General features: G+C 43.5%; 2 protein-coding genes and 1 long non-coding RNA gene across 5 annotated transcripts; all 3 read left to right on the forward strand.

Annotated features, from left to right (window-relative positions):
- The first annotated feature begins 5,316 nt into the window (after nucleotides 1-5,316).
- Nucleotides 5,317-191,713, forward strand: XPR1 (xenotropic and polytropic retrovirus receptor 1). 3 transcript variants are annotated; one of them, XM_040984348.1, is made up of 15 exons: nucleotides 5,317-5,586; nucleotides 45,063-45,114; nucleotides 105,638-105,739; nucleotides 119,053-119,276; nucleotides 122,094-122,243; nucleotides 122,515-122,598; nucleotides 126,158-126,239; nucleotides 137,525-137,715; nucleotides 137,907-138,086; nucleotides 146,209-146,380; nucleotides 147,393-147,587; nucleotides 177,789-177,955; nucleotides 181,658-181,797; nucleotides 183,089-183,310; nucleotides 185,947-191,713. In XM_040984348.1, exons 1-15 carry the CDS (start codon nucleotides 5,518-5,520, stop codon nucleotides 186,005-186,007), a joined length of 2,091 nt encoding a protein of 696 aa, XP_040840282.1. In that variant the 5' UTR covers nucleotides 5,317-5,517; the 3' UTR covers nucleotides 186,008-191,713. The 3 variants fall into 3 exon arrangements, with proteins under 3 accessions (XP_040840282.1, XP_040840284.1, XP_040840283.1); XM_040984349.1 differs by lacking the exon at nucleotides 5,317-5,586 and adding an exon at nucleotides 12,809-14,144; XM_040984350.1 differs by lacking the exon at nucleotides 147,393-147,587 and having other exon boundaries at nucleotides 5,333-5,586.
- On the forward strand, nucleotides 62,449-65,294 carry LOC121159325. Its single transcript, XR_005884340.1, has 2 exons — nucleotides 62,449-64,175; nucleotides 64,536-65,294. It is a non-coding gene; the product is annotated as an uncharacterized LOC121159325 (long non-coding RNA).
- A 70,065-nt stretch (nucleotides 191,714-261,778) lies between the features above and the next one.
- Nucleotides 261,779-264,431, forward strand: LOC121159238 (60S ribosomal protein L9-like). Its single transcript, XM_040984209.1, is given in 3 exon segments — nucleotides 261,779-261,855; nucleotides 263,880-264,058; nucleotides 264,061-264,431. Coding segments are annotated over 3 exon segments (627 nt in total).
- Nucleotides 264,432-288,358: the final 23,927 nt, after the last annotated feature.

Here is a 288,358-nt window from a genome sequence, read left to right on the forward strand (position 1 = left end):
CTTTACTCCAGCGACACCCTAGCTGATCCAGCTGCAGTGAGAGTCGGAGCTTACGATCTGGTCACTGTGCGGGCCAGTTCCTCACCTCTCAGCGTGATCACCGGTCTTGTTTTCTCAAAAACAGTTTTACTTTATATTTATCACCTATAATTCTAAGTTTTAGAACGGTTACTTTGTGGTAAGTATAACTGTTCTAAAAGTTAGAATTATGTGCGATAGATATAAAGCATTCTAACTCAGCACGTCGGAATCTCTAGATAGATCGCTGACTATGTTATTAAATTCTCACCCCTGTCGTCCTGCAGTGTGTGTGCAGAATAAATACAATCTTAGGATGCACAGCAACAAAATGCTGTCCGTTGCTTAGCCTTCTGCAGTCTTTGCTGTTACTGAAGCCTGTGACTCTGCACTTACTAAATGCAGGGCCTCAACATTCCCGTGGCATTTCACTTTGTGGATCAGCACAACCTTTCGCATTTTATTTATTCATCTACTTAGTCCTGCGCCTTTGACACTCCTCTCTCCTAACTGTCTCGCTGTCCACTCTGGCTACTTCTCAGCCTCCTTGCTCCATGCATCCTCATCAGCTCATGTCACGATGCTCAATTGTCCCCCTCTTCCACTGCACTCCACTCTCTACTAGGAGCCGATTCCAAGTTAATCGCCACTTCAAGGCTTTTGTGTTTCTGATCTGTTTTTAATGTTTATTTATTTGAAAGGCAGAGTTACACAGAGAGAGGAAGAGACACAGAGAAACATATTTTCTGCCTGCTGGTTCACTCCCCAAATGGTTGTAATGGCTGGTGCTGGGCCAGGCCCAAGCCGGGAGCCTGGAGCTTCTTCCAGGTCCCTCATGTGGACACATGGGCGTGAAGACTTGGGCCATTTTCCACTACTTTCTCAGGTATATTAGCAGAGAGCTCGATTGGGTGTGGAGCAGTCAGAACACGAAGCATTGTCCATATGGCAGGCTGGCACTGCAGGTGCCAGAGCCTTCTCTTTCCAGAGCTCCAAAGCTGTACACCCAGCTGGAGTACTGCATGTCCCACAGATTCCCACAGACTTAGCACACCCCATCCTGCCCCCAAACATAGATATTTTAAAAGATTTATTTATTTATTGGAAAGTCAGATATACAGAGAGGAGGAGATACAGAGAGGAAGATCTTCCGTCCAATGATTCACTCCCCAAGTGAGCTCAATGGCTGATGCCATGCCGATCTGAAGCCAGGATCCAGGAACCTCCTCCGGGTATCCCACATGGGTGCAGGTTCCCAAAGCTTTGGGCCGTCTTCGACTGCTTTCCCAGGCCACAAGCAGGGAGCTGGATGGGAAGTGGTGCAGCCGGGACATGAACCAGCACCCATATGGGATCCCGGGGTGTTCAAGGTGAGGACTTCAGCCGCTAGGCCACGCCGCAGGGCCCCAAACATATTTTTTTTTTTATTTCTATTCCTCAGCTCAGCTCCTGACAGCACGCTCTGTCCTGGCACTAGAGTTATAGTCAGCTGTCATAGTCTTTGCTGTTCATTACTGTGTCTGACTTGGGTTGTTGCGTCAATAGCCAACATACCATGCTGCTCTAGAGCAAGGGCTTGGAGCAGGTGTGTCTGAGTTCAACCCCAGGGATGCAGCTACTAGATGAATAATTTTAAGCAAGACACTTAGTCTCTCTGAGATGATTCATTCCTATCTAGAACAAACAAGGATAATGATCTCTCAGGGTTCTTACAAGGATTACCTAAATTTGTATTTATAAAGCAGATGGAAAGTGGATGGCACGTGCTAAGGCTACACAGGTGCCTGTTAACAAGTTGGTCTTGGGTTTGTTCCGATCATGTTCCATCCTTTAAACAGCTGACAGAGGTTACTGAGTGCATGGAGTGGACAGTCATTGACTTAAGTGCTTTCTATGCAGAATGTCATTTAAATTTTAATAACCTGTGAGGGAATTATTCCACACCCCATCTGAGAAATGAAGAACTGATGGTATTTTGTCTGAGGTTGCACAGTTTGTACATGCCAGCGTAGGGATTTTAATTCAGGTCTATTTTTGCAGCTAGGGTTGCCAACCAGGATGCTCAAGCTATGCACTGCTTTCTCAAGCTGTTAGTCACTTACAGCCTCAGCTTCTTTGGAGACCCCACACCGCCCAAGCTGTGTGATCCTCCATCCTCTTGCTCCAACTGAAGGTTGCTTTCTGAAGCATCCCTCCACAGGGCCTACCCTTTCCCTCTGCTTTTATCTCCACCTTTGCTCTCTTTCTTCCTTTCCTTTGTTCCTTTAGCATTTACTGAATGCCAGGCGTGGAGTGAAATTGGAGAAAACAATTTGTCCTCAAGGAGCTCCTGGGCTGTTGCATGCTATTGACATTGAGGAAAGTGCAGGAGGCTAATGTGGGAGCCAGGGTGGGTAGAGCAGGGGAGGGAGTAGACAGAATTTCTGCGTGAAAGGGACATTTAGCTGCCTTGGAAGGCTTTTCCAGCTGGACAATTTCTTGTCATTCTATAACAGTCTTGACTTGTTTTTTTGGCATTTGAGATCCTTGGTGTGTCACTTTCCCTGCCACATTGCTGTCTAAGACTGGATTTGAAAATCACCTTCTCTGTGACACCAGCCTTCACCAACTTCCCTGTCTGTTGGATGTTTCCTTGTACGTATGGCAATTATGATAGGTGTCCCATTGTGGCCTGGATGTGGGTCTATGTTCATCTTCCTTCCTTCTGTTTTTCTTTCTTCCTTTCTTTCTTCTTTCCTTCCTTCCTTTCTTCCTTTCTTTCCTCTCTCCTTCCCTCCCTCCCTCCCTCGCTTCCTTTTTTTTTTTTTTAGGTTTTTATTTTATTGACTTAAAAAGCAGGATAATACAGTGCCTGACAGGTACCGACACCAAGAGATTTTCCATCCATTGCTTCCCTGCCCCAAGTGGCTGCACTGGCCAGGGACGGGCCAGGCTGACGCCAAGACTTCATCTGGGTCCCCTGCGTGGGTGTCAGGGCCGACGCCTTTGGGCCGTTTCCTGTTGCTGCTCTCAGGTGTGCTAGCAGGGAACTGAATCGAAAGTGGAACTGCCAGGACTTGAAGTCATGCTCTGATAAGCAGCAGTTTAACTCAGTGTGTCACAGCGCGGCCCCATCCATGTACTCATGCATATCTACACGTCTATACAGGTATTTTATCAGGCTGTGATTTTCTACAAGAAAAATGACATGATTTTGGAATTACCCTTTTCTAAAGAGGCATGACTAGAGTATTAGTACCCTTAAAAAGGGTTTTTTTTTTTTCCGATAGATCACTTTCTTATCCACAAAGAAAACCTAAAGCAGGGGGCCTTCAAATTCAGGGTAAAATGATTCAGATTGCCTTTCCTGTCACCCAATAGAATGCTCGGCACGGAGTGGACGTTCTGTCAGCAACATCTCTGAAACAACGCCAGGAAAGCGAATTTATCATTAAACCTACTTCTGTGGATAAGTGGAAGTTTTCATGTCTGTTTGGGCGATAGGATTAGCAATCACAGGTGAGGAAAAGTCAGGAAGTTTTGGTTTTAGAGGTGTTCCTGAAGATTTCCTTTCCTGGGTTGGAACGTGGTTTCAGGATCTCGGTCACAGTCAGGCGCTGCCTGCCGGGTCTCCAAGGGTCTGTGTCAGGAGCCTAACCCTGTGGACCAGGTCTGCCTCGCACCCCAGGCGCCTGGTTATTGCCGAGTCAGGTTCCGCCTTTCTGGGCACGCCACGTAGGCATTTCCCCTCTGCGGTCGTGCCTCCTTCCTGGTGGCACAGCTCTTCTCTGCCGCCTGCGACTTGCCCCGTGCCTCGCACTGTTTGCCTCCCGTGGAGGGAATCTTGATGATGGGCAGAGGGCGATGGGGCCGAGGCGGAAGGATTCCTCTTCCTTGTCCTTTCTGGATTTGATGACCCCTTTCACTACAGCTTGAGGCTTTGCAACAACAAAAGCCAGAAACACATAGAGCCTCCGCCCGCATCCTATCATGCCTCATGCCTGTTCTGACGTTTGCAGACCTTCTCTGGACATGAATCAAGGGGGAAAGACGGGAGGAAATTAAAAAAAAGCCAACAGCAGAGATTGGAATCACAGAAAAGTGTTCCCGGCAAAGTAATTGCGTTGTCAGTCTCTGCGTCTCCTGGACACTGCGAATTAAAGAACAAAGGGCATAGAAGGGCAGCGAGCGATCAATCAGTCCCAGTTATTATTATTATTGTTGTTGTTGTTGTTGTTATCATCCAGGCCTCACCCAACCAGGGCAGCAGCTAGGTTTTGAAACCCAATCACAGCCTCCCGATGAAGCCTTCTCACACTTAACGCAGTGCTGAGCTGTGTAAGGGATCTTCATGCTCGCCCGGGCCAGTTAAGCTCAGATGCTGGGCCTGGGCTCGATGCTGCACCTCCAGGAACTCCTCCTGCTCCCTCAACCCTCCCCTCTTGCCCCGAGACGCGCAGCCACGAGGCCAATCGCTCCTGGCTTGGGTCTGGGTGTTTGTACTGGTCTGTTTGCTCTGACAGCAAACTATTACACTGAAATTCAGAAGCAGCAGCTTGTTTTTGGCACCAGCATTTTAAAATCAAACAAACATTTATTAAGCACCTACTCTTAGAGCCTGCAAATATTGTTCCTTCAACTACGTTTGGTTGGGCTGGCAAGGTGGTCTGGTGGTTAAGACCGGGATCCTATTTGGATGCCCATACTCTCCCAGCTGCTCCACTTGCCATCCAGCTCCCTGCTTGTGGCCTGGGAAAGCAGTAGAGGACGGCCCAAAGCCTTGGGACCCTGCACCCGTGTGGGAGACCCAGAAGAAGCTCCTGGCTTTGGATAGGCTCGCTCCAGCCATTGCAGCCGTTTGGGGAACCAGAGGACGGAAGATTTTTTTTTTTTTAAATTTCTTCTTCTCTCTGTAAATCTGACTTTTCCATAAAAAGAAATAAATCTTTAATTGCATTTGGCGCAGTATTGATCTATTTCTGCTATTCAATTTGGATGAATGCTGATCCACCAAAAAGACCTTATGAAAAATAAATACAAAAACGGAATAATATTTGCAGAGTCCTTTGCAAATATCAACGTCTTGCGTGGGACCAATGTTGCTACAGTATTAATATTAATTGCAATAACAACACTGCTGCTTCGCAGGGGGGCGGCAGGCAGCAGCTGCAGGCCGGCACGAGCCAGACGGAAGCCGTCAGGGGAGGCGCCTTCCGCACGTCCGGCCCAGAAGGGGCGGGGTCACGCGGGAGCCCCTCAGGCCCCGCCCCCGCCGCCGGCGCGGCGTAGGCGGTTACCATGGCGATGACGTCCAGCGGGCGGGGCGGGGCGGGGCTATGGAGAGGAGGAGGAAGATGGCGGGAGGGCGGCTCTGAGAAGACCTCGGCGGCGGCGGAGGAGGAGAGAAGCGCAGCGCCGCGCCGGGGCCCATGTGGGGAGGAGTCGGAGTCGCTGTTGCCGCCGCCGCCGCCGCCGCCTGTAGCCGCCGGACCCGAGCGGGAGTGAGGGGGCCACGGCAGGATGAAGTTCGCCGAGCACCTCTCCGCGCACATCACTCCCGAGTGGAGGAAGCAGTACATCCAGTATGAGGTACCGGCGGCGGCGGCGGCTGCTGCGGCGGCCGGGGGTGTGGGAGGGCTCCGCGGGGCCGCCGTGGCCGCCGCTCGGCACCTCCGCCGGTCCTGCGGCCGGACTTTGCCCCGCGGCCGGCCACTGCGGCATCCCCGGCGCGGCCGGCCCCCTCCGGGCCCCGCCGGGCTCCCCTCCCCCGCCGCCGGGGTAACGGATATGCAGGCGGCGGGCGGGGAGGAAGGGCACAGCCCGGGCGAGCCGCAGGTGCCGGGCAGCCCGGGGTCGCGGCGGCTCCCCCCGGCCGCCTGGCTGCTGCTCCCCCCTGCACCCTGCGCTCCCCGGGAGAAGCCCACCCCCCGCCGCCCGGTGACTTCTTTCACCCCACAGAGCCCGTGTTGACAAAAGGCTTTGTAACCGAGTTGAAACTCGATTTCCATTCCCATGATCTATGCAGTGGGTATAGTTTTGCCGATGTGTTGTCATCGAGTATTCTGTTGTGCTGACACGGTGATTTGTGTTTTTTTTTTTTTTAGTTGATTGCATCAAGTATCCGGAGGAACCCTGTCTTTGCTTTTGGCTCCGATGTTATTGTGGGATGGAGGGAAGAGGATTATTGAAATGTCCAGGTTTTCTGCTAAGTTTTTGTTGGCTAGGGTGAACGGTACTCTATTGTAAAATCTACCCCTAACGCCGCTCTCACTCCCCCCACCCCCCACTTCTCTAATTGCTCCTGGAAGGTATTTAATAGATAGTGATAAGGAATGTTACAGCGCTACAGGGGAAAGTAACGATAATGAACCCATTTGTGTGGCCGCAAGGCGGGGTTCCGATCGCCTTCAGGCACTGCCTAGGTTATTCTCAGTGACTGGCAATTCAGCCAAGAAAAATGTGTGTGTGTGTGTGTGTAATCTCCAGGAATTCACGGCGATGTAGAGTGCGGGAACAAAGAGCATAAACTCAGTGTGAATGACACTATTGCAGTTCTCTGATTCTTAGGTAAGTTCAGTGATGCTTAGGTGGTAACCATTAGTTTATTAAAGCATGCAGCCACTACGGTATTGGAAAAGACGGGGAAAGGGCCCGCATAGGTGGGCAGGTTGAACAGAATCTTGAAGAAGGTCAAGTAAGTCCACTTGCAAGGTGCACTGTTTGGTTATTGCCAGCAGCAAAGGCCTCGCATGCTTAGTATTTTCTTGTCACTTAATTTGCTTAGCTTGTTTTGTGGCCACATTTTGTCAGAATGAAATAGGGGACGAAGGTCTGGGCCTGTGGAGTTGTAGATTTATTGTTTCTAATACCATTTGGTCAGTTTGAAAGCCTTGGCTGGAGTCCAGAGGCTGGATTTTGTTGAAAGGAGGGAACTGGTCGATCATTTGTCTCCCCGTGATTTTCAGCACCACTGCCAGTTCTTCACGGAAGCCCAGGCCTGGAGCGTGCTGGAGCACAACTTCCACTTGTTAGGGAGCGTGCGGTGCCGATGCGGGGCCTCGGCTCTGGCCCAAGGTGCGCCGCGGTGCGTTCTGAGTGTTTCAACACTTAACCGTTTCGGAGAATCGTGTCTGCTTACAGTGCCCGTGGCTGGAAGGGGCTGCGTGAGCGTCAGTTTGCAGTGCAGTTTCCTCTTGATTCGTAGGGTCAGAGCAGGCACAGTGGCTCTGGGGTTCCTTGTCCACACAGTCTGTAGGTATTCCACCCCTAACATGGGCACCCTAGGTAGGACAGACAGGAAATGCCTCAGCATATTAAACTCCTCTTTCTTGTGCCAGTTAATGATCTTACTTTAATTTTTTCGTATAGTTGATTCCATAGAGTCCCACTGTGTGACTTCCAGTCGTGGATAGATCCATTGATGGCAAGGCTTAATTAGATAAGAGATGCTTTTCTTTGTGAAGCAGAGCCATCAAAGGCGTTTCGGTAGGGTTGTAGTCTTTGTGCTATATGTGACATTGCTAAAGAGTTAGTGCCATTTCCTTAAGAGTAAATAAAGGGGTGTGGATAAGAGTTTTTAGAGTTCAAGAATTTTAGCTGTTTGAAAATTCTGGGGAAAACGGACAGTTAGTTAGCCTTTGCCGGAGACAAGGAACTTGTCACAAGGCAAGAAAATGTAGCTTCTTGGCGACGAAGAGGATGCGTGTGGAAGCACTGCTGGTGGAACAGATACTTGGATGGGTTTTGCAGGCACTGGTGGTGAAATTTCAGCGTGTTACCCTCCAGTTCTCATCTGCAGAGCTTTCTGGAGCTGTGAAACAATCCCAGCTGTTAGCTAATTGGTTTTTATGTCATTTTTGCTGTAGTAATGCCTATCCGAATTAAGTAGAGCATTATTTAGAAGCTGATAATTCCGATTCACATCTCTGATTACATATAATACTGAATTGTGTAGTATTTGTACATGGCACAGTCAGGAGTCCCTGTGCATGTCAGCCGGGAGCTGAGGAGACGAGGTTTTCGCCTTTCAGAATGAAGGACCAGGGCCTTTCGAGGTTTGTTCTAGTTCATGGTTTTTAACCTTTAGCACTGGCGTTTCTTGGACTGTTCAAGCTGTTACTGAGAGGAGCCCAGTGCATCCTGCAAACTGTTGGAGTTGATCATGTTAGCGTGTGGAGTTCACAGACTCAGTCTCCAGCAGTGACATCATGAAGCGCGAGAGCATAAAGGGACAGCAAAAGGAGAAATGGTAGGAAGAAACCAGGCTAGTCCGTGTGCAGTCACACGTGCACAGTCAACAAAGACCTGAGCAGAGATGAGGGCCTCTCTGTTCCCAGGAACCTGTTTGGTTATAAATCTTGGCCTGTGTTGTGGAAGGTCCTTTTCTGTAGTGGAGACCAACAGGTGTCTGATGGATGTCCTTTCCCCCCAGAGTTCTGGGGCTGCTCAGAGTCCTGGGTGCATGCCTCAGCACAGCTTCTTAAGGATGCTTGTAAAGGAATTTAGAATCAGTGTCTGTACATCTTGGAGCTCTAGACTTGATTCATCAAAACTTAGACCGGTTTCAGACTAGCATAATCATGTTAATATTTTACAAGGTGTTAACAGAAGCAGCGAAAGGTTATTTTTGCAGGCTGTTGACCGTTCATTCCCTCATGTCCTCGACTTGTTTGGTGTCTTAGGAACCGGGAATGATTTTTCAAAAGTGTATATTGTGGTTTTATGAGGTACTAAAATAATGACAGGATTTTTAAAGCTGAGAGGGATTGAAATGTTTTCTATCTCCTTTTTTCTTTTTTTTTTTTTTTTTTTGCCAATGCAGGGAAACTAGGGTCCTGAGAGGTAAAGCTACCTGTTTAGGAATATAGTCACATGCAGCTGGTCCCTTGGTCACTGGAATACAGACATTTACAGCTAGTCCCTTGGTCACTGGAATCTATGCTTATACAGTTGGTCTCCTGGTGTAAGCATTGGGAGTCAGGTCACACCAGCTGTGTGTGACCCTGATGGAATCACTTCCTCTTTCCAGCGTGTGAGGTTCTTCATCTGTAATGTTTAAGAACTTGAACGTGATGATTTATAAACTTACAGTACTATGTTATGTGAGGACCTAGCCAACTCAGTTTTTGGAGCATTTTAATGTTTGAATTATGTTTGATATATGAAGAGAACAGAACTTAGGGGAACTGTTTTAGAAAAGATCTTTTTATATTAACATCCTTTTCTAAACATTTTGGTCAGATTCTGGTCTGTGAATAGAAAGTTAACCCAGCAAAACTCCCGTTTAGATGAAATAAAAAGTGAAATCATGAGTTATTTTTTAGTTGCAGGATTTGAGAAAAGAGAGATTCTTCCTTAGCCACACTTCCTTTTTCTTCCCCAAGTGCAGGGAAGCATTGCTGTGCTGTTGCCATGCCTTTCTTCATGGACCTCTCCCGTGAGGACGGACTGCAGGCTCTGGTTTCCCAAATGTATCACCTTCATTAGTAGGGAACCTACCTTGCTGGAACTTGTTTGAAATTTCCAGTTTGGCCACCCGATGGGGCCAAACCACACTTTTTCTTTCAATTACTTGTGCAAATGAACGTTCTGTACAGTCTATTTAAGATATCCCTTATAAATGATTGTGTCAGTAAGATGTTTGACATTTGCCAATGTTTCTTATAAATGAATGAGCCCTTAACTGATCTTCATTATCTTTGTAAAGTGTTTGAGGGTGAATATCCTGTAAGCTTATACTATCCCTGAAGGTTGATTTTGGATCAGCTTTTGGGCGAAGTCCCAGATCATAAGAACCCAGGAATCTGATGTGACCTGGGTTGACCACAGCAGATCAGGCCTGCCTTCCCTTGTGCTTTTAATCCAGAAAGCACTTGAGGGGCTGACGGGAGTGTTCTCCCTGTGGGCTGCATGTTTGAGTAGTCTCCAAATCCAGTTGGAACAATAGAAGATCATATTAAAACTTAATTTTTTACCATGTCTAAGAAAATGAGGAAATAAAGTTTTACCACTATTTACTGAATAGATCGGTGAGGTGCTCTGACTGAGGAGGTCATGCCGTTCTGGGGAATAGATCGCTACTCTGGCTTGTTCGCACTCAGCAGAGAGTGCTAGTCTGGTTATGCTTCTGTAGTGCAGAGGATTTATAAGTATTATCTAGTTTTAATTAAACTAGCCTTATAAAATTTGTATACCTTGAACAACACTTGTACACACACAGTCTGTAGTAACTAACAATACCCACAATGCACAGGGAAGATAAAGGAAATGGCAGAGCTGCCAGTTCTGCTTCAAGCACCACCTTTTGGTCAACAAATTACAGGTTAAAACAGTAACACTTTAATAGCCCGGGCAACAAGTTTGCCAAATTCATAGTTACCAGATAGCTCTTTGAAATATAGTTCTACATCCACCGTCAATCACAATGAATTTTATCCTTGGTATGAATCTTATCGTTATAAGATCTGTTTTTCAGATCTCTCTCTCTCTCTCTTTTTTTTTTAAATTTATATATTTTAATTGGAGAGGCAAATTAAGAAACAGAAGGAGAGACAGAAAGATCTTCCATCTGTTGATTCACTCCCCATGTGCTACAACAGTCGGAGCTAAAATGATCTGAAGCCAGGAGCCAGGAGATTTTTCTGGGTCTCCCATGTGAGTGCAGGGTTCTCGACTGCTTTCCCAGGCCACAAGCAGGGAGCTGGATGGGAAGTGGAGCTGCCGGGACATGAAGTGGCACCCATATGGGATCCTGGCATTTGGAGTGAAGGATTAGCCAGTTGTGCTATCGTGCTGGGCCCTCATATCTTTAAAAAGCTGGTGGGAGGGGGATGACAAGTTCACCAGCTTTGTGTGCTTTATTTTCCTGTTTTTAAAAAGATTTATTTATTTTTATTACAAAGTCAGATATACAGAGAGGGGGAAAGACAGAGAGGAAGATCTTCCGTCCAATGATTCACTCCCCAAGTGAGCACAACGGCCAGTGCTGTACTTATCCAGAGCCAGGAGCCAGGAACTTCCTCCAGGAGCCAGGAGCCAGGAACCTCCTCTAGGTCTCCCACACAGGTGCAGGGTCTCAAAGCATTGGGCCGTCCTCGACTGCCTTCTCAGGCCACAAGCAGGGAGCTGGATGGGAGGGAAGTGGAGCTGCTGGGATTAGAACCAGCGCCCATATGGGATCCTGGCTTGTTCAAGGCGAGGACTTTAGCCACTAGGCCACGCTGCCGGGCCCCGATTTTTCTGGTTTTGCATTTCAAATAGCATCATTCTCCTAAAAGTGGTGTAGAAGGGGAAAATTGCTGATTTAGAACTTGGAACATTGGTATAAATTGAGCATGTGGGAGTTTGGTGTGGAGGGTAAATTATCAGTTGGGACACCCACATCCCATAGCATAGTACCTAGGGTTCAATCCTTGCTCTGCCTCCATTCCAGCTTCCTGCTACTGTGTCCTAGGAGGCAGCCAGTGATGGCTTGGAGTGTTTAAAACAGGTCGGTATCAGAGAGAGACTTGACATCACATATTATGTGGTTTTTTTTCTTTTTTTTTTTTTTTTTAAGATTTGCTTTATTTTTCTGCCAGGCACAGTAACCTAGTGGCTTAAAGTCCTCACCTTGCACATACCAGGATCCAGTGTGGGCGCCATTCTAATCCCGGCAGGCCTACTTCCCATGCAGCTCCCTGCTTGTGGCCTGGGAAGGCAGTTGAGGACGGCCCAAAGCCTTGGCACCCTGTACCTGCGTGGGAGACCTGGAGGAGGCTACTGGTGTCTGGCTTTGGACCGGAGCAGCTCCACCCGTTGTGGCCACTTGGGGAATTAATCAATGGATGGAAGATCTTCCTCTCTGTCCTCCTCTCTGTATATCTGAATTTCCAATACAAGAAAGACAATTACAGAGAGGAGGAGAGACGGAATCAGCTGTTGGAATCGCTAAATGGCTGTGACTGCTGGAGCTGAGTCAGTCTGAAGCTGTGAGCCAGGAGCCAGAAACCTCTTCCAGGTCTCCCCCACGAGTGCAGGGGCCCAGAGTTGGGCTGTCCTCTGCTCTCGGCTAGGTCATAAGCAGGGAGCTCAATGGGAGATGGAGCAGCCAGGACACAAACCCACAAATTGGGATGATGAACCTATAGGTGGAGGCTGCTTGCTATACCACTCCCTGCACTCCCCGTTTTATGTAGGTTTATTATTATTATTATTATTTAATGTAGCTTCATAAGAACTCCCTTGAAAAAATAAGAGTGAAAGAAGCAACTGCAGTAGGGTATTACGAGAATAGATTTAACCTCGTGTTTTCCCTGAAGGATTTTGGTCCCTCTGTACCTTACTTTGAGTTGCTTTCTTTGGACTTCTTTCAGGATATTTGAAGGTAGCCTGTCAAAAGACTTTCTAGTCCTGTCAAAGCCCAGAGCAAGATAAAGGAGTCCCTAGTTCTGTTCCAGGCTGATAGGACTGTGCAGACAAGTCGGCTTCCTTGGATTTCATGGGATTCTTAATTCCACAGTCCTTCATTTGAATTCAGTTACCAGAAATATGGTTAGCTTGCTTTTGGTAAAAGAATTAACATTCGTTGAACAGACAGGAACTAGGTGTCAGCTGCTCTCCGTGTGTTACCTCATTTAATCTTAACAACGATTTTGGAAGGAAAAAGCGTTTGTGGAAAATGTACCCTGTCGTTTAGTTCATTTCCTGTAAACTTTTACGTTGGTTAATATATTTTCATTTTATTTGAAAGGCAGACACACACGTGCATGCATGCGGGCGTGCACACACACACACACACACACGCGCGCGCGCGCGCGCGCGCGCGCACACACACACACACACACACACAGAGGGATGTTTCCATCTGCTTGTTCAATCCCCAAATGCTTGCAGTAGCCAGGTGAGGTGAGCCTGGAGCCCATGGGTCTCCCTGTGAGTGGCAAGGGGGCACCCGAATACCTGAACTTGCTGGTCCCTAGTGCCTGCTCCTAGCTGGAGGAACCAGGAAGGCTGGAGCGGAAGCGGAGCAGCCAGGACTAGAAGTGGCAGGGTTCTTTGATAATGGGATGCAGGGGCCTCTCCATGAGCTTTTCGAACTACCCACATTATGATTTACTGCCAGCATGGTCCTAATGAAGACACTTGGAGAGATTGATCAGTTTGGTGAAGGATGTCCATCTAGAAATAGAGACAACATTTGAAACCAAATTTATCAGAATGTGGAACTCTTGCTTCTGCACAGGAATTGTAAATGACCACAGTGTTGGTAGTTCGTGCTTTGGCACCGTGGCAAGCACGTTAAAATATTTCTCTTTATTGTAGCAAGCTATTTAGGAAGGTTGCTAGCTCTGTTTAAAGATGGGGGAGATTGAATCTTGGAGCCCACAACTGGTTATGTTAAAACTGCTGACTATGGAAATTTGTAAAAACCCATGCTCTGAATTCTCACATCATACTCCTCTATGAAAGATGACTAAATATAGCCATTTAGACATGCATACATTTGGTCTGACCTGTCTTGAGCTCCATGGCTGCGTCCTACCACATGGTGTAGTAATTGCTGATCTATTTTTAGTTTTGGGTCTCTGTCTGCATAGTTTTGAGGTAGAGTAGTGTGCTCTCTGATAATTTCTTTTCCTTCAAGGTTATCAGTACAAATATAACTGGGCTGGCAGCTGGTGAGTAAAGAACCTTATGAAGATAGGCCATAGACCAAGGCAAGGAGATACGGTTAAAGAGCACCATGAGGGTTAATCAGATGATGCTCTGCCACAGTTGTGGCATTTGGCTTCTAGGTCATATGTCACGGAATGTTAAGCCTGCAAAGAGCTTCGCAGATTATTTAGCCCAATTTCCTTTTGTGACTTTATGTGGGAATGTGGTTGAAGAGGTTAAGTGATCAAGATCACGTGACTTGGGTAGTGATTGGTTTGATTGCCCTTTATTTTGTATCATGAGCTGTTATGTTAATAACGCCTACGAAAGACACACCGTGAAGCCAGGTTGCTCTGCCAGTGTGAACCAGCCTGCCGGCTCAGTGGCTTCAGCTAAACCACTCAGCAGAGTCTGTGTCTCAGGCTCCTCAGGTGCAAGTGGGGCTGATAGTAGGACGGTATTGGAAGGAGAACTGTAAGGATTAAATGAGTGACCTGACCCCTTGAAGTACCGTAAGTACTGTGTCATTGGCTGAAATGATGTAACAAGGGAACAGTTGGTTAACTCTATCTTTGTGGGGACACTGAAAAACTCCCCCCTTGGGGTGTGCTTGGTTCTGCTCTCCATCCTCGTTGGTCTTTGTCACCTGTGGCATTTGTTTTAGGAAGTTACTCTTAAGCTTGAGAGGCTAGGAAGAAAACCAGGTGTGAACAATGGTTAGACCACGATTGCTAGTCCTTCCTGGTTGCGTGTGTCTTGCGTTCATTTCAACTGCAGATGGTGTCTGTGTTTCCCTTCTTTTTTTAAATTGAGTTGAAATTTTCATGTGTTTTCTTTCTTGAGAATTATGTATTTATTTAAGAAAAAGGGGGAGAGCGCGGTGGGGGGGGGAGAGAGAAGAGGGAGGTGAGAATGAGAGAAGGGCATGTGCGTGAGTGAGGCCTGCTTCCATGCACTGATGCAGCCCCCAATGCCTGCAGTGCTTCTTGACTGGGAACTGGATCCGTCTCCCCGGAGCCAGCCCCTGTTGCCCTGAGCCCTCCCCGTTACTCCCCAGGATTCACATCAGCCGGCAGCCAGAGTCTAGAGCACAGCCAGTCAGCAAACTCTCTCAGATATGGGATGTGGGCTGCTTAATTGGAATTCTCAAATGTGTTTTCATTAGTGTGAGTGGCCAAAGTGATTTTTTAGTGAGTGTCTAATTTAGTTTTTCTCAGTTTTCTAGTGAAAATTTAATTTTCAATCCTGGAATGACTTTCAGAGTTAAGTCGTTTGTTCTACAGATGGACAAATGGAGAGCAGCGGCCGCGATATGAATGTGGTCAGTCTTACAGCTAGCTGATGGCGGAGTCCAGGGTAGGAGTGCTGCCCTGCTGTGCGTTGGGGTACCCTGCTGAAGCTTACTCGCTGGTGTGTAAGCATTCTCTGGCACAGAGGGTTAAGCTGCCACGTGTGAGCTGGCATCCCAAATCAGAGTGCTGTGTGCGTCTCGGCCTCTCTGCTTCTGATTCCCTTCCCTGCACTTGGGAAGGCAGCAGAAGATGGCCCAGGCACTTGGGCCTCTTTTATTTGGGAGACTTGGATGGAGTTCCTGGATTCTGGCTTTGACCTCTAAATCTTAAGACAAACAAACAAACATAAAAACATTGCTTTTAAATTTTATGATTTTTTGAAGTACTTACTTGAAAAACAAAGTGACAAGGAGAGCCAGGAAGAAGGCCCTTCCATCAACTACTTCATTCTGCAGATGGCTACAAGTCAGGTTTTGTTCAGACTGAAGCCAAGAGCCGGTTCTAATCCCGGCAGCCCTGCTTCCCTTCCAGCTCCCTGCCTGTGGCCTGGGAAAGCAGTCGAGGACGGCCCAAAGCTGTGGGAACCTGCACCCGCGTGGGAGACCCAGAAGAGGCTCCTGGCTTCGGATTGGCATAGTATCGGCCATTGCGCTCACTTGGGGAGTGCATCATCGGACGGAAGATCTTCCTCTCTGTCTCTCCTCTCTGTATATCCGCCTTTCCAATAAAAAATAATAAAAATAAATCTAAAAAAAAAAAAAACTGAAGCCAAGAGCCAGGAGCTTCATCTGGGTCTCCGCAGAGGGCCAGAAGCTGGATTGGAAGCTGAACATCTGGCTCATGCCAGCACGCTGTGGTGAAACGGTGGCTCTGCAGCTGGGCTCAGTCTGTGGCTTCTCAGCAGTCAGGCCCAAGAAATACTGTAAATGTAAATGTTGCTAATAATTGCTCAGATACGCTGCAGTAGTAATCGGAAGTCAGTCTGTTACATCACATGGATCACTTAATATGGTTCTCATGTATTCTAGGTAAAGACTGGTTTAGAATGGGGTTTTAGCCTAAGAGTTAAGATGCGTAGGTGTTACATTGGGGTACATGGGTTCAGTTTCCAGTCCTGGCTTCGAACTCTAACTTTCCACCAAAATGTACCCTGGGAGACCCTAACGCTGACCCAAGCTGCCATCCGTGTGCAAGACCTGGCTTGAGTTTCTGACAGTGAGATTTAGCTTTTAACTTTGTTATTCCAGTTTCTATACACATTTGTTTTCAGTATAGTTTTTGGGAACTTGCGAAATTTCCATACTGCAGTTATGCTGCGGGAAGAATAGATTTGAGAGAATTTGGGTAGTTAGAGTTGTCAAGGCTTTTGCTGCGAGGACTAATACAAATGTGGTAGTAGAATTTGAATGGAAGTTGCATTTAAGGTCAGCCTGTTGCCAGGGAACACCATTGGCTGCCCAGCAGCCTCATAGAATGTCTTTACCTTGATGGATAAACTGTGGTCCAGGTTCTGCCGAGAATTTTCAGTCAGGTCTTTTCACCTGATGTTGGATTGATGGGGCTTGGTCAGTAACACATAATTGATTGATATAAAGAAGTTCCGATGGGAGAGATGCCTGAACACCTAGGCATTAAATTAGAAATTTACAATGGGAAGTGTACCTAGTGTCTGCATTCTAAAATAAGGTTTTTTTGTTGTTGTTGCATAACTAAGCCCTGAGGGAGGATAAAACACCACTAGAAAATGACTAATTAAACATGTATTAGAAAGGGAGAGTCAGCAGGCAGTGTCTTCGGGTGCTTGGCTGGGCCGAGTCCGTGGGTGGAGGGGTCTTCTGTGAGTGCTGCCTCGTTGTCATTGTGAGACTTCCTTCCCTGTGCTCTTGGTGCCGACCATCTCCACCCCCTTTGATTACCACCACCACCATTTTTCCCCCCAAAGGATTTATTTATTTTTATGAAAAACAGAGTTGTAAAGAGAGTGGGGAGAAATAGAGAGGTCTCATTTCTGGTAACTTCTCAAATGACTGGAGCCGGGCTGGTCTGAAGCCAGCAGCCAGCAGCCAGTAGCCAGCAGCCAGCAGCCAGCAGCCAGCAGCCAGCAGCCAGCGTTGGCTTCTGGGTCTGCCGTGTAGGTACGGGACCTGAAGCACTTGGGCCGTCCTCTGCAGCTTTCTCAGACATTAGCAGAGGGATGAATGGAAAGTGGAGCGGCTGGAACTCCAAACCAGGAGCCATATGGGATGCTGCTGCCATAGGCCATGGCTTTACCTGCTACACTGCAGAACCATCTGCTGTTTACCTTTTAAAAGGTATTCTTGAAGCTAATGTAAATAGTAGCCATAGTGGTTAATGACTACTTAACTTTCCATGTGTCTTCTAGTCTACTGTATGTCAATTTTATTTTAGTTGGATTCCTGCAGGCTAGTTTGAATCCGGTTTTATTACTGACTAGATGTAAAGTTCCCCTGAACCTTCAGTTCTATCCATAAAGCGGTGGAATGATTTACTAAATAATGATGATGTTGAGGGAATATTTATACAAAACAACTGGCGTGTGAGTTGTTGGCGCGGACAGTAGATTATTATTATTACACAATATGTAATTATTATATGTCACATTATCATTAAATCAGGCCAGGTGTCTGGCTGGTGCAGGTTTGGTCACTGGCAATTCTTCCTAGTTGTGTTTGGAGGAGAGCAACATTGGTGGTTGGAATCTGGGTGGGAGCACTGGCTGACACAGCTGTCTGTGGGACACGCAGGGCTCGGTACCCGTGTTTGCCAGGATGTGCCACTAGTCAGATGTGGCTGTGAAGTACTGGAAATGTGGTTAATGAGGCTGAGGGATCAAATGGTTAGTTCTAGTCAATTGAATTTTAGTTAAAGTTCTAATTTTGTGACAACCTGTGGATCCTGTGAAACTTACTGTTACGCCAAGCAGTATAGATGGCCCCCACTGAGTTTCTTTTCGCTGCTGTATGCATGTATGTTGTATGTGTAAGCACGTGTGCATGATTGTTTTGGACCTCTCCTGGAATCTGTTGCAGCAGAGGCCAACATTCTGGGCCCGTCTGCTGTTCGCTGGCAGTGCTTGCTTAGCTTCCTGTGGTCAGGGTCTCTTCGGCGGGGTAGAGTTCATTGTTCACTATGTCAGCGTGACTCGGGCCTCTTGTAAAAATACAGATGTCCACTAAATATTGGCTTAAAGCAGAATCTATGGCATTTGAATCCTGCAGTCTGATTATTTGAAATTGTGTTCTGTAAACTGTTGAGATGGTTCTGATTCCTAGGACGATCATTTTTGGTCATGTAATTTATGGCAGTGAGATTGATAGTTTAACTCCTTCTTATGCCAGGTTTTATGTATGTGTTTTCGCAGGTAGCATCTTGGTATTTTGTTTGTTTTTCCTTTTTCGAGAATTCTATTTATGTTGCTCATCCACTGGATTTCTGAAAATTGCATTGTATTTCTCACAGTTTCTTAGTTGTCATTGCAGTGATGTTTTGGGAGGTTAAAAAAAAACATGGATTGTCGATCTCTTATAGTTTATTAGAGTATTTAATCCCCGTTTGATTAATTAGGTACCTCTTGATCCCTTTGTTAGTACTGCCGTTTGAATGACAACCTAAAAATATTTGAGAATTGTTGATATTTTCCAGAATTTATGTGACCCATGTTTTAGTTCAGCTTTCAATAGTGATTCATTGTGAATGAATATCAGATACCCCCAAACAGTCTGAGTTAGCAATATTTAGTAGAAATGAATGGCAATATTTAGTAGAAATGAGAAGTGGAAGTGTTTCTTAAAATTTTTAAAGGTTTATTTTATTTTTATTTGAAAGGCAGAATTACACAGAGAGAAGGAAAGAGAAAAAGACAAATCTTCTGTGGATCCTGTGAAACTTACTGTTACGCCAAGCTGGTTTATTCCCCAAATGGCAACAATGGCTGAAGCTAAACCAATCTGAAGCCAGGAGCCAGGAGCTCTTCTTCCAGGTCTACCCTGTGAGTGCTGGGGCCAAAGGGCATGAGCCGTCTTCTGCTTTCCTAGGACATAAGCAGTGAGCTGGATCAGACTGGGGTGTGAGGGGGGCGGGCGTGGTAGCCTGCTGGCTAAGGCTCTCACCTTGCATCTGCTGGGATCCCATATGGGCACCAATTCATGTCCCAGCTGCCCCAATTCCCATCCAGTTCCCTGCTTGTGGCTTGGGAAAGCAGTTGAGGTTGGCCCAAAGCCTTGGGATTCTGCACACACATGGGAGACCCAGAAGTACCTCCTGGCTCCTGGCTTTGGATCGGCTCAGCTCTGGCTGTTGCAACTACTTGGGGAGTGAATCAGAAGATGGAAGACATTCCTCTCTGTCTGTCCTCCTCTCTGTATATCTGACTTTTCAATAAAAAATAAATCTTAAAAAAGTGGGGCAGCCAGGCTAGAACTGGCACTCAAGTGGGATGCTAGTGTCCCAGGCTGAGGCTTAGTCTACTCTTCCAAGGTGCCGACCCCTAAGTTTTTAATTTTTTAAAAATTTTATTTTTGGTGATATTTACATAGTTGAGAAGGATGCATACCCCTTGTAGACTACAGATTAGGGTGGGAAGAGGGTGAGAAATTGGGCAAAGTGGATGAGACCATTGTTTCCAATTTCAGTTTTCTTCTTCCTGTATCTGGGAAAAGGAGGAAGAGAAGGGGAGAAGCTGCACCCAGCATCCCAACCACTTCAGTACCCGGGGATGTGGGACAGCCATCGACGTCATCCCAGGATCCCTGATGTGGAGCATGCTCTGAGGGTTCTGCTCAAGTGGTTCCAACAGTTCTGAAATGCTGTCAGTTTCACCGATCCATGGATGAGCAAATCCTTCCAGGATCCGTTGGTTGACATGGTCTAACTCAGAGTCTTCATTGGCCCTGATACTTGTTGTTAATGCTTGGCTGGAAGATTTGTCCAGTTTTTTCTGCCCTCCATCCTCTGCTATGCTACTAGATGTCCTCTGCTGGCCCTAATTACATTGTGTGATGCAATTAATTACTGACTTCCATAGGTGCGAAGAGCTACAGTGTAAGTGTTCTGCTTCCGTGTGTTCCACCTGCAAGCATTTTTAATGCTAGGGTGAATCACACAGATGTCATAGTGTAACTGGTTATGTTTTTAATTCTTAATGGTATGTGAAATAATGGTGTCTCTTAAAGTGCTGTGTTAATTTTGATGAGGCATAATAGTTTGCTAATACACAAATTTTCACATTTTGAAATTTAATAATATATTTCTAGGCAGTATTGTTTAGCCTGCACATAATTCCTAGTTCATTAGGTTTTTGGGATATTTAAATTAGGATTATATAGGGCCTGAAGCCTTGTATGTAGACATAAAGGAACTAGCCTGGCAGAACATTTCCCCACTTTTTATTTCCTTTCTGATAAACTTGTGAGTTTTGACAAAGAGCAGGAGTGGAACTTTTCGTTATGTTATTACGTGTTATGTTTGAGCAAATCCAGCAAGCTTAACCAACCTGAGCAGACCTCATTTTTGTTAAGAAAAGTTGGAAGGCAAGGACATGGAGAACTTTCTTGGGGCCTAGTAAGTGAAGGAAGCTGAAGTTTGTGTAGAAATTAATATCTGGGAGAAACATTGAGGAAATCTGAACTATTGACAATTGGGGAAATGAGAAAGGACTTTGGATATTTCATGAAGTTGGAAGTGCTATGAAATAATCCATTAAAAAATAATAACAGCTGATTTTGGGCATTTTGGTTTTGTGATACCAAGTTTGTGCTGTTTCTAAGCGTGTTTTGAATTTGCACTTGTTAGATGCTAGGGCTCGTAAACTTGAAGTGGCGGTTGTCTGCTCTCAGAGCATTTACAGCTGTCGCCGGAGTGTCGGAGTGAGCCGTGTAGGTTTGATTAGTGGGAGAGAGCATTTTGGCAGATTTATCTTACCACGAGAGGAGGCTGCTTGGACAAGCAATATCCTGAGTTAGCGGTTTGTCAGGTTTGCTGTTCAGGAGACTAGACTGACTTTTCAAGGACATTTTGTGTAAGGTCAGTCCCAGCGTTGGTGGCTCTGATATATGGAATTGTAATCTTATTGCTAAATAAATTGCATAATTGAAATTATTGCAGTTTTCCTTTCTGTAGTTTAAAAAGTCCTTATAGGCACAAAATGTTGCTTATGATCTGATAACATGCAAATTCTGTGACGTAAAGATACTTTTCCAATCTAGCTTGATGTATATTATCTTGTTGCGGTGTGGTACCTTATCTCTCAGTGCCTGAAACAAATAAACATTTATTATCTCACGCTGCATCTGTGTAGCAGGAGTTTGGGAACAGCCTAACTGGGTGGTTCTGGGTCAGGCTGTGGGTGACACTACTCTCAAGATGCTCTCTGTCATCTCAGCAGTTTGGGACTTGAAGTTCCACTTCTTGAACGGTTCTTTCAAATGGGTCCCAAATTTGTGCTACCCTTTTTCAAGAGGTAGTCTTTCTTCATTAATTTGTCCTGTTTAGCTAGTGAACTTCTTTTGTTCTACACACACACACACACACACACACACGTATTTTGCCCCTACCTAGCTCTGAATGAGAGCTGCAGGAGAGCAAAGATGAAAACCACGCTCTTGTTAGGACGCAGCCCCATCTCCGAAACCATTTCCTTGGAAGTCAGAGGAAAGCAAGGGTCCTTAGCTCTAATCGCCTCTTCTTGGTCATCATCTTTGGTAGCTAAGCAACTTTTGATTGTTTGAAAATATTTCTTCCTTCTTGAAATGTTTCCTTTTCCTCCCAAGGGCCCTCTCCTCAGCCTTATAAATCATAGTAAAAGGCGCAGAATAGAAAATACATCAGCTTAACTGCTTATATTCGTTTTATTTGAAAGGCAGGGAGAAGAGAGAGAAAGTGAGAGAATGAGAATATCCCATCTACTGGCTCACTCCCTCACGCTCACAGCAGCCAGGGCTATGCCAGAATGAAGCGGGGGGCCGGAAGCTCTGCTGGGCCTCCATGTAGATGGTAGGGGGCCAGAAGCTCCGCTGGGCCTCCACGTAGATCGTAGGACCCCGAGTTCTGCAGCTGTTCCTTGTGGCCCTCGCAGGAAGCTGGCCTGGAAGTGGAGACATGCCCGAGCCCCAGGTGTGTGTGACGTGGCTGTGGATGCTGCCAGCAGTGTCTCCAACTGCTGCGAGCAACGCCGCTGCAGCGGAGTGATGCTCCGGGGGCAATTATACACGTTTCCTGTGTGATGCAACTGCGATCACAGTTCATCTTTGTAATTCTTTGTAATCTTACAAAGCCGAAATTCTCTGCCTGTTCAACAACTCCCAGTTTCTTCAGTTCTTGAAAGCCACTGTTTCACTTTCTGTTTTTATGATTTTGACTGCAGTAAGGACTTCAGAGAGTAGAATCATATAGACTTTGCCTTTTTTGGTGACTCTTTATTTCACTTGGCAGAATAACTTCGAAGTTCATTTCTGTTGTAGCGTAATGCAGAACTTCCTCTTTTAGGTTGCATGGTATTCTGCTCTACGGCTGTTCCACAGTGGTATCCTTTCATGTCTTAGTAGATGCTTCGTTGCATCCTTGTTTTAACTGTGTGAATAATGCTGTGATAAATGTGAGTGTGCGTGTATTTATTTTAGTCTGCAAAACAAGGTTGTAGCTGGGTAAGATGTTCCAGTGATCATTTCCCCCAAAGAGACACCAGTTTGGGTAGCTATTCATGTGCCAAGTCCTCCTAGCAAGAGACAGTTCCTGCATCCTGCACAGGGGAGTGAGGGGAAGTTATGTCCAGCCTTGAACTGGAAACCTAGTACTAGGCCTGCCGTGGTGAAATCCAGCGCCAGGCTGTCCCCATGGCCCCTGTCCTCAGACTGGAACTTGGAGATTGAGCCTCTTGCCCTCAGCCAGGGGACCTTGAGATTGGCCCTGCCTTTCCTCCCTGGCCTCTGGCAGATGGTGAAGATGAAGATTCTGCTTGATAAGGAGTAAGGACGTGAGCACAGGGATCTGTCTTGGGCTCTGTACTGTGCCTCTTGGAGCAAGTGATGTCCCAGAAAATGTCTGTAGCTCCCTGTCCCAAGTCCATTGCCACAGAAGGGGCTCTGCATGAGGTAAGAATACAAGCCCCAGCGGACTGGACTTGTGTTTCTGCCCTTACATCACTGCCAGCTTTGGCCAGGCCTGGTGTACAGCTTAGAGTACTACATGGACCTGGAGTATTGGTGAGAGCTTGGTGTCTCTCAGTCTAGGAGGCAAAGCCACTGAGTCTTCCCGCTTCTCTTCCATCCTGGGCAGAGAGCACAGAGTAAGATCCTGGCCACAGAGTAGGGCAGGAAGGCAGGCACAGAACATTGCATTGAAACACAATAGTGGAGTGAGACCCAGCACCTAAGAGAGCCCAAAGACATTTCCCCCCAGGCTAGTACCAGTAGACAGTACTTGTAGACTTATACAAGATATCTGTCCTTAAGGAATTAGACTCATGTTTTGGACTGTATCACTCCACTGCAGGTAGGCCTGGCCCTTACCTCAAAGACTGTGTAGGTTCTTGGGCCTGTGAGTTGGAGGAGCGACCCGGTTCCTGTTGGTCTCAGCAGTATCCTACTCCCATCCCTGGGTGGATAGTGGTAACAAGACACCAGTGGCAGGGGTGAATGTTCCTTCTTTGTTCCCTCCCTCCTTTCCTTCTTTCTTTCCTTCCTCCCTCTCAAGATTTATTGGAAAGGCAGATTTACAGAGAGAAGGAGACACAGAAAGATCTTTTATCTGCTGGTTCACTCTCTAAATGTTTGCAGTGGCCAGAGCTGAGTGGATCTGAAACCAGCAGCCAGGAGCTTCTTCCAGGTCTTCAACGTGGGTGCAGAGTTCTGAGGCTTTGGCCCATCCTCTGCTGCTATCCCAGGCCACAAGCAGATGAGAAATGGAGTATGAATGGGCACCCATACAGGATTCCAGCGGGTGCAAGGGGAAGATTTAGCTGCAGAGCCATTGCGCTGGACCCAGGGATGAGGGTTTGACCTGTGTGGGACTTTTTCATCTCCCATTGAAGTGCCTCGGTTTGAGTCCCAGTTCTGTCTCTGACTCCATTATCCTGCTAATATGTATTTTTTACAGATTAGTTGATGGATGTCTCACATAGCTGGCTCACTATCACCTGTGCTAGGAACCGGACTTGAGTTTGTGGCTGTTTGGTCTGACCCAGCCTGGGATGTGACAATCATTTGTGAAGTGTACCAGTGGATGGGAAATGTGCTGCCTTTCTTTTTACCTCTCAAGTGAATAAAAGTTGGGAAAAAACAACCAAACAACACAAAAACTAAAGCCAGAATTCCTACTATCTTCTGTGGAATAGGGCAGAGAAATGAATGTGTCTTCGAAGTTGGAAGCAGGTTGGTGAGACCTAACACTCGGTGGATCCTAGCAGTCCCTGTCCCGAGGATGGAGCCACAGAAAATCTGTGGTCCCTTCTTAGTGCCTGGTGGGGATCTGTAGCCTCGTGTGGTCCGACTGACCATCCTGGCAGTGTCACATGTGGCTGTGACCTCAGCATGCAGGTTTACCTCAGCCGCAGGTAGCCCTCAACAGTGTGGTCTGCAGTGCTGTCCTTGTGATGTGTTGCTGCCCCTGGGTTGTAAGCTTAAGGTGTGATCTAGCAATTTGGTGTTTGTGGTCTCAGTGCTGCCCACACTGTTCCTCTGTCAAATTCAGCCAGCTCCACTGGAGAGAATAATTGTGCACTTGGAGGCAGAGAAAGGAGGTTGGCATACGATACTGTGTAGGAACCTCGGGATGAAGCCTCCATCCTGAAGCTCAGCACTGAGCAGGACCTCATGATGCTGATCACAGGAGGGTGTCTGGGTCTGTCCCAGCCTCAGGCAGGGCATGCTCAGGGGTGCATCACTCTTCTGTACACCCCCAGTTAATTCAGAAAACAGAGCAGTTGTGGATTTAGCACAAATCTCGGTTTGGGTGTGTCTTGAGTGCTGAAACACTGACAAAACACCAATAGCAGACTTATGTCAAGCTCGGACTTAGGACATTGTCTAGTGCTGAAATAGAAATGTCCACAGTTCAGAGCGAATAAACAGACTACTTAGGATTTCTAGAATGGTAGTCATGTAGCCAGGTAGTGAAAACTAGTTTAAACATCTAATCCTTTAATGCATAGTAATGTCATGTATCAATAAGTGTCAAGAAGTTTCAGGGAGGGGCACCATTGTGGCACCGTGGATTAACTTATCACTTACGATGTTGGCATCCGATTGTTGGGTGCTAGAACCTCCACTTGTGATCCAGCTTCCTGCTGGTGCACGTAAGAAGGCAGCAGAGCATAACTCAAGTGCTGGGCCCTTGATACCCATGTGGGAAGCTGGGATGGATTTCCTTTGTTCTGTCTTCAGCTGGACCCAGCCCTGACAGTTGTGGCTGACTGGGGAGTCAACTGGTGGTTGCTGGAAGATTTCTCTATCAGTCTTCCAAATGAATGAATGAATGAATGAATGAAACTTTAAAGAAAGTTGTGACAGGGAAATGTGACTTGATTTCACAAACAGAATTAAGGTTCCAAGATCTGACCATTTAAGAGCTGATATGGAAACTCTTAAGTGGAGAATTCAAAATAGCTCTATCAGGGAAACTCAGTGAACTTTAAAAACAAAAACAAAACCCCACAGACATGATTCAGTGTTTGCATCATTTAAGCTTAATGGGAATAATTTTGAAAAGTTAAGGAGAAATCCCCGAGCTGAGAGATCCACTAAATGAATTAAAAGCATGAAAGCAGGCATCAGCAACAAAATAAACAGGAGAATTTGTCTGGGTATTTGAAAATACACAGTCAGAGGGGCATAAAGAAGAATGAGGAGGAACGAAGCTTACCATACCGTGGGGCAACATTAAAAGAGCAAGTATTTGAGTATTGGGGTTTTAGAGCAGCTTGAGGGTTCCACAGGGCTGGAAGGTTTATACCAAGAGATAACAATAGAAGATTTACCCAACCTAGAGGAAGTGGTGACTCTGTAGATAAAGAGAGTGGAAAGGTTACCAGTCTGGTTCAACTCAACCTGGTCTCCCCAAGACACGTCATAGCTAAGTTCTCCAGGGCATTGAGAGAATTGGACGTAAGCATATTCTTCTGTACCTAGCGGCAGATTTCTTAGTAGAAACATTTATGCCAAGAGAGAAAGAGAAAACCTTCCAACTAGAAATATTGTGCCCAGCAAAGCTATCCTGTAGATTTAAAGACGTATAAAGACATTTCCAGACAGACATAAGCTAAGAGAGTTTATCCTCATCAGGCCTCTCCTATAAAGATTGCTAAGGGAATTTCTTCAGATTAAAAGAGACACTTCTGGGCCCGGTGGTGTGGCCTAGCTGCTAACGTCCTTGCCTTGAATGTGTTGGGATCCCATATGGGCGCCAGTTTTAATCCCAGCAGCTCCACTTCCCATCCAGCTCCCTGCTTGTGGCCTGGGAAAGCAGTAGAGGACGGCCCAAAGCCTTGGGATCCTGCACCTGTGTGGGAGACCCAGAAAGAAGTTCCTGGCTTCTGGCTTCGACTCGGCATAGCATTGGCCTGCGCTCACTTGGGGAGTGAATGATCAGATGAAAGATCTTCCTCTCTGTCTCTCCTCCTCTCTGTATATCTGACTTTCCAATAAATAAATAAATAAATAAATAAATAAATAAATAAATCTTAAAAAAAAAGAGAGACACTACTGAGCAGGAAGAAGGTATTCTGAAGTGTAAAACTCATAGGTAGGAGTAATTATATAACTAAAGTTAGTATGCTCTAATTCTGTACAGAAATGGTCCATGAGTCATATATTCAGTGTATAGGCTAAAAACAAAACGATTGAAAAAAATAGGGTGACCGTTGTCCTATCGGGGAAGACGTTGGTTAGGGTGCCCACACCCCGTATTGGAGTACCTGGACTTGATAGCTGCTGAAATGTGGACCCTGGGAAGCTGTAGGTGATGGATCCCTGTCACTCACGTGGGAAACCTGGGTTGAGTTCCTGGCTGCTGGGTTACATGCCCACCTGCTGCTCCTGCCCGCTGGCATCGCTGCCCTTGGAGGGTGAACCAGTGGCGGCAGCTCTGTGTCTTTCTCGCTGCTTTTCAAAGTATTATAGCCACATCACATATGTTAGAAGATAGACAACTTAGAAGGCTGCTAAGTGAGACATCAAAATTGAAAACGTAGGGTGGGGTGTAGTGCAGGTATGGAGATTTCTTATTGTTATTTTAAGTGGGTTTGGTTGCTTCTCCTGTTTTATCATCTGTTGTTATTTTAAAATGGGTTATTGTTACCAAAAGATATTTTGTGAAGTTCCTGATAATCACAAAGCATCGTTTCTAACAAATCATCAGAAATAAAGACAATAACACTGTTAGAGAAAAATCTGTCAGCCACGAAGGAAGACTTAAGAGGGGATGCATTTGTTTGTGTGTGTTGGGCTGGGGATCTTGATGGATTTTTGGAGTTTTCTGTGTGTTTTGGATATGAATCCTTCATCAGGTCTGTGATTTGCAAAGTTTTTGTTCAGTGAGTTGCCATTTTATTGTTATGTGTCTTTTACTGCAGTTGTTTTAACATTTTCATGACGTCCAATTACTTTTTTTTTTTTTCCATTTTTTTCCCCCTCTGCTTTTGGTATCTTACCCATGGTATACATACCAAATCCACTTTTATGAAGCTTTTATCCTATGGAATTTTTTTCTAAAAACAGTTTGTTTTACATCTTGTAGGTCTGTCATTCCCCATCCCTGCTCTTCTTTCTTTTTTTCCTTCCCTTCTTTTTAAAACAAATGTTTGTTTGAAAGGCGGAGTTACAGACAGAGGGCTCTCTGTTGCCCACCTGTTGGTTCATTCCCCAAGTGACTGCATTGTCCAGGATAGGAGCCAGAAACTTCTGGGTCTCCCATGTGGCCGTCAGGGGCCCAGGTACTTTGACCATCTTCTGCTGCTTTTCCAGGAGGCTTTGCAGGGGGCAGGATTTGAACTGGGGTAGCCTGGACACAAATTGATACCTTTATAGGATGCCAGTACCACAGATAATAGCTTAATTTGTGTACCATAACACTGGCCCCTGTCGGTAACATCTAACAGTGCTAAGTTTTGTAGCACATGAATGTGGAATGTTTTCCTGCTGATTCAATACTGGCCCCTGTGGGTGACATCTTAACAGTATTAAATTTTCTAGTGTGTTAATGTGGAATATTTTCCCATTAATTTAAGATTAATTTAATTTGTTTTAACATTGTTTTGTAGTTTTCACTGTACAAGTCTTTGATGTCTGGTTTGTTCCTAAGTGATTTTTTGTTAAGTGGAATTTTATTTTTGTTTTCAGATTATTATTCACATTGTTCTTTCAATTTGTTTCTTTTTCAGATTGCTCATTCGTATTATTATTATTATTATTATTATTTTATGATACAGTTCCATAGGCTCTGGGATTTCGCTTTTTCGCTTCCCCAAATCTCTTCCCCACACAAACTGATTTCCCCTATATTATTATAGTAGTACAATTCTTCATAAACAGTTATAAATCCATCTTTGTGGACATGGACAATGGCAGAGATTCTAGCATCCTATTATCAAGATATGCTTAACAGTTTCATTGGGAGTCTGTCTTTGATCTAGAAGTAGAGATGCACACTGCATTGTATCATATCTGGATGGGAGAGTCTCCATTACACAGTTACTGTACATCTCCTTAAATGAAAAGCCACATTACAAAATCAACAACAGGAAGAAAAATAGAAATTTACAACACAATGAAGTTAAATAGTATGTTACTGAATGAGTAGTGTATCGCTGAAGAAATGAGAAAGAAAATCAAAAACCTTCTTGAAGAAAATGATGCTATTCTATGACCTAAGAGTCAATGAAGAATTTAATATGGGAAAAACTCCTTTGAAGAAATGAAAAAAAAAAAAACCGAAACCAAAAACATAAAAATCTATAAGCAATAGTTTCCACTGATCTTTGTTGGTGAGATGTGTCTCCAGTAGGCAACAGATAGGTTAGCCAACTAATCTATGACATTTGGTTGATGGGTTTAAGCCATTTACAATCAGGGTTAATATGAATGGTGGTAATTGGTCCTGTCATTTCAGTGATGGGTTGTTCATTGTTTGATTTAATCTTCTGTTATTTTACTGGGAAGTTCTTCACATTTGTCTTTGGTTTTGGTAGTTGTTATTTTCTCTTTACAGAGAGCAAACATTTTTAAGTATCATTTGTAGGGCAGGTCAGGAAGAGGCCTTTGAGTTTTTCTTTACTGTGGAAGAGTTTTATTTCATTTTCAAAGACAAAGGAATACTTTGCTGGGTATGTTATTCTGTGGTGACAATTTTTGGTTTTAGAATCTGGTGTATGTCATATCATTCTCTTCTGGCCTTTAGAGTTTCCTGTGAGAGGTCAGCTGTGAATCAGATTGGCATTTTTCTGTATGTCAATTGATTTTTTTCATGTGCACATTTAAAGATCTTTTCCTTATGTTCAACTGAAGAGAGCTTGATGATCATGTGTCATGGGGAAGATCGCTTTTGGTCAACCCTGGTGGGAATTCTGTACCCCTCCTGTATTTTGTTTCCCGATTCTTTCTCCAGGTTAGGGAAGTTTTTCTGTATTATTTCATTGAATGTAGCTTTTTTAAAACTCAGCTTTTCTTTTTGCAGCACTGAACTCTCATAACTCTTGTATTCGGCCTTTTAATAGTGGCCCTTAATTCTTGGATACTTTGTTTGATTCAGTTTCTCTTCCAGCTTTTTTATTGTTTCCCATTGTGGCAAGAAACATCTTCCAATTCTGAGAAAATTTCTTCTGCCTCATTCATTCTGCTGTGAAGACTTTCCACTGCATTTTTAATTTGCTCCATTGTGCCCTTCATTTCTAATAATTTTGTTTCATTGCTGTTATTTCCTGTGTGACATAATCCTAGAACTGCTGTATGTGTTTCTCATTGTTGATAAAAAGCTTTATAATAAGTGTTTTGAATTCTGTATCCACCATTTTCTTGATGTATTCCTTAGGTAACTCTGAGGTTGGCAAAGGCTTTTGCTCCTTTGCAGGGGAGTCTTCAGTAATATTCATTTTGACTTTGTCTTTTCTTTTGCTCTTGATCATTGTGCTTCTGATGAGCTGAGTCTTCTCCTTGGGGCAGGTTTCTAAGCTGTGTCACCCACAGGTCTACGGTTTGATTTTACTTATTGTGGTTGGTATCTAGTTCTTAGCAGTCACTTGTCCCACTCCCTCCAGCAAGTGTCAGGCTTGGATTCTTGTTCTAAGTTCCCCCCACAGTCTCCTGGCTCACCACTCTCCAAGTCATGTGATCCCATGTTGAGTTTGTACCATTGTCTGAACAACCCTCCTCTCATTTCCAGTTCCAGCAGTTCCAGCAGTTCCCAGGATTAGGGAGACACCAGGAGTCCTAACTAGGTTATTGGTGGTGCTGCTCTTGCCAGAGTCTGCTGGCTGTTAGGTCTGGGGGTTACTTGGACCTGTTTTGACCCATGGAATGTGAAAGTTGGTGTTATTTGACATGTGGGAGCAGTGCAATGCACTGAGCTGGTGAGAGTTCACTACCGGTTCAGTGCATGCACAGCTCCTTGTTGTCCCTCTGGTTTCCAAAGCCTTTGCCACACTGTACAAAATGGGCCTGATGTGCCAGTTGTGGAGTTCCTGGATCTGCTGGCTATTGGGTCTGGAGGTACCTGGACCTATTTTGAGTGGAACCTGTAGGATGCCATGTCGGTGCAATGTGCACTGAGCCAGAAATGGGTTTGCTGCCAGCTTAGTGTATACACAGTCCCGTCCCAAAGCCTTTGCCTCCCTACACAAAATGGCATCTGATTCGGCTCTGATATGGGTCTGTTCTGTGAAATCCACCCTATGCTTGCACCGACTGTTTGTCTCTGTCTCTGCTCCTGGTCAAATCAAACAGATCAGCAGCTCAGGCAGTTCTTTGTCTGGGTTCACCTCCTGAGCTCGTGTTGAACTCCCCTTCCCAGCTGGCTGCTCCTGGAGCTCTGGCTGCCAGTGGAGCTCAATTTGCTGCTTGCTAACTGCCACTGTGGTATCTGGGCACTGCAACACCACACTGCTGTGTCTGCTGCTTTTCTATGTTTGTTAGTCTCCAGGTGTCCCTCTGCTGTCAGTCTGTCTTCTTCCTGGAATGTGCCCTCCCTGTTTTACCCTGGCTGATGATCTAATGATTTGCATCTATTTAAATGTGTCCTTACCCTGTTCCGCCATTTTGATTTTCCTAAATTTATTTCTGTTACTTGTTTCTAACTTTATATTAGTATAATTAGTGAAGATGATTTATTTGAAATGTAGCTTTTAAAATCTGTGGAGAGATCATTTTTAACTTATTAGATGATCTGGCCTGGGAACTATTCCACGTGCACTCAATTATATGCAGTTGTCAGTGGATGGAGTGTTCTGCATGTATCTATTAGCTCTGTGTTTGCTTATTGCATTCTTCATAGTTCTCTGTACATTGGGAGGGGGTGGGCGAGTGAATTGAATTCACTACCTATTATAGAGGTATTTCTCCCTTTAATTTTGTTAGTTTTTGCTGCATGTATTTTGACATGCTGTTTTTAGGTGTAAGTGAGGATTGTCATTTTTTGCATTCGACCTTTATAGATGTGTAAAAATATATATGTATGTGTACATAATATATTTAATGTGCATTATATGCACAATGCATGTACACATGTTGACAACATATAATATATGTAATATGTATGTGATTTCATATATACAAATTATGTATGTCACACATATATATAATATTGTCTGTCTCTTAGAAGCCGTTTTACTCTAAAATCTATTTTGTTATAATTTATGTGAAGCATTTTCCACATTCTTTTCTCTTTAATCTGCTGATCTCACACGAATCTCTTATAGACAACATATAGTTGGATCCTTTTCGTTTTTTTAAAATTTCTCTCTTTTGGGACAGAAGCACACAGAGAGGTACTTCCCTTGCTGATTCACTGCCCAGATGCCTTAAATAGCCACTACTGTGCTGGGCTGGAGTTAGAAGCCTGGCGCTCCTCCCAGGTCTCCCAGGTGGGTAGCAGGGAACCAGGTACCTGAGCCATTAGGAGATTAGATTGGAGGTAGTGGAGCTGGAACTCAGACCAGCACTCTGCCATGGGATGTGGGCATCCCAAGTGGTGTCTTAGCTGCTTTGCTAAATGCCCACCCTGATTATGAGTTTTATTTGTTGTGTTAGTCTCTGGTTTTTGAGTGGAGAATTTAAGCCATACACAGTAAATGTAATTAATGGAAGGAGAAATTTCTGTCATTTTGCTGGTTGCTTTTTATTTCTTTTATAACTTTGTTGCTTATTTCCCCCTTTATTGTTATTTGAGTTTTATTATAGCACAATGGTTAGATTTCTTGTTTATGTCTGCATGTAATTCTGTTCTGTAGCGGTTTTCTTTTTGGTTACCATGGGGATTATATTTAGCATCCTAACGTTTCATTCTAATTAGAATTTGTACAAACTTAACTTACATATAAAACTGCTTATTTAAAGCTTTATCCTCAGCCCCTTTAGTTGTTGATGTTACAGAATTGTTTTTATACTTTGTGTGCCCAAAACTAAGAATAATTCTTTTAAATGTATGATTACATGGAAAAAAAGTGGAGTTAGAGTAATGTTAGCTTTTATAATTGTCCGTGTGTTTATCCCTGATGTCTATTTTTTTCACATAGTGTTGAATTATTGTCTAGTGTCCTTTGGCTCCTAGTAGGATTCCCTTAGTAATTTCTTGCATTACAGGTCTAATGACACCAAACTTATATAGTTGTTTACTTGGAAATGGTTTAATTTCTCCCTCAGTTAAAAACTATTTTGTTAGGAGTGTGTGTGTCTGTGCACACATGTGTGTGTCTGTGTGCTTGGATTTCTGTTTTCTGGTTCATTCCCCAAATGCCTGCAAGGACCCTGAGTTGGATGTTGAGACATAGGATTGCAATCCAGGTCTTCTGTGTGTGTTGCAGGAGCACAGTCATTTGAAGCATTGCTCAGGTCTCTGAGGCTTCGCACTAAAGGAAGTTGGAGTCAGGAGCATTGCTGAACATTGAATCCAGGCACCCTAGCTGGGGTCTTAGCTGCTGGGCCAGTGTCCTAAATTTTGAGGGACCTTTTTCTTGGGGCACAGAATTTTAGTGTGTATCAGATGTATTTTCCTTTTAGCCCTTTGATTACATTGTCTCACTGGCTGCTGGCTTCCAAAGCTGCTGATGATTAGATGTCTGCTGTTAATCTTGTTGAGGGTCCCTTGTATATGAGTTGTTTCCTTCTGGCTGCTTTCAAAATCCTCTCTTTACTTACAAATGTTTGATTATAATGAATGTTGTTGTGCGTACTTTTGAGTTAATTTTATATGGAGCTTTTTGAACTTCTTGAATGTTTATCTCTAGCAGATATTCTTTTTTTTTAAAATCTCTTTCGCTTTCTCTCTCATGAAACTCCTGCCAAGTATGTGTTGATTTTCTTGAAAGTGTTCCCTAAGTCCCATTAATTGCAGTTCAGATCACTGATACTGTGTACAAAGTACACCAGGAATGTGTGCATAGCTGCCTGCCGAGTGTGAGGAGTGGGTAGCAGCTTCTGTGCTGTTAGCTGAAATAAAATAGACTAACTGCAATTTACTGATCAAGCATTCCCTTGAAATTTGAAAGCCTTCAGAATTCTAAAATATATGTGGTAGATTCCTGGGTTTTCTACTCTGCCATCTTTTCCGAATCTCCTTTTGCTCTAATTTCTGTGACACTGTAACTACCTAAGTTTTTCTTACTGTCTTTTCTTCTGCTTTATATTGCAAAAGGTTTTATCCTTGCCCCACTTCTTACTTTCTGAGAAGTTTAGTTCCCTTCAAGCACAGCAGTTTCAAATCTCCTTTATACAGATGATCCTGACTTTTAATTGCTTGTTCTGACCTGCCTTCCAAAAATGCGTTTCTCTGATTTTAATGTCTGCTGACCGTCTTTGCCATCCTATGGAAATCTGAAGTGATTTGTCAGTCTAAACTCTTCCCCTCCCCAAGTCTTTTTTTAAAAATGTTTTTCTAGCCTAGTTATTAATAACATTACTAATAATCTTTTACCTGTTGTCATAGACCAGGTGACCTTATAAACAATATAAAGTTTCATCGTCTGGAACTTGGGAAGTCTAAGACCAAAGTGCCCGTTGAAATAAGCTGAAACGCCCAAGACACCTGTGATGAAAATCTTGGAAAATTAGAGACCAGCATTGTGGCACAGTAGGTTATGCTGGACATGGATATTCCGATTCTGGCTTAGCTTCCTGTTAAAGTACCTGGGAAGGCAGTGGGTGAAGGCCAGTGTAGTGGTGGCTGCCACCCACATAGAGATCAGATGGAACTTGTGGCTGCTGGCTTTGGCCTAGCCCAACCCTGGCTGTTGTGGGCATTTGAAGAGTGAACCAGTGAATGGAAGATTTTTTTTTTAGAGTATATCCATTTATTTATCCAACAGATATTTATTAAGTGTTCTCTACATACATGACAGTGTTATGTAATCTGGGTTCTTTGCAGAGTGCAGAAAACAGATCATTTGGGACAGCATTCTCACTCAGCTTTTATTCTGATTAGGGGAAGACCTTTTCCTTGTCTCTGTCACTCTCTCAAGTAAATCAGTCATGAAAATTCTTGGAGATCATTAATCTCCTTAACTTATGGTTTAGTTGTTATTCTAATCTATTATTCTCTTTCCCATATCTCATGGTTTTCTTAACTTAGGCCTTTTTTATACTTTGATCAGTCTTTCATTTTATTATTATTATTATTTTTAAAAGATTTATTTATTTTTATTACAAAGTCAGATATACAGAGTGGACGAGAGCTAGAGAGGAAAATCTTCCGTCTGATGATTCACTCCCCAAGTGAGTGCAATGGCTGGTGCTGCGCCGATTCGAAGCCAGGATCCAGGAACTTCCTTCCAGGTCTCCCACACAGGTGCAGGGTCCCAAAGGCTTTGGGCTGTCCTCAACTGCTTTCCCAGGCCATAAGCAGGGAGCTGGATGGGAAGTGGAGCTGCCGGGATTAGAACCGGCGCCCATAACGATCCCAGTGTGTTCAAGGTGAGGACCTTAGCCACTAGGCCATGGTGCCGGGCCCTCATTTTATTATTAAACATATTCTTATTTATTAGCCATTTTTCAAAAAGATACATGTATTTGATAGGCAGAGGGCAGAGAGAGATCTTCCACCTGCTGGTTTACTTCCCAAATAACTGTAATGCCCTGGGTTAGGCCAATTGAAGCCAGGAGCCTGGAACTCCATCCAGGTCTCCTGTGTAGGGCTCAGGTCCACAAGTACTTAGGCTGTCTTGTGCTGCTTTCCCAGGCACATTAGCAGGAAGATGGGTAGGAGGTGGAGAAGCCAGAACTTGAATCGGTGCTCATATGAGATGCCTGAATTGCAGGTGGTGGTTTAGGTCTCTGTACCACTGTGCTAGCACCTATGTATCAGTCTTTCCATTTTGATTTGTCTTTGCTTCTTTAGAGCCTGTTGTAATACAGAGTAGAAATCCAAATGTCTGAGTGGATGTAGCTTAGCGATGTCTTAAATGATTATATTAATAACTATTTTTGGTGTGCCTTCTTTGTATAAGTATAAACAGGTAGATAAAACCCTGCCCTTATAATAAATAATTAAAATAATGAGGTAGAAATGCTAAATGCTGTTAGTGGTTTCAAATGAGTGTAACAAGGTTTCAAACCAGGGAGCAGTGACTTCAAGCTTGGAAGAATCCCAAGAAAGCATAATCCTTTAAATTGAAAACTTTTAAGTTAGGTTTGAAAGATAGCGTATGGTAGGACATTCCAGTTGGAGACAGCTGGTATAAACAAAGGAAAGATGGAGGAGTGTAGAGGTTTTATTTTATTTATTTTATTTTTTTAAAATAATTTTTCATTATATTTTGACAATCTATACATAGTTAATTGGGGTAAAAAGGTTCAAGGACTATAGGAAAGTGGGTAAGACTATTGTTTCCATATTGTTTTCTTCATGTTTAAAGGGGGGTATTAAGGGAGAAGGCCCACCCAATCCCAGCCACCCCAGGTCCCGGTTGTAGGTTCTTGCTCAAGTGGTTTTGATAGTTCACCAGTTATGAATCGCTGCCAATCTTGCCACTCCAAGCACTATGAGGTCTTTGAAGAATCCGAGTGTAGAGGTTTTAAAAAATGAACCACAAGTAGAAGTTGCTGGAGAGGTCAGGTTGTGCGAATGAAAGATGTTTTCTCCAGTTTGAAAGGTAAGCCTAGAAAGGTACAGTGGGTCATTCTGTGTCTTAGCAGCTGGCACAGGAGCGTGGACCTCATTTTGTGGCCATGGGGAAATCTTCATGTTTTTTAGCAGGAGAATCAGACTAAAGCTTGAGAAGACCGATTTGGGAGTTGTTTGGTGGTAAATACGTTGAGTTTGTTGAAGTAATTGATAGAAAAGAATCGGGGCGCGTGAACATAAAAAAAGTTACAGTAGTGGACTAGCCGGAGCTCGTTCTGTAAATGCATCGTGGAAAGAAGGGAAATATGCTAATGTGAATTCCACTCGTATACCATTCTGCTTTTGCTCATAAAGTAAGAGAAAGGTGTTTAAAACTGTGCTCAGCACCCGGTAGATGTCTCTCCATTTTACTTGAGCAAGTAAGGGGATAACGTGCTGGGAAACCTTTCTACAAAGTGGACTTTGAGGAGAAAGTGAAATAAAGTAGCTGAGTTTGTGTTACCAGACTTGTAATGAAGGATGTACATTAAAATGCACATATGTAAATAGCAACAGCCTTGTCAGCAGATGTTAGACTATGTTGCACATACTATAAAAATGATTATAGCATGACATATTCCGAATTTTTGCCTCTTATTTCATAAATTATTCATATTTTATTCATTTAATATGCATTGAAACTCAATAAAAATTTGGTGTAGCAAATTCTGTGTTTTGAATTGCCTTTGCATGAATACTTCTGAAGTCTGAAAATTTTGAGTGATATGTAATGCTCTTAATGTAAAAAAAAGTTAGATTATGTATGTTCAGGGTGCATTAATTTTAAATTGTATTAGATTATAAGAATTTGTGTAAGACTTTTCATTGGCTTTACAGATTGCTTTTGTTATTAAAAAAAACAAATGTAGGTTGGTTTATTTCTATAGTAGGGATATAAATGAAGATTACTTAGGCTATTGATTATTTATACCAGTTATCTAAGAATGCTGGATGGTCTCTCTTGAGGTTTATTATCTGACTGATAGAAATGTTCTGCATATTTTAGTATCAGGAATGCATTACTGATTTCTAGATGACGAGAGTTAGAAGCCATATCTGATATGGCTGACTTGCACATATTTATAGACTTCCTGGTGTTTCTGGTGAAATGAACTGCAAAGGGAATGCAGAGCAGAAGCGGAAGTTAAAGTGTTGAGAGTAGTTCTCAGGCATTTAAAGTTCTATTTTTACAAATATGTGTAGGGACTGACACTGTGGCATGATAGGTTAAGCCTCTAGATGCGGCATCCACATTCCACAGTCAAATCCCAGCTGTTCCGCTTTGATCTGGCTCCCTGCTGATGTGCCTGGGAAAGCAGGGGAAGATGGTCCAGCTTCTTGGGCCCCTACACCCATATGGGAGATGTGGAAGAAGCTTCTGTCTCCTCCTGGCTTTGGATGGACCCAGCTCTGGCTGTAGCAGCCAATTTGGGGCTTGAACCAGGGCATCAGAGGTCTCTCTGTCTGTTCTCTTTCTGTAACTATGCCTTTCAAATAAAAAACAATTTTTGAAAAATCTAAACTGTATTAAAGATTCCATTTGGAAGAGTTGTTTAGATGAAAATTTAATGCAACTTTTATCCACTTATAAACATTGTTAGTAGTGATTATGACTAAATATTTATGAGCTAATATTTTTGGCCAGTTCCCTTCAGATGCCTGCTTTTTGTCTAGTAATGCAATGCATTGCATTATACTACTTGAAATGTTGAAGTGAAGGGGAGCAGCGTGGGTTAGATGCTGTATGGATGATGATGGTAACATTTATAGTGTTTTAGGCCTCAGGTAATGAGTAGCTGTTTTGCAGTAGGAGTTTTTCTAGCTTTTGACACCTTTAAATGGCCTGTAAAACCTGTCTGTGATTTGGCAGCGAGTTTAGAGATGAACATCGTAAGAGATTTTGACATTCTCCTTGAGAATTCATGTTAAATGTGAACTGTAAGTTGTTTGTTATTGAAGAGAGACACAGTCACACACACACACATGCAGGGAGAACTGAGAGAGTTCTCTTTCCCTGGCTTGTTCCCCATGCAGTGGGTGGAACTGGGCGAGGCTAGAGGCAGGAGCCAGGAACCCAACCTAGGTATTCCCTGTGAGTGGCAGAGTCGGCCTCTTGGGCAGTCAGGGTGCGTGTTAGATGGAGCAGAGCCGGCTTTGAAGCCACACATCCCGACTTCTTCCCCACTAGGCCACATGTGTGCCCCTAAATAATCTTTTTAGGTTGGCTGATTTAGTGTAATTGAGAGAACTTGTAGGGGCCTGGCCCTGTAGCCTAGTGGCTCATGTCCTTGCCTTGAATGCTCTGGGATCCCATATGGGTGCCAGTTTGTGTCCCGGCAGCTCTGCTTCCCATCCAGCTCCCTGCTTGTGGCCTGGGAAAGCAGTCGAGGACAGCCCAAATCTTGGGACCCTGCACCCACATGGGAGACCCGGAAGAGGCTCCTGGCTTCGAATTGGTGCAGCTTCGGCTGTTGTGGCCACTTGGAGAGTGAATCAGTGGATGAAAGATCTTCTCTGTCTCTCTTCTTTTCTATAAATCGGATTTTCCAGCAAAAATAAATCTTTTTTTTTCTTTTAAGAGAAAACTTGTAAAGTACACTCAAACCATCTTTATGTACTTGTGTTTCCTTAGGATCCTGTAGGTTTCCAATAAGAATTAACAAAATACTGTGTGTTTTCTTTACCGGTCAGCTATAAAGCAGGAGCGTGTTCTGTGTCTCTGAGGCGGGCATGTTAGAGGCTGGTACTTGGTACTGTCAGGAGGTTGCAGTGCTTGATTGGTGCTGGCTCGGTTACGGCGGCTCCCGAGGAAGCTGCAGTAACCTGTGTGGAGCAAGAAGACAGGCCTGAGTGGTGCATGCTGGGTGGGGTCTGGTAGGGGGCCACGTGTGGCCGCAGCCCGTTTGAGGATGTAAGGGTTTTGCTAGTTCATGTGCTGTTAGTGAGTATTTTTGAGCATCTTCTCTGTTCCATGGAGCGTTCTAAGTCTGTAAGTGGATGGTCATGATCAAAATGAACAATTTCTGTTTTAAGTGTTTTTGTGCTTACAGTAGACCTTTGAGTTGTGTGTGATCACAGCTCCTCCGTTATAGAAGAGGATGCTGAAGTATAGATGTTCTTCTGTAAGTTACAGAGTTAGTAAAGTTACAGTTGGTTTTCGTGTATGTTTTGCATGCCATACCTCCTGGCTGCCGTGCTGTGTTGGGGTACAGTTGGGGTACAGACAGTACGTGGAGGTTTGTGTAAGAGCTAGCAACACAGAGTAAGATAGGCACGTGAGATTCAAAAGTACACAGTGCTGTCAGTTCTGTATTTGTGTTACAAGTCACTTTTTGTTTCAGCAAAAGAGCATTTTTCCCGTTATGTTAGGCCATTATGTCCCATTGTCCTAGTTGTAGGATATCTTTAGAAACTTAAATTGATCAGGAAATATATCGTTTATAGTAACTTTGAAAATAAGTATTATGTTGAAATATTCACAGAGTTTAAATTTGGGACGTAATGTGTTAATGTAGTTCATTGAATAACACTAATTTTTGTGGTTATGTTGTATTTAATTAGTACTGTTAATGAGTTGTTTGAAGTATTATCTTTATTCTCATGTGTTTATATTTCTGTAATATCTCAAAAATAATCTGACATTCAGATATTACGGTAAAGTTACCAACATGGGGATTGTTTTTAACTCTTTGGAAAGGAAAGAAAGATTTTGCAGTACACATAAATACATTATTACACAAATTCAGAATTTTCTATGATGCATTGTGTTTATTTCTAGTAAAGTACCACAAATTAAAAAAATTGTGTGTATTGTTTTGTTATTGAGGTGTAGCACTCTGAAACCAAGGAAGTGTTTTTGTTAACTTGAAAATGTAGACATCATCTTGTAGGGTTTTCTTTTCTTTGTTTTCAATTGTTTTTTGTTGGGAGCTGTTTCGTTAATACCCTGTGTATGGAAGTTTTTACTTTATTTTATTTAAGATTTAGTTATTTATTTAGAAGGCAGAGTTCCAGATAGAGGGAGACAAAGAGAGGAAGGTACATCTTGCCTCCACTGGTTCACTCCCGGAATGACTGCAGTGGCTGGAGATGGCCTGGTTTAAGGCCGGGAGCCAGGGGCTTTATCTGGGTCCCCATGTTGGTTCAGGGGTCCAAGCACTTTCCAAGGCAGGTATGCAAGGAGCTGGATCAGAAGTAGCCAAGACCCAAAGTACATTGTATGGGCTGCCAGCACCTTTGTTTGCTGTGCGCAGCACTGGCATCATTGGATGTTGTAAAGACTATTCATACTGAATCTTTGGAGGGTGGCAATAAAAAGGGGAAAAAAAAGTAAGGAGCTGGAGGAGTTGCTCATGATTTCGCCAGATTTGTCTTAATTTAAACGAAATTGTGATTTTATCAGAATGAAGACTATCATCACTTTTCTCTATCCATCTTTTTAAAACTTAATTTGCTGAGCTTTCCTTTTGCAAATTTATTTTTATTGGTGTGCATTGTTAATCATCTTTAATTTCCTCCAGAAAAGAAACACCCTTGAATTCAAGAATGATTTGGCGAGCTCCTGTAGTTACAGGTAGCTTTGCTTCCCATTGGCGGTTTGCTTGGATCCTGATGGTCTTTAGCTTTGGTTCACGTTCCCGTTCTACCCTGAAGCAGACGGGCTTGTCTGGACAGTCATGTGTTGATGGTCCTTGGTCCCAGAGTGGGATTGTTCCTGTAACAGGGGAGCAGGGTGCCAGTGTTGTAGGTTTAGAGTAAAGAGTTCTCTGAGAGACAGACGGGAAGGGATGCGGACGGAGAGCCTAGGCTGGGTGTGGCACAGAGCTCCCGACATTGGAGGCGCTCAGAGCCTTGCTGCTGGAGCCTTCCCGTGGCCGTCCCATTAACCAGGCCAAAGTGGTCAGAGCATCTTCATTGATGGTTAGAGGCCATCTTCCCTTCCCACAGGCCTGGAGTGGGAGTTAACGTTACCTGGCATTTGCTTTTGGTGACCAGGCCCCTTCCTGAGGTTGTGTAGATTCCTTTTCCTCTCTTTCTCTATTGAGTCATCTCACTAACATAAAAATAGATTCCTGAAGTTTTATGAGATCTGTTGCCAGGAATTCAGTCTAAAGACTGAATGTTTAGTTTTTGTTAAATTTCAAATCTTTTACTGCATTACTCCAAATTTTACATATATAAATATTAAAGTGGAGAACATATATGTATTTTACAGATTTACTTTTATTTGGGAGATAGATTTACAGAGAGAGAAGGAAAGACAGATTTTTCCGTCTATGGTTCATTCCCCATGTGGTTTCGGTGGCTGGGTCTGGGCCCATCCCAAGCCAGGAGACAGGAGCCTCTTCTGGGTCTGTGGTGTGGGGGCAGGGGGCCAGGGAGTTTCGGTATTTTTTGCTGCTTTCCCAAGGATGTTCGTAGGGAGCTGGATAGAAAGTGGAATAGCCAGGACTTGAACCCAGGACTTGATGCTGGCATTACAGGTAAAGGTTTAATCTACTAAACCATGGTGCTAGCCCCATGAATACTTCTGCATTTAACCACTATGTGATGTTAAAATTTTATATACATAACTTTTCTATAAACATTTGTATAAAATATAAGTTAAAGTGAACAGATACACATGATTTTGATTTTTTCTTCTTAATTGAAAATTTGTTATACTGTTTGATGTTAGACTTGGTTGGTTATAGAATTAACATGTTACTCACTAATCCAAAACAAATTATGAAAAATTCTCTTGAAAAAATATCATTTACTAGGACTGGGATACCCTTTAAAAAAACCTGGGTTATCTTGGAGGTTTATTTTTTCATTTTGATATTTAATTTCGGTTGTGGGCGAGTGATTTTTTTAAAAAAAGATTTATTTATTTACTTGAAAGGCAAGGTTACAGAGAGAGACCTTCCATCTGCTGGGTAGCTCTCTAAGTGGCTGCTGGACTAGTCTGAAGTCAGGAGTCCCAAACTGCATCTGGGTCTCCCGTATGGGTGCAGGGGCCAAGCACAGGGGCCGCCTTCCACTCTTTTCCACAGTGCTTCATCAGGGAGCTGTATTGGAAGTGATACATCCAGGACAGGAACTAGTGTGGGCTGCGGCCTAACCACAACGTCGGTCCATGAGGGATGCTTTGCCTCCCAGAGGATATTTGATAAGCTCTGTTGTCACAGCTTGGGGATGGGGATTGATATGTCACTCAACGGGTCTTTGTAGTCTAGGGATACCGTTAAAAACCCTGCCTTGCAAACCAGAGCACTGTCACCCCATAACAGCTATCTGGTCCCAAATGTCAACGGCACTAAGGCTGAGGAAACTTGCTTCAGCTCGGTGTGGGAGTCACCAGTGTTTAGAAGGTAATCGAAGTGATGACACTGAATAGTCACCTCATCTTAGAATCCACTCTTCTTCACCTGTGGAGCCTTACTCACTCAATTGATTCTGGTACAACTAGGAAGAAAATCAAAGACTTACACAGCACAGCATGTGTGCCAGTGTAAACACAGACAACAATTTGAGCTATAGCAGAAAGAAATATATTTGAATTAGCAAGGTGATTTTGTGAACAAAAACTAGGCTCCCTGAAGATGTAAGCGTCAAGTTTCATAGGAGTTGGCTTTTGCAAAAATTAAGAATCACTAAATTTTGAGGAAGGTCTGGGGGGAGCATTTGAAAGAAGGTTTGCTACATGTGTGGCATTTCCAGGTAGAGGTGGAGATTTCACGTAGCACTAAAGGGGCTTTGGCTTTATGTCCCAAGGGTGAAGGTGAGGATGCAGTTGGCAGCTGGTACTTGTGTGCACAGCTCCTAACCCAGTTTTAGTCAGGTTGGGCTCTGTGTTTACTGTTGATGGGAATTCACAGTGTGAGTGTTTCTTGTACCAGACACCTGCGATTGACTGTCTAGAAGGCAACTGGTTGATGTTTATTAGGATTAAAACAAGCTGAGGGGTGATGGGTTTTTAAAGACACCTGTGTCCCTTGTCACAGTGCCAGCTTCTGGCCCAGTGCAGTTCCTGGGCGGCGACAGTGATGGTTGGCTGTACCCATGTGTTAACCCTAGGTTGTACCCCTGACTCCAGGCTCCTGGACTGTAGCTTCCAGCCCATCCCAGCCGGCTCTGAATGTTGCTGTATAGTAGGGAGTGAGTGAGTGAGTGGAAGCCCGTTCTGTATCTCTGTGCCTCTTGCGTAAATATATAAAGTCCTCCCCCTTTTTTTTTTTTTTTTTAAGAAAGAAGGGCTGTTGCTTTCATTGATAGAGAAATGGTTCTCACTTCTGTCTCCAGCCACTTAGTGAGATGTCTGACTCTAGCAGTGCAAACTTCTTAAATATGTCTTGTTAGCTAAACTGTGTGGTTTGAGGCGGGGAAGAAGTAAAAGCTTGGATTATCTCCATCATGTTATACACTTAGCGAGGACTTCCTCTATGTCCTTTGGGAAGTATAGGTTGAGTATCTCTAATCTGCAAAATCCAAAATCCTCCTACATGATAAAATGTTTCAGACTTCAGAACATCAGAATTTTCTAATTAGGATTGCTCAGCTCTAAGTTCTATACATATACTAACAATCTGAAAAACTCATATGTACAGCACTTCTGGTCTGTGCATATGCAATGAGGGTTGACTGTATTTGTATTCACAATAAAAAGTTCAGGCGTTTGGTTGTACATTATGAAAGTACTTGGCATTGCAGAGCCATGTGCACCTACAAATTATGATAAAACTGTACCGAAGTCACATATCCAGTTCTGCATAGTTCTTATGTTGGGTTCTGGAATAAGAGGGCACTTCCTCATGGAAAAAGCATATTACAAAGAAAACTGTATGGCTTTCCTTTTTCTTTTTGCATAAAATCAGCTGACTTCCATATTGTGTACAGTTTTAGAAGTACTGTTGAATTTTCTAGGGCTTATGTTTTTTTTTTTTTTAAAGATTTATTTTTATTATTTTTTCATTGGAAAGGCGGATATACAGAGAGGAGAGACAGAGAGGAAGATCTTCCGTCCGATGATTCACTCCCCAAGTGAGCGCAACGGGCCGATACTATGCCGATCCGAAGCCAGGAGCCTCTTCCGGGTCTCCCACGCGGGAGCAGGTTCCCAAAGCTTTGGGCCGTCCTCGACTGCTTTCCCAGGCCACAGGCAGGGAGCTGGAAGGGAAGCGGGGCTGCCGGGATTAGAACCGGCGCCCATATGGGATCCCGGGCGTGCTAGGCGAGGACCTTTAACCACTTGCGCCACCGCGCCGGGCCCTAGGGCTTATGTTTTAATTTTCTTGTACTGTTTTCCATTAGTTAAGAGATGATATCTAATTCTTTCCCAAGTACCTCTTTTCAAAGTATATAAATCATTTTTTGCACCATTTTTATCTGCTGGCTCATCTGTCAAATGCCTGCAAGAGTTAGGACTTGATCAGGCTGCAGCTAGGGACCCAGAATTTCATCTGGGACTGTTTATGGGGTGGCATGTACCCACATGTCAGGGCCAACACCTTCTGTATCCCAAAGCTGTAGATGAGCCGGAGGCTGGATCGTAAGCCGAGCGGGTATCGAAGCAGACGCTTGTATATGGGTTGTGTACGGTCCCTGGTGGCTGCTTGGCTGCTGTGCCGAGTGCCTGCCCCATTGCCCTCATCTTAGGGCGGGATGGATTGATGTCAAACTATAATTGAATTTTATCTTAATAAAGCTAAAATATTTCATTAATTTCTCAATGAAGTGTGCAGTTTGTAGTCATTGGATGTTAAAAAATGTCTTTTAGTGTCAGGTTCCCTCAGTGTAAAGTTTACTTAGTCTTGTTTGTGTTGTTTTTCTCTTTCTAAATAGGCTTTCAAGGAAATGCTGTACTCGGCTCAGGACCAGGCACCTTCTGTGGAAGGTAAGGTGAATCAACCCTCAAGTTTAGAACAGAAAAGCACGTTTCAGGGGAGCGTATTTTAAACTGCAAAGTATAAAATTACTTGAATATCTGTGATGTAATACGAATCTTAGTTGCTTTTGCTAATATATATTACAGTTGTTTTATGTGTTAGCCCATTTTTCTTTCTTTAGCTCACACCCTGTAATGAATCTTGAATTACTTTAAGGCTGAATGATGCTTATTGGTATAGCCAGATATGTTTTTGTGACTTCTTTCTCTGATGTATTTTTATTTTGTGCCTTCCTCCCTTTTTTTCTTAATTTAGCATTTTCTTTGTATTTATATCATTGCTTTAGAATTCAGTGGAATGTGCTTACTTACTGCTTCTGTGCGCGTGCGCAGTGTGGTCTGCGACCCCGAGGCGGTTGTTATCTGTTCAGTTGTTTGTGTTGATCTTAACCTCTGCAGCTGTCCCTGGCTCCTGCTCACTGCCCCTTCATTCTTGAGGGAGTGTTCCCTCAGTGGCTGGCTGGGGTTTTTTTTTTTTTTTAATTCTGCATAATAGTTTCAGAAGAGATGAACATGAAAAAAAATGTGTATCAGGAATATTGTAGATTGTGTTTTTGTAGTAATAACATTATGGCTTATTAAACTAGTACAAAATCATAGTAGTGACAAGGTAGTAGAAGTTTATTTTTATGACATACAAGATATGCCAAAGTTGTTTAATAAAGATTAAAAATTTTGTTTCTTCAGTGATACAGAAATACACGTCTTCCAGGGCCAGTGTTGTGGTGCAGAGGGTTAAGCTACTGCTTGTCTCACTAGCCTCTCATATTGCAGTTCAAGTCCTAGCTGCTCTGCTTCTCGTCCAGCTTTATGGTAAAGGCCCCGTGAAGGCAGCAAATGGTGACCTAGGCACTTTGGGCCCCATTGCCCAAGTGGGAGAACAGCTGGAGTTCCTGGCTCCTGGCTTCAGCGTGGTTCAGCACTGCTGCTTTGGCTGTCAGGAAGGGAACTAGTGGATGGAAAAATCTCTTTATTTTTCTGTCTCTTCCTCTTTACTCTTCTTTCTCAAATAAAATAAATCTTTAAAAAATAATAGAGATATGCAACTTACCTCTCAAGCCATCTTGATTTAAAAATCTGTTTCCTCTTAACATAAAATCTTTACCACTAAAAACCAGACTATTCAAAATCTTATTAATTTGATAATGAATTGTTGAATTTTCTACTACACTGTGATTTTGTGCTATTAACGTAAGACACAGATTTATGGAGGTGCTCATTTCTTTACTGGGTTATCTCTAATGCTGTGTGCCCTAAAGAATACTTCCTGTAAGATTATAAGAAAAGTGAAATTATGTGTTGATTCTTTCTCTGTGTAACTTGCTTTAATATAGATTCTTTTGGTTTTAGAGAGGGCTATTTATCACTGCTATTATTGTATTTAAAGTTTGACTGTCTGATTTGTAATGAAAATGCCTTCTGTTGAAAGTTACCATGGTAGCACCCTCCTGCTGGAGCAGGTTCCCAATTTTTTTCATTTGCTTTCTTCCATTAGAAAAAAAAAAGTTGAATTCTGTCAAAATATCTTTAAAGTGACAGGTCTTTATAGTTAAGAACTTTTTCTTAATATCATTACGTAGGGGCAATAATATCTTTAAAACCTGTTATGGAGGGAATTATATAGGTTGATTACGTAGGATTTTGTTGCTTTTACAATGAAAATAATTCTGCAGTAGTAAGGGTTAGGTATTTTTTTATGTAAAGTTTGGATATGTGTGAGGGGGGGGAATGGGTGTAGGGTGGGTGGAGAGGAGGTTTATGGTGTTTTGCGGTTTGGTTGTGTTTGGGGGAAGGGAGATGGGTATTGATGAGTTTGGAAGGTACTGGAGGGGGATTGAATGGTGAAATGTGGGAAACGGGGAGTGGAAGGGATGTAAATATTAAAGAATGATAAAGGAGTGGGGAAGGGTTTGATGAGTGGTATAAATTTGAAGGGAAAATAGGGGATACAATTGTGGGTTAAAGGTGGTGGGTAAGGGAGACTGCTGTGGTGTCAGATGTGATGGGGGAATGTAGATAATGGGGTGTGTTTATGAGGTAGGTTGTTAGTAAAGATGGAGACGAAGAGAGTTGTGAGGTAGATGTTTGTTTTTTTATATTTTATTTATATTTATTTTGGTTGTTGTTTTTGTTAGTTTTTGGGTGTTGTTTGGTTATGGGTTGTTTGTGTTTAAGGGGTTTTTGGAAAGGGGTTTGAAAAAATAAAAGAAATTAACAGAAAACATGTGTGTGGAATGAATAATTGAGGTTTGAACATAAGGATTGTGATGTGGTGTGGTTTGTTTTTTGTGAGTTTTTTTTTGTTATTTTGGGAGGTGGGTGGTTGGGGGTAGTAATTCTTGATTGATGTAGTGATGTGTGTGGTATATGTTTGTTAGTGTGGTAAGTGTTTTGTGGGTGTTTGGGAGGCTGTGGGGGGGAAATGGTGGGTGGGGTGATTAAGAATGGGTGTTGATGGGTGGGGTTTTGATATGGATTTTATGGTGGGTTGATTAGTTTTTATTTATTGGTATGGTTTTATGGGGGGGAGTGGGGTGATTGGGGTTGGGGTAGGTGGTGATATGTATAATGTTAGGGTGGGGGAGTTGTGGGAAGACTTGTTAGATTATTAGTGGAATAAGGAGGATTAATGTGTTATTTGGGAGTGTAAGTAGGGGGTTGTGTTGAAGTTTAGAGGTTTGAGAGGGATATATATGTGAGGGGGTGTGGAGGGATAGGGGGATGGATAAGTTTGGGGGGGTGGGGTGTTTTTGAGTGTTGTTATTGTTGGTTTTTTGAGGGTGTTGTTTAATGTTCCTTTCACGTAGATATTGTTGATTTCTTCATTCTTTGACATAGGTTAACTGTCAAGGTTCTCATAATTTTCCATTGCAAATACATGCTGGAAGAAGACTGGTGTTCTAAACAAAAGACATAGTTATGAAAACGGTAAATGAGTTTTGAGGCTTTTCTTGAAATGAATCCAGAGTAAAAAGTAAAATTGACAAGTATAGTGTATAAATAGCATATATCTAATTTCAAACACATGCTAGGAAAGAGGGCAAGTAAGTTTCTAAAAAAAAATATACTCTCCCCCTGAAAAAAACCAACAAAGCAACAGGAACAGCACCAACAGCACCAAAAGCACGAACAGCACCAACAGCACCAAGAGCACCAAGGACGACCTGCAGACTGATGAACTTCTGCCTAGGTAGATCTATTCCGTTAGGTGCACACCTTTCTGCTGGTAGACGTTTGGGTGGCAGCTGGTGATGGCTCAGGCGCTTGGGCCACTTCCCTTCGTGCACCTGCTGTCTGTGCCTGGCCTAGCTCCTGGAGAGTGATCCAGAGGACGAAGGCGCGCCATTGAAAGCGAGCATTTGGTATCAGTTTCATCTCCTTTGATGTATTCCATCAGCTTTTGCATGTAATCCATATTTTTGTGTAACCATTTGGAAATGTATTTGAGGAAGATCAGTTATAATTCTATTAGGGATCTTCAGAAAGTGCATGGAAAATAGGTATTATAAAAATTGTGGATGGATATCAGTTTTTTCCACAAAAATAATTTTATAGTTTCCTTTTTTCTATGAGCTTTTTGAAGTATACTTGTATGTTAAGGTAGTATAGTGTATTTTTAAATAATGGTGCATAAGTAGCAGCAACTTTAAAAATTTTTTAAAATTTTTTTCCGCTGGAGACTTGTACACAGAGAGTGCATAGTAATATTCTATATCTACTGAATAAAGTAGAAAAGTGACTAAAATTAAAAAAAAAAGCCATGGCATTTTGTATGGTTTCTAGAAGCTAAGTATAAATGTGAAGATTAGAAGAGAGGATGATTTCAAGATCTGAGTAAGTTTGTATCAGTTCCTGAGAGAACAGCATCTTTTACTAAATACGAGATTTAAGAGAAATTCTTGCTGTGGACCCTCATGAAGAGTCACCTGTGTGGTGAATGGAATCTTCAGTAATTTTATAAGAAGACAGTGACAGTTGTGAAAGGCTGCTTCTTGTAAGTCAGCGATGCCATGGAAACACTGCTGGGATCTACAGGTCCCTGAATAACCGGCTCCATGTTTATGACTCCCTCTTCGTTTCCTGATACTTTTCCGTTCCAGTCACTCTGCCTTCTTGTGACCGAGGTGAGACCAAGCTCGCTCTCGCCTGCTCCTGAGCCTCCCCGGGTTGTTGCATGGCTGTGACCTTCTAAGAGGCCTGCTTGAGTACCCCGTCTGATGCAGCCACTCAGACATTGCATGTTGGATCACCCTGTTTTATTTATTTATTTGAATAGCTTTGATGATTTTCTGGCGTCTTAGCGTTTAAAAAATGATGTTTTAATTATCTCTTTTGCTTGTAAGTTTTCAGACACCAGAAAATTTTTTTCCTGTTGTTTAATATCTAATGCAGACAAATGGCTTATTTACTGAGCACACCAGTGAGTAGGAAAAAAAAAATAAGTACTTTTCCTAATTTTCCTTGAATCTAAAGTGATAAAGTTTTCATGTGTGTATGTTTGTAAAAATGTGAACTTTGTCATTCTCCTCTTTCACGTGTAGATACTGAACTTCATCTGCTGGGTAAATGGTTAAGCATATTGTTTGGTGTTTTTATATTGCTGATGTTGTAATTTTACGAGGGAAGCATCTGACATCCTAGTGTTGTAGGTTATGTGTTTTGGTGACATTGTATAACTTTGCAGGGGATATTTTGCCCTGGTGCCATGTCTTGTAAAGAATACTATGTATATTTTACAAGTCACTAAATTGCGTCTTTTTGTGATTTTACATACTTATTGTGCCTTGTATAAAGAGAAATGAAATAGGGATCATTATGGAAGATAGATGTGAACTGGTAAAAAAGTTTCTGTGTTGCTTCTTCAGTCTGTATTACTTGAATCAAAATGCAAAGACCTACTGTTCGACAGTTTTGCATTGTGCTTCTCTTATAGTGCATTCCTCTTGAGGAATGTATACAGCTGGCCTTAACTCCACAGCTCCTGTTTCTTTTCTCTCTCCTTTTTTAAATTATATTTTTGACAATCCTTACATAGTTAATTAGGGTAAAAAGGTTCAAGGGCTATAGGGAAGTGGGTAAAACTATTATTTCCATATTGTTTCCTTCATGTATCAGAGGTAAAGGGGGATATTGAGGGAGAAGCCCCACCCAGTTTCCCACCCACCCCAAGTCCCGGATGTGGGGCATGCTCTGAGATATTTGCTCAAGTGGTTTTGATAGTTCACCAGTTAGGAATCGCTGCCAATCTCGCCTCTCTAAGCACGATGAGGTCATTGAAGAATCCACTGATTGACATAGTCCCTCATAGAGTCTCCATTTGCCTAGTATTTCGCTGCCAACCTATAGCTGAGGAGGTTGATTGACTTGTTCTGTCCTCTGTCTTTTCTTGGTTAGGGTTCTGAGTCCGGTTTTTCGATTGGGAAGGGCCTGGCACAGTCCATCGCCCCAATCAGCTGGTGGTTGCAATTGCTGGGTTGGTTCTGTTTTCAGCCCCGCCTTCCACTGGAACCAATGGGTGTTGCAGTCAAGCCTGGTTCTGCCCAGCACATATTCGGCCCTCACATAAACCAGTGGGAGCTGCAGCATAGTTGGAGCGACCCATAATAACCCCCACCAGGCCCACCCCCTACCCTGGTTTGCCAGTATGTGTAGCAGACTACTGCAGTCTGTACAGCTCCATTTAAGGCAGGTTAATATGACTATCTGATTTTCCAAAACTGAGTGACTAGAGGCAGTGAAGAACGGTCATTGATTAGTGTATTTATTCTATATGCGCAGAATAACCTCCTCAAATCTGTTAGTAGGTTTTGTTGAAAAGAGTTTGGTTTAGGGTCTCTGCTGATTTAACTTGGTTAGCAGCTGTGTTACAGTCTCCCAGAGCTCCTTAGAATTCAGCTCTTAGTGGCATTGAAGATGAAAGTATTCTTGTAAATTATTCATTTTGATTATATGCTTCAGTGGACAGGGTCCTCTTCAGGAGTCCTCTGTCTTACCTCTGTCTCTAGCTCTTTGTTGTTTTAACACATGTGAGCTTGCTTTTGAAAATTCTGGAGAATAGAGCACTGAATTGTATTTTTTAAATTCATGAAGCGGTATTTTATCTGCCTATCTTTATCTGTCTATCATTAATGTCAAATATGTGCATTTATAACACACTACTTTTCCATATGTTCCCCAGCTTTCACTTTATCCTATATCCTTATCTCTATTTTTTTTTTAATTATAAAAGAGATTTATGTAACTCACAGTATTGGCAGCTTAGGTCCAAAGTTGATATCCCCATTGGTTTGGCGTTTGTAAGGGTGGTGGATGGCCATGACAGAGAGCGTAGAGGAGACATCATATGGCCAGCCAAGTAACAGGGATTTAAAACAAAAAGCCTTCACCTTGGTCTTCTGACTTAGAAATAAGGGCATTTAATATTTGTCTAGTTTGCTGCACTTCCCACTGGTCAGTGGCTGGGAAGCAGCTTTCTGTTAGTTGTCAGGATGCTGCCTTTATCAGCTATTTTACCCCCCTCCCCCCTTGTTTTTAAAAAATGTATCTTATTTGAAATACATAGCAACACAGGGAGAGGGAGAGAGAGGAAAGTGGGCTGGAAGGGAGGAGAGAGGGAGAGAGAAAGAGAGAGGAGAAGAGAGATTGATCCGTTTCACTTTACAATCGTTACAGTAGCCTGGGTTAGTCCATGCTGAAGCCAGGAGCTGGGGCTCCGTCCTGGTCTCCAACATGGTCCCAGGCACTTGAGCCATCTAGTGCTGTCCTCCCAGGCACGCTGGCAGAAGCACATTTGGAAGTGGAATAGCTGGAACTTGAGCCAGCTCGCCCACCTGGGATGCTGGTGTGGCAAGCGGCTGTGTAGCCTCCTGTGCCACAGTGCTAGCCTCCCAGATACTGTTTCGTCGAAGTGTATAATGTTGAATGAGAAGAGTATATATACCAGGCACAATCGGTGAGTTTAACCCTCAGAATGAAATGCTTGATCTAGATGCCCGTTTACCCACTGCAATCTTTTTTGAGATCCATTAAAGAAGTGTAGGGATGGGCATTGTGACCCAGTAGATTAGGCTGCTGGTTGTAACGCTTGTGTCCCATTTCCTGGTGCTTGATTTGAGTCCTCATTGCTTGGCTTAGGATTCAGCTTCCTGCTAACGCGTCCTGGCAGGCGCAGGTGATGGTTGAAGTGCCTGGGCTCCTACCTTGCAGACAGGACATCTTAGTGGAATTCTAGGCTCCTGACCTTGGCTCAGGCCAGCCCTGATTGGCGTAGAGTGTTTGGAGAGTAAACCAGCAGCTGAGTGATCAATTTATTTTCGTTCATTCTTTTTTTTTCTCTCATAGAATGGAACAAACATAAAGAACATGTATGGCCAGGTGTATAGAGGTTGAGACAAGAGCCTAGCCAGCAAGATAATTGTCATCTCTTTAAGAATGATGTATTTTACCCATCATTAGTGTGCTTTAGAAGTGATGAGACAAGGGATTCGGCACAGGGTGTAATAATGCTATTTTGGAAACCTACATCTCATGCAGGAGTGCCTGGGTTTGAATCCTGGCCCTGTTTCCAATTCCAGTCTTCTGTAAATTTCTGCCCTGGAAGGAAGCAGGGTTGTAAACCCTGCATTGTGGGCATTTGCAGGCATGAACCAGTGGATGAAAGATCTCTCTCCCTTTCTATGTTTTCCTGTCTCTCTCTCTCTCTCTTAATTGAAATAAAGAGAAGATCATAAAGAAGTGATTTGTAGGGTCCAGTGTTGTAACCTAGTGGCTAAAGTCCTCGCCTTGGATGCACTGGAATCTAATAGGTGCCAGTTTGTGTTCTGGTGGCCCTGCTTCCCATCCAGCTCCCTGCTTGTGGCCTGGGAAAGCAGCTGAGGATGGTCCAAAGCTTTGGGACCCTGCATCCTCATGGGAGACCCTGAAGAGGTTCCTGACTCCTGGCTTTGGATGGGCTCAGTTCAACTTCATTGCAGCCACTTGGGGAGTGAATCAACTAAAGGAAGATCTTCTTCTCTGTCTCCCCTCCTCTCTGTATATCTGACTTTCCAATAAAAATAAATAAATCTTTTTAAAAAAGTGATTTGTAGTCAGTGATTTGTAATAGAATTGGATGGGAAATGGAGCAAGCAGGACACTAAGTTACACCCATATGTAATAGTGGCATCACAGTTTGAAGTGTAGCTCAGGACGCCATGCTTTACTGATCTTGGAAAGTCTTTCCTTGTGCTCTTTAGTTAAGGCCACCTTAAGCGATTAGTGAAGAAAGAGCACTGACAAAGTAGAAGAAAGCGTAAGAAGTGGTGATTGGAGGGGCCAGTGTGCTAACTTAGGTCAAGCTGTGCCCTGTGGTCCTGGCATCCCACATGGGTGCCAGTTAGAGTTGTGGCTGCTGCACTTTAGATCAGTTCCCTGCTAATGTGTCTGGGAAAGCAGCAAGGAATGGCCTAAAAAGTGCTTGGGCTCCTGCACTCAGGTACATAAAATTAAAATTTGCTCCTTCAGAAAGGAAAATTTGTGCCCTAAATATCATTTAACGTAGTTAACAGCTCCTAATTACTTGAAGCATTACGAAGAGGGAAGATGCAGTCAGTAATGTGTAAGTAGCTGATCGCTGGCACTGCTGTGAGTGCTTCCTGGCTGACATAGCTGAGAGTCCCAAGCTGGGACCTGGTGCAAGAATGAGAGCAGGAATTTTTAAAGAGGAAGAGTGAGAACACGTTTGGAGGTGAATGTGGGCAAGCTGGCAAGGAAAGGGAGGGAGGAAGGAATGGAGAAACAGAGAGAGAAATGAGAATGTTTTTATTTTGTGGACCCCTTCCTCGGGTAGGAATGGTGTCCTGCTTGAATATACAAAGGGTGGAGTGTGGGCAGACAAGGGAAGTTTTCATGGAGTCTCCGTGTGCTTGTCATGGCATCTTCTCGCTAGAGACTTAGGTGTGTATCACGGAAAAGCAGGTGGGCGTGCAAGGAGATGGAGTCAGGGTGTAGAGCCAGTCAGTCACAGGAAATCCTCCAGCTCCTGGGTCCCCTCAGGGACTCCCCATCTCTGGCTGCTCTAACAGTAACAGAACTGATGGTTAGAACAACAGAGGATGATTCTCATGAGTCTTGAACCCAGAAATATGAAATCATGATTTTTGCTGGACCACACTCGTGGAGTTTTGGGAGAGAATTTGTGCGTGTTTCCTGTCGTTTCTGGAGGTGGTTGGCTTCTTGGCCTCTGACCCCTGATCTCCAGTCTCCGCCTCTTCCCTTTGCCATGTGCTCTGTGCCCCGTGTGACTCTAAGGGTGTCTGCCTTGGGGTTTACGTCTGCCTGGGTAATCCGGGATGTTCACAAGAGTCTAGATTACCTTGCCAAGAGAGGTTTCCCCAGTTAGGATAACATCACAGGTTCTGATGCAGGTACGAAATGCTTTAAAGCCTAGATTTTTAGTAAGTACGCTTTGTTCTTGCTGAGAAGGTGACACTGTGATGATTCTTAGGTTGGAATAATGTTCTGAGTGGCAACCACAAATAAACCTCTTTGGGATTAGAGTGTTGGGGGTAGGGAATCTATTTATATTGATTAAAATTTCATTTTCTTAGTTGAAGGTTGAGAAGTGAAACATTGTTTATCACCTAGGAGACTGAATGTCAGTTTCTGGCTCCTAATGAGAAATTGACCAGGGATATGCTTGTTACAAGAGGTGTAGTCAGTGAGATTGGAAAAGGAAATTGAATTTATAGTGGTGGGTTATCACGTGCAATTAATTTTGAATATACACTAGAGGCACATGAATCTTTTAGATTGAGATGTCTGTGCTCTGAAAGAAGGCGTTGGTAACCTAGTATGATTAGAAATATTTGAGCTTCTGTTTTTGCACAATTGCTCTGCAGTGCCAAAATATGGATTTATTAGGCTTTTTGCAGCATTCTTTCAATTGCTTATTGATTACAATAAGAAACTGATTTTGTGAATCCTTTGTAAAGGACAGGCCAGAGTAAGAAAATTTATATATTTTTATATTGGTTTTGTTTCTACTTTCTGCAGTAGATCTCTAGTATGTTAACAAACCAGTGTATCATCATCTTTCTAAAAGATACAGATAATTTCTCCTGAAGGAAAAATAAGGTGTGATTTACCTTTGATGTGGTAAATAAATTTGCAACAGAGAGAAGATTTTAACCATAGAAAAATAATACAGTACACTTGCACTAGGTGGAGACCCCAAAGGCCAGTTTACTCGCAATAGCCAGGAAAGTCTCTTTGTAAAGAAGTAGAAAGGAAGTGATAAATGGGCGAGATGGGATTTGAGTTGGAGCTTGCAGTAGAGTTAAGGAGCTGAAGGCTTTCCAGGCACAGAGAAGCAATAGAACAAAACCAAGGGCTGCAAACACATGAGGCATTCAGGGCAGAGTTAATAGGATGCTTTAAATGATGCAGAGGGTTTTTAGAAGAGAATAATGAGTTGTAAGAATGAGACCAGATTTCCAAAGTGTTTAAATAAATCAAAATTACTATTTTATTTGGTATGTAGATCAACATTTGGGGCTATAAGCTTCATGCAGATCGAAATCAGAGACTTTTCTGGTTTGTTCTTGCACACTGGCTTGGTGCTGTTTTGAAGAGATTTCACCCAGAAGTCCAGAGGAATGCAGACTTCTGGCATTGCTGAGCCTCCAGCTCGGTGTTACCATGTGAATCTCATGGTTGTGTCCTCTTTGATGTTGGGGTCCCCAGGTGTGTGCCAGCAATAGTTAGAAACATGCTCTCTCAAGAATATTGGAAAAAGTGGATTCACAATTTTTAACTTGCTACATGGTCCTGAGTATTTTTTTATAGGTAAAATTAATGTGATATAAAATTTACCATTTAAAGTGTACTGAAATTCAGTGGTGTTCACTGAATGTTCACAGTCCTGTGCAATTGCTACCTTGATCAAGACATAAAAGCATTTTTTTTAAAGATTTATTTTGTTTTTATTTGAAAGGCAGAGTTACGGAGACGGTGAGAGACACAGAGGGATCTTCCATTTGCTGGTTCACTTGCTAAATGCTCGTGACAGCCAGAGCTGAGCTGAACCAAAGCCAAGAGCCCGAGGGGTCTTCCATGTCTCTCATGGAGGCGCAAGGGCCAAGAACTTGAATCATCCTGCGCTGCTTTCCCAGGCCATAAGCAGGCAGCAGGATGGGAAGTAGAGCATCTGGGATATGAACTGATGCCTATATAGGATGCTGGCACCTCATGTGGTGGCTTGGTCTAGTAAAGCATGGCGCTAGCCCCACAGAAACATTTTTATTTAAGCTAAAAATAAAATTTATAGTGAAGCAATTTCTTGGTATATGTTTTTGCCTGGTAGTTTTTGCAGTCTGTGTCACTTATAGAAATGTTTTTAAAAATCGTTGCTTGCATTAAGATTTGTAATGTAGATGTGTCTACATCTAATATGGGCTGCTCCACTTCTGATCTAGCTCCCTGCCTGGGATTAGGTGAAGCCAGAACACACTGATATGGGTGGCCTTGTTGAAAACAGTGGCTTAACCTGCTGTACAGTAACCATGTTCTCCCCATTTCCCTTTCTGTGTTTAACTGAATCCAACAAACCTACACTGTGTTTATGGGAGACATAGTCATAGAAAGGAAACATTGTTTGTGGGAAACATTGTTGTAAGCATAAATTCTAGGCATTTGTGCTCTTTATTTTTACATTTTTAATATTGTTTACATGGTTAAGTGAGATACATCACATGCGGATCTCTGATTAGGGTGGGGATGGTTGAGGCAGGGAGGAAGGTGAGTGGGACAAATGTCCCCCCCCTTTAATCTCCTGTGTCCACAGGGAAGACAGGAAAGGGGACTGTACTTGCTGTCTAACTGCATCAGCACCCAGGGATGGGGAGTCATTTGATTTCCAGACTCCCATGTGAGGAAGAGTGTTAGGAGGGTGTTACTTGAGTGGTTTTGATAGCCCTGAGACATTGTCAGCTCAGTGCACCAGTGTTGAGAAAATCTTTCCAAGGTCTGTTGGCTGACCAAGTCTACCTTATTGCATCCAGAGACCTAAAGGGACAAAGTTTGACCAAAAGAGTTGTCCAACCTGTTCTGCTTTCCATCCTCTGACAAGGCAGTTGACATCCCCTTCTGGCCTAATGAACTGGCTGTCATGTCATCTGTATGCATCTGGGTATGCTGTCCACTGCACAGACATCAGCTCCTGAGGCAGCCAGTACCAATCCATGCACTTCAAGTCAGACCACTTAGTGTGTGAAATTCCCTGTGGCTGGGGTCTGAGTCCAGTGATCTAGGTGAGTAGTTCTGACTCACTGGCCATACCTGTTCTGGCTCTCATCAGTGGATGCTACAGCCTTGCTTAGCCTACCGTAGCCTGGTCTGTCCCTGGACCTGGTCAATGCAAGTGCTGAGGAGTGCCATATCCTTGCCTGGCTTGGCGTTCCCCAAGTCCTGTCTAGAGCTGCAGCTTTGAAGGGGAGTTCTCCATGTTCCCCTATCAGGCCTCCTCCAAGCTCCACGTCTCATGCCTGCTGGTGTGTGCTATGCCCCTAGATGGTATGTTTGCCCTCAGTTCTGTCCTTTGCATTACCAGTAGGTGCTGCAACCTGGTCTAGTCTGGCCTCCTCCCTTCCCTAGCTCCCACTAGTGTCTGAGTTTTACTATCTAACCTGGCTCAGCCCATCACCACTCCCAGCTCTTGCAAAAACTGGTAGGAGCTGCGGTCCCAAAGAGGCAAACCCGTATGATTGCTAGAGAGTCTCCTTCTGGATCCAGTTTTCTCATGTTCTGGTGGGTGCTACAGCCCAGCTTGATGTGGCCCACTCGCTGTTCCAACACTCATGCAACCTAGCCCAGCCACACATTGCCCCCAGCCCCACCTTTGTGTCCACCAGGGGGCCAAGGTGATTTAGCCCAGCCTAGGGTGGGTGTGTTGACCTGACCCAGACATACCACCTGGTTTCCCCTCTCTGTATCACTTAGCTCCCTTGTCTGTCAGTGAGTGCAATGGTCTGGTCAGTGGAAGATCCCGGAAGTCATTTCTCCCCTGTCAAATATGCTCTCAGTTGCTCACACTCCAGCATGTCCTCAGATCCCCATCCCTGGGCAATCTTCAGCCTCCCTCCCCCACTTGGGGCTGGAATGGCAGGTCCTGGTCTGGAGTTCCTCACCTTCCGTATTTGTGTGTGTGTATTTTTTTTTTTAAAGAATAGGTAGCTATGCTGGCACACTGGTATAGTCAACACAGATTTGGCACTAACCAGGCCCAGGATGCCCACCAGCTGCTGGCTGCTTTTCTCCCAGCAGCATAGTACTTGCCTAGATACAATGCAGCCTGGGCAGTTGCCTACAGCTAGGGAGAGTGTAGGCATTTGTGAAGTTTTTAGATTTTAGCTATTGTATATTAGAAAGGAGACTTTTCCACTGTTCTGCTAATTCTCATTGATATGTTTAGTTACCGTTTACTGTTGTATTTTTTTCCATGATTTTCTATTCTGTCCTGTGGTGAGAGTGTTGATGCTGAAGCAGTAACATGATGCAGTGGTATTTCTAATTAATGTTTCTTATTTAGGTCTTTTAGAACTTGTAATGAGAAATTTGAATAAATTTAAATAAGACAATTAGGTCAAATTAATTTAGACAGGCAAAACAAACCCTTTAAGGCGTTACGTTTGGTCATTATGATACTGTTTTAAGTATAATAAAAATGAAATGTAATTGCATATGCATTACAAATATGAGTTTTCAGAATTATGAGGTGGATAGAATTACTAACCAGGAGTGCTTCTGGATAGCAGCTTCAGACTTGGGCAGTACCATGTCTTATGTGACTGGTTCTGGAGAAATGTCTGATTTCCTGCATTTCTCAGATTTAATCAGCAGAGATTTCTCTTCCTTTCTTTCTCTCTAGTAGTTCTGTCTTTCAAATAAAAATTAACAGATAAAGTCAGAGCAGCAGTTTGCCCCACTGTGTGTTTGACAGTACAGGGGTGTGCCTCAGCGCAGCATTTACAATGCCACTGGAGACACTCCCATCTGCTGATGGATTTATTCATCTTTGGAAGGCAGAATTTTAGAGAGACAGAGAGGGAGGGAGGGAAAAAAGAGAGAAAGAGGAAGGAAGGAAGGAAGAAAGAAAGAAAGGAAGGAAGGAAGGAAGAAAGAAAGAAAGAAGGAAGAGGAAGAAAACTCTTGCATCTGCTTCCGCTGGCTCAGCTTTGACACATGCGTTCCACGGTCAGACCATGAAACTTGCAAATCCCTCCATGGTTGGGGTTCTGAGTGGAGCAGTTTAGTTGGAGGGATCCCCAGAGAAACTTCATCTGAGGTGATCCCAGACCTAATTTTTGTGTGTGCATGCCAGTACAAGGTCTGGCACCCTCTCTTTCCCAAATTTACCTTTGTGCACACTGTTAGTTGCAATTGCTGATAAGTTTTGTCTCTATCCCTATCTTCTATGCAAACTAATGGTTATTGCCGTCTAGCCCGATGTTGCCCACCAAGCACTCAGACTCCAGGCAAACTAGTGTGAGTTGCAGCCTAGATGAGGTGACCCACAGTAAGCCCCACCAGGATTGCCCCATGCCCTGGTTCCTGTGCTTGCCAGTATGTTCAGGAGACTCATCCTGTCTGTCCCACATCCCATTCAGCCGTCATAGGTGTCAGTGGGCACTGAAGCCTAGTTGAACCCAACCAGCCCCACTATCCATTGCACACACATGCTGGAGGGTGCCACTCTCTGTCTAGCCATGCCTGTCCCAGTGCTGGTTCTCAGTCTCACCAGTCGGAGTGGCAACCCAAGAGGAAGGTGCCTACAGTTTTCCTCCTCGGCCTGCTCCTTTTCCTGGATCTTGCCCTCTCCACGTGGTACTGCAGTTTAACTTGAGAGTTTTCTCCCTGTGCCAGGGCTGATGCTGGGACAAATTCCAACCAAATTCAAAACCAGCCCACACCTGCTCTGGCTTAAGCCTGTACCAGTAGGTACAGTCCCCCTAGCCTGGCTTGTCCCTGATGAGCTTACATGAAGACCTATGGGTGTTGTAGCCCTGGTCAGCCAGGTCTGGCCCCAATCCCAGCTCTCACGCTTACCAGTGGGCATAGTGGCCCAGCAGGGCTTCTCACTGCAGCCCCCTTTGTGGGTTTTCCTACTTTCTCTGGGGTCTCAGATGTATGTGCTGGTTGGGTGCTGTAGCCTAGTTCGGTATTGCCCACCTCACCTCGACATTTGTCAGTGGGTGCTGTAGCCCTTCCTGGTTGGCTCTGCCGCAGTTCCAGCTCATGGTGGTGGGGCCTACAGCCTGGCTCAGCCGAGCCAGCCCTCAGTCCTGGCCCTAGTGTGACATGGTTGGTATTGTGGCCTGACCTGGCCTGACCCACACACCATTCTGGCTGTTGGGTTTGTCATTGGTGATATGAACTGATGCAGCCTGTCTTGCCCCAGACCTGAGCCAAAGGTAAACCCAAAGGTAAACCCATGGGTTATGTAAGCAGTCCTGGTTTCGGCTGCTTCCTAGATATCATGGTTCTTTCTCTTTCTTTCTTTCTTTTTTTTTTTTTTTAAGATTTATTTATTTATTGGAAAGTCACATATACAGAGAGGAGAAAAGACAGAGAGGAAGATCTTCAATCCGATGATTCACGCCCCAAGTGAGTGCAACAGCTGATGCTGTGCCGATCTGAAGCCAGGATCCAGGAACTTCTTCCGGGTATCCCACATGGGCGCAGGGTCCCAAGGTTGGGCCATCCTCGACTGCTTTCCCGGGCCACAGGCAGGGAGCTGGATGGGAAGTGGAGCTGCTGGGATTAGAACTGGCGCGCATATGGGATCCCGGCGTGTTTAAGGTGAGGACTTTAGCAGCTAGGCCACGCCACCAGGCCCGATATTGTGGTTCTTATGCTCAGCTGCAGGGACTGTGTCCCGACAGAGGAGTTGCTAAGCTCCTCCATTAGAACCTCTCCCAGTACCAGATCTTGTGCACATTGGTGGGTCCGTGGGCCAACCCTACTTAGTTCACCTTGGTTTCTAGCAAGAACAGTGACGTTTCCTGACAGGCCCTCATCCATTCCGGTTCTTATTGTTGGGTACTACAGCCTAGCCCAGCCTGGTCCATACCCAGGCACAGCTCACACATGGCTCAACAAGGACATAGACATAGCCCAGTCCATCCTACACCCATGCTGTTTCTCATGAGCTCCAGCGGGTGCTGTAGTCTATCCCAGTCTTGCATGCCCCAGACCCAGTCCACACAACAATGCTGAGGGAGACTGCAGCCATGTCCAGACCAAACTGTACCCTCCACTGTTGCCCCTGCACTCACCAGTGGGAGCCACAAGCAAGGTTGGGTGTCCCCTGAGTTCCCCAACAAGGCCTGATCCCAGCCACAGATCCCGTATGTGCCAGTGGTTTCTCTGACCAGGTTGGCATAGCCCCTTCCCTCTAGGCCTTTGCCTTAGATACTGCATCCTGACCTGGCCCAGCCGGCCCCCAGTCCCAACTCTGCTTGCGGGTACTGCAGCCTGGCCCTGCTCAGTCTGCTCTCATTCCTGGCTCATGCAAACCAGTAGGTGTGGCAGCCTAGCCTGGCATGACCTGTGCTCCAGTCTGGTGTTTGTACTTGCCAGTGTGCTATGATTTCCTCAGCCCTGCTATTTTGCCCCCTTCCAAAACCAATTCATACACTTGCTGATGGACGGAGCAGCCCCAGAGCCTATGGAACTAAATCATACAACTAAATAAAATGTTTATAAATGTAAAAAAAATATTTCTCCTCATTGGCAAGGTAGATTTACGGAGAGATAGAGAGACAGAGAGAAAGATCCACCTGCTGGCTCACTCCCCAAGTGGCTGCGGTGGCTGGAGCTGAGCCAGTGCCAGGAACTAGGAGCTTCTTTTTTTTTTTTTTTTCAGATTAAAAAAATGTTTTACTGGAAAGTCAGATTTACAAAGAGAAGGAAGAGACAGATCTTCTGTCTGTTGGTTCACTAGAGGCCTGCGCTGAGTTAATCTGAAGCCAGGAGCCAGGAACTTCCTTCAATTTCCATCATAGTTGCAGGGTTCCAAGGCTTTAGGCCATCCTTTGCTGTTTTCCCAGGCCACAAGCAGGGAGCTGGATGGGTTGTGGGGCAATTGGGACACAAACCACTCCTGTATGGGATCCCTGCGTTTAAGGAGGAGACTTTAGGAACTAGCATACCACACTGGCCTACCAGGAGCTTCTTTTGGTTCTCCCATGTGGCATTGGGTCCTCCAGTGCTTCAGGCAGGGAGCTGGATGGGACGTGGAACAGTGGAGATATACTGGTGCCCATATGGGATCCTGGTGCTTGAAGGGGGAGGATTAGCCGATTGGACTATTGTTCTGGGTCCTATTTTCTTTGTCTGCTAACTATGTGAGGTGTGATTCTAAGGTTACTTTTCTTTCCATCTTCTAAGGTAAGGGCTGTGTGGGAGTTGTGGTTAGGAGCTTGGGGAAGCAGAAATGTAATTTGGGGGCAAGGTTGATTTAAGGACAGAAGGCTGTAGTGGGTACCAGGTCTTAGTGCCATGCAGACCTATTCATGGTTGTCTTTAGAGACCATTTTTGCTACTTCCCTTTACAATGAGAAGGAAGAAATGAATTACATGTTGCTTTACTAAGATAGATGTACTAATGGAGCTAACAGTATTTTCCATATGAATTAGCGCAAGGTTTTTCTGTGCATTTTGAATGTCACTTGTTTATTTTTAACTCTATGGGCAAATATAACTCTATATTTCTTCAAGATAAAGTCCCAGTTCCGTAACTGTGAAACACTGATGAAAATCAAAGGTCTTTTTTGATCAGATTATTTGAGGTTCAAATAAATCTTTATGATCACTGTCAGCACTTTAAATGTGTTCTTTGGAGAATCTAGTTACTTTTTGATTTTCTATGTGTTTGTTCTGTGTTTTGGGATGGACTTTTTCTTAAGCATCTGACAAACTCTTTTAGGAAACAGCTAAATGATCTATGCTTTCCTTGTCTTTGTCTGAAACTGTTTCTTCCAGTACTGATTTTATTATTTTTGTTTTGCTTGTCACTTTAGCTGAAGAATTCTTTAAACGTAGAGCTTGATATGTTTGATTTTCTATTGGTGCTTTATTTTCTTTTTAAAGATTTATTTATGTGAAAGGCCGAGTTACAGAGAGAGAGGAAAAGCTGGATTGAGAAAAAGATCTGTGCCCTGGTTCGCTGCTCAGATGACTGTGGGGCTGGACTAAGCTGCTGTCAGGAGGGCAGTAATCTGTTTGGGCTTAGCACCTGTATGGCTAGGGTCCAGGTACTCATGCCAGATTTTCTGCTTTCCCAGGTACTTCAGCAAAAAGCTGGATCAGAAACAGAGCAGCCCGGGCCTAAGCGTCAGCATTGTGATAGGAGACGCTGGTGTTGAAAGCCATGTTTTAACTTGCTGTGTTCCGTTTCTTATGTAGCTTCTGCCACATAGTGGATGGGACATTAGCATAAGACATTTGAATAAAACTTCACGGTACTATTTTAGCAGATTTGGTTACATCTTAGTTGTGTACTCGGTGCTAATCCTGAATAAAGTGACAGGCAATGCAGAGGGAATTGCAAATCGAACTTTTAAATTAAGTGAACCTACAGATAGCTCTGAGAGTCACTTATACATATATCCTTCAGCATGTTGGAAGATGTGATGGCCAAATGTGCGTAGACAGACATTATGAGCAAATGATTGATTTGAGTAGATATGAGAGTCATGGTTTATAAACAAAATGAAAAGCAAAGGGACAATGTTTTTCTATGCTGTTGTGTGGAAGAAAAGTATAGACTGATGCTGTGAGGGTAACAGGAGGCCTCCAGTGACATCACTGGCATAAACAAGACTGCCTAAGAGATACGGATGAGTTTATAAAACTGTGTCACATAATGCAATGTAATTAGTAATAGAAAAAAAAAGAGATACAGGATGAGTCAGTGTTAAGTATCAAATGAGAATCTGGCCTTTTGCAGCATGTAGATAATGGATGGGGTTGAGGTTTTTTTTTTTTTTTTTTTTAAAGATTTATTTTTATTATTATTTTTTTATTGGAAAGGCAGATATACAGAGAGGAGAGACAGAGAGGAAGATCTTCCGTCTGATGATTCACTCCCCAAGTGAGCGCAACGGGCCGATACTATGCTGATCCGAAGCCAGGAGCCTCTTCCGGGTCTCCCACGCGGGTGCAGGGTCCCAAAGCTTTGGGCTGTCCTCGACTGCTTTCCCAGGCCACAGGCAGGGAGCTGGAAGGGAAGCGGGGATGCCAGGATTAGAACCGGCGCCCATATGGGATCCCGGACGTGCAAGGCGAGGACCTTTAACCACTTGCGCCACTGCGCTGGGCCCGATGGGGTTGAGTTTTTAATGGCTTTTTATTTGTTGTTCAAAGTTTACTTTTATTTCCTTCTGCATTTAGATTTTTTACTGTTTCTCCAAATGGTTGTAAGCTTAGAACATGACCACAGTACAGCTTAATTCATTACATTTCTTTTGATTTGCCTTGAGGACTTAGTAAATGTAATTGATTTACTTTTTCACTAATTTTGTTTATCAGTAGAGCACCTGCTGGAGTTAGATGACCTTTCTTTTTCACTAAAGGCTAATAATTACCTTTAAATTTCCAAACTTCTTAGGGGATCAGCAAGGGATCAGGCTTAACTTCAGCCCCAGGAGGTCAAAATGTTTTTTAAAAGGGGTGTTGTAGAATAAAGGACAATATAAAAATTTATACGGGTGTTTAACGATAATAACTCCTTAGTGGAGAGATAATGATGCAGTTTGCAAAGTAAAGCCGTGCAGTCCCAGTTTGTTGTTACGGCTATTGCTACAACCATCACTGTGACTTTCCCACCTGTCCCGAACCTTCTCAACCTTCTGGAGAAGTAATGCTTTTGTAAAATAAGAAGTTAGTGTGGAGGCTTTGGGGAGCAACTGTGGGTGTTTATGTTCTTTATTGAGAATTTACTTCCTGTTCTTATTCAGAGAATTTATTGGCAGTGAATGTTGTGTTTCATCAGCTGCATTCCGCTTACTTACTCAGACATGGGATGTGGCTATTATGGCAAGCTACTTTGAATGACTTTTGATTGTTACACTCAGACTTATATTGGGATAAATCCTACTTGGTCATCTCCCCAGTGTGATTTTTGTAGAAGAGTATGTATAGAAGCGTTTTTTTCTTTTTCCTTTAAATGTTAGGTAAAATCTGCCAGTGAAACAATCTGGACCTGTAATTTTCTTTATGAGAGAGTTATTTTTCCTATTTTTCCTAATTATAAGTTCAGTTTTTTTTTTTTTTAGCAAATTTAGTAGAAGATGTTGTATTTATTTACAAAATTTTTTATAAGCTTCTTTACTGTCTCTTTAATGTTTCCAGGGTCTGTAGTTGTATTTCCTCTTTGATTTTGATATTGGTGATTTGTATATTATTTTCTTTTCTGATCAGTATGTTAAAGTTATTATTTCTTTTTAATCAGAGTAGTACGTTCTGGTGTCCTTGATGTATTTGTTTACTTGTTTGTATTTTGTTTGCTTCTGTTCTTGTTCTTTATTTCTTCCCTTCTGTGCTTTTTGGTTTAATTTTTCTCTCATTTCAGAGCTTTTAAAAGTTAAGTTTTTGTCTACTGAAAACTGTGTGGCTTTTTGTTTGGCTGCCAGCCTTAGCCTTCATGTGCAAAGTTCAAGTTCCAGACTTCATGCTTGGCTACCAAACTGGGAAATGTGCAAAGCTAAGTAGCTGCGGTAGGTCAGCTCATCCTGGTCAGATCCTTTCCCTCCTTGGCTTCCTGCTGTTTGCTACAGTGCAGTCAGGGAACCAGATGCATCACCAAGTTTTCTAATGTGTTGCTGTGTGGGTAGTAGCTGTCTTCCAGCTAACCCGTCTTGCCTAGAAGTGTATTCTCCTTAAGCGAGTTATTTTTGAGCATTCAATAATTTATTGCTCCTACTTGTCTAGAAGGATGTTGCAGGTATACAATTTCAAGATGATTTTGCAAACCTGCCATGCTGTATTCGTGGATGATGAAAATGTGTGAGGTGAATAATATGATTAGGGGAAAACTGAAAAATAGTGAATATTTTTGTAGCTAGGTAAGTTTTTATCTGAACTTACACCTCAGAACAACCCAGGGGTTATTGGAAATCTAATTGTATTCCACTTTGTACTTGCACCAGAATATTAGGGGTAGGTGAGATGGAAAATGTTACTTTTAAAAAAAGATTTATTTATTTATTTATTTATTGGAAAGACAGATTCACAGAGAGAGTGCAAGACAGAAAGATCTTCTGTACCTTGGTTCACTCCCCGAATGAGCCAGGAGCTTCTTCTGGGTGGGTCTCCCATGTGGGTGCAGGTCCCAAGGCTTTGGGCCTTCTTCTACAGCCCTCCCAGGCCACAGGCAAGGAGCTGGACGGGAAGTGGAGTCGCTGGGACATGAACTGGTGCCCAGATGGGATGCTGGCACTGCAAGGTGGAGGGTTTAGCCAGTTGAGCTGTTGTGCCGACCCCAGGAAAATGTTACTTTTCAAACATGTTTTTAGAGACTGTGATGAAAAAGTTGTAGGTAAGGATGATGAGTAAAATTAGGTGATGTTTTGGGGTTGAGTCATGCGTACTTGTGATAATTGTGTGCATCTGTTTAAGTTTTGATAGCTTGAGATTGGCCATAATGTGAGTATTTATGCTACAGAAATCAGCAAACATGACAGATGAGTCCACCAGCCTGGAGAACATTTACCAGCACAGCAGTTAAATTTAATGGATTGAGTGGATCTGAAGTTCCAAAAAAAAAATTGTAGGGTAAAAGCCTGGTGTAGTGTGGTTGCAGACTATATGAAAAATACCTGGGAATTAATCTGTTTGGTATGAACCAATGGTAAGATAGCTTCTAAGATTTGTGTGAAGGCAAGGTTGCAGGGAAATCTGTTTTTTTTTTTTTACTATAATCTCTGAGCAAATGCACTCAGACATAAGCAGTCTTTTTTTTTTTTTTACATTTTATTATTATTATTACCATTTTATGATACAGTTCCGTATTCCCTTATCCCTTCCCCAACACCCCCCCCCCCAAGTTCCTCTATATCATTACTAACATATAGTTCTTCATACTCAGTCGTATGTCCATCGTTGCGGGGATGGACAATGGCAGAGAGTCCAGAATCCTATTGTCAAGATATAGTAAACAGTTTCTTTGTAAGTCCATCTTTATCTGGAAACAGAAATGCATACTATACTGCATCCTCACATCTGGATATTAGTCTCCATTTCACAGCTACTGTACATCCCCTTAAATGAAAAGTCATGATACAAAATCAACAGTAGAAAGAAAAATAGAAATTTACAATGCCATGAAGTTAAATGACATGTTACTAGATATGACAGTCTCCATTACACAGCTACTATACATCCGCAGGAAAATCTTAATTGTCAATATGCATAGTAAGTTTTATAGAACCAAAAATTGATACTATTACTATTAGAAATCAGTGCCCTGAACAAAAGCAAAAATAAAAACACAGAAAAGCCCACCAGTGCCCTTTTCTAGAATGAGGTCTTGTCTGCTCTACTGCTGATCCTGCTCCCTGCTATGCGCGTCGGAAGCAGAAGCAGCACTGTGTGGTTGGGTCCCTGCCGCTCATCTGGGAGGTCTGAGTTGAGATCCTGGCTCCTGGGTTTGGCCTGGTCCAGCCAGTGCCTTTGTAACCTTTTGGGAAGTAAAGCAGCTGATGAAAGATTCTCTTTCTTTTTCTTTCCCCATCCCTCTGTTAAATCTGCCTTTCTGCTAAATAAGTAAATAAATAAGTCTTTTATTTTTTTTTTGAAGTGAGCCATCAGTGTATTTGAGTGGTTTCAATCATTCATGTGAAGATTTTAGTCTAAGGAAAATTTAGTGTAGAATATTTGGAGGATATTTCATAATTGTGATAGTGACCAAGAAGTGTAATTATTTTATACAACTGTCTGATAGGAATTGTATCAGTGAATATGAAGTGGTAAATCTTATTAAAAATTTCTCCTTGTTTCCTAAACATTAGATTGATGAAGGTACAATCAAGTTTGACATTGTATGTTTTAAATCTCTTACACAAGTACATAGGAGAGGATATCTACCTTTGAAATCAAATAGATGAGATCAGTGATTCTTACATGTGGTTGCACTTAGACTCACTCAGGTAGCATTCAAAAACCAAAATGCAACCCGGTGATATCTGGACTGTGTACACTGCAGACTGAATCTCAGTTTCAGAGATCAGCTTGTCTTCAGGTCATCATTATACACAGCAGAGGTTGAGAATCACTGAATCGGTTTAACTAATGTGTTTCCCAACTGGGGATTATGGAAAAATTCTGAATATTTAATGGTAGTTCTTTATTTTCCTGGAACCAATTTAAATATTCTGCGCTTATAAAATATATAGAAATCCTAGCATGTATCTAGGTATCCAGGAAATACACAGAAAGAGATTTGCTGTATTTGAGAGCAGATTTTCTGCTTCTGAAAACTCTGGGTAAATGTTTATGTGATGATTCAATCATGCTTAGTGGTGCAATAATTGATTTTTCAATAGGCTTCATATGTAATTAATTGGTTCATATGTAATTTTTTTTTTTTTTTTTTGCTTATAAGGTTTATAGGAAAAGCAAATCGTTAGTATATCACGTTGGATGCTTGGAGCAGAAACCCTTCACAAAGCTGTGTGAATGTCTCCATATGAGAATATTAATATCTAAAGGAAGAGAGAGAATGTTCCTTGTATTTGCTAATAATATACAGTGTTCCCTGTAGCCGTATAATCCCTTGAGATCCATAGTTCAATATCATTAATAATAGTTGTGATTATTTCTTGTTCTTTTTTATGCACTAGTGGGCTGTAGGGAGCATGCCTTTCAGTAATGAATTGATGAATGCAATCCCGATTCCCAGGGGTTTCTTTCCGCTGCCCTCCTCCCAGCATCTTCTCCCTCCTTTTCTTCTTGCTTCCTTCCTTTGTGCCTGCTGCCTGCCTGTCTGTCCCAAGGTCTGTGTCTGTCCTGGCCTGTCTTTTCCCTGACAGTTTCTGCTTATCTGTCTGTTTTCCTAATTGTGTCTCTCTTTTGTGTCTGTGGCTCTCCTGTATCTTCCCGTTTGTCCAAGTGTTTGTTCCTTTCCTCTTCACTTCCGCATCCCTAGGGATCTCCTTTCCTTGATGCTGGGCGTTCCTATTTTCTCGTTTGGTGCTCGTCTGCGGGTTGCCCACGTCTGTCAGTTTGTCTCCCTATTCGGAAATGTGGCTCTTTGCTCTTTCTCTTCCCAGTCATCTTTTTAATCTTCCTTTATGTGTCACTTCTTCCTTGACCATCTGTGTTTCTTCTTTGTCTTTTTACTTTATTGTGCCTACAGACCTAGGTGCCTGTTGTAGAGCCTAGCCTGAATATTGTTCAAACTGTCTTTCTTTCTATCATTTGTTTAAAAAATAAGCAGTTTGAACTTGTGGGTTCTGCAGCCAAGCCCAGTCCGGCCAATCCACCCCAGTTGTAGCTGTGGCGTGAACTGGCAGATGCTGTGGATTAGTTGGAGCAGTCCCTACAAACCCTTACCTGGCCTGCCCCAGCCCAGTCCTTGCACGCAACAGTGAATGCTGAGGCCTAGCCCTGCCCACTCTGCCCCCAGCCCAATCCTTACATGCACCAGTGAATGCTGGGGCCTAGCCCTGCCCGCTCTGCTCCCAGCCCAGTCCTTGCATGCACCAGTGAATGCTGAGGCCTAGCCCTGCCCGCTCTGCCCCCAGCCCAGTCCTTGCATGCACCAATGAATGCAGGGGCCTAGTTGGTGTGATCCTACAAACCCTTACTATATCCACTCCAAGCTCTGGTTCTCGCACATGCTGGGGAGTACTGCATCCTAGTGCAGCCCAGCCCTGCCCCAGTTAGGATTTTTGCATGTACTAGCAGGTGCTATGGCTTAACCTGATCCAACCTGCCCTCAGCCCCAGATTTCATGTGTGCTGGGTGCTGTGGCCTAGCCTAGCCTGGCCCATCCCCTGCCTCTGCTCTCGTGTGTACTGGCTGGTTTTGTTCCTGAGTAGGGGTGTCCCCGAGTATCTTCTGTCATGCCCACCTGCAGCCATGGTTCTCACATGTGTTGTCAGGTTCTGCAGCTCAGCCTAATCTAGCCTTCCCCCATGCCTGACACTCCTGGTGGGTGGCTGTGGTCTAGCTCAGTCTGGCCTGCATCCAAACCCAAGCTCTTGGGTACTGTGGCCTAGCAGAGGTGTCCCCAAACATCTGCTACCAGGCTCACTCCCAGGCCTGGATCTTTTTGAGGGTGCTGCAGCCTACTCAGGTTACCCCCAAAACTCCTACTATACCTGTCCCCGAAGATGACTCTCATGAGCACCAGCAGATGCTGCAACCAAGCCTGGCCTGCTCCACCCCCAGCCCTCGCTCTTGTGCGTGTGGGTGGGTACTTGTGAACTTGTTAACACGTTTGAGTCCCTGCTGGATGGAGTGGTAGTGTCCCAGGCCGGCATGTGTGCCAGAGGATTGGCTCTGGGATCTTGGGTGGGCAGGCAGGGCTCCAGACTGGCACATCCCCCCCCCCCCCAGCAGAAGGCTGGGCCAGGGAATTGCTCAGGGAAGGTGGTATGGGTTTTGTGGGATGGGGAACCACTGAGGTAGTACACTGCAGGTGAGGAATGACTTCTGGGGACTTTCACTGACAACCACTATACTTGCAGGTAACTGAGGAGGCTGAGGCTGAGTGGTTTGGAGGAGGGAAGCTGGAGGACCTTTATGGGTCGGACCAATGCACCTGGCCATGTGGGAGACCTGAGCAGGGTTAGTTAGCATCAACTACCACCAATGGCCACCCACCGACACACTAAAGTAAGGACCAGGGGACTACCTTGCAGGGCTAGATAGATCACAGTACCCACCATTGAGTGTCAGAACAGGAGATGGGTCACATTAGGCTGGGCCATGACACTAACAAGCATGTGAGAGAACCAGGTCTGGGGGCAGATTCTGTGCAGGATATATGGGCTCATCCCTGTGGGATTCTAATATCTGCTGGTTTGTTGAAGAGCTGGGGAGGGTGTTGGGTTGAGGTAGGCATGACCATGGAAACCTCTAACACTCATTGGTACTGAGGTTAGAACCAGCCCATCCATGCTCATTGAAGCTGCAGCACCTGTAGGCACACCCAGGAATAGCATATGGGGGTGCTGGGCCACAGCATCCACTAGCACACACAGGCTGAGACAGAAGGCAAAGACTGTGCTGGGTAAGGGCTCATACTCACTAGCACACATGAGATCTGGGTCTGGGAGTGGACCTGGTCAAAGACCTTAGGAAACTACCCTGGAGGGCCATAGCTCCCTCTGGTGAGCATGTGGGTCAGTGCTGAATGGTGGTCAGGTGGGGCAAGGCAGCTCCACTTGTCAGCAGGTGTGTGGACTGGTTGGCAGGGGTGGGGAGGGCAAGGGTGAGTGGGAACTGGGCAGGGCTGGGTTAAACCTTAGCACACTGTCATGTTCAGGAGCCAGGATGGAGTACAGACCATGCTGGGCTAGGCTGTCACACCTGCTGGTTAGCTTGGAAGCCAGGGATAGAGGCAGTTTGTGCAGGACTGGGCTGCAGCACTGGCCAGTGAGTTAGGACTGGGGGTGGGCTGGGACAAGGAAGACTGCAGCATTTGATGGCAAAGGCCAAGATGGGGAATGGGCTGTGCTGGGATGGGTCAGAGCAACTACCGATTTGCGCAAGATCTGTGGCTGGGAGCAGGTGTGGTTGAGGAGCTAATGGGACACCCTGGCTAGGTTGTGGTTCCCATTGGTAAGCATGAGGGCTGGAATGGGAACAGTGATCTGGGCTGGACATGACTGACTGTACTATACCTTGGCATGGGTGTGGACTGGATCTGGGGAATGCCAGACTGGCAGTTGAACTGAGCTAGGCTGCAGCACCCACTGCTGTGTACAAAAGCCAGATGGGATGTGGCACAGACTGGATCAGTCTGCTGCACTTACCATCATGTGCAGGAACATGGGGGTGGGCCTGATGGGGATTATTGGGGGGTTTTTCTGACTAGGCTGCAGTTTCCACTGGGATGCATGAGGCCTAGAGTTTGGTGAGCAGGGTTGGGCTGGGCCACTGCATTCATTGGTTTGTGTAAGAGATGGGGCTGGAGACAGAGCAGACCCAGCAACTGCGACCACCAGTGTGTGTGTAGACTGATGTATGTGACAGGCTGAGCCAGACCCATATTGGCTGTCACACACAGGAGGTAAGTTGGGTCACTTCAGACAAGGTTTCTTTGGGGGCCCTCCTAACAGAACTGCTGGACTCACAACTCTAAGCACTGGGAGAATCACAGGATCTATGGTCTGATCATGGAGTGCCTGCGTCAGAATCAGGCCTCCTCAGTTGCTTTGAAGATAGTGCAGTAGATATATGGGTTCAGATGCACATGGGGGCTATGGCAGTTCGTTAGGGCCTGCAGAGGACATCTAGTAGCATAGCAGAGGATGGAGGGCAGAAAAAACTGGACAAATCTTCCAGCCAAGCATTAACAACAAGTATCAGGGCCAATGAAGACTCTGAGGTAGACCATGTCAACCAACGGATCCTGGAAGGATTTGTTCATCCATGGATCGGTGAAACTGACAGCATTTCAGAACTGTTGGAACCACTTGAGCAGAACCCTCAGAGCATGCTCCACATCAGGGATCCTGGGATGACGTCGATGGCTGTCCCACATCCCCGGGTACTGAAGTGGTTGGGATGCTGGGTGCAGCTTCTCCCCTTCTCTTCCTCCTTTTCCCAGATACAGGAAGAAGAAAACTGAAATTGGAAACAGTGGTCTCATCCACTTTCCGTTATTCTTTGACCCTTCCTATCCTAATCGTTGAGTTGCATGCATCTCAACTATGTAAATATCATCAAAAATAAGATTTAAAAAGTTTGTCATTCCAATAAAAATCAATCATTATCAAAAGGTATAACATATATATGAGCATACAGTAATGCTACAGGTAAAATTGTTGCAAAGCAAAGAAATTAGTCTTTTGGGAAGATTTCACAAATTTTTAAGTAAAAGTAATTGTTTTTAAAAATTTACTTGAAAGGCAGAGCGATGGAATTGAGGAGAAAGAGAAAAGAGAGAAGCTTGGAGAGAGAAGTGGCAAGGCTATTTCCAGAGCTTTCCTCAGCGTGTTTGCATGAAGCTGACCTGGAGGCAGAATAGTGCGGACTCCGCCCGTAGATCCATACGCTGTCTAAGCAAGTGCCTTCCATGGCGCTGCACACAAATCCTCCCGTCAGACTCACACTTGTTTACTTGGCCTGCAGATGAGTTTACCCAATAGCTTTTTTTTTTTTTTTAAAGATATTTTTATTGCACAGGCGGATATACAGAGAGGAGAGACAGAGAGGAAGATCTTCTGTCCGATGATTCACTCCCCATGCGGCCACAACAGCTACAGCTGAGCCAATCCGAAGCCAGGAGCCTCTTCTGGGTCTCCCATGCGGGTGCAGGGTCCCAAAGCTTTGGGCCGTCCTCGACTGCTTTCCCAGGCCACAGGCAGGGAGCTGGATGGGAAGCAGGGCTGCCGGAATTAGAACCGGTGCCCATATGGGATCCCAGGGCGTGCAAGGCAAGGACTTTAACCACTGCGCCATTGCGTTGGGCCCTACCCAATAGCTTTTTAGCCATGCCTCTAGTATTCTTCAATATTGAACAAGATTATTTGCTTTTGTCTTGAAAATTCAACTTTTTTTAATGAGTTGATTTTTGCCAATGCTCTTTCTTCTTAGAAGGAATGTAATTTTCCTCCTTTATTTGCCAATATAAATTCTGTCCAAATTTAAAGTGTTACAGTTCGCCTGACATCTTATATAATGCTTATAGTCAAAAGTAGCATTTCTGTAATAGTCTTGTTTATTCTTGTTCTGTTATGACATGTACCAAATTTATACTGTAGTTATGTGTATGAAGTGATCCCAGACCTAATTTTTGTGTGTGCATGCCAGTATAAGGTCTGGCACCCTCTCTTTCCCACATTTGACCTTTGTGCACACTGTTAGTTGCAATTGCTGGTCAGTTCTGTCTCCATCCCTGTCTTCTATGCAAACTAATGGTTGTTGCAGTCTAGCCCGATCTTGCCCACCAAACACTCAGACTCCAGGCAAACTAGTGTGAGTTGCAGCCTAGATGAGGTGACCCACAATAAGCCCCACCAGGATTGCCTCATGCCCTGGTTCCTGTGCTTGCCAGTATGTTCAGGAGACTCATCCTGTCTGTCCCACATCCCATTCAGCCGTCATAGGTGTCAATGGGCATTGAAGCCTAGTTGAACCCAACCAGCCCCACTATCCATTGCACACACATGCTGGAGGGTGCCACTCTCTGTCTAGCCATGCCTGTCCCAGTGCTGGTTCTCAGTCTCACCAGTCGGAGTGGCAACCCAAGAGGAAGGTGCCTACAGTTTTCCTCCTCGGCCTGCTCCTTTTCCTGGATCTTGCACTCTCCAGGTGGTACTGCAGTTTAACTTGAGAGAGTTTTCTCCCTGCGCCAGCATTTGCTGGCTGATGCTGGGACAAATTTCAACCAAATTCAAAACCAGCCCACACCTGCTCTGGCTTAAGCCTGTACCAGTAGGTACAGTCCCCCTAGCCTGGCTTGTCCCTGATGAGCTTACATGAAGACCTATGGGTGTTGTAGCCCTGGTCAGCCAGGTCTGGCCCCAATCCCAGCTCTCATGCTTACCAGTGGGCATAGTGGCCCAGCAGGGCTTCTCACTGCAGCCCCCTTAGCGGGTTTTCCTACTTTCTCTGGGGTCTCAGATGTATGTGCTGGTTGGGTGCTGCAGCCTAGTCCGGTATTGCCCACCTCACCTCGACATTTGTCAGTGGGTGCCGTAGCCCTTCCCGGTTGGCTCTGCCGCAGTTCCAGCTCATGGTGGTGGGGCCTACAGCCTAGCTCAGCCGAGCCAGCGCCCAGTCTTGGCCCTAGTGTGACATGGTTGGTATTGTGGCCTGACCTGGCATGACCCACACACCCTTCTGGCTGTTGGATTTGTCAGTGGGTGATATGAACTGATGCAGCCTGTCTTGCCCCAGACCTGAGCCAAAGGTAAACCCAAAGGTAAACCCATGGGTTCTGTAAGTGGTCTTGGTCTGGGCTGCTCCCAAGATATCGTGGTTCTTATGCTCAGCTGCAGGGACTGTGTCCCGACAGAGGAGTTGCTAAGCTCCTCCGTCAGAACCTCTCCCAGTACCAGATCTTGTGCACACTGGTGGGTCCATGGGCCAGCCCTACTTAGTTCACCTTGGTTTCTAGCAAGAACAGTGACGTTTCCTGACAGGCCCTCATCCATTCCGGTTCTTACTGTTGGGTACTACAGCCTAGCCCAGCCTGGTCCATACCCAGGCACAGCTCACACATGGCTCAACAAGGACAGAGACATAGTCCAGCCCATCCTACACCCATGCTGTTTCTCATGAGCTCCAGTGGGTGCTGTAGTCTATCCCAGTCTTGCATGTCCCAGACCCAGTCCACACCCATGCTGAGGGAGATGCAGCCATGTCCAGACCAAACTGTACCCCCCACTGTTGCCCCTGCACTCACCAGTGGGAGCCACAAGCAAGCTCGGATGTCCCCTGAGTTCCCCAACGAGGCCTGATCCCAGCCACAGATCCCGTATGTGCCAGTGGTTTCTCTGACCAGGTTGGCATAGCCCCTTCCCTCTAGGCCTTTGCCTTAGATACTGCATCCTGACCTGGCCCAGCCGGCCCCCAGTCCCAATTCTGCTGGCGGGTACTGCAGCCTGGTGCTGCTCAGTCTGCTCTCATTCCTGGCTCATGCAAACAGTAGGTGTGGCAGCCTAGCCTGGCATGACCTGTGCTCCATTCTGGTTTTTGTACTTGCCAGTGTGCTATGATTTCCTCAGCCCTGCTATTTTGCCCCCTTCCAAAACCAATTCACACACTTGCTGATGAATGGAGCTACTCTGCCTTGCCTGCCCAACCCCTAGGTCTGCACTCTGTGCTCCTCAGTGTGAGCTATGACCTTCTAGCGGATTTTCCCAGGTTGCTCTGCTTGGGCCACCCCTAAACCCAGATGTCACGCATGCAAGCAGATGTCTGGCCGTTTCCTGACATGGTCTCTCTCTTCTGTCCCAGCCTTGTTATAAGCTGTTGTGGTCCAGCCTGTCCCACACTCCGTTTTAGGGTGATCATGCTGGTGTTGCAGCCTGGACTTGCCCCGCTATTGGTGGGCATTGGTGAGATCCATGGTCACACCTAACTCAGTCCATCACCATTCTCTTCTCTCCAGCTATTCAGTGGGACTTTTAATTCCATAGGATTGGGCCCACATTTCCGCCATACAATCCACCACTGGACCTGGTTCTTTGGTGTGCTGGTTAGTGTCATAACCCATTCTAATGTGACCCATCCCCTGATCTGACACTCACTGTCAGGTACTGAGATCTAGCCATGCCAGACAGCCACATTCCATGCTAATAAGCTCAACTTGGGCCTTCCATGTGCATGTGCATGTGCATGAGTCTGACCCATAAAGATCTTCCAGTCTCTCCCCTTCAAACCACCAGGTCTCAGTCCCCTCACTTACCTGCAAGTACAGTGGCCCTGTCATTGGGTGTGTCTCAGGATTCATTCCTCACCTACACGTACTGTGGCTGTATACATGGATGTCCCTAGGCAGTATTCCATACGCACAAGACGCTAGAGCTTGCTGTCCAGGCTAAGCCCAGTACTCTTGTTCCATGTAGCAGTGGTTGATGGGGAGCTGGGATCCCCAGGAGACAGCCTGGGCTGGCATGGGCACCCCCCCAGTCATAGCCATGTGGCTGGGGGATGTGCCTGGACTCCGCCCACTAACATGGTGGCAGTGTGCGGAGCCATGGTCCTGGGCATGCCTGGAGCTGTCTGAGATCTGTCTCCAGCATGGTTGCTGTCGATAGAGAAAATTCTTGGACCTTGGGCTTGGATAAGCCCTGGATCTTCCCCCTTGCCTGGCAGTGGTGGATGGGGAGCTAGGATCCCTAGCAGGAAACTTGAGCTGGCTACCCCCACCCCCCAGCCACGTAGCTGGGGACCCAGACACCTATACCACTGCTCAAACTTACCTGGAATCCTCCCAATAACAAAAGCATGTTTTAATAGAATTGCTTATTTTAACAGCAGAGAGAAAGAGTTCTTGCCTACAAGTGCTCCCAGTGGCTGTAGCTGGGCCTGGGTGAAGCCAGGAGTCTGGCACTGGGCCCGGGTCTTCCCGTGCAGGTGGCAGGAGCCCCATGATTGGAGCCTTGGCAACAAGATAGGAACAGGAATGAGGGCTGAGGCTCAAAGCCCGGCACAGACGTGGGATGTGCGTATCTGAGTGAGGCTAGCGTCCACCTCCAAAAACGACTCTTATTCCCGTGAGATCTTCATTTAGTGAAGCTGTTTGAAGATGTCATGTGTGATGTGCATAAGAATTAATTTACAGAGAAAACGGCTTCCCACACGGAATCCCTCTGTGGCCTCAACGCCCAGAAATTTATAGTATAGTGAAGTTAAATAACATGCTACTGAATGACTAATATGTAGCTGAACCAATGAAGAAGATCAAGAACCTTTTTGAGGAAATGGTTTGACTTATGAGTCAAGGAAGAATTTAATGAGAAAAAACCTGCTTTGAAGAAAAGAAAATACAAAGAAAAAATCAAGATCCATAGGAGACATATCGCGCCAACGGAGATCAACAGAAATCTCCCCTTTGTTTGGAAATGCTGATTGCCACTGTTTGCTCTGCTTTTTTGTGGAGCAGGATGGTTAAAGGGACCGTAGATGTTACAGAGGAAACCATGGCATGCTCCTTGCAGTTTTACTGTTCCTCTCTGCAGGTGCTTTGCTCTGTCCGATTTACTGCCGCGTTTTTCAACTCAGAAATCAGGGCGGATGATCCTGTAGTCTTTTTCAGCTCAGTGACTGCAGTGCTTGGATCTTGGTGTGTGGTACAGTCATTGACATGCCAGCTTGGTTCCTAATGTTCCCTCATTGATGCGATTCGGTGATTCCTTTTCTGCTCTCTAGTTTACCCACAACGTTCCTGTATAGATCGCAGCAAAAGCTGAAAGCTGCACCTGAAATTGATGCGATCATTCTTTAAAAACTTCACTTGTGTATCTGAAAGGTAGAGTGACAGAGGGACAGCAGTCTGCTAGTTAAAGCCAGGGCTGAGCCGGGCCAAAGGTAGAGCCTGGAGCTTCAGTTCTTGGCAGGCACGTGGGCCGGTTCCTGCTGGCTTCCCAAGTGCCTTAGCAGGAAGCGGGACTGGGAGGGAACTGGCACTCTGATAGGAGATGCCGGTGCTGCCAGGGGTGGCTTAGCCTGCCAGTGTCACAGTGCCACAGGTCTCAAGCATGTCATTCTGAAAATCACTTGATTCTCCTGTTTATTTTCTGGTCTTAACAGGTGAACTAGATATTGCCACATCCTGTATACTTCCTGACCTAACCTGCTGTAACAGTGAGCGTAGTAAGGCAGTGCTGATTGCGGGATGAGAGGCTCTTAGTGCTGTTGGGTTGTACTTAGGTTAGTGGACAGTCAAGTTAATAACAAAAATTTATACAGATAGGTTTCTTTAACTTGCTTAACAGTTTTGGTTCTTAGTGTAAGAAGTGTTGTTAATAAGTGAGCTAGGATTTTATTCTTACTTCCTAAATGTTGTGAAAAATTAAGTTATGATCAGCTGTTACTGTTTTTCATGCCAGAGATGCTGTCATTCCCACTTTCTATCTTGTAAGGGATGTTTTGGCTTAGGTTAATCTGGAGTCAATAAATCAAGGTTGCAATGAAAGGAACCCTGTCTGGTGTCTCAGCTTTGCTTTGAACAAGCTCCGTGACTGTCGCCGACCTGTGCTGTCGTCCCTGGAGAGCCAGAGGAGAGTTTTGATTATTTTAATAAAGTTCTTTCTGTCTTCAAAATGTTAATATTTTGGTTGCCCTTCCAGAAGAATTGTGAGGGTGATGAGTATTCAGTTGCAGCTGTAAACTTTGGATCTGTCAGTTGATAAGAACCTATGAGAATGTGTGTTACATTTAATTAGCTCTTTGCTAGCTGTGCACTGGCAGACAGGTGGGGAAGGAAGCCATGACTGAGGAACTCTCTAGAAACCATCCCTGTGAATGAAAGAAAGTATGATAACTAACAGTCCTACCTCATTTAAACTGTTTAGTCATTCTGTCTCATTTTCACATGGCTACTATAAATATTTTCCTTTAAACAGATAAAATGATCTGACGTGTCTGTAAAGATTTGTTAGAGTCACTTGTTGGCTTTGCCCTCCACTTCCTGTGATAGATTTATGTAAAGTGTGCCTTTCTTTGAGTCCTCTGATGATTGTTTTTGACATGAGCACCTCTGAGTTGATCAATCTAATTTAACTAAGCCAAAATGTCACAAATGCCTACGTTGTATGACTGTAGTGTAGGTTATACTGTTGTATGAGCAATTGTGCAGTCGATTATGGAGGGAAAGTTGTAGCATTTGAAATAAAATTTGCTAAGTGATCTGCCTGTTTGTAGTTTCCTTTGCCTAGTGGAGAAGATATGCTATTTCTTTATTCCTAGAAAGCCATAATTAGGAACATTTTGTCTTGGTGGCAATTGGTTTAGGGCCTGGAAGCCAACAGAACTGAAAGGTGTAATTAAAAGTCAGCAGATGAGGGAAAAAACACACATGTTTTAAACTAAAGAATGCTTGTCCTGGCTGAGCAGAAAGTTGATGTGGTAAAAATAGTTTTCTCTGAATGAAAAGTGCCTGAAATTTGGTTAATGTAGCTATAGGCTTAATTTTTATTGGCACATGGTGCTGATCAGAACATTCTCCTGGGCAATTTCCTTGGCAAAGAATGATTCAAGGGTTTAGGAGGTGGCTCCTCTCTTGATGTGTTTCTACCATCTTCGGCCTTTGATCCCAGTAGAGAAAGAGGGAAGGACGTTGTGTGGGGGATTTTAGTTGTCCAGGCTCTTAGGTTGGCTGGAACTACTGTGTGACCAAACCTAATTGTAGAGTAACTACAAACTGTAGTTCACTTGTGGATTTAGGCAGAAAGTGAGACACAAATAATGTCTTCTTTTCCACATTGATGGTTTAGTAAACTTGTTTGTCAGTTACAATATTTCTTAAGCATTTATTAGGTGTCTTCTTGTCTTGAATGTAATTTTATTTAAATTAAACCAACAAAACGAATCAGAAGCCTTCCCAGTTTTGTGTCAAGAAAGTAAACAATGAATGACCCCTGGAAAGGGGCAACTTAACTCAGCATATAAAATGAAAAATAATTGCCAAAAATAATTAATGTGAATTTAAAGTATTCAGGGAAAATGAATGTGTGTTTGGTTCAGTCATTTTAAAGTGGGACTAACTGAGGAAGGAGAAGACAGATCTTTGTATCTGAGGACAAAAGCCTATAGCAGATAGCAGCATGAGGAGGAACGTTGGGATTTTGCAAGAAACTGAATCATAAAGTTGAAGAAGTGTGGTAATATGGTTCTATTAGTGGATAAAAGAGTTTGATTTGATAGTTGGTAGAATGATGTATTTTGACATCATGTATTTTTTTAAGACTTTTAATTTTGTTTCAAAGGCAGATTTACAGAGAGGAGGAAAGAGAGGGAAAGATTTTCCATTTGCTGGTTTCCTCCCCAAAGGCCCCAATGGCTGGAACTGAGCTGATCCCAAAGCCAGAAGCCAAGAACCTCTTCTGGGTTTCTCAAGTGTCTGTGGGGATCCAAGGACGTGGGCTGTCCCCTCCTGCTTTCCCAGGCCACAAGCAGAGAGCTGGATCTGAGGTGGAGCAGCGAGGATACCCATATGAGATTCTGGTGCATGAAGGTGGCTTTGCCCCCTCCTCCCCTGGTCCTCAGGTGTGCTGTTTGGGTGCTGAGGCCCAATTTGGCATGGCTTGCCTCGCCTGAACTTTGCCAGTGGGTGCTGTAGCTTGGCCCGGCTCCAGCTGCTGCTGGTGGGGGTTACAGCTTAGCCCAACCTAGCAGGCACCCAGTCCTAGCCGTAATTTGTACTGGCCTGACCCACACTCTGTTCTAGTGCTCGGATTTGCCAGTGGGTGATGTGAACTGGTTCAGCCTGGTCTGCCCCAACCTATGCCAAATGTATGCCAGTGGGTACCTTTCCCTGGCCTGGTCTGGGCTGCTGCTCCTTATTCTGGTTCTTGTGCTTACCTTTAGAGACTATGTCTTGTCAGAGGAGTTTCCCAAGCTCCTCCATCCAAGCCTCTCCCAATGCCATATCTTGGGCATACTGGTGGGTCCATGAGCCAGCCCTACTTAGTTCACCTCGTGTTTTAGCCAGAACTCTGGCCTTTTCTTACAGGCCTTCATCCATTCCAGTTCGTACTGTTGGATGTTTCAGCCGAGCCAATGGTCATCCATACCCAGACACAGCTTACACATGGCTCAGTAGGGGCAGAGACGTAGCCCAGTCTATCCTGCAAATACCCTAGTTCTCAAGAGCACCAGATGGTGCTGGAGTCTAGCCTGGCTCAGTGCGCCCAGGCCCAGTTCATACTTGTTCCAAGGGAGACTGCAGCCATATTCAGACCAGAACGCAGCCCCCACTCCAGCCCCCACACTTACCAGTGAGAACCCCAACTCAGCAAGGATGTACTCTCATAGCTCCCCAACGAGACCTGTTCCCAGCCCTAGATTATGCGTGTGCCAGTGGTTGCTCTGACCCAGCTTGACATAGCTCCTCTCCTGTCTCAGCCTTTGCCTTCAAGGCTGTGGCCTAGTGTCCCTGGCTCATGCAGACCAGTTGGTGTAAGAGCCTGGCTCAGCATGACCTGTGCTCCAGCCTGATTATTGTTCTTCCTTGTGAACTAAGGTTTGCTCAGGGCTGCCCGTACTGCCCCCTTCCAGTTGCACCCCAACCCCACATCCGTTTTAGGATGCACCTTCGGGTGCTGCTGCCTTGACCTGGCCAGACTGTTGTCGGTTGCTTTACCTGTGAGTGATGGCTGGTTCCATGGTCATACCTGGCTCAGCCCATCATCACCCCAACTCTTGAACTAACCAGTGGGACTTGCATTTCCATAGGGTTTGGCCCACACATCTCCCACAGAATCTATCCCCGGACCTAGTTCTCTCACTTGCTGGTTAGTGTCTTGACCCTGCCAAGTGTGACCAGTCCACTATTCCACCACCCAGTCAAGTACTGGTACCTCGCCCTGCCAGACAGGCCCCCAGCCATAGCTTTGGTGTGGACTGGCATGTGGCAGTCAGTGATGTTCTATGCTAACAGCTGATCTCAGGACTCCCCTGTGGGCTGGTGAATCATTCTGTCCCAAATAGATTTTATGGACTCTCCCCTCTAAGCCATCAGGTCTCAGTCCCCACACTTGCCAGCAAGTTCCGTGACCCTGTTGCTGGAAGTCAGACAGTGTTCATCCCTCACCTACACTCACATTGGGCTTATCATGATGTCCCCAGGCAGCAGTTACAAAACATAAAAACCCTAGAGCTCACTGCCGGGCAGCCAGCAGGCAGAGCTTGGCGCCCTATGGGCGTACTTGGCCACCCAAAGCCTAGGACTGGCAAACCGCTTGGTGATGGTGCCCATGGGCTGAGTCCCAGGCATTGGGTCCGACCTGGCTTGGGTACTCTCAATAAGCATGCTGCCACCGCTGTGAAGGACTGCTGTCACCTAAGCCACCAAGATCGAACTCCTACTCCCTAGTTTCCTGCTGGCACAAGGTGGTGGCTGCAGAGTGGGGCCAGAGGCCTAATCCCATCCCGGGGTGCCCTCATTGGGTGCTCACCGTGGAGGGAGAAATCTCTCTCTCTCTGGCCTCCCAATAGCCAGGACTCTCCACATGGCGACGGTGCCCATGGGTTGAGTTCCAGGCATTGGGTCTGACCTGGCTCAGGTACTCTCCTCCAGCACTCTGCCACCACTGCGGAATACTGCTGTCACCTGAACCGCCAAGTTCAAACTCCAGAAATATAAAATTTTTAACGTCGCCTCAGGCCTGCTGTTTAAAAACCTCTAGTGATGGGGTCTGTGTTAAAACATCTTCAGTGGATTCTGATACATGCTTGAATTTGAAAACTGTGGACTTCAAATGTTTTCAAACATTTGGTGAAATACTGGTCTGGCCAGTAAGTCAAATTCTATATATGTCATTCAATTCATGAATCAAGGTTGTATAGATTGTCTTAATCAGTTATACCATCAGTATTAGACATTTAAAAGATACGGGCTTGATGTTGTGGTGCAGCGAATTAAGCAGCTACTTGGGATGCCAGCATCCGGTATTTCCGACCTTAACCACTCTGCTTTCCCTCCAACTCCCTGCTAAATGTGCTTGGGAAAGGAATGGAAGGTGCAAGTTCTCGGACCACTGCCACCCATGTAGGAGACTCAGGTGGAGTTCTGGGCTCCTGGCTTCCGCCTGGTTCAGTCTCAGCTGTTGCAGCTCTTTGGACAGTGAGGCAGTGGCTGGAAGATTCTCTTTCCCTCTGCCTATCATGTAACTGGATTAAATAGATAAATAAATCTTAAAGTTAAAAAATTGACCAGAGGATAGAATTAGGGCAGGAAGCGGGTTACATGGCGTTTATGTTTGGAAGGAGAGGCTTCCATTCTGCCCTGACTCTGGAGGAATCCAGGTTGTGAAATTTCAGGGTCTTGGGGCCAGTGTTGTGGCGCAGTGAATAGAGCTACTGCCTTTGATGCCTGCATTCCCTAAGGGTGCTGACTGGAGTGGCAGCTGCTTTGTTTTTGATTCATCTCCCTGCCACTCACATGGGAGACCTGGAAGAAGCTCTGGCTCCTGACTTTAGCCTGGTCCAGCTCTGGCTGTTGTAGCCATTTGAAGAGTTAACCCATGTGTGGAAGATCTCTCTTGTCTTCCCTCCCTGTCTTTGTAAAACTTGGCATTTCAAATAAATAATAAATCTTTAAAACATTTTCAGGGTCTTGATTCATATACCCATTTTCCTTCTTGATACCATTGTTGACATAAAGTCACCGAGTCTAGAAGAGTGTTGGGTTTGACAGACCAAGCATAGACTCAGGAAGTTCCTAAATAGTTTGGAACATTACTTTGGATCGTGAAAGTGGGAAAGAAATTTTGCTTGCCCTAGTTTGAACTGTCATTTTGCCCGTTTGTGTGGGACATGGTTTTAAAGTCCTTCTCCAAATATTTGTAGAATGTGTCTTTCTAAGAAGCATTAATTAGATTTATATTTCATTCTTTGCAACAAATAGTTGCACAGTAAAATGTAAAGAAGAAGATTAAACAAGAAGCAGTTGAAATGTTAGTTTAATTTGTATATCACATCATATTTTATTTAGAATCTATGTAAGGACAAGTTAAGAAATGAGGCTGTGCATTTCATATTGACCTATAGTATAAAATGATCTGATACAGAGTAACCAGGTGGAACACAAATGTAATTTTACCTGAGTTATTTTTAGCTGATAATGTATAGTTATTCACCTGAAAATGGACTGTTTTGAAAAATCTTGCCTAAGAAAGTTAAATGCTTGCCAGTCTGAACATTGTCCTGAAATAGAGTTCCACAGTTGCCTCTCTCGCCTTGCTTTCCTCCTGAAATGATCTTTCCATTTTGGGGCTGAGAAAAGCTGTGATTATTTATAGACTAGGATGGTTTGGACAGGTGGTGTGTTTACACCATCAGGAGAATTACTGAATGTTCCCCAAGACTTATGATATAAATTCATTTTGATTTATCATCACTTTTAATAGTTAAAAAGACAAAAATAATTGGGCAGGTGAGTAAGGAACATTTTTTAAAAAAATTTATATTTTGACATAGCAGATGTCCTGTATGTTAGATATTTTCAGAGTTTTAGGGTTACTGATAACCCACATAGTTTTGTCACTGAAAAATTTTACAGATTGTTTTTGCATCATAAAGAGCATACAAATTCATCAACATCTTCTGATCTCCACTCTCCCGGGTGTGGCTTTCTAATAGATGGTGTTGTGAGGAGTCTGACCCTGCAGAAACTTCGAACATTCATATGTTATTGAAATTTCCCATAGTCTAGAGTTTCACAGTCAGAAGCAACGGTTAGCATCTAACAAAACATTTCAGCTTTAACTACTCTTGAAATTTACATGCGTACCAGCTTTTGAGACTTAATACTATTTTTACACTAATTATGTCTGTTTCTTCTTCCTTTACAAATCTTTAATTTCTTCTGGAGCTTCTACTCTTTTTTCGATATCTGTTAAGCTCTGGTCATCCAAAATCATCCTAATTTTTATTTTTCATTATGCTATTAGTTATACTGAATTAGCTCATTGTAGGATCTTTCCGATACTTCATTACCAGAATGAAGTTAGCTTGTCTCTTGAGAATTTGAGTATTTCATGATCTTGCATAACATGGTGGAAACCCTCTGTATCTGGGCGTTGAATATAACTGTTAGTGCTCATTAGCACTCTTTGTTTCATAATTCGTGTTATATTCTTTGCTGAAGCCAGATATGGAGAGAGAGAGGGTCTTTCTTGAATGCTAATGCCTAGTTACAGTATCATGTGCCAAATTGTGTAGATGGATGAGGCTGTAGAAAAATGAGCAAGCTGTGGGGTTTCTAGGGAGAGAAGATTCTTGAGTGTCTAATTCAATGAGATACTGTAAAGAGAAAAGATAACCAAGTGCCGTGAGAGTAAGAAGATGACATTCTGTTTGTAGGTATCTTTGAGAAGAGATCAAAGAATATCTAGAGTTGCTGACATTTGAGCAGTGCCTGGACACAGAGCCATCCATTAGTCACAGTTAGCACAGAGCCTGGGGCCCATGATATATCGAAATAGGTTTCCAGTTTGAATTTGTTTTCCTTCAGGTCAGGAAAATATGAATCTGTAGTGCTGAATATCTGTTAATGAGTCGAGCCTGAAATGATCTTTGCACTAATGCAATTGAAAAATAAAAATTATGACATCTTAAGGAAGTGGTATAGCAAAAATGCCTAAGACTTGCTAAAGTTTTATGGTTGTGAGAGGCCAAGACTGGCAAAATCTTGAGTAAGAAATTGATAGTTAAATCACCAACCTATTTGGGGGATCTTAAATACATACGATTTTATTTCCGCATTCTGAGACCAGGTGAAATACAGCAGCAGCTACAGGAGTAGTGCTTAGCTTGGCGAGCAGTAATAAACGGCAGGATGCTGTTGGTTTGGTCAATGAAATGTTCGTTGTGTTCAGAGACACTGTCTTTGGTACTGTTTCCCCAGGTAAGATCAACTTCTCAGAAACCAAGTGTGAGTTGTACACATCTTTGTTAACAGAAATATTCAGGAGTAGTGTAGAGCATACATCTCAGATTCCAGGAGGCACTGTGGATGGGTTGGTTGGTTGGTTGGTTTTAATTCCACAGACTGTTGTTGATAAAACCTGCATCTTAGCAGACTCAAATGTACCTTTTGATGAAGCTAGAAATGAGTATATTTCAGATGTTGACTTTATTCACTGATAAAAACCCTAACCAAGTCTGCAAGTGGTGCTGGGGGAAGATCCCTTAAAGGTGACTTAGCTTATACGTTATAAACTGGAAGCCCTGGAATGAGGCATCTGGGGATTCCTGCCAAATATCTTTACAATACTAATAAACCATATTCCAGACGTATTGTGTAAGAACTGTAGTAGGTGCAGTCCGGAAATCTAGTGCAAGCATTATTATTACAGGTGCAGTAAGTTATTGCGATTTTTTTTTAATGCTCTTAGGCAGCCTGATGAAAGACGTTGGGAGAGTACAGGGACAGGGAATGCAGAGTGATAATCTTTTTGTGGGTTAAGAATGTGGAATGGTCAGGTGATGGGTAAACACTAACGCTCTGTCACCTTGACCTGAAAAAGGTGTCCTTTCTGTTACTCCTGTGCTACTTGGAACCTTTTTCTGTGCTGTACGGAATTGCTGCTTGTCATTCATTGTGTGCTCTTGATTCCCCAGCTACGTTATGAACTTGCAGGAGAAACATGCTTTTGCATTCTCTTTGCAGAAGACTAGACATAGTAACTACTTAATTGTTTTTATTGAGTAAGAATACACCATCAAGGACATGTTGGGTTTATTTTGATATTGTGTTTCATCTGGCATTTCTGTTATAAATTAATCTCAGTTTTCACTGGCATCTCTTTAATTTGAGAGGGGATATCCCAGAGTATCTCCTGATGTGGGAAGAAAGACTTGAGATCCAGTTCTGCCACTGAGTTGCCAGACACCTGTGCGTGAGCCCGTGAGCCTTGCGACTCTCGTGTGTAAAGGTCCTGATCCTGTAGGATCTGCTTCAGAACTTCACAGTACAAATCAAATGTTTGGTGAACAAACCAGCAGTTCTCAAAATGTCCAGTGTCTCCCCACCACTCTTTCCCCTTTGGGGTTTCTAAGACCCCCTTTTAGGGGATACAGGAATTCAAAATAATTCATACAATAGTATTAAGAATTTATTTCCCTTTCCCCATCTGTTCTCATATAAAGAGGAGATTTCCAGAGACTAACAAGATCAGACATGAGAATCCAGCTTTCTTTTGAGCCAAATACTAGAAAATTGAGAAAATGTGAAACAGTGTTCTTTTTCTCACTATTTTGGGGAGAGGGAAAATATGATTTGGGTTTTTTAATGGGGGAGTTAAGATTTTTCATGTTAACCTGTAGCAGATTTTTTTTTGTTATATTTAAATAAGGCAGTAGGGGTTGGTATCATGGCTCATCAGCCTAATTCTCCACCACCAAGCACTGGCATCCTATATGGGTACCAGTTCATGTATCAGCTGTTCTACTTCCCATTCACCTCCCTGCTTGTGTCTTGGGAAAGTAGTTGAAGATGACCCACTGCCTTGGGGCTTTACCCTTGGAAGAGGCTTCTGACTCCTGGCTTTGGATTAGCTCAACCCCAGCTGTTATAGTAAACCAGCAGCTGGAAGATCTTTCTGTTCTTCTCTCTGTAAATCTGCCTTTCAAATGAGAATAAATAATCTAAAAAAAAATGAAGTAGTAAGTGAATAAGTACATTTTAAAATGCTTGTCTTAGTTTCTAATATGATAAAGAAAAGCAAAATGGTGGCGCTGGAGTATGGATGACTGAAGAGGTTACATTATAACCAGTCTTTCTGTAAAGCAAATGTAAACATGGTATGTAGACATGGTATGAACTCATGGCAAAAACAGATTTATTGAAGAGAAATTGACGGCAGTAGCCAGCTGCCCTTGCACAGTGAGCAAGCTCCTGGCAGAGGCAAGAATGTAGTTGCTGAGCTAAGCTTATATAGCCAGCCAGGTAAGGGTCCTGAGGAAGGGCGCAGCTGAGCTAACTTTTCCTGGGTTTTTCAAAGTTAGTGAGGCTTCCTCTTTGCATGCCAGGTAGTTGGGAAGGAATGTGGGGGTTGGGGAGCCTGGGGGCACAGAGGGCAGGCGCTTGGGCTAGTTTTATGAAATGGAGGGGCAAGAGTCCCTGAAGGCAGTGGGTCTGCTTACAGGCTGGGAGCTATAATGGCTGAGGAGCCAAAAGGGGTGAGGCTTACGTCCCTGATCCATTAATAGAAGTATTTACATTTCATATGTATTCAAAGTCAGTCTTAAAAAGAAAAATTTTAGGGAGATACCATGTAACACTGACATATGTTAGTATAATTATAGTGAGAAAAGGAAATTCTTCATAACAGGGAGTGGAGGTTTAAAATGTGGCAGTAGGTTTTATAATTTTTTGGTGTAGATCCTAGCAGTCTGACTCCCATTGATTGTTGAAGCATTGATTTCATCACAATATCTTATTGCATGTGATACAGGCTGTTTGAGGTTGAAATAATATTACAATTTACAGGTACTGTCTTTTGGATTGACATTTCATCTTAAATTAAGGCAAACATGTGGGTTTCCAGTTGGGCCCATTTGGCCACAAAGAACTGCATTTTTTTTTTTAATAGCTAAGTAGTATGCTATGGAGTAGATAACCATAGCTTTCTTATCCAGTCTTCTGTTGATGGGCATTTTGGTTGCTTCCAAGTTTTTGCAATTATTGATTGTGCTACTATGAACATAGGGGTGCATGTTGGTTTCTGGTGTAACAGGTGTTTTGGATATATTCCTAGAAGTGTTATTGCTGGATTATATGGTATGCAGATTTTCAGTTGTTTGAATGTTCTCCATACTGATTTCCATAGAGGCTGTCCCAGCCTGCAGTCCCACCAGCAGTAGGGTAGGGTTCCTTTTTCCTCACATTCTAGCCAGCAAGTGTTGTTGGTGGTTTTTTATACGTGAGCCATAGCATTAGGTGCTACCTCATTGATGTCTTTTTTTTTTTTTTTTTTTTTTATTGTTGCTTACACTGTATTATGTAGTACAGTTTTATAGGCGCTGGGGACTCCCCCCACCCCTCCCCATACCCCTCCCCCCATGGTGGATTCCTCCACCTTGTTGCATAACCATAGTTCAAGTTCAGTTGAGATTCATTGCTTGAAAACACATGCCTAGCATAAAGTTCAGCGTCTTATTGTCCAGATAAGTTCAGTGGCCTCTTGGGGAGACCTTCTATGGTCTGAAGATAGGTCTAACAGAGTAAAGATCCGGTCAGTCAAAAGCCCCAACAAGGCCTCAGTATCAATATACAACATTATGGAATTAATTGACATAGTAATGGGTAAACAATATGTTAAGAATAATGCGAGTTCCATTCTTCGAAACAACTGGGTTGAGACAGTATCAAAGACAGGTTCAAAAAATAACAAACAACCAAACAAAAAATTACAGGTTAAATCAAGGCAAACATGTGGTATCTAATCTTTTGGGATTCACTCATTTCCCTTAGCATTATAGTTTCCAGTTGTGCCCATTTAGCCACAAAGAACTGCAATTTGTTTTTTTTAATAGCTGAGTAGTATTCCATGGAGTAGATGAACCAAAGCTTTCTTATCCAATCTTCTGCTGATGGGCATTTCGGTTGCTTCCATGTTTTTGCAATTACTGATTGTGCTGCAATGAACATAGGGATGCATGTTGGTTTGTCGTAAAACAGGTGTTTTGGATATATTCCTAGGAGTGCTATTGCTGGGTCATATGGCATGCAGATTCCGAGTTGTTTGAGTGTTCTCCAGACTGATTTCCATAAAGGCTGTACCAATTTGCAGCTCCACCAGCAGTGGAGTAGGGTTCCCTTTTCCCCGCATCCTCGCCAGCAAGCGTCGTTGGTGTTCTTGTTTATGTGGGCCAATCTTACTGGTGTTAGGTGGTACCTCATCGATGTTTTAATTTGGATTTCCCTTATTGCTAGGGAGCTGGAACATTTTTTCATATGTTTGTTTGCCATTTGGACTTGTTCCTTTGTGAAATGTTTGCCCATTTCCCTTGCCCATTTCTTGAGTGGCTTGTTTGTTTTGGTTTTTTGGTTGTTTTGAAGTTCTTTGTATATCCTGGAAATTAGCCCCCTATCGCCTATATCGTGTGCAAAGATCTTCTCCCACTCTGTGGGTTGCTTTTTTACTTTGTTGATTGTTTCCCTTGCTGTACAGAAGCTTCTTAGTTTGATGAGGTCCCATTTGTTTATTCTGTTCTCAACTGCTATTGCTTTTGGTGTCCTTCTTAGAAAGTCGGAACCTACTCCTAGGTCTTGCAGTGTATTTCCTACATTTTCTTGTAAGAGTTTGAAGGTTTCTGGATGTAGATTTAGGTCTTTTATCCATGTAGATTGGATCTTAGTGTATGGTGATAGATGTGGGTCTATTTGGATTTCTCTTATTGCCAGGGAACTTGAGTGTTTTTTTATATGGTTGTTTGCCATTTGGGTTTGTTCCTTTGTGAAATGTTTGCCCATTTCCCATGCCCATTTCTTGAGTGGTTTGTTTGTTTTGGTTGTTCTGGAGATCTTTGTATATTCTTGAGATTAGCCGTCTGTCACCTATGTAGTATACAAAGATCTTCTCCTATTCTGTGGGTTGCTTTTTTATTTTGTTGATTGTTTCCTTTGCTATACAGAAGCTTCTTAGTTTGATGTAATCCCATTTGTTTATTATAGTCTTGATTGCTATTGCTTTTGGTGTTTTTTTTTTTTTTTAAGGAAGTCAGAACCTACACCTAAATCTTGCAGAGTGTTTCCTACATTTTCTTCCAAAAGATTGAAAGTTTCTGAATGTAGGTTTAGGTCTTTTATCCATTTAGATTTGATCTCAGTGTATTGTGAGAGATGTGGGTCTGTCTTCTTGTTTTGAAGGCTATTAACCAGTTGTTCCAACAGCATTTATTGAAAAGACCTTCCCATTTGCCTGGATTGTCGCCTTTTTTTTGGGTCAAAGATTATTTGGCTGTATCTGCGTGGGTTCCCTTCTGTTGCTTCTGTTCTGCTCCATTGATCCTCCTCTCTATCTTTGTGCTTGTACCAGGCTGTTTTGATAACCACCACCCTATAGTATGTCCAGAGGTCCAGAATTGTGATTCAACATTTGTAAATCCATAAACGCAATACACCACATCCAAAAACTGAAGAACAAAAATCATATAATAGTATCAATAGACACAGAAAAAGCTTTCGACAAAATCCAACACCACTTCATGCTAAAAACCCTAACCAAAGTAGGCATAGAAGGAACAATCCACAACATAATCAAAGCAATATATGAAAAACCCAATGCCAGCATCATACTGAATGGAGAAAAACCGGAACCCTTTCCACTGAGATCTGGAACAAGACAAGGATGTACGCTATCACCACTGTTATTCAACATAATTCTAGAGATACTCGCAGAGGCCATGAGACAAAAAAAAGAAATTAAAGGAATTCAAATGGGAAATGAAGAAGTCAAGCTTTCACTATTCGCAGATGACATGATCCTTTACATAGAAGCACCAAGAGACTCAATACAGAGACTGCTAGAACTTATATGAGAGTTTAGTAGAGTGGCAGGGTACAAAATAAAAGAACAATAATCAACAGCCATAGTGTATGCAAACAATCCAAAGATTGAAAAAGATCTAACCAGCAGGGTGCCATTGAAAATAACGGAAGAAAATGAAATATCTAGGAATAAACCTTACCAAAAATGTAGGAGACCCCTTTGAAGAAAACTACCAAAAACTTTAAAAAGAAATTGAAGAAGACCTCAAAAGATGGAAACACACACATACCATGCTCCTGGATAGGTAAAATCAATATCATTAAAATGTCCATACTACCAAAAGCAATATATACATTCAACGCAATCCCAATCAAAATATCTGAAACATTCTTCGTAGAACTGGAAAAAATGATACGAAGGTTCACATGGAAACACAAAAAACCATGAATAGCCAGAAACATCTGAAGAATAAAAGTTATGTTATATTAATACATCAGGTTATTCAGATGATTAAAGTGGTTATGATATGCTTCTCACTCTTCTGCCTATGCCCAGTTTAGAGTTATGTAGACTTATTAGTATTGATTCTCACTAACCCATAAAAACTTAATGTGAACCATAGGTGAAACCAGCTTATCAATATATTTTATTTAACATATCCAAACTGGCTATTTTAATTTATAATTAACATGCAAATTATTAATGCAGCTTATATTTTCATATTGCCTTTAAAATCTGATGTGCTTTTTATATGTAGAATGCATCTGAGTTTGAACTAATTGCCACATTTCAAGTATTTGGTGGTGGTTTCTAAAAACACAAGTTCTAGGGCCTAGTGGCTAAAATCCTCACCTTGCATGTGCTGGGATCCCATATTGGTGCCAATTCATGTCCTGGCTGCTCCATTTCCCTGCCGGCTCCCTGCTTGTGGCCTGGGAAAGCAGTAGAGAATGGTCCAGAACCTTGGGACACTGACCCACATGGGACACCTGAAGGAAGCTCCTGGCTTCGGATGGGTTCAGCTCTGGCTATTGTGTTCATGCGCAGAGTGAATAAGTGGATAGAAGATCTTTCTGTCTCTCCTTTTCTCTGTAAATCTGAGTTTCCAGTAAAAAAATTAAATAGATCTTTAAGCAACAACAATAAAAACTTCAGGTCTCCCTTGGGGGTACAGCCCAAGAACTTGAGCAGGGAACTGGATATAAAATGGAGTAGCTGGGATGCAAACTGGCACCCGTATGGGATGCCAGGACTGTAGACAGAAGGTTAGCCTGCTGTGCCATGGCTCCAGTGGTATTTTTTTTTAAATTAAAATTGATTTATTTTTATTTGTGAAAGACACATTTGAAAGGAGGAATGGTAGGGAGAGAAGAATGAGGGGAGGGAAGGAGAGAGAAATGAGAGCTGCTGTCTGCTGACTCACTCCCCAAATGGCTACAGCTATTGGAGCTAAGCTTATCCAAAACCAGGCGCTCCCATGCAGACCCTGTACTGCTTTCCTAGACCGTAAATAGGGAGCTGGAATGGAAGTGGTGCAGTTGGGACACGAATGTGCGCCCAGATGGGACACTGGCACCATAGGCAGGGGCATAGACTACTGCACCATGACACTGGTCCCGGTAGTTGATTTTTTTAGAGAAAGTATTTTTTTATATGTTGGCAGAGTGAACTCCCACCCCATGATTTATTCCCCAAATGTCCACAATGCCTGGAGAAGTTCATCCTTCATATGCTTTTGTTGTGGTTCCATTGAATACTGCCTTTTGAAGTGGAGAAACACAGTTCAGAAATACATATTGTTAGACAGAATGTGTCTGTTCTGTATTTAATAGTCCAAGTTATTTGAAAACTGTCTCATCAAAGAATTTCTTTGTAAATGGATTTAAACAGATTTAGTTATTACATTATGGCTGTCTCCAGACATTTAACTTGTTAAAAGTTAAGAAAAACTGATTTCTAATTAACACCAGATTGTATAAAAAAGAAAATATTAGCTAAATAATTAATTCCATGAACTGACATGTATTCCAAACAAAACAGGCAATATCTGTTAATTCAGTTGGGAGGACAAGATTAGGCTTGCTCCCTCAAATTTTTAAATTAAGTATTGTTCATACTTTTTACTTCAAACACTTTTTTTTTGTTATTTTTTTTTTTTAAGATTTATTTTTATTATTTTTTCATTGGAAAGGCAGATATACAGAGAGGAGAGACAGAGAGGAAGATCTTCCGTCCGATGGTTCACTCCCCAAGTGAGTGCAACGGGCCGATGCTATGCTGGTCTGAAGCCAGGAGCCTCTTCCGGGTCTCCCACGCGGGTGCAGGGTCCCAAAGCTTTGGGCCGTCCTCGACTGCTTTCCCAGGCCACAAGCAGGGAGCTGGATGGGAAGCGGGGCTGCCGGGATTAGAACTGGCGCCCATATGGGATCCCGGGCGTGCAAGGCGAGGACCTTTAACCACTTGCGCCACCACACCGGGCCCAACTTCAAACACTTTTAAAGTACATTTAGTAAATAATATTGTCTGTGCCTGAACTTGAAGTGCACTTAGGCATCTGTTAACAACAGGTTTGGAGAATGTGTCATTAGGTGATTTTATTGTTATGCGATCAACAGAGGGAGTCTTCTCACAAACCTAGGTGGTGTTCATTGATGTGGCCTGGTGTCAAAGGACGAAATGCATACGAGTTATAGGAGGCTGCTAGTGTGACATGGTATACTGCTTAACAACATTTTCTTTGACATGTAGGAGTACACTCTAAAATAATGATAATATGTGTAGTGTAGTGAATACATCAAGCAGCAACATAGTTGGTCATTATGCAGTATAAACTCTTTTAAGATTTATTTTATTTGAAAGGCAGAGTTAGAGAGAGGGAGAGATAGACAGATCTTCCTTATGCTGGTTCACTACCCATAGTGCCATAATGGCTGGGGCTGTGCCAAGCTGGAAGTCAGGAGCCAGAAGCTTTTTCTGGGTCTCCCATGTGGATCCAGGGATCCAAGCAGATGGGCCGACCTTTGCTGCTTTCTCCGACTCAGTAGCAGAAATGGAGGAACAGCCAGCATTTGAGCTGGCACCCATGTGGAATGCCAACACTACAGGTGGCAGCTTAGCCCTAGTAAAGCCTCTGTGTAGGCCCTGTTCTGTACTTTCATACAACTTGGACTAATTTTGTTTACACTAATATCACACACATGGCTGTGACATATAGATCATAGGAATTACTCACTTGCATTACAGTTCTATGGGACTGTCATCGTAAATGTGCTCCTTTGATGACCAAGACATTATTATACAAAGCTTTATTTGTACATTGATAGGAGAAACTGATAAATCTGACACTTGGACTCTCTTTACACCATAATTATGATGTGCTAAACTCTGAGACATAACAGTTTTAAACATAGACTTGTAATGAAGAAAGTGAAAATGATTTCATTGTTTCTTCGGTGTTCTAACGATTGGAAATTTTGTAATTTATATTTGTCTGTATGTATTTGATTCCCAGTGCTTGGAGAATTTGTTGTTCAGTTTCTTTAGAACAGATTTCTGAAAAAAAATTCTGTGCTCCAATAATAATGAATAAACTGGGTATACAGATTTTGGTTTGTAAATATAATAAATTCTGCTGTAATACTTGTTTTGGAAACAAGTGAGTCCCAACAAATATGGCAACAGTGATACACAATATGAATTTTGGGTTTATTGATGCTTTTTTTCTTTGACAAATTCCAGATGGACCAGAGCACAGGTGAGTTAGGCTGTGTAAGAATGTACCGAATGCTTCATGCACACCCGTCGGGCATCCACATCTGTCTCAGTTTTCTGCTTGTGTGTGGGCCACACCCCATCACATCTGGTGTTTGCAGTCCTTTATTTCCATAGTGAACCCTCTTCATTGCTTCACCATAGTTTATACACTGCAGTCATTTCGAAACCCGTTTCCACAGGAACTCTCATGATTTTCTCCAGGTAAAGTGCCACAATGCTTATTGTGGTATTTATGTATTTCTCCCATCCAAGTACTAACCAGGCCCGACTTGCTTAGCTTCCGAAATCAGATGAGATTGGGTGTTATCAGGGTGGTGTGGCCATAGACGGTATTTATGTATTTCTTACTTTTAACGTGTATAATTTTAACATGTATGAAATTTGATGACTTTTTTCCTAGATTCCTGTCTTTTAATGTGCCCTACTGAAGATTGTGAGTTTATGCTTCAATCCCATGTTCCCCTAAACCCTGTGGTTTTTTTTGAATGCCTTTGCATAATAGATTTTTAGGAACATACACTCACAGGACACCTTGGCGAACTGACAATCTCTCTTCACTTAAACCCATCAGAACTGTGTGGGGACGAGGCTGATTCCAAGGCTAAAAGTGTCATCATACACAATGACCTTGGAATACTTTGTGCTAGAATATTGTGGGAACATGTCACATTGACCACAGAAGCAAACTTGAAGGGATTTCTGTTGAACGAAGGTGGACATCGTAAGCATCGAAGCGAGTAATAATAGCAATAAACAAATAAGGGTTACATACTAATGTAATTTTTAAGGTCATTTGCTTATTTATTTGTTTATTTTCTTACTTTCTTATTTATATGGCAGAGTAATAAAGAGAGGGAAAGAGAGCTCTTCCATCCACTGGTTCACTTCCCAAATGGCTGTGAGAGCCGGGGTTGGACCAGGCTAAAGTCAGAAACCTGGACCTGTATGTCGGTCTCTGTTGTGGATAGTGGCCCCACCACTTGAGCCATTTCTGCTGCCTTCTGTGGCACATGGGCAGGGATCTGGATCTGAAGCAGAGCATGTAGGACTTGAACCTGTGGCCTATACTGATACAATTTAAAGAGTGAATATATTAATTTTTTTTAGTGTAATAACACACTGTACCTATTTATTATTTTAATTTTTAGTATCTGAGTGGCAAAGAGAGCCACACGAACAGGTTCCAGCTCCAAGTTCACTCCATAACTGCCTATAACAGTTGAGAGTAGGCCAGGCAGAAGCTGGGAGCCAGGAGCTGAATCCAGTTATCTTGGGGGTGGCAGAATTGAAAAGGTGGTTTAGGTTGAGAGTTGTGCAAACACGGTATTATGTATCGTGATTTGTTTAGCTTTCTAGGAGGATCTGCTTCATTCATAGAAGATTAAGTTCCTCCACTCTATGTGCCAAAAATAAAATGTCAGAATTGATGAAAGTTAACTGAAAATTTTTTAATGTAGGGCTAGTGAGTTTGAGGATCATATTAACTGTGCTGCTTTAACTGTAGACTTTCTGTTTCACTGAATCTGTTCTGACCTCTCAGTTCCTTTCTTTCCATGGCGGAACCATCTCTCGGTGTCCCAAGGCTCTCAGCAGCTATTCAGAGTGATTCTGCGAACCTTTCCCAAATGAAAGAACTCAGTTTCCCTTGTGTGGATAAAAAGTCTATGCCCAAATGTTTCAGTAAGCCCAGAAAAACTGGCTGACATTCAGTGAGTTTAATCAACTGCACTTTGCTTGGACTAATTTGTTCCAGGCGTTCTGGAACAGGGAAGAATTATTGTGTATATCCGCTTCTCTTGTGTAGAGATTTTAGCATTCTGAAACAGTGGGTTCTAACTTACCAAGTAAGCCACTCTAAGAATTTTTACTGTCTCCAAAGTCAAACATTTTATGTAGAGTTTCAGAAGGGATTTCTTCATTCCATCTTGACACCTTAGATTAAGAATGCTAGTTTTGGGGTGTCTGATTTTTGATTCTTTTGTGTCTTGGGAAGTCTTTTTACATAGTTTTCATCCCTTTGAAGAGGAGAATTCCCACTCTTCCTCAAAACCATATTTATGGTTCATATTTCCTGCTGCGTTTCTTAATTTGATGCTTTTGAGACATTGAGTCAAAGGTCCAGTTTTCTTTTGAAAGGGGTGATGAAGTAGTAACTTGCTTTATAGTTAATCCTGGGCATCGTGGAGGGGAGGTGCTGAACACAGAAGGGAAAGCGTGCTCCTCTATGCAGAACGGATCAGTCAGAAGGTTGACAAAGCAAACACAGGATTAACTGCTTTCTAGTCTTGACTGGAGCTCTGGATTCTTAAGGGTAATCTTAAGATTAAGGAGCAATGATGATCTCCTGGGATTTACAGAGGCTGACCTCAGGACTCCGAGATTGAGGAATAGAGAGAGTCGGGGGATCTTGGCATAGAGAGGTGAATGATGCGAACAGTGTAATCGTAAAGCCACCTGCAGAGAATTGTAGTCACAGTGATGTGTTTACCCCTCTGCCTTTAAGCTCTTAATTGTGTACTGGAGGTCCTTCAATTTAGAAGTTAATCTTGACTCCCCTACACTCTCACCTAGTTTCACTTGGTAACAGGAACCTAAATGTAGCTAAAAATCAGTTTATTTCCACAGATGTATGATTTGTTCCGTCTTAGGTATAGAGGTAATTATCAGTTGGATTCTTTCACTGCAAACAATTGAAGGCAAATGATTTAGCTAAAAACTGAATTTACTGATGGATGAATGGCAATGCATAGGATTGAAGGAACTCAGTAGACGCGTCAGCTGGGATGGGAAAAGCGGTTCACCTTTGCTGTTCACTAGGTAGTATGGCCCAATGGGAATTGCTTTAAGAAAAAATGTCTCAAATTGGCTAGAGCAAAAAATATCTGTTAGGGTTTTGTTGTTGTTGTTGTTGTTTCTTTTTTTAAAAAAAGATTTATTTTTATTGTAAAGACAGAGCGGCTTTATGCAGAGAAGGAGAGACAGAAAGATCTTCCATCTTTTTCTGCTGGCACACTCCTGGCGCTTGCAAGTTGAAGATTTAGTCATTGAGCCATTGTGCGAGGCCCCATCTGTTTGTTTTTAAACTAAGTAATTTTCATTTTACGTATGTATTTTGGCTTTGAGTTTATTAGTATCTATATATGTAAATACTGCTTAATTGTAATAGCATTATTATTTCATTTTTCAGTATATTTCTGCAGTCATCCTTGGCATGACTTTTCCTTTAGTGCTTGGTGTCCTATATTTTGTTTTCTCTCACCTGTTGATCTCTGCCAAATCCCCTTGCTCGTTTACTGTGATGTATTTAAAGAGTAACTCTTTGAAAGATACAAATAGAACTTTAAAAAACAAGAACAGATAGAAATGGTGTCTTAACTAAGACCACTATAACTGATTGCCATGCATTAGGTGCCCGAAACAACAGGCATTTGTTTTCTCTGGTTCTGGAGAGACGAGGCACTAGCATGGCTAGGTTTTGGTGAGCCCCTTCTTTCTGCTTTTGCTCACCCATGGCATTTCCTGGATTTAGGCATGCGGAGGGGGCGCGTTACTCTTCAGGGCCTGTGACCTTAGCAAAACCTGATTATCTTCCAATGCCCCACCTCCATGTCACATCATATTGGGGGTTGGGACTTCAAAGATTCAATTTTGCACACAAAGACCTTTGTTCTGTAGCAGATCTTCTGAAGATTCTTTTAGATACAAAATAATGCATTAACTAAAGAATCACCCAGTTCTGCTCTTGAAAATTCCTGCACTAGCGTTGGTGATGTTGGCTCAGGGGAGCACAGCGCTCCCTGTATTCTGCTTCTGCCTCCGCTGCTGGATCAGCTGAAGGCTTGCTTTCTTGCAGCTCAAGTGCATGTTGGTATAAAACATGTGAAGTTGATACAGGCTGAAATGATTAATTTTCAGGACTAGATCACTGTCAGGTGTTTTGGCAGAGGTGTAGAAAGAGACCACATAATCAGTGTTGCTACAGGAAATTTCCATTCTGATCGCTTGGGCTGTCTGAGCACATTCTTGTAGCACTTATGTCTATAAGATGAAAAATAAGGATGTAATTTCACAATATTTGTAATATTCTAGCAAGCAGTGTAATGTTTCTCATGGGAACATCATGTAATATTTATTATGCTAGCAATAATGTAGCATTTATCCCTGGATGTACGAGCTACTTGGGAGAAAGTGTATCCATTTAAGTATGAGAATCTTTTCCAAATTTCCAGTAGCGGTTTTATTCTTAGTATTAATATATTTTATAATACATAAATGTATTCTAGTGTATATATGTGTGTGTGTGTGCATTCTAATGATTATAATGATAATTATATTCAAGACAAGTTTTAAGATCAAAAGCTTTTGGGTTAGGAAACATTTTATATTTGAATTTTAAGTTATATACACCCTTAATGTCTAGGAGGTATGATAAAATGACCAATGGATGATTATTTTTTATTACTTTTCATTGGAAAGTCAGATTTACAGAGAGGAAGAGAGACAGAAAGATCTTCCATCTGCTGGTTCACTCCACAAATGGCCACAACATCTTGTGCTGAGCTGATTTGAAGCCAGGAGAGGAGCCAGGAGCCTCTTCTAACTCTTGCATGTGAGAGCAGGGTCCCAAGGCTTTGGGCCACCTTCCATTGCATTGCCAGGCCGTAAGCACACAGCTGGATGGGAAGTGGAGCAACCAGGATACAAACTGTCACCCATATGGGATCCTGGTGGATGCAAGCAGAGGATTTAGCCTTTAGGCTACAGCACTGGGCCCAATGAATGAATTATTTTTAAATATAAAAATGAGACATATTCTGTAATGTAACCAGAATGGAAGTACACATTCATGAAGAAAATGATTCTTAATTTTAAACAGTTAAATAAGAGGTCCTACATGTGTTTGATATTATGTGGTGATACTAAGCAAATCGTCGTAATGTTTCTATTACATTACATATTTAAAGCAGCCACCTTTTAGTTAACACTGATATAAAAATTACATTGCTTGCAACTACCGGAATATGTTCAAAATCATTTATCATAATTTACAGATATGTATGATGATTATTCAAAATTCTTCCAGAGAGTGTAGCCCCGATGCTTTTATTGTTGAATTAGTCTTTGAATTATTTGTTGATACTTCAGTAGATTGTTTTTTGCACAGTTGACTTAGGTAAATTTTCAATTCCATAATAACTAGTTGTGACTATATCAGCTAGTGCTCTCATGTTGGTTTCGTATCAATTACATGTCATTCATTTGAATGATTATATTTTTGTTTTGAAAAGAATATTTAAAAAGCATATTTGTTTAGTCCTCATATAAATAAAACCTCAACATAGTTTAGAACCACTGATTAGATTCAGAATCATTTTGCAGAAATTAGTCTTGTGGAATCGGGAGAAGACTTTGTTTATTGAAATACCTCAAATTTTCAGAGAAACTGCTGTGCTAGAGTGAAGCTGGCCCACGTGGTTGCCAACAGAACCATATCTGATCTGTCTTAAAACTGATTTTACCCCTGGGATGGATTTGCAGCTTCCCTGCTTGTCCTGTTTCCGGTGCGTTTGCCCTAATGCAGACTCCCATGGTCTCCCAGGAGGCGTGCACTGTACTGAGTCTGATTGGTCTCCTCACACCCTCCTGTGGAGGAGGCAGACCCGATCCTGGTTGTCACTGTGGCCCACTGACCTCCACGAGAAGAGTGTCTGGACCTCGCCTGCTGCCATTGTGCCCTGTGCCCTCTGAACCCTAGTCACACAGGCTTCGCTCGAGTTTCTCCGTGCACACTTCCTTTCTTTGTACAGCATCTAGGCACACGCTGTTCTGCTTAGACTGCTCCTGCTTTCCGTAGCAAGTGCATGTCATATGACTGCCCAGTTAGCTTTTTATCTTAAGAAGGCATCCTGATTTTCACATTATTTCAGTATTTACAAAGATGATTGAGTGGAGCACAGATGGTATGCCAGGCATTATGTCGGGGTGGAGTGGCATCTATAAAGATGAAAAAGATACATTCTCTGCCCCTTAATATTCTGACGCGGAGATTATAAAAACCGAGAATAGTAATAGAAATATGAATGGGGCATATCAGATAGTAGGTTGATTTAATTGTGGTTTGAAAGAATTGACTTTTGAAAGATTGGTTATTATCCATGGAACCTAGAGATTGTATGAGAGGTTAATATAGCATAAAAACATTGCTGTAAAAATCCCTTGGTGGCGATTGCTTTGCTATGGAAGTCTTTTACTTGCATTGATACTCCCAAGAATCATGTCTGCTAACTTTGTCATTATTGGTGGTGGGGAATGAGACAAAATGTCATCCGCAAACATGGGGGACAGCAAATGTGATGAATCTTTTTGCTCACTTCATTTTGGTGTAATTGACAAATTTGCTTAATTCAGAGGAAGGGGACGACTGGCAGCATTCTCTGAGCATTCTTTACCAATTGCAGTATTTCCTTCACTCTTTTGTTTTCCTTTTAGTATTAATCCTACAATTGTTGATATTCCTATATTTAAAAAAGATTTATTTTATTTATATGAAAAGCAGAATTAGAGAGACCGGCAGGGGTACAGGCCTTCATCTACTGGTTCAGTCCCCAAGTGGGCAGGGCTGGGCCAGACCCAAGCCAGGAGCCAGGCACTTCTTCCAGGTATCCTAGTCGGGGTGGGGGCCCAAGCAAGCACTTGGGCCACCGACCGCTGCTTCCCCAGGTGAGTCAGTGGGGTGCCAGATCAGAAGTGGAGCAGCTGGCATCACATGCAGTGGTTTTACTTCATATGCACAGAGCAGGTCCCTGGTATGTCCAGGATTTGTACTTAGGCTGTGTTGGAACTAGACTTAGTCTTTTATGACTAATTACTAAATTCAGGACGTGTTGACCCTGTTGTCTTAAGAATGAGGTTTTTGTACCAATCCCTCTGAGTAGGTGGCTTCAACATCAGAAATTTATGTTCTCACGTTTCTGGAAGCTCACGTCCGTGATGGTATTTGCAGTGGAGTTAAAGATCTAGGACTTTCTATTGCGTGCTTTTGTGTGATGGAAGAAGGGAAATGTCTTTGGCATCTCTTTTTCATTAAGGACACTGATTCTGTTGGTTGAAGGTCTGTTGGACTTATGGCCCCATTCAACCTTTATTATCATCTTAAAGGCTTTCTCCTTAAATGCAGCCATTTGGGGAGTTAAAAGTTCAGAAAATGAGTTTATGGGAAACACAGTGCAGTTCTTCTGCGGGGGCGGGGGGCACATGTAGAGCATGGGTGTTAAAAGGCCCTCCCTGTCAGGGCACCTGTGGGCAATTTTATAATAATTAAGACAGTGTTTTTTCATAAAGCTTATTTGCTATTAGAGGGGGCTGGGGGGCAAGTCACATCATCTTGGCTCCCTGCACTATAATCTCATTTATATGCAACATGCAATTTTAGTTACTAGGCTTCTGATCACTAAGATTCTGTGATTCGCCAATTTATAGTTACTAGTTTGTAGCATTATTCAGCAAGTGAAGGAGGCATCTCATGATTGATGTTGATTTCTAAAAATCAGTATTCTCCCAGCTTTGAGATTGTAGAATGAGATGAAATGATGTGCAGTACTGCTAGATTCTTCTACAGTCACTTCTCCAGTGGCCGTGCTGGGTGATGTTAGCTGTGTGCAGTGTGAAGTGTTGCATGTAACTTGTTCCTTTGCTCCCAGCTGATACTTCTCATTCATTCAGTATGATTCATTTATCCTTTGTGAATACCTTGTCACTGAAATGGAATCAAGCAGTGAAATCAGTTTTGGTGGGAAAGTGTGAGAACTTCTCTCCTGCCTACATCTCTCTCTCTCTCTCTCTCTCTCTCTCTCTCTCTCTCTCTCTCTCTCTCAGATATCATAAGTAGTAGTTGGATGTGTGCATCCTTCCAGTCTTCTTTTCGTGGATGCACATATGAGTATTAATTTATGTACATATTCTTTCATAAATGGAATCATGCTATACATATTCTGGTACTTAATGTTTTTTACTCAACACTATGTCTTTGAGAATCTTAATATATTCCAGGATATTTGTCTTGTTTTTTTTTAATGACTGCATACTATTAAATGATGTGATCATTCTTTACTGGCTAACTACCCCCTTTTGTTGGACGTCAGTTTGTTTATCACTGTTAGAAACAATAGTGTATGAACTTGCTGCAAACGCATTCATTATGCAGAAGTTCCTTTAAAGTATATTTCCTGCATGGAGGATTGAAATGACTGAAATTTTGATAGCTTCTGCCAAATTGTCTTTTTCAAAGGTTTGCAGATTTACATTGCCATCCACAGATAACTGAAGTGTTCACTCACCCTCACCTTTGCCAAATGGTGCTACAATTTTGAAATTGCTTCCACTCTAATGGTTGAAGCCATCCTTTCAGTTTTAAAGGTTGCATTTAAATGACATCTGGAATTTTGAGCATCCTTTCGTTTGTTGGATGCTTGTATTGCTTTCCCCATGGATTGCTCTAATTTACTCCTTGTTTTCTTATGGAAGTAAGTAGTCGTCTTATTTTAGTATCAATCTAAGATTTTTCCAAAATGTGTTTTGCATGTGAATTCATTCTTTCTCTTTAGGATCTATTTGAAAGTTATATAGAGAAAGGGAGAGACAGAGATCTGTCAGCCGCTGGTTCACTCCCCAGATGGCCACCTTGGCTGGGCCTGGGCTAGGCTGAAGCCCAGAGCAAGCAACTTCCTCCAGGTCTTCCATTTACGTCACAGGGCACATATCTATCTATGCTGCTTTCCCGGGTCATTTTCAGGAAACTGGATTGCAAGTGGAGCCACTGTGGCACTAACCAGTACCTACATGGGATGCCAGTATCACAGGTGGCATCCAAATACAGTATAAATATAAACTGTTCTCATTGTTCGGTGGTTGTCTAATTGTACCAGTTATGAACTTTTACTTGCAGTAATTTTTATGTCTTTTGTAATGTGAAAAAGCAAGACCTTTGTCCTTCATTTAGTTGCTCTTGCACAGCCCTGCTTGCTGGTTGTTATTTATGGCTTTCTTCTCTTTCTATTAACTGCTGTCCTTGTTCTGTCCTCTTCTGATTTGTGAGCTAGAAAACTAGGCAGTACTGCTGGTGTGTCGGATAAGGCGATCTCTAACCCGAGGAAATGTTGGATTTGTGGGAGGCTTGTTCATAATGAAATGTGCATGTTTTAATACACAAAATCTATTCCTCAGATACATTCCACTGGCTTCCCAGCTGCATTGGCAGAAAGCTGAATCAGTAGCAGAATTGCCAGGACTCCCAGCTTGACTGTGCCCTGGCGCACTGAGCCCACATCTCGGTCTGCTCCTCGCTCACTGGTTCCTTCTCGGCTCAGCCCCGCCTCTGGGCTCTTCCGTGATTACCACTGTACTTGCCACTGTAGTGTTTTCTGTTTTGAATCTTACCACAATTTCTCTGGCAACATGATTTAGGCTCCCATTCCATTAAAGAAAGGTCAGGTTCTGGTTCCGTGGTGAGGGCTTTGATTACTTTTTTCTCTAATGACTTACATTTTTTTAAAAAACTGCAAGTATAGCTGTCATTTTGAAGTTAAAACCTTACGGACTTTAGTGCTTATGAGTGCTTGCCAGGGCTGCAGCCTCCTGCCTCCCAGGGTGCCGCTCGCTGGAAGGAAACGCACGTGGGGAGGGAAACTGTGCACTTCAGCTCGCTGACCCTGCGTGTGCTAATGGCCAGGCCGCAGCTGCCACCTGAGGAACTAATCTAGTCTCTTAATTTTTAAATAGGCTCTGGGACAAAAAACTGAAATATTGTTTTCCTTGTGTTTCAGTTACAGATGAGGACACAGTAAAGAGGTATTTTGCCAAGTTTGAAGAAAAGTTTTTCCAAACCTGTGAAAAGGAACTTGCCAAAATCAACACCTTTTACTCAGGTAAGCAGTCACTGCAGCCCATCTCCTCCACGCTCGTGTTTAAACTCTTGATCCTTGCTTCCCGAGGGAGCCCTGTGTTGTCTAGTTGTGTTGTTCAGTGATGGCTTGGTGTGGAAGAACACATGGCACCTAGAGTCAGAGTCCTGATTTGATCATTCCACGTATTGCTAAGTTTCTGAGTTTTTGGGTTATTGATTATATAGTTTTTATAGCTTTCAATTACTAATTATCAGAAACCCGGATCAATCAAGGAGCAGAGGCCACTGGGATAGAACAAATGTTATTTTTTTTTAAAGATTTATTTTCATTATTTTTTTATTGGAAAGGCGGATATACAGAGAGGAGAGAGAGGAAGATCTTCCGTCCGATGATTCACTCCCCAAGTGAGCACAACGGCCGATGCTATGCCGATCAGAAGCCAGGAGCCTCTTCCGGGTCTCCCACGCGGGTGCAGAGTCCCAAAGCTTTGGGCTGTCCTCGACTGCTTTCCCGGGCCACAGGCAGGGAGCTGGATGGGAAGCGGGGCTGCTGGGATTAGAACCGGCACCCGTATGGGATCCCAGGCGTGCAAGGCGAGGACCTTTAACCACTGCGCCATCGCGCCAGGCCCAAATGCTATTTTTTTTAAAAATGCCTAACTTTTTTTAACAGCATCAAAACTTTTATTTATTTTTATTTTGCATACATATACATATTTATATATTTTTAACTTCTTTTTAAATTATTACATGAGAATAATGATATTATGATACAGTTCATAAGGCCCTGGGATTTCCCCTGACCCCTCTTCCCCCCGCTGAATTCCCCTATATTATTACTATAGCATAGCTCTTCATAAACAGTCATACATGCTCATCATTGTGAGCATGGACAATGGCAGAGTCCAGCCTCCCGTTGTCAAGATATAGCTAATAGTTTCATTAGTAGGTCATCTTTGATCTGGAAGTAGAGATGCACACAGCTCTGCATCCTCACACCTGGACATGATAGTGTCCATTACACAGTCACCACACATCCCTCTTAGATGAAAGGTCACAATACAAAATAAGCAGCAGGAAGAAAAACACAAATTTACAACACCATGAACTCCTCAAGAGGGTTTGATAGTTCAACAGTCCTGAATTGCTGGCAGTCCCGTCATTGCAATCACGATGAAATCTCTCCCAAATCCATTGGCTGCTATAGCCCACCTTGATGTTTCTCTCTGCCCAGATCTTCACTGGCAACAATTGGATGGGGTAGTTGATTGATTTGCTCTGTCCTCCATCCTCTGCCATGGTACCAGGTGTCCTCTGGAGGCTCAGTGTACTGCCATATCCTCCATGTACATTTGGATATGCTGTCCATTGCTCCATCTGAGCCACTGAGGAGGCCCAGCTCTGACTCGTCCACTCGCATAGTCAGCCCATGGAACCTGCAGTTCTTTCCACAGTTAGGGTTCTGAGTCCAGCGGGTCAGTGGCAAATGCCTAGCTCTTTTAAGTCTTTTAAAACTGTACAACAGTAAAGTGGACTAGTAAAACAGTGCCTTCAGAAAAGGTTCTTGAGTAATACCAGATGTTGTAAGTGAAAAATATAGAAGCTCAAAGTTATTAGTATTTTGCTTTTGTTTAAAAGACATTTTGACATAGATATACAATGATACCAATCAAAAAACTTCCTTTTAAAAAAAAAACCTTTTATTTCTTTTATTATTTTTTTTTATTGGATTCAGATATACAGAGAGGAGGAGAGATAGAGAGGAAGATCTCTCATTTGTTGATTCATTCCCCAAGTGCCCACTGCAGTGGCTGGAGCTGCGTTGATCCGAAGCCAGGAGCTTGGAGCCTCTTCCAGGTCTCCCGAGCAGGTGCAGGGTCCCAAGGCTTTGGGCTGTCCTTGACTGCTTTCCCAGGCCACAAGCCCGGAGCTGGATGGGAAGAGCAGCTGCCGGGATTAGAACAGGCATCCGTATGGGATCCTGGCGTATGCAAGGCGAGGACTTTAGCCACTAGGGCACCATGCCGGAAACAAAAATTTTGTCCTCTTTTGACTTTATAATTGTAGGGTTGGATTTATTCTGTTTGTTCATACAAGCAGAGCTGTACTTTCTCAACATCCTGTGTAATGCTGGGAATGTGTTTCTTGGCTCTAACTCTGATTTGGTGCCATTTCTAAGCTGACCTATCTCCCATCTCTGGTAGCATCCAGTATTCACCATTCTGTGTTTGGGTTGGGGTCCCCTCTCCCCTGCATCTGAGGGAGAATCATACCATATTTGGCTTATTTCACCTAATGTAATGTCCTCTGGTTCCGTCCATTTGGCTGGCTGGCCTTCCATTGTGTGTTATACCAGATTTTCTTTCTCCCCGCCTGCTGATGGACACCTGGGTTAGTTCTGTATTTTTGGGTATTTTGTATAGTGCCGTTGGGCATGGGTTCAATTACTATACCTTTGTGGTATATTTCATACCAGATTCTGATATTTGTTTCCCCTCTCCCCACTTCAATGTTGCTTTAGCAATTCCAAGTCTTATGGTTTTTGTTAATATTTTTTATTTCCTGTGGTGCTTTTTGGAAGGATGCTTGAACCCCATCTCTAAATAATGGATAGTGTCTCCTTGGCTTCAAAGAAAAATTACTCTTAGCAGTAAATATTCTTGTATACTTTTAATATTTTTGAGGTACACTCAGAAGTTCTTCAGAAAGTTTCCAGAAAATGAAATTAAAATTCAGTTTTCTTTTGGTGAAAAAAATTTGAAATCAATTTCTACAGGATCTGAAGAAAACTTATAGAAACAATGTATTTTGGAAAAACTACATGCATTTTTATTTCTGGGAAATTTGTATACATCTATGTGTGAATATGCAAATATATTTAACATTTGTTAATGAAACAGCATTTAGTTGTATAGTACTTGTGTGCTGGAATCCAGCTCCAGCCGAGTTCGGAGCTCAGGAAGGGTGTGTGGAGTCGGCGAGTGGCGCCCCACGTTGGGCGCCACTTGCCGGAGTCCAGCTCCAGCCGAGTTCGGAGCTCAGGATGGGTGCGTGGAGTCGGGGCGATCAAGGAAGACACAGACACAGACACTTGGTGCGTTCTCACAACCGCTCAGGAAAAAGCTGTCCTTTTTTGTTTACTCAAAACCCTTCTCAAGCTTCTGCACAAGCAACTATTCTATTTTTTTTCTTTTCAAAATTAAGTGGGCATGTACAGACATTTGGTCACTCCGTCTGCACTTCAAGGCTAAGCAGGTGCTCCTAAAGATAATGTGCAAATTCATATTCTTATTCATATTCTTCAAAGCAAGCTGTTGTTTATTCTACAACAGCAGCCATGGAGCAACAGCCAGGACTCCAAGGCCAAGGCACATGCGATTACCTGCTAATCAGTAGTACTTTCCCACCACATTTTTCCTTCTACATTTTACCCATCGTTTAATGGGAAAATAAGCTACAAGGGAAAAAAAACCTAAAATCTAAAACAAAAACTTCAAATGTTAAAATCCCCCTACAACTATAGACTCCTACAACCCCATAAACAATAAAGCAATAATCAAAAGCATTTTTCTTTAATAAAAGCATCCTTAATTCCTCTAGCTAAAAATTATAAAAGTGGCTAAAACAGTTACATTTTCTATGTTCCAAAAAAATTGCAAAGACAGGCTAGCCTTTGAGATAACAATAACTATATTAATTGCCATAGCAGTTTCAGCTCTCACTCCCATCACTTGCATTAATATTTAGGATATTTTCAAGCCCCTTCCCAGAAGGTGTACTATATGTCTGGGCCCGATTTCAGGGCAATGGGTAGGTACACAGTAAGGTGTCCAGAAATGGCATGGGTTTAATTGTACTCCTGTGCACAGTTAAAGGCCCACTCACCAAGATATTATCAATAACATTAACTCTCAAGCTCACGTTGGTGATAAAAGCCATCCCACAGGGGCAAACAATGCCTCAATACATTACAGAATTCTTAGTGGGGTGGTTGAGTGTCCATGCAAACAGGTGGTAAAACTGTGTCAAGGTGGTCAGAGAAAAGTCCGCTGGGCCTTGCCTAACAGCTGGAAACTCCCCCGGGCCTTGCCACACAAGGGAGCTGTTCTCTTCACACCTTCATGCCATCCACACCCACTGCACAGACCCCAGCACTTGTGTATTTCTATTATTTATACTTTTCTACCTTTTTTTTTTTAAGATTTATTTATTTTTATTGGAAAGGTAGATCCATAGAGAGGAGACACAGAGAGCTCTTCCATCTGCTGGCTCACCTCACAAGTGGCCACAATGGCCAGAGCTGGCTGATCCAAGCCAGGAGCTTCTTCCAGTTTTCCTGTGTGGGTGCAGGGTCCTCAGGCCCTGGGCCATCCTCTACCGCTTTCCCAGTTCACAAGCAGGGAGCTGGATGGAAACAGGGCCGCTAGGACATGAACCGGCGCCCAGATGGGATCCTGGCAGTACAAGCCAGATTTACGCACAGAACCATTGCACCAGGCCCATCTTTTAATTTTTAAAAACTACACATTTTAAATATATTTCCGATTCACTAATTGATTTTGAAGTGCCATATTGGGTTCTAACCCTCACAAAATGACATGCCAGTCTAGATCATCTCTCGAAAGTAATTTCAGCCTGGGATTTATCAAACCTTTGAGTGCTGAGTTTTAATGCCTGCTCTCTGAGTGTTGGCAGCACCCTTGGGACCTGTCTCTTGATGTCATCGTAGAGTTGAAACAAATTGATAGCCTTCGACTGCGTTTTGCCAGGTCAGGAAATGATGAGTAATATGAAGACATGGTTGACAAAAATAGGCTTTGGCACTTGTCTGGGGCAGGATCGCTTTCCTGCTTATGTAGCTGCCTTCTTCCGAGCAGATTGTCTTGTGGCTGCAGTCCTCAGATACCTCGGGCACGCGGAAACTAAGGAATCCTGAGGCGTGTTCGTCTTCACAACTCGCCTACCTACAACTCACAAGTTATTGAGTAGTTACAGATGGTCAGTTTGTAAGTAAGATAAACTTTTGGACTGAAACCTGTGGATACTTGAAACCAGTTGTTATGGTATTTTAATTTGCCTTTTTCTAATTATACCAGAAAAGTATAGCATCAAATACTGTTCAATTATGTGTGAATGTTTGAACCTTTTTTCTTTAGAGGCCAGGCTTTTTAACAATCATAGCCCTCCATGCTTTCTTATAAAATGAGCACATGTTCAGCCCCATATTGGAGATTACTAACTGTTGTTGGTATTTAGCGAAATTATCTGAATCATTTTCTTGTTTTTTTTTTTTTTGGTTTGTTTTGTATTTTTGTTTAGTAAAACACTGGCGATTATTTAGATTTCTAGATAAAAATATTTCAGTGTTGAAGACCGTGAGAGAAGCAGGGAGGTATGAGAAGGAGAGATTCTTTGGTAGGAGCACTGTGTAATACATGGCACAGAAGACTCCTAGGTCTCTGGAACTTGAGACTTGGCAATTCCAAGTGATAAGAGTTCCGAATAAAAAGTGTTTAAACATGCATGTAGTCTATCCAGGTTAACTACCTTGAAACGTGTTTGATGGGTTAACGTGATTTTCATCTGCTTGAAAGGCAGAGTTGCAGAGAGAGACAGAAACAAAGATAGGTACTTGCTGTTTGCTGGTTCGTTCCCCAAGTCCCTGGAAGAGCCGTGGCAAGGCCAGCTAAGGACAGGAGTTGGAGTGCCACTGGGTTCTTCGTGTAGGTCGAGGGCCCAGACACGTTAAGCTGTCATCCAGCTCCCGGGCTGCGCCAGCAGGAAAGCTGGGTTGGAAATGGGAGAGCCCGCACTGACTGGCCTCTGATGTGCAATGTGGGTGTTACGCGCAGGAACTTAAACCATTGTATGACCCAATACCTACACCAGGGTCAGCATGCTCATATACTTACCTTATATTGCAAACACACAGGATTGTGCAGAAACTGGAAACAAAGGCGCATATATATATACATATATATAAACATACACTTTGAAAAACATATTTCTATGACAGCATATTTTGGCAATGAATTCCAATTGCTATGGTGACCATAAGTATAGTAAAATTGAGTATGACTTTTTCAAGTGCACATTCCTTATTGGCCCCAGTGGTTTTCACATGCTTCTCTAAATAACTAATGCCTTTCAGGACGAGAATCACTAGTGCAAATGAAGCGGCATCTAGGTTTGCAGTCAGATCCTGCGCCGCTGAACTCTGCCTCCTGCAGAATACATCTTGCACTCACTCTGATTTGTCTTTTATTTCTTTGTAGAAGGATACAAACAACCAAGCAGAACTTCACCTGTTCATTTGTGCAACAAGCATGTTTTGAACATACTGCAGGTTTATGTTGGGTGTTATTTCCCCTTAAAACGATCATCATTTGACAAGCTGAGTAAAAAATGTATTGAATGCTTGTTTGCTGTCCTGTAGCGAACAACTTCCTGCACGGAGATGATAAAAGACACGCGTGGACTACTGGTTGGTGGTCAATAGTCAAGATTTATTAACAGCATCAGACTTTTAAAAGAAGAATGTCACATAGGCATCCAGGGAGGAGGGACTTGGACCATTTACATCTCAACAGCAAGGGACAGTCTCCCAATCCTCTGGCAGGTCCTTTATCTAAACCTGTGAACCAGGAGGTTTCCTGCTCATTCATCTCCTTATCAGTTGCTCCTGGCACCTTCTGGGGAGATTGAACTGGCTCTGTCTCCCACAATAGCAAAGATTCTGAAGGTGCTTCTACAAATACCCTTAGCCTATTGAACATCATAGCTTAGCCTTGCCCACTGTGGGTGTACTTAGAGCGCTGGATGGCAGGTTGGGCAAAATCGTATGAGAAGTTTATTTTGTAATCAGACAATAAATGTCTTGTAATTTATTGAATACATATGTCTCAACATGCTGTCAACACTAGGACTTGTTCAACGTGGTGATGGTAGTGCTGATTGGGGAGCTGCTGCTGCCTGCCAGCGCCACGTAGTACAGGACCCATTGTGGTACTGCGTGTTACTGGCCCAGGAGAACATCATACATTTTACTTCACATTTAAAAAAATTTTTATTTATTTTTACTGGAAAGGTAGATCTACAGAGAGAAGGAGAGACTGAGAAAGATAGTCTGTCTACTGGGTTACTCCATAAGTGGCCACAATAGGTGGAACTAAGCTGACCTGAAGCCAGGAGTCAGGATCCCCCTCTGGGTCTGCCACATGGGTGCAGGGTCCCAAGGCTTCGGGTCATCCCCACTATTTCCCAGGCCACAAGCAGGGAACTGGAAATAAAGTGGAGCAGCCAGGACCCAAACCAGCACTGATATGGGATGCCAGTGGATGCAAGGTGAGGATTTAGCCACTACGCAATTGCAGCCCCATGCATGTAGAAACTTGGATTTCATCCCTAGTTCCTGAATTCATCTTCCTCAGCTCCAGCCATTGAGGAAACTTGGGGAATGACCCTGCCAAGGAGCTAGGAACTCTGTTTCTGCCTCTTGAGTAAAGAAGCAAATGAATAAAACTGTCCCAGTCATCAGTCAGCAGAGACAGTCTACTTCTGGAAAGCACCGCTTGGGATTATCCTTGTAAAATGAGTAGGCTGTGGGCCAGATAGAGAGGGATTTATGTTTTGACTAACTGCTGACACATAGCAAGTTACAAATCCCTCCTTTTTTTGTTCCTTGGGTTGAAAGAGGGAGACAGAGACGAAGAGAGTTTCTGTACATCTGCTGGTTCATTCCCCGGAAGACCACAGCAGCCCCAGCCAGGCCGTGACAAACTGAGGGGCACAGTACTTCACTGTGTCTCCTACAGGAGAGGCAGGACCTGAGACACCTGGGCCATCTTCTTCTCCCTTAAGTTCATTAGCATGGAACTGGAGCAATCAATATTTGAATCAGTACTTAAATGAGATGCCAGATCCCTGTTGATGAGTTAACGCACTATGCCACAACGCTAGCCCCTGTTTCTTGGCCTTCTTGTACTTTAAATACACATGTCAGGAAAATACAAATGTATTGACAACTCAAAGGAAGATAAACAGTTAACAATTCATGTATTAACCGCTGAACAACAAGTTTGTCATTCGCTTTAATATGATATCCTATCTCCTATTAATTACCTGATGTTTTTCAGTAATTTATGGTTGACCTTGGATAAGTTCTCAGATTCTTTCATTATCTATTTATCTATCCATCTATCTATCTATCGAGTAAAACTTTCCAAAAAAGATTTGTTGGAAAGGCAGATTTACAGAGAGAAGGAAAGAGAGGCAAAGATTCATTCCCCAAGTAGCTCCAAAGCCAATCTGAAGCCAGGAGCCAGACACTTCAGGGTATTCCGTGCAGCTACAGGGTCCCAAAGCTTTGGGCTGCTGCTTTCCCAGGCCACAAGCAGGGAGCTGGAAGGGAAGTAGAGCATCCAGGACACCAACTGGTACCCATAGGAAATCTCAGCACATGCTAGGTGAGGACTTAGCCAATAGACTTCAACACCAGACCTGTAACATTTTTTAATGTATCTGCTAAGTTGTTAGAAAAAATATACATATATATATATCAGTTGTTTGTACCAAACTGCTTACAAAGCAGATATATTAAGTGTTTCTTTGGCCTGGGAGCATCATGAAAAAAGTACCAAGATACTGAATGTACCATAAACCCAGAAAGAAGTAAGAAGTTCATTACTGTTTTTCATCATCAGGATGAAACGGACACTTTCCAGTAGAAACGCTTAACTTGTATGGAAAGAGATGAAATTTAAAACTATGTTAAGATTCTGTTTCAATATGGAAGACTACAAAGGAATTCCAGCAGAATCTATTACTCTAGAGTACTGTGTAAAACATATATAATAAGCAGGCAAGTTAGATGTTTTTAAGAAAAGTAAAAGCATAAAATAAGTTGCCCAAAGCGTGAGCCATTTGTTCACGGCGTAGACAGAGGGTGAAATGGGAGTAGTCACCTGTCTTTGTGGCGATAGCATTAACTTTGAAGTTTTATCTTTTGTTTTTGCTTAATTTTTTAAAAATTATTTTTGAAATAACATTTTAAATTTACATTATGTTCAGTACTTTTTAATGTTACATGACATAGTCAAAGACTTAACACTCCATTAGAAGTTAAGCAAATAAAAAGTAAATGATCAATGAAAGATGTTCGACAAAGTAAATTTTAAAATAGTCACAAAATCATTGAAACTATAGTAGTATGCGGTTCGTATACATTTTTTGACAATATTTAAAACAGCTTGGCAAAACACTGTATTTGTGGCAAAACTGGTAGACAAGGCATTTGATTTTGTTTTGCCTTTTTTTTTTTTTTTAAATTTTACCTTCCATATGTGATGTTTGTGTTTCCGTGTCTGGCTTGTTTCACACAACATGATATCCCCTATTCTAAGCCATTTTCCCCCCCAAGATTTATTTTATTTATTGGAAAGTCAGATATACAGAGAGGAGGAGAGACAGAGAGGAAGATCTTCTGTCCGATGATTTCACGCCCCAAGTGAGCGCAACAGCCGATGCTATGCCGGTTTTCCCAGGCCACAAGCAGGGAGCTGGATGGGAAGTGGAGCTTCTGGGATTAGAACCGGCGCCCATATGGAATCCCGGCGCTTTCAAGGCGAGGACTTTAGCCACTAGGCCACGCTGCTGGGCCCCATTTATTTTATTATTATGCTCAATGAACTGCATTAAGATTTTGGATATTCGCCCTTTATGGGCAGTGCAGCCAATTATTTGATGGCCAAGTGTTGCATCTCCACTGAAATCACTGGATATCGCCTTGCACAGCCAGTCTGGCCTGCAGTGGAGAGCAACCAAGTTTTAAGGTGCAGGTGCTTTCCTCACTGATGTTGGTGTTTTTGCATGCAATAGGAAAGGGTGCATTTTCTGGGCCTCAGAAGTATCCTTAGTGGAAAGAGAAGGGTAAGAGTGTTCTCAAGTAACTGGAAGCAGACCCCAGATGTCTGGACGGATCTACAAAGACCGATGAGGTTAATTTGGAAAGAGGATTGGGAGCATGCTGGCTCAATTGGCTAATTCTTCCCCTTGCAAGTGCCAGGATCCCCCATATGGGTGCCGGCTCATGTACCAGCTGCTCTACTTCCCATCCAGCTCTCTGCTTATGGCTTGGGAAAGTAGCAAAGGATGGCCCAAGTCCTTGGGCCCCTGCAGCCACGTGGAGACCCGAAAGATGCTCCTTACTTCTAGTTCTGTGTTAGCTCAGTTCTGGCTGTTGTGGCCATTTTGGGAGTGAACCAGCAGGTGGACAATCTTTCTGTCTTTCCTTCTCTGTGTAAATCTGCCTTTTCAACAAAAGAATCTTTTAAAACAAACAAACAAAAACTCTCTCAGGCATGGCTTTGTGAAGTCGTGGGTTCAGCTGCTACTTGGGACACCAGCATCCACTGTGGAGTGCAGGTTTGGCTCCTGCAGCAGATGATGGTGTGGGATGCAGGGCTGGAGGTCCTGCTCTGGGTCCAGTGCTGGCTGTCACAGCCATTTGGAGAGTGAACCCTCTCCTCCTCGCTACCTTCCTCCAATCCCATAGCTCTGCCTTTCAAATGAACAAACCCTTAAGCAGACTTCTCTAAGAGAGAGCAGTGAATCATGAACTAGTGCCAGACAAGATAGAACTACTAAAGATAGAAAAGTAATTTGAATAGAATCACATACAAAGTAAGGAATGGGGGAGCTTCAAGAAAGAATGGATTATTCATGCTGTTATTATTGTATACTTATGCCCATTAATTTTTGGGGTGTTATGTCCCTTGACATTTTCTATGCTTGATTTTTATTTTATCTTTCTATACTTTAGGAGGGAGTGCTATTATCTGTATTTCATCAATCATAGGCTCCAAAAGGTTCACAGGACAACTCATTTAAAATCATGTAACTAGTTAAGGAGGTAAAAATCTAAGCCTAGATCTGCCTGGATCCAGTGACTGCAGAAGAAAAGTTTCCGTGCTACTATGATTTTTAAAATGTAATTGAAAGGCAGAGAGATAAATTGTGAGTAAGAGTGATTTCCCATCCACTGGTTCACTCCGCAGGTGCTCACACAATCAGGGGGCAGGGAACGTGCATCCAAATGTTGCACATAGATTCAGGTATTCAAGTACCTGAACATCAGCCGCTGCCTCGATGGGTCGCCATAGCAGGAAGCTGGAATGAGAAGCCAAGCCGGCACTATGCATGAGCATGCTCATCTAGGATACAGTTGTGTTACATGGTGTCTTAAGTACTGTGCCAAATGTCAGCCCTCAGATGACATTATTTTATTATAACATAGTCATCCCTCTGATCTTTCAGTTGTACTCCCATGGATTCAACCGACTATAGATTGTAAACATTTAGGAAAAAATTATGTCTGTGTTTAATATGTATAGATACTTTTTCATTCCTCTCGTACCCTAAATAAGATGGTACAACAAATATCTGCACATCCTTTATATTTTAATTACTCTAGTGGCTACCGGAGGGTGTACATGGGTTATTTACAAATGCAGTAGCGTTCTGTTTAAGAGACTAGCATATGTGGATGTTGGATCCTGGAACGAATTCCTCATGGGTACTCAGGGACAACTATTGAGGGTTCTGTGACACTTCACAGAGAGGTTGATTAAAAGATGTGTTCATTTAGGTTCAAAAAATTTTGAGACTTGGAATAGTATTTTATAATCTGCATTTCCATGATCTTTTTGCAGACCTCTTTAATGTGTGTGTGTGTGTGTGTGTATACACATTATAGAAATACTTATGAATTCAGCTATTCCTAGTATTTGGTAATAAAGGTTGCCAGGATTTGTTGTTGTTGTTCCATATGCATGTGTTGAGAAAGTGATGAGAGGGAAGGAGAAATGCAGCAATTAAAAATTTAAATGCCAATTCTAATTTCTGTACTAAGTATATAATTAGAAACATTTGTTAATAGCTTTCTTAAGATTTGGGGTATTTGCATACTATATTAATTGCCCTTTAATTAATTTCTTTTTCAGAGGCAGAGAAGGGGAGAAAGAGGGAGAGACAGACAGACAGGCAGCGAGTGGGTTTCAGTTCACAGTGGTTTACTCCCCACGTGGCTGCCACAAGGGCCGCAGCCAGGGCCTGGGAGCTTGCTCTCCCTGCGGGTGGAAGGCACCCAGCTGTTTCACTTCCCACCTGTCACCTCCCTGGGTATGCCTGAGTAGGAAGCTGGGTTTGGGAGTAGAGCTGAAACCCAAGCCCGGGCGTTCCATCCCTGCATTACCCTTTCAAAGTGTATGTTCAGGGTTTTCAGCATGTTTACAAAGTTTGTACAAACATTGTCACTATCCAATTACAGAACATTTTCATCAGTCCCGAAGGGTTAGCTCATCCCTATTAGCAGTCACTCCTCATTCCACTTTCTGCCAGCCCCGGGCGTCCATTAACCTACTTTCTGTGAATATCCCTACGCTGGACCTTTCATATAAATACAGTCATACATGTGAAGTGTATTCTGTCTCTTCTTTCCCTTAAGGCTTTTGAGATTTGTTAATACTGTAGTGTGAATTCGAGTACTCAGTCTCCTTAATGGCTGATACTCCATTGTGTGTGTGTGTGTACATTATATATTGTTTTTACATATCCATTCATTAGCTGATGGTCATTTGCATTGCCTGTGCTGGTTTAGAGGTGTAGAAGCTTCTGTGTGACTCTGAGTCTTCAGTTCTGTTGGGTCTAGACCTGGGAGTGCAGTGACCGAATCATACCATGACTCTGCTTACCCTTTGGGGTCTACCAAACTCTTTCAGATTCCAGTGCGCTGTACCATTTTATCTTCATCCTCAATAGCTCTTTGCATTTTGCTTCTTCTGTAAAAAGAAAAGGCAAGGTCACATGAGAGATTTTGTGAGTTATGAAAAGGTGAGAGAGAATAAAGGGCTGTTAAACAGTTTTTCCCCATCTAGTTGTAAATATTACATGTAATATTTAAGGAAACAAGTTAGAATAATTAGTCAAAAGACAATGGACAACAAAAAAATTTTAACAAAGATTTTAATAATTTTCCTTGAAAGAGACAGACATGTTCCTTCCCTTGTTCACTACCTAGATGCCTGCAACCTCTGGGACCCCCTCTGGCCACAGTCAGAAGTCCAGAGCTGTCTCAGTCTCTCACATGATGAGTTTCAGAAACCCAGGTGCTTGACCATCACCTGCTACCTCCTTGGACATGGGCCCTGAGTGCAGCCACTCTGACACATACCGCCAGCATCCCAGGCGGTTGTAACCACTGCACCAGACACCCGCTCCCACGCTGAGAACTCTCAGGGCCTTTTCGTCCTCCTTCCTGACCCTTTTGTTCCCTTACAGAGAAGCTCGCGGAGGCTCAGCGCAGGTTTGCCACCCTTCAGAATGAGCTGCAGTCCTCACTGGATGCACAGAAGGAAAGTGCCGGTGTCACTACACTGCGACAGCGCAGGAAGCCAGTCTTCCACCTGTCCCATGAGGAACGTGTCCAACATAGGAATATCAAAGACCTTAAACTGGCCTTCAGCGAGTTCTACCTCAGTCTCATCCTGCTGCAGAACTATCAGGTAATTACAGGGGAACGGCTCCTTCAGGGGAAAAGAGAAATGCCAGTGTGGAATTGTCTCGAACAATGCCAGTGAGTCCATTGCAAAAGGAAAATCCTTAGCATGTTCCCAGGGCTCTTGCTGGGATTTCAGATGCCCTGATTGGCTGGGAGCCACACACCAGAGATGGTAATACACTGGTAATTAGACTGCTGGTTTTGAATATTAGTTTTCTAAAACGGTATGAATACTATTCAGGGTAGCCTTATCGGCTCACTGCTTGTTTCTAATTTTAGCAGCAACTCTGGTAATGATGAGCAGAAATAAGAAATGATCTGTGTGAGCGTCGTTTGGCCACGTGGGAGGCTTTTCCTTCTAGGCAGGAACGAGATGCTTCCAGATGGCTTGGGCTGTTAACATTTCTGCAGTGAACAATAATAAAACTGAAGATCGGGACTTCTCAGCTTACTGCTGAAAGAGTGTCTCCAACTTCATTGTCCAAAAGCTGCAATATAGCCATTTTAATTGTTACTCTTTTAAACATCTTAAGAAAGAGTAGAAATTTGGGTATGGCAAATGTGTGTAGACTTAAAATCTAGTGCTTAGCTCAATTGGGTTTTAAAACCCAATCTGAAAAAGCTGAGCTTCAACTTTTCTAAATTGTAGAAATATAGGGTATTTATTTATTTATTTATTATCATTTTTAAGAATTTTTTTTTATTAGAAATATTTACAGAGAGAAGAGACAGAAAGTTCTTCCATCTGGTATTTCACTTCCCCAAATGGTCCCAGTGGCTGGAGCTGAGCTGATCCAAAGCCAGCAGCTTCTTCCGGCTGTCCCATGTGCATGCGGTATCCTGAGCGCTGGAGCCACGCTCCTCTGCTTTCCCAGTGCGTAAGCACAGAGCTGCATTGGAAGTGGAGCAGGTGGGACGTGACCCAGTGCCCATGTGGGATTCTGGCACTTGCGGGTAGAAGATTAGGCCGTTGAGCCATTGCACCATCCCTTTTCGTTTGTTTTTACTTTATGTTTGTTGGCATATTTTAATCTGTAAGGAATTTAATTGAAAAGCATACTATTTGTGAATATTAACTGTTAAAATCATTAAAGCCTTCAGAGACCTGATACTCCTTCCCCCCCCCCCCATTTTGTTCTTTTGGTTATTGCTTATGAGTGGTAAGGATTATCATAGGATGAGAAACCTTACAGAGCTGCAGATTATGCTACAGAAATATTTCCTTGGGAATAAGAATTTCAAAATAAAAGTAATTGCGGTCCCAAATCTACAGTAATTAAGTTGTCCATGTGTGTATTTATTTTCATATTCTTCTTCCAATAATTCAAGTTTCCCTATTGATGATAATGTTATTATTCAAAGAAAAACTCAGTTGGAAGATAGTTTAATACAAGATTCACATTGTGCAATATAATGATTATTCCTTTTCTTTGAAGTTTATCCAGTGTCTTATAACTTTATTATTTGTATATAGAGAACAGATTTCATACATTTCTCTTTTTTAAAAGATGTATTTATTTATTTGAAAGGGAAAACTACTGAGAGGGGGTGGAGAAACAGCTAGATGAATCTTCCATCTGCTGCTTCACATCCCAAATTGTTGCCAGTGGCTGGAGCTGGGCTGACTGGAAGCCAGAAGCCAGGAGCTTCTTCCAGACTTCCTGCCACCCTTGTTGCAAGGACTAAAGCGGTTTTGAGTCACCCTTCATTGCTTTCCCAAGCACAGTAGCAGGGAGCTAGAATGAATGGAAATGAAGCAGCCAAAACTCCAGCTGGTGCCCACATGTGATGCCGGCACTGCAGGTGGTGGCTTTACTCACTGTGCCACAGCACCAGCCGCTCATGTATTTCCTAGACAGTTTTAAAAACATGATGATAATTATTCTTCCCACCTTGTATAATTTAATTTTATTTTTAAATTTTATAATTCGAATTTTAAATGAAATAAAACATGTTCACTTTTTTATTTTGCCTTAAAGACATTAACATTTCTTAGCTTATTAGTTCTATGCCTGTACATCACAGGGAAGTTTCCTTCAAATTTTATTTTATTAACCTTTGCTATAATTGTGTTTTGGATCATTATAAAATTCTCTGTGGGAAAACAAAAGTAGGTTTTAATTGTAAAAGTTGTGTTCCAACATGCGGTTCTGGGGTCTGTGTGTTCTGTAAGAATCCATTTCCTCTGAGCGTGAGAGAGGAAAGCAAGGTTGACTAAAAGCTGCCCAGGTTCTGCCACGCGCCTCCCTCGTTCCAGTGAAGTGTGAGGGGAAGATCATGGACCGGCAAGCAGTGCCCGTTGGCAGTGAGTGATGGCGATTTCACTGACTGGGACATCTGATTGGCCAATTGGAGAAACTTCTGATTTCTAGATTTAACTTTGGAACTCCATGGCTCCCTGCTTTTTTTGTAAAGCACAATTCAGTTTGAGAATGTAGAGAATCATAATATTTTGTTGAGACAGAGACTGAGCAAAAATAGGGGCTCCGACCCATCCTCGGCTGAGCCCGCGCCTAGCTGCTTCTTTCTGCTGGTCAACGTCACACTCCACCTGCAGAGTGAGGATGTAGTGTGTGGCTCAGGAGAAGCAGGTGATTTTCCCCTGTGTCTCACTGGCACCTGCATGCTGGCATGGTGGGGGTGGGGAGCAAGTGCACAGTTATACTGCTTCCTCAAAGTGCAGAGAACAAAGTGTGTTTGGTGTGTGATACATGCGTGACACTTCCTGGGAGTATTCCTTACATGGAAGCGCTGTGTCCTCAGCCTTCCATCTTTAATAGCAGTAGAAATTTTACTTTGTGTTTTTAATTTCTTTCTGTAGAATCTGAATTTCACAGGATTTCGAAAAATCCTTAAAAAGCATGACAAGATCCTGGAAACGTCTCGAGGAGCAGATTGGCGAGTGGCTCATGTAGAAGTGGCCCCATTTTATACATGCAAGAAAATTAACCAGCTCATCTCTGAAACTGAGGTATAGTAATCCACTTACCAGCCATCTGTTTGCAATCACATCCATGTCTGATTTTTAAAAAAATACTTTTTGATTTCCATTCGTCTAAGCAGCTGATAGCTTTCAATATATATTATCTTGTGATTTCTTTCCTTTTGTTTTGCTAGTGTATACTCACCAAGAAATTACTAGAAAAGCACACACACATTCAAAAATATAGTGATGGCACATAAGTATTATTGTATCACTCAGATTTAGCATATCATTTCATAATTTAATAACGTCTTTTTAGGCTGTAGTGACCAATGAACTTGAAGATGGTGACAGACAAAAAGCTATGAAGCGTTTACGCGTCCCCCCTTTGGGAGCTGCTCAGGTCAGTGTGTATGTCAGTGGTTTCTTTGCCTGTCCTCTTGCCTGTTTAGTAATCATACAATTTCCTTAGCTGAGATCACGACTGTAAAACAAAGATTTCAATCACATTTTGTAAGTAATTGTTGCTATTGTCATTTTAGTTTTAGAAACTTTAGTTGACACATATTTTCTTCATAATTAATGATACTGTCACCCAAACTTTCTCTTCTCAACCTTTCCTCCTTATTTATTTTTTTTAAAAATTTTTATTGGAAAGTCAGATATGCAGAGAGGAGGAAAGACAGAGAGGAAGATCTCCCATCCGATGTTTCACTCCCCAAGTGGCTGCAATGGCTGGAACTGAGCCGATGCAAAGCAAGGAGCCAGGAGCTCTTCCAGGTCTCCCACACAGGTACAGGGTTCCAAAGCTTTGGGTTGTCCTCAACTGCTTTCCCAGGCCACAATCAAGGAGCTGGTTGGGAAGCAGGGCTGCTGGTATTAGAACTGATGCTCAAATGGGATCCTGGCATGTGCGAGGTGAGGATTTTAAAATTATAAGGACTTAAACTATACAAACTGGTCCAGACCCGACTCTTGTAGCTATGTAGATAATAGGCCAATGGATAGGACATCTCTGCTTTGTTTTGCTCACAGGTTGTGTGTTTGTGTGGGTGTCTCCTCTCTTTGTCTCTCTGCCTTTCAAATAAATAAAGAAAGGAAAATTCTTAGAAATGATACCAGTAGTGCCCATGAAGTTAAAAACTCCCCATTCTTCAAAAGACACTGTACCAACAATGAAAGAAATGCATTGCATTATTAGAAAATACGTGTAAAACGTAGCTGGTAAAGGATTTGTATCAAAACATAGAAAGGATTTCATTATTCAACAAAAAGCACCTCTACCTAAAAATTAATACAAGATTTCAATAGACAGGTTAATGCATATATAAGCTGTTGGCATGTGACAGAATACTTAATACGATCAGGCATTAGGGAAGAGTAAATTCAAACTGTAATGAGATAATACTATTAGAATAACTAATATTCCAAAAGTAATGTTAAATATTTGAGGGACCGGAATTTTCATATTTCTTATGTTGATGCAGTGTAAAATTAAGCATACTAGAAAGCAGTTTGACAGTTTTTTAAAAAGTTAAAAATGCATTTTGCATGCTGTTATACTCTTAGCTCTATATCAGAAAAAAAGCTTATGTCAGAAAAAAACCCTTATACCCAAATGCTCCTAGCAGTAGCTTTGTTTATAATAGCCTAAAATTAGTTAGGAACCCAAATGTCCATTAGTAGGCGAATGGATAAATAATATGTAATGTTATCCATACAATGGATAAAAAGGAGTAACTTATTGATAAGGCAACAACATGGATGCCTCTGAGATGCCTTATGCTGAAAGAATGCAGACAAAAAAATAGCTGTTGTGTGTGATTGCACTTCCCTGAGTCTGCAGAGTGCGAAGTGCTGAGGACGGCAAGGACATGAGCAGGTGGGCACTGTAGGATGGTTTAAAGGAAAGGGTTAAGAGAGGCATGAGGGAATTCCTGGAAGTCACGGTTATAAAAATGCATATCCACATCTGCGTTTACACTGTCATGGTTTTAGTGGTGGTTTCATAGGCTGGCTGTAAACAATAAATATAGCTCATTTGTGACAGCTTAGGTGATAAAAGTTTTTAATAATAGGCATCTAATATTTAAAGTGTTTGAAAATAGAATTTATATAGCATCCAGAAGTTAAAATGAAAACAAATTATATACTCTAAGTATATAATTGTGTAACAGTTATGTCTGAATAAAGTTATTAAAGTGATTTAAAAAAATGTAGTTACTTAGGAACTTATGTGGAGGTATTAAACTAAAAACTCACGGAAGTGTGGTGAGGGGAAGGTTTCTGGATCAGGTTGTTCCAAGGTAATGCAAATGTTGTGTTTTGTAAGAGGAGTACTGAGTACTACATAGTACTGTACCATGATACATTGGGAACAGTCTAAACACCTTGGCATACAGTATTTTGCATATATAAGAAAATATGCAGTTTTTCAAACTAAAGTTAATTAGAAAGAAAGCAAATCATTATCTTCCTCTGGATGTTTTCAGTCTGATCCCAGTTATGGATAGATAACACTTAAGTCAGGTTGAGTCTCAGTATTGTTGAAGATGTTTAGAAAACATCTAAAATACCTGAAATATAATGCTGCCTCTAAAAGCAATAGCAATTTTTGCAATATTCATTGGAAATACCTAAGTCCGTAGATGATTTCTTAATGCGTCTATTTCTTTTATTTTTGAAAAATTAGTTTATTTTTATTTATTTGAAAGACAAAGTGAGAAAGAGAAAATGATATCTTCCATCTGTCCCTAAATGTAAAGGACAGCAGGGAGTTTTCCAGGCAGAAGTGAGGAGCCATGACCCGTTCCAGATGTCTCACATTAATGGCAGGGAGCTGGCTGCTTGAGGAGTGTATCATCCGATGCATCCCAGGTTGCGTGTGAACAGGAGACTGCCCAACGTGGTGTGGAGACTTTATCCCGATCCCTTCAGGGTCAGGTGCAGCATCCTACGCAGTGATCCCACTGCTGCACCACAGCACACACCTCTACAGTGAAAATCCACGGAATTTGCAATAGTTAAGAAAACAGTGGTTTGTAAAATCACTTTCTCTATACAAAGTTGAATCATATCAGAGAAGAACTTTTTTTAAACTTAACACAGTCTGGAAATTCTGACTTTGTGCCTGATGTGCTAGTCCCTTCAGAATATCTAGTTTATTTTAAAATGTCGATTTTAAGTCCCTCCTCAGGAGGCAAGTGTTTGGTCAGTGGTGGTGACACCCTTGTGATAACCAGATCCCCTAGAAGGGCGCCTCGTTTTAGGCCCTGGCTCCTCTCTGCTGAAGCACACTCTGGGAGGCAGCGGGAGAGCTCTCTGCTTGTTGAATCTGCCAGGTTCCGTGGGAGAGACCTGGAATTCAGTGCTGGACTCCTGGATTGGGCTCAGCCCAGCCTTGTCTGTTAGAAACATCGGAACAGTGTACCAGTGGAACAAAACTTTCTGTAGGTCTGACTAGCTGTCTGTCTGGGCGCTCTCTTTTCCTCTCTGTCTCTCTCATTCTCACTGCCTTTCAAATATATAAAAATAATTAAGAAAAATTACTACAGGGTAGTATAAGTTCTGGTAGAAAATGATGTTCTTATTTTGACTATTCCCTCTAGTACCCGTTGGACAAAGCATGCAGACTTTAACTGAGCAGCCGTGACTCACCAAATGTAGAGGTGTATACATTTTAGAAATTAAATTGCCTGTTAGGTCTCCTGCAGAAAAACTCAGTGCACATACAATGTAATACCTACAATTGTCATCTTATTTTGAGACTCAGATTTGTATAAATAATTCAATTAAGTGGCAACTCCATGTGCTGTAGGACGGGGAGAGATGGATGGTCCTCTGGCTTAGATTTACAGGTGCACTGCTTATAAAATATATTCATAGCAGAAATTTGGGCTCCGTGATACTGGTAAGTCACGGTGTCCGGCCGGGTACTCAGAGTGCTGTTTCTCTCTTCACAGCCTGCGCCAGCGTGGACTACTTTTAGAGTCGGTCTCTTTTGTGGAATATTCATTGTACTGAATATAACACTTGTGCTTGCCGGTAAGTAGTTTCCGTCTTGAATTATTCATGTGTCATAGTGTGACTGTGTCATCTTCTGTCCATCTGTAATGAAACAAGCATGCATCTGCCAAAGCAGCCGAGAGGAATAGGTTGGGATTAGGTTTTGGTTTTTGTAATTGATATGGACTTTTTCGTCATTGTTATTTATTTTTTCCTCTCTTTGGGTAAGGTTATACTTTCAAGCATTGCTAGTGTGTGCTCTCTGATTCTGCAACGTTTCCAGTTTTTATCTAAGGTTGCTTAGAACTCAGTAATCAAGAACTTTATCTTCCTTAATCATAGATGAGGTTAAAGAGTGTGTTATAGAAGTCATTCAGCTTGCTTATTGGAAACACTAACATCCTTCCAGGACATAATTACAGTTACTTCACATACAGTTTTAAGAAAACTGGTTATGCAATTTCATAGTCTATGGAAATGAAAAATCAGGAAGTAGGAAGGATTGCTGAAATAATGTAACAGCAAAGGAGGCATAATCTTATTTAACTCTCCTCCAAATTGGCAAAACTCTCAATCGTATGTCGTATTGTTGATGACTACTTGTTGAAATACTTAAACATTTTTTTATTTATTTGAAAGGAAGCAATATAGAGAGAAGTCTTTAATCTCTTGGTTTGTCCCCGAGCATGGCCCAGTCCAGAGCCGGGTGCTCGGCTACTTCCCACGTGGGTGCAGGGCTTTAAGGACCTGGGCCATCTTCCACCTGAGCTGGGTCAGTGGGACAGCTGGAACTGGAAGCGGTGCCCCGGTGGGAAACTGGTGTCATTGGTGGTGACATAGCCCACCACATCACAGGATCCCAAAACACTTTTTCTGGGGTTGCTTGTTTGTGTTTTCTTTGTGGAAAGTCCACACTGTGCTGGTTTTTCCCAGCATCCTTTGCCAGCCATTCTTTTGATCGTGACAGTGAAGTGATAAAGCAGCTGGGCTCAATCATGAAATTTATTGTTTACATTCATTTCCTCCCTAGGCAATCTTACTCAACCCTCCAGCTATAAATGCCATCTATATGCTAATGGTCCAAGTATACATCCTCTCTCTTCTGAATGATATTTGAAGTCTAATGGCTATCTCAAACTTAGGTACACACAGAACCCCCTTTGACTTTTACCCCTAGATGTGCTTTCTCTTCTATGTGACACCATCTTTCATCCCAATTTGGTTGAAAATCTTCCAGTGTCTCTTCCTTACACTCTATCTCCAGTGTCTTTAACAAATCCTGTTGCCCTGTCTTCCAAAAACAGTCTAAATCTAATCACTTCTCAACCCTCACCTCCTTCACCAGCACCGTCGTTATCTGTGCAGCCATTTCTTTTCTTTTTAGGATTTATGTATTTTTATTGGAAAGGCAAATTGACAGAGAGGAGGAGATACAAAGAGAAAGATCTTCTGTCCGTTAGTTCACTCCTCTAGTAGCTGCAACAGCCAGAACTGAGCTGATCTGAAGCCAGGAGCCAGGAGCTTGTTTTGGGTCTCCCATGTGGGAGCAGGGTCCCAAGGCTCCGGGCTGTCCACTATTGCTTTCCCAGGCCACAAGCAGGGAGCTGGATGGGAAGTGGAGCAGCTGGGATATAAACTGGCACCCATATGGGGTCCTGGCTTATGTAAGGCAAGGATTTAGCTACTAGGCAACTGCTCTGGGCCCACAACCATTTCTTTTTTAGCACACCTCAGTAGCTCTTCTGAACTTGTCTCCCTGCAGCTACTCCTGCCTCCTCCTCTTGCGCGCCTTGGAACTGTTGACTGGGCTTGTTCCAGGCTTTTTTTCTCTGTGTGAAGGGATTCAAGGAACAAGCCTATAGGTGCATAGGAAAGCACAATTTGTTTAAAAGGACAGTACACACTCAAACTTGAGTGTGATGAGGCTGTCTTGATGAGACAAGAATTGCTGCCCTCAGCAAAGGTGGAGTTTTCCTGTTACAGGACAAGGAGGTGGAACCCTAATTAAATACCCCAGTGAGAAGGAGTTTGGGGCAGAACTTGGTTGTTAACTTGGGGGATCTCAGAAGTGTTACTGTGTCTCCATGCGGAGCTTTCATGTACACGTGGTCCTCTCTAGGGAACCCGTCTGTACGTCATGGGAGGTAAGAATCAGGAGCGCCAAGAATGGCTGTTCAGAGCCAGAGTCATGTTGGGTTGACATGGAAGGTTTGAGTGATTCAGGACTGCTGGCAGTCCCTCAGCTCCTCTTTGCTTATGGACTGCCTCCCTCCCCACATTGCTTAGAATCACCAGTGTCCTTTTGAAATGTGTGTCAGGTCACACCATTTTCCTGTTTAAGATCTAGCCATGGCTTGTCCTGCAATGGAACTTGAACTCCCTGCTATAGCAAACAGGACCCTACAGGATCTCACCTCCACCTCTGGGCGCTGTTGACTTTGTATCCATTAATCTTGCCCCACACTCAATTTCGTTTTGTTCCCTACCATATTTGTGTTATTACTGCTCCTTGACTGCACCAATTCCATTGTCTTGTAAGAGTGGTGCAAGGCACTTCCCCAAGATGTATGCAGGGGTATACTCATTTTATTCATTCAGGCCTCTACCCAAATGCTGCCTTCAGTAAGGCCTTTCCTGATCACCTTGTGCTAAGATAGTAATTTACTCTGTTCTGCCCCTTTGTGTCTTTTAAATCTACGTTCGTTTCCTGAGTTCTTATGATTACATAACATTGTATATTATGCTTCTTGTTAACTGTCTTTCCACTGGAAAAGTCTTCTCACGCTGTTGTGTCTTCTGACCACCATTGTGTCTCTAACACATGGAATACTTCTTGGACTGTAACAGGGACCCATAAAATACTGGGAATGTCGGAATGGAGACGGAAGTAAGTGATACAGAGGAAACACACAAGTGACGAAAAACAGACATAAAATCTCAAAGCTTCTTGCAGACAAAAGCTTTTAATTTAAGGACAAAGTCTGTGTAATTATGCTTATGATGATAACTGAATCATTAAGGAAAATTAATTTCTGCATGATGAATTTTGAGACGAAATTGATTTACAGACAGATGTTCTTTTTTGGGGAAAGATTTGTTTTGCTTTTTGTTTGAAAGTCATAGTTATAGCATGAAAGAGAGACAGAAAAAGAGATCTTCACTGAATTACTCCCCAAATGGCCACTGTAGCTGGAGCTGAGCTGATTCAAAACCAAGAGCCAGGAGCTTCTTTACGTGTCACCATTGTGTCTGAAGGGCCCAAGGGCCTGAGCCATCCTCCACTGTTTTTCCAGGCCATAAGCAGGGAGCTGGATGGGAGTGGAGCCAGGATTCAAACCTGCACCATGTAGGGTGCTGGCAATGTAGAGTTTGCCTTAACCTACTACTAGGGCCCAAAACAGATGTTACTTTTACATATTTATTTACTTGTTTTACTTGAAAAGCAGAATGAGAAAGGAAGAAAGCAAGCTTCCGTTTGTTGGTTCACTCGCCAAATGGCTGTGATGACTGCGGAGGCTGCAAGGTGATGAACCCAGAATCCATTGCGGTCTCCCCATCAGTGTCAGGGACTAAGGGACACAGGCCATCGCGCACTGCTCTCACTGATGCAGCAAGTAGGAATCCAGCTGGCATTCTGATACAGGCTGCTGAGATCTCAAACAGGGCTTCCTTGTGCTACAGTGGTAGTCCCAGCCTGCAGCGAAACTTGACTTAAAAAAGATAATGCTGATATCCCTTATACTTTGTTTTGGACTTTTAATGATCTTAGTAATGCCAAACCAGGTATTTTTTCAACTGGCATGCTTATTTTGTATTCCAGAGAGCATGAATTTTTTATTTTTGCATTTCAGACCCCTGTAGTGCCAAGCATAGAGCAGATGTCTGAGAAATAAGTTACTGAACTCATTATTTCTCATAAATATTTTTCTTAAGGCTTTAAATTGTGTGTGATGAAATTATAACTCAGGTTATAATGGCTTCTGGTGAATATATGAGCTTTTACATAGCTGACAATGTTTTTGTGTTTTCCTTCCCAGCAGTAGTTACTCAAGGTCAACTTTACTATCTACACTAAGCTCATGGTTAATACAATTAAGATTTATGATCATACTTGAAATATCATTTATTTAGGGTGAACACAGTCTATTGACATGGAAATTCTCCAATTAAAAATAGTTGTGTAGGTTATCAAGCTAGCTGTTGTGGGAAAAAAAGCCTGTGTTTTTTTCCTAGCTTTAGCAAATCTGGATTTAAAGACCTCACTTTGGTCAGTTTCTTCATCTGCTTAATGAGCTTAAATACCTTGAATTTATAGAGTTGTTTTAGAATTCATTCAGTGTGTAGGTTTTCGGAATCACCTGACTGCTTGGTATTCATGAGTCTTAAGACAGAAAAGCGAGCCTCCTAGCCTGTTAAGTTGATCATGCCATAGACGTTGAGGCGTAGATTACAGTGGTAGTAATAGTACGCGGTAAAAGCGGGTCTGAATGTTCCAAGTGGGTTGGAGGAAGAAATGATTTTTTTTCCAATTGGCAGCATCAAAGAAGACTGGAAGCAATGGCATTTATGGTAGGCAGTGATGGAATGAAAGGCTTTCAACAGAAGGAGACTGAGGAACAGGGAGATTTTGTTGATCTGGAGTGAGATTAAGGGTGTAGGAGGATGGGGTTGGTTACTTTTTAATCTTCTGTCTCCAAGATATGAGTTTAGTGTTAGCATTATCATTAAATAAGGCTTAATAAAAACTGTGTGTATGTATGAGAAAGAGAGAGAGTTAATTTAAGTAACTTGGTATGCTAGTATTATGATTGTTGCAGTAAATAATTTGGTAGTATATGCAAAAGAATTAAGTGCAATCAGTTTTTTCAAAGGTGCAGGACAAATTGAAGTGCGTTTCCTTAGTGGCGTTTGTGAAGCAGACTGGTGCATTTTGAACGTGTGTGGTTTAGCATTGTGTTCTCTGCCTTCAGAACCCTGCTGTGCGTCCAGCAGAGGAGTGCTGGAGTAGGAACTCCAGCTGTGCTCCTCAGTCACCTCCCAGTGGGCGCCGAGGCACCAGTGCGGAGAGTCTGAATGCACGCAGGGTCCTCTCGCAGAGCTTCACATAAAAATAATGCACATAATTGCTGTGATTTCTCAAAGGGACAGGACCTGTTGTTTTGTAATTTGCCTGAAAAATCACATATTCCAGATACTGAATATCATAGTAATGTAAAGTTGCCTGTTTTGACTTTTATGTGAGATTTGTTCTGTGATAGACATTAGCAAAGTTTAATTTAGTCCAATCATATTATGCTGTATTTATGTCATATTCTGTATTTATGTCATATTATGCTGTATTTATGTATTGATTTATCTGTGTAAGTCAATGTAAGGATATGAAAACAGGCAGTGCCCTTATTTGGTGTTTAGTAATAAGAATATTAGTAAAGTCTGGAGAGTAATTTGTATTTATAATCATAGTCACTTGGATGAAGCCATTTTGTGTGGGTAACTCTAGTTAATCAAGATAATCAAGATAACTTGGACATTGGAGCAGTGAAACGTGCAAGGAGAGTACTCACTGGCATTATTTTTTTTAATAGCAAAAAAAAAAAACCCTCAGATATCTCTCATATGCCTACTTGCTATCCGTCCCCAATTTCATACATTTTAACAGTTGTTTGAATTCTATGTAAATGGAATCATACAATGAACACGTTTTGTGTCTGCTACCTTCTGCCTGATATTTATGAAATTCATTTGTATTATTTTTAAAGATTGATTTATTTTTATTGGAAAGGCTGATAGAGAGGAGGAGAGACAAAGAAAGATCTGTCCACCGATCTGAAGCAGAGAGCTGGATGGAAAGTAGAGTAGCCAGGATTAGAACTGGTACCCATATGGGATCCAGGAGCATGCAAGGTGAGGGCTTTAGCCACGAGGCTAATGTGTGGGGCCCCATTCCTATATTTAGTTTTCATTGTCATGTTTATAAACTATTTTCTCTGGGTACAAATATACGAAAAATTGCTTATATTGATTAGTTCTCATTTCCACGAAGATCTCTGTTATTTCCAGTTAGGAGATGATCACAAATAACATTGCAATTTTAACATCCTCAGACATGGCTTTTGGCGACTGCTTTATACAGGCACTGTTATGAGAGCTGAGTCTTAGCTTAGTGTGTCTTTATACAGGCACTGTTAGGAGAGCTGAGTCTTAGCTTAGTGTGTCTTTATACAGGCACTGTTAGGAGAGCTGAGTCTTAGCTTAGTGTGTATTTATTTTTTGTGAATACGCCAAATTTCTCCAAAGCGCTGTGCTCAATTTCATTCACATCATTCACTTTTTAAAAAAAAGATTTATTTTATTTTTATTGGAAAGGCAGATATACAGAGAGAAGGAAAGGCTTTTTGGGTAGTGCTTCTCATTAGGGGATGGGTAGCAAGTAGGTATATGGTAAGTATCTGAATGGTTTTTAGGATTTTGATATTATAAAATATAAAGAGAGGAAGATCTTTCATCCTTTGATTCACTTCCCAAGTGGCCACAATGGCCGGAGCTGAGCCGATCTGAAGTCAGGTGCCAGGAGCCTCTTCTGGGTCTCTCATGTGAATGCAGAGTCTCAAGGTTTTGGACTGTCCTCGACTGCTTTCCCAGGCCACAAGCAGGGAGCTGGATGGGAAGTGGGGGCAACCAGGATTAGAACCAACACCGGTATGGTATCCCGTTGCTGGGCTACCAAGCAGTGCCTCATCATTCATTTTATTATGTTAATGCTATCCTGTGTAATTTAATTATAAATATTTAGATAATATAATTTTCCTAAACATTCACGATTGGTAGGTATCTGGTTTTTAGGAATTTGCTATTATTAAAAATATACAGTATGATAGCAGGTGAAAGTGTGGTAGAAGTGATAAAGTGAATGAGTGCATGGAAGCCTCTTGGATGCTGGCCTTCTTGCTCCACGTGCTGATTTGCTTTATCACTACTCATCGTACTGCTTATGCTTTTACCGAGTTTCTGTATGTAACACCTGAAAGTTATGGTAGGGGTTGGCGTTGTGGCCCAGTGGGTTAAGCTGCTGCTTATGCCTGTGGCCCATGTCGGAGCCTCTGGTTCAATACTAGTGACTGCTTCTCTGGGTATCTACTAATGTGCCTGGACAACAGCAGGTGAGACCTACGTACCTGGTTCCCTAATACCTACGTAGAAAACCAGGTGGGTTTTCCTGGCTCTTGCCTTCAGTCTGGCCCAAACATGATTTTGGGCTAAAAGGAAGTTTGTATTAGAAAATGAATGAGTTGTGTGAGTGCTGATAGAGATAAAAAATTAAAAAAGAAAAAAGCTAAGTAGAAAATGCAATTTTTCGCGGTGACTCTGCACAGCAAGGTTTGTTATGTCTTAATCTCTAGTCAATCTATAAAATTTGTTTCAGTGATGGATCCCGTGTTTACTGGCTCACTCCCTAAATCCCCACTACAAGGCTGGGTTAGCCGGAATCTAGGAGCCCGGACCTCCATCTTGGTCCCCCATGTTGAGCCATTGTCCGGCTGTTTCCCAGGATGCATTAGCAGGAAGCTGGTCTAGAAGTAGATTAGCCAGGGCTCGGCCAGCACTCTGATACGGGACACAGACACCCCAAGCAGTGGTTTAACACTGTGGCATAACACCAGCCCTGTCAACTTTTTTGGCTGACTGTGGAGCTCAAGGATATTATTTTGTTGAAGATCATAGATTTTAAAAACCTTGAGGATTTTCTAGTTCTTATTTGGATTTCATAAACAGCATATTTGAGGCTGGTGCTTTGCTATACTATGCTATGCCTGCAGTGCCAATGTGCCTTATGGGTCCTGGCTTTTCCATTTCAAATCTAGCTCTCTGTTTATGGCCTGGGAAAGCAGTGCAGAATGGCTCAAGTCTTTGGGTTCCTGCATTCACATAAGAGACCCACAAGAAGCTCCTCGCTTCCTGTTGGCTCAGCTTCAACTGTTATAGCCATTTGGACAGTGAAACAGTGGATGCAAGAGTCTTTGTTTATCCTCTTTGTGTAGTCTGCCTTTCAAATAAAGCATTTAAAAATATATTACATTTTCCCTTTCATGTCAGTTTTCTTCACTTGTACAGAATACTGCTGAACAGGCTGTTTATCTTCTTTTTGTCCAGAATCACAGGTGTTAAATAATCAAAATTAGAAAATTTTGGTAGACCGGAACTTATCTGTCACTATTTGTAGTAAAACAACGTAAAGCATGTACTTAACAAAGGAATTGGTAATAGCATCTTCAGGCCTATTAATTACATTTTCCCACTGCAGTTGTTTGTTTATTTCTTTTGGTGAGATGAAATTCACATAATGTGAAATGAACCATTTGGAGTGGCTGAATCATTGGCATTTATTACATTCTTATTAGTGTGCAACTTGTTTCTACTTTCCAAGAGTCTTTGACACTCCAGAAGGAAACCCCAGGCTCCCGTCCGTCTCTCCCAGCTGCTGGCTGGTTCCAGTCGTCCCCCCCCGTGTTTATGAATTACCCGCTGTGAATGTCTTATGGACATGGACTCGTAATCTGCAGTGTGCTGTGTCCAGCTTACTTTGCATTTTTAAAGACTGTATTATAGCTCCTAACTTTGCTTGTTTGTTTTATGACTGAATAATACTCTGTTTTAGGTACAAACCAGAATTTGTGCATGTCTGATTAGTTGATAAACATTTGGGTTGTTTTTCTCCTGGCTTTTGTAAGTGGTACAACTTACATGGCTTTGAGGACCTATTGAATTTACTGGGAAATTGCCATCTAGAGGCTGCACAATTTTCTATTTCCATCAGCAGTTAATGAGGGTTTGGTTTTCTGCAAATTCTGTCCAAAACTTGTTATTTTCCAAGTTCTTTGTTTTCCTGTTTTTTTTTAACTTATTGACGTGAGTATGAGAGACATTTTGTTTTTGACACTTACATTCTCTATGTTCTTATTAAGTGTCTTTACATTTATTTGTTGGTCATTTATTATTTTATGTGGAAAAATGTCTACCTGAGTCCTCTGCCCATCTATAACAGGATTGGTTGTCTTCTTCTTTTAAATTATTTGATTTATTTTAAAAGCAGAGTGACAAGGAAAGAGAGATCTGTGTTCTGGTTCACTCCGCAGTGGGTGCAGGGGCCAAGAGTGAGCCACCTGAAGGCAGGAGCCAGAAACCCCATTCATGCCTGCCAAGTGCTTGGGCCAACTTCCGCTGCTTTCCCTGGGCATTAGCAGGGAGCTGGACTAGAAGAGAAACTGCTAGGACCTGAACCAGTGTCTTTGTGGGATGCCGGCATTGCAGGTGGCAGCTTAATCTACTGCTCTCTAGAATGTTCAGCCCCCTGTTAGTCTGTTGATTAAGTTCTATGGCTTCTTTACCTGTTCTGGATAGTAAGCCCTTGTCAGGTGTCATATCTAAGGATCCATTGTTAAATATAAGGTCATGAAGATTTACTCTGTTCTTTTCTAAGACTTTTGGTTCATATATGGAGGCCTTCAGTCTGTTTTAGCTAATCTTTATAAATGATGTGTTATAGGGCATCCAGTTGTTGTTGTTTGCGTGTGGCTGTCCAGTAGCCCAGCACCGTTGTTGAAGATGATACTCTTTTGCATTGCATCTTCTCAGCACTATGTAAAAATTAATCAACCATAGATGGGTGCTTATTTCGCAATTCTCAGTCACATAACAGATTCAAAATCAAGCTACTTGGTTTAGTGGTCTTATAAGCAGGAAAGGATCTGGCTGTTAAAAAAATGAATAAATTGGAGTTGGTAGAGTGAAAGAACAGGGCATTTCAATGAGTAAGAGCAGCATTAAAAAAAAGGTGAAAAGCAGTAAGAGTCACCAGGAATTGAGAATTAATGCTTACAGGCACTGAGTAAATTTGAGAAAAGTGACTTAGAGACTGAATTGTGAACTTGATAATCAAGGCTTAGGTATTTGAATATTATTATTAGACAGCTGTTTAATAATAATGATTCTGAACGTTTGCTTGGGTATGGAATGCCAGTGTGCTCAAAGGCGTGGATTTTAGAGCAGAACTGGTTGTGATCAGTAACCCAGTAACCCTTAGCAAATTACTGAATCAGTCTGTTCCGATTTCCTTGTGAATCAAGTGGGCATAGCTTTAATAGTCCTGTTTCAATGACTGAAGGCATTATATATAAAAAATAACAGGACAATGCTGAGTGACAATATTCTGCAACTATCATTATTTATGAAACATTTAACTTTTCTATGACTTTCATGGGTGCTGTTGTTTCTTTTCATTTTCATAGCACCAATGTGAGGTGGGTAGGTATTACTGTATTTTTAAATTAAAAATTTTTTTTATTGGAAAGGCTGATACACAAAAAGGAGGAGATACAGAGAAAAGATCTTCCATCTGCAGATTCACTCCCCAAGTGGTCACAACAGCTGGAAGTGAGCAAATCCAAAGCCAGGAGCTTCTTCTGGGTCTCCCACGTGGGTGCAGGGTCCCACGGCTTTGGGCTATCCTCAACTGCTTTCCCAGGCCACAGGCCGGGAACTGGGTGGGAAGTGGTGCTACTGGGATTAGAACCGGCGCCCATATGGGATTCTGGTGGATGCAAGGCGGGGACTTTACCGCTAGGCTACCATGCCTGGCCCTCAGTATTACTTTATTTAGTCTGATTGTGAAGAAAGCAAAGCCGAAGTGTCATGATGGAATTCCCCTGCTGGCAGGCTGATTTTTGCGTTCTGAATCATTTTGCCAAGGCATTCGTATATTATGTAAGTAATGAATGGAATGACATACTAAAAGTTATGTTAAAGCTACATTTTAGGAGAACTATTCTAGTGGAATGAATAAAGGAAAGAACCTGAAGTTAAGTTTATCAGGCTGTTGAAATAATCTCTGTGTAGGTTTTGCTTATGAAAAAACTTCCTGGGCCTGGCTCAGTAGCCTAGTGGCTAAAATCCTCGCTTGGCTTGTGCTGGGATCCCGTCTGGGCACCAGTTCTAATCCTGGCTGCCCCACTTCCATTCCAGCTCCCTGCTTGTATCCTGGGGAGGCAGTCGAGGATGGCCCAAAACCTTGGCACCCTGTACCTGCAGAGGAGACCCAGAAGAAGTTTCTGGCCCTTGGCTTTGGATGTGCTCAGCTCCAGGCATTGTGGCCATGTGGGGAGTGAACCAGTGACTGGAAGATCTTTCTCTTTCTTTCTCCTCCTCTCTGTAAACATGACTTTGCAATAAAAAACCACCAAAACTTCCTCGCTAGGATTATATCATTGAGAAAAGATAGCTAAGGAGACCTTGTAGATTTTGTAACTAACCAATTAATTTTCTTTCAGCTGTATTTAAACTTGAAACAGATAGAATGATCTGGCCCTTGATAAGGATATATCGGGGCGGCTTTCTTCTGATTGAATTCCTTTTCCTACTGGGCATCAACACGTACGGTTGGAGACAGGCTGGAGTCAATCATGTGCTCATCTTTGAACTGAACCCGAGGAGCAACCTGTCTCATCAGCATCTCTTCGAGGTAATCAAAACAAGACTAGCTTCTTGTGAATATCGTGTGTATTAACTGCGCAGGGACTCCCTGAGCGCTGGAATGCAGCTTTTACTTGAAGATGACTGTTGGCTTAACAATCAGTTTGCTTTATTAAGGATGTTTCTGATTAATGATAAAGGTAACATTTGGTTCGCTTTTGTCTCCTCCACCCTCTCCAGATTGCTGGATTCCTGGGGATACTGTGGTGCCTGAGCCTGCTGGCGTGTTTCTTCGCTCCAATAAGCGTCATCCCCACATACGTGTATCCACTTGCCCTTTATGGATTTATGTTTTTCTTTCTAATCAACCCCACCAAAACTTTTTATTATAAATCTCGGTTTTGGCTGCTGAAATTGCTGGTAAGTTGAGGCGCTTGGGTGGTGATTTGGACTGTGTTGTCATTTGTCCTCCTGAGTGAAGCCCAGGTTGCTGATGTACACAGGCCCTGTTCCCATGGAGCTCCAGGCGCGGGGCGGGGCCTGTTCCCATGGAGCTCCAGGCGCCGGGAGGGCTCGCCCGAGACCGTGCAACGTACCGGCCTGGGAAGTGCTCCAAATGGAGTACGACGTGGCTAAAAATTGAAAAAAAAAACTTATAAATTGTTTTACCATTATGCCAGTTATTTAACTGGCTATGATAATGCAGAAAAATTTTTGAGTGTCCTTTTTTTAAAAAAAGGAATGAAGCTATTTCTACTTTGCTGCTAAATTGATGCTAAGATGGTCGGTTCTCTGAAAGAGGTGGGAGTGTTTTGCCAAACGGCCGAGTTTAATTTAAAAAGCTTTGATTCTTGCTGTTAGTAAATTCACTTTCTTCTTTCACTTGTTCACGATCTTAAAATTATTCAGGCTTGGCAATAGGATACAGCATTTCCTGGGAAAATGATAATCATTTTTAGTGATTTTTTTAAAGATTTATTTTTATTGGAAAAAAACCAGATTGGCAAAGAGAAGAAGAGACAGAAAAAAGTTTTTTTATCTGGTGGTTTATTCCCCAGGTGGCCAAAGCAGCTAGAGCTGAGCAGATGTGACGCCAGGAGCCAGGAGCTTCCCCCAGTTCTCTCATGTGGGTGCAGGGTCTCAAGGCTTTAGGCTGTCCTCTGCTGCCTTTCCAGGCCAGAAGGAGGGAGCTGGGTGGGAAGTATGCTAGCCAGGATACAAACTGGCGGGCATATGGTAATCCTAGTGGTTTCAATGTCAAGATTTAGTCATTAGGCTATTGCACTGGGTCCTTTTTTGAATTTTTAAATAAGATTTTGGTTTGAAGGGCACAGTAACAAAGAGAGAAAGAAAAGGGAGAGGGAGATGGAGAGGAAGATGGCGGAAGAAAGAGAGAAAAAAGGAGGCAGGCAGGAAGGAAGGAAGGGAAGGAGGGACTTTTCCATCTGCCAGATCACTTTGCAGATGACGAAGGCAGTTTGAATTGGGGCAGGTGTTTATGCAGATCTACCAGGTGAGTTGCAGGGCCCAGCCATCTTCCACTGCTTTCCAGGGAGCTAGGTCGGAAGTGGAGCAGCCAGGACTGCTGGGGATCCAGCCTCCCAGGCGGCTGCTTCACTGCACCTGCTGATTGCTCAAGGAGGCGTTTCTGCTTGGTCCCCAGGGAAGCCAGTTCTGATTCAGAAATTGAGATTGCATTTATAGAATACTAAGATTGTGAATTACAGTTAATGGTAAAGATGCCTAATCACATTGTTCAGTGTCCATACCAACTTTGCGGAGTTGCCACAATTATTTTCTCTTTTTTAACCCTCCACCCTGTAAATATACCTCCTTGAAAATGTAGGTTTATTTCTTTGTCCTTTTGTATATCCCTGAAGGTTAGCGGATTTTGTTTTGTTTTTAGTGATACATGATTAAATTTTAAGTTAAAGATTGCACATGTGCTTCCCTAGTAAAGAAAACACTCAACAAATAGCAGGCAATTGTGTTCCAGTGCAGGTTAGCATTGTACAATCAGGAAAAGAAAATAGAGGTAGGTGTTGTGGCATTGCAGATTCAGCCCCCGCTTGCTTCACCGGCCAGTGCTGGTCCTGCTCCTGCAGCTTCCCATCTGGCTTCCTGCTGATGCGGCTCCTGCAAGGCATCATAGGATGGGTCCAGTACTTCCACCCTGGGTGTTGCTTATAGGAGACCCAGATGGAGTTCCGGCCTCCTGGCTTTCACCTGCCCTACCTCTGTCTGTTGGCAACTTGTGGGGAATAAACTGGCACCTGGGAGATTGAGCATCCTCTCTGTGTATTCTTCTTGCTCTCTAATAAATGAAGATAAGTGAATAAAGCTTAAAAAGAGAAAGACCCAGATTTCCATGACAGTTCTTTCTTAAATTTGGTATGTATATTTTTTTCTGTTTGAAAATTTGTTTTGGAAGTCACAGTTATAAGTGAGTGGGAGAAGCGTGCACACACACACACACACACACACACACACACACACACACACAGACCTTCCATTTACTTGATCACTCCCCAGATTGCTGTAACAGATAGCACTGGGCCGGACTGAATGCCAGTGCCATCTGGGTGGCCCAGGTGGTGCAGGGGCCTCAGTGTTCTGATGATCTCCCAGACAGTTCAGTGGGAAGCGGGATGGGACGTGGAGTAGCCGGGACTCGAACCTGTGCCCACACGAGATGTCTGTGTTGCTGGCAGTGCTTTGCTCACTGCGCCACAAAGCCAGCCCTGGCTTGGATTTCTTGCGAGTATTTCACCAGAATTTTTACTGAAAATTAAATCTCTTCCTGTTTTCCACTAATTTCGTTTGGGAGAGAGAAAACAAAACAAGACAAAAGAAAACGCTGTATCGTTCCCTGTAAGTGTCGGCACTGCTAGGCCCAACCTTGGGTTTGACTTGTGAACTTAAATGAACAGTGTTTTCATCCATCGTAAGGTTCTTGTTGATATTAATACCTTTTGTCATCTATCAAGCATATTTTTTAGTAGAAGGTTATTTTTGAAGACAGAAGGAAAAAAACTCAAGCCATTGTTTCTTCTCTCTTGATTTTTAGACTAAAAATAAAGCATTGCCAGCTCATTTGGTAGAAGATCGCTGAGATTTTCTTACTGTATTTATTTTATAACTGTGTTATTTGCAAGAAAAAGATAGTAATCATCAGAGCCGAAGGAAATAATGTTTAACAAACACTTGTTTCCTGCTACGATTATTGTGAAACACATGTACAAGTTATTTTTAAAGCAGATTTTAGAAGACTGAGGAGCAAACCCGTATACTGCTGTGACATCACACTGCAGGATATACAGCTGTATGCAGTGTATGCTGCTGCATCCTTCTCTGTTCAGATCGCAAGTTTGATTCATGCGTGATCGGTCGCTCTTAGTAGCAGAATGATTCCCTGTTGAGAAGTGTGTCTCTTCGACTACTCTGTGTTTGTTAATAGGTGAGCACTTGCTAATGGAGTAGGCTGGCAGGTTCATACAGGCCAGAATAACAGAATAATGAAGTACTCTGTTAGAAGGAGTAAAGAAGCACTGTATTGTTATTTTTGTAATAGTAGCTATAAACAAGAGAATGTTATCACTTATAGATTATTTAGTATTTGTTAATCTGTTGTTGGTTTGTTTAAATTCCAATCTCACCCTTGGATTTATTTCTAGTGAATTAAGAGTGTTTTCACTTGTTAAGATTCTCCAGTTGTGTTTATATATGTGAGAGGGGTGTGTGTGTGTGTGTGTGTGAGAGAGAGAGAGAGAGAGAGAGAGAGAGAGAGAGAGAGAGAGCGCGAGAGAGACAGGCAGGCAGAGATATGACACTCGCCAACTGGTCAGAATCTGGAAGGAACCAAAAACACAGTCCTGGTCCCTCACGTGGAGGCAGGAACTCAGTTGCTTCAATCATCCCTGCCGCCTCCCCGACCTGCTTTGCAGGAAACTGGAGCCAGGATTTACACCTTGGTACTCTAGTATAGAGCATGAGCATTTTAATTGCTAAGTTAAACACCATCCCCTCTGGTACAGTTTTTAAGAGCCTCATCCTCACATAAAACAGTATTTCCTCCTTTTCACCCCAGCTGCTACCCTTCCCTTCCTCCTCACACCCCCCAAGCTTTTAGTAGGGAAAGCATGGAAGTCGTTGGTCATGGGGATCGGCACTGAAGACTATTGATATTCATATTTACACTGAAATCTATTGAATTGACACAAGCTTTCTCTTCTTAAGCAAGAACACAGTCATTTTTGTGAAAGCTGATTTGTTTTGATATGCATATTTGTGTCAGATTAATGCAGCTTATTTGCATTCATTAAGTCATTGTCCATTTTACCAAATCTGTGTCTGCCTCAGTTGAAAATCCAGACAGGAAGAATAAAAAGTGCCTCAGATTTTCTAGTAAAAAATTTTAAAGCTTATTCTAAAAAATAATAGATTAATTTTAAAATTTAGAATCCTTCACTAAGTAATTTAGGAACCAGTGTTTACCCAGTGTTTTCTTTATTTCTGTAGCAAAACGTTTGTATGTACTTTGTGTTGTAAGAACACAGAGGAGGTAAGGCCAGCCTGTTGGCACACTTGTTTAAGCCACTGCTTGCCACTGCCACACCCCGGATGAAGTACCAGGTTGAGTCCAGGCCGCTCTGCTTCCAGCCCAGCATCTGAATAATGTGTCTGGGAATGCGTTACAGGTGGCCTGCATATGGGAGACTAGGATGGAATTTCCGGTTCCAGCTTTGGGCTGGCCCAGGCCCAGACCTAGCTCTCGTAGCTATCTGAGGAGTAAACAAGTATATGAAAGAGTTCTGTGTCTCTCCTTTATTGTCTTTCAAATAAATCTTTAGGCAGAAACCAAAAATGTATAGAGACATTTTCTGATTTTACCAATACACTTTGTAGTTAATTTTTAAACGACTCACAATATTGGACCTTCTTTTAACCTTCATGTTATGAATGAGGAAATCTGCCTTCGGAGGAGTTAAGTAACTTGGTAGGATCGTGCTCCGGTAAGCTGCAGAGCTGTGAACACAGGCTGCCTGGCTCCACAATCTGGACTCTAATACTTGCATTTAGTACTTAGACCTGTTAAGCACTTCATCTAAGTAAACCTCGAACTTTGATGCTGTGTACCAATATCGTGGTACATAAAAATCAAATTTGGAAAGAAAGTGTGTATTTGTAAACTTCTAAGCAGAATTTAAAACTCCATCTTTTTAGCTGTTCATATTAATTTAGAAGATAATGTTAGCATGTTCTTTGTGCAGATCTAGCATCTCTAATTGCTCAAAATCCCCCAGTTGTGTGTGTGTGTTTTTTTTTTTTTAATTTATTTTATTTTAACTGGAAAGTCGGGTATACAAAGAGGAGGAGAGGCAGAGAAAAAGATTTTCCATCCAATGACTCACTCCCTAAGGAACCAGAACAGCTGGAGCTGAGCCAATCCAAAGCCAGGACCCATTAGGCTCTTCAGGTTCTCCCACACGGGTGTGGGGTCCCACGGCTTTGGGCCATCCTCGACTGCTTTCCCAGGCCACAAGCAGTGAGCTGGATGCGAGGCAGAGCTGCCTGGATTAGAACTGGTGCCCACATGGGATCCTGGTGCATGCCATGTGAGGACTTCAGCCACAAGGCTCCCGCGCCAGGCCCCAAATCCTCGGATTTTTGAGTGCTAATTTGGCACCACAGTTGAAATTGCGTATCTCACCTAAAGTGATGGGTCCCAATCAAAACAGAGGTTCACTGGAACTGTTATGTAAAATTACCTCCAGACTCTGTAGATGAGGGATATGTGAATCATGAAGGAACTTTGCATTTAGGATTTAGGTGCACGAGGCTGTATGGAATACAGGGACAGGCGTGTGGCACAGCAGTGAAGGTGCCAACTGGCATGCCCATGTCCCACATCAGAGTGCCTGGGATGAGTCCCAGCTCCACCTGCTGGTCCAACTTCCTGTTGATGCACACTCCCAGAGGCAGCAGATGATGGCTCAATGCTTGGTTTCCTGCCACTCACATTGGAGACCTGATTGAGTTCCGGGCTCCAGGTTTCAGCCATGGTGGGTATTTGGGGAGTGAGCCAATGGATGATGGATTTTTTGCTCTGTGTGTCTGCCTTTCAAGTAAATGAAGTATTCAGAAAAGAAAACCCAGCAGTAATACAGTAGGGGCTTGTTCTGAGTGTGTAGTAAAACATCAGATATCCTGCAATTGTAGTTGTTACAGTACTGTTACTCCAGGAGTTATTATCATTTTAATCAAAAGTACAAGGTAGAAAAATGTACAGTTTAAAAGATATTAGCCTGAATAAAACTAGGAGCAGAGTGTGTAATGGGATTTTTATTTAACAGGATTTAGATAAATCTAGTCAGTCTGATCACGTGCAAATGTCAGGAAGTTAAGTATGATGTTTATTTTCTGCTTCTTGTTCTGCCTCGGATAAAGCTACTTTGTTCCTTCTCTGTATTTCCAAGATGTATGCACCCCTATGACACCATATGTGATTGTAATCACATCTTCAGCTGTTTATTTGCCAGGCTAATGAATGTCTTGCAGAGTACTGATGTTTTATTTCTGTACCTTCACAGATACATACTGAATAAGAAATCTTTGTTAAATATGTGACTGAGTATAATTATGCTCTTTGTTTTGTTAGTTTTCAAAAAGCTTATGGAAAACAGGAATTAGAGGAAAAATGCCTAAACTTCAGCATTTGTTGCACTCAGGAGACAGCTCTGCCTTTGTATTCCATGTTCCAGGAATTTTGAGAAGAACCTTGGTGTTACACATAACAGGATTTTCTTGTCTTTGTTTTTCTCCTTTCTGTGTGTCCCTCAGCCCCATTCTCTTGCCACTCCCTTTCCCATTGCTGGCCTTCCGTTGCCCTTGTTCCCCTTCATCTGTTGTTTATAGCTCTTAGCGAGTATCAGCCTGTCTTTGAGTATCAGGTTGGCGGTATAAAGAAATAAAGATAGCTTGTCGCACATCGGTTCAAAAGAAGTGATTGGCCCTAGACTAACCACTTCACACGTCTGTGCCAGAGACTCAGAGTTCCTGTCCGTTCCTTTAGTATTATATTCCAAATTGCCCTCTCATCTCCATGAATGCTTTAAGTCTGCTGCATCCTAGAGCTTGTTAAAATATTAGAGGTTTGTCAGAACCTCCTTGTGCTTGAGTAACTAGCAGCCCAACCAGATTTCTGCTTGTAGTTCCCAAAGATACAGCTTGTCGGATTTGTTGGACTTCAGTTCTGGCACTGACCAGGAGACTGAGCCATGGAGCCAAAATATATCAGATTTAGAAAATTGCTCAACACTTTGATTCTATCTTGCAGGCACTGATCTACCTTCCAGTGTTTGAAAATAATATCAGTCATAAATAGTTGGTACATAATATAGCTATTTATATGCCTGAAATATGGGAAATATTTAGAGAAAGAATGCAAGGAACTAGCCACAGGTAGGAGAGAACCATAGCCTCAAGTTGAATATGTCTAGTTAGTATTTTCAGATGGCTGAGAGACTAGACTAGACATTGTGATTCATTTTCTCGGATCTGTTGGTTAGTCAGTTTCTTGTTTCAGGGTCCTGTTTTGTCCTGTGCAAGACAGAAGGGAGGTGAGAGGAGGAGGATTAGAGCTGCCTTCATCCATCCTTGCTTCACGCAAAGTCTTGTCCAAAGAGTTTGCATAAACTTGAACCTATTTCTGATCATTGTTAATATCTGTGTCTTCCCTCTGTACAGTGCCAGGGTTTTCATCTGCAGTCTTGAACAGGGTCCCACAGGTTTATACTGGGGTGAGTTTGTTCAGGTTTTCTATAAAATGGCAATATATTTGTATAATATCTAGTTCATACAATTGTTACAGGGATTGAATTAATGTGTACATAGTAAGTGAGGGAAATGAGATCCATGTGTTAATGCATAATGCACTCAGCCATGAAATATTTAGCATTGTTTTCAGAACAATAGGAAGAGGGCTGATTTTTATGGTTCCGTTTTGTGATGAGTGTAGTCATCACCATGGCATTGGTAAAATCAAAGTAGCTTGGTTAGAGAACCAGGTAAATGCCTCAGATAGTATGCCATTTCCTCCTTGTTTGTAGGCAAGGATGTTTTGTATTTCCTTAGCTAAAATGGGATAACATTCTAGAAATGATTCTAGAGAACATTTCCTAAGAACTTAAATGTTGGGCTTTCTCTCATTACTTGTCCCTTCCACCACTCTTTGCTTTTGTCTTAAACTCTGCCTACTTGTTTGCTTTTCGATTTTTAATTATGGCTATTTCTGCCTTCTCTTTCCCTTCACTGTTTTTCTCCTTTTTTTACATTGTCACTTTTCTTAGTTACCCATTCCAAACATTATAGTACTAGTTGGCAACCAACCGCTGTTGGCAGATCCCTGTCATGGTCTATGATTGATTCATTAGTTTCTGTTTTATCAACTTGAAGGAATCATGCTGAATTCTGAGACTCAAATTAGCAAAATTGAATTTGACTTTTCTAAGTTGACCCATTTTTTTCTTTCTTTCCCTCTCAGTTTCGCGTATTTACTGCCCCCTTCCATAAAGTAGGCTTTGCTGACTTCTGGCTGGCTGATCAGCTGAATAGCCTGTCAGTCATACTGATGGACCTGGAATATATGATCTGCTTCTATAGTTTTGAACTCAAGTGGGATAAGAGTACAGGACTGTTGCCAAATATTACAAAAGGTAAGATACAAATTGGCATCCACAGACCTGAATTGTCATTATAAACCAAGAAATATTGCAAATGGTAACTGAGGAAGTTAAGGTCGTGATGAAAACTCATTCAGTAACATTTATACGTTTCTAAATATTACTGGCAGTGTGTTACAAATCTTTGTATCCGAAATAATTTGGCTTTTAAATCATGTTATGACTTTAGCCATTCATTTGCCAAGAAGTTTATAACTTAGGTTTAAAGAATGCTAGAACTATTTTTAAGTTGGTAATTAGATCACAAATGCTTTTTATTCCAACATTTTGTTATCACAGTATTGCTCTATAATGTTATTTAGTTACCAAAACATTAGAATTAGAATTAGAATTAAATTACTAATTAGAATTAAATGAAGTGCTATGAGAAAGTCAGTATAGTTATTTTTTTTTCATTCTTGTTTTTCTTGAGTGTCCCAGTGCCAAGTTGCCATCATGACAAAGACCTAATTTAGCTGAATCATGCAAAACTTGAGTTACCAAAGTCAATGATAAACCCATTGCCAGCATAGTTTTATTGATTGTCTGTTGTAGGTTAGTTACGTTATAGAACATAACCAGAATTCAAAGAAAAAATTGGTTTGCCAGCTCTGTTCTTATTATGAAATACAAAGTCTGTTCTTAGTTTAAAATAAAAGAACACAAGTGCAATGTTACAGTGTCTTGGAGCTTCTGAGATTGTCTTGAGTTGCCTGTGATAAGGACAGGTTTTACAGATATTTCTAATCACAGACAACACTTGTGTCCCTCTTTGTTTTTCTAATTCTCGTGGTTTTAGCATACTCCAAAGAACATGATCGCTGATTGGCTGCCTTCTCTCTTTGACTTATCTACTGCCAGAAGCTTGGAAACAAAATGATTGCCAAAGAGGCCTTTGGCTTTTATGGACTTGCTGATAGTTCCACTGTGGCTAAATTATATGAGCAAGTTCATGTTTTTTTTTTTTTTTTTTTTAACTAATTCTTTTGCTTTGATGTCCTCACAGAAACAGAAGTTTGCCACAAATACACCTACGGGGTGCGAGCCATTGTCCAGTGCGTTCCTGCGTGGCTTCGCTTCATCCAGTGCCTGCGCAGGTACCGGGACACGAAAAGGGCCTTTCCCCATTTAGTCAACGCAGGCAAATACTCTACCACTTTCTTCACCGTGACCTTCGCAGCCCTCTACAGCACTCACAAAGGTATTTTGTGATGGACTGTGAGTTTTCAAACCTGAATCTGTTTCTTGCTCTGGTCATTTTTCTATTTGTTGTACTTTTTTGTCCACTGATGTTCCTTTTTTTTTTTTTTTTTTCAGTTATACTAATTTGTTTCTGCTTTTGGTCTGATGCTAATATTTACTGGCAGGTACCATTTCAAAGAAACACGTTACCTAGAATAGGAAGAATGTGTGATAATGTTTCAAATCTTGAATTATTTTTAATTGGCTCAATCTGTGGCTATACCTTGGGCTTTCTTTCTTTTTTTTTTTTTTCTTAATACTTCTTTATTCATTAATGAGGTTGGGAATAGCAAGGTGAAAAAGATTCCCTGTGGCAATCAAGTGTATTTTTAATCTTTTTCCTTACCGAGTAGTAAGGATTGTTTCCAGCCCATTTAACTGCAAATTGAGTTCTCTGATCCCTCTAGTTTCTCATCTCCATGGCAACCTGTTATTACTTCAAACTACTCTTCTGTTGAGAAAAGAAAAAAGCTTTTAAGTTCTGAGCCACATGCAGTCACTCCTTCTGAATTTTTAACTGTTTCCCAAGAGCTGTCAATCATCCATCATCCTTCGTTTAACTGAAGTCCACTCCATCAATACAAACCCGCCTCCTAGATGATACTCTTCCTTACCTGGAAGTAGCAAAAAACTTTAATTGAAATGGTTTCAGTAATTTCTAAAATACTTTAGGAAAGTTTTTCTCTATGATTTTTTTTTATAAGATTTATTTTCTGTCTTACTGGAAAGGCTGAATTACAGGCAGAGGAGAGACTGAGAAATCTTCCATCAGCTGGTTCACTCCCCAGATGGTCACAGCGGGCAGAGCTGGGATGGGACTGTGGGCCCCAAGCACTGGGGCCGTTTTCTGCTGCTTCCCTGGCTCATTAGCAGGGAGCTGGATGGGAACAGAAGCAGCTGGGACTCAAAGCATTGTCCCTGTGAAATGCCAGCAGCACCATGGGCAGAGAGGCTTAGCCTGCTGTGGCACGGTGCCAGCCCTACCCGCCCCGCCCCACCTGTGTGTGTGTGTGTCCAGAGGCTGTATTTTTACAACCTTACTAGCCAGCTTGCCGAAATATGTATGATGGCCATGAAAAATTTCAGCCTTGTTCTGGTAAACCTTGAACTAAACCTTGATATTTAGTTCAGCAGAAACTCTTTTTATGCAGGTCCTGCAGTTAGAGTACTGTTGATAAATGAAGCCTGTAACTTTATTGCCATCTAGGCATTTTCATGTGACTATGTGTCTCGGTAAAGGAAACACCTTCTCACAGTTTCTGTAATACTGGCTCTTACTTTTTTAACTTGGGTCTAGGCTGCCTGACATGGGGCTACCAGTACACCAGAGGTGATGTTACTCAAAGTTTGGCCCTGTTCCCAGTGTCAAATACAAATAATGAGAACTGGATTTGAGGGCAAAGGAAAGAGAAAATTTAACCTACCAACAAGTGAGGAGGTGGCAGGGCTTTGTATCGCAAGAGCTCCTGTTCTGCTGATTGAGGGCGCCCTGGGGATTTTCAGGAGGCTACAAGGAAGGGAGGGAGTCAGGAATGAGTGGAGAGCCACGTGACAAGGGACTGGGTGGAGTCATGGTGGCCACTCAGTCTGGTCTCACAGTCAGTTGAAGGCTAGGTTCCTGTTTGGTCAGCAAGCGGTGCTCTGTGTTCCAGGGAAATTTTATGATGGCCAAATGGACACCAGTACTTTCTGCCCTGCTTCTAGAATTCCTCTGCCTGGACCTGAAAGTCTCCTAAACAAAACCCCAAAAGGTATTACCATTCCTCAAGGTTTAACCTCAGGAATCTGGTGATTGGAACCTTCTCTTGATTCATTAAGTTAATTTCAGTGCTGGGGATAGGCTAGGTAAGGACACTGAGGGATGAGGTACTGGGACCCGGTGGTATCTAACATTGGCACTTGACGCTCTCTTGGGGGCTCAGTTTTCAGGAGTCAGTCAGTGAACGGGATTATTCAAGAGGCAACTTGAGAGAGGAGTGAACTTCTTTAGTGCCAAATATGCTCTTGGAAAGGCAGAATTACAAATTCCCAATTTGCAGGTTGGCAGGAAGTGGGGAAAGGGAGTTGGGGGAGGTTGTCACCAGGTTTCTGGGGTCTGTGTTGACACCACTTATGCTGAAGATTTTTTTAATAAGAATTTTGACTGGTGGGGGGTTGGTTTCTGATTGTGAATTCTTCCCGTATCTGAAGGCTTCTGTTGCAGCCGTCTCCCTGCAGTCAGCTCCTGAAATATTAGCTCTGCATCTGCTTCAGCAAATGTTTTGATGAGCCACGAGATTAGTAATTAGCTTTTGATGATTAGCATATGAGAAGAAAAGGAAAATGCACTATTTTTTTACAATTACAATTTTATGGTTTGTCCCAGGAAATAATGTAATGAAAAGAAATTGTATTCATTATGTTAATCAGTTAAACCTTTTCTGATTCAGACATGTGCCATGATTATGATTGTTACTAGAGAATCACAAATTGATTTGATATTTTTTATCTTATGATTCCTTTTATCACAAACCATTTTTTTATTTGTGAAATGAGTACCATATTTGGTCAAGTATTTTAGAACAAAATTCTTTTAATACTAATCCGCTTCTAGAGAGTCTGAACATCTGAATTATTCAAATCGATTAACCATCCAAATTTTAAAGACAAGATTTAGAGAAGTATAAGTTTAATTGTTCCTGTGATCTTAAGACATTTGATGTGGGGCTAGCGCTGTAGTTTAGCAGGTAACCTGTACACCAGCATCCCATCTGGGGCTGGTTGTTACCCAGATGCTCCACTTGTAATCCAGCTCCCTGCTAGTGTGCCTGGGAAAGCAGCAGAGGACTTGAGCCGGGGTATCCGTCGGGAAGCCCAGGGGAAGCTCCTGGCTTCTGCCTTGAGCCTACGCCCACTCAGCCGCTGTAGCCTCTTGGGTAGTAACCCAACCACTGGCAGACTCTCTTTCTCTCTCCCCATCCCTGTTTCTCTCTGTATCTCTGCCTTTTAAATAAATAAATAAATATTTTTACACTTGATCTTAGCCAAAAGGCTGAGAAACAATTTAAAAATAAATAAATATTTTTTAAAATATGTTTTATGTTTGTGTTCCACTTAAAACACTTTTATAAACCATATACCTCTTGATATTAAATTTGTAACTGAAATATTTCATCTTGCATTTTAATAATTATAAATAACTTAATTTCCAGAGGTATATATATATATTTTTAAGATTTATTTGTTTTTATTACAAAGTCAGAATTACAGAGAGGAGGAGAGACAGAGAGGAAGATCTTTCATCCAATAATTCACTCCCCAAGCAGCCGCCGATCTGAAGCCAGGAGCCAGGAACCTACGCCAGGTCTCCCACACAGGTGCAGGGTCCCAAGGCTTTGGGCCGTCCTCGACTGCTTTCCCAGGCCACAAGCAGGGAGCTGGATGGGAAGTAGAGCTGCCAGGATTAGAACCAGCACCCATATGGGATCCCGGCACGGTCAAGGCGAGGACTTTAGCTGCTAGACCATGCCTCCGGGCCCTAGAAGTATATCTTAAAATTTGTTTTAAAGCAATAGCTAAATTTTTCTGCAGATATACACAGGGAATAGAAAGCAGCTTTGTAGTGAGACAGAACACCTGAAGGCTCTCCGGGTATGCCCTTGAAAATAATTATTTCAGCTGTCAGCAAGGAGGAGTTTTGATGGGTTCCACAAGCCAGAAAATAAATTAATCTTGTTATATAAAACCTAGCTCCCTGTGTAAAGGGTTGCTAGTGCTAGAGTTTCCTTTAGGAAAATCACATGTATTTGTCAAATTTTGAAGCTGTTCTGGGAAGACTTGTCCTAATTACAAGGAGCAGGCACACATGTTCACTAAATTATCCTGTATGTTACATGCATTCCATGTTCCCCTGAGCATGGATATTTAGTGTTATCGTTAGAGGGTTTTGGACTTTATGCATCAGAAAGATAAATCTTTAAGTCACCTATTGTGGGTCCCCAGCCACAAGCTTCTTATGAGGTATAAAGTGCTGGAATGGGAACAGGATGCATTTTCTTTAGTATAAATTTATTTTTGATGATGTTTACATAGTTAGGGATGTATGCCCATGTGGAACACTCTTTAGAGATGGGAGGGTGAAAAAATGGAGGAAATTGGGTGAGACAATAGTTTCCAATCTCCTTTTTCTAATGTATTCTGGGGAAACGGAGAAATAGGGAGCGGGCTGCCTCCAGCAGCCCAACCACCTCAGCACCCTGGGATGGGGCACAGCTACCCAATACCATGCCAAGGTCCCTGATGCGGAGCATACTCTGAGGGCACCGTTAAAGTGGTCCTCGTAGTTCTGAGATGCTGTTGATTTTGTTGTTCCAAGGATGAGGAAACCCTTCTAAGGTCCATTGGCTAACACAGTCAACCTTAGAGTCTCAATTCACCTAGATGTTTGCTGTCAAAGTTTGGCTAGGAGAGCTGTACAGTCTATTCTACCCTCCCTAATACTAGATGTCCTTTGCAAGCCTCAGTGAACTGGTTATCATGTCCCCCATGTGCATCTGGGCATGCTGTCCACTGCACAGGTCTCAACAACCAAGGAGACCCAGTTCTGACAGAGGCACTCCCAGGTCAGACCACACATCCTGTAATTTCCCTTGTAGATAGAGTTTTGAGTCCAGTGGTCCAGACCCTGTCTGCCAGTGTTGCTCATGTCTGCCCCAGCATATCTTTTAAAAAAAGACAACTATGAGACCCAGTATGGTGGCCTAGCGGCTAAACTGTCCTTGCCTTGAATGCACCAAGATTCCATATGGGCACTGGTTCTAACCCTGGTGGCCCTGTTTCCCACCCAGCTCCCTGCCTGTGGCCTGGGAAAGCAGTCAAGGACATCCCAAGGACTTGAGAGCCTGCACCTGCCTGTAAGACCCAGAAGGAATTCTTGACTCCTTGTTTCAGATAGGATCAGCCTCAGCTGTTGCTGTCACCTGGGGAGTGCATAACAGATGGAAGATCTTCCTCCCTGTCTCTCCTACTCTCTGTATATCTGACTTTGCAATAAAAAATAAATAAATCTTTAAAAAAAAAGCATCTATGTTGGCACACTGGTATAGTTAACACAAATGTAGTATTAACCAGACCCACAATGCCGGCCAGCAAAAGCTGCTTTTCTCCCAGCAGTGTAACAGTTGCCTAGGTGCACTGAACCTAGGCAGTTGCCTATAGTTGGGGGGAACGGGATGTGTTTAAAGAGATCCAAAGAGATAGTACACCCTGTCACGAATGCCTCTGTTGTAAAGTTCTCCTGTTCATTGAGTAAGACATGCCTCCGTTGAAGTGCCAGATGGTTGGGGTTTGGTTGGGGTTCAGGGTCCATGATGATTCCTAGAAGGACTGTATTGTGTTCCCATGGAGAGCCGTATACAGGTGTTCATTGTGCTGTCCCCATGGAGAGCCGTATACAGGTGCTGTCCCCATGGAGAGCTGTATACAGGTGTTCATTGTGCTGTCCCCATGGAGAGCTGTATACAGGTGTTCATTGTGCTGTCCCCATGGAGAGTCGTATACAGGTGTTCATTGTGCTGTCCCCATGGAGAGCTGTATACAGGTGTTCATTGTGCTGTCCCCATGGAGAGCTGTATACAGGTGTTCATTGTGCTGTTCCCATGGAGAGCTGTATACAGGTGTTCATTGTGCTGTCTTGCACGATGAAAGACGATAAGGTGCATCATTGAAAAGTGGAGTTGAATTGACACAGAAGAGGATGGAATTTTGGTTGGTGCAGGTTTGAGACACAAAGACTTGTGGAAACCTCTGACCTTCTTTGTCCCTCATTAATCTGTCATGTCACATCGAGGCAGCCTTAGCAGTGTGAGAGCCTCAGATTCCTCCTCAGGGGGGTGTTACCACGGAAGTGTCATTCTTTTCTACCTGTGATTTTCAACCTTAGCTTTGTCAGGGTTAGGTTATCTTTAAGATAAGCGATTTAATATGATTTATTTTTCAAAAAATAAAGCTGTTATGTAATTTTTATATTTATTTCTCACATGAATATTTTACTAGTAAGTGTACCGTATGTTTTAGTCAAAGTTGTTCCTGCGACATACATATGGCTGCATTGGCCAGGGCTGGGCCCACCTGAAACCAGGAGCCAGGTGGCACCCATGTGGGTACAGGGGCCCGAACACTTGTGTCATCATCCACTACTTTTCTAGGCACATTAGCAGGGAGCTGGATCAGAAGAGGAACAGCTGGGACTTGAACCTGCTATGGCGCAGAGCCGGCTCCAGTTACATTGTTAGTTATCTCCTGTCCTGTGTCTTTACTCGGTTGTAGTTATTATTACCTTAATACTTATCTACAGTTACAAGTTTTATGTCATCTAAACATTTATTACTGAAATATACTTTATTTTTTTCCGCTTTTTATATGAGTACACTGAGGAAACCTGTTAGTATAGCTTATCTCATAGATGAGACTGTATGAAATTTGTTATCATAAATTTTTACCATACCCTAAAATATCTTGGCCAAAATGCGAGTTATGTGGCAAAAAATTACATGGTATCTCAGTAATTATTTTAAGTGATCAAGTTTTCCTTGTTAAAAACAGTTCAAAATAAACCAAAAGTAGATAATTATACATAAATTGAGTGGAAAAGAATTTGTCACCCAGTTGTTAGAGTAATTAACTCAGTTTCTGGAAAGTAGACCAAGCGTATAATTAATAATTTAATTTGGTATTTAGCATAAAATACTCAAATTGTAATTAGAAGATTAAAAAATATGAAATATCACTTAGCAGTGTAGACCTTTTTATTGAATACTTTAATCATGTTCTGTGAATGTATTTGTTGGAAAAAGCCTTGGAGTATACATTAGGTGCATAAGTGGGGAATATGTGCAGTATACCTAAGGAGGAAAATAGAAGGACCCACCACAGTCTAGTAGCTGTAACCTAGTAGAGGAGGAAAATTAGGTAAGCCAAGTTACATGAACCAGAGAGATTAACAGGAAAAAGCCTTTTATCTAAGAGACCTTTGTGGAAAAGAAGTGTGTGCCCAGAGAAGTGTTCAGGCCACCAACCTAAAGACTGTTTTTAAGGAGGGGATAAATTATTATAAAGCAGGTAATATTAATATTAAAAACAGGTAAATATTAAACAGCAGGTGGGGAAATTAGGCCTCTGTAGGGAATATATGGGGAAACACACAGGGAGGTAAAGAAAGATCAGTTAATAAGGTTTATAATGCACCTTCAATTGGATAAGAGACATCTCCAATAATAAAGAACTTTACTCCTCCTGGTATGGGAAAGAGAGAGATAACTTTACAAGTGTAAATTTGTGTTATCTATAAGGAGCATTGATGCTTTACTTTAAGCGGTGAAGGGATGGAGATTTTCTTGCCTTTGCAGTGTCTCAGTTGCCTTCACACAGAAAGGTACTGATGCCACTGTAGCCTGCTTTGCAGGACACCCTGGTCCTTTATGGTTCCTAATTAGGAAACCAGTGACGTGTGTATATAGTTTCCTGTGTTAACACCTCCCTGCTTACTGCTGATTCTGAATTAAGTAAATGAGTGACTGTGTAGATAGATATAAGCAGAGCTCATGCATTTTGGAAGTGCTCATTTAGAATATTTTATTGGGGACTGGCACTGTGCTTGTTGGCTAATCCTCTGCCTGCAAGCGCTGGCATTCCATATGCATGTCCATTCATGTCTCAGGTACTCCATTTCCCATCCCACTCCTGCCCGTGACCTGGGAATGCAGTGGAGGATGGTCCAGTGCCTTGGGATCCTGCACCTGTGGGAGACCCGGAAGAGCTCCTGGCTTTTGCCTTCTGATCGGCTCAGCTCTGGTCATTATGGCCATTTGGGAAGTGAATCAGTGGAGCTGATTCTTTCTGTCTCGCCTTCTCTCTAAATTTGCCTTTCTAGAACAAATAAATAAATCTTAAAAAGAAAATATTCTTTATACTAGACTTGGTAGGCACTATAAATACAATAACAAATGATTCTTGTTCTCCACATATTTAATCCAGTTGGAAATACAGTTAAAAAGATAGTGTTATTAATTGGTTGACAATAATGTGAAAATGTTTAGCTCTACTAAATTATATACTTAAAAATGGTACATTTATTTTGTTTCTGATATAGTTTCTTAAAACATTTAGATCTAGTATAAAGAAGAGAAGTGGGGTATAGTAAGAATGTGTCTCCTAGGCTTGCCAACGGGCTGGGAGAAGACTTCCCCAGGGTGCCAGCCAGGCTGTGCTGTTGTTCCGTTAAGAGGATTCCGCTCCTGGCTCAGGGCCATGTGCTTGGTTAGCAGTGCAAGTGACCCTGCTTCTTCGTTCTCTTTTGCAGCCAGGAGTCTTCTCCCTGACCTGACCCCAGAAAAACACCTATTTTCTGTTCACTTCACAAATTTATTGTAAAAATTAAATAAGAGAATGCCCATGAAACAATGATGAAATCAGAGTTCCTGTGAGACCTCTTGGTGATACATGTGTGTGTTTATAGTCTTTTCAAGAAAAACCCTTTTGATCATCCTGGATAGGGGTTTGCTCAGGGCCAGTATCAGTAAGGAAAGTGGTTGTTACAGATTTTAAAGTATTTTTTATAATTAGATTTTTGTTCTATTTTTGGCTAATACTCTAAGAGAGAAGGCATCAGGAATGGAACGTTGGAGATAATCATTGTGTCACAAGAATATATTCAGCATAGTAAAATGGGCAGATGCTTTTCTGGTAAATGTGTGTGTGGTGTTATAAACGTTTCTAAGGGAGAAAGAGTAAAAGGCAGCAAGGTGAGGTAATATTTTTCAGATTCCAGGATCTGAGTCTTTTTAAAGAATCAACCTGCAAAGGTTACCATGGTAGCAGCATGATATTAGGGGAAATTTCAAGGTTGTTTCAAAGGTTCTGTCTTGTGGTTTTTCTGCATGATTTGTAAAAATGAGGGCATTGGAGTTAATTATGCATGTAGACTCATTTGGGAAGTGCAGGAGGAGCTTTAGGTAGCCCTCTGCCGCAATGGGGTTGTATTTAAGGAGTATGACAGCAGTGCAGCCGGTACGCACTTGGTGGCCTGAAGAAGGAAATGTGTTTGAAACATGTCGTTATGTTTTATTTCCTACCATTCATTTTAGAAACAAACAAATTTAGCTGGTGTCCAATCTCTGTATTTTACAATTCATGTCTTATTCTATAACTTCGTTTGAAGCTGATTCCTTGCAAATGTCTTGTTGGAATGGGGATTGATGGGGGCAGAAATCTTGTAAATGGAGCTTGTTTGTCCGTGAGGTTTCTCCGCTTTGCCGAACAAGAGCCTGTGCGTTCAGTCCCAGAAAAGGCCATTATGTTACTCTTTCTAACCGGTTGTTGAGGGAAACCACTTCATTAGATTTTATCTTTCATAGTAGTCATAAACTGTTTATGGAGTTAATTCTTTACGATTCTGTGTAAGGAGGAAAAAAAAAACTTTTAAAATGCTTTGTTTTACCTCTGGCTTTTTTTTTTTTTCTTTTGCACTTGTTATCGATCTTAACAGAAGGTTGAGATAATTTTTATCCGTGGTTAGTTGCATTTCAGTGTGCAAATGCCCCGTTCTGGATCTCTTGCTGTTTATCTGAGGAGTCTCAGCAGGAGTCACTGCCTTGCTGTGGCTGAGTCCCCATAGCCCTCAAGGGTCTCCTGTCTGGGCTGCAGCCAGTTGGCTGCCTCTTCTTATTCTGAAGAGTACGGTATTTTTCTAGAATTTCCAAGTATGAAGTCTCATTCTGTTACAGTATAAGCAGTAATTATTTTTTAAGTTCTCCAGGAAAGTTTTTGTCATTAAAAAAATGCACAAAATTGTAAAAAGCTCATTTGGATAAATGTTCTCATTCTTGGCTTAATGAAAGTGGTTTGGATCTTAACCCTTCTGAACTTGGTATGATTACTGTGAATTCCCCAGCCTAATAAAGCAAGAAGAAATTTTCTTATACTTCATCTTGACATATTGGCTTACAAAGCCACATACCCATGTAAGTTAGTTGTATTTTGATTATTTATTTGACTATTTCAGCAAATATTTTTGATTGGTTTTTATTTACTTCACATTGTGCTAATTCTAACTGGTTTTATAATTTTGTCCTAAATTGCTTCCAGAATATTAATTACAACTTTGAATAAATTAAACTTCTTTGTATCATTGTCACTTAGAGAAATGATTAGAAAAAAAAAAGCACATGGGGAAGGCAAGATGGTGGTACAGAATGCAGACAGGTTTAAACTGATGGAGAATCATTAGCCAGGGTGAAGCACAGAGGGCAGATTTCAGGAAAAGATAGAGGACAGGCCTCCAGCTGAGGGGTACCTGGAGACCCCCTGCACACCAGAAAACTGCAGTGAGCAGATAAGCCAGCAGCAGCCTCGCCTGCAGCCAGAGCTTCAGCGGCAGCCAGGCAGGAAAGGGAGTTCACTGGGCGCTCAGGAGGTGAGCAAAGACAAAGAATTGCCCATCCTGCTGATTAGTGTGACCTGACCACGGGCAGAAACAGAGCAGCAGACTCTAGGTGGTGATGCAAACACAGGGTGGATCTCACAGCCCAGACCCACAACAGTGCTGCACCAGGCGCCATTTTGTGTAGTGGGGCAAAAGCTGTGGGACTGGAGGGATGGCTAGGAGCAGGCTCATTTCTGGCTCAGAGCATCGCACTGATGCCACAGAGAAAGCAGTGCCAACTTTGCATCCTGCAAGTTCCATACAAGGTAGGTCTCTGTTTCCCCCTGGCCTAACGGACGGCAGACCCAGCACTCCACCAGTGCCATGTCAGGTGCCATTTAATGTGGTGTGGCAAAGGCTGTAGGATTGGAGGGCAGCCAGGAATAGGCTCATTTCTGGCTCAATGCATTGTACTTATTCCACAGGAAAGCAGTGCTGGATTTCATGTTGCAGGTTCCATTCTCAGTAGATCCATGTGACCCTGAGACCTAATGACAGCAGAGCCAGAACTTCACCAGTGCCGTGTCAGGCACCATTTTGTGTGGTGGGACACAGGCTATGGGACTGGAGGAATAACAGTGAGCTGCATGTGAGCTAAACCAGCAGCAACCAGGCACCATTTTGTGCACCGAAGCAAAGGCTATGGGCCTAGAGGGACAATAGCGAGCTGTGCGAGCACTAGACTAGGAGCAGAATCACTTCCAGCTCAATGCATGGCACTGGTCCCCTGGAGAAGACAGTTCTAATATGGCATTCTACAGGTTCCACCCAAAATGGGTCTGGGTGGCCCCTGAACTAATGGCCAGCAGACCTGGAACTCCACCAGTGCCACATCGTGTGGTGTGTGTAATGTGACATCAGTTTGCTGTACTTGTGCTAAGCTGGGAGCAAAATCATTTCAGGCTTGGTGCATTGTACTGGTGCCCTAGGGAAGACAGCACTGATGTAATATTCCACAGGTTCCACCCAAGAAAGATATGGGTTCCCTTAGACCTAACGACCAGTAGGTTTTGGCAAGATCAGAACCACCGACCACCTGGTTATTTAAGACAGCTGCTGTCTCCTTAATTCTAGGACCTGCTTGTGTTGGAAGTGGGAGAAAGGCCATATAGACAATGGTGTGGCCACAGCACGGGATCCCAGGCGGGGAGCCTGAGGCTGGTGCTATGGAGCAGGTCTGAGGTAGAAGCTCGGCACAAGAGCGCAGGCCTGAAACTCTAGAGGGCGTGGCATAAGTGACTGCAAACAAAGAACCAGACACTCAACTCAATCATACAATTGACCTGTAGACCTGTGGGTAACACAGCTCAGAAACTAGCCCTAAGGAGAAGAATCTGCTGAGCAGAATTGCAGTGGCCAAGAGTAGAGGAGACAGAAGACTCTCCTTCAGGGGAGCAAAAGCCTCTGCCAGCCTCTGCCAGCCTCTGCCAGCCTCTGCCAACCTCTGCCAGCCTCTGCCAACCTGGGGAGGACATCGAGAAAAGGAGGGATACTGAATTCAGAGAACTCGGTACAAAAAAAAAATCACGTATGTTTATACTCTAAACTATTTTTATTTTCTTTAGTTGCCTGTATTTTCTTGTTTGGTTTTTCTTTTGATGAGGTTTTTTTTGTTGTGTGTTTTTCTTTTGATGAGGTTTTTTTTGTTGTGTGTTTTAAGATTGGCTTCTTTGAAAGGCAGAATTACAGAGAGTTAAGGGCAAGGGCGGAAGCAGTTGAGCTTCCACTTGCTGGTTGACTCAAACGATGACAGTGTGTAAAGCTGAGCCAGACTGGAGCCAGGAACCTGGACTCCTCTGCAGGTCGCAGGTGTGGCTGCAGGTACTCCAGTACGTGCTCTGCTTCCGTCTGCCTTTCCGAGTACTTGAGCAGGGGCCTGGAGTAACTGGGACTCAAACTGGCACCCTTACGGGATGATGCTGTCACAGGCAGGAGCTTAACTGCCTGCACCACACTGCAGGCCCTGATCATCCGCATTTTCGTAATTGCTTTAAAACCAAATAGATGTCATCAGCACTCATATATGTTATTTTGCTTTTGAAACATTCATGCATGGAAGTTTAAATTAGTCTGTATTCTTCTACTGCTTAAGAATTGGGAGAGGATCTGTAATGTTTTAAAAAGGCAAAGTTAAAATGGTAGACATGAATTCAGTGTTTAGAAATTTGTCTAATGGGAAAGAAGCTTAAAAACAATTCTTAATTTTCATTTTTATGTGCATACTTATGTTGCATATAATTTTACATGGGAAATATTGGTGAAAAGTACAAATATCCAGGAACATTATTTTGTCTATATTTATTTGAAAAGAGAAACAAGCGAACAAATTTGCTGTTCAACCTTGGGTTCCTGTGAAGTACCATCCGTGGTGCTCCAGGGAGGAATAATGGATAATCAGATGTGAGTAGTAATGACATCATTATGTGAAACTCATTCCTTTAGGATTTTATGATATGATACAAGTAAGTGGACTCATCAACTGTTGGGGTATAATAAACCAACTCAAAATTCAGCAGCTTGAAACAAGTCTAATTTATGCTCACACATCTGCAGGCCGGTTGAGAATTGATGGAATCAGACTGTACTCGTTTGTGATGCAGCCTGCTACGTCAGCTGGGATTGGCTCTCCCTGCAAGGCTGGCTTTCCATCTCTTCAGTGTCTGTTCATTCTGAGTCTCCACCGTCAGCGGGTAGCACGTTTACAAGGGGAACTCTACACGTGGCCCTGACAGAAACAAATCCTATTGCACAAATCATTGTAAGCCTTTGCTTGCTTCATATCTGCTGGATGCTCATCAACAGCGGTCACGTGACCAGACCTAGAGTCTTTCCATCCTGAAGCCATAGCAAGTCCCCAAACCCAGTGTCACTGGGACAAGAAAGTATATAAGGCCACTTCTACCAAAAGTTTAGGAAAAATATAACAAATATGCTTATTGCAAATAATTCTAAATTCATAACAAAGATTTTAATATTATATATTTTCTGTAAGATTCCTCCAGGTGTCTATTTCAGATTATTTTGCCCAAACCTAATGTACTTTTAAATTCTGTTTCGATTAAATTTCTTGAAGATTCCCTGTATATTATATCATGGAAGCAAGGAAATGGTTTTTGTTTTTTAAATGTAATCTAGTCTACTGTGATCAGGAATATTTGTTTTAGATTTATTCTCTTTTTATTTGAAATGGAGACTCACAGGAGAGAGAAATCTTCCATCCGCTGGTTCACTCTCTACATGGCTGCAACAGCCCGAGCTGAGCTGATCCGAAGCTGGGAGCCAGAAGGCTCCTCAGGTCTCTCACACAGGTGCAATGGCCCAAGGACTCAAGCCATCCTCCACTGATTTCCTGGGCACTGGAAGTAGAGTGGCTGGAACTCCCAGCTAGCACCAGTATGGGATGCTGCTGTGCAAGGTGGAAGCTTAGCTGGCTATGCCACAGCACATGCCCTGATCAGGAAACTTTGATTTTTTCCCAACAGATAAATTTTCCAAACACATCATTTTTCAGAGTAAATAAATGTGGTTAGTAACTATGGGTCAGCAGATGATGACTCCAGCGTATGGGCTCCTGCCATCCACCTGGGAGCCTCGATGGAGTTCCTGTGTCCTGGCTTCAGCTCGACCCAGTCCTGGCTGGTTTGGGCATTTGGGGCATGAATGCAGGTGGAAGATGCCTTCTGTTCCTCTCCTTCCCTCCCACACTCTGCTTCTCTCCACCTTCTAAATAGAAGAAAATAAACCAAAAAATTAGTCAAGGAAATGATAATACTTGTACCTGGCATGGCTAAGGAGAAATGATCTTTCATTCTGTTGCTGCAGTATAAATTGATAAACTTGGTAATTTAGGAGTTCTAAAATCTATCTCCTAACTTTTTCCTGAGTTGAATAGTGTGCAAAAATGTTTGTATTGCTATATAATATAGTTTAAAGAAAGAAACCTGAAAGTAATAAACATCTAAGCAAAAGGAAAGTAATTACTTAAAACAACCGTGTGGGGGCCCGCATTGTGGCACATCAAGCTAAGCCTCCGTCTGTGGCACCAGTGTCACACATATGGGTGCTGGTTCAAGTCCCAGTTACTCCACCTCTCATACAGCTCCTTGGTGACATACCTGGGAGAGCAACAGAAGGTGGCCCAAGTGCTTGGGTCCCTGTTTGCACATGGGAGAGACCTGGATGGGGCTTCTGTGCCCTGGATTCAGACAAACCCAGCTCTGGCCATTGCAACCATGTGAGGACTGAAGCAGTAGGTGAGGTCTCTCTCTCTTTCTTTCTCTCTTTCTCTCTCTCTCTCTCTCTCTCGCCCCTCCCTTCCTCACCCCCTCCTTCCCTTCTCACGTTATGAATGGGCTGATTCTGGTTCCTTCTGTAAGAACTGAAAAGTTTGATATTTGAAATTAGTTTTTAAGACCTCTCATTACAGTTACTTTTACAGAAAGTAAGTTTTCTTCACTAGAAAGCCAGGTACCTCCCCTCTGCCTAGTCAGATTCTCGGCAGTGAGACTTCTGAAGACTCCACCTTGATGAAGGGTACTTTCTGTGTTGGTAGCAAGAGCATGGAGTTGGGAGTTAGGCAGATTAACACCAGTTGATTTAGCCACTTACAAGTTATGTTACCTTAGGAAAGTGACTAGACTTCTTTGAATGAAAGGTCAACAACTCCTACTTCACAGTTTATTGTGAGGATGAAATTAGGTAAGCACATGCGCATTGGTGAGGATTTGTTGCTGCTGCCTTCTCCGTGTCCTGTGATGACAATGTCAGCAGTGAAAGCTCACACTGAAATGTCAGGAGAGAGGTTGTGATGGTGGAGGAGGTGTGGAGTAGTTCCACGAGAGTGTGACCAAGTATCCGGAGAAGGTAGGCGATTAGTGAAATGATGCAGGGAGAGATACAGAACTGTGGATTACAGGCTGACCGCTGTTGAAGGAATAGGGAAAGTTGTTCTTAATGATGCTTTCTGTACCCTCAGAACAGTCACACGTTCTGTCACTTAGACTGTCGTGAAAGGCTGGAAACAAACACGTCTTGTTCCTTTTTACAAAGTCAGCATTATTTTAAAGCTGATCATGCTGAGTAAAACCACAGTCCAGTATTAATTATTAACACAAAGATATTGCAGAAAATGGAAAACTGAATTATCAGTTAATTGTATTCTCTCCGAATGCTCCATGAACCTTTTGAAGACTCCTTGTATACACAGAAGTCTTCATGTTCAGCAGGACCTTGTAGTGTATAAAAGAGTGACATCATATGCTGAGACACACTATGAATATAAATATGGCTGTATATTAGGAAAATCTTAAAATTTGGATTTGGGGGGCACAGCACAGTAGCCTAGTGGCCAAAGTCCTCACCTTGAATGCACCAGGATGCCATATGGACACTGGTTCTAATCCCAGAGGCTCCACTTCCCATCTAGCTCCCTGCATGTGGCCTGGGAAAGCAGTCGAGGACGGCCCAGAGCTTTGTGACCCTGCACCCGTGTGGGAGATCCAGAAGCGGTTCCTGGCTTCTGGCTTCGGATTGGCTCAGCTCCAGCCATTGTGGCCGCTTGGGGAGTGAACCATCAGACAGAAGATCTTCCTCTCTATCTCTCCTCCTCGCTATATATCTGCCTTTCCAATTAAAATAAACCTTTTTTAAAATTTTGGATTTGGGTTTGGCATTGTGGTGACACAGGTTAAACTACTTCCGATGACACTGGCGCCCCATATGGGGGGATTCAGGTTCAGGCTGCCCCACTTTTTTTTTTTTCTTTAAAGATTCATTCATTTATTTATTTTTTTTTTTTGAAGGGCAGATTTCCAAAGAGAAGAAGCTTGCATCCACTGGTTCATTCCTCAAATAGCCAAAATGACCAGAGCTGAGCCAATACAAAACTAGGAACCGGGAAGCCTGAGGCATTCAGGGAGGAGGGCTAAGATCAAGTGTAAAAATATCTGAGGGTTGGTTCTGTATAAGGAAGAGATGAACTTATCTGCAGGTTTTGCAGCCTAGAAGTCCAGGGTCCAGCAGCCACATCTCCTGCTCGGTACTGAGTGTCTCGTGAGCTTTGTGATGTCGTCAGGGTCTGTAATGATATCCTTTATTTCATTCCTAATATTGGTAATTTTTTTTTGTCAGTTGTACCAGAAATTTGTCAATTTTATTAACATTTTCAAGAAAACAGCTCTTGGGTGTGTTGATTTTTCTCCCTTCAGTTGAATTGGTTTCTGATGTTAGCTCTGCTGATCCATGCTGCTAGCCTTGGGTTTATTTTGCTGGTTTTTTCCCTTAGGTTTCCAAGGCGAGACCTTAGTTTTTTGATTTAGACTTCTCATCTTTTCTAAAGTATGTGATTAATTGTGCATGTAATGTGCACGTTTGTATGATGCGTTCTATTTCCCTCAGCACGATCTTGGCTGTGTCCCATGAAAGTGATATGTTTTATTTTATTTTCACTTAATTGGGTGCATTTTTAAATTGCCTTGAGAGTTTCTCATTGATTGGTGGATTACATAGTACCGTGTTGTTTAGTTTATGAGTGTTTGGAGATTTGTCCGTCGTAGTTATGTTTTGGATTCCTTCCATGCTACCTACGATCGTTGAGGAAAGTGTTCTCTAAGATTCACATGTGCTGTTTGGGCGCTGTGGTCCAGCCTGCCCAACCTTGGCATTTGCCAGTGGGTGCTGTAGCCTGACAAGGCCTGGCCTACCCCCAGTTCCAGCTCACGCTAGTGGGTGCTATGACCTAGCCCAGGCCTCCAGCCCCAAGTTCTGGCCCTGCTGTGGACTGACTGCTATTGCGCCCCAACCCGGCCAGACCCCACGCTACATTCTGACGCTCAGATTTGTCAGCAGATGATTTGAACTGACCTAGCCTGGCCAGCCCCCAACCTGGGCCAAATGTATCCTGATGGGTACCGTATTTTGGCCTGATCTGGGCTGCTCCCCATCTTTGTTCTAACACTCACCTGCAGGGAGTATGTCCCGACAGAGGAGTTACCCAAGCTCTTCCATCAGGATTTCTCCCATGCTAGATCTCGCACACACCAGTGGGGCCATCGGCCAGCCCTGCTTAGTACAGACATCTCCTATCCCACAGGAACAGTGTCCTTTCCTCACTGGCCTTCACCCATTCTGGTTCTTGTTGTTGGGTACTACAGCCCAGCCAAGCCTGGTCTACACCCATGGACACAGCTCATGCAGAGCTCAGCAGGGCAGAGACCTTGCCTAGCCTGTCCTACATCCACGCTGGTTCTCACGAGCACCAAGGGGGCTGGAGTCTAGTCCAGTCTGGCGCATCCCAGACCCAACCCACACACATGCCGAGGGATTCTGCAGCCATATGCAGGCTAGACTGCAGCCCCTATCCTGACCCTTGCACTCACCAATGGGAATCACACCCCAGTCAGTGCATCTTCTTAGTTCCCCCAACCAAACCTGTTCCCAACCACAGACCTTAAGTATGCCAGTGGTTCCTCTGACCTGGCCTGGCATAGCCCCCACATCTGTCTTAGCCTTTGCCTTCAAATACTGCAGGCTGGCCTGACCTAGTCAGTCCCGAATCTCAACTCTTGCTGGCAGGTTTTACAAGCTGGCCCTGCTCAGTCTGCTCCCATCCCTGGCTCATGTAAACCAGTATATGTGATACCCTATCCCAGCATGACCTGTGCTCCAGCCTGGTTTCTGCACTTGCCAGTGGGCTAAGGTTTGCTCAGCCCTGCCCAGTCCACCCCCTTCCAAAACCAACCCACACACTTGCCAATGGATGGGGCTGCCTTGCCCAGCTTGCCTAACCCACCCAACCCCCAGGTCTGGACCACATGCTCACTAGTGGGAGCTATGATCCCGTAGAGGAGTTTCCCAGGTTCCCCCACTTGGCCCACTCCCAGATCTCACATGTGCCAGCAGGTGTTAAGCCCTTGCCCAGCATAGCCTGCCCCTCCATCTTGTCCTTTGTATGAGCTGGTGGATGTTGCAGGCAGGCCAGCCTGCCCCACACCCTATTTTAGGATGTACATGTAGGTACCGCAGCTTGGATCTGCCCAGCCTGTTCTTGGCCCTAGTAGCTGTGAGTGTTGACAAGTTCCATGTTCACACTTAGTTCAGCCCATCACCACCCCAACTCTTGAGTTAACCAGTGGAACTTGTATTTCCACAGGGTTGGGCCCACTTATCCCCATGGAATCTACCCCTGGACCTTGTTCTCTTGCGTGCTGGTTAGTGTCATGGCCGTATCTGATGTGACCCATCCCCTGTTCTGACACTCAGTCAGGTACTGGAATCTAGCTCTGCCAGACAGGCCCCCAGGCATAGCTTGCATGTGCGCTGGCATGTGGTGGTGAGCGATGCTCTGTGCTAACAAGCCCATCTCAGGACTCCCTTGTGGGCTGGTCAATCAGTCTGACCCATACAGTTCTTCCAGTCTCTCCCCTCCAAACCACCAGGTCTCAGTTCTGTCACTTACTGGCAAGTATAGTGGCCCTGTTGTCTGGTGTCCCTTGGGATTCATTCCTAACCTACACATATTGTGGCCTTATCCATGGATTTCCCTAGGCAGTAGTTTTTCACCCCTAAATCCCCAGAGCTCATTGGCGGGCAGCCAGCAGACAGAACCTGGCGCCCAATGGGTGCTCTGGCTTCCCGCGCCAAGATCGGCCGAGCCACTGCACGACCAGCCAGAAGCAGATAGTCGAAGTGAGGGGTCCCCCCTGCACGACCAGCCAGAAGCGTTTTGTCAGGGAGAGGGCTCCTGTCTGTGTGCCCAGCCCTCCAACCCCTCTAGTCTCTAGTGTTTTTAATTGCATGTCTTTGTGTGTCTTTCTGAGTGAGTCCTCTAAGAACTGCAGCGTATGAACATAATGAATATCATAATTTCACTAGTGACTTAAACCTGCCTTCCCTCTGCATCTTTTTACACACTCTGCCCCGTCCCCTGCATTTATAATGCAGTAGTCTGAAGAATTTCCTCTACATATATTAGAAGCATGTCAGGCAGTGGTGATTATTTTTGCTTCAACAACCCAGCGTGATTTAAAATTTAACTTTATTTTTTTTAAGTTCAATTTTTAACTTACGTTTTGGTTCTTCTTGATTATTTTCTCTCTGTGTTGAGAAGTGTAGCAATTCTTTTTAAGACAGGTCTGCTGGAAAATTCCTAGTTTACCTTTATCTGAAAGTGGCCCGAGACCATGTGCATTGTTTTTTTTTTTAAAAGATTTCTTTTTAAATTTTTATTACAAAGTCAGATATACAGAGAGGAGAAGTAGAGAGGAATATCTTCTGCCCGCTGATTTACTCTTGTGGCCACAACAGTCAGAGCTGAGCCGATCTGAAGCCAGGAGGCTGGAGCCTCTTCCGGGTCTCCCTCATGGCTGCAGACCCCTTTCTGCATTTACAGAACTGGAGATGAAAACATTAGTTACACAGAAAGTAGCAGCTTGTCAAGAATCAATATGGCACTGGGATTTAAAGTGTTCCACTGTGTTTTGTTCTAAATGGTGAAAACTAAGAATGCCAGAAATATGCCATAGAAAGTTGTGCCTGAACGGCACAGAGGGCATCATAAAGGGTTTGCTTTTATTTATTCTTAGCTTTCACAAAACAGTATGTTATCACTTTCACACTAAAGCTTAGATATATTTTCATGTATTTACATGTATAGGCTGCCCAGAAACTAGGTCACCTTTTCCATTTTTTAAAAGATGAATAAGGTATAGAAGATATAAAAGTTTCCCTCAATTCAACTTAACAAATGCATTTTTGAAAAGGTTTATTTATTTATTTGAGAAGCAGAGTTACAGAGGGCACGGGATGGATAGAGGTCCTCCGTCCGCTGGCTCACTTCCCAAACGGCTGCAGCATAGAGGCCGGAGCCCCAGCAAGGCAGGAGCCCTTCTCCTCGTCTGGGTCTCCCAGGCAGCAGATGCTGAGCTCTTGGGTCTCCTTGGGTCTCCTTGGGTCTCCCTCCACTGTTTGTGCAGGCCTTGAGCAGCTAGATCAGAAGTGGAGCAGCCAGAATGCAAACCAGTGCCTGTAAGATGCTGGAACCTCGGCATATTCAGCAGTTGCCTGGTAGGACTCAGCGATTGGTTCTCTCACCCATACAAAATACCTGGATTGAGGTTCTGGGCTCCTGGCTCGTGAGCACCTCGGAGAGTGAACGAGCAGGTGGGAACTGCACGTGTACATGAGTGCCTCTGTCTGCTAAGGAGAGTGACCTCTGGACAGGCATGAACACAAAGACTCTCACACCTAAGACTTCCTTGCCTCAGTTAGACATCTAGTCTAATCTGTTTTCTCTTTCCCACTAACGTATCTCAGAACAGTCATTTCTCCTCACTCTCTCCATCCATCATTTTGTAAAACAACGAAGACATTTTCACAGGGACATACATTTGGTGCAGTGATTAATTGGGGTACCCACATGCCATATCAGAGTGCCTTATTGATATCCTGGGTTTCCTGCCTCTGAATCCACTTCCTGCCAGTTGCATGCACACTGAGCGACAGCAGGTGAGGGCTTTATCTTGACCGAGTGGATACTGACGACATGCCGCCAGGAAACTAGTGGGTGGAGGATCTTTGTCTCTGCCTTTCAGATAAAATGAAAATAAGAAAAAACTTTTTAGCAAATATTTAGTTTAGCAAAAAAAAAAAAAGTTGTAAGTCTTGAAATTGTATACCAGTACAGGATTAAAATTGATACTCTTTTTGCAAAGGCAGAGCGAGAGAACTGACTTCCATCCAGCTACTGGCTCCCCCTCCCCACCGCCCCCTAGATACCTGGCTGAAGCCAGGAGCCCAGGATTCCAACTGGGTCTCCCACAAGGGTGGCAGAAACCCAAACCCTTAGGTGTCTTCTGCTGCTTCCGGGGTGCATTCGGAGGACGTTGGCCCTGAAGCAGGCAGGCCCTGGCCACGGCACTCTCATGGGAAATGCAGGCATCCCGAGTGATAGTGTAAAAACATGCCACAACACTTGCCCCTGAATTGGTACTTTCAAAGGAGTAAGAGGACCTGTCCCGTGAGGGCTTCATCTCTGTGTGTTTGGATTTGGTGTAAGAAGCGTGGAAGGATGAGCACAGCCATGGTTGTCCTCTGTGATGCCTTTCATAGATGCAGACCTCCCGTTTCTGTGTCCTTGTCCTTCTCATAGGAGTTTTTCTTTTTGTGGTTCCAAAGTGATTTTAGCCAGTGTCTCTAAGACTCCTCAGTCTTGATTTTATTAAAATTCCAATCATAGTCTTATTAGCATTTTTTCTGGGCATGTTCTGCCTTAGTGTCTCATTGGTATCTCAAGGTCATCATATCCAAATGAAACTGACTCTATCCTTTTCTTTCTTCTTCTTTTTTGGTTTGTTGTTCAGTGGTAGAGTGTTCGCTGTCCGACAGCTGTGTGTTTGGTGCACAGAGCTGACAATAATGCACGTGGACTGCTGGCTGCTGGTCAGTAGCCAAAGTTGATTTAACAGCATCAGACTTAGAAAGTCTAAGAGCCAAGGAGCATAAGGGAGGAGGGCATGAGGAATTTACACATCAGCAGCCAAAGGGAGTTGACTTGAGGCCATGGGAGTTCCTGCACCTCTGCCTTGATCTGTTATCCAAACCTGAGGGTTAGGGAGCTCCTGGCCTGTGCATTTCCATATCAGCACTCCTGGAGCCTTCCTGGCAGGATGGCAGCAGGCCATGGCTCCACACTGGCAAGGCTTCCCAACGTCCTCTCTCAGTCAGCTATCTCCCTACAGGTCTAACCAATGGTCCTTCTGGAATAGAGGGACAGGGAGAGAGAGAGAGCAAGTGTGAGTGAGCAAGCAAGCCAGGGTCAGGAAGGTCTGTCTTCTATCTGCTCATTCTCAAATGGGCATATCAGCAAAGACTGGGTCAGGCCAAAGCCAGGAATTCCATCTAGGCTTCCTGCAATGGACAGCAGGCTGGAGCACGTGGACCATCGTCCACTGCCTTCCCACGTGTTTTGACAGGAACGTTTGAAACCCAGGGAGACTGCACTCAAGCAGGCATCCTGAGAAGGTATGTGCGTGACTTAAGCGGTATTCTAACCCACAGGACCCCAACACTCACCTTAGTAACTCTTTGGCTTTCTGGTGTCTGAGATCACTTAGTTGTTGAGTCTGGTAATTGTCTCCCCCTGCCAACCAGGAAGTTCGGTGAGGCAGGAAATCCACACGTCTGTTACTAAGAACCATCGTCATGCACCTGGCACCTAGAATAGTAAAAGCTAAGTAGCAGGTACTCTTTGTTGAATGAATAATTAGTTCATGTTCTGGTTAAAGTGGTTCTCTTTGCCCCCTAAACCTGCTTTACTGTAGTCCTTTCAAGACTGAGCCCAAGTCTTCTTTCCAGGAAGCCTGACTCCAGACCCCTTCTCTCCACAGTTCTACAATTGTACTCCCACATTTTTGTGCTTACATTACTTCTCTTCTTTTAGACTTAATTATTCTTACAGTCCATTCCCTAGAATATACATACGTAAGTTAGCGAGTAGACAGTTGGTGTATGTTTGTTGGACATATGGGCAAGCAGATTTCTCCTGGGAGCCAATCTAAAGCACTGTGTCTGATAACAAGTAGTGCAGCTTAAAGGATGTCTTCAAGAAATGTTTGTGGAATTAAAATATTATGTAAATAATTTGCTATATCACCGTTCTGACACCTTTTCCTTAGCCTACTTTCTTCCTGTCTCTTGTTTCTAATTATGTAGGTGAGACACTGATATGTATATTCATATCACTACAAAGGTGAACTTATATACAGGAAGTTTACAGCGAATCCCTTTAACATTAACTTCTCTCAAGTGAGATAACCACTTCCTGTCTTTGTAAATGTAACTTTTGTTTCATTTGTCCACACTATTTAGAAATACTTTTATTGTTATTTAATGTTTTGTGGAGCTGTGTCTCCATTTTCTGGTCAGATGGACATAGAAAGCAATGCTTTCTAGTACAAAAAGTTCCTGGTGGTCCGAGCAGGATGGCTCAGTGGATAAATCCATGTACTGCACATGCCAGGATCCCACGCAGGTGCCAGTTCGTGTTCTGGCTGCTCCACTTTTCATGTAGCTCCCTGCTTGTGGCCTAGGAAAGCAGTCAAGGACGGCCCACTGGCTCAGCTCCGGCCGTTGGGGCCACTTTATCTCCTTCTCTCTGTAAATCTGCCTTTTCAATAAAAGAAAATTAAAGTCTTCATAAAGAAAAAAAAAAATCCTCAGATGAGGATTTCTGTTCCTGGCTCCCCCACTTGTCCTCAGGTGTAGTGAGTTCCATTTGTGTCTGACTTGTCTTAAGGAATTGAAATGTTTCATAGTTATAGAGTTTGGATTCAAATCCACATGTCTTAACTTCAAACCCAGTTATCTTTCTGCATATTAACTGTCCTCCAACCACAAAATGAGGATGAGAAGATCTTGTCTGCCTAGAACACGCTGAAGACCTGGGGAATAGCTAACAGATGTTCAACTTATGATAGGCAAACCTAGTGAAAGTGCACTAAGTTGGAAGTGTATTCATACATTTGACTTGCCAAACATCACGGCGTCGCAGCACGCTGCCCTGGCAGGAGAGGGTGGTTCCCCCTTGCAGTTGGGTGGCTGACCAGGAGGTGCAGCTCCCTGCCCTGCTCGGAGTCAGCATGGTAGTGATACGTTTTGTAGGATGGTGTTGTACTGCAGGTTGCTGATCCAGGACTCAAGAGTCATCATTTGAAGTTACGGTTCCCTGCGGAATGTGGATGGCTTTGTCACTTCACTCCTGTGGAGTTAAAAAGTCATTATCTGAACCAACAAAAGTCAGATACTTTCTGTGTAGAAAGTAACACTAACCTCATAATTCAGTGGTTTAGGTTTTTTTTTTATTTTTTTTAAAGATTTATTTTTATTATTATTTTTTTTATTGAAAAGGCAGATATACAGAGAGGAGAGACAGAGAGGAAGATCTTCTGTCCGATGGATGATTCACTCCCCAAGTGAGTACAACGGCCAATACTATGCCGATCTGAAGCCAGGAGCCTCTTCCGGGTCTCCCACACGGGTGCAGGGTCCCAAAGCTTTGGGCTGTCCTCGACTGCTTTCCCGGGCCACAGGCAGGGAGCTGGACGGGAAGCGGGGCTGCCAGAATAGAACCGGCACCCATATGGGATCCCGGGCATGCAAGGCAAGGACCTTAACTACTGCACCACCGCACCGAGCCCCGGTTTAATTTTTCAATTGGAGTTAGGAATAAAGCTAGAATTTGCTGGATGCTAACTTAATTATAGCTTGTAATTATATCACCTCTCTAGATTTGGTCTTTGGGAATTATGTCTGACCTGTTTATTTTCCTAATTTAATGAGATACCATTACTGTAAATATTTCCATTGTGAATTTTGCTTCTGATATGGCAGGCATGTAAAGAATGAAAGCTTAGGCTGGAATAGCAATGAGTTGATTTTCTATGATTGTGAACATCACTAAAAGGCCTGGCAGGACTAGCCAAGAGAGAATAAGATTTAATTGCTTGCCTAAAGTGATAATATGTTTGCACAGTGTCCTGAATACCAATGAAGGCAGATGATGTCACGGAGAAGTGTTCTTCGTTTGGGAGATGGGAAAGATCAAAGAAGGGTAGTCATTAAAATGAGACCCCAATCCAGCATTCCTGGACCAGATGGGTTCCAAGAATGGTCTGGGAGGTCCAAACCATGAAACAGCACACTCTCTCTCAGAAACGCCCTGCGGGAATAGTTGTTTATGTAAATGTACCGAATCCTCAGGTATGGCTTCTAGAGATTTCACAGGAATAAGTCACTTTAGGAGAGAGGGAGCATTTGATTCACTGTCATTTTAAAATTTACAATGTAAGCACAGGAATTATACTGTGCCTCTACTACCTGAAATTAACACATTACTTTTCATTACATTATTTTAACTTTTTTTCTTTCTCCATATCCTTTTATAAAGTCATTTCTTTAGTAGTTAGCAGAGAAGAAAAGACAATTAACTTTCAGTAAGAAGACTTGATATTACAATAGTCACTGGGGAAATATTTGTTTTGTTATTTCCTACTAAATATTACTCTAGTCTCACTTTTATTAGCTTATAAGGTGAAATCTTAACTGTTGAGAAAACGAAATGAAATAATACTTAGAAGTGCTTATCACATTCAAAAGTTTCAATTTTAAAAAGAGCTGCTGTTACAATTTCTAGTTCAGTTGCTTGTCTTTATGTCTTTAAGTTGATCCTATTTTGGAACCATTAGAGAGTTAATGAATTTTATTACGTTGCTGAATTTGCTTTATTAAACCTTAGGCAAATTTAAAGCAACTTTTTAAATGAAGCCACGATGCTAAGTCCTGAATGATCCTCCTTAGCCGTACTGTAGCACAGTACAAAATGAAGTAAAACTGTCGGACATATCCAACTGTACACAGAAATCAGGAACATATCCAACAGTGCCAAGAAAGTCAGAGGCCTTTTAAATTGAGATTTTCTATGACGCAATGTATTATTCCAAATATTTAACCCAATTTACTTTTGATGGTTCAATTCCTTGTTTGCCTGGGCTCATATGGGAGATCCAGAGGAAGCTCTTGGCTTCAGATCAGCCCAGCTCTGGCAATTGCAACCATTTGGGGGAAGGAACCAGTGCATGGAAGATCTCTCTCTTGCTCTCTCTCTAGTCTCTATCTTTTCTTATAAACAAACAAACAAACAAATAAATAAATAAATAAATAAAATTTCAAGAATTACATAACGTTTTTTTCCCCTACATTGGGCTTCCAAGAGAAGTAGTCCTGCACTGGTTAAGATTTTTTTTGAAATTTTGAGTTGTATGGTTCTGTACAGTCTGGGATTTCTCCCTTCCAATGCCCACCCCCAACTGATTTTCCCATATTGTTACAATAGTATAGTCCTTCATGGGATGTTATAATTCCATCAGTCTGTTACTTAAGTGTGCCTTAACATTGCTGGTACAGGCCATGTCAGACAGTCCAGCATCCCATTGTCTAGACATGTCCAACAGTTTCATTGGGAGTCCATCTTGGATTTGGAAGTAGGGATGCATATTGCATTGTGTCTTCACATCTGTATTTGATAGTCTCAATTACTTCATCACTATACATTTCAATTTGCATGATGGTCTCTTTACATTAGAACATATGGTGTTTATCCTTTGGGAGTTGACGTATTTCATGGACTATAATGGTCTCTAGTTGGGACCATCTAGTTGCAAGTGGTATAATTTCATTCTTTTTAATGGCTGTGTAATATTCCACAGAGTAGATACACCACAGTTTCTTTATTTACTCCTCTTTGGATGGTCATCTGGATTGTTTCCATGTCTTTGCTATTATAGATTGTGCTTCCTGAAATATAGGAGTACAGATCCCCTTCTCATATGCAGTTTTCATTTCCTTTGGGTATAGTCCTAGGAGCAGGATTGCTGAGTATATGGCAAGTTTATTTGGAATTCTCTAAGCATTGTCCATACTGATTTCCACAGTGGTTGTATGAGCCTACACTCCCACCAGCAGTGAAGGAGGGTGCCTTTCTCCCCACATGCACACCAGCAGGTGTTGTTAGTAGAGTTGAATGTAGACCAATCACACTGGAGTTAGGTGGAACCTCAAGGTGGTTTTCATTTGTTTCTCTCTGATGACTAGGGGGCTTGAGCATCTTTTCATATGTCTGTTAGCCATTTGAATCTGTTCTTTTGAAAAGCATCTGTTAAATTCCTTTGCCCATTTCTTCACAGGTTTGTTTTTTTCCTGGGTTTCTTTGTAAATCCTGAATATTCATCCCCTATCACTTGTGTAGTGTGCAAACGTTTTCTCCCATCTGTTGATCACTTCTTCACTTTGTTGATTGTTTCCTTTTCCCTACAGAAGCTTTTTAGTTTGATGTAGTCCCATTTATTTATTTTGCCTTTGACTGCCTTTGCTTTTGGAATCTTTTTGAAGAAGACTTTCCCCATTCCCATTTCCTGTGGAGTATTTCCTATGTTTTCCTTTAATAGTTTGATGGTTTCTGGGAGTAGATTCAGGTTCTTGATCCATTTAAAGCTGACGTTTGTGTAGTGTGACAGGTGTAGGTCCTGCCTCTTAATTCTGCATGCTGCTATCCAGTTGTCCCAACAGCATTTGTTGAATAGACCAGGCTTTTTTCCTGGATTGTTTTCAGTTTTCTTGTCAAAGATTAGTTGGCTCCCATGTGTGGGCTCCCTTCTGGTGTTTCTGTTCTGTTGCATTGATCTTTGTTTCTGTACCAGTACCAGACTGTTTTGATGACCACTGCTCTGTAGTAAGTCTGGAGGGCTGGAATTGTGATTCCTCCAGCTTGATTTTTATTCTTCAGGATAATTTTGGCTATTTGTGGTCTCTAGTGTTTTAATGAACCACGTGTTAAGTGAGAATGGGGATTGAGGGCTGATTTGTTGTGTTTGCAGACTTCAGTGTTGTAATAATTTCCACCACAGGCAGGGTTAAGCTCCAAAGATGAGAATATTGAGTATGGAGTTGGGAAAAGATACACAGTAGCATAGCATCATATATGATATCCTGCATCTATAATGTAGCAAAATAATAAAATAGCAAATAAGAATAATAGCAAAACAAGTGGGAGATAGTGAATTTCTAATGCTTGTTTTTAATATAGCTGAAAATAAATTTTATGTAACTAAATTTTTAATGACTTTTAAACAACCAGTTTTCAGAATTTCTGAACATTTAACAAATCAGCTCTCTGAAGCTGATTCTGACACAACACTGGAATTATGAAGTGTCTGTTTTTTCTAACCAAGTAAGTAATGCAGAAACAAATGCCTGCCAGTGCCCAGTTATTTTTTGTAAATATGGATCTAATCCTGAGGCACGAGGCAGTCAGACCTGTGACTCTTTTCTAACGTCGTTTCCGATCAGAGCCAGTCCCTTGCGTTCTCTGTGTGTCACCTACATGACATGCCGACGGCTTCGAGCTTTCCACAGCACCCTGTGCTCTGCCGGCCCCCAGGCCTTCCCGCCGTGTCCCTTAGCCGTCAGTGACCTTACTCGTCTGCCTGCTGTAGTGCGTATTTGTTTTTCCAGAGACGACTCAAATACTGCTTCCTTTTAGCTCCCTCTGTGAGAAACAGCCCCATTCCTCTTGGTGTTCTCATAGTGCTTTTGTTTATGCCTCATTCTGACCTAAATTGTGTTGTCAACAACAAAATTCTGTTTTGTTCACTAGATTATAAAGGTTTGCGTTGGCAGGAAGGGTTACAGACAGCATCGCAGACTTGTTGCTTTCTCTAACTTTGAGAAACTTAAAAACTTTATTGGAATATAAACTTTTAAAATTAGATCCTGTGTCCATTTTGCCTTGATGACTCAGAGTTGTATTAGCAAACACACACCCGTCTCCTGTACCTGGAGCACTCAGACGTTGTGTCTGACTCTGGAACTTACCAAAAAATTTTTTATTAGAGTTTTTTTTCACTTAAGAATAATGGGAAATTATGTAAAGATAAGTCATTGTGCTTCCACTACAAAACCAAAGTAGGCTTTTGTATCAGCAACAAATGATCTTTGAAAGAATCAAAAAAGTTAGACTTTGTGAGCCGAGACTTTTGCTTTCACTGGTCTTTAAGGGGAACTCCTCCTGAGTCTGTGCCTTTCTGTCCTTTTATGTAGACTTGACATTCTGTGACCGCCTCCACGGTAAGTGTTAGCAGGATCCAGGCGTAGGAAGGAAATGCACTCCAGCATCTCAAAACAGCACAGTTCTTGGAAGTGGTTTTTCACTCATTTTTCATCTTTTACCCTAAACTGCCACCTGATGGCCAAAAGTTAGAATGCCAGTTTTAAATATCATATCAAACCTCCAGCATCCAGTGCTGGAGAGCGGCTACAGTCACCACCCCGTGGTTTCTGCCTTCTTGGATGGCACCAGCTTGCATCCTGACTGCTCCACTTCCAGGCCAGCTCTTAGCTAAAGGCCTGGGCAGAACAGAACACAGCCTACCTGTTGGGCCCTGCCCCCCCTTGGGGGACGCCCAGAGGAAACGCCTCGCTTTAGCCTGGCCAGGTGCTGGCCATCGCTGGCCCCTGGGGAGTGGACCAGCAGGCGGAAGAGTCTCTTTGCTCCTCTCTTCCTCCCGTGTCTTTTCCGCCCCTTCCAATCAAGCAGATTTTTTTTTTAAGAGTTATTTTTATTGGAAAGGAGGATATACAGAGAGGAGAGACAGAGAGGAAGATCTTCCGTCCGATGATTCACTCCCCAGGTGAGCGCAACGGCCGATGCTATGCCGAGCCGAAGCCAGGAGCCTCTTCCGGGTCTCCCACTTGGGTGCAGGGTCCCAAAGCTTTGGGCTGTCCTCGACTGCTTTCCCGGGCCACAGGCAAGATGCTGGATGGGAAGCAGGGCCACCAGGATTAGAACCGGCGCCCATATGGGATCCCGGGCGTGCAAGGCGAGGACCTTAACCACTGCGCCCCCACGCCAGGCCCAAGCAGATATTTTTTGAAACTCTCCATTGTAATTGTTTGAATTTTTATGCACTCAGCCTAGAAACTGTAAAGTCTCCAAAAGCATATTCATGTAAGTACTGTGCACTCAGTATATGTGTGATGTTTAATTTGGACGTCAGAGAAACCATCCTAAGATTTCCTGAGCGAGCCCCTTCCCCGTGGGGCTCTGCAGAGTGTGCTTTGCTGACCTCTGACCACAGCCGCTTCCCCCTGCAGAGCGAGAGCACGCCGACACCAAGGTCTTCTTTTACCTGTGGATCGTCTTCTGCGTCATCAGCTCCTGCTACACCCTCATCTGGGACCTGAAGATGGACTGGGGTCTCTTCGACAAGAATGCTGGAGAGAATACTTTTCTCCGGGAAGAGATTGTGTACCCCCAAAAAGTATGTGCAAAGAATGTTTGTTTGTTTGTTTGCTTAAGAAAGATTTTTATCAGCAACTAAATTGTACTGCAGTACAAATTCAGTCTCTCATTATATTTAGCCCAGTACTAATAGGCAAATAATTACCAAGAATATGAATTATACATTCAGCCAGCAAACATGGATTAAATATCTACTGTATGTTAAGCATGATAGGAAATAAAAGCAAAGTAAAATTCTGGTCCCCAGGGAGAACTTAAACTATGTTCTGAGTGGGTAAATAAACTGCAACACGGTGTTAGAAATACTCTGTGGAAAGTAGGTAGCTTTGAGATTTGAGATTTATCCTGAACATGGAGTTCTCTCTGCACGATGCTCCCTTTTTGTCATCTTTGTAAAGTCCCGTTCCTGCTGTCTCCAGGCCGGTGTGTGTGGCTACCCCAGGAAGCCTTTGTGTTTCCTGCACTTAGCCGCTCATTCCTTCCCTCAGCAGTTGCAGCGGAGTCTTCTGCTCTCTGTTGATGTCACCGTAGCTGCCACTGTGCTCACAGTCCCTGACGTGTGGGCCGCGTAGTGCTGACCCAATGAGTAAGGGTTTTTCTAAGGTAGAATTTTTTTTTCAGGGTAGAGAGAGAGACAGTCCCTCCTCTGCCTCATTCCCCAGGTGACTGTAACAGCTGGAGTTAGGATGGTCCAACGCCAGGAGCTGCTTCCTAGTCTCCTTTGTGGGTGTTGGGACTTTAGGACCTCTGCCATCCTCTGCTGCTTTCTTAGGCCAGTAACAGGGAGCTGGACCAGAACTGGTTCTAACATGCGACGCCAAGCATCGTGGACAGAAGCCTAACCCACTGCACCACAATGCCAGCCCCCTTCTATTCATGTTAAAAAATGGAAATAGTAGAATACGATTTGGCCTGCAAAGTAAAGAAACCATTTCTGAATTCTCTTGAACCTTTATTAAAGATTAAGAACACATTGGGTAGGCAAAGCTAAGACGCTGTGTAGGACCCCCACATCCCATATTGAGTACTCGCTGTGTTCCCTTGTCAAGCTTGCTGCTGATGTGCCCTAAGAGACAGCAGGTGATGGCCCGAGTAGTTGGGTCTCTGCCACCATGAGGGAGGCCTACGTGGAGTTCCAGACTCCTTCCTTCAGCCTGGCCCAGTTCCAGTGGGTACCGATATATGAGAACTGAAGTAATTCTCAAAAATTAAGACAAAAACTAAAAGCACAGCTATCTGAATCTTAAAATCAGTTCCTAGGGGCCAGTGTTGTGGCATAGCGGATTAAACCATTGCCTGTGCACCGGGGCTCTCTTCTGTGGTGCTGATACGCGTCCCAGCTGCTCCACTTCTGACCCAGCTTCCTGCTAATGCACCTAGGCGAGCAATGGAAGATGGCCCCGATGTGTTGGCTGCTACCACTGATGTGGGAGACCTAGCTGGAATTCCAGATGCCTGACTTCAGCCTGGCCCCCACCTTTGATGCAGTCTTTACAGAACAGAATTTGGTGTTAGTGATTAATAATGCACGATTTTGAGCATGACACCCCAGGCACTGGAGCCATGCTGGTTATCTGCAGCCTCAGACTTTCCTGAATTGGTTAAGTGGTGTTCTCCCAAAACTCATTCATGTCTTTGGTAACGTTAAGTCCCTTTCTGGTCAATTGTATGTGACTTTAGACTGACTTTTTAGAAAAGATTTATTTATTTGAAAGCTACAGAGAGAGTAGGACAGACAAGCAGAGAGAGGTTTTTCAACTAATGGTTCAGATGACTTGCAGCAGTCTGGAGCTTGGCCAGGACAAAACCAGGAACCAGGAGATCCTTCCAGGTCTCCCACTGGGAGGTACAGGGTACAGGGGCCCAAGCCCTTAGACTACTGCTTTCCCATACACATTAGCAGGGAACTGCTGAAATAGCAACTGGCATCCATATGGGATGCCTGTGCTTCAGGAGGCAGCTTAACCCACAGTGCCGCAGCACTGGCTGCTAGACTGACTTAGAAGCACATGAAATTGCAGTTCTTTGGTTAGGCCAACTAATAAGTATATTGAACATAAATTTGGCAAAATTACATTGTCATTTTATTAGAAGGATGGAGGTAGAAGCAGGAAGATACAGGAATGTGTTAAATCCTATTAGTAACCCAGGCAGCCTCGGTCATCATACCCAGAAGTCAGTAGATCGTGTCTAAAACAGACTGCAAGAGAGAGTAACACGCAAATGCTCTTTAAGCATAGGAGGATTAAAAAATGGACAAATCAAGTTTGAAAATGTCTCTTGGGAACAGAAGGAGAAAGTGGCAAAGAGACAATGATTTTTTTTATTAGTAGCCCACTAACAATAACTAGTACTGTTTTGTCAAATTAGTTTGAATAAAACCATTGTTATTGTTCAGTACCAAAAAAAAATAATAATAATAATCTGGTTCCTGACTTAAAATATATACATTTAAAGAGATAATTTCCTAGAGATCAGACAAACACATCCACCCTTTACGGTTCTGGTTTGCTGGCAGTTAATGTGCCTAAAGACTTTTGGGTGGCAATAACTAAATTTTGAATTCTTATACCTGGAATTATTAGTTGAGCACTGGTTTCCCGTGTAAAAATAGCACATTTCCTAAATTCAATCTTGCGCCTGATATCCAAGCTTAATATCATTTACTGATGTCAAAAAGCAAAGCAAGGGGCCTCTGTGGTGGCACCCAGTGCTAGTCCTCTGTGGTACCAGCGTCCATATGGACACAGATTTGAGTCCTCACTGCCCCACTCCCTGTCCAGCTCGCTACTGGTGGCCTGAGAACGTAGTGGAGGATGGCTGAAGTCCTTGGGCCCCTGCCCCAAGTGGGAGACCAGGAAGAAGGTCGTGGCTTCCAGCTTCAGACGGGCCCAACTCTGGCTCTTGTGAGCATTTGCAAGGGTACTCATAGATCAGTCTCTCTGTCTGCCTCTCTCTCTCTCTCTCGTCTCTCTCTCTCTCCCTGTAACTCCGACTTTCAAGAAAAATAAACCTTTTTGCCATTTTGTAAAAATGCTAGGCAAGTGGTAGGTATTGTGGCCCCGCACATGGGCTGCTGCCGGGTCACATGCATCCCGTGTCAGTGTGGCTGAGCTGGAGCCCCTCCTCTGCTGTCCAGCTGGGTGGACATTCTCTTGAGAGGCAGCAGATGGCTGTGCAGGCTCCTGGGGTCTTGCCTGCTGCGTGGGAGGCCTGGTGAACTTTCTGGTCCTCGGCTTGGCTGGGTCCAGCCCTGCTGTTGGGAAATAAGTCAGCAGAGGGAGGACCCTACTTTCTGCTTTCCTCTGTCTGTTGTTCTCTCGAATGAAATAAATGAAGAAGGCAAATAGTACCGTTAACAAGGATGCTTATCTTTTCAATGTGAGCTCTCAAGCCATTAGTTGTCAGATTCCTGTTAGAATATATTTCAGTCAGTGACCCCGTCTGGCTTGGATGTCAGGGCCTAGAGCAGTGTCTCATGTCGGAGTGTAGGAATGTACACTCCGTGTGTTTGTGAAGTGATCACCCAAATTCAGTAAGCCTTCAAAAAATGTATCATTTAAGCAAACAATGAAATTGATGAGAATATTCCTAAGAGATAGTATGTGCTTCTTGCACCTGCGCTTACTGGTGAGCAGTCTGTGCATGTTCTTGCTGATGGAGGTGTTCAGCTTTGAGAAGCACGATGGGAAGCCTGCTCAGTCTGTGCGTTATTTCCCAGGCCTACTACTACTGTGCCATCATAGAGGACGTGATACTGCGCTTCGCTTGGACCATCCAGATCTCAGTGACCTCCACGGTGGCACTGCCTCACTCTGGAGACATCATCGCCACCGTCCTGGCCCCCCTGGAGGTCTTCCGGTAAGCACACTTCTGGAAAGTTTACCCGCAATCCCTACTGATGCCAGCTACTTACAGAGTAGAGATTATTCACGGATATTGCAACATGTTGGTGGGAAAATAGAATTAAAAAGTAAGTCTATATTGTGACCTAAAAGTTCTCAAATCAACACATAGTTTTTTCATAATAAAGGTTGAGCATTTCGAAGACCTTTCATATGCATGATTTCAAAATTATTTTACACCAGAATACTATTTTATTCTGTGTTCTGCAAGTCTTTTGAAATACCTTTATATTTCCGAAGCTGAGGCTTCTGTCGGTCTCAGAGCTGGACCACTCTTCTTGAAGGGCTGAGGTGAATTCTTAGAAAGTTTAAATAGTGACTCACGTTGTGGTGCAACAGGTAAAGTCACCGGGGTCAGAGTCCTGGCTGCTTTGATTCTGAAACAGCTCCCTGCTGCTCCCCCGCCCCGGGAAGACATGGACGAGGACCCCAGGCCCTGGGTCCCTGCCACCCAAGTGCAAGACCCAGCTGGCCTTCCAGGCCCCCTCAGTCTAGCTCATTCCCAGCATTGCCTCCATTCAAGGAATAAACCAGCAGATGGAGAGGGCAGGCTGTCTCTCTGTGACTCCACCCTTCAGATAAAGGAGTGAATAACCATTGGTGTGGATTTATATGCTTCTTTTGTAGTCGGGCTCCAATGGAAGACAGTAAGTAAACATTGAGAGGTCAGGAGGTTTGGCTGAGAATAGAAATCTAAAAATCAGTTTGTTAGTCTTAATTATTCAGCTCATAGTCCTCGCTGAGAACAGCAGAAGTTGTAGCCAGAATGGTCTCAGAATCCTTCCAGGATGCATCAGCCACCTGACAAGGTATCCTGCAGCCTAAGTGAGAGCAGGAGCCCCGAGATAAACTGCCTGGGGAATTCACCATGGAAGTGCGCCAGGCCCGGGCCCTCTTTCTGTCTTACGTCACGCAGATAGCCTCCTCCTTTTAGCTGTCTACCACTGGTCATCGCACTCCCTCAAGGCACGGGCTCCCTTCCCACCAGACAGGAGCCATTCAGGAAATGTTTATTGAATAAAGCAAAAGCACAGTACTCAGACTGAGTCCAGGACCCCCTTTAGCTCTGGCCCACTTGTCTCCTTTCCCACCGACTCCATACCATTCCCTGCTTTACTTTAACAACCAGCCTGCAACTGCTCATTTTTGTTTCCCTGGGTGGTCATTTGGACATTAGCAGCCTTATAGGCTGAGTGATGTGCTGAGATTCTGGAAGTAATCGGGTCATCTGCCTGTTTTTCACTAAGGCGTTTTGTATGGAACTTCTTCCGCCTGGAGAACGAACACCTGAATAACTGCGGTGAATTCCGTGCCGTGCGGGACATCTCCGTGGCCCCTCTGAACGCAGACGACCAGACACTGCTAGAGCAGATGATGGACCAGGAAGACGGGGTCCGGAATCGGCAGAAGAACCGGTCATGGAAGTACAACCAGAGCCTGTCTCTGCGCCGGCCACGCCTCGCCTCTCAGTACGTATGGCCTCGACTTCTTCAAGGCATCTCCCCTTTCTTTTCGGTGTTGCTTAGCATTTAAGCAAGGAGGCTTGTCAAGTTAGAGCAGGTGAAGCTGCTGGTATGCATCCATTTTGCATCGATAGAAAAGAGTAATAAACTGCAATTTCATGTGTATCCAGTCTAGAAAATATCTTCATGAACACATAGAGTAAATGTCCTTAATACATGCTTATTAATTTGGCATTTAGGTACAGTGGGAAAAATCCCACTGGAGAGTTGTTGCCATGACTGTTCAGTGTGTTTTGTATACAGATCTCAGTTCATAAGCTTTAGAAATCTGCAGAGCAATCCATGTGACCTTGAACCTTATAGCTTTATATAGCCTTATAGTCACAATGTAACCTTGTAGCCAGCCTTGACCACGCTATGTAATTTCTGCATTTTTATCCCTTATCTGTAAATTGGAATTAATATGGTTTTTGCTCATAGGATAGTTAGGTGAATTCAATACTGATTACATGAGATTTATACTAGTTTCTTCACAGAAATGGCTGAATAAGTGCATCTTTTTATTTAAAAATGTATTTCATTTATTGGAAAGGCAGTTATAGGGAGAGAGTGAGAAACAGATCTTCCATTATTAGGTTCACTCTCCAGATGTTCACTCTCCAGATGGCTCCAGTGACCAGGATGGAGCCAGGAGCTTCTTCTGGGTCTCCTGTGAGGGCGTAAGGGCCCAAGCACTCGGTTCATCTTCAGCTGCTTTCCCAAGCATATCAGCAGAGAGCTGGATCAGACGTGAAGCAGCCGGGACTGGAACTGCACCCATATGGGGGCTAGCACTGTAGGCGGTGACTTACCCCTGTATGCCACAGTGCAGGCCCAATTATGTCTTTACTAAATACCTTCAGTGGCTTTTTGTTGTTGTTGTTATTATTGGATGTTCATGCTTCTAAAATTACTAATGCATGCGGAATATGTAGATGTCTGCTTTGAAATGTGTGTGTTGAAATTGTATATTGGGGGCTGACCACGTGGCTCAACTAGCTAATCCTCCATCTTCAAGTGCTGGCATCCCATTTGAATGCTGGTTCATTCCAGCTGTTCCGCTTCTCATTTAGCTCCCTGCTTGTGGCCTGGGAAAGCAGTGAAGGATGTCCCAAAGCCTTGGGTCCCTGTGTCCATGTTGTAGGCCTGGAAGAAGTTCCTGGCTCCTGGCTTCAGATTGACACAGCTCCAGCTGTTGCCTAACATTTGGGGAGTGAATCAGTGGATGGAAGATCTTTTTCTCTGTTTCTTCTTCTTTCTGTAAATCTGACTTTCCAACAAAATACATGTTTAAAAAAATAAATTGCATGTTGCAATGAAGGAAACATAAATCAAGCAAGTTTCATTAATGATGAAGGAATGTTTAGATATAGACACGGTGGAGACATGAAAGTGGAAATGGGGGATGTAAAGAAAATAATTCGACTGGAAATATAGTGAAAAATTTTAGCTGAGTAGGTAGGTGCAATGATAAAAGGCTGACACGTGCAAACTTGATCTTACAGGCAGGAGGAAGGCACAGGTTATTTTTTGTTCAAAGAATGAAATGATCAGAATAGTAGGTTAGGAAAAGTTAATGGTGCTGTGCGAGACATTAGGAGAGGGAAAGCTGAAGGCCCGAAGCCCAGCTGGAGGGCTGTGGCAGTGAAGGTCAAGACCAGAGTGCTTCCCGAAAAGGCAGATCTCAGGTAGTGTAAGGGGACATTGTCTGTAGAGGAAGTAAGAGGCAAGAGCCCACACTTTGTCTGAGTTTCCCATGCTGGGGCAGGGGCCCAGTGCTGGAGCCCTCGTCTGCTGCCTCCCACGACGCGTTTGCAAGAAACTGGTTCAGAGGCAGAATAGCTGGACTGGGACCAGGATGTGGGTGTCCCACAAGGCAGCTTAATATTCTATGCCTCAACGGGAGTCTCTTGTGTAGCATCCTAAAAAGGTGACTATTTAGTTCTGACTGATAAGCAGCAGTGATGATGAAGTTCTTAACTATGGGAGACACCTCGTTTTGTCTCTGCATAGCTGTAGGGGAGCGTAAGTAATGCTGGGCTGGAGTGAGCCTCCCGGTAGCGTCAGCCCGCATCTCTTCACCTGACCTGTGATGAGTCTCCTCACTCTTGTGCATCACCCGGTATCAACTGTTTGGAAACAAGCAGCGGAGAGTTAGGCCCTAAGTCTGAGTTTGTCAGGTATGCCTCAAACATCTGCTGTCTTGATTATGACTTCTTACATTAGTGTGTTATTGATGCTCTTGGAAAGTCCATTATCTCACTTGGTATGCAGCCTGTGTCCATGAGCTGAGAGTGCTATCGCTGAAGTGGACGTGGGTGGCCTGGCTTTGCAGAAGTGGCAGTGGGTGCTGTGGAGTTACTGAGCACCCTGGGATTACTGTGCTTTGCGCAGGGCCATTTGGGCGTGGCTTGTTCTTTGCCCGCCTTCCTCTGGTTGCAGTCTACATTGTTAGTGTTTTCCCGTTGACCTAAAGTTGAATATGAAATCCCAGAAGTAGTCCAACTGAGAATGTATATCTAACTTGGGTAAGATTAGCCGTGCACCTTGTCCTGTCAACGTGCTGGTGTTTTATTAATGAGCCTTCCCCGTGTTACCACTAGGTCCAAGGCTCGTGACACTAAGGTATTGATAGAAGACACAGACGATGAGGCTAACACTTGAATCCTCTGAAGCTGAGCTGAGCATCCTCGGGTTTCCTGCCCCACAGTCCTTCCTCGACAACACGACCTCCAGGACCTTTGCAGCTGAGAACAGGAGCAGATGCCTACCACACCGTCCGAGCTCTTCCACGTCGGATCCTATGGACTCCAAGCAAGCTCACTGTGTTCCTTTCCTTTTCCTCTGGTTTAATTTTACTTTTCTATTTTTAAAACAAACACTTCATTTTGCCAATCAAAGGACGTTTTAAGGAACAAAAACGTAGTCTCTTACATCCGGATTGTTTACAATCACAAGGACACCGATACCTATGGAGATGAAGAGCGGTGCTGCCCGGAGCCTCTGACGGGACGGTGCCGAGAGGGCTCGGCTTCCGCGTGGTCCGCTTTTGACTAGTTGAGACTGGACATTGGTTTTTAAAATCTTTTGTCAGTTCGTGTGGAGAATTGTTTTGTTCCCTCCTCCCCAGCGCAGAGGCACTGGCTGCACTTGCAGGCAAAGTGCACCGTGGAGCAGTACCTTCATTCATGAAGCTACTTTTTAATTTGATGTAACTTTTCTTATTTTGGGGAGGGTTGCTGGGTGGGTGGGAAATGTGATGTATTTGTTACATAGAGTTTTCTCACTATTTATGAAACTTAACCATAAGAGGATGATACAACTCCTGTGCAATGAAGATGACAAGGATGGGGGAGACGAACGTTGGGTGACAGCTCGGAGGCTCAGTCCCACATGCCTCTTTCAGGAGACAATTTGCACCAGTTGAACTTTTTCTGCTTTTTCTTTCTTTCTTTCTGTTTTTCTTTCTTTTTTTTTTTTTCAAAGCCAAAGTTTGCTTCTTCCCTTTCTGGTTGTTGCTGCTGTAGAGTCCCCAGCGTCCATCGTCACTAGGCCCATATACACCCATTCCACTAGCTGAATTATAGGAGAGGTTCTGATACTGTGTTTTATTCTATTGTCAGGAACAGATGTGGAATGTATTTGCCCCATATTTCAACTCTAACCGTAGAAGTTTACCTTCAGTCTATAAGGAATTGGAGTGTGATCTTTCCTAACTCTGAATTAGAAGGTGGCTGTTTCGGGGACTCCCCACACGCTCGTAGTAGCCAGTCTCCTGTGCTCATCCTCTTCGTCCAGAGTTTGATCGGATTCAGTCTGTTTGGGGGAAGCTATATTTTTGAGCACGTGGAGCAAAGCATCTCTACCCCTTCTGTGTATTCATTTAAAAGATCCCGGCAGCCAATTCTCCCAGCAGTTTTAGAATCTCTGCTATCCTGTGCTAAAACCAAATCTACTTTTAAAATATTGGGGATCTAAACTTGTTCACAAGTGGAAGGTGCATTACCTAGAAATTTTAGACTATATGCAGTGCCCATTTTTATTTCTTGGTTCTTTTATTTGCTTTGTTTTTAAGTTCCCCAAATAAGCTCAAAGCTATAGGATTTTACTTTCCTGAAATGTGACTGACATTAAATTTAGTATTTCACTATCTTTAACAAATTAACACGAATACCAGGAGAAGATCAAATGTATTTTAGTGTTCCCACTCCAAGACCCAGATGAAGATTCTAGAATCAACATCGGTAGATTGATGAAAGTAAATTTACTTCTGTCATTTTTAGCTTGATTTTAAACAAAGGAGCAAGTAAGTGGAGAGACAGCAATTATCGCTTGTTAATCTTAAAACATGGCTACTGCCTTTTAATATATACCCGTTGTCGTTAGCTCTGCCTCGTGTATTTTAAGTCTTTACATGATTCCAGATTACATTAAAGTTATTAATGCTACCGGAGCTCTGTCCGTTAACTGACCGCTAGTTTCCTTTTAAAGGAGTTTCTTTTGTCTTTGTTCTGAGAACCTTGCAAAATTTGCCCCTCTTCCGATTCAACAGGATGGTTTTGTTTTTGTCTTCATTTTTGGTGGGGAGAGAAGGAAGCTTTTAATTCATGTAGTTACTGTTATTTTGAAAAATCATAAAACATGATAGCTTCTATTTTTTTTTTCTTATTTTGCCAAGCATATATTCCTTGGCCCAAAACTGAAGAGGAGACGTCTCCTGCTTGCTTTTTTTTTTTAAGTTTAAATAAATTGAATCATTTATACTAATCGGTGGTAACAACTTGGTGACCCATGGTAGATTACAAGTTGCATTATTTCTGCTTGGGTTATTGTTGTTGTTTCGGGTTTTTTTTTTTTTTTCTTTATTCTGGTTTCTGTACTTTTAAACTATGGAAAGAAATATCACTGGTCTGTGAAGAAGTAGCAGTGACTTTTTAAATTACTGAATGATACGGAGAAGTCTAGCAGGTCAGTCATTTCTTGTGCAAATAAAATCGGTGACACTGCTGTGCGTCCAGAGCCATCTGAACACTCAGCTTCCCTCTCCACTGGTAGATCAATGAGATGAAACACCCAAAGTCTTACAGTTGACATCTGGAATTTAGACTCCTCAGCGTTTTTACATGGTTGTGTCCTATGGCCATTGGATCTGTTCAACTGTTGTGATGCTAGGCCCTTGTCAGTATTAACTTTCCATAGAAACAGCAATGGAATGTATTTCTTTTCTAATGGTTTCTTACTGCTGCAGTCTTAGAAACAAGGCTTCTGGGACTTTCAGTTGACCATTTAGTTAAACACACAACTGTATTTTGCCCTTTGAGTTATAAAGAGAAAAGAGATTTTTCTCATCAACTTTTGCCTTCAGAAAAAGCAGCGTGTATGTTCGCCTCCTCCTCTATGTCAAACCTAGCACTTGTTAATGAGGGGTCGCCTGATGCTTTAGGAGAGTCTTGCATTCACTGGAAGTCTCAGTACAACTCTTAGAATTAAACTTCACAGAGTTGCTTTAAAGAAATAGCAGTCTAATGAAAGGTACAACTTCATCTGATTTTAGGTTACAATATTCCAGGTTTTGTTTTTATATAAGAATCACTCAATTCTTAGCAGAAGTTAAAATATTCCCAAAAGAATAAAATTGACTTTTCATTTTGTAGTTATTTGGGAGATACTGTTATGTGTGGACAAATCAGAAGACAAAAGTAGGTTCTTTTTTATGTCTGTATTAGCTCATGGAGTTAAGACTGCCCGTGCCGTTACAGGCGTTCAGTTGGTGATCTCACACAGAGATAATGACATGGTGGAGCTGAAGGCTGTGTCCCTGGAAAGTCATTTGTAAGATTGGAAAGAAGTTGAAAACTTAAGTGCAGCTTTGTTTTTCAGCATTTTACCATTAGACTCTCAGCTGAACTTCCAGGTCAGAAGCCGTGGTATGAAGGAGAACATGGGTGGCTTTAGCCATATCCTGAAGACATCCATAAGGAAAGAAAATGAGACCTGGCCCCGCAGCCGTGACTTCCCAGCAGGGCCCACAGGAGTGCTACAATGGGAGCTGAGTTTCCTGGAGCTAACTTACTGATAAAAATAGTGCCTTTCCACCAAGGTTAGGTAAAAGTACACCCCAAATAACTAGAGAAAAAGAAAAGAAGAAAATCTGCTGCTGACGAGTCATCCAGGTGGCAGATGAGCGGATACTGGGAGTGGTGTTAGCAGAGATGAACGGGGAAGCTGGCGGCTGGGAGCAGTAGCCAGGAAGCCCGTGCACCCTTAGGCCTGGGGCAGGGCCAGGCAGGAGACCCTGCCTTGCTGCTCTTATTTACCCCCAGCACCTTGCATCATGCACAAAACAATTCCCAAAAGTAGTTTGCTAAGCAATGGCTGTAAAACATTTCTGTGATGAAGAATTTATAAAATAATTCAATATATTACCAGAAAACAATATCCATATTATTATTTCAAACAATTGGGATTCTTTGAAATAATTTCACTTTGCTTACCAAACAGATCTCAGATAACTCCTTTTTCTAAAGCTCTCCCCAAAACTAAGTATTTTTTGCTATGTAGTAAAACTTGATTTTTTTTTTTAAATGAGGGGAATATTTCAGATAAAAAAAATCATGTTGACTGTATGGCTCTCTCAACTACAAAAGTCTTACTTTCTTCCAGATTATATGGAATCAGTGTCAGCACAGAGAAGGCCCCCCGTGACCAGGAGAAAACCACCGTTTTGAATGTTTGAAGCAGTTAGATAAAAAAGAAGTCCGATCGATTGATTTCACTCATTTAATTTTGTTCTGGTTGGTGAAAATGTTTCTTGCCTTTGATCATTAGTTAAACCAGGGAAAAGTAAAGAGTTTCTGAATCGCTTGTTCATACATTTCTGCATTTCAAACATCAGTCTTTGATGAAGTGTTAAGACCTCCCAGGATGTTGTGTTATTTTGTAAGTTGAGGTTACTGCAGGAACATGGGAGGGAGCCGGCTTGCTTAAAGCAAACGGGGTGTGTGCTGTGCAGGGTTACAGCCCAGTGGTGCAGCCAGCATTAACCGCATGTTGAGAAGTGAAAGCATCGCATTGCTATGGGACAGCTCAAGAGATACAAGAAGTTTCAGAGTGAAGAGAGCCTGTCGATTTGTATGACTCATAATATTTCTTGGGTGAGGTGTCCAAACTCTGATACTAACAAGTTGTCATTAAGCAACCTTCCGGAATATATTTAGTCATAGCGGGCAAAGGAAGACACAGGGTTTCCCCTGAGCCGAGAAGAATCACTGTACTAATTTTCCAGGGAAACATGTTTCCTTGTAATAAACAATCAACTCTGTCTTATTGTTGAATCAAAGCCACCTTCAGTTTCTGCCTATACCATCAGCCTACGGAGAACAATCAAAACTAACCTGTTTTTGGCCTTGGGTTCAGTGTGTCTGCCATGACAGCGTTCCTCTTCCATAGCTCCAAGCTGCACACTGGGCAACTCGCACCTTCGTCCTCCCCACGCCCGCCCGGCTGTGCCCGCCTGGCTGTGCCTCCGCTCACTCGGCTGTGGGAAGGAGGCAGTGCGACGAGCAAGACATGGGCTTCAGGACAGGGCAAGGGTTCCATTTCCGTCTCCCCTAATCATTGTCTTGGAAGTCCCCGCCTTCACTTCCTAGGGCAACACCAGCACCGGGGGAATAGGGAGAAGGACTGTGAGAAATCCCAAACTAATCATTCACAATATTGTTACTTCTTGAATTGTAACAGAAAATTGTGAGCTGTTGAACATCTCAGTTGTAAAAGAACAGAACCCTTAGAATTTATCACGTTGTAAGAGTGATTTTTTTTTTCTGTTTTCAGGATTAGCACAGACCCTTGTGTCAATGAGGAATATCTGGGGGGGGGGGGAGAAGGGGCGGGAATAGGGTGAAAGGTATTTTTCTTTGCAAAAGTCCTGCTTATGCTGTGTTTCTTTCACTGTGCTGCCCCACACTGTGGGTCAGATGAGATGGTCTGATGAAGCCCAGAGCTGTGGTTGTCATGGTAACGATGGGTTGTGATTCGTCCTCTGTGGGTGCTTCATCCCCATTTCTTCCTCTCCACTCTGCTAAATGGAAAAGGTGACGTCGAAGAATTGATACTTGCTTGGATTCATGTTGTACCTGTGACTATGCTATTAGCTGTCTCCTTTCCCCCTTATATGGGTAGAATTCGTATGACATGTGGACTTCCCTTCTTGATCAGTAGGCTAAATGCACAATGTGGTACTGTTTTATAGTTTCTAGATGGTTGTACAAAGCAAAAAGTTCATGTGGTTATGTGTTTTTAAAAGAAAATAAGTGATTGGTTACAAACTGTCCTTTTTTCATGATTACAAGCTCTCTGTTTTCCAACGGTCCTCCGGCTCCTTTGTCGCTGGCGAGTGGTGTGTGTGACTGCCGTTCTCTGCGTCTCTTGGTTGTCTGAACTTGGCTCCCCCTAGTGCTAACTGGTATATAGATTCGGACCATTAGGTTACAGTAAATTGTGTTTTACTACGTTGAAAGCTCTAACAGACCTTGTTCTTTAGGTAATATGAGCTATGACATCAAAGCAATGGGATTCATGCAAAAAGTCCTTTTTTTTAAAATAGGAAAGAATCTCAAACAAAGGAAATGGTAGATCCAATTCCATGTAGGAGACCTGGCACTTGTCACCCATGAAACATCATTGGCTTTCTGTGAAATTACTGGAGTGATGGGGTTAAGTATTCTATATGCAAAAGGGGAAACTATGAGAGTAACTGGCCCCAAGGTGAGTGTGCATGAGATGCAAAGAAGGGCGGTGTGTTGCCAGAAGCACTAGGAAGGCCCTTCCATCTTGAGCAGTGCGGGCTCTGGGCTTCACTGACTGTAGACAGCCTGAGCGTGGTGGTCACGAAGCTTCCAACCAGCGTCACTGTTGGCTGTGGATGTGCGTATGAATCGCTAGATGCTCAACACTTCTTAAAATGTGATAATGTACATCTGTATGCCTACAGTGCTTGTATTTTATAGTTCCCAAATACATAGCATCTCAGTTACATGGGGATTAATGAATCCGTTCAGTTTGTTTACGAGCAGTTACGTCTGCAAGCCCAGAATGCTGTGGGAGGCCACGCTGAGGCCACTCCAACATCCCAGGGCTTTTTATCAACTGTGTGGATCTGTTAAAGCTTTTTGTTAAATTTTGTTATGAAAATAATGACCCACTTTAGACTTTCTGATGCACTACTTTTTCTGGTTTTCTACCTTTTCCTTTTGGAAAATTGTGAAATTCTCATGTGTTTCTAAAAAGTAACTTATTGTATAAACTGGGTTATTATCCTGTGTTTGACATCACTGTAATGCATGGGAAGTTGGTTCCCTTGTCATTTTTATGGTGAAAGGAAGGGAATGGGACAACAGTTTTCCAAAGTGCCTTTTGCAAGCCACTGCCCTGCAGCCAGCCTACCCTGGTACTGGATAGAAAGGCCCACTTCACTCCTTCCCGTTCACATACCGAAGCCTGTGTTTTGCTGCTCAGTCGTCCTTGTAAAAGTATTTGATGTGTCAGACTTACCTACTATACCAGGGCTGGCATGGTAGCGTAGCAGGTAAAGCAATCAGCTGCAACATCAGCGTCCCCTGTAGGCACTGGTTCAAGCCCCAGCTGCAGGATCTGGCTCCCTGCTAATGGCCTGGAAAAGCAGCGGATGAATGCTGAACTGTCTGGGCTCCTGCCATCCATGTGGGACCAGGTGAAACTCCTGGATGTGGCCTGACCCATTCTGGCTATGTTGGTCATTTGCAAAGTGAACTAGCAGATGGAAGATCTTCTTATCTCTCTCCCTTTCTTTTTGTAATTCTAACTTCTGAAAGACTTATAAATTATAATATTCTATTAAAAAAATTCTGCTACCAAATCCTGTGCTTATAATCTATCTTACAGTTTACTAATTGAAGTGTAATTGTCTTATATGAGTTAAAAAAAATTTTTTTTTGTAAGAGCAGCAGAGAGAATATCTTCTGTCTGCTGGTTCACTCCCCACATGGCTGCAGCTCGATCCAGGTCTCCCATGTGGGTACAGGCGCCCACGCACCTCCGCCATTTTTCCATCTTTCCCTGCTTTCCTAGGCACACCAGCAGGGGGAAACTACCTGTGTTGCCTGCCGTGGGATCCTCTGCATCCTTCTTCAAAGGCCCCCACTGCTGTGGCTTGGGTGTCCCTGTGTGCCTGCCTACTGGGGACTTGGTAGAGCCCTGGTCTGGGAGAAAGGAAGGAGGGAAGCTGGCCAGTGGTGGATTTTGCCCCTGGGTGGCCATGTTCAGTCCTCCCCTCTGTGCCCTCTGCAGTATTTTAGCCATCGTCACATTTGAGCCACTTCCTGCATCCCTGTCATCTCAGTGTCACCACACTTTAACAGGCTGGAGAGAAATGGAGGTGTGACTGCAGTACGCGGGTGGGTGTGTCGGGTGGCTGGATCTCCAATGGGAAGCCTTACTCCTCGAGCCAGGGCTGGAAGTGAGCAGGAACCAAGCACATCTGGAGTGGGTGAGCCAAGGAGTACACACACACCGTCTGAGCAGAATGGGCAGAGGGACTGCCTGTTCCAGCGTGGCAAAACAGCACATTGGCAGAACTGGTGAGGAGTGCCGTAGTGGGGTGCTGTCTTCACTTCCACTAGGGGAGGAATATCTGTGTCCCCACACCCAAAATCCTGTTGAAAACCCACCTTCCAGGAGGGCGATTTCAGTAGGGGGACACTGGTTGGTGACCCCATGACATGTTGGTGACAGGCACCCCCAAAAGCACTCTTTACTATTTGAGGATATGGCAATAAGATCCAGCCACATCCTGGGAGATGGCTTTAATGACAGCTTGAGTGTGCTGGTCCCTTGGGCTCAGCCTTCCATATTCCAAGGCTGTGAGAAAGTTCTGTTGTTTACAAGCAATACACTTGGAAACTATCCAAACCAGCTCGGCTATATGGTCATTTTACCAACACAACTGTTCATGGCTTGGGCACTTGGAAGGCTTGTCAGGCACCTGCTGTGGGTTGGGATGCTGGGGTCATTCTGCAGAGATGCCCACCTGTGTGCTCCAGATGTTCCCATGTGTAATTCTGCCTGCCCCTTGTGGACTTTGGGAAGGAAGTATTGGTGTGCAGTCATGACTGAAGGGGAAGGGCAGTTTCGTTGCGGGAGATACAGGGCCCGGGAAGGGAGCAGCTGGGAAGTCCCACCTCTGAACTCAAGGTCATGGCTTCCTTCCTTCACCAAGGGCACTTTGTGAAGCAGAGGCCTCCACAAGGCAAGGGCTGGACTCTGGCAGAGATGCCAGGTGAGCTTAAAAGAAGCACAGACATGATAGGGATCAACATGGTAGCGGCTTGTTAAGACAGGACCAGAACAAGGTGTCTGAGGATGACAAGAAAGCCCATCAGCTGGGGTCATTTCATAGCCACCTGCAAGCCCAGGAGGCCAGGCAGTAAACGCTGCCGGCATGACCCAACTTGACCCCTGGGGCCACTGTGAATGGCTGGAATAGAATCTAATGAATTTAACAAGTCTGATGAGCCAGGTTCATTAAGTCAAATGAAACATCAAGGGCTACCCAAAAAATCATAACATGCAACACCAAGAATCCAGACTAACGCCTCAGAATCCAGGGTCACAGCCCATTGCGCCCTTGGGGCCTGTGTGCTTGGCTCCTAGAACACTCTGCTCCTGGCACTGCTGGCTCCAGAAATGTCTCCAGCAACAATCCCGAACTTTCTTTCTGACTTCATCATTCTTCACCATGCTTGTCTCTTGGTGCACATCTTACTTGCTTTTCTCTGTCTTCTCTGTGAGGTTGTCAGCTGAATGTCAACAGAAACCACTGAGAGACCTGGATGAGCCAGCATGCCCAGGGGGCACGGATGCTGGAGACCACGAACAGTGTTTCCAGTGGTGATGAGAGCTGTTTGTGGTCCACTAGGCACCCGCAACGTGTCTGGCGCTGACCTGGGCTGCAGGCTCATCAGTAAGTAGGACAATACAGAAACTCACAAAATCTGGGATGCTTTTGTGGATTGATTGTGGAGGCAAGTGCAAAAATGACCATCCCGGATGTTGGATGAAGTCAGTGGTACAGACAGAGAGTAGGGGCTCAGGGAAGTCAAGGGTGTAAGGTAGGCTGCAAGAAAGGAGATACAGGGCCTTGTTGAAGACTTGCCCTCTGGGTGGGATGGAAGGTACAGAAGGGAGAGCTTTGAGGCCATGATCTGAATTCCATAAAAGGCACAAAGTGGAAATAATGGGGGCCTTGGACTGCAGGGCAGTTGTCATGCCCATAGCATGGGCAAGGAAGGTTTCTCTGAGGAAGTGGGATTGCAGCTGAGTCCTTCAGTGACAGAGACCTCCCAACCACTAGTTCATCTGCAACAACTGGGTCTCCACAAGAATGGCAAGAACCCAAGCACTTGGATAGACATCTGTTGCCTTCCCAGGTCCATTAGCAGGGAGTTGGACTAGAAGTGGAGGATCCTAGACTTGAACCCGAGTTCCAGTAGGGAATGTAGGTGGCAGCTTAACCTGCTATGTCACCACACCCATGCCCAACTACTTTCTTTATCTGATTCTCACACTCCAGGCCGTCACTCCTCTGTCCTGATCACCCCCCAGAAAGAGGTCCCAGACAATTAGACACAACCTGACGGTCCCGAGTCCTGCTATTATTCAAGCTGTACTTAACCCGCTCCACCCATTCTCTCCTGTAAAAAGACCCTTGCCCCAAACTCTACCCTCTTTTCTTTAAGCAATATGTCAGTGTTGGAATCATTCTCTACCTGCCCAGGGCTTTTGTTTTTGCTGCTTTGTCTGATTGTAGATACTATTTATTTACTGGGCAGCGTTTCTGGACTGATTTTGGAAGGAAGGCAGCTTCCTTCCTTCCTTCTTTCCTTCCTTCCTTCCTTCCTTCCTTCCTTCCTTCCTTCCTTCCTTCCTTCCTCCTTCCCTCCCTCCCTCCCTTCCTTCCTTCCTTCCCTCTCTCTCCTCTCTCTGTCTCACTCTCTCTTTCAGTATTAGAGTTATAGAGGGAGAGAGAGGGAGGGAGGGAAGACGAGAGAGAATCTTCCATCTGCTGTTTCACTCCCTAGGTGATTATAATGGCAAAGTCTAGGTTGGACTGAAACCACAAGGCAGAGGCTGCATCCAGGTCTCTCACATGGATGACAGGGGCCAAGTACTTGGGCCATTTTCTGCCGCTTTCCCAAGGCCGTCGGCAGGGAGGTGGCCAGAACAAGCATCTGGGCTGGAGGAACTGATGTTCATACAGGATGCTGGCAACGCAGGCAGGGTCTTTGCCCAGTATGATACAACAGCTGCCCACCCCTCCATGGTGATGCTCTTGTTTATAAATTGAAAACTTGTGACAACTTTATCTATAGCAAGTCTGTTGTCGCCATTTTCCCAACAGAGCATATGCATGTCTCCGTATCAAATATTGGAAAGTCAAAATAATTTTATCATTATGATATCTTTTGTGGTAATCTGTGTTTTGTTTCTGTTGTAATCAGGACTAGTATGAACCCATGCCCTAAATAAGACAGGGAACTTAATAAACATGTTTGGGTTCTGGCAGAACACCAACTGGCCACACCCACATCTACCTCTTTCTCATTGGATGTTCTATTCTCATTGGAATTAGACTAGTTTATAACACCATAATGGCATATAAGCATTCAAGTGAAAGACAGTCACACGTCCCTATAAGTTAAAAGCTAGGTTACAAGCTGGCGCAGGTAACCAGCTGGGTGTGGCGTCTCGGCAGGCGATCTCTCCGCCTCTCCTCACCTCCCCTGTCCTTGCAGTGGTACAAGTTTCTGCACACATACGTACTTTCCACAGAAAAACTTACTCTGCTCTTTTCTGGTATTAAATTTCAATTCCGGCTACTAAAAAAAATGTGTACTCTCATCTAAATTGACTTTCTTTTGTAAGCAGAAAGATAAACATTCTCCCTGCTGCCCAACTCACTGATGATTTAAGAGACCGAGGAGTCTTGTTTGCTGTGAACTAAGACCCTTCAAGTGCATTCACATTCAGAAGAGAAACAGAGGAAAACTACAAGTTTGAAAACTCAACTACACACTTGAATTTGCTGTGAGGCAACACTCAGTATCAGCAAGCAAAAGTTTGCATTTCCTGAGAAGTTTCATTATAAACAAACGAATGAGTTAGCGAAAGCATCTGTCAGCAAAACATGTCAGGATGCACTTGACCAGACTCCGTCATCCTTCATCTCCCATCCAAGGATCTCTCCTCCATCGCAAGTCCTAACATTGTGTGATAGGCAGAAATGGCGGGAAAAAAACTCAGGCCGGGGCCCAGCACAATAGCGCAGTGGTTAAAGTCCTCGCCTTGAATGTTCCGAGATCCTATACGGGCGCTGGTTCAAGTCCTGGCAGCCCCGCTTCCCATCCAGCTCCCTGCCAGTGGCCTGGGAATGCAGTTATAGGATGATCCAAAGCTTTGGGACTCTGCACGCTTGTGGCAGATCCAGAAGAAGCTCCTGGCTCCTGGCTTCAGATTGGCTCAGCTCCAGCTGTTGCGGCCGCTTGGGGAGTGAACCATCGGGAGGAAGATCTTCCTCTCTGTCTCTCCTCTCTGTATATCTGCCTTTCCAATAAAAAGAAATAAATCTAAAACAAACAAACAAACAAACAAAAAAAAAAAAACCTAGGATGAATGCTTCTGTTGAGTGGTGAAGTAAAGCATCCTTGTCTTGGGGGGAAGAACTGAGTTTCTCATGAGCAATTTTGATGTGTATTCTCATTCCCCACCCAAAGGCCCTTTATCAACTTGAGAATTAATTTCTAGGGTTTTTTTAAGTGATTAAAAATCATGAATGGATATTTGATTAAAAATCAGATGATTCTCTACATATTGTGGAGAATATTTTAGATTACTATCTCAAGTTACAGCTTTTAAATATTGAACCAACCTTGCCTTTCTGGGATGAGCGATACTGATGCAGTTGTCTTGTCCTGGATTACTAGATTGACATGAGTAGTGTTAGTAATATTCGTTTAGATTTTTGTGTTTTTGGTCATGAAGAGCATTGGCTTATGATTCTGTTTTCTTGCAATGTGTCTGCTCAACTTTGGCATGAAGGTGATGCTGGCTTTTTTTTACTTTAATTCAGAACACTTTCTTTCACTTGTATTTTATGAAATTCTTTGCTTTGGGCTGGTATTATTTCTTCCCTGAATGTTGATAGATTCCTTCAATGATCTGGCTGGACCTGGAGTTTTCTCTATATTTCTATTTCTAACCCCACAAGGTTCAATTTTTTTTTTTTTTTTAAGATAAAGGACAATCCAGATCATTTATTTCTTGTCTGAGTTTTTTGTGATTTACGTCTTTCAAGGACTTTGCTCATATCATGTATATGGTTAAGTATATTAACCTAACTTTCCTTAGTATTCCTTTATTGTTGTTTTAATGTCGGCAGTGTCTATCATGATTGCCTTTCCTTTCATATGCTGCTGACATTGGTCATTTGCTTGTTTTCATAACCAGCCTGGCAGAAACCTTTCACTTTTACTGATCTTGACAGAGGTGTCCTTGGGCATGCCCTCGATGTGGATAGCAAAGACTTGTGAAAGGACCTCTTGGAGGTGTCTTTCTGTGATCATGACCTGCTTATAATGCCTCTGAGTGCAGGATGTCGGCTGGGTTGCTTACAACAAGGCTAGGAGGCAGGAAATGTCCCACAGAGGCAGTGCAGGCCACACTTGCAGTGTGCTCTGATTCCAGGTGAACTCTTCCCACCTGTTGGTTCTTCATTGCCACTGTCAAACTCAGTCGGCTAGCCAATACGTCTAAGGAATCTGCCGGTCTTTCCATTGCTTTCCCTGGAAACCTCTGTCTTTGTTGAGAATAACATTACAGTTCAGCGCGTTCTGCTGCAGAGAATGTCAATTCCTTGGGGCACAGGTTGGGAACTTTCTTTTCTATAGCTAGCTTGTCTTAAGGGCAAAATATTTGAGCCACAACTCTGGGACCATTGGCAATGTTTTCCTGGTGGGCTTTCTATGGTCTAACAGGTTTTTTCATGTAGGTGATTTGGTCTCTGGTGAGATGTGCTGAGCTTCCACTGCCTGTAGCCTGGGGTCTCCCCCAAATGCTCTGCGACCATTCTTCACATTCCCCAACTAATGACAATCTTCAGCACTTGGGTGAAGTTCTCATCTTTCATGACTGCTTTATACTTCATGTTGACTATGCCTATGATAGTTAGCCTGCCAGGGGTTTGGGGTGTCCTGGTACCCTGGGTCCTACTTGTAGAGATGCAACAGGTGGAAACGGAGTTTCATTCTGGAAATGTTAGCTCATGTCATCCAAAAGACTGCAGGTGTCTTTGTTTGGAGAAAATTGACACACAAGGGGTTGATGTGTTCGTAGCATGACCATTTGCTATATTCTGAAGGGGATGAACTGAATTCCTTTGTTCCAAAGAGGATGCCAAAAGTTAGGGCAAGGAGGAGGACTGTTAGAGCGATCGTTATGTGCGAGAGAGAACACAGAATGCACATGTTGAAATCTGAATCTGTTCTCAAAGAGGCTACCCCAAAGTGAACTAGTCTGTCCTCCATGGTACATTGCCAGCAGCTGTGGGCTCAGGCACATCAGCCTGCCCTGGAGCACCACGTCCTGACGTTAGATGTAAGAATCACACGTCTCATCTCTAGTTTGCATCTGCTTGCCTGGTGGTGTAGTTCTGGTAAGGTCTTTGAGGACTTTCTCTGAATCCGCCTTTTGGTCCTCAGTCCTCCTTGTCCTTGCAACCTTCTTGTGCTGTGAAGTCACCATCATGGGACTTTAAAAGACCTTTGTTTCAATCATGTGTTTATTTTTATTTGAGACTCAGATTCACAGAGAGAGGGAGACTTTCATTCTGTTGCTTCACTCCCCAAATGACAGCAACCACCAGAGCTGACTGATCTGGAAACAGGAGTCAGCAGCTTCCTCTGGGTTTCCCACGTAGGTGCAGCAACCCAAGGACCTGGGCCGCCTTGCATTGCTTTCCCAGGCCAGAAGCAGGGAGCTGGATCAGAAGAAATAGAGCAGCTGTCACATGAACTGACACCCACATGGGATGCATCACAACAGCATTTGGGATGCCAGGACCACAGACAGGCCGAGTTGTGTGCCACTACACCGGCTCCTTTCAAAGATCTTTTAAGCTGCCTTCCCACTACTGACCCAGAGGCGATAAAGGAACAAAAGTTTTGTGGAATCTCCCAGGTGCCTTCTAGAATACTATATTCAATAAACCCAACTGTCTCTCTGAGCCGATTGCTAAGATTTGCAATTTTAACTGTGACATTTTAAAATCCTTTGCCATTTCCAGTTCTGATTCTGCGTTAGGGACATTTGCAATGAGATTCATGGAAAAGACTCTAATATACATTCTAGAATAACAGGTTTATAATTCCTTTAAGATTAATGAGGCTAGATACACTTTTCTAGGATTCTGAGGGGGAAAAACAAGCCACAAATCAACAGATGGAGAAGAAATAAGAACTAGTCACAGGAGGCTGGAAGAATGAATGAAATTTGTCAATTTCTGTCTTTTATGTAAGTATTGAAAGAGAGAGAGAGATCTTCCATCTGCTGCTTTAATCTCCAAATGACTGCCTAGGGCCAGGCCAGGCCAAGTGGCCTGGAACTCCATCCCAGTTTCCCACCAGGGTGGCAGAGACCAAGTACTTAGTGGAGAGCTGAATCAGAAGTGGAACAACCGGGATTCCAGCTGGAGCACTTGTGGGATGCCAGCACTGCCAGCAGCAGCTTAACGCACTGCACATAACCCTGACCCCAGCTGTGTGAAGCCCATTCTTGATTTTGCTTCTATCTTTCTAATTATACAATGAATCATTGTTGCACCCATGCTATTATGAAATTCCTATTGAACATTGTTTTCACATTTGAGTATGGTTGCCACAGTGTAATTTTATTTAAAACATTTTATTCATTTATTTTTAAAGATACTTTTTTTTTTTAATTTGAAAGATAGAGCTACAGAGAGAAAGAAGGACAGAGAGACCTTCCATCTGCTCATTCACTCCCCAGATGGCTGCAATGGCCAGAGCCTGTCTGCTCTGAAGCCAGGAGCCAGGAGCCTCTTCCAAGTCTCCCACATGGACCTGAGTCATTCGCTGTTGCTTTCCCAGGTCATAATAGGGGAGCTGGATCAGAAGTAGAGCAGCTGGGATGTGAACATGAGCCCGTCTGGAAAGGCAGTACCACAGGAGTAGGCTTAGCTGACCGTGCCACGGCTCCAGTCCCTAAAATAATTTATTGATTTATTTGAAATGCTGAGTGGCAGGGTATTTTACAGAGGGATGGAGGAGGTGGGGAGAGAGAGAATTTGTAATCAGCTGATTCATTTTTAAATGGCTGCAGGGGTCAGCCGGGTCTGCCATGTAAATGGTAGAGATCTAAATACTTGGCCTGACTTCGACTGTTTTCCTCGGCACCATATCAGGGAGCTAGACTGGAAACAGAGAGAAGAGACAGAAAGAGATCTTCCATCCTCAATTCACTCCTTAAATGATCACAATGGCTGGAGCTGAGCTGATCTGAAGCTGGGAGCCACGACAGCTACTCCCTCCTGCTAGCAGTTAGCTGTGAAATCTTTCAAAATTGATCTGGAATATAAAGACACGACAAAAACGATTCCAGCAATAAGGATTCATTGATTTTATTGCTGGTGGCCTACTGACAAATAACATGGAAGAATGTCCTGTGATCTGGAGAGCTTTGGGACTCCTTTGAATTGATGAACACTGTATTATGACAAGTTAAAGGAGCGAAAGCGTAAATCGCGGGGTTGAAATCTTCCACCACACAAGTGGCTGTGGTTTAGGATCGTAGCTTTCCTTCCTTCCAATCCCAAGAAGCACATGTCCTGAATTACTGTCCCAGCCTGGGAACTGCATGCAAAAGGCAACTACAAATTGATCTTGTTTGTAAAGGATTTATTGGCTTCTCTTGGGATTTAACAGTCTGCATTTGTAATCAAAACATTCAGAGTTTCCCAGCAGAACTATAAACCAAGCTTATAAATTTATAGCAGCGCTGGTTATATAACATCCTCAGGGCAGAAATGAAGGGGCTTCAGACAAGGGGTGGCTCAGGCCCAAGCCATACTGTGTGTTTTGGAGACACTCGCTCGCCCGTCCAAGTCAGCCATTTGTGCATATCATTCTCCTTAATGGCTCCAAACCAAGTGTGGTCAGCTGGGTTCCAGCACTTGCTTTAAATGCAGAAACGACTTCATTTATTTTAGTTGCATTTTTAAAAAGCATCACGGAATTACAAACTCACAGTTAAAAAAAAAAAAAAGGAGGACGAGAAGTTTACAACCAGTATCTGCAGACAACAACGGTTGCTTTAGCAAATGGGACACAACATCTCAGCGTGGAGCAAAAGTAATTGCACTTGGTAAATCCAATTGCAGAATCACTAAATATTTATCCTTTCCTAAGGGTCAAGCTTTTGTTATGTGGAATAATATTTGTAATCAGAGTCCTATGAGGACTTTCTTTTATTTTGAGTCTTTTAGTCAAACGCTGGCTTCACTTGCCTGAGACCTCAGATCCAGGATAATTATTAATGTTTCCAGAATGTCCTTGTTTTCTTCCACACGGATACTTTTGACTTTCAGACTTGTGGAACTGGTGCTGTGTAGTCAGAGAAGAACATTTTGCTGGAATACAGAACTGACCTCATGTGTTCCTCTTTCCTGTTAAATTCAGCACATGCCAAATGAATTGGTATGCTTACATGCTATTGTCATCATTAACAAATGCTACTGTCACAGAAGTGAGGGATGCGGGGGCGCCTGGGGGGGTGCGGGGGGAGCCTCACAGGTGGGGGAGGAATTCCTGGGCAGTCAGAGACAGTGAGCGGAGATAGGCTTGTCAGGTGTACAGCCAAGGGGCAGCAGGGAGAGCTGAAGCTGACTGCTGCCGCAGTGTGGCTGACTGTCTGCGGGCTGCACACCTGAGCCCCACTGCCAACAGGCACTTGCCCATCACTAGTGCCCTCCTTTTTGCTGGGGACTGGCATCAGGGTCCTCCTTGCCACCAGGAGATGAGGTGACCACCACAGCTGCAGATTAACCAAGATGTCTTAAGTCATGGGTAAGCATATTTTGTGTACTTAGATATTCAACTGTAAAGTCTCTAGTTTTGGACTTGCCAATTCATTAGGATATTGCCTTTTTAAGTGTCAAGTCTATTTATTTATTTGAAAGTCAGAGCTAGAGGCAGAGAGTGGGGGGAGGAAAAGGAAGGGAGAGAGAGAGAGAACCAGTCTTCTGTCTCCTGGTTTACTATCCAAATGACAGCACCAGCTGGGGCTGGGCCAAGCTAAAAACATGAACCAGGAGCTTCATCTGTGTCTCTGATGTGGATGTGGGAACCCAAGGACTTGGGCCATCCTCTGCTGCTTTCCCAGCAGGCACACTTGCAGGGAGCTGGATTGGAAGTGGAGCAGCTGATTCAGGAACTGGCCCCTATGGGCTTGCAGGCAGTGGCTTTATCTGTTATGCAATGTTGGCTGCAGGAGGTTGCCTTTAAATTAATTAAGTGTAATGGCTTTTTCTAAATTAGTAAGATAGGAAAATCTGAAGGATCAGTAGAAAATATTAGAAAATATATCCAGGGGTAGGCAATCTTTTTTCTTTTTTTGTTTGTTTCTGCTAAGAGCTAGTTTTAGGCTATACAAAATTATCAACTTAACAATTAGCCTGCTGTAGATTGACTAAAGTCTGATTTGCAGTTGCCTTGGCAGGGCCAGTCCGAAGGACTTCCCAAATGGCCACCTCTGTGACTGGATGTTTCCCACCCCTGCTAAACAATGGAGGAGGTGGCACAAGATTATAGGGGTGAAACTCTTTGGGAGATGATATCTGATGGAGGAAGACTGACCTGGAGAGTGACGGTGAGGAAGCGGGGAAATGCATGGATGGAGCAATGCTCAGAGGCAACACTACAGGTACCGGTGACTGAACGCTGGGGAGGGCAACAAGGGGCGGAGAGTGCCTCAGAGCCCCTCGCCTGATGGAGATTCAGGATACGACACCCTGCGGGAGACCCTGACTTTTAGAGTAAGAGCTATATTTCCAGACTTGCTGAGTGTGAAGGGCTGGGGTGTTATGCAGTCAGAGAGGTCCTTAGGGAGGTGCAGGACTGGGGCTCAGGGCAGGAGTCTGAGTCTCTAGCTTCCTCCCCCTAAGGCTGAGTGACAGTTGGGGAAGTTGACACAGGGCTAGCGAACCAGCGTTTCTGGCCTTCCATGTTGCGTCTGTCTCCTTTGCTACCTCAACCTGTGGGCCACTTGGATTTTGCTCAACCTTGCATATAGACATGTGAGCCTTGGAGGATTTTTTTTTTAAAGAGACTTATTTATTTATTTATTTATTTGAATGACAGAGTTACAGAGAGATAAGGAGAGACACACAGAGAAAATTTTCATTTCCTGGTTCACTACCCAAATGACCACAGTGGCCAGGGCCTTTCCATTTTGTTGATCAGAATTGAAAACTGTTCCAACAGCCAACTTGAATAGGTTCTCAAAGCCATTCTGTACAAAAGAAGCAAGCCTCCATTTCCCCTGGAGGTCAGGTGTGTGAAAGCTGGAACCATTATCCCCCTGAGTAACTCTTCCCTGTGCTTGGATGTGAGCATACATGTTGGGTTAGAATTCCTTCAAGTTGTGGTCCTGAACAGAGCAGCTGATAAGAGAGAAAATACTCCTAAAATTTAATGAGTGCCACCACCTCTTGACTAAACAGAAACTGAATACTTCTGTATGTGTGTCAATGGAGCGTTTCTGTTTATATGTGAGGCATCACAGCCCTGAATAGAAATTTCAGACTCCTCTATTGATCAGTCTTTGGAAATGGATTTGCAATGGTGCCATGGGGTCTTGGATCATAGAAATAGTCCTCCATCTGAATCTCATGTTGGCCATGTTCATACCGATAGCTAGGAGACTTTCCATTGTGAGAGATCTCTCTATTTGCAAACTATTTCCCAGGGATATTTAACTAAAGAACATCTTTTGTTCTCACGGTGTTTGCTGCATCCCTTCATTCCCTTAGGAAATGAAGGAAATGCTGAACTGACCTGAAAGCTTGTGAAGGCAAAGAACATCTGCTTGCTGGGCCATGCACTCCTGGCACTGCCCACAGTACTGGCAATTGCATAAAATGAATGTTTGCTAAATAGAGGTGCAGTCTCATCCCCTTGGTTTACAAGCAGAGGTCCACGCAGTTCAACAACTGAATAAGATCGTACAAGTCACAAGGGCCAAAGTCCGGAATGATAAGAAGCCACTCTGGTACCAAGGCGAGTGTATGCTGATTAAGCCAGGAAACACAGAATCCAGCTCTGGCATCAACGTTCACAATGTGCTGGGTCTGAGCCCCAGAGGCAGCAGCATCTGGCTGACAGGGGCCTCGGAGGGAGGTGAGGTGGTGCTGAGCAGAGACAAGCTAGAAGCCGCAGTGCCACCGTTTTCCTATCAGCTAAATGGTAAATCCAAGGCTAGTCAGATCTAGTCCTTTCCTTGCTGTTCCCTAAACACTGAAATATCTGCGCCTGCCAGCTCCAATTTTCCTGGAATTGATCAGATATTTTTGAACAGCTGCTTTAGGCAACAGAATCAACTTGTAGAAGAAATGCGTCGCTTCCAAATATATCAAAATTTTCATATATAGTAGACCATGTTTTATATTGGGACATATTTCATAAATAACTCCAGAGATATATTAACTCAAGTTTTGGGGGTCATTCATTCTCTATACTAAAAAATACTGAGCAGAGCAGTGCGTGGGAGTGAAGTGGCCAGGTCCAAGTTCTGCTGCCACTAATTGGGGTGTTGGCAGGCTGCAGTATCCTTCATGTTTTAGTTCCCTCGTCTGCAGAATAAAACATCCCCAGCACATGATTTCTACCGTCCTGCCCAAGCTTAAAAGGTCATGATTTTATGTAACACAGTTTCCACAATGTAAAACAAAAAAATTGTTTGATTTTGTGGCCTGGGAATTTAATTTAGCTTTAAGTGTTGCTCATTCTTCGAGAATGTCAAGGAAACCTTTTTAAAGAAAATAAATTAACAGGAAGCTTATCACTAGTGCTCACCAGGCATCTCAGAGGAACATCTTGTCACCTGGGCTGCTGGCAGGACAGCCTCCCAATTCTCAAGGGACTCACTGTTTAAGACTCTCACTCTGAAGATTGCAGAGAAAAACAGAAATAAATCTTGGTTTTTCTCACACTGTTCTTTTTCCTGATCTGCAGTTACGTTGAATTACTGAGATTTTAAACCATCTGGCCCAAGTTCTTTGGGAGTTCCATCTCCCTGAACTCACGGCTCCTGGCCCTGGGAGATGGCTGCCGCCTCCAGCTCCATCCTTGCCTGTCCCTCGCTTCTTCTCGGCTCGCTCCACTTGCACTGCACTGCTGCCCATGTGTTCCTGGGGGTCCTCTGTGCTCAGATCTCTTCCTCTCTCTGTCAGCAGAACAGCACAGAAGGAACCAGAGAGACAGACGCCTGAGCACATTTGTTTTTCTTTTAATAATAAATAAAATGCTGATGAACTCTGCCATGGAGCTGTAAGAGACAAAGCGCCCTCTCCTCTCTGTGGAGGTGGCTGCATGGTGAGGGTTCCACCGGCTGCTCCTCCGGGTCACCCAGCGACCACAGATGCTGGTGCTGTTCCCACGTCTCGCTCCTTCCTGGGACATAAGGGCCAGGCAGCTTCAGGGACTTTGACCTTCGCCACATTAGGGAAGCACCTGGTCTTGAGTTCAAACAGTAAGCAATGACATGGTTTCTCACCCCCCTCCCCAGGAACCCCTCTAAATATACGGCGTGATTCGTTCTTTACTAATCCAGGAATAAATCCCTGAACGGTACTTTTCAGTTACAGAAAGAACTCATTTCAATAGTGGATTGATTTTTTTTAATATTGAACTAACTTGAAGTCTTGGGATAAGTCAAAAGTAAACGTTATATTCTATCTACCTGTCTATCGATCGATGGAGCTATCTATGAATGCTTGCCAAATAGAGTGTATAGAGCAGGAAGCTGGCTCCTCGGGTAGAGCTGGGGTTTGAATTTGGGCACTCTGATAGGAGATGTGGGTGCCCCAGGCGGGGTTCTAACTGCTTTGCCAAGTGCCTGCCCTGCGGGTAGATTTTTGATTCCCGAGTCAGTTTCTTCACTTGTTATAGGCTGTTAGTGTCGTCCACTTCCTCAGTGAGTTTTTGGTGGTTGTGTCTTCCTAAGAATTTGTTCATTTCACCTGTGCTGTCTAATTTCTTGGTGTGCAGTTATCTATAGACTTGCTTAATATTTCGGTAGATTTGGTATCATATGCTTTCATTTCAGATGCGAACAATTTGAGTCTCCTCTCTTTCCTGTTGCTCAATTTAACTAAAGTTTTGTCAGCTCTGCTCATCTTTGCAAAGAGCCAGATTTTTCCCCCTGCAATTTCCTTTGTTAAAAAGTTTTCTGCATCAATGATTCTGCTGCAGTCTCTATCATTTACTTCTTCTTGTTTGTTTTGGTCTTCTGGTGTCTAAGAGTAGATGTTAACATGATTGCTTTGAGGGTTTTTTTTCCCCTTTCCCCTTAATACAGTCACGTGAAGCTTCCGAGTTTCCTCTAAGCCTCCCTTCACTTCTCTTTCTGTCTTTCTCCATTTCCCTGCTCCTTTGCATGCTTCATAATTTTTCTAACTATGTATTTTGGATAATAAATTACAGCAACTCTGGGTTTTGCCACCCCTTGGGGATTTGTGATGGTAGTTTGCTTGTGTGTTTCCTGACCAGCCAGCCAGCTTTAGTGGGGTTTAATGCCCTGCTCCTGGGCGCGTTCAGTCGGATGCTGCTCCCGAGAGAAGCAGCTGCAGTTCAGCCTGTGACCACTCCCACCCGGGGCGCTGTGCCGTGCAGCCAGCCTCCTTTATTCTCGACAGCGCTCTGGGGCTTGCGCACCTCAGGCTCTTGTTGTAGAGAGACTCAGTTTCTCAGGAAAAGATCAGGAGCAATTTACTCCCTGGTCTGCGTCTCCATGCAGACCATCTAGGACTTCCCTCTGTGGGACTTCTCCAAGCGCTTAGTGCCAAGTGCAGGCGCCCACGCGGCTGAAGTCTTCTCCACCTGCCACTCCCACCATGGCCAACGTGCCATGCAGCAGGGACAATGAGGACCCCCGTATCCTGCATGCTCCATGTGCACTGTAGAGCCTCTGCTGGGTACCGGGCGTCTGTGCAGGAGAAGTGCTCCCTGGCATCCTCTTTCTGTGTGTCTCCAATGAGGGTCAGTTGCAACGGGGGGCACTGAAAGGCTTGGCTCAGACGTCCCCAGTCTCCCACACCTCTCTTTTCATGGCTTGGGAGAAATTCTTGAACAGGTGTTTCTTCGCCTGCTGTTTTTCCCCAGTGTAGTTTGCGAGGGGACTTCAGATGACTGTTTTACACGTGCTTTCTCTCCAGCTTCTTTGGGGAGAGTGGGCCTGTGGGGGCTTCTCTGATGTCACATCAAAGTCAGCTCCAGTGCCTGGGGCCTTACCTGACTCCGGAGTGCCGTTAGCATGGGTGGCTCATGCCGAAGTGCCGGAGTTGGCGCTCTGGGGCTGCAGGGGCACAGGGAGTTCCCCCCTCGCTGACGCGGCTTAGTCTATTGGAAGCAGTTGGTGCAGTGGTTCCGTCCCTTAGCTCTCCCATCCTTCTCCCCACGGAGGCAACAGCAGAGCTGCAAGTTGCAAACATGCAGCAGGTGATCAGGAAACAGGGCCGCACACATTTGTGCTTGCATCTCCATGCTGTCCGTTAGCTGGGCGATAAGTCCCCTGGAGCCTGTTGTCCTAGCCTAACTCATCATCTGCTTTTGTGAATAGAATTTATTTTTTTTTGGGGGGGGGAGAAGGGGATCATAACCTAGTCCATTATTTTTGCATTTTCAGCAGCTACTTTGTGCTATGAAAGGGGATGAATGCATGCAACCAAGACAGTATTTGCCCGCAAAGACTTCTGAAGAAGCTGTGCATCTTTCGCGCTGTGGACTGTCTGCTGTCTATCCCCACCTCTCCCTGCTTTATGATTAGTTTATTGGTTTTATTTCCCACCTAACTGGCTTCATAAGGAGGGGTCCTATGGTGTGTCTTGTGGCGTTACTTGGTGACCAACACCCTAGAGAGTGAAGCTCTTGTTTGTCGCATTGATGAATGCCTTTTGCTCTGTGTGATATAGCCAATGAAGCTGGTTTTAAAAGCTCAGTGTCTCACCTTAACTCAACCATAGCTCTGGCAATTTTCTTCCTATTTTGTGGCTGTCCGTGTCGGCCTTTGAGCTGTGGCCCAGATTTCTGAGAAAACAGAATGCAGGACACCAACGGCAGCAAGCTTTGGGCAAACAGCAGAGTTTTCATTTCACTGCAAATGAGTCCCTACTGCCAGCTCCGGCTCCTGAGCAGTTGCTGAAGAAGGACTCTCGCACAGCTTGGTAACATTTAGTAAACGGGAGAGAATTGTCTGCTCCCATAGTAGTGCACACTATACCGATTAGTGCACTTGTCAATACAAAATGACTTTGCGGATTGCATTCTATCCTATGAAATCAAAACTTTGGCTTCGCCCCTGGAGTGAGGAAAAAGGTAAAGGCATTCTTTATTTTCAGAACCCTAAGAAGCTTACCGTTCTCCTGGCATTCACTTGCGAGGACCTTGAGGAGTAAGTTTTCTGCAGAATCTGGGCCGTGTTGGATGGTTTTTGCTATGTCTCCTTGCCAGTCCACCTGCTGGCTGGTCATCTCCGGCACCTGCAGGCCTTCAAATTCTGGGCTAGTTTATGTGTTTCAGGAAGCCATGAACAGTAAGCTTTAGGCATTTCAGCCTTTTTGAATATGTCCAATAATACAATGTCCAATGACTTCTGATACAACCAAACGCCAACTACAAACACACAGGGAAAAACTTAAGAAAGAGAAGAAAGAACTGCAAGCTCAACTATGTTGTCTTTCTTTGGGGATTCTGCAATGGTTTTCTTTTCTTTATTTAAAAAGAAAAGATGATTTTTTATTGGAAAGCCAGATATAGAAAGAGGAGGAGAGACAGAGAGGAAGATCTTTCGTCTAATGAATTACTCCCCAAGTGTCCCCAATGGCTGGAGCTGAATTGATCCAAAGCCAGGAACCCGGAGCCTCTTCCAGACCCCTCCATGCAGGTGTAGGCTCTCAAGGCTTTGGGCTGTCCTTGACTGCTTTCCCAGGCCACAAGCAGGGAGCTGGATGGGAAGCGGGGCAGCTGGGATTAGAACCGGTGCCTATATGGGATCCTGGTGCAAGGTGAGGACTTCAGCCACTAGGCTACCTAGCCAGGCCCTTGCAACGGTTTTCAACTGATAGGGGTAAAATATTCCTGAGAAAACTAATAAATAAATAAAATCAAAAGCTCAACTTCCATTACTCTGTTCAACTTCAGATGCTGTCCTGTTCTAATATTCAGATTATTGGATGAAAAGTTTCCTCCTTAAGTCTTTCTTGAATGTACTGATAGCGTTTGGTTCTGATGGGTACTGCTCCTCAATGAAGGAAGATGTGGACCTGAAGTTCTGAAAAGGAAGCTACCTGTGGGAGCTGCAGCCCCCAGCACTCCTGGACATTGCCATGGACTGTGAGCGCCCTCTGGGGAGGTGCTGGAGCCTTAAGCGGGACCACACACAGGAGACTGCACCGTGTCCCTGTGCATTCCGGTCTGTGGGCGGTGCATCGGCGCTGGGTATCACCAGCAAGGGCATGTCTGAGCCCAGTCCCGGAGCACAGAGACCTGGGTAGAGGGTGGCACAGCTTTCGGGGGTAGCAGGCCGTGTGACAACTCCTCAGGATCTGAACCCTGGAAGCCAGGAAGGAGTGCATGGCGGAAGGGAGCAACTGCGCGTGGCAGAGAGGATGAAAGGCAGGTTGTTAGGGACAGCTGTCTTGCAGGGCTTCTGGCTTCAGCGTTGCGAGTGTGCTTGGAAACACAAGAGAAGCACAGTTTTTGGAGGGCAAACCGATCAGTAGCACTAAGAAGCTGCATACTGAAACATCCAGGCCCCGGAGCCCGACACTGTGGCGAGGGGCCCAGCACACACCCAAAACATGGACATTTGGTCGATACTCTTGAGACTCCAGTTTGCTTAGCTGTTAGGTGGAGCTCAGGATCACCCCTGTGTAGCTTGCTAAAAAGTTTAAAGAGGGAAAATCAGAAAGCCTCTAGCACTGATCCTTAGAACAAGTCAGCATTTAGGTTTATCCTCACATCAAGGAACACGGACACACAGATTAGAGACTCAAACCCTCTTATAGGCCAGCCTAGACCCTGATTTCCTCCTTGCTAAAGGCAGCTGTTGTTATCTTGTTAGTTGATTCTTGGGTTATAGGGTGAGATTGTTGAGTTTTGATATTGTCTCTGTAGACCTTGCCTGTGACTAAATACAGCTCTTTTATCCCCCCCACCCCTGTCTACACCACCCAACCCCCACCGGGGGCTACTTCCCTAATCTGCCCAGACCGTGTGTGTCACTTTTGTTAGGTGGTTGTTGAGTGTGTACATGAGCTAAATGTTGTGCATGTTGAATACACAGCAGGCACATGATGTACCCTCATTGATTGTCTTGCCTGCACCTTCCATTCTTCCAACTCCCGGCCCAGTTAGTAACTGCATTCTGTTTTGATTTGTCTGGGTTTCAATATACTTATTCTCAAACACTTCTTCAGTTGCGTTGATTCCCTGGAATAGGGTTAGAACACATTCCCTTGGACCAATGTCTTGGCTCAGCAGGTCAAACCACCGCCTGCACCAAAAGCATGCCACATGAGCACCAGCTGGAGTCCTGGCTATTCCACTTCCTACCCAGCCATGTGCCAACATGCCTGGGAAAGCAGTGGAAGGTGGGAGAGCCGGGTGGAGTTCCAGGCTGTGGGCTTTGGCCAGCCTTGCCCCGTATCAGCTGCAGTCATTATTGGAATGAACCAGCAGAGAAAAGATATCTGTCTGTCTGTAACTCTTCCAAATAAATAGAAAACATCTTTAAAAAGCCACATTTGATGTCAGTTTTTCTTCAGGGAGCAGTTCTTGGGAAGTTGCATGCTGGCTGTCTTCAGCTCTTTGCTTGCCAGTGTACAGAACTTGCTAGATGAGTGGTAGGACCACATCTGGATTTTGACTAGCCATGTGTCTGACTCCTCTGAGGCTTGGTGAGGTCATGTGACTGAGTTCAGGTCATTGATAAGCCAGGGAAATGGTGCAGGGCCTTTGGGAGGTGGGCCCTTCTTGCCTTCCTTCCTCCTTGAGGTACCTGTGTGGACCGGCTCTCCATCAGCCCTCTCAGGCCACGTACTTGGAGTTGCTCTTGGCAATGGAGGACAGAAGGACCAGAAGGTCCTGCTAGAGACAGGGATCCTGGTAACCCTGGAATGCTTACCCCAGACGGCGTAGAGAGTGAAGCAGCTCTCGGCTTTGCTTATGGTACATAGTCTATTTGCCACTTTCTGGGAGTGACAGCAATTCAAACCAGTTAATTGTTATGGGGAATGCCTTTTGCTTTTCATTCTGCTGGTTCCCCTGCCTTCTGACCACTCATGTCTTCTCCTTTTTACCTTTATCATTTTAGTAAATCACACATTCTAAAAATAGAACAAAAATGATGCGTGAGAGGTGAGTGTTTTGAGGCGTTGTGTGTCTAAAAATACCTTTGTCTATCCTCACATTCAACAGTGGTTTGGCCAGCGGCGGAACTCAATGTAAGAACATCAACACTCAGCGCCTGAGGGTCTTTCAAACTCCCAGGATCATCACGGGAGAGGGTGGTGTGCCTTCTGATTCTTTTATATCTTTATTTAAGAAACAGACTTATTTGAAAGGCAGAGCTGGAGAGAGAAAGAATTTTCCGTCTGTTGCTTCATACCCCAAGTGGTCTCAATGGCCAGAATTGGTCTAGGCTGAAGCCAGGAGCCAGGGGCTTCATCCAATCTCCCATGTGGGTGTTAAAGGCCACCCCCTGCTGCTTTGCCAGGCACGTTAGCAGGGATCTGGATCAGAAGCGGAGCAGCTGGGATGTGGACCAGTGCTCATGTGCAATGCTGGTGTCATAGGAGATCGCCCAACCACCATAGGTAAGCGGCTTGTCCTGGCCTGGAAGCCTTCTTGAACCCCTCCTTGTCTTCAGTGTCGCCACATTTCAGTGTGATGTGCCCCCATGCACTTGCTCAAATCCTTTTAGAGGGTCCTCTGAGCTCAGGGTAAAAGCTGCAGAATCCCCAAAGCCTGTACTTGCTCAACTAGATCTATTCCTTTTCATGGTTTGAGTGATGGCTCTTAGAACAGCTGGTTCTCTGGTCCCTCAAGAGAGATGTAAACATGGCGGGGGTGGGGCTGTGGCAGGGTTCAGCAGGTGCCCGTGTTAGCTGCGTGATCTCAGGTAAATGATGGCATTGGTTTTGTCACCCACAGGTGCCATGTCAGCCTTGGCTGTGATGTTAAGACAACATAAATAACTTGATTTGGAAGCCCAAGTCATTTCTGCCCTCTGCTGCCTAGTCATGCTGTAAGGATCACAACCAACCAATGGAATTGCAGCCAGTCCGGCCTCCAAAACTGAAGGACCTTGCTGAGAACTGGGAGCTGGGAGCTGGGAGCTGGGAGCACTCCCTGCAGACCCAGGTGGGATAAGGCAATGGCACCGGTGAGAACTGGCATGGAAGGTGCCAGGCTCACTCCTGTGTTATGGTGCTCAAAGCTTTGCTCTTGATAGCTGGATATAGGGGTCGGCTTTTCTATGGGAAACTGGCTGCAGATGGACAGATTTGGGACATAGCATTTCATGACAGGCACTTTCTAATTCTGAATCTACAACCCCTAAAAATAGAAGGGTCAGTTCTGGATTGTTTACCTCTTGGGAATACCTTGGTGGATTAAAAAGCTCCTGAAGATGGACGCTTTGTAGTACAAAAGTAAAACTGCTTGACAAGCTTACGGGTTTTACAAATGAGCAGAATTTAGTGGCCCACGGTTCATGTTAGGTTGGGATAAAATAAGCACAGGATTCTGCAGGGAGGCGACAGGGAGTGTGGCCTTCTGAGAAAGCATTTGCGCTGTGTGGTAGTCAGGGTTGGACTGCGTGGGAAATCAGAGAAAGGAGCATTTCTTTCCCCAAACGCAGACTCCAATCACAGCTAATTAAAATTTTATATGCTCTAAAGATCTTCTATGCTGATTTTTCTTCTGTAGATCAAGGCAAACTATTTACTAAAATGTAAACTTTTGAATGAGGCAAAAAATAAAAAGGGATGTGATGTGGGGTCATAATTAAGACACATATATATTTTTTAAAATAAGCATTTTACCATTTGTAGAAAATGTTTGCATTTTCCATATTCCTGACTGACATGGAAGCTTGTAGATGTCTGTGCTGTACTGTGGACTGTTCCAACACCTGTGCATGGAGCATCAAAGCCAGGTAAGCAGCCTTTTGTTTCCCTTATTTTTCTGTTTGGAGCCTTCCAGTCCCTCTTTTCCAGTTGTTGATACAACATAAGCTGCATCACTGCAACCCAAACCTGTCACACTTCTCACTGTGCTTTGGTACCTAGTATCCAGAAGTCCTCTGTCTCCTTCCCCCTCCCTGTTTCTTGTCACTCTTTCTTCCTTCCTTTCCTCTCCTCCTTCCTTTTTCCTCCCTCCTCCATCCCTCCCCTCTCCTTCTTTCCCTCCCTCTCTCCCTCCTCCTTCCTTCCTCCATCCCTCCCTCCCTCTTCCATCCCTCCCTCTCTCTTCCCTCTTTCCCTCCCTCCTTCTCTCCCATCCCTCTCCCACCATCCCTCTCACCATCCCTCTTTCCCTCCCTCTTTCCCTCCTGCCTTCTCTCTCCTCCTTCTTTCTTTCCCTCCCTCCCTCCTTATTTCCTTCCTTCCATCTTTTCTTTCTCTTTGCACCCTTCCCAGCCTCTGGCGCTCATTGTGGATGAATAGATTAAAAAGAAGTGGTCCATATATACCACGGACTAGTATTCTGTTAAAAAAAAAAAAAAGAAATCTTGCAAAAACAAGTAGAACTGAAAAATCAAAACGTTAAGTGAAATAAGGTAGGTGTAAAAAGACAAAATCTGTGTGTTTTTTACATGAGACGGGGAGGTTAAAAAACTCACTTGTTCTGGACCTCAAAGCATGATTCCAGGTGGCTTTGTTTTTGTATGTCTCTTCCTCTGTACGAGGCTCACTGGCCCCGTCAGCCCGTCACATGCATGTGTTGTCTTAATCTAACATTACTGAAAACTTAGGCATGTTCTGACTCAGTGCTTGAACCACAGAGGAGCAGAGACCCCTGGGCAGAGACCCCTGGGTCATCTGTTGGAGGTCACACAGCAGGTGAGGGGAAGCTTGGGCCCAGGCTGCTTCTATCCCTGCTTCAGGACTCCCCATGACTGGGATTTGTGTCCACCCCACCTCTTGTTACAACAGGACACCTGAACCTGGGTTGTGTATCCAGGAAGGGGGTTTATCCTAGCTTAAAAGGCAAGATGTCCAAGAGTATGTGGCTAGCTTCTGATGAGGGCTTCTTGTGGGAGAGTGAGCGACAGGAGAGAAATGGGGCCCAACTCCTGCAATCACTAACCCAGTGCCACAGGCAAGATGAGAGCCTGCTAATCAGGACTAAGCCTCTGTGACCCAAGCACTTCCACTGCGCCCTCCTCCCAACAGGGCCACCAAGGAAACACTGCCACTGCGCCCTCCTTCCAACGGGGCCACCATGGAAACACTTCTACTGGGCCCTCCTCCCAACGGGGCCACCAAGGAAGCACTTCCACTGGCCCTCCTCCCAACAGGGCCACCAAGGAAACACTTCCACTGCGCCCTCCTTCCAGCGGGGCCACCATGGAAACACTTCTACTGGGCCCTCCTCCCAACGGAGTCACCATGGAAGCACTTCCACTGGCCCTCCTCCCAACTGGATCAACATGGAAGCACTTCCACCGGGCCCTCCTCCCAACTGGGTCACCATGGAGTTAGATTTCCATGTGGGTTTCAGAGGGGACAGCCATATCCAAGCCAGGGAGCTATCCTTTCTGTTCTGGCTTTTGCCGCAGAGGATATGACAATGGTTACCACTTATGGAGTGCAGACAGAGAGAGAGAGGAGATAGAGAGAGAGAAAGAACTCTTCCATCCAGGTTTTACTCCCCAGATGCCTGAAAGAGCCTAGGCTGGGTCAGGTTGCAGAGACAGTGGGAACTGGTTTCAGGTCTCCCACCTGGCTCGCAGGGACCAAAGTGCTTGAGCCGTCAGCTGCTGCATCTAGGTGGGCACCAGCAGAAAGCTGGACTAGCAGGAGAGTCAGGACTTGAACCAAGCACTCAGATATGATGTGGGCCTCCCAAGTGACAACCTAATTCTGTGCCAAATGGACAGAGTTTTTAAAAATCAGCACACTATGTGTCTCCTAACAGTTACCGCACTTATAAACCTAATCATTTGGAAGTTCATTTTTTTTCAAGATTTCATTTCAAGACTTTCTTTCAAGACTTCATTTGGCCTTTCAAGTTGGACTCACGAATTTAAAAACATTAATTAAAACATATATCCATTGTAGTAATATTTATAATTCACACATACTGTGGGTTAGAATTTAGTTGTTCCATAAGCTATCTGTTGGGTTTGAGGAGCAAGGGGATTCAGGGATCGGAATTTATTCAGTTTTGTTCTGTTTATTTGATAACCTGAGAATGTTCTAGCAAATTCCCCTAGGTGCTATTTGGAAATGTACCACATGGGGTCAGTGGTGAGTAAACACTAACAAGCCTACCACAGAAGCTATTTCCTCCTTTTTGAGTGAACAGTGCCCCCAGGTTTCTCACACATTCATGCCATGTAATCTTGCTCATTCAGTGTTTACATATAACGTTACAGACTACACACCTATTACATGTGTGACTTGGCTGATTCTTTTTTAAGAAATCAAAACAATTCTTTGAAGCCATTAAAATACTAATGTGTTTGATCATTCTCAAGATAGCCTTAGCGTTTATGGACCGAAAGATCAAAATCCAGTAGCTTGAAAAAAAAAATGGACTTATTAAATATATTCGTATCTAATGAATTCGAGGATAAGGAAGATTTCTGTTCCACATAGTTTCTGGAACAATCTGTGTTACCTAATGTATTTTAAAACCCTATAAAACAGTCAAGTGCAGAGGAAAACAGGAAATAGGTCAAAGTTAGATCAAAGGTGTGTCAGGTGGCTCTGGATTTCTGTTAGTGGGGCAAGGAGCAAAGCAAACCTCATAAATGGGATTAGTACCCCCTGGGGAGTACTCAGCTCTTTCTCTGCTGTGTGAGGCTGCAGTGAGCCCTCTGCAACCTAGAGCCATCCTCAGACACCACATCCACCAGAGCTGGCCTTGTACATTCTGTCCTCTAGAATTCTAGAACTTTCTGTTGTTGGTAAGCTGTTCTGTCCAAGACTCCTTGCTACGGCAGCTGAGCTGACTAAGACACTCCGTAAACTTGCGCAGCCTCTCTCTTGGAATGTCCACGACTCGCCTTGCTGACATGCTGTACACGTTGTTAAGTATGTTCTGGTCTGGCATTCAACTCCCACTGTTAGGGAAACTATGAGGTCGGCCTCACGCGTGATGCTTTGATGTGATGTCTTAGTTAATTAAGGGCTAGGAACAGCTTCACCATATCACCGTGAGACTGGCATTGGCGCCGTTGGTACAGTGCGTTGTCATGAAATCCAGCTCCAGCCACTGCTGCTGCTTAATTTTATTCCAAAATATTTTTGGAAAAGTTGAATTTATTGTTAAAACTTTAATTTTTTAATGGCAAAGGAAGTCGTAAATATTACGGAGTAATTCTTGCTCAGCTAGCAGATGTGTATCAGGGCTCTGCTTTGTGCAAGATGTGAGGGTGCCCCAGTCCTGGAGGGGAGCCTGTGTCCTGGTGTGGGGATCCTGGGAATAGCCAAGCCGCGGGGGTGGGGGGGGTGAGTGACCAGAAGAAAGTCACTTATGGGCTGGGTATGTGGAAAGGGAAGGACACAAAACTCCAGGAATCCACCAGGAAGCCCTCAGAGAAGGTGGCATTGGAACCAAGACCCAGTGAATGTAGATGGCAAAACATGGGGATGGCTCTCCATGGGGAGGGTAGGAGAGGGGCATTGTTAAAATTACCCTTATAGATGAGACAAGGTTTCCAAATGTGTTACCTACCTTTAACTCTGAACTGTTTTTTACTTCTATTTCTATTTACTGCAGGACAAATAAGTGGCCTTTAGCAATAAGAGACTCTTGTGAGCAGAAGCACAGGGCCTTTGGGATGTCACGGCCGAGGAAAGACCTGACGGGGATCTGGCGCAGAGGCAACCCGTGACGGAGCCTTGGTCTCCAGGAGTCTCCTCACTGCACTGGAGAGCGAGTACAGCTCCATTCTTGACTTTTAACTCAGTATGCTTGCTTTTGAAAGCTTTACTTATTTATTTTAAAGATAGAGTTCACTCCCCAAATGGTCAAATTAGCCAAGGCTTAACCAGGCTCAAGCCAGGATCCTGAAACGCCAGCCCACATAGGGAGGAGGGATGCAGCGCCCAAGTGCTTCGGCCATCTTCTACTGCCTTTCTGGGTGTATCAGGAGGGAGATGGATTGGAAATGGAGCAGCTGGCACTTGAACAAGTGCTCATAGGGGATGCTGGCGTTACAAACAGTGGCTCAACACTGACCCCGGTTCTTCACTTTTTTAGTTTTAAAGATTAACCCATTCCTACTAGAAAAACAGATTTATATAGAGAAGAAGAAACAGAGAGAAAAATCCTTCATCCACTGGTTCCTTCCCAAAGGGCTGCAACAGCCAGAGATGTGCCAATCCAAAGCCAAGAGCCAAGAACTTCCTCCGGATCTTGTACGTGGATACAGGGTCCCAAAGCTTTGGGTCATTCTCTATAGCTTTTCTAGGCCACAAGCAGAGAGCTAGATAGAAAGTGGAGCAGTGGGGAAATGAATTGGCACCCACATGGGATCCTGGCATACATAAGGCAAGGATTTAGCCAATGAGTCATTGTGCTGGGCCTTGGTCCTTTAATGGTGCCTTCTTCCTTGAGGTTGTTTATTTCGTCTTGTTTGTTTGTTTGCTTCAGTCTGGTTGCCTTTCTTTCTAATCCCTCACCTGAGTGTTGAAGTCCCTGAGTCATCTCTTTTCATGTTGGAGTTTACAGACCTGACTTCAGTTCTCTCTTTAGCACTTAGTTATTCTCTAACGATTTCATGTGCATTTCCTTCGCATTCCCAAGTATAAAGCTGCTATATAATGTTGGTGGCCCAATGTATAGAAAATGGTGTTTGATTGACTGATGAATCGATGGATAGATGTAGGAGCGTGAAACACAGCCACATAAACAAGATGGTTCTCACTGATCCGACAGGTCTGACTTTAGGTACTAGGATTCAAGTTCTCTGGAAGGGGTTGAGGATGGGAAAGAAGCAATCGTAGGCATCACCAGAGTGGAGGAATTCCATGAACAGGCCAACTGAGGGGTGAGGAGAAGGTGAGGGTGGGAGGGATAGGTGGGGTGGGAATGATGTTTGTTGCTAGTACTGAAGGGAATGTGATGGGGAGCCTGTTTGGACAGCTGGGGCTCAGGTCCAAGGTGTGGGAAGTGCGGGCGGTTAAGCCAGTTCTGCCTCCCTTGTTCAGAACCAGAGAGGAAGTGAGAGCTGGGGAGCACAATTAGTTAGGAGCTGCCTCGCGGACTTGATCTCTTTGGTAAACAGTTCCCCAAAAAAACACTAAATCTGGGGCTGTCAGAAAGAGGAAAATGAAAGGTCAAGTTGATGATGAAAGAGGCAAGCTTCAGTGTCTGTTGGGTAATCTCCTGATGGCATAAATGCAGTTGATCCAGACCATCCTCACGAGGGAGGAAGTGCTGTGTAAGCCAGCAAGGCTGTGCCAGATGAACAACCACAGGGAGGCAGGGAGAGCAACTGGCACCCCTGTGAGATGCCAGCGCTGTGGGCGGCAGCCTCACCCACCATGCCACAGCACTAGCCCCTCGAGGGCTTTTGATTTCGATGTCAAACAAGTGATTCTGTGTTAGTCCCTTCAGGATTGTTGCTGTGTTCCCTAGGTTGTTCAGGAGAGAAGCCGTGAAAACAGCCATGCGCCGTGAGCAGAGAGCTCCATCCGATGACATGAGAACTCCGGAATCGTCTGTGCTCCAGGATCCGGTGCAGGTCCAGCAAGGTCACCGACAACAGCACAATTTCAGCTTGGCTGACCAGATCATGACAATCTTTCATAAAACAGAAGTAAAGAGAATTAAGAAAAGTTAGAAAAACAAGTTTAGTTAGGGGGCTGGCTCATGACAGATGCAATGAATCGATTTTAAGTAGGGTAAAAGCATCGCCATTTTTGATTATCTTGGTTCTTTTTGTGTGTGTGTGTGTGTGTGTGTGTGTGTGTGTGTGTGTGTGTGAGATCACTTTGATATGCTGAAAGTGCAAACAGTTTCCTGAATTTTTCCTCTAATTTACGAGCCAGACATTTTCAAAATATAGTAGTGTCAAAATATTGGTAACAAGGATCTCAATAAATCACTGGGAAATTTTAAAGAAACATGAATTATGAGCAAGAAATATTCAATTTGTGATGTTCATACATTCATTTACTCAAAGCGCTATTATATACTGCATGGTAGACTTCTCATATCTTTTAAAGATATCTTTAAAAAGGAAAATGATTAGAAGTTTATTGACAAGAGACATTGGGTCAAATAGTTCTCAGGGTATCTCCTTGTTATTGGATGCGGGTTAGCAAATAATCAAGAAGTCTTTTTAGAAAAGATTTATTTTATTTTCATTGCAAAGTCAGAGAGGAGAGACAGAGAGGAAGATCTCCTGTCCGATGGTTCACTCCCCAAATAACTGCAATGGCCAGTACTGCACAGATCTGAAATCAGGAGCCAGGAACTTCCTTCCAGGTCTCCCACGTGGGTGCAGGGACCCAAGGCTTTGGGCCGTCCTCAACTGCTTTCCCAGGCCACAAGCAGGGAGCTGGATGGGAAATGGAGCTACCATGATTAGAACTGGCACCCATATGGGATCCTGGTGCTTTCAAGGTGAGGACTTTAGCCGCTAGGCCACCGTGCCGGGCTCGATTAAGAAGTCTTGATGGTTATTGTGAATTGGCTTATGAGAAACACCTGAGAACATGGCTTAGCTGCCTACCCGACGAGCCACACTGGATTATCAAGCAACCTCCATGCCCAGTTGAGAATCAGCATCTTGAGGCAATTCTGCTTTGAGCAGGCAGCTTTCCAACACCTTTTGTCAGAAGGCGGGGGGGGGGGCGATTTGCTCTTCTAGATCCTGATACAGGTTACTGTACACGCGACTGGCTGTGGGATACAAACACGGTGTCAGCTTAGCTGTTCTGAAAGCTCTCTGAGAGCCACTCTGCCGCACAGCAGGTGCAGTGCCATCCACCCCATGGACTGTGGTGAGGCAAGCAGTGTCAGATGCCAGCACTGCCTAAGGAGCAAGCGCTCTGGGCGGTGTGCTTCCCCTTAAAGTCCACAACAGTGCGGGGGTCCATCCTGGGGCAGGTTCGTGGAATCCGCCGGTCCCCGCGGACAGATGTGTGTGAATCATGACTGCAGACTGCTTCGCCCAGCGGACATGCTTGCCCCTGCCCCCAGAGGACAGGCAGGACGACCTGTGACAGTTCATGTCATGGGACTCGCACAGTGGCCTTTTACTGTGACTTGTCACATGGTGAGCCAAAGTCTGCAGAGTGTGACATTGAAACAGGCATTTCCATGACTCTCGCTATGTGTGTGAGACATAGTGGTGGGGAGCGGAAAGAGAGAGAGAGATCTTCCATCTACTGGCTCGCTCTCCAAATGGCTGCAACAGCTGAGGCGTGGCTGGATTGAAGCCAGGGGCTCCATCTGGGTCTCCCACTTGGGTTGCAGGGGCCCAGGTCCTTGAGCCATTGTCTGTTGCCTCCCAGGCACGTTAGCAGGGACCTGGATTGGAAATGGAACGGCCAGGACTCCAATTGGATTGCAGGTGCTGTAAGCAGTACCCAAGTCTGACCCTTTACTATATGATTACTTTAGAAATCATAAAGCTTTAGAAAACTCAGTGAAATCTGGAAGTAACCTTTCTCTTCTGCCATATCCAAATATGTGTTGAAGCAGTTTATTGCCCTACTTCAATCATATCTACTGTCAGGAGGAGTTAAAAAGACCTAAGAAGATGCAGATGGAAATGGCAAGGTGAAAAAGGGAAGTTTGGGGAAAGATAGCAAAGGAAACCACGTGGAGATGTAGCACTGTTGCGGGGGGAAAAAGCACTAACCCTTGTGTCCTCTTGCTGGCACCCCAGGTGTGCCCTCACTGCCTCTGAGTTCGTTATGTGTGTCTGCAGGCACCCGGAATTCTCTGAGGTGACCAGTCTCCGACTCCTGGGAAGCCTGTTCCGGAAGGAACCATAAGAAAATAAACATAAGCCTAAGCCCAAATGCCGAGTTGCCCCACGCTTTGCAAGACAATTGACTTCGAAGCAAAAGTTGATGCTCAGCTTGGGAGCTGAAGAAACCCAGATGGGCAAAATGTGGAAATCTAACGAGAGCAAAGGATGCCAGAACACCTGCTCCCCTCCTCCGAGGGTTCCCCTGGGAGCTGATCACCACCGCGCCAATCAACAAGCAAGCTGAGGACAACAGGAAGGACTCAAGTCTCCCGGGGCCAAACCCCATTCTCCCCAGCACATCTTGGGTACCCAGGAGGTGCCAAATCCCAGCATGGAGAAAGGCCCCCTACCTTTTTAGCCCCACTCAGGCTGCAGGTGATGGCATCCCTGGGAAGCTGGGCACAGCTCTTCTGAGAGCTGGGCTGGTCAGCCTGTAAGCAGAGTTCTTCAGGGCCAACTCTGAGCTGTCAAAGTTCCTGGAGTTCGTTTGAGGGGTTTGCTGCTGGCTGTCTGCGAGCCCAAGATAGGAACAGAGACACTGTACGGTCCTGTGTCCTGCCCGGGGCTGCTCTCTGACCAACCAGGGGACGGCAGCTCCACGCAGAGGCGCACCGCCCGCTCCAGGCCTGGCTACTCAGCATCCGTGGAAACCAAGCAAGGCACAAGGGAGCAAGTGCAGGGTCTCACAGTGCCCTACCGAGCTGGCCCCTGGGACTGCGTGGGTTTTGCTTGTGTGTGAAAGGTGCAGCTGTGACCAGCAGGGGGAGCGCTGTTCCGTGTGTCTCTGCTTACTGTCCCTGTGCGGCCTGTGGTGACTTCTTAATCTCCCTGACCTGGGTTCTCGGGTGGCCCCGTCGTCCGTGGGAAGCTCTGTTTAGCTTCATCAACTGGGAACCCCGTCATGGCCTGCTTCAGGGCACTCCAGGGAGCCCACTTTGGGGAGGAACGACCGACCCTGTCCTCAACCTGTTGGAACAGTTTCTTCACCTGTAACAACACGGCCTGCACATTTTTGTCACCACGCAAACCTTCATTCCAAATTGCACGTGTTCCTGCTTTATGTTCCCCCAGGGCTGTGAGAGAACTTTGGATTAAGCAAGGATTTGAGGAGTGGGCATTGCGCGACGGTGGGTTAAGCCAGCTGAGTGGGAGGAAGACTGAATTTCTGGCTCTTCAACCTGGCGCAGCCCTGTTGCTGTGGGCGTTCAAGGAGTGTGATTCAGCTGTTTTCTTTAATTTTTATTTTCCATGATACAGTTCCATAGGCTCAGGAACTTCCTTACCCCCCTCCCTGTCTGATGGAAGATGTCCTCTCTCTCTTTCAGCCTTTCGAGCAGATGTTGATTTTGTTTTGTAGATTTTGTTTGAAGACATGTATGATAACTGTTTAATAGTGACTATCATTCATTTGTGAAGATACAATGTAGTATGCATCTCTACTTCCATATCAAACATGGATTCCCAATGAAACTATTAAATATATCTTGACAATAAAAAAAAAAGAAAATAAAAATAATAAACATGGAAAATGTGGCTTTTAAAGCATTAACAATGACAGCAATGGCTATTACTACCAAGTTCTTACAGACCCTTTAGTATTCCTCATCCTAAGTAAGGCTGTTTTTTTTCTATTTTCACACTTTTTTAATGTCTATTTTTAGGAATAGAAGGATGGATAATTGTGGACACTGTTAAAAATTGTAGTTTTCAGGTTGGCCGAGGCCAGGACAGTAATCATAGGGATCCTTGGAGATATTGGAGTCTCTGGCACGTGTGTGCTTTTAAAAGATTCATTCACTTTTGTTTAAAAAGCAGATTTTTATAGCAAGAAGGAGAGAGAGATCTTCCACTCAGTAGTTCAATCCCTATATGGCTGCTGTGGCTGAGGCCGAGCTGATCCGAAGCCAGGAGCCAGGAGCTTTGTTGAGGTCTCCCGTGTGGGTGCAGGGGCCTAATGCTGTGAGCCGTCCTCGACTGCTTTCTCAGGTGATAAGCGGGGAGCTGGATCAGTAGTGGAACAGCCAGGACACGGATCGGCGCCCATATTCCCATATGGGATGCTGGGCTTGTTGGCGAAGGATTAATATGCTTCCGGACAGAAGTAACACTTGGGGAAAGTGGTTCTCCGGCATTATTTTCCTTCCCACGGTTCTTGATTGTGCCTTGATCATGCCAAGTGACCCTTATTGACCTACTGCTTGACTGAGAGACCACACACACACACACACACACACACACACTTCACAGTGGGGCAGAAGGCCCCAGACATTTGTCCTTTGGCCGTGCAGGGTAGGGGCATGTGGTCCTGGCCTCCTCTGACCGAGCCCTTCCACTGAGTCTGAGTCTCTCGAGAGCAGGGGCACCTGCTCCAGTTCTCAGCCTAAGAAGCCGGAAGGAAATTGACACCAAGTCATTAAGGACTGTAGGCACATTTCAGTGTCACTGTCGCTACCCTGAGGGTGTGCAGAGGCGAGGTCTTTGGGAAGTGTTTAGGTCTACACTCATGTCAGCCATGAGGGACTCCTGACATGGGCTTGGTGTCTTGCTTTACAAGGAGACTGTGGGAGCAGAGTTCTGTGTCCCCACCAGGTGAGGGTGGCACAGGGAGGCCGCCATGCCCAACCCTGTCCAACACCCTGCTTGCAGGTACCTTGGTCTTGGACTTCCAGCCTTCAGAACTCTGAGAAAATAAAGGCCCGCCATTTAAGCCCCCACCCCTACCATGACATTCTGTTATAAATGTCTGAATTGACAAGACATGGGAATGGGGTTTAACTCTGTGCTGAAAGTTAATTGTTTTTAAAAACTTTAAGGTAAGGCTAGTGCTGTGGTGCAGTGGGTTCAGCCATAGCTTGTAACACTAGCACCCCACTAGGGAGGACTGATCAAGTCCCAACTACTTCACTTTCTGTCCAGTTTTCTGCTAATGCACCTGGGAAGGCAGTAGAGGATGGCCCAATTACTCGGGCCCCTGCCATCCACTTAGGAGGTCGGGATGAAGTCTCGGGCTCCTGGCTGTTGCCTGGCGTAGACTTGGCTATTGTGGCCATTTGAGGAGTGAGACACCAGAGGGACACTCTTGCCCCCTCTCTGTCACTCCACCTTGAAAATAAACAAATAACTCTTTAAAAATGCTCCAGGACTGTGAGAAGTCATCCTGTTCAAAGTCATGGGTCAGACTCGTCAGCACCGGTTTTCATAGCGTCTATGCCAGCCACTTCTAACGTGGCGGTTTGTGCATGCGGCATTCTGACAGATGCAGAACTGCTCCTGTGTGGAGGTGGTTGGCCCTCTGAGCCTGCCAGGGAAGCAGAGAGAGCCTGGGGGCTGGCTGCCGGCTTCAGACCACACAGCCCTTTGGTGTTGGAGGAGAAGTTGAGAGGAGTGACGTTGGTTCATCTCATGGAGTGTCTTACTGCATACGGGACAAGCCCGTTGAGAGGAAGGCAAGGCAAGGGCAGGGCAAAAAGAGCTTAAGGGACACCTGGCGCTGGTAGCACCACCTTGAGATAAGCAGGCCCAGAATCGGGAATGGAGCAGAGCTGGCCAGCAGGTGCAGAGGTGACGAGGCTCACCGTGGGGCATCCCAGGTTGAGACAAGCAGTAGAAAGAAGGGTTGGGGAGGCAGCCAGGTGGCTTGCCGCTGACCTCTGTTCCTCCGACTCCCTTTGGGAAAGCTTGTGCAAAGTGGCTGTTCTGCATGCAAATGGTTGTGACTATTAACAGGCTCCTCTTATGACTAGCTCTTTAACAGGTAAGTAATGAAGGGCAGGCCTGCCACAGGCTGGCAATATCTGGTGAGTGGGTAGCCTGGGCACTGCGCAGAGCACCCAAGATGCTGCAGGTAGTTCATTAAAACCATGGTCACTACCCACAGGAAAGCAATGGGTGTCAGACTTAAAATTTGCTCTTCTTTCTTATCCTCCTCCGTTGAATGGTGTTTCCAGCAGTGAGGGAACAGTGGGCTGAGGCTCTGAGACAGAGGGGCGTCTCAGGAAGCCATGCCAGTGCGTCCCTTGGATTCAATCGCTGCTGACTTCTCTCCAGCGCGTGGTGCCATGGCTGCTCCATCCTTCAGGCATTGCCCGTTGGGGCCCATTGCAACTCTCCCTTGTTGTTTGTTCTGCCTCTTTGGTAACTCTCCTGTTTTCTCTGGGAGTGCCTGTGCTCTGTTGGGATCTCACCCATGCCCTCCTGCCATGCCTTGGGAGCTTCCCATCTCCTCTACACGTTTCCTTCCTGTCAGCCCCCAGAGGTTCCACAGGGCAGGCGTGAACAGAGGTAACACCTGCCCTGTGGGCTCATGTGCTCTGCCTGCTGTGGAATGGAGTCAGATTATACAGGCATTTGGTTTTCATGCAATCCATTACCCATACACTGTACAAACAACACCCAAATGAAAGGAAGGTTGGGTTGCGGGAGGGGACAGCCTGCCCTGTGCTGGATTGTCTCAGGTGCATCAGGCCAAGGTGCCTTGTGTGGTTGGATAGTCTAACCGATAATTGAAGATTTGCATCCTGGTCCCTAAACGCAAGCCAAACTTGTGTTTAGCTCAGGAGGCAGCGAGGCACACAGACACACATGCAGTAATGCCTGAGTCGGCACTATTGAGAGCAATCTATCTGGATGTCGTTGGACCTTCCAGGAGTGTCACTGTGTGTGTGCCATTTTCCTTTTTGAGGCGACCTGAGATCTCGATTCAGAATAATAGGGAACCCCTGTGGATAGCAGAACTTAGGGTGCTTGCCATGGAAATAAGAAGCAAACTCAAGTTTCCGCTGGAAGAGAATAGGGAAGATGTCTGACTCAAGACCAACGTTCTTTCACAAGTTCGTTGTTTGGGTGTCACTACCAGGCACTCCTGGTGCAGCCCACGCCCAGACCCAGTCCTAGCAAAAACTTCCGAGTGTCCCAACATTCCCCGAGCACAGAGCAAGGGGGCTGTTTCCACGGGGCTCAGACATGAGCCATCCTCTTCTCTCTGTAGTTTTCCTTCCTTTTGGGATTACATGGTTTTTTTTTTTCAAGTTTGAAAATACTCGATCACTGCAGGATGCATCAGGCCAAATTAACAGCACATGCAAGGATGACACAAAAACTGAAGCAATCAATGGATGCTAAGTAGACCCCAGAGGGCCTGGTCTCCTTTGGGGCACACTGACCTGAAGGCAGCTTGTGCAATGTCCTGGCAACAGAACAAAGGAGCCCTCCACAACTTTTGGGCTGGATTTTTCAGAAACTGAGGGAGGGGTTTATGCTTAGGGAAGAAGCCTATTATTTATGCTAAATAAGATTAGGGCAATATGTCTTCATCAGGTGGCTGGGAAGCAAACATAGTGTGGTTATTATGTTAATAATTTTATCTGGTATAGGATGAGTTTTTTCAAATCAGTTCCTGCATCAGTCTCCTGCCCCCCCCCCACCCCACCAAAACCAAAACAACAAAACAAAACAAACCAGGCTCTCAAAAGTTAGTGTATCTGGAAAAGATGACAGAGAACAAAACAGGGTTAGCAAAGATTTTGATAATGGGAACTCTCCCTTTTTTTTTCCTTCTCTTCCTCTTTCTTTTCTTCATCTACCCTTTGATTTAAAAACCAACAAATATTTGTTATGAGCATACCAGGTGGCAGGTACCAGGACAAGCACTGGGTGGGATGATAAGATGTGTCAGTCTGTTACCGTCTAGGGGAACCAAGTGGCGTTATCTGTATAAAGTTATACACATATGAAGATGCATTACAAATACATGCCATCTAAGACATGCGCTGGCAAATTCTAAAAGACCTGGAGGAAGGGAAAGCTTGTTACCTTTCCTGGAGAGGAAAAGGGAGAATAGTTTTGTGATGTGGATAAGGCTCCATGTGGTTCATGGAGCGTTAATCAGCCTTCTCCATGAAAGTTGAGCCAGTGTGAGAATGACAGTTGGAGCAGAGGAGTCTGGACTTGTGAAACTGTGGGTGTCAAGAAACCCCACAACGGGCCACACGTGAGCTGGAGACTCAGACAAGCCAGTGGCATGGCTCCTTCCAGCTGCAGGCCTTGGGGTCCACAGATCGGATGGAGTGACTCAGGAGTGAAAAGGGCTAGGACGCTGGGGACATCAAGGGCAGGAGGCGGGTTCCCAGCTCCAGGGGAGAGAGGGAACATGCTTGTCTTTCCTCTGTCCTTGTATTCCACCTGGGCCCTCAACCAATGGGATGGTGCCCACCTCCCTTTGCTGGGAGTGGATCATTCCTACTCAGTTCACTGAAGGTGAGGCTGCCACCCACAGTGCGGGCATCCTACACGGACACCGGCTCCAATCCTTGCTGTTGCGTTTCTGTTCCAACTTCTTGCTTGAGAAAAACAGTGGAAGATGGCCCAAGTGTTTGGGCCCTTGACACCCATATGGGAGACCCAAGGGTGTCTCCTGGCTTAGGGCTGGCCCGGTGCAATTTTTCTGGCTATGTTGGGAATGACCCAGTAGATGCTTGATTTCTTCCCCTGTCCCTCTGTAACTCTGACTTTCAAAATAGAAACACAAACTTTGGATTTTAAAAATCCTAATGAACATTAAATTCATGCACCACATTTTGCCTTTTGGTTATTAGGGAACATGTGTGCATATGCCTGTATAATTAATGGGTTATGATATTATATAAATGTGTTGTGCTTCATATCAACTCTGTAAGAGTTTGCATAGTTGTTATCATGATTAGCTGTTAAGTCAATGGCTGTGACACTATAGTAATATCTTGCTTAGTGTTTATTTTTTAATTTTTTATTAATTTTAATTTTTTTAGTTTAAAATTTTTATTGGGAAGTCAGAATTACAGAGAGAAGGAGAGACAAAGATCTCTCTGCTGGCTCATTCCCCAAGTGGTTGCAACAGTCAGAGCTGAGCTGATCTGAAGCCAGGCAGGAGCTTTGTGCAGGTGCAGGGTCCCAAGGCTTTGGGCCAACCTTGATTGCTTTCCCTGGCCACAAGTAGGGAGCTGGATGGGAAGTGGAACAGCTGGGACACAAACTGGCACCCATATGGAATCCTGTTGCACGAAAGACTAGGATTTTAGCCACTAGGCTACTGTGCCGGGCCCAACATTTCTTATTTTTGGACATTGTGGTTTTGTTTAAAAATATTTATTTATTTATTCGAAAATCCAAGTTACGGGGGGGGGGGGAGATTGAAATCTTCTCTCTGCTGGTTCACTTCCCAAATGGCAGCGGTGGTTGAAGTTGGCCAGTCTGAAGCCAGGAACTGGGAATTTCTTCCAGGTTTCCCATGTGAATATTGGCACCTGAACACTTGAGCCATCTTCCACCGCTTTCCTGAGTCATCGACATGGAGCTGGATGGGCAGGAGGTCAGCTGGGACATGAAGCAACACCGCAGTGCCGGATCCGGTGTCTGCTTTCTCTCTTTCCTTTTGCTTTGCTTTCACTTCCCTGCCTTCCTTCTTTATTTTTCATATTAGTTTTTCTTTCTTTTTGATTTTTTTTTTGTTTGAAAGGGAGAGGGAGGGAGGGAGTGAAGGAGAGAGGGAGGGACAGAGGGAGAGAGATACGGAGAGGGAGAGAGGGAGAGAGAGACTGACTTACTACTGGTTCGATGTTCCAAATGACTGCAGCGGTAACAGTCTAGAGTCATGAGCCTGAAACACTGGTCCGGTATTCCTTGTATTTCTCATGGCTTCAAGGCCATAAGTATGTGGGCAGCTTTCCATCACCTTGCCATGTGCAATCGAAGGAAGGCACTGAGGGAGGAGGACAACCACGTGCCCATCTAGACTTGGGAAGTGACCCTGCCGGGGGTCAATGCCTTGTGGTTTGGACGCTAGCTCCAAGGCTCCCAGCGTCTATGAGCAGCCTTCTGTCTTTAGGAATAACTTTAGCTTCCTTCTTCTGAGTGATGTGATTTTTACACACAGGGCACTTCCAAAAGTTTGATGCAAAATTTTACTGTGATATCTTCAAAACGTTTGTTGTAAATGTGTATTATTTTAAAACTCTGGGTGGATTTCAAGGTATTTTGCATGAAAGTAAGCATCTTTTATGTCCATTTACCATGAGCTTTTGGAAGTACATTCCCTGTTGGGATTACGGACTTTTATCAGTAAAATGAATCATCTATTGTTCTAAATTTAAAGCTTTATTTCAAAATGTACTTCAGTGTGGGTCATCCTATAAATTTCTCTTCTGTTTAAATTCCTTCATATCTAAACACATTCTCATTCTTTGTGACAATGATATTCGTTTCATCAGTAATCTGGAATAGATTTCATTTCCACAGATGGAAAGACTCCTTTTTGTATATTTTTTGTGTGATGAGCAAATTTTTAAAAGTTATTTATTTGAAAAGCAGAGCAAATGAGAGTGAAGGAGAGACACCAGAGAGATCTTCCATCTGCTCTTCCATTCCTCAGATGCCCCTAACAGCCAGGGCTGCAGCAGGTTGAAGCCAGGAGCCTGGAACTCCACACAGGGATCCCATGGGAGTGGCAGGCATCCAAACACACTGGGCATCCTCCATTGCCTTTTCAGTGTGTTAGCAGGGAGCCAGGTCAGAAGTGGAGGCAGAGGTGTAAGTCCATCCCAGGCACTAGGATTTGAGGTAAGGGCTTTCCGAGAGGCCTGTGATGCTACAAATGTCTGCCCCTTAATGTTTAATATTCATCAGGTTAGATTCTCGTTTACAGCAAGCACAAGGGAAACATGCTTGGGCCCCTTGTTCTTTGATGCTTGTGCAGTGAGCATTTATGTCAGATAGAGAAATGTTAACTTGATATTCAGTACAATATCCACAGAGTGAGTGACCATCATATGGTGATGGAAGTCAGGTGGCAAAGAGAGAGATCATTTGAGGGTGACATTACAAATAAGGCAAAGGGCTTTTGTTTAGCTACTCTCCTATAAGGGATGAGGAAACCAAGGATCTCAAACATAGATGTAAGCTTCCCCTTTGCATTAGTAAATCAGAATTCCAGAACCATCAAATGGGAGGGGGCTCAGAGGTCTTTGGGAGGACAGCTAGGAATTTTGCAAGGATGACTTCTGAGGCTCATTCTAGGCCATTGACCTGCTGTCCAGCTGGCTGGGACTCAAGCCTGTGTGCACGCATAAACACACATGTTTTCCTAAAGCAATGAGCCTTTAATTTCATTGCGTCTTACAATTATCTGGAAACCTCATAGCAAAGGAACAGCTCAGGCTCCTTTTTTTAATAGATGAGATTCCTGACTCACAATCATGTCATGACACATGTTGAAGAGCAACATTATTTTTTGGTACTATTACTATTATTGTTATTATTTATATATATAAAGAAAACAGATGTTGTACCTTCCATAGGCATAGACAAACAAAAAGATAGCCAAACTTTTCTCACTCCCTTGCTCCCATCAATACCCCTCCATCCCTTTCCTCTCTTCAACAGTATTTGCATATATGTAATTTTATTTTAAAGATTTATTTTTATTATTATTTTTTTTATTGGAAAGGCAGATATACAGAGAGGAGAGACAGAGAGGAAGATCTTCCGTCCGATGATTCACTCCCCAAGTGAGCGCAACGGGCCGATACTATGCCGATCCGAAGCCAGGAGCCTCTTCTGGGTCTCCCACGCGGGTGCAGGGTCCCAAAGCTTTGGGCCGTCCTCGACTGCCTTCCCGGGCCACAGGCAGGGAGCTGGAAGGGAAGTGGGGCTGCCGGGATAGAACCGGCGCCCATATGGGATCCCGGGCGTGCAAGGCGAGGACCCCAACCACTTGCGCCACGGCGCCGGGCCCCATATATGTAATTTTAATCTACTCTATAGTCGCATAATTATTTTGTCACTAAGCATTTTTGTGAATAAGAGAGCAGATATCATAGGTACATTCCAAGAAATTAACTATATTTTCATCCTGTTTTTCCTCTCTCAACTCTGTCCCTCATTCCCTCCCTCCCTCCCTCCTTCCTTTCCTTAATTTCTTTCTTATTTCCTATTCTTTGATTTTTTTCAAAAGCATATTTTTCAGTCCACTCTGTCTCATGGCTTAATGCACCACTAACCATACCATTCAACAAGCAGAAAAATAGAAAGACCACAGTTCACAGGAGTATAACCAAGCACTTGAAACAACAATCAGTTCTCAAAATACCCATTTCATTCCTAAACATGATTTTTTACAAGTTCTATATTAACTACCATATATCAGAGAAAACACAGGACATTTGTCTTTTGGGACCTGAATTATTTCAATAAACATAATGGCTTCCAGTTATACCTTTTTAAAAAAAAATTTGCTGATAACATTTGCTGATCAGAGTGGGGTTGGTCAAGGGTTAGGGGAAAATGGGTGTGTTCTTTGTTTCCAAATTTTCTTTTTCTCCGTTATGTTTTGTGGGGAAGGAATATAAGGGGAGAAGCCATACCCAACCTCCCAACCACCCCAGTACCCAAGGATGGGGATCTGCCGCCCAATATCAACCCAGGGTCCTGATACGGCACACGCTCTGAGGGTTCTGGTGGTTTTGGCAATTCAGAAATGTTGTCGATCTCACCAATCCAAGTGTGAGGAAATCCTTTCAGTGTCCGCTGGCTGACATAGTCACCTCAGAGTCTTCATTCACCCAGATATTTGCTAGCATTGTTTGGCTGGAGTAGTTGTCTAGTTTATTCTGTCCTCCTTCCTCTGGGATGGCACATATGTCCCCTGCAGGGCTCAATGGGCTTCCATATCCTCCATATAGATCCGGGCCAGCAGTCCACTACCCTGTCTTTTCCACTGAGGAGGACCAGTTCTTGCAGGAGGGCCAAGGACCCAAGCCAGTTGATCCGGGCTCCATCTGACCCACACTCTCAGGGCCCACGGATCTGGCACCCACTGTGCAGGCAAGCCAAGAACCCAGGGCAGGCAACCCAAACCCTGCTGGTCCCCCAACTCCCGGGGCTCATGGACCTGGCACCCACCGTGCAGGTGGATACGAATCCTTTATCAGCTGCACAGTTTGCAAATGTTTTCTTCCATTCTGTCAGTGGCCTTTATGTTTTATTCAGTGCTTCCTCTGCAGTGCGGGAGCTTCTTAGCTTGATAAAATCCTGTTTGCTTATTTTTGCTTTTATTCCTTGTGCTTCATGGGTCTTTCATAGGAAGTTTTTGCGTAAGCCAATGTCTTATAGTTTTGCCAATATGTTCCTCTAGTTATTTGATGGTCTAAGGTCATAAATTTAGATCCCTGATTCTTTGTGATTTAATTTTTGTGTAAGTAATATAGGAGTCTTGTTTTATACTTCGGCATTTACAGACCCATTTTTTTTTTCCCAGTACCATTTGTTGAAGAGATTGTTCTTTCTCTAGGGGTTGATTTTAGCTCATTTGACAAAGATTTGACAGACATTTCTCTGTTCCACTCACCTCCATGTCTATTTTTGAGCCAGGATCAGGGTATTTGATTGCAACTGCCCTGTCGTGTATCTTGAAGTTTGGCATCATGATGCCTCTTTTTTTTTTTTTTTAAGATTTCTTTAGCTATTCTTGGTTGGTCTCTCGTGTTTCCATATGAATTTTAGCTTTTTGTTTATCTGAGAAGAATGTCATTGCCATTTTGTTTGGGATAACATTGAATCTGTAAACTGCTTTGTATAGTATGGGCATTTTGATAATATTCAATCTACCAATCCACGAACATGGGAGATTCTTCCAATTTTGTGTCTTCTTTATTTAATGTTTTTAGTTTCTGTTATGGAGATTTTTTATATTTTTGGTTAAATTTATTGCAAATATTCACATTTTTGTGAATGAGACTGATCTTGCTCCTTCTTTCTTAGCCACTGTGTTGTTTGTGTATACAAGGGCGATTGATTTTTGTGTGTTGATTTCATATCCTTCAACTTTACCATCTCTTCTTGTATGAATTCCAGTTGTCCCATGCGTCATTTTGGCTCTCAGATGTAACATTATGTCATTTGTAAACAGGGACAATTTGATTTCTTCCTTTCCAACAGAGACAAAATTCTGAAAAGCAGTGATGACCAAGTCCGGAACTCATGTCTCCTTACTCTTGCCACTTTAGTCACTGCAGAGAGCTACGTACAGCAGTATTCAGTAAGATCTAATTCCCTCCTTGCTTTCCAAAAGACTGGACACTTGCTGAATGCCTCATATGTGTCAGGATGGACAGGAGCTGCTGGGAGTAAGAACTCGTCCTATACTTCATTCACCTGTGGCTGTGATCACTACTTTTAAAGGCCATAGGCTATTCCTCTGCCTCTTAAAGAAATTGGGGGTCATAATAGCTTTCTGGAACCATGGCTGATCTTGTGCTGCTATGCCAAAGTGTGACAAGACATGGTCCGTGGGCTGCACTCTTCATCGGCAGCATCCTGGCAGAGGAGGCAATGGTTGGCTTGGGGCTCTCAGCAGCACTGGGCAGACAAGGAGGGCTGTGTCTACAAACAGCATGAGTAATTGTATTTAACAGTCAGTCTCTGATCCTAGACCACCTACCTTTGTTTCCTTCCTGAGGAGGATTCATTCAATTAGCGGTTTCCCATGCATTGAGGTCATTGCTGGCACTTGGTCAGAATCCTGATCAAACCCAGTTTGAGGCATTTTAACATCAAGTGAAGATCACAAACACTGGTTCATTAACTTGTCTGTCTTCCGAAGACTTAGAGCACCAGATACTGGACAGAGTTCATTGTTCACTCCAACAACGCTCTAACTTCACATGAAACAACAGCCAAATTGGTCATATGGTCATCTCCAGCCCGCAGCAACACAGCTGGAAGAAATCTGCCACACCACAGACCTGAGAGTGGATACACACTGGCTTGTTCTGGGTCACTCAGAACCTTTTTGAACTGTTGCATTTTCACTGGATAAAACTAAAGGGAGGGAAAGAGGTCGTCTCTTCATTGGGGGCCAGATGCAGAGACCTCTCAGAGCCTGTCTTAGCATCACTGACAGGAGGAAAACATGTCCTTCACAATGGCATACATGCGAAAGGGCGTACCTTTAGCTTTCTGGAATTTTCCTGCATTTTTGTTTCTCTCATCTTCCAGAGGCGCTTGTGCTGTTTGAGGCAGGCTGCTTTTACTATAGTAAGGAAACCCAGTATTCAAGCAGAAGTGTCAGCACATACACACACACACACACAGCACACAGCACACTTTCACTTTTCAGGGTTGTCCTTCTGTTTTTAGACACATTACTGTGGAAAGTCCAATACATAAGAGATAAGAAAAGGGATAGGCATTTAGCACAATCGTTAAGACGCTGCTCAAGGAACCCACAACCCGGATGGGGTCCCAACTCACTCTGATTCTGCCTTCCTGCCAGAGAACAGCCTGGGAGGCAGAAGCTGAGGGCTGCAGCAATGGGACACCCGGATGGAGGTCCAGTCTAGACTCTTGGTTTCATGCTGGACAAATTATGGTTCTCATGGGCATCTGTGGAGTGCACCAGGCAGGGAAGATCATTCTCTCTCCGCCCCCCACTCTTTCTTCCTTTTCAAAAATGTGAGAAATCAGAAAAGGGCAAAGAACTCTGGAGTCTTTGCATCTCACCTTTAGTTAAACCCTGACAGTTTTTCAGTGTAGAGGTTAAAAACAAAACAAAACAAAACAACAAAACAAAACACCCAACCCTTTCATATGGCCTTATTTTCATCATTTATTTTCAAATGTAATTCTTTGGAAGTTGTTTTAACCGGATTTATTTTTGTTGTGAAGATACAACTAACAGGTCATCCAGTTAATTTGTTTTACTGATGAGCACTTTGGCAGGTCTGCTTGGTTGGAGAGTGACAGAACTGGCCTGGTTCTGGGACCTTGCGATTTCGTCATTAATTTCCTGGCCGTAGAGTGCTAGATATTCATTAGTTTTGAATGATAAAAAAAAAAATCTGAATAAATTACTGGGCAATGATGAGGGGTAGCCAAAACTGTTCTAGCCATGTGTATGTCATAATTTGTAATTGCATCTCAGCCGTTGTTATCAATTCATCTTAGTGATTTTCTGGCTGTTTCACATTTCTCTCACATTTCCCCGAGCTTCATTAAGATGACAGATTGTCACAGATTACCATTCACAGGCAACATGACAATGATCTAGTTTAATGACTGTAAATATTGAAGCCCAGTGAGAATCTATTAAGACATAGAAAACTACTACATTTTTAGTTTCTATGGACTGATAGATATGTATATTTAGTATGCAGATTATGTCCTTAAAAACAATAGAAATGCCCTGAATATATACAAATGTTTGGCTGACACTCAGCATTGGAGCATGGCAGGGTCACTCGCTTTGGTTTTCACGTCTCCGTCTTGATTTTGCATGGCAGGCAAGGGTGGAGGAAGGCTGGAAATTGCCCAGTTAACTCATCTGTCTTGACTTGTTTGAATGACAACTGTCCGGAGACTGTTTAATGTGTCACAGGCTGAGGTGGCTGTAGGAACCAGACAGCAGCCTGCTGGATTTCTTGGGTGGGCCACATGTCATAGATCTGATTTGTGGGTCAGTGTTCTCCTATCAAGTGGAAGGAAACAGAAGCTAGGGACTGTGACCACCAGGGACCACTCCTGCCCTCCCCAGCCTTCTCCTGCCGTGCACCTGCAGTCCTGCTGTCCAGTTCATCCTATGACTCCTGCATGACCATCTGCCAAGTACGCATTGATGCTCTATACTGAGTGACTCAGGAAAGGGCCTTCCTTCTCAGAGATCCTTGTGTTCTGATTTATGTTTAAGCAGTGTTACATGACGCTTCTGAACTCCATTAGCCGGCTCTTCAATAGGATGGACGGCATGCGAGGGAATTGACTTTTCATGGCAGAGATTTTTGGAATCGTGTTAATCTCTGCTCCCCCACTGACCCAAGTTCACTGTTAGCGGAGGTTGGGGTCCTGACCTGTGCAGATGAGATAGGTTCTGAGCAATAAGGCTTTCTGAGTGACTCCCCACCCCGCCCTCCTGCCAGTTAACTCAGTGACAGTCTAGAGTACTGAAGATTTGCTTGTAGGTGGATGCTGAAAAGGAGCCTGGTGAGGAGGATTTCTCCGGCCAGATGCTTAGATCCGTACAGGGAAGGCCACGAGGACCGCTGAGACAAAGCGATTTGTTCAAATAGGTCTTTGTCTTGTTGGTTCAAAATCAATGGATACTGTGGAGTGCGATGGCCAGTGATGGACATTTCAGTCTTCCTAGGGACTTTAGGAACTGGCGGAACCATCAGGTCTCCCAGGCCAAGTCCAGATGCTACAACTGAATCGGACCACAGATTGTCACAAGGTGCCATCTGGCTGTTTTTTTCTGCCAACTCTCAACAATTTTCTGGAAAGAGCTTGTTGTTGGGGTTCCTTCTTCTGGGGCCATGGCTGCTTGCTTTATGTGATTTTTTTTTTTTGCACCCTGTGATCTCAGGGTTTTGTGAATTCTTAATTTTATAATAACTAGATTCAGGTTTCTATTTATCCAAGATTATTGAAAATAATCATGTGTGTCTGGGGCTATTGGGTGACTCTGATCGGCAGCAGGTGTCCCTGGTTTCAGCTTTGGATCTTTTTATTTTAAACAACTGTCTCATTCTCATATCCTAGTGTTCCCCACAGTTTTGGGCTGTCTACTAACTTCATATATGTTGCAATTTCCATTGCAGGTTCTAAAACTCCCAATTAAACACACACACACCACCACCACCACCATTCTCACATGTAATTCTTTTAATTAAGTTGTAGTTAGAGATCAAATTTCTGGTGTTATTTTTTTAATATCTTCATAAACATATGTTGTGAAAAGAGAATGTACGGGGCAAATATCTCAGTTTAAAAACAAAAACAGTTCTCCAGGGGTTAGTGTGGTGGTACATGGTGTTACATGGTGTTAAGCTGCACTGGTATCCCACATGAATACTTATTCCAGTCCCAGCTGCTCCACTTCCAATCCAGCTTCCTGCTATCGTGCCTGGGAGGGTAGCGGAAGACGGCCCAAATACCTGGGACTCTGCTATTCATGTGGGAGGCCCAGATGGTGTTTCAGGCTCCTGGCTTGGGCCTGGCCCAGCCCCAGCTGTTGAGGCCATCTAATGGGTGGAACATCTCCCTCACTCTCTCTGACTCCATTTCTCTTTGTAACTTAGCCTTTTAATCAAATAAAGGTTTTTTTTGGTTTGTTTTTGGAAAAAAATAAAGACAAAAACAAAAACCAGAATGCTCCAGAGTTGCATTTTTTTAAACAGTCAGAAAGAACTGACAGAGGTATAATTTTCTAACGGTAGCAACAATAACCAATCTTTAAGTCAAGTTTTGGATAAAATGCTTTAAAAACGATATGTCATTTAAATGTCGTCAGAAACATAGGAAGCAGGTATTATTGCTTTTACATTTTTTAAAGATTTATTTACTTTTATTGGAAAGGTTGATTTCCAGAAAGAAGGAGATACAGGGAGAAAGATCTTCCATCCCCTGGTTCACTCCGCAAGTGACAACAAAGGCTGGAGCCAAGCCAGTCCAAAGCCAGGAGCCAGGAGCTTCTGGGTCTCCCACACTAGTGCAGAGTCCCAAGGCTTTGAGCTGTCCTTGACTGCTGTCCCAAGTCACAAGCAGGGAGCTGGAAGGGATGTGGAGCAGCTGGATTACAAATTGGTGCTCATTTGGGATCCTGGAGCGTGCAAGGCGAGGATTTTTAGCTACTAGGATATCATGCTGGGCTTTTTTTTTTCCTTTTATATATTAGTAAATAGAAATGGACTGCAAAAAGTTCATGAGAAAATGGAATTAAAGGTTAACTTTATTTTTCGTGTAGAACATTTTGAAAACTGTTCACATTCCACAGACTTCTTAAATACTCAGAAACATTAAGTAACCTGCCTAGGTCACACAGTTGAAAGTGGTAGAACTGGCCAAAGATGTAACTGTATAACCTAATGCCTTGTAGCTTTTCAACCACAAAGTCAAAATAGACCACAAATATTTGCCTATTGTGCTTAAACAGACTGTTTCCAGGCTGACCTTTGCTAGTTTCTGGAATATTTCACTGAATTTATGTTAGTCTGTAATGTAATTCTGTCTTGGTCTGTAAAACTAAGGACTGGGGAGTGGGAAGAAGGTGAGCCTGCATCCAGTTACCTCGGATGTGATTTTGGATCCCCTTATGCCTTCATGATCTCAGGCCTAAATGTCCTTTTCCCAGGCTATGTGGAGCAAACCAATTGGGAACGTCAAATATTTGTTTTATTTTATGTTTGAGGAAGATGACCTAATATGAATGTTTGTTCTACTTGTGTTGACTCTATGCTAACAGAATTAAATTTAAACTTCCAGGATCTGATTACTGAAGTCTTTCTCAAACTTAGTCCTCCTTCTCCATGGGCACTTAGCTCGCTTTGGTGGGTGGTTGGGGGGTGCTGCTTTGTTCTCTATTTCCAACTTAATGACTTGATTTATTATTGTCTTCAGATTTTCATTTAAACATCTGCATCTTTTCTAGTGTGAGATTTGAAGGCAGTGCCCTTTCTTACTGAAATGTTAAAATCAAGTATCCTCAGTTCACATCTCAATGCCAGGTAAATTCCAGGAGTTGGCTGTTAGTAAAATCCTGAGTTCCATCGGAGGCTAGCTTCTATTCATCATATGGAATTTATTCACCAACAAGTCATAGGATTGAGATTATTTACATTAGAAATGTGGTTCTATGATAATAAGTGCACTTCTAATTGATGAAACAAGCTAAAGCAGGCAGTTCAAGTATTTCAGGCAGGCTTTTACTTTTCATGCCAGTTACTATACTCTTCAACTCCAGGATTCCTAGTTATTAAAATAATTTCAGCCTTCATTAATATTCTGTATTTGGTAATATAATATTTTTCTACATTCCTTTAGTTGTTTAGGAGTCATTTTCTTTGTTTCTTTGAACTGTCTTAAGACAGCTGGCTTAAAGTCCGAGCTTGGTAAGTAACACCGTGAGCTAACTTCCCGAGGGAAGTGTCTATTGACTCATTTTCCCTCCTGGTGTATGGACCATCCTGTTTTGTTTCTCTGAATGTTTTCTAATGCTCTTTTTAAAATAGTATTTCAAGGGGCCAGCACAATGGCTCAATGGCTAAATCCTCACCTTACAAATGCCAGCATCCCATATGGGCACTGGTTCATGTCCTGGCTGCTCTACCACCCCTGATGCAGCCCTCTGCTTATGAGCTGGGAAAGCAATAGATGACGGTCCAAAGCCTTGGGAACCTGCACCCATATAGGAGACCTGGAAGAAGCTCCTGGCTTTGGATCAGCTCAGCTCTGGCCATTGCAACCATTTGGAGAGTGAAACAGTGGGTGGAAGACCTTTCTCTCTATCTCGCCTTCTCTCTATAAATCTGCCTTTGTAATAAAAATAGTAAGCTAGTTTTTAAAGAATAGCATTTAAAATAATATAATGTTGAAAAAAAGGGAATGCAATTTTACAGATTGTCTAGGACATGGTATTGTTGCTGCCACTTTTTTCGCCTCATGATTTATGTTGTTTGCTCAGTGATGAACTAATTCTGTTAAGTCTATAAGTCTATATTATTGTCTGTTACATATGGCCAATGCAATATAGTCTTGTTTAGTGAACATATAGTGAATGAGTAGAGATTTCCTTAAGTTCTTGAGACCAATAAATCTTTCATTATTTGCTGAAAGGTTCTGTATAAATGTTGAGGCCCACCTTAAAAATATTTGCAGACGGTTCATAACTCTGCCTTAGCTTTCGCTTCCTGTTTACTCAGAGCCCCAGGGTCAGCCAGAACTGAGTACTTCAAGCTTTGTCATGTCTTATCTAAGCCTGTACACAACTCCAACTGGGTACATGGCCTTCAGATTTCCAGGAATACATTAGAGCTTTATGGAGTTTATTTAAGCAACTCATTTTGTAACTTTTAACTTTCCCTGTGAGGGTTTATTTTTTCCCTAGTCTATTTTGGACCATAAGTGTTATCCATTGTCTCAGCCAGCTGCAAATCAATCAATCAATCCATCAATCTGCAATTATTCTTGATAACTGCCTATAGGAAAAAGAGTCTCACTTTGGGTGAACCCCTAAAGATGTTAAATACCGGCAGTTTTCTCAGAGGTATCTACTCAGAATCCACCGAAGAGACAGAACAATGGAATTTTCTGGAACTGAGGCTGAGAGTGAGCGTCAGCTCCAGTTCCCATCTCAGTTCCTGCATGTTTTTCTATGTGAATACAAGCTCTTCATTTCTGAGGGCAGCATGGAGATGGGGTGAGGGCAGGTAGAAACATCACAAAGCTGGCTGCTCTTGCTGGGGCCCAGCCACTTTTCTGCACTTAAGAAAAACTTTAGGAATTGCTAAAAGCTTTGGGTTAATTTTTGGAGCTCTGGAAAAGGCTTATTTTAGTCATTTGTGCCAGAGTTAGAAGATGTTTACAGGTTTATATTCCTCCATTTTTGCTGATGTCATCCCCAAACATTTATTCTAAAACACACTTTAGGTCACATGGGAGACTACTGAGCTTCAAGCACTTTTGTCTGTTTATATTAGGAAAAAAATTTATAGTATATGTACTGTCTTGTGCACTTCTAAATGGACAGCTAAAATTTTTCATCTGAAGTGACTACAAAGGACGCAATTTCCAGCATACTGTAAATATTGACATTGAAAAATGAAACACGCCATTCCTCTGCATGCCAGCAATGAAATTAAAACACACTGGCAATTTGATGCCCATCATCATCATTTAAAAGTTAATAAACAAATTTATTTTAATAGATGTAAAGTGTGCAAAGAGCCTAACTTTTTGGAGTTCTTATTTGTATTTTTAGTTTTATTGTTATATTCTGTTTTGGGGCTGTGGAGTCCTTAATGATCAGTGTAAACAAATTGGAATTTATGTTTTCCTAAAATTCCTGGTACTATCAGATTCTAAGTACTAAGAGGTTTCTTCCGAGGGCCAGTGCAGTGGCTCAGAGGTTGATTTTCTCTCTGCAAGCACCAGCATCCCATATGAACACTGATTCATGTCCTGGCTGCTCCACTTCCAACTCAGCTCTGTTTTTAAGGCTTGGGAAAGCAGTAGAGGATAGCCCAAGTCCTTGTGTGTCCCTATGTTGCCGACCTACAGGAAGCTCTTGGCTCCTGGCTTCAGATCAGCTTGGTGGCCATTTGGGGAGAGAACCAGAAAATAGAAGATCTTTCTCTCTTTCTCCCCTGCTCTTTGTAAATCTAACTTTGTAGATCTCTTTGCTAATTTGCTTTGTTAATATAAAATATTTTTTAAAATTAAAAAGGTTTATAAAGATTTTCTTCCAAGTTATCATTATAATTCTTAATATTACACAGATAAAGAATTTGTAAATTTCCACAATTGTTAAACTGAAAAAAATGAGGCAAACAGGAACATCCTCCATAATTTATGTATTTTTAATGAACATGAGCTGCTGCTGGAATGAGACAGGGTATAATACTAATTCCATTCTTAGTTTTAACTTTAATAAATGCAAGTGCTAAGAGAATTTATTCATATAGATAAATAGATGCAAGTGGAAAGAAATTTGTTTTCGCTATATCACTAAAGTCTTAACTCCTAAATATCTTGGCAAAAAATTCACAGTGATTTATCAACACTAGCTAGGTTTTCAAAAAAGATTATTGATCTATTTAAAAGGCTGAGTGACAGAGGAAAGAGAGGGAGAGACAGAGAGATTCCTTTGCTGGTCCATTTTCCCAGGCTGCAAGGCTGGAGTTCAGCTATGCAAAAGCCAGGACCCGGAACCTCTCTGGGTTTCCCAGGTGGCTGGTAGGGGCCTCAATGTTCGAGTATATGGAGTTTCATTTCTTTTGAAATAATTGTGATTTAGCTCGAGTTAGCCTTAATCGTCCTTGCTTAGCGCTAGATTACCATTGACCAACTGCCTAAAGAAAAGAGAAGGCCGACTGCAAAGCTGGCAGCAGGCGAAGCTGCAGTGTGCTGGCTCCTAGGCTGAGGGACAGGCTATGAGAGGCGGCAAAGCACCTGCGGGCGGAAGCCAACAGGAAGTGAGCCAAGGACTCTGGCTTTGCTTTAGCGGCAGAAAGGAGGGCCAAGAATCTGCAGCTCATTGTCTTACGTTTCTCTTCAAGGGCATCCACTGGGAAGCCCAGTCCTGTCCAAGAAGCCTAGCTACTCGAAGATCAATATCCCTTGACAAGGGCTGATTTCGGTAATTGCCTTTGCAGCTGCAAAAGGAAGGTTGTGGAAGCATAGCTGAGGAGATGGGAGGAGTCCAACACACACTTGTGGCTTACATCCCTGGCCTTCTGACCACAGCCACCGAGCAAAGCAGTGCGGGGAGGAGCTGTCTCAGTGAAGAGCAGGGAACACGTAGTTCAGCGTGCTGTTCTGTCATATTGACAGTGTTTCTGGTCATCTTCCGGCGAACCAAGAGGGAAGTCTCCGTGTGGGAATGGGCGTGACCTGGGGAAGGTGGCCTCGAGGGGGTTTGCTACCAACCCACCTTACCTTTGTAACTTTTGCATATTTGCTGCTTCTCTTCTCAGGCTCCAGGGTAATGCTGAGGCTAGCCCACCTGTTGCTGGAAACACACTGTGTCTGCATCTCTCCTCCCCCCTTTTCCATTGTTGCCTTTTAGTTGATTCATAAAAATGATGTGTATTTACAAGGTATTATGTGATGTTTTTGTTACACATGTGTATATTCTGAACTGTCTAAATCAGGACAAACACATTATTCTTAGATGTTCATTTATTTTTCCAATAATAAAACATTCAGATCCCCCTTTTTGCTTTTTTGAAACCTACTTCAGACCTTATGCCACTTGCTTCCTTAGACATCCCAACGAAGTGTATATGCACTGATATTGGCGATTAATGAATACGTTCTTTCCAGAAAAAATAATTTGTTATTGAAACAGGAGTCACACAAATGAAATGTTTTTTTAGCTACAGGAAAATTGGCATGGCAGATGTTTGGGTTCAATACAGTGTGCTACAGTTTTTGGTGACTATTTGACCTATGAAATACGTAGTCCACCCAGAGACAGGTCAAGACTCACACACTTTTCTCCATTTTATTATGAAATCTTTTAAACATTCTGAAAAATATATGTGACCCGTACCATATGCTTACGAAGTACGTGTAAGGACAAGTCAGCAGAAGAAGCGGTCAGTCCCATTAAGCCAGGCACGCTCTGCACATTTTTTAAAAAAAGGGGTCACATAGCCAAAGTTAGCACCTTGGCAGTCCCATGAGTCCCCATCAAAGTTGCCATTCCATTGAGCTGGCAGCAATAGACAATACCTAACTGAATGAGTATGGCTGTGTTCCAATAAAACCACATTTGCACAAAACCCTCCTGGTCTGTAGGCTTTGCTTCTTTTTAAAAGCATTCTCAGTGAGAATCCCACTGCTTTTCATTGTATTTTTATGATATGAGGAGAGCCCACCAAGTTTATAGAAAATGGAATAAAATAAGTTTGGTACAAAACCATTTCAGAAACTCTTGCAGCTTCTCCCCCCTCAAAAACATTCATTTTTTTTTTCATGAACTTTTTGAAGATCTCTCAAATGGGTATATTTAAGATTTCTGGTACCAAAATAAACTTATTTTAGCTTGCTTTTCCATAAAATTTTTGAGGTATACCTGTCGGCATCCCCAAATGCTGTGTTGTGAAGTAAATCATGTTGTGAAATTCTATCTCAGTGTGTTTTTCATGCTATACTTAATGCCCTGTGACCTGCTTTTTCCCCAGTGTTTTGCTTTGGAATTTCGTTTTTGCTCATGTGAATAGCTACACGTATTTCGTCTCCCCTGAGATACTATTATATGGTCTAACCGCTTCTGATTTATTTGTCCAGCCTTCAGTCCATGGATGGTTGAGTTATTTCTGGGTTTTTGTTATTGTAAACTAAACTGCTTCAAATCTTCTTACACCGTATCTAAAGGCATAAATACGCAGTTTTCCCTGGCAATAAACCTAGGACTGGAAGTATCGGGTCACAGGAAGAAAACCTACCAATTCTACTACATAATGCCATACTGTTTTGCAAAGTAGCAGGAAGAACTTCTATTTCTGTCTCCCTTTTAAAAGTGATTATTTATTATTTGAAAGGATGAATTACTGAGAGAAAAGGTGTGTGTGTGTGTGTGAGAGAGAGAGAGAGAGAGAGAGAGAGAGAGACAGAGACAGAGACAGAGAAGAAAATCTGGCATAGGCTGATTTGCTCCCCAAATGGCCACAATGGCTGGAGCTGAACCAATCTAAAGCCAGGAGCTTTTTCTGGGTCTCCCACATGGGTGTAGGGACTCAAGGGCTTGAGCCTTCCTCTACTGCTTTCCCAGGCTATACGCAGGAAGGTAGATTGGAAGTGCAGCAGCTGGGGCATGAACCAGTGGCCATAAAGGATGCTGGCACCACAGACAGAAGCTTACCTTTTCAAGCCATAGCATAGGCCCAGGAACTTCTATTTCCATTCATTTAAAATTTTTTTTTTACTTATTTTTATTACTATCATTTTATGATACAGTTCAATATGCCCTAGGATTTAGCTTATCCCCTCCCCAATTCTCTCCCCACTCATTGAGTTCCCTTGTATAATTACTATAGTATAGTTCTTCATACACAGTAATATGTCTGTCATTGCCAGCATGGACAATGGCAGAGAGTCCAGCATCCTATTGTCAAGATATAGTAAACAGTTTCATTGGGAGTCCATCTTTGTCTGGAAGTAGAGATACATACTGCATTGTATCCTCACCTCTGGATATGATAGTCTTCATTATACAGTTACTATACATCCCCTTAAATGAAAAGCCACAATACAAAATCAACAACATAAAGAAAAACAGAAATTAAATAACATGCTGTTAGATATGATAGTCTCCATTACACAGTTACTGTATATCCTCTTAAATGAAAAGCTACAAAACAAAATCAACAGCATCAAGAACCTTCTTGAAGAAAATGATGTTATTGTATGATCTATGAGTCAGTAAACAATTTAATCAGAAGAAAGTGTTTTGAAGAGATGAAACTAACAAAAAAGATCAAAATCCATTAGACATAGTTTCAACAACAAGAAAGATGTAAAGCAGGAACTCAAGGAATTTAAGGAATATGTCACACAGGAAATGAATCAAATCAAAGCTGATCTATCAGAAATGAAAAATACAGTGGAGCAAATTAAAAGTACAGTGGAGAGTCTCCAAAGTAGAATGAAGCAGGCAGAAGAAACAATCTCAGAACTGGAAGATATTTTCTGTCATTGGGGGAAACAAACAAAAAGCTGGAAGCAGAGCTGAATCAGGCCAGAAAAAGTATTCAAGAATTGAAAGACACCATTAAAAGGCCAAATACAAGAGTTAATGAAAGTCCAAGAAGATGCAGAAAGAGAAGTTGGGATTAGAGGTGTATTCAATGAAATAATAAGGGAAAATTTCCCTAATCTAGAGAAAGAATTGGGAAACAACATCCAGGAGGGGCACAGAATTCCCAACAGGGTTGACCAAAAGTGATCCTCACCATGACATGATAATCAAGCTCTCTTTAGTCAAACATAAGGAAAAGATCCTTAAATGTCCACATGAAAAAAATCAATTGACATTTACAAGGAATGCCAATTAAAATCATACGAGACCTTTCACAGGAAATTCTATAGGCCAGAAGAGAATGGAGGGACATATTCCATTCATTTTTCAATCAAAAGCAAATTATTTTCACTAATCTGTTGATATCAAAATGCTTCATTTGCATTTCCTGATTAACAGTAGGATTAAATATACTAGTATATTTCTAAGAAACTGTGAATGCTTCCACAAATGCTTCCACAAATCCTTTGCCTATGTTTGCAATTGGGTTATCATTTTCTTTCTTTTTTTCATTGTTTTACATTTCTTTAAAAAAAGACTTATTTTTATTGGAAAGGCAGGTTTACAGAGAGAAGGAAAGACAGAGAAAGACCTTCCATCTGCTGGTTCACTCCTGAAATGGCTGCAATGCCCAGAGCTGATCTTCCTTCGGGTCTCCCATGCCAGTACAGGAAGTCAAGGTTTGGGACCAGGCTCCACTGCTTTCCCAGGTGATAAGCAGAGAACAAGATTAGCAGTGGAGCAGCTGGGACATGAACTGGGGCCTAAATGGGATAGTGGCACTTGCAGGGGGATGATTAACCAATAGAGCCATTGTGCTGGCCTATAAGCGATCTTGTACTATGAGATCACAGGCAGTCTTATTGTTTTTTTATTGTATAAAGTTTATTTTTGATCATTCTTACATATTTGATTAGGGTGCAAAGGGCCAAAGCCTAGAAGAAAGTGGGTGAGACCAATGTTTTGACATTCTCTTTTTTCCTTCCTGTTTCTGGGAGGAAAAGAGAGATAAGGAAAGAAGACACACCCAGCCTCCCAACCATCGCAGGGTCCTGATGTGGGGCATGCTCCAAGGCCCTGCCCAAGTGGTTTTGATAGTTTAACAGTTCTGAATTGCTATCTATCTCACCACTCCGATCACAATGAAATCTCCCCAGATTCCACCGGCTGAGAAAGTCTACCTTATAATCTCTGTTTGCCCGGGTACTCACTGCCAACTCTTGCTGGGATAGTTGGTCAATTTGTTCTGTTCTCTGTCCTTTGTTATGGTACCAGATGTCCCCTGCAGGCTCCAGTGTAGTGTCATATCCATGTACATTTGAATGTGCTGTCCACTGCTCCATCAAAGCCACTGAAGATGTCCAGCTTTTACACATGCCTCCATGCATGGCCAGACCATGGAACCTGCAATTTCCTCCATGGTTGGAGTTCTGAATCTGGTGGTTCAGTTGGGGGATTCCCAAAGATACGTCATCTGATGTGATTCCAGATATGATTCTTCTATATTTGCCAATATAGGGTCTGGTGCAATCTGTCACTCAAATTGGCCTTTGTGCACACAGTTAGTTGTAATTGTTGGATCAGTTCCGTCTCCAGCCTTGTCTTCTACTCAAACTAATGGGTTTTGCAGTCCAGCCCAACCTGATCCTGCCTACCACACACTCAGCCCCCATGTAAACTAGTGGTTATTGTAGCCTAGTCAGAGCTACAACCAGGACTATGCACTACCCTGGTTCCCATATTTGCCAGTATGTACAGTAGACTGGCCCTGTCTGTCCCACATCCCATTCAGCTCTCATATGTGTCAATGGGCATTAAAGCCTAGTTCAACCCAACCAGCCCCACTATCCTGCCCACCTATGCACTGATGGTTGCCGACAGATGGAGCTACTCTGCCCAGCCTGCCCAACCCCTAGGTCTGCACTATGTGCTCTTCAGTGTGAGCTATAACCTTCTAGTGGAGTTTCCCAGGTTGCTCTGCTTGGGCCATCCCTAAACCCAGATGTCACACATGCAAGCAGATGTTTGGCCCTTTCCTGACATGGCCTCTCTCATCTGTCCCAGCCTTGTTATAAGCTGGTGCAGTTCAGGCTGCCCCACACTTCGTTTTAGGGTGATTATGCAGGTGCTGCAGCCTGGACTTGTCCTACTTAGTCCAAGCCCTGTTACTGGTGGGCATTGGTGAGATCCATGGTCACACCTAACTCAGTCCATCACCATCCCAACTCTCAAGCCAATCAGCAAGACTTGTAATTCCATAGCGTTGGGCCCACATATCCTCAACAGAATCCAATCCTGGACCTGGTTCTTTGGTGTGCTGGTTGGTGTCATAACCCATTCTAATGTGACCCATCCCCTGATCTGACACTCACTATCACGTACTGGGATCTAGCTCTGCCAGACAGGCCCCCAGGCATAGCTTGCATGTGCGCTGGCATGTGGTGATCAGCCATGTACCATGCTAACAAGCCCAACCCAGGACTCCCATATGGCTGATGCATCAGTCTGACCAATAAATATCTTCAGGTCTCTCCCCTCCAAACCACAAGGTCTCAGTCCCCTCACTGACCTGCAAGTACAGTGGCCCTGTCATTGGGTGTGTCTCAGGATTCATTCCTTACCTACATGTATTGTGGCCGTTTCCATGGATGTCCCTAAACAGTAATTCTATATCCCAAGACCCCAGAGCTCGTCGCCAGGGGGCCAGCATGTAGAGCCACTCTCAAGCCCAGGACCATCCCCTTGCCCAGCAGCAGCGGGCAAGGTTGGGGAGCCAGGATCCCCAGCAGGAAGCCTGGGCTGACATGGGTACTCCTAGTCACAGCCACGGGCTAGGGGATCCAGACACTTGTGCCTTTCCTCAAATTTACCTGGACTCCGTGTTTTCTTTTTAAAGTGTTATTTTTCCACATTCTTCTCTAGTCTGCCTGGAATTTATTTTGTAAATGGTATGAGTTCAGTTCAATTTCATTTTTCATATGAATGAGTAAATGGTTCCAGTCACAATTATGTGTATGTATGTTTGTATGTATTTATGTATGTATTCATTTATGTTTTAAAGATTTGAACCAAGGCTCACACGGGTTGTCACTGCCTCAGACATTGGCTTTACTCTCTGAGCCACAATGTGGGCCCCTATATCCAGTAATCTTACAAAGCATGTAAATCAATTCTATTAGTTGATTTGAGTTTATTTTGGGTTTTCTGTGTAAGCAATCGCATACAACTTACAAATTCAGAAAGGAGTTTTTTTTTTTTTTTGAGATTTATTTTTACTAGAAATACAGATTCTACAAAGAGAAAAGGAGAGAGAGAGAGACAGAGAGAGAGCACTCTGTCATCTGCTGGTTCAGACCCCAATTGGCTGTAACAGGTGCAGCTAAGCCGATCCGATGCCAGGAAGCAAGGAGCTTCGTCCGGGTTTCCCCTGCAGATGTGGAGTCCACAGGACTTAGGCCGTGCGTGGCTGCTTTCCCAAGTCATAAGCAGGAAGCTGAACGGGAAGTGGAGCAGCCAGGACACAAATTGGTGCCCATATGGGATGCTGGTGCCAAAGGGTAGATAAATAGCTTACTATGCCATCTCACTGAGCTGAAAGATTTTTTTAATCTTTGTATTTTCCTTTGTTTGCACTGTGAGGGCTAGAATTTTCATTTCAAGACTGCTTTATTTCCCAAGGCCTACCTATGTTTTCACCATTAAGCATGAGACTTGTTGTGGTTTGTATTGCTGCTTCAAGCATCATGGGAAAAATTATCCTTGAGTGTATGGGCCGTGACTGGTGAGGGGGAGTCCTCCCATGAAGCAATTCCCTGCTGGTGTTGGTGTAGGACCTGCATCTAAGCTCACGCTTCCCACAGAACGCCTGGGTGCTCCATTCCTTGGAGATGCTGCATGCCCCCAAGGCTTCCCGCGGGTTTCCCAGGCTGCCTGGCAATGCCATCATAGTTATTCTAAATACACGTATCGAGGAACTAGAGTATTTGAGGGAGGATGAAAGGCACTAGGATCTATGTTTCTCTTGTTCTTTCCTGGCTTTCACGTTTGCCAGCCAAACCTGTTCCTAACCCAGTGTGAAGGACTGAACTGGAGCCCATGGTCTGATACTCAGCAGCCCGCTGAGTGATGAAGCGAGTGCCATTCACTCCAAATTCACTCACAGTTAATCGTGAATGAATGCTTAATTTTATTGAATGGCTTTCTGCCTCTGTGGAGATGTTCGTGGGACTTCTCTGCTGTAATTTGATAATGTGGTGAATTACATGAATTGATTCTCTAATGATAAATTCACGGTGTCTTACAGGGGTACTCATGACTTAGTCATACGATGTTGGATTCAGCAACTATGAATAATTCGATTCATTTTTAGATTGGGTCGGTGGATGGTTTGTTAAAAATCGGATTTTGTGTGTCTAATTGTGAATGAGATCAGCTTGTAATTTCCCTTTCTTGTTTGGTTTTGGTGTCAGCGTGCACCTCCTCATCACACACAGTTCTGTATTCACTGGGAGGCTCCGTGTGATGCTGGCATTGCATTTCTCGGCTGTTTGCCAACCCTCACCAGGAACGCTGGATCTCTGCATCTCTATGCATTTTCCATGAAAAATTCCTTAGCTAGGGTAAAGACTATTTTAGCATTTCTACAGATTCTCCACACATAAAACTAGTTTTTTTTTTTTCTTAATTACTTCTAACTTAGGCTTCTTTACTGTATGTGATCCATACAGGAGAAAAAATGAATTTGTATTTTATAAGGTGACCATTTTCTCCACAAAGTGAAAGAGTTAAGAGTTATTCCTGAACTTGGGATGAGAAAAAACCAGGTCCACATTTGTGTATTTTGAGAAAGACTTCTTAGTACTTAAAAATTAGTTCCCTGCTCCGCTTGCTTCTGTTGTCGTAATTCCCACGGTCTTTACTCCTGCTATGCCAGTATATCCAGGGTTGCAATTATTTAAGTAAGGTCTGATTGGTGTTTTAAGTCATTTTATATTCATTTATCTCCAGTTATACCTTCATGGAAGGGGCCCTGACTCAAAAGCGCAAATGTGACAGCCCTCTTGAAAATTTATTAAGAAAGAGAAAAATGGCTTCTCAGTCTTGTCCAAATGACGCGTTCATATGGTAGCTTTGCACTACATTAAGGACAGGGAACACAAAAGCATTTTTGAAGTCTTTATTATTCATCTCCTTTTAAAGAAAAGAAAAAGTGAGAGGGAATGGGGGAAAAAGGTCGATTTGGGCACAGCAGCTTGTTTTGTGATGTAGGGAGTGGCTACAATTGAACAAGTCCTATTTGCTTGAACACAAACTATGCTTTTCTGAGCCAGTCCCTATGGCTTTGTCTCCTGAAAACCTGTCAGGATGGAGCTGGCAGTTCAGCGGGACACTGGAAAGGTGACAGACTACCTTCTTTGTGTTGGAAACATGGGGTGGGCTGGGCCCTTAATCATCCTGTTTCCCTGCTTTCAAAAGCAACACTCAGATTCATGTTTTTGGCAAATCCTTTCAGATTTGGTAAATCCAACCAGAATGCTTTCCCCACATGGCCCACACGCTTGGTGGTCTTTCCCTACTGCAGGTATAGCAAGGCCACCAGCTCACCAGCTTCAAACAATGGCTTTCTATTGTCTTACAAGAATCCCTGCCCTGCTTGTCAACACCCTGGCTTTAGGATTTCTCTATGAGGCAGTCACGGAGGGTCTGTGCAGGACGTGGAAGCTTAGTGTGTGGGGCTCTCCACTTCATGAGGCTGCCAGAAGAGTCAGTTCCTTGGAGTCTGGATAATCCTGGGCCGTTATTGCTTGCTGACTGTTGCACTGCCTTCCCTCAGATCCTAGCTGGGTGCTGCTTTGTCACAGTCACTCTTAACTCCCTTGCTCCGGGTCCTCCTTAACATGAACACTGCTCGTCATGGCTGCCAGAAGAGAGACCACTGACTAACAGGAGAGAAGTTACATTCCTATGTAATGTCACAGAAGTGTCTCCCACTTCCATTATCTTCGGTGCATTCTGTTGGTTAGAAGCAAGCTGCAGTCTTACTCTGACCTGGAGGGAGTGGATTATCCTGGGGTTAACTCTGAGAAGGGTCCTGCAGGAGCCACCTAGAGCTTGCCTTCTACAACCTCTTTCAAGAAGGTTCTGCGCACTCAGGCTCTGCGGCCCTCCTCAGAGGCCAGTCGTGTCCACTTTGGTCTCCATAGATTGGAAGATGTTTGCCCAACTGGAAAGTATTTTCCTTTATACTTTTAGGGTAAAAAGCAAAGGTACTAGGGAGAAATGTATAGATTTGTCTTTGATTCAGATCTTATGACCCTATCGTCCAACATCAGATGAGGCGTCAGCTCACCGCAGCACATCAGCATCGTCTGCATTTCGTTGACATTAATACACTTTTCTTCTTTCTCCCCTCCTCCCCCTTAGCTTTTGGGTTTGAAAGCAGAGAGCTGTGGAATGAAGAGTCTAGAAAATCACAAGGCCACCTGGTCCAGGTTCCTCTTTCCCTCAAGCTTGCATAGAATGCTATGATGTAATATGAGGGAAAAGTTGCCAGCGTTAAAACGTTTGGAAAATGATGAACTCAGTTTTGTGGGGCTTCTCAGGTCTCATGCCGTACTCAGAGACATTGAGAGTCTGATGTGGGAGAGAACACGGTGGTAACACAATCCAGTGAGAGGCAGTCCTGTTTCTACACGGCGCTCGCTGAGCTCCTGTTGTGCAGGTCTATTTATTTATTTGACCGTATTGGTCCTCTTCCGATGCCCTGGCTGTATAGAGCTGCTGTCCTCCCTGCTGAGTTAGTAGGAGATGAGGGGCAGTGTCTGGGACCATGCGTGGTCATCTCCTTTCACTTGGTATTTGCATATTTACCATGTTCCCACTCCTCTTGCATGCTTTGTTTTGCTGTATTTAATTACGAGCCCTTTGTGGGTATCCCTCACAGTTGTGCTTCCTGTTTTGCTACTGCAGTTTTGTACCATATTTTCCATATTTCCTAATTCAGTGAGGTTGCTCCAAATCCATGGTTTCCAAAAAGGTGTGCCAGAGCAGAGTTTTATATTTAAATGTACCATATAAATAGATGTTATAATTACACAGAGTAGGTTCTGAACATGAGCTTCTGGTCTCTTAGATTTTTGTAGTCATTTGGGCATTGAAACAACAGTTGGAAGATCTCTATCTTTCTTGGGTCTCTGTCTTTTTTCTATGTTACCTTGCCTTTCAGGTAAATTAGCAAGTTCTAAAAAACACTCAAAAATCTAGGCATTCAAGAGCTCAGAAACAACCTTTTTGATATTATGAATGGTATCAAAAAGCTTGAACAATCTGTTCATTATTTTTAAAATTTTCACAGTCTCTGAGATTTCCGCGTTTAAAAAATACTTATTTGAAAATCAAAGTTTTGCCATAAGTGGTCAGAATGAGCAGGGTAGAGCCAGGCCCAAACCAGAAGGCAGGAGTTTCTTCTGGGTTTCCTATTTGGGTTCCAGGAGCCCAAGAATTCAGACTGTATTCTGCTGCCTTCCCAGGCACATGAGCAGGGAGCTTGATTGGGAGGGGGTTAGAAGTGAACAGACAGGGCATGAACTGGCACTCACTGGTCTGAATTGCAGGCAGTGGCTTTATCTGCTGGCCCCCTAAATTTTCTCAATAATGAAAGACAAAGGGATATAAATCATTGCAAACACTTCCTTTCCTGAGAGCCTTTTGTGATCTTTAAGTATATGTCGGCATGGTCATTGGAGGTGGATGTTTGTTTCAGAGAATGCTATGAACATTTGGAGATGATCATTTTAACTAGTGTCCAGACTGAACAGTCTCAAGTGCAAGTTTACAGATATAGGTCTAGGTCTGGATGCGAAGGTTAAGTGTGGTTGTTGAAAAGTTGCTAATCTTCCTTGTGGGCCTGTCAGGGTGTGGACCCTATGGTCCCCAAAAGCTGGGCAAGTGGCAGACAAGGTCATTTTGCACAATCCCTCAGAGCCAAGGCTCATGTTGGCTCTTTTCCTGTATCCCCAAAAGCACTGCAAAAGTTAACTTCATAGGATATCGTCATAGCTTAATAAAATATTAGAGATAAAATGTCCATATTAATCCCATTCACCTTCTCTACAGCTTAGCCTGTTGTGAGATGTTGCTTTCCAGGAAGTTTGGTTGGCTGCGTTCCTTTGCTTATAAGCCTGTGATGACAGAGCGTGAGCTGGTGGGTGAGGCAGTAGCAGAGGATCAGAGGGGACGGGTCTGCCAATTTCTGTCCAATCTCCATTTTCAAAAAGTTCATGGATTGTGTGCTGGCTGCTCTACTTCCCAGCCAGCTCCCTGCTGATGCGTCAAGGAAAGTAGGGCAAGATGACCTGGATTCCTGCAGTTTCAGGCACATGGTTTTAGCCTAGCCCAGTCCTGCTTGCTGTGGCCATTTGAGGAGTGAATCAGCAGATGGATTTCTCCCCCCTCTCTCTGTGACTTCAATTTTTTAAGTTTTTGCAAAATTACTTTGGCAAATAAATTTAGGGGTAAGCATTTGATGAGTAAAAGTGTCACCATTTGGATCATGTGAGTTCTACCCTGGAGTATCTGGTTTAAGTCCTGGTTACTCCACTTTTGGTCCAGTTTATGAGGAAGCAGACAATGGCCCATGAACTTGAGTCCCTACCACCCACATGGGAAATCGGGATTGAAGTCCAGGCTGCTGACTTCAACCTGGCCCAGCACCGGGCGTTGTGGTTTTTAGGGAAGTAGACCAATAGATAGGAGATTCCTCTGTCTGTATCTCTGCCTTTACAACTAAATGAAAATAAATAAAAATTTAAAAGATAAGTTAATTTGGTGCAACAATGTTTCAGAAGCTTCATCATATTAAGATTCAGGCATTTATCTGTAGAAAAAGTTCTGAGTCTTCCCACGTGAAAAAAAAGTTGAGCTCAGAGTTTGATGGAGAACTTGCTTATAGAGTCGTTATAAGGCTAACAGATGCAGTGGAAGTCCACAACATGCACAGACTAGCAACAAAAGGAACCTGTAGGGCTAAAGGGGCAGGGCAAGGAGTGAGCTTCCAGAATTTGTCAAGGGATAAAGGAAGAAGCTGCTCAACAGGGACCTTGCTTGTGGACTGCCCTTCTCAGTTGGGAGTCTTCCCCAGGAGTTATCTGGAGACTTGGGTGGAAGGAGCTACCGTGCTACGCTGTCACATGGCTGAAGGCTAAGGAGAGGCTGTGTTTCCCATGGTGACTCTACAAAGCACAACTGGGCGACCAAAATCCACACAATTTCTTAACATGTTTCAAGACATGAAGTAAGACCACACTGCATAGACATTACAATGTTAGAGGATATGGACTTGCTAATTACTCTGCTTTGATCATTATGCATTATAGATGTCTATCCCAATATAATAATGTACTCTTTAAGTACAAACATGAGAGTACTTCAAAAATGCTATGGGAAAATGGGATTTAAAGATAGTTTGGGGCCTGACACAATGGTTTGATGGCTAGGATCCCGCTCCCCACCCGCCTTGTTTGCCAGTTTGTGTCTCAGCTGCTCTGCTTCCCAACCAACTTCCTGCTTATGGAAGGAAATTAGTAGATGATGGCCCAAAGCTTTGGGACTCTGCATCTGTGTGGGACATCTGGAAGAAGCTCCTGGCTCTTGGCTTCAGATCGGCTCAGCTCCAATCATTGCAGCCATTTGGGAGGGAACCAGTGGATGGAAGATCTTTCTGTGTTTCCTCCTCTCAGTAAATCTGGTCTGTCTTTCCAGTACAAACAAATAAATCTTTTTTTTTTTTTTTCTTAAAGATGAGTTTGGGGCAAGTGTTTAGTTTAAGAGATTAAGACTATAGTTAGGGCAACTATGGCTAATGTTGTAGTATTTGGATTTGATGCCTACTCCAGCTTCTGACTAATGTAGACTCTGGGAAGAAGTGGTAATGGCTCTACTCATTGGGCTGCTGCCAACCACATCAGAGGCCTGGACTGAGCTCCTGGCTCCTGGTTGCAGCCCCAGCCCCGCTCCAATTCTTACAGTCATTTGGACAAAGGCCAGTGCTCATTCTGAGAAGTTCAGCCTGTCCCTTCATGCTAAGTATGTTGATGTCCCTCTCAAATCTTACGAGTCTGCTTGTCACACCATTAAGTGACTGCCCCTGGGTGTAAGTCCGATTTATGCAGAAGGAAAAAAGGTACCCGGACACTTCTGCCCAACCGTGCTGAGGCCAAGCAGTCTCATATAGAGACACAAACACCAGGTGCTTTTAATCTGAGCCAGAACAAATTCTGACTCTCTGCTGACCCTGATGAACTTGACCTTCAAATGGCTGCTGCCCATTCTGTTCCTCTGGAGACACTTCCAAGACCCTTAGGAAGCATATGGACTCTCTCCTCAAATTTCATTTAGCCTTGCTGTTTCCACTGGTTCCTTCAGTGGACTCTCCAGAGATTTCTACCAGAAGTCCTGAGCTTGTACTACATATCCTAGGAGAACTCGTCCTAAGGTCTCTTTGGTCCTCGCTGCCCTCACCCTTATCACTTTCCCAATTTCCCCTGAGTAGCAACCCATCTAGACACAGGGGCTGACTCTCAGCAGGTGGAAAACATCTTAAAACACCTTAAATCTAAACATACCTTAAACTCTCCAATTCACCTAAAACTTTACTTCGAACTATAGCCATCACTCTCATCCTTACCCCCAACCTCATCCTGTAATTCGCAACCCTAAATCTTACCCCACTATAACTATTAGCCTGAACCTCAGCCACTAACCCTCACCCTCAACTTTATCTGCACTTTAACCTTCACCAGCAAATCATTACCCTTATACTCATGTAATTCTAACCTCTGGCCCTAATCCTAGTCCTTACCCGCACCCTGACCCTGGCTGCTGGAATCTACTTCTGGTCTTAGCAATGTGCAGCTGAGGCCACTGATCTGAGGCAGCAAGGGAGGGGACCTGGATGTCTCTGGCCTGCTCAGAGAGCCTGCCAAGCAAAGCTCGTCATTAGGGACATAATCAAATTGGTGGGATGAGGTGCATCCATCAACACAGAAACAACAGCAACAAGAAACAGGGATCCTTTCTCCTGATTTGGATGCAGGGAACCTTGCAGTCACTGAATGTTTTCCAAGCAAAACTTTAAGATATTCTGGGAAACAACGGCTCCCAGCAGCCAACCTAGTGGTGCAAGGGGAAAAAAATCAGTGTAGCAAAAGCATCAAATAATACTGAGAAAATAAAGGCACATTTGGTAGTTGGGGTTATGGTAGCTGCCCAGTTCTCAGGGATGGAAGTAGAGGAAATGTGGTGCAGGACCTAAAAAGCTCTCAACCCAGGAACTGAATGAATTCAGGACCTGGGACTGGTGTCGGTTCCTGACCCACAAACTATTTCTCTCTCTCTCTCTCTCTCTCTCTCTCTCTCTCTCTCTCTCTCGTTCTTTCCATTTATGACTTAGAGACTTAGAGGTTAGCTACAGAGAGAGTAAAGAAGGCACTACTGGATTATTTAAAATAAATTTCCAACTGCAAAACTCCTGTTATTTCTTAATTCCAACACCTACACGTATTATATGCAAGGCATGTCTGAATTTAAAAATAAAGTGTGTACTTCTGAAGCAGCCTGATAGCACTAGAAGGAAGTTGTTTTCTTGTACCGTCCTTGCCTAGCTTTGCTAACAGGGTAATTCTGGCCTTGTAAGAACTCTCCCCTCCTCTTTGAATGAGGTTAAGTAGGCGGGATACTAGTTCTTCAAACATTTGGTAGAATTTGGTGTTGTGGCCATCATCTCCTTGGAGACTTTTCATAAAAGTCAATCTCCTTGATCATTCTTGGTTACTTCAGATTTTTCACTTTTTCAGATTCAGCCTTGGTATGTGGTATACACCCATTTCTTTCAGGCTATCTAGTGTGTTGGCACGTATTCTTCACAGTAGGCACTTACAATCCCAATGTATGTATGTAGTGGATGTAGCCAAGGCTTATCAATTTCTTCATGTTTTCAAAAACCAATACTTAGTTCCATTATTTTAAAATTTATTACTGTTCTAAAGTTATTTTCTTTCTTATACTGACCTTATCTTTAACCTATTTTCTTTGCCTAGTTCCTTGTTTGAGGTTTTCCATCTTCTTTTTCCATGTAGATATTTATTGTTACAAAGTTTCTTATTGGAACTGCTGTTTCTGTGTTGCACATTTTGGTCTAGTGTGTTTCTATTGTTATCTGTCGACACTGTTAAAGTTCCATGTATTTGTGAATTTTCTGAAATCCCTGCTATTATTTCTTAAATCCTACTCTAAAGACATCTTGAAATAACTAGTCTAGTGAAATTTGCTGAAATTTGCTCTGTTTCCTGGTGTACGAGCTCCATTGGCTCTGAAGTCATGTTTAAGCACAGCATCCTATTCATTTTTCTTTAGATGATCTGGCTGTTGTTGAAAATGGGGTATGAAAACTCACTACTATTTTTGTATTTGAATCTCTTTCCATTCAGATTCACTTAACATGTCTCACCTCTGTAGATGCTGTGTGGTTGGATTCAGCGTTTTACAACTGTTTTATCTTCTGATGAATTGCCTATCACTACATAATGTCCTTTTTGCCTCTTTTTAGTTTTTGATTTGAATTCTGTTGTGTGTTCTTTCTGTTGGATTCTGCTGTGTAGAATGTCTTTCCCATTCCTTCATTTTCAGTCTGCCTGTAAACTTAAAGTGAAGTGTCTCTTGTAGACTGGGCATAGCTGTGTCTTTAAAATTTTTTTGTTATTAATACGAACATAATAAGCTTCTTTACATTTCCTAGGTACACTTCCAAGACGATAACCATACCTCCTTTACTCCTGCTGTCTTCTTTAATGTTTGTGAAAACATAGCCCCAGTTGACTTCATAATCACAGCCTTAATGAATCACTAGTCCTAATGCCCAATAAGGAAAATGTAGACAGGCTTCTGTTCCATAGACCTATAACCAAGAGCTAAAGACAACACTCAGATTAAAAGATGCCCATTGCATTCTTCAGCTTGTTTGTATTCTGTACTGACTGCCACATTATCAGAGAAAATATATGCTATTTATCTGTTTGGGATTGGCCTATTTCACTAAGCATAGGGGTTCCTGTTTATATCCATTTTTGTTGCAAAAGACAGGATTTCATTACTTTTTACAGTTGAGTAGTATTCCAAGGTGTGTGTGTGTGTATGTGTGTATAGCACATATTTTGGCTATTAATTAGTTGGTGAATATTTGTGTTGATTTAATATTTTAGCTATTGTGAATTGAGCTACTATAAACACAAGAGTACAAAGCACTGTTTCATATTTCTAGGACTAAGACTGCTGGGTCATATGGCACATCTATTTTCAGATTTCTGAGGAATCTCCATCCTGTCTTCCACAATGGTTGTTCCAGTTTACGTCACCATATACAGCATTTTGAGATTCACTTCCCCTGCATCCTCTTCAACATTATTATTTTTTTGATTTTTCGATGACAGCTATTCTAATTAAGGTGAGGTGAAACTTCATGGCGGTTTTTATTTGTATTTCCCCAGTGATTAGTGATCCTGAATATTTTTTCATGTGTCTTTTGGCAGTTTGTATTTGATCCTTTGGAAACTACCTGTTCTTGCCCTTTGCCCATTGTTTAATTGAATTATTTCCAGGATATTAGCCCTTTATCAGGTGCTTAGTTTGCAAATATTTTCTCCCATTTTGTGGATGGGCTTCTTATTGAGCATTTGTTTACAGTACAGACGCTTCTTAACCCAATGTCATCCTATGTTTCTGCTTTTGCTTTGATTGTCTATGCTTCTGGAGTCTTTCCTGAGAAGTCTTTGCCTATGCAGTGTTTTGCAGAGTTTCCCTAATGTTTTCCTCTAGTAATCAGACATCAAGTCATATTCTTAGATGTTTGATCCATTTTGACTTGATTTTTGGAAAAAAGTGTAAGGTCAGGATCTTGTTTTACACTTGTAGATATCCAACCTTCCAAATACCAATTGTTGCAAAGACTATCACTTTCTCCAGAGATTGGTTTTAGCTTGTGTGTCGAAGATTAGTTGGGCTTCTGTTATGTTCCATTGTTCTACTGCTCAATCCAGCTCTTCTCAGCAATTGTTGTAGCATAATAAAAAGTACATTTTCACCCACCCTCCTTGAGGTACCTTGGAAAGGAGGTTCATGGATTAAGCACCAGTGGCCCTCATAAGAGCTTTTAGCATTATGACAATGTCCCATAAAGACAGGGCTAGCTGGGCACTGACTCCACCCCCCTCTAGGATCCTAAAAGCTCTGTGGCTTCCAGAAGCAGAGGCAACTGAGGTGAAGGTGAGAGAGATGGAGGCTACGTGGCTCCTTTATTAGCCCAGAAACTGCAAGAGCACATGAGACTTTAGCATGGGCTCCTGTGTTCTAGGATGAGGTAATTATTGCTCAAGTGAAGCATGAAGCAGAGGACATACACGTATTAAGGCACCAACTGGATTATTATTCTTTTTTTGATAAAGGAAAGCAGAAAACCTTGTACACTCACCATCTATGAGGAAACTGAGGCCCAGAGGTATTAAGTACTGAAGGTGACAATAATGGCAGACGTGAAATCTAATTCCAGGTTCTTGATTTCATATCCAAGCGCTAGCCGCAAGGAAGAAGAGAGAAACAGGTAGCAAATTGCAATAGAGGGGTGGCAGGGTCAAGGCCTATTAAAGACTTAAACTGTTCCCAGCCCCGGGCACTGGCCTTTACCTGCATCAGCTCATTTAATCATCTCAGTCATTGGGAAGGTGAGCATGATTTTCCGTTACTTCAGTGCAGTACTGACTTTTATTACAATGGATGTGAGTCATAAGGAATGGTCTCAAGAGTGGCCAACATTCTGTGATTTAGAAGCCTTGCAGTTCTGTCACAAGGAAATATGTTTCAGCTTGTTGGGAAATTCACTTAGGTGGAGAAGTCACACTCTGTCAATGCTAAACAAATAAATGTAACTGCCATTTTCTCCAGACAAGGCACAACAATATTTAACGTCTGAGAAAAATACACATTAAATTACCAAGACCTCAAAGAGGCCCAAGAACATGATTGGCCATTGTAAACAAAGGGAGCTTGTTGTCTCAGAGCAACATCCCCTACGACAGTACTGTGGACAGGAGTTCTTCATGATCTAACACTGAAATACCCAGTATTTAGGAAGCGATCTTCAAAACGTATAGAAGGAAGGAGTGTTATGAACAAGCAATTCATGGAGTTGGAAAGTTAGTGCACCAAAACCAAGTTTATTTATTCGATCTCTTTTCCACAAACTTCTTAAAGTACCCTGAAGGTGAAGTCCAATTTGTTGATCTCCTTTTGTTGGCCTTCCAACTTAAAAGTTGTTGAAAAATGTAACATATAAACATGTTTATTAAGTGAAACAGAATTACTAATGCCAGGGTAGTAACTTACTCTCAAAAACACTCTGCAACCTACATTAGTAGCCAAACATGTTACATGTGGCCCAAAGAGAAACAAAATTGTTCTAAGCTCTGTAACCTTAGGGATAAACAAGTTGTATTCATTTTTTAAAAATATAAATTGCTTTGGCTTTGGCTTGTGGTGAAGACATTAACTAACTATGAACAGAGGAACCCAACAGGAAGATGTTTCGCTCTCCAGGGACCTCTCTCCTGACCTTGGCTTTGGAAATGTTTGTCAGTGGTTTCTCAAAAGAGTGCCATGTAGTGGGAAGAACATGGCTTTGGAGCCAGTTTATTAAAATAGTTACTTATTTGTACCTATCATGAGCTTAATGCAGATGCAATGGTTAAAAAAAAATGGGGTGGCATCCCTGTAAGGGTTTCCTTCAAGTGAAGGAGAAAAGCAAGAGTGAAAAATAAATGTGAGATAATTTTATGCTGTTGCTAATTTTCTACTTTTTCTTCTTGCTATTGATTTGTTTTATGGCCTTTCATTTAAGGGGATCTATGGTAACTATGTAATAGAGACTGTCAGATACAGATGTGAAGATTCAATGCAGTATGCACCTCTACTTTCAAATCAAAGATGGACTCTCAATGAAATTGTTAAATGTATCTTGACAATAGGATGCTGGACTCTCTGCCATTGTGCATACCTACAATGTCAGGCTACATTTAAATAGCACAATGATGGACTGATGACTGATTATAAAGGACTATACTATTATAATAATATAGAGGAAATCAGTAGGGGGATGGGAATTTGGGGAGGAAAAGAGGGGAGAAGGGAAATCCCAGAGCCTATGGAACTGTATCATAAAATAATATAAACTATAAATTTAATATAAAAAATGAATGTGAGAATTTCAAATAGCACTGAGTGTTAAGAGGAAAATAAGGAAAAATTTCTTAAGTGGTCAACTAGGGTAGCACTGAGATGTTTGGGGACTGAATGATGAGAAGTGACCATGTGACAACTGGGCAAAAACATTAAGGTGAATGATACAGCAGGTGTCATGGCCTGGGGTAGAAGTCAGAACTGTGTCAAGGAACATGAAAGGCCCCTGAGACTGGATCAGGTGAGGGAAGCAGTGAAAGATGAGAAAGGAAGATGGAGGGTGGGCACTGGGGAAGAGCTGAGACTCATGGGAGGTATAATGAGAATCTGAGAAGTTTTAGGTAGGAGAAACTGATTTATTGTGTTCAAAATCTGACTCCTTGCTCTTTTCAGCATTTACTGTGAGAAAGAAACCATTCATCAGCAATCAACTGTTGACATTCCAGAAAATGTTGACACCATTCTGAAGGGGCGCACAGTGATTGTGAAGAGGCCCGGAGGAACCCTGCAAAGGGACTTCAATCATGTTACTGTGAAACTCGGCCTCTTGGGAAAGAGGAAGAAGGGGCTTCAAGTGACAAATGGTAGGGAAATCACAAGAAACTGGCCACTGTTTGTATCACCTGTAGTCACGTACGGAATATGATCAAGGGAGTTACACCCAGCTTCCGGCACAAGGCGAGATCAGTGTATGCTCACTTCCCCATCAACGTGGTAATCCACAACTCGCTGGGTGAAAAGTACATCGGAAAGGTTCGGATGAGGTCAGCTGTGGCTTCTTCAGTGTCTCAAGCCCAGAAAGATAAGTTAGTCCATGAAGGACTTGTTTCAAATTCAGCTGCTTTGATTCAGCAGACAATCACAGTTAAAAATAAGGATATCAGGAAATTTGGGGATGGTATCTATGTCTCTGAAAAAGGAACAGTTCAACAGGCTGATGAGTAAGACCTAAAGTTGCCCAGCTATTGAAGTAAGGACCCTGGACTGTTTCTGTGTCATTTTATTAATGTAATAAAAAGATGTGCTGATTTGATGCTTCAAAAAAAACCCTGACTTCTTGTTTAAAAGGTGACTCTGTGATCAGTATAAAAGACAAGGGTGTTGGGGGAGGATGGAACAGGATCAGTCAGGTGACTTCTCAAACATCTAGACATAACAACTCCCATAATCAAGAAATGGGGAGCTGCAGAAGAAACAGGAAGGGAAAAACCAAGTACTGAAGATGCAACCTCCAGGTTCCAGCTGTGATTTGGACCTTAGGATGAGCCAATCGGAAGAAATGAGTTTTTTCTGAGATTTGGCTTCATCACTCGGTTATTGCCATTAATTAAAGACAAAATGTTGGTGATGGAAGGACACAGCGGCAGATGCACCTGCTGGATAAAGCACTTGAGTAGGTGAGCAGCCCTTACTGCCACAGATGGACACTGAGGACTTAGTCATCAAAACAGGGAAAAAGCTGCCTCTACAGTCACTAGTACTAGCAGGTGGATAGATATGCAGCTGGATGCAAGCTTCTAGTTTAATTGCTCCAATTTTATTCAATAGAATAAAATCACTGGCATTAAGACAGGGAGTGATAGGATTCCAAAGAGAATAGCAAAGAGTTGACTTTACAGTCTTGAGGCATGGGGAAGCAGACAGAGAAGGAGTCCTGGGCAGCCCAGAGAGCAGCTGTGGCCATGGTCATGGTTGGAATGAGGGCACAGGGCGTGTCTGGAACATGTTCAATTGAAGGATGAAGAAGCTGGACCAAAGTTGGGTCTTCCAGGTGGGGGTAACAGTAAGCATGAGAGGACAGCTCCTCTCCATTTGCACCCTGAAGACATGAGGCAGGTGTGGACCATGAGAAAGGGATGGGTCAGTGCAGTGCAGGATCTTGGAGACTGGTACTAAACAAATGATGCAAAAATGTAAAGGGTTGTGCTCTGAGTGAGGCTCTGCAGACTCCTGCTCTTAGAGATGAGGCAGGGAGCAATTCCCCCCCGGTCTGCCTTAGGAGCAGCTTGGGAGCTTCTCAAACTAACAGCTGGGATCCCAGCAACCACTTTCTAAAAGCTACTCTGGGCAGTTCCATCTGCAGCCCAGGGTAACAATTGGTGGTCTCAGTTGTGACCATGGACCAGGGACCTGGGATGGATGGAGACAAAGGTTGCTGGAAGTGAGGAGCTCCAACAGGTGGGAGCACATGGGCACTCAGGTGGTTGAGAATGACAGAGAAGATGCTGAATTGGATCATGAGGTTTCTATGGAACAGCAAGCTGAGAAATGAGAGCAAGCCAGAATCGACCTGGGATGGAGTCGAAAGGCAGGTGTCGTTGGGAACAGGGCTTCTGAGGGGAGATGACACAGATCATCAGCTTGAGAGGATCCAGACAGTCCTCAGGAGGAGTTCCTGTTCAAATTAGAGCAAGGAGGCTTTTTTGTTTTTGCTGTCATTTATCTATTTTAAAGAGTTCAAGAGAAAGGGAGAAAGAGGGACAAGAATCTTCCATCCTCCAAATGGCTACAATGACCAGATCTAAGGTGGTCCAAAGCAGGAGTCAGGAGCTTTTTTCTTGTCTCCCACATAAGGTTCAGGGTCCTCAGGGGATGAGCCTGCCTCTCCTGCTTTCCCAGGTGCCTTAGCAGGGAGTTGGATTGGAAGTGGAGCAGCTGAGACGCAGACTATTGCTGTTATGGGATGCTGACACCCCAGGTTGAGGTTTAATTTGCTACGCTCCCCAAAAGAAGGCGTTTTTCATCCACTGATAAATCTTTGCTGAATGAACACAAGAGGCAGATCTTGCAACTGTTCACTAACAAGGAAGGGAGAAGACGAGAGAGCATGTTGAACTTAGGGAAGGTGCTCTTACCCTGTGTGTGGTGATGGGGTTGGTATGGGCGAGTGTAGATGTTGTTGATGTGGTTGTGTAGAGATGTTGCAGGTCGGAGTGTGTGGACACACTGGGGCGTATATGATGTATGTGGATGGTGTCAGTTTAGGTGGGTGCACAGATGCTGCCTTGATCTTTGTATGGAGTTGCAGCTGGTCTGATGGTATGGATGCTTCTGGAGGGACTGCTGTCAGTTGGCTGAGTCTTAGAGTCTCCCTGAAGGTTGAGTACTGGCAGACCAGTCAGATTAGGGCTGGAGAGAGCCAAAGATGCATTCAAATCCGAGAGGACTTGAGGACCAAGTGCACAGCAGAGCTGCGCCGGCCAGGCAGGGGATCCTCCACCTCTCTCAGGAAGGAAATGGGTCATCAAGCATAATTGCAGCAATTGTTCAGAATGTGTTGGAAGCATGCAGGGAGTACGCTGGGGCTTGGCTGGGGGAGAACCGTGTCAGGAGGGGCTTGTGCTGCTTTGTGACGTCTTCTCTCTGTTCCACTTGTGGGGCCGGGTGGGCTGTGTTCCAGATTCAGGAAGAACCCAACTCTACTGTTTCACTCAGAAATCCCAGGCCGAGCGTTTCTCCCTCTTGTATCAGGAAAGAGGAAGTCAGAATACTACTTCAAAGACTCGCCACAAATAGTGAAACCATGGGCTCTAACATGTGACACACTTTTAGGGACACAGAAGCCATACATGGTGTTGATTGTAACAATCTAGTTCTCACAATCTAGGGAATCACTTCCATGCTTCACGCTGTCTCATTATTTCTCAAAAAGGGATCCTAATGTTCCAAGAAAATTGTCAAGTACCATGAAGGACCCTCTTGAGAATAGCGTCCGTCAGTGTCAAGGGCATCCGCTGACACCAGAGCTAGCTCTCTGAGAACAGCTTGTGTTAGAAACCCATCCCCTGGATGGGAGAGTGTCGCTGCTCACGGCCTTCTCTGGCTCTTGGGTGTGTATGAGTACAGTACCTGAGGAGAGAATTCACACCTGCCTTAACAAACACAGACTCTGCCTGGTAGAGACTCCTGTGACGTTAGAGTTCCAGCACTTTCTCCCCCTCTCCTCTCCTGTTTCAAAATTTAACTCCCCCAACCTCCTCCCCTTCCGGCCAACTAAAGATTGAGACATGGCCAAGGCCTATGGAACACAGCTGGTCACAACTCCTTTTTCTTCATGGTTTTATCTCCTTACTGAAGCATCCTAGCCGTGGCTTGGAGGATACAGAGCTCTAACTGCTGCCTGCTGCATGGATGCAGTCTGAGACCTAATATGAGCGAGGGAATCACAGTCACTAACTGCAAGGGAGTAAAAGGGATCATCGTACTTTCTGAAGAACTGAAGCACTCTCTAATTGGAACGGAAATGATCTTGTCCACACTTTCCAATTTGCTGATAAAGACAGGGGATTATGGGAAGGGACAAACTTGCTCTAGACTCAGTCCCATAACTGAGACTAGAGTTCAAGACTCGCGGCTCTCATTTTAATGTTTGGGGATGGATATTTATTCTTAGCATATATATATATATATATTTTAATTTAGAGATCCATATGAGTAAAAAAGAATGGCATGAGAATTCCACCAACAAGAAAGGTCACTATGGACATTCATTGAGCATCTTTCCATTACCATTTTCATATCCAAGTACTGCAGGTGGAGTGGGACGCTTCTGGGCAGGACCTAAATTCTTAGCAGGAAAGCAGTTAGGAAAGCTCTATAGCTGATACTGTAAGAGGACTAGGGTTAGAGGTGGTTGTGCAGTGAACCAATCCATGACATCAGAAATTATCTTTCCTGATTAGTTAGCATGAATCTAACACACTATTTTAATGTTTTCACATCATATTACTTGAGCTGTGTTTTTAAAATTTCTGCCCTAACATACATGCATGCAAATCATATTTTTTTTTATCAGAAGTCTGTAAATTTTTCAAGGATTTTGCTGTGTTCTGTTAAATTGCCCTGTGGAAAGACTGTGCCAATGCCTAATCAATGTTATTTATTCCCAAGCATTTTCATTTTCATTAAAAAAAAAAGTTTCTCTTTGGGGGGAATCAAGATGTTGGAATAGGGCAAGGACACATTTAAACAGACAGAGAAACATTAGCCAACGTGAAGCAGACAGGGCTCATTTCAGGAAATAGGAAAGGACAGAACCATAGCAGAGGGGCACTTGAAGACACAGGAAAGCAGCAGACACAACAGTGTGGTGTTGCAGTGACTGATATCCCAACGGCAGCCAGAACTCTGCCAGCAACAAGGTGGGAAGCGGCATTCACCAGGAGCTCAGGAGGTGAACCCAGACAAAGACCTGCCTGTCCTGTTGGTCTGCTTGATTTGACCAGGAGCAAAGACAGGTCCTAGGGGCAGTGCGGGAACAGGGTGGATTTCACAGCCCACTCCGCCCCCTAGAGCTGAATCAGGAGCCACTTTGTGTAGGGACTCAAGGACTATGGGACAGGACTGTGCGTGCATTGAACTCATTTCTGGCTCAGTAAACTGTGGCATCCTACAGGTTCCACCCAAGATATGTCATGGTAGCCCTCAGACCTCAGAACTCTAGCAGTGGCACATTAGTACATTTTGCACAGTGTGACAAACACGAAAGCTTTAACACTGCAGGGACAACAGTGAGTTGTACATGTGCTGAGCTGGGAGCAACCTCACTGAGCTCAGTGCATTGCACTGATCCCAGAGGGAAATAATACTGACTTTGGCATCCTATGGGTAAAAATAGGTCTGTGTGGCCCTCAGACCTAACGGCCAACCGGCTCCGACAAAAACGGCACCACCAACAACCTAGCTATATGGAACACCTTCTGTCTCCCTCACCCTGGGAATTGCTCAAACAAGAAGTAGGAGAAAGATTGCATAGACAACAGTGCAGCCTCAGCACGGGATCATAGAAAATAGAGAGGTATGAGCCAGGAGCTGGGGTTACAAAGACCATGGTGGAAATCTAATGTAAGAACTTGAACCTGGAACTCGCTGGAGGGAGTGGCACAAGTGACTGAAAACAATGAGCCGTGTAGCAACTGCAGTAGGTAAAATCAAACTGTAGACCTGTGGGTGACACAGCTTAGTAACCTGCCCCAAGGAGAAGAATCTGCTAACCAGAAGTACAGTGAGCAAGAGCAAAAGAAGAGACAGAGGCACAATGAATATTACTGAAGGCTCCCTGGCAAAGGAGCAAAGGCCTTTGCCAACCTCAGAGTTGACAGAGGAAGACATTGAGAAAATGGAGGACACAGAGTTCAAAACACTTGTTATAAAGCTTGTTATCAACAATGAGAAAGATGTAAAGCAGGCATTCAAGGAATTTAAGGAATATGTCACACAGGAAATGATTCAAATCAAAGCTGATCTATCAGAAATGAAGAATACAGTGGAGCAAATTAAAAGTACAGTGGAGAGTCTCCAAAGTAGAATGAAGGAGGCAGAAGAAAGAATCTCAGAACTGGAAGATATTTTCTGTCATTGGGGGAAAGAAAAAGCTGGAAGCAGAGCTGGATCAGGCCAAAACAAGTATTCAAGAATTGAAAGACACCATTAAAAGGCCAAATATAAGAGTTATCGGAGTCCCAGAAGGTGCAGAAAGAGAAGGTGATTTTACAAATGTGTTTAATGAAATAATAAGGGAAAATTTCCCTAATCTAGAGAAAGAATTGGGAAACAAGATCTGGAGGAGCACAGAACTTCTGACAGAGTTGACCAAAAGCGATCCTCACCACAACACATGATAATCAAGCTCTTTTCAATTGATCATAAGGAAAAGATCTTTAAATGTGCATGTTAAAAAAATCAACTGACATAGAAAGGAATGCCAATTAAAAATCTCACAGGAAATTCTATAGGCCAGAAGAGAATAGAGCAACATATTCCAGATTCTAAAAGCAAAAAATTGTTGGCCCAGGGTAACATATCCAGCAAAGCTTTCCTTTGTCTTTGAAAATGAAATAAAATTCTTCCACAGTAAAGAAAAGTTAAAAGAATTTGCCTCTTCCAAACCGGCCCTAGAAAAGATGCTTAAAGATGTTCTCTTGACAGAGAAGAGGAATAAAAAACTCAAAGGCAAATGTGAAGAACATCCCAGTAAAATAACAATAGCATACAGTGGCATCTTTTTCTTCAAAAAGGTTCTTGATTTTCTTTTTCATTTCTTCAGCAGCACATTAGTCATTCAGTAGCATGTTATTTAACTTCATAATGCTGTTAATTTCTTTTTCTTCCTGTTGTTGATTCTGTTTTGTGGCTTTTCATTTAAAGCGATGTGTAAGAACTGTGTAATGGAGACTGTCATATCCAGATGAAAGAATACAATGCAGTATCTATCTCTACTTCTAGATCAAAGATGGGTTTCTAATGAAACTGTTAGCTATGTCTTGTCTGTAGGATGCTACACTCTGCCATTGTCCTTGCTTATAATAATGGACGTATGACTGTGCATGAAGAACTATACTGCAGTAATAATATAGGGAACTCAGTGGAGGAAAGAGAATTTGGGGATGGGGGAAGAGAAATCCCAGGGTCTTATGGAACTCTAGCATGAAATTATAGTGATAATGATGATGATAATGATAATAGTAAAGAAAGTTCCACTTTAAGATAATAATGACATTATTTCTAAGATTTTATACAGCCTTGTTTTGAACAACATAGCAGAAATAGCGTGATGCAGTAAAAACAAATTAAAGAGCTAGAATTCAGGCTTTGGAAGATATATTAGGTTTTAAGCGAGTGTTCACTCATCACCATAATGACAGGAAAAATGATTCATGTAATTCAAGAACTCTCAATGCATTATACCTATTTTTATTTAGATAAACACTTCAAATGCCAAGCTGAGATCAATAATTTTGTGTCTTAAAACCCTTATTTTTCCTTCAAGGAGATATCAATTTTACCCACTTTATCTGGCCCTGTTTCAAAACACTGAATATTAATGCTCTTCTTACACTGCACTAAAAGCATTAAGGGTGCATGTTTTCTCCTCAAATTTTATTCTGAAGGCTTTAAACCATGTTTTTTTCGAAATCGCTGATTTTATTTAAGACACACCTACCTTCTTCACGCTTCTGAAGTAGTTCTAAACGCCTCTCAGTCTTTAGAAATGAAATTGACATCTATGATCTTTAAAAAAAAAATTGTTTTTATTGGAAAGGCAGAATGACAGAGAGAAAGAGAGACAAAGATTTTTCATCAACTGGTTTACTTCCTAAGTGGCCGCAATAGCCAGAGCAGAGCTGATCTGAAGCCAGGAGCCAGGAGCCTCTTCCAGGTTTCCCACATGGGTGCAGGAGTCTAAGGACCCCCACCATCCTTTGCTGCTTTCCCAGACCACAGGTAGGGAGCTGGATAGGAAGTGGAGCAGCCAGAACATGATATGGTGGCCATATGAGATGCCAGCCCTCACAGGTATGGGTTTAGCTCCTTGAGTTGCTATACTGGTGATTTCAAGTGAAATTACTGGTGGCTTGGGGGTGGGGGAAAACCAAGATAACTCCTAGAAACAGTAAACTTTAAATAAGTGAAAATACACATTCAAAAAGTATAACTATGACAATCTTTGTAGACTATATATGTACTTATTGGTTGATTGATTCATGAAGAAGAGAGACAGAGGCAGGTGGACAGACACATGCATACCCATGGTGGACGCTCCTATGCATGGATTCAGTTCCTATGAGCCTGCAGTGGCCCCAGGCCAGCTGCCAAGCCAGAGACTAAGAACTACATTCAGGTGTCTTGCATGGGTGGCAGAAACTCACCTCCCTGAGCCGTCAGCTGCTGCTCGCCAGAATGCACATCAGCAGAAAGCTGAAACCATGAACAAAGCTGGACGTCAACCCAGGTACTTTCATACAAGCTGTAGGTGCCTCAACCAGGCCAAAAGCTTGCCTGTCTATTTTATATGTCTTTCCTCTTACAGGTAATTGAGTTAATCCAAAATCATATGGCTATTCCTTGAGATGCTTTAATGCTTGAGCTCAAAGAACTTAAACAGATCTCACTGTGTCATTCTCATACTGACATTCTCTTAGCTCAGAGCCTACCAGCTGTTAGATACTATTTCCTGCCACCCCCCCCCCCTTTCTTCTGCTATAGCAGAATGTGCCCAGCTTGATGGGGGCTGGGGGGAGATGGCAGGAAACATGGAGCATGGTTGATTCCTCCAGGAATTTAGAGGCCAGACTACTACAGAAAAGACTATGACAAGGTACAGAATGTACTTTGGGAATGAAGGTGTTCATCAGGACTGGGCAGCTATGGCCCATGCCCCAGATCTGGCCCAAGCCTTAGCTGCTTGTAAAGCTTTACTGGAGCACAGCTGGGCTTACTTGGTCACTTGCTCCCATGGCTGCGTCCATGCAGCAGGAGGGAATGATGTGCCCGGGAAGTGATGCTAAGAAGTTTAGAATGTTCACTGCATCACTGCTCTCATCCCTGTCTGGCTTTCTGTGCATCCATGGTAACTCAGCATTTTGGTTACCAGAAATGGGAAATGGAAAGTTTCAGAAACAAATAATTTAAAAGATTTAGATTGCACAAGGTTCTGAATGGTATGTTGGTCTCTCCTTTGTTAGGGTATACTGTCATAGTTGTTCTACTTCATTCTTAGTTATTGTTGTCGATACATTGCTGTGTCTAATGTATCAGCACGTTTATCACAGCAGCATGGGAAAAACCCAGCATCTGTAGGATTTGGTACTGTGTCTTCAGGCATCCACTGGGAGTCTTGGAACAGAGCACCTCTCACCCCCACCCACGCCCCCATGGATAAGGGGCCACCACCACATCTGGAAAAAAAAAGTCTATGAATTTCTGGTATGGACACATGGATAACACTCCTGGTAAGAACAAGTATAAAAATGGGGGGAATGCCAACCTTTGCTTGAAGGCATTGGAATTGGAATGCTAAAAGAGACTCACAGGGCCATGCTCCCTGACAGCAGTGATCCTGCACTTAGGGGCTCTTCTTATGGGATAGTTGAGGCACTGGGGTAAAGCACCTAGTAACTTCCTGGGACTCGAAGGAGTAGCTGGTGTGGAGACCCTAGCAGGGACTGGCCCTGAGATGTGCTCCCAACACTGGATTGGAAGCCCAACCTTGCGGGGACAGTGCAACTGGAAGCAAAGATAGGCTGACTGGTGTGGTAACCAACACCTATATATGAATCAGCTCAACCCCTAAAGCTGGATTATTAGCTTTCCTGGTTCCTGATATAACAAGTTGACGTTAGCTTTTCTTCTGTAATGCACACTTTTACTTGAGCTTGAGTCCTGATTCTGTGTTTTGGTAGCTCAGTAAATCGAGGGAAACTCTTTAAATTATGGGTGTCTCAATTTTTTTTTTCAGTTGTGACACACAGTAAACTCTGGAGTAGACATTAATTGCACTACTTGGAGATGGAGGTTTTCCTTCCTACTCTCAATATCAGCCACCTTAACTGCCAAACAGCACCGGTGCTCCTCAGGAGGATGACCACTTCACACTGGCCAAGTCTGACATCCTTTAGTTCTTGTCTTGAGTCAGTGCTTGCAGAAGCTCCGTTGTGTAAGTGGACTGACGGACACCCGAGAGTAAGAGAAGTTGTCTGAAGTCACTTGGCTCTTTGGTGACACATTTGAGATTCACAGCAACACTGGGGTATCTACTGCAGCACAAGCCTTGGAAAAGTGGGGTACAAATTGAGCCTCCTGTTGCCCCTCAAGGATAGCATGCACAATGTAAGGTCTTGTGAGATAGGACCATCCTTCAGCCTCTCAGTGCAAGAGCCAGGATTTTTTCCCCCCTTATATTGTTTAGGAGAATGAGTTCTGATGTATTCAGAAAATAAGTTTCATTTGTTCTTTATGAAGTTTATACCCTCATTTTTGTTGTGAAGTAAGATAAAAAGCATTTGACCCAGACAGAGGGAAGCCTCCCCCTCCACAGGGCTTTGCTTGACCTTCAGAAGCCCACGCTGGAACATGCACAGTGTCTCCAGAACAGCCAGCAGTTGAAGAACCTGCTTGTTCCCCACCATCAGCACAGAATGCTTCATTTCCCAACACAGTGTGTCCTGCCTTTCCACTGCTGGGACTGTGTGTGGCGCTCTGCTCCGACAGGGAACAGCACGCACCATTTGACCATGCGTGCTTAAATTCCTGCTTTCATGGACTGGTGCTTCTTCTGGATGGAATGTCTTGCTCTGTGTGGGCTTGACCCACCTTTCGATTTTCAACAATTAGCACAGCAGCAAACCCTGGCAAGTTCTTTTGGCATGATTTCCACACACATAGCTACTCGAAATTCTGGTTTGCAGCATATGCTGTCCTCCTTATGTTCCTGAACGCCTACGATGCCACTGCCGCCTGTCCAGCCATAGGGTTACAGTTGAGCAAGAATAGCTAATTCAGGTGAATAGAAAAATAATTTGGACACCAAAGAACTGCAATAACCTTGGTGCTGGATCTCAGCACAGCTCATGGCTGATAAGAGGGTCCAGCTTCATTCTGCCCCTAACAACCAATCTTAATCTCATGCAAATCTCCACTTCATGCTTGGGTTATCTCCTATCTGCCCCTTTTCTTCATTCATCAACTGTAATGAGATTTTTTTGAAACTTTATCTGCTAGAATTATAAGGGATGGAATATTTATTCCAGTTAGGTTACTATGGCACAGAGAAAGTGAATTCACTAGAAGAAACTCATATATTTTTAATTTGCAAAAGCAAAGTCTTCGACACCATTTAGGAACATGATAATTAACTGTTCTATAACAAAATGACCAGTGGGATAGTTTTAACCTCTTGTTTTATTTTGATACCATGCTTGAAATCAGTATTGCTATCATTTTGTTTTTGGTCATCAGCAGGTAGTGGATGATGAGTGATACTTGAAGAGGGGCTTGTGTGCTCTGCCATGGGTTGAACGTCTATCTTCTGAAACCTTAACCTACAGTGGGATCATAGTAAGATGTGAGGGTTTTAGGAGGTCGTAGGGGTATAGCTCTCAGGAATGGGATCAGTGGCTTTCTACAGCTTGTCCTAATTCTCATCTGTCTCTTGTGTGTTGCCGATCGTGAACCAGTTAGTGAACTCTCACAGGTGCTGAATCTGCTCATTCCTTGATTTTGGCAGTTCTAGCCTCCATAATTGTGATCAATAACTGTTGTTTTAAGCTGCCCAGATGATGGTGTCTTGATTATAGCAGCATGAGCTAAGAGACTGTTTTTCCACATTCAGATATGACTTGTATAAAATCCGGCCAACATTTTTCTCAATAATTTTTTAAGAACCGGAAGTTTTATTCTGCTTGGGATAATTTTTAAATTCAATCATCATAGTTATATACTATAAGCTTCCTATTTCTTTTTGGATCAATTTTTAAGAAAGATTTATTTCTTTTTATTTGAAAGGCACATTTTACAGAGAGACAAAGAGAGACACAGAAAAACTGTTTTGCTCCCTAAATGGCCACAGTGGCTGGAACTGAGTCAAACTGAAGTTAGGAGCCAGGAGCTTCTTCTGGGTCTCCCACACGGGAACAGGGACTCAAGCACTCGAGCCATCCTCTACTGCCTTCCCAGGCCATAAGCTGGGAGTTGGATTGGAGGTGGAGCAGCCAGGATTCAACTGGTATCCACATGGGATGCTGGTATCTCGGGTGGAGAATTAGTTTGTTACACCACCACCCTATCTTCAAAACATTAATTCTAAACATTTCATTGTGACTGAGCTTAAATACTACATGTACACTTCTGCATAGATAAGCTACTTACTGAGAAATATATTTAATGTTGTTCTTTCAACCTTGATTCCAACTTTCTACGTGGCTTTCCCTGCTCTATACAGGTCAAACAACAAGAAAGTGTTTCCCATTTCTTGCAGTTGCCCTTCTCTCCAGAGGACTCTTACTAGTTTTTTCTACTTGAGTGTACCCTGACCAATTACCAGGTGGCAGTGAGGCACAGAGCATTTCTCACTGCACCTTTTGCTTGTCATCGAGGTTCCTTGTTAGAAGATGTTCTCCACATTCCAGAATGTAGCCATTGGCTTCCTGGTTTTTGGAGATGGCTGTGGAGTTGCGTGGTGACATTGGCAGTCCTGAGTTTCTAAGAACAACGAGTGATGCACTCCTTAGTGGTTTAGTTTCATTGGTGACTTCCTTACTCTCACTCCCTTAACCTTCCAGAAATTTCCTAGGCATTTAGTTGCTGTATTATATTCCCTCTTTCCCAATGCCTGAGGCGGTTTCTATTTTCTATGGATCGGGTGCTATCTAGTAGTACCAGTAGCTGAGATGCTGTTTGGGGATGCCTTCTTCCCATATCAGAATGTCTGGGCTTGGCTTTTACCTCTGGCTCCTGACTCCTTTAGTGCAGATTCTAACAGGCAGCAGCCAGGTCCCAAGTCACCGGTTCTTGCCATCAGAGTGGGAGATCTGGACTGAGTTCCTGGTTCTCATCTTGGATCTTCTCCAGTAGAGCTATTGTGCCCATTCGGGACTGAGCTCGAGAGCGGGATCTCAACCTCTCTCTCTTACCTTCTTAAACAAATACATTTTTAAAAAGTTGAAGCATTCTGACAGACATAATATTTGATGCAAGAAAGAGATGCAGTCAACAGGTGCACATGATGAGCTTTATCATGCTTTCTCTGTCGTAGCTGGCTTGGAAGGTGTCTATGATTCCTAATAATGTAGTTGCAAACTGCAGTCAGCTGGAATAAGCTCTCATTAATGCCTAGGTTTAGGCAGTTAACGAGAATGACAATAAAGATGTGCTAGGGAAAGCCGCTTCTTACTACGCTGAGAGTTTACATCACTGAATTGGCAAGTTGTTGACTTGCCAGGCTTCTTTTGTGCAAGTTACGTATCTATTGATAAGATGTGGGATCTGAGAAGTAGGATCTGGGTCGCTTAGCCATCAATCCTACTCTCACGTGTAATGAGGTTCATGCTGACCTCCATGGAGGTGGTCCCTCGCAGGAACAAGTGAACCTCGCAGGAACCTCATGCTGCAGTTTGTCCTCATAGCTCCAGTCAACTGCAGTCGATTGCAGTATGTACCAGGAGCGTATACACAAAACATAACCTGGGGGAAGGCTTACATTCCAAAAAGATGATCAAAATTTTCAAGTTTCTCATTAGAGAAAATCAGTGCGCAAATAGAGTGATACAATAAATACTTACGAATCCATTTCCCAGCTAAAGTAATTATCTTCTCTTAGCCAATCTTGTTTTGTTTGTACTCAGCCTATTATTTTTCAAACCCAAAACATAATTTAATTTTATTCCCAAAGAGTTTGTCATTCATTGCTAAAAGATGTCTATTTTTAAAGCAACTTTATTACATTAACTCACTTAAAATAATTAACAATTTGTTAATATCCTTAGAAATTCAAGTAGTTTCTAAATTTTTTTTCTTGCTGTAATTTTTAATTTTTCAAATTCTGATAGTGGCCCAGGCATAGCAGTTTTCTCTCTTCTGATGATTTCAAGTTACAGTTGTTGGAGGAACTGTGTCATCTGTCCTGTGGAGCATCTCCTGGTCTCTTTGTCCATCATCATTAGAAAATCATGGATTTTCTAATCAGAGCCCTAAGGGTTTTGATCAGATTAGATTTGACTTTTTGACAAGAAGTGCTTTCCCCATGTTTTAGAGGGGAATTTCTTTCAGAATAATTCTGCCGGCCTTTCATCACATTGCCTCATTCATTGCCTTACTTCTTGTACATAGGTCAACTGGAACATTCTCTAGGTACTGGATGTGCTTTTCTACAATGTATTTGGTAATCTTGAAGCATTGTTCATATAAGGCCAGCAAAGCAAGAAAAGCTTCCCTTTATTCCCCAATCTTCAAAACAATTTGTTAGTAGCCATCTTCCAAAGGTGAGCACAAAAACATTATCTTACGGATGAATACATTTTAAGAATAGATGAAGTGCTTTAGCTATGTTATTGTTACGTTATCTCAGATTATTGCTACATTATGTCAGGTAAGTCCAATGGGAGAGTCTTCTGCCAAGTCCTAAATACTTCTGATGTCCCTTTGGTAATTTCTTTGCATTTTTGCAGTGATGAACAGTTTGAGCTCCAGGCTCAGCTGGCAGATCTTGTGCCTTACACCCTGAAGAGTTTGGTCATTTTGGGAGAGAAATGGTATTTAGAAGCCATCATCTTAGCACCATAGCACTTGAGGCTCCTGTGCTAAGTTTTGTTCCTAAGATTTTCCATTCACACCAGGCACCTACAAGATAAAGGAAATTATGACTCCATACTGATGCTCACAGTTGAAATTCATGATTACAGGATTTTAGAAATTTCTCTGATACTTACTCACTTTTAATATTCCCCTTGTTTGAAAGGTGCGGCTTCCAATGATGACAACAATATGAATCCCTTGCTCCAATTCAATTCAAAATAACAGTTTCATAGGTCAATACTTATAATACTGCCAGTAATTTTATTTTTATAAATAGTTTCAAATTATTTTGTGGTCATCTTTGTCCTCAAATAACATCTCTGTAGAGATACACAATCCCATTATTGTGTTTTAAGATAATTTAAAAATGGTTCTTGCTTATTCTGTCACAGTTGAAACACACATTTGTTTTATTTTCCTTTTGAATTTTAGGAGTTAATTTTCAAAATGTTCTTCTTATAATTATCTGAAATATTATATTGGATCTGGCAGTGTGGCACATCGGGTTAAGCTGCCACTGCCTCCCTCCCTTTTTCTTAAGTAAACGGAAGTGGACTGCAAGTCTCCTCCACTTGCAGGTTTTCACTAAAATAGTAAGTTGACTTGACCAAGACCTCACAGACGAATCTGGTGGAGCTCTGCTCAACATCATGATGTTATGCTGTGTCGTCTCTCCAGGATGGCAACATGATGATGATAAGAAGTATCGCTGTTTCTTTACTTTCAGCTTCTCACAAACATTTTTTAAGCAGTAAGTTCACATAGAATCAGTATTTAAAAGCACTCAGACCGTTAGGCATGCTTAAAAGGGAAATTGGAAAACTCCGCTAAGACAGATGACCAGTTATCCAGTTCTAAACACGTGTGGCCTGGCAAAAGGATGCGAGCTTGGTACTCCAAACAGATTTGCTTGTTTTGTTATGCAAGCAAACCACGTACGTACCACTGTTAAAACTAGATTAGAAAAATTGAGTCTCTCTGTTTTACATTCATACAAGAAATGTATGTCATTTAAATTTCTAAATTGAGCATTAGATCCATGTCTAATGGAATCTTCTTTCACTCAATATGCATGGTCAAATCAGACTTTTAAAATATCTCTTCACTAATAAAAAGTTTAAGAAGTAGATGTTTGCCACAGTCATAAGACTTTGCTTAGGATGCTGCATCCCACATTAGGGTGCCTGGGTTAGTTTCGCTCCTAATTTTAGTTTTCTGCTAATGTGCACCTCGGAAGGCAGCAAGCGGTGATGAAAACACCTCAATCCTTGCTACACCTGTAGGATATAGCTCAGGATCAAGCTCAGTTTGAGTTCCTAGCTCCTGGCGTCAGCATGGCTCAGCCCTGGATGCTGCAGGCATTTGAGGAGTGAAATAGTGGATGGGAGATTTCTTCCTGTGTCTTCCTGTCCCTGTCCCTCTGTGCCTCATCACAAAGCCCATTGTCGGAGCCTGCGTTATGGTGCGGCAGTGAGACCTCTTGCTGCCTGATATGCCAGTATGTCCTATTAGGACTGCTTCCAGTCCTGGGGAAATTGCTTCCCGTGCAGCTTCTTGCTAAGGCACTTGGGAAAGCAATAGAAAATGGCCTATGTACCTGGGCTCCTGCACTCTTGTGGGAGCTGTAGATGGAATTCCTGGCTTCTGTCTGTAGCCAGAACCAGTCGTGGCTGTTGGGGCCATTTGCAGAGTAAATCAATAGATGAAGAGCTTTTCTCTGTCTCTCCCTCCCATTCTGATGCTCTGCCTTTAAAACTAAACATATGAATTTTAAAAATACCCTTAAAATTAGATCAGACCACACAAAAATCCTGTTGTTTTTCATGATTTTGCTTCACTCCAAATATAGTAATGATTATGCATTTGCTCATAATTGAGGCGCGAGAGAGGTACTGCATCTCAGTGAATAAAATAATATCTGAGGAATTTTTTTTGTAGCATAAAATCAGTTAAAACTATTATTTGGTTTCTGAGATATTATAGAAGCTCCCCTAATTAGTGTTATTTAAAAAGCTATATTTGCTATAACTTTTTAAAAGGTATATTTTGAAAGAGTAAGAAAGGCACCAATTCAGAGAGAGAGAGAGAGAGAGAAACCTATCTCTGACTTACTCACCAGATGGCCTCACTGGACAGCTGCAGCAGGCCAGAAACAGGAGCCAGGAGCTTTATTTAGGCTCCCATGTAGGTGCAGGGGCCCAAGCACTTTGGCCATTTTTCCCAAGTCATTAGCATGGAGCTGAAATGAAAGTGGAACAGCTGAACACAAGCCGGTGCCCGTAGGGGATGGCAGTGGTACCAGGCAATAGCTTAACTCCTTATGTCAGAATATGGACCCTTGGAATTTTTATTACTGATTAGAAGAAACTATGGTGTGATTTTATTCAAAACTATTTCTCTCACTATTTTAATGGTTTACGATACTTATAAAATAATTATGAAATAATTGATATGATATTAAAGATTGCAGAAACCTGTAAACTAAAACACATTTTGTGCTAGCGTTCCTTCCAATTAAAGTGGGAAGGTTGAGTTGCAGAAGAATTCAGTGTTGTTGATTAGAAGCAGTGTCAGTCTGAGAAGACAGGGAGTTCATATTTCACTCTAAGTTTCCAAAAATGCATCCTGGGCCAGACCCAAGAGAACAGAATGTGAAGAAGCGCTGTTGTGGCAATCTTGACTCAGTCACACGGGAATTGCAGCTGTGTGCCTACTCGTTCTGCATCTTTGCCTCTTTGCTCATCCGCTCAGAGCATCAGCCCCTGCATCTGTCAGGGAGCTTACCATGTGCCTCCTCTCTCCCCCAGCTCCCGTGAGTCTGCTTGGACCTCCTGTGAGCCTGAGGAGCAGAGATGGGTTGAATTTGTCCCTACAAACTGACCTCTTTTCTGATAAGCTGAGCCTGAAGAAACAGAAGTGGTAAAGCTGGTGTTAACTACTGACTCAAGCTTCTGACTCTGTGATTTTTCTAAGTGGAACTTCCCAGCTGACACCTGCGACCCGTCCTGCTGCACCTGCTGTTGTGGAGTCTCAGGAAAGGGAGCTTTTTTTGGAAGGAAGCTACCTGTCGAGTAAGAGATTCCAGAGGGATGCGACTGGGTTCTTGTGCCTAGCTAAATCGTGCTGGACTCACACTTGTGCCCCTCCTTGGTGGGGTGGGGGCGCGGGGACTGCCAGGAGGGAATGTTGAAAGCAACTTCGCGTTCTCAGACATTAAGAAATCCCATTTAAATCATCCAGGGGAGCTGGCTAGATTGCAGATTCCTGAACCGTATCCCCAAAGCTTGTCAGGAGCTACACCGGTGCCAAGAAATCAGCTTTATAAACGATTTCTCACAGTGTTGCAGAAGGTTTGCCCTAGAACTGTATTTGGGGAGTGGAAACTTTGGAGTTTCAGCACTCACCTGCCTTAATAAACTGCTTCCCTTAAAAGAAAGATCTTTTATCTCACATTCCGTTATGTCCAGGACTCAAGTGTGCCTCAGATAGGAGCTCTGCCTCCAAGTCTCCCATAAGGCGACAACTAAAGTGATAGCTAGATTGTGGTCTAATGGGAAGGATTTGCTTGCAAGCCCCTCCTGCAATCAGATCCAGCACTTGAGTTGCTTTCTGAGGGCAGCTTCTTGGGAGTTGTCTCAGAGCAACACACAAATGACGGCTGGTCTCTCCCGGAAGGAGGGAGGTGATGCCATGGTTCTTTCTCACCTGACCTTGGAAATGGCCTTTCATCACTTTGGCTGCTTCTGTTCTTTAAAAGCAAGTCACTGGGTCCAGCCACATCCAAGGCTGAGGATGACGTGAGTAAGGATGAGAAGTAGGAAGCATTTGGCAACACCTTACAGCCTGCCTACCACTTGTAACCCATCTAAAAATAAAGAGCCCATGATTTCCAAAAATCCCTGCAATATTTCACTCACCTTTCCGGCCATCTAAAAGAGCTCTTGCTCCAGTTGCATGGTCATTTATCATTTTTGGTTAGCACAACATGGGAAGAATTTCAATTATAAATTAATTTAAAAACGTATTTGAGAGACAGAGATTCTGTCTGGTGATTGACTTCTCAGATATCAAACATAGCTAGGACTGGGCTGAGCCAAAGCCAGGAGTTAAAATCCAATCAGGGTCTCCCTCGTGGGTAACAGGAACCCAACTGCTTGTAGCATTACTGCTGCCTCCATGGTTTTAATTAGAAGGAAGTCAGAGCCAGGAGTTGGAGCTGGGAATTGAAACCAGGCACTCTGATGTGAAGCAACATCTTAACCGCTCAGCTGAATGCGCTCTCCTACTTTACTTCCTTAGATAACTTTCAAAGTGCGATTGCTATAAGTTTTTTTGACTCTATTCAGTCTCTGACTTTCAGTAATTTTGCTGAAGGTCCTTTTTATTATATACCTCTCCATGTACATCAGTCCTTACAGAATCAAGAAATCAATCTCCTTGTCAATACAGGCATCTCTGGCGCATGAACTTTTTTTTTTTTTATGTAGACAGAAATTTAGACAAGTTGTGTTTGGTCTTATTTGACACACAGCTTCAGGTTGTAGAATGCACATTGCAACTACTTGGCTACAGAGAATTACAATGATGAATGGTTTTCAAGTGTTCATTTATATACCAAGCACTGACCAAGGTGTTTTATGTGAATTGAGATATTTAATCCCCTGAGGAAATTCAAGCTAAGGACATCAAATCACATACAAAATTCTCAGACTGGTGAATGAGAGAGTCAGCATTCCAATTCAAGCAGCCCTTTGGAACATGTATGCTAGTTGCTACAGAGGTTATTGTCAGAGCTGGGAATGGGACAGCCATGGAAATGAGACACACAAGAACAGACTCATTACGTTTGGAAAATTATGCCTTCAGAATTGAAATTTGTGATGTAGTATTGGAAAGTCCCTTAAATGTTTAGGGCAAGATTCTATTTCATCCTTAAGGTCAGTCCTAGAAAAATGTTATTATGTCATTGTTAACATACCAAATATTTCTGAACTTTTAAAATGTTATGAGAAGGGACCAGTAAGTTGCCACTCATTTCAAGAAGATTTTGTAAGTTGCTGGGAAGCTGAAGGAGGGAAAACACAGCGTCATTCCCTCCACCACCATTCTTAGGTGCTGCCTACTCAGAGAAATGCTATCAGAAGCAATCTGGCAATTCTTCACGTGATTCAGGGGCTTCCTGCTTGCCCAGCCAAAGACCGTCTTCAGAGAATTGGTAGTGGGAATAGAATCAAGAAAAATCATTTCAAGATGGATTTTTCCTCTCTATCTTGTTCCATTAAGATGATTTAGATGTAACCTTGAGATACTGTAGTAGAAATAGGTATACATATTTAAAATAGGCACTCAAACTAATGAGACCCAAGCAACATACAAACATTCAGAAACTGTCCTTTTCACTCCAGTGGGGACAGATGTGCCACTTAGTCTCACTGGATAGCGGGTAACCAAAATAATTGCTTCTGTGGATTAGTGCCTCCACCAACCTTGTGGATGAAACCGTTCCTGGGGTCCAGTGTTCAGGAAACTCCCCATGCTCTGTAACCAGCAAGCTCAGAAAGCTGGAGATCAGGTGGGTATAACACCAAGCAGAGAGTGTAATGGGCAGAAAAGGAGATGACCAACGACCCAGCCAAAGGGCATTCAGCCAGAGGACGGCCATCTCATGGTCCAGTGAAGTTGATACATACGCCCTTATCTGTTTTCATGGTCTTCTGGCTGGAAATATGGAAGTCCTACTAGGGTTTTAGCCACAAACCCCATTCCCCATGACGTGGGGGAAGCCAGGGACTGAGGAGGTGGGGGGAACAGTGGGAGTAAACAGGGAAGAAAAACACTTGTTCAAACTATCATTTACCTTCACAATTTTTCCTTATTTTTCAGAATCCTCAGCTAGTTAATTTTTTTTGCTAGTTTTGTTTCTGAATTTGTCCAGAAGTTTTAGTTCTAACTAGGAGGAGGCAAGGATTGTATCTGGTTTAATCTACTACAACAAAATAGGTGCCAAATTACCAAATTGTGGGTAATTTTTATGCAGCCTGCTCTTCTACTGGATTAAGCAGGATTCCCATCATCTCCTAACATACATTCATGTTTCCATGTGTGTTTCCTATACAAAGAAAACTTTTATGCCCTCCCAAGCAAAGAATTATATCATTATGAGAATTTGTTGGCATAAAATTTAAAAATTGAGACTTATTGGTACTTGGGATTTTCTGAGAATGCCAAATATTTTCTACCTTAAATGTATGGTTTTTTTCCCCAGATATAGCTATACACGTTGAAGGGTTATGTGTGTGTGTGTGTGTGTGTGTGTGTGTGTGTGTGTGTGTGTTTTACCAAGAGTTATAGCAATAATTTTCAAAGGATAGAGCTTCCAAAAATAGTATCCAATCTCTTGACTGGTAACATCCTGCCAATGTCTTGACAACTTATAAACAGACTTTTGGGATCGAACTCCAGTCAAACACAATGTGAACATAGGCACTGGAGAAGCTGAATGGGCACTGTTTTGTACACTTCACTATTAAGTGCTTAATGCATTCAGTGTCTAATACTAATAGATCTCTAACTTAAAAAAATTGTTATTACAAAGAGAACACATTTCATATATTTCCCTCCTTCACTTAACCCCCCCTTTCCTTCCTTTAACAAAATTTATTTTATAAAAGCATAACTTATAATCACAGGTTTAATGCTCTACTAACCATAATATAAATGAGAAGGCTATACAGATTTGGTGGAAGATTTAGAAGGACCCCAAACTCATGTGCTGTAACTCCCTGAAAGGACTGGAGTAGACAACAGTGGTTCCTTCAGGTGAGAGACACGCTTTTAGTCTTCAGCGAAACTCTGTAGGATGCCAGGAATTTTGGGAACAGCATTAGAACACAGCCAACTTCAGAGCTCCTGGCAGCAGGTGAAAACCGAATGCTTAATCTACCTTGGTCCAGCAGGCAGAAAGAGTGGCTACAATCTGGGCTTTGTCTTGGTGGCAGTTGACTTGTTGCAAAGAGGATTCGTCTGCCAAGAGCACAGACAGGATGCTTCTGAAATGATTTCATGGATAAAACTGCCCAATGTTTCCCTCAAGGTGATTCCAGATACTGTCATCACAACACTGTGTTTTTAAAAATTGAATTATTGATACCTTGCATCAATACAAGGATGTAAGTGGATGCCAGAATGTGTATGATGCTATTTCTCTTGGGTACAAGTCCATTTACACAGCAATTCAAAACAGATGGCCAGAGGCTTGAATCTGATCAATCTCAGAACCAAGTAGGCATTCACAGCATTATTTTAGAAACTTGGAATCAGCAGTGTGGCTAAAGTTTTGGGACTCACCAAAATGTGAGTTCCAACCTCGGCTTTCTGATTCCTTTTGCTGCATGCCTCTGGAATGTTGGTCTAGTTTCCTCATCTAGGAAATGAATTGCATGATGGCTGAGAGAAATAGCTAACTTATACAAAGTGCATCAAAAACAGTTCTTGCAACCCCTTTCTAAATGATTGTCACTTGAAACAGTGGGCGCATAAAAACACATGCAACAGGAATTAGTAAAAGCTGCGTGGACGCTGTGTCCAGGTCTTCAACTGTTGATGGGATTCCAGGCCCAGCGGTTCTTGGTCTGGGGACTCAACACTCCAACTCCTTCCTGTTTTACCCCAGTTCTTCCTGGTTCGTCAGTCTCATCTTCCCCACTGTCTGTCACTTTTTATCACAGCCATGAGGTTATCCACAAAAAAAATGCTCTGTGTTTCCGGAAATCAAGCTTCATGAATGTAGGGCTCTTTGGGAAACTTCCTGAGTGACCTACGTGTGGAGTATTAAGAACCATCCCTTACCTCAACACAGCAGTTTGAAAGAACAAAATGACAGACATAATTGCCTCAACATGACTGTAACTGTGTAACCATAGATCTTATTTGTTAAATAATCTTATTATTTAATGTATGACTTTATTGCTTTTTATTAAATGCCTCCACTTTATGTTAAATTTGCATGTTATATCAGTCTAAGTTATTTATAAGTTTATTATGTATACACTAGGATAAATATGAGCATCTCTAACAATTTATTTCAGAGGATGAATTTTTTTAAAAAGGTCATGAAATTACTTTTGTTCTTTTTCTCCTGGAACAATATAATCTCATTTTTCTTTTGTTCGTTTTTGTGTTTGGTGTTGTTTTCCTGGATTGAGTGAAAACACAATGTTTTAACAATTTCTGTTTTTACCTCTTCCATGTAGTACTGAGTCATTAGAATAACGAATGTCTGCTGGTTATGCCTTAAAACAAAAAACAACTCACTGAATTCCATTAACCTTTGATCACACAGCAAGGCATATTTTGAATGATCACATAATGAGCGTAACAGTTCTTATCTTCTGGATAGCATATGAGTAGCATTCACACTTTTCTTGGCAACTATTTTTGAGAGCCACAAAAAGCTTGAGTGTTTGGGTAATAAGCTCTCTGTTTCTTCCAGGCAAGATTATACCTACATTATCTTCAGTAAGTAGCTGCAACTCTATGGAAATTTTTGTAAAAATCTGCTTTCATGTGTACAGCAGCAGTGCCAACAGAGTGCTGCTGTGTCTTATATCCTCCAGTGTCTTACCTGGAAAGATTTGACTCACTTTAGCTGTTCAGCCGTGCTGTTTTCTCTGCCTTATGGATCCGATTAGTTTTTCTAGGAAACCCAGTGATTTAGGAAGAGCAGTGATGGTTACAGGGCAGTCAGGATACAAGTGGTGAAATAGGGCTCAGTGTGTTTGCATAGGAGGTGCGTTTGGGTTTCAGTGGTTCCAAGGCCCCAGCCAGAAAAGCCTTCCCAGAAAAACCAGCCCATCCTTTTCCATCCATCAGTGTCAGGGTCATTGAGAGCCAACAGCTTCAGACACTGTTCTGGATCCCACAGGCTTGACAAGTTGATTTTTAATGTTTTGAAATACCCAACCAAGAATGCATGCCCAGAACCAAATTCTGTCCCAAACCACAGATCTTTGGAGGAGAGGAGATCTGTGTGGGGCTGAAGGGTGAAGAAAGACTGTGGGAGGCCTCCCTTCTCCAGCAGTCAGGGTTCATTCCCAAGGTCTGCCTGGATCCCATGGACCTCAAGGCTTCTGGGCCTTGTGGAGTGCGGTGGCAGCTCCTCTGGAGCCTTCTGCAAGCAGGTAGGAAGACTGCTCTGCAGAGACCTCCTGATGTGCTGAGCAAATACTTGAGTTGGGGGCTTAGTGCTTCAGCCTCAGAATATTTAGAAGTTACTGATTTCTTGTAAGCCTTAGAGTAGATCATTCGCTTTCCAGATCTTACCCAGAAAATCAGTTTAGTGGTATCAGGGGTTGCCTGAGGACAGGAAGCCTCTTTGTTCAGAAGCTCATGCCCTGGTCGGCCCATCACTCATCCGTCCTCCTGTATGTCTGTGTTCCCCGGAGGAGCCAGTTGTCTCCTGCAGCTCAGGACCATGTTGTGATTTGACTGCCTTGCCTCCAAGCTTACAAACCGAGTTCCCTTAAACATGCACAATCTGGCAGACAAACATCTTTCACAAAGAGTTCAGTCTGTGGCTGCTCTGCACATCATGGCTGACCAGCCAGATTCAAGTCACCTCTACTCACTCTTCAGGGCAGTGTAAACATGTCCTCACAGGGCCCTGAGAACACTTCACTTCTTGCCTTCTCTTCATGCCTTCTTCCTCATTCTGACTGTGGTATTTGAGCACAGCTGATGGGAATTAGCGAACTTGTGCCAAGTATTGTGTAATTTCGCCAAGCTGATGGCTCCCACCTCTGCAA

Source organism: Ochotona curzoniae, unplaced genomic scaffold (assembly GCF_017591425.1).
Source record: "Ochotona curzoniae isolate NIBS_2020 unplaced genomic scaffold, NIBS_Ocur_1.0 contig_4105, whole genome shotgun sequence".
NCBI classification, from domain to species: Eukaryota; Metazoa; Chordata; class Mammalia; order Lagomorpha; family Ochotonidae; genus Ochotona; species Ochotona curzoniae.

Bases quoted from the DNA above. Each gene is read 5' to 3' on its own strand.
- XPR1 (XM_040984348.1), top strand. From the start codon at position 5,518: ATGAAGTTCGCCGAGCACCTCTCCGCGCACATCACTCCCGAGTGGAGG. The intron at 122,599-126,157 runs GTCAGTGTGTAT...CTCTCTTCACAG, and splicing joins CCCCTTTGGGAGCTGCTCAG to CCTGCGCCAGCGTGGACTAC. The intron at 147,588-177,788 runs GTATTTTGTGAT...TTCCCCCTGCAG, and splicing joins CCTCTACAGCACTCACAAAG to AGCGAGAGCACGCCGACACC.